Source organism: Pseudopipra pipra, chromosome 27 (genome assembly GCF_036250125.1).
Source record: "Pseudopipra pipra isolate bDixPip1 chromosome 27, bDixPip1.hap1, whole genome shotgun sequence".
NCBI lineage: Eukaryota > Metazoa > Chordata > Aves > Passeriformes > Pipridae > Pseudopipra > Pseudopipra pipra.
This window is the reverse complement of record NC_087575.1, coordinates 1,520,262-1,764,054: the sequence shown is the minus strand read 5'-3', so window position 1 is coordinate 1,764,054 and position 243,793 is coordinate 1,520,262. Positions and strand designations below refer to the sequence as shown.

The window sequence follows — 243,793 nt, the reverse complement described above, 5'->3', positions numbered from 1 at the left end:
CAGACACTGGAGCACTGAGAGCACCCCCCTGGCCTCAGCCCAAGCTGCCCCAATCTTTGTGTTGTGCCCCCCCAACCAGCTCCTCACTCCTCTCATCACCTCCTGTCCATGCCTTGTCCTCCTGTCCCCTGTGCTGTCCCCACTGGGGTCCCCAATGGCCAGGCTGGTTGTGATGGAGCCATTCCCTTGGGGACACCCAGTACAGTGACAAGCTGGGATGGCACATCACGGCGGGTGAGTGGCAGAGGGGATGATTTGGGCATATCCCACCATCCCCCCTCACCAGCTCCAGGGTGGTGCCCGCTGCTCACAGAGCCCGCAGCCTCCCCGCCATGCCAGCTGGCTGCTAGCCCTGCCTGGCACTGGCACCTGCCCGCTCCTGCCCGCACACGCCAGCGGCAGAGCCCGGCCCAGCCCCGGCGTGCTCAGCACCTGTGCCAAGGAGCACAGCCTGACCCTGCCGCGGCGGTGCCGACACCGAGTCTGGTCCCGCACGTAACACTTTGCTCTTGCACCGGTGATGGGTTTATCGCCCACGGCGCGGCCCGTGGCACCCGGCACCCTGCCGTGCCCGGGGACGGGCAGCGTGGATCCAGCCAGCTCCTCTCCCACTCCCGAGGGAGCCGCCAGCATCTCCGGCTGCGCCTGGGCCGGTGGGTGTTTGGCAGACGGGTGCGGAGGCGGCGCTCGGCACTGTACCTGTGCCAAGCAGGCGGCTCTGAAACGCTGCCGGTGCCAGCGGGGCATGGCTGGACCCCAGGAGTGCCCGGGGCTCCCAGTGGAGCTGACGGGGGGTGAGAACGGGGTACCAGCCCCAGCCCTGGGGGAGAAGGGCCCTTCCCTGGGGCTGCCAGGGGCAGGGTTGGGGCTGTTCTGCGGGAGGAAGGAGGCGGCAGCGCCCGGCCCTGCCGTGTGGGCTCCCCAAGCTGCTCGCCGTTCATTTCGGAGCTTATTAAGAGCTGGGCTTTGTCAATAAGGCACCATGTAAAGCACATTGTTGTCTCTTAGCAACCTTGACTGGTTTAAGAAGAATTTTGTTTGGTTTTTCTTTGGGAATATAGAAGAAATGCACCAGAAAGCGGCTGCGCCAGCCGGGTTCATCCGGGAGCACCCGCTCTCCCGCACGAGTCGGCGGCGCAGCACAATGGCTTGGCCCCAGCTCCAGCCCCAGCTCCAGCCCCAGCTCCAGCCCCAGCTCCCTGCGAGCCAGGCCTGCTCCCAGTTACAAAATGGGAGCGCAGGGATAACTGGGAGGCTGCTGGGGGGAGGACACAGATATGGGGATGGCGATGCTGGTGATGGGGAGATTGCCAGGCTATGCCAGACCCCTCTGGTCAGCCTGCAGGGAGGTGGGGAGGGTGTGGAGGGAACCTGTACCTGGTGTGAGGATGGGAGGGAGCCTTGACCATGTCCCACTGCCCCCCATGTTCCCAGCCCTGTCCCTGCACAGGAGCTGTTGGGCTGTAATGGCCAAGGGCACCAGGCAGGCGGTGGCAGAACCACAGGTCCCCCAGTCCTGCCCAAGTGGGGTCAGGATGGATGGGGACAGGGCTCCCACCGCATCCCTGCCCGGGCTGTACTGGGATAACTGAGCCCCAGTTTCGCCCTCTGCGTGGTGCTGGAGCTGGTTAATGGCAAACAGCACCCGGGAGCATTAACCGAAGCGGGGGAGGGAAGGGGGGTACAAACAGGCACTGAGGGTGAATCTGCAACCGCAGGAAGTCAGTTATTAATTCGAGGGAGAAGTTTTGCCCCTTGATTTACTGTCATCGGGCCTTTATGTAACGGCGGGGAAAGGGTGGGCGATGCCGTGGGGAGGGGGCAGCCCCCCTACCCCCCATGCCCCTTCAGCTGCTCCCTGAGCCCCCCCCCGGGAAAGGAGAAGGGGATCAGGGGGGCACCGTGTCAGCTCAGGATGCCACCGTGTGCTGGGGGGCCGGGGGGGCCCCAAGAGCATCCTGTGCCTTCCCCGTGGGACTTGCCCCCCCTCCCCTTCCTTCCCAGTTCTCAGCCTGGGCCCCGTCAGGCTGTTGACACGACTGGGGCCTCGTGTCCTCATGTCACCTCCTGGGTCGGGGGACAGGAGCTGGCAGAGCGGCTGCTGCCTGTGTGGTGCCAGCACGCAAACCTGGGGGTGTTTGTGCACGGATGTGCTGGCACACGTGGATGGAAGTGCACGTGTGACCACGTGGGCACGTGCACATGCCTGTGCATGTGCAGCCACATGTGTGCACACACACATTAGTGTGCTTGCATGCGCATTTACACACGTGTGCACACATGTTGAACACACAGAGGTGGGCACACGTGCATTGCTGTTCCTCCAGCACCCTGTACGGGCACCACCACGGGCACACTGAGAAACATGTGCACACGCAGCCCTGTGGCAGGGGGGCACACAGGGTGTGGGACCCACAGCAGCCCTGTGGTAGGGGGACACACTGAGTGCCAGGGAACACGGCAACCCCGTGGCAAGGGGACAGGACCCATGGCAGCCCCGTGGCCGGTGACACGTAGGGTGCCAGCGGACATAGCATCCCTGTGGCAGGGGACACTTGGCGTGCCAGGACCCACAGCAGCTCTGTGGCAGGGGACACAGGGGGTGCTGGGGGACACGGCAGCCCTCAGTGCCGGCTGGCGGGCGGCCCGGGCGGGAGAGGGCCGGGGGATGCACCACTCCCCCGCCTTCAATTGGCTGAGCGGTAAATAAATAAAAGGGAATTAAATAAATAGAGGCGAGTCGGTTTATATAATCGCTGGTACAGTTTGTCCTGAACCTCTGCACGGATTAGAGAGCTGGCACCGGCCGTGGGTCATTAGCAGCTGGGCTGAGCCCCCCCAGGGCGGCCACCCCGGCCCCCGCCAGCGGCCCCCAGCCTTGCCCCCTATTTACCTACCCGGGTACTTTTTAACGAGGAACCTTGGGAAGGGCTGTGCACGCGTGTGCACGTGTGTGTGAGCGCCTGTAGGGGTGTGTGTGTGTGTGTGCTCTGCAAACGGGCACAGGAGGGCACACAGGTGTGTGCAGGCACCTGCCTGGGCCCAGGTGTGCCAGGGCGGGTTGCTGTGTGTGTGTGTTCAAGGTGCTGTGAGCGTGTGTGTGCCTGCATGTATGTGTGTGTCTGTGTCCTTTGTGTGTGCTCGTGTGTACCGGTGTGCGTTTGTGTGTGTGTCTGTGTCCTTTGTGTGTGCTCGTGTGTACCGGTGTGCGTGTTTGTGTGTGTGTCTGTGTCCTTTGTGTGTGTGTGTGTGTGTGTGCGCACACCGGTGTGCGTGTTTGTGTGTGTGTGTGTGTGTGCCCTTTGTGTGTGTGTGTGTGTGTGCACACCGGTGTGCGTGTTTGTGTGTGTGTCTGTGTCCTTTGTGTGTGTGTGTGTGTGTGCACACCGGTGTGTGTGTTTGTGTGTGTGTGTGTCTGTGTCCTTTGTGTGTGTGTGTGTGTGTGCACACCGGTGTGCGTGTTTGTGTGTGTGTGTGTGTGTGTCCTTTGTGTGTGCGTGTGTGTGTGTGCACTGGTGTGCATGTTTGTGTGTGTGTGTGTGTGTGTGCGTGTTTTCAAGATGCACAAGCCTCTGTGTGTGCACACGTGTGCTTGTGGGTGTGCACATGTGTGTGTGTGTGTGCAATGGGGTGTACACGCACAGGGGTGTGCACATGTGTCTGTACATCTCTGTGTGTGTATGTATGCGTGTTTCAAGGTGTGCAAGCCTCCAGTGTGCACACACGTGCTTGTGGGTGTGCATGTGTGTGCATGTGTGTGCACATGGGGGTGCACACGCATGTGTGCGTGTTCATCTGTGTGTGTGCATGTTTTCGAGGTGTATGCAGACGGGTACTCGTGGTGTGCACGTGTGCGTGTGCGTGTGTGTGTGCATGCACAGGAGTGTGCACATGTGTGTACATCCACATGTATTCACAAGTATTCCCATGTGTTTGGAAGCCAGCACATGTATGTGCCTCCGTGTGTGGTGTGCATGTGCACGTGTGTGTGTGCACAAGCATGTGTGTGCTGGGGTGGGGGGGGAGCCCCCTCACTCCGTGGCACTCAGGGGAGGAGGTGACAGCGGGCCAGGACACACTGGGTGCCAGCTGACCAGGATCCCCATGTGTCCCTGCACCCTGAACCAAACACCCCCACACCCCGGCCCCAAACCTTGACCATCCACAGCTTCTGCAAATCGCCCCGGGGGGGACACGGCGGAGCGGCCAGCGGGGACCCCCGGTGTGCCCGGGCTCAGCCCGGGCTGTCCCCGCAGCGCCCCCGGGGTGCCCCCCGGTGTCGGGGCTCAGCGTGCCCGTGTCTGTGCCCGTGCCCCTTCCCGTGCTGGTGTCGGTGCCCGTGCCCGTGTCGGTGCCGGTGCCGGTGCCCCTTCCCCTGCCCGTGCCGGTGCCGCTGCCCGTGTCGGTCCCGGTGCCCGTTCCCGCTCCCGTGCCCGTTCCCGCTCCCGTGCCCGTTCCCGTTCCCGTTGCCGTGCCGGTGCCGGTGCCCGAGCGCGCTCTTCTGCTGCCATCTAGTGCTCGCCCACGGGCGAGCCCCGGCCGGGCCGCAGGGCGCCCATTCCTCGTGGCCTCCGGCCCCCGCGGCCCGGGCGATGCCCCGGCTCTGGCTGCCCTGGGGAAGCCGCCTGAGACTTGGGGAACCCGGGCACCCCGGTGCTGTCTTTGGGGATGTGCTGGTGGGCTCGGACCCCCTGGCTCTGGGCCCTGAGTTGGTGGGGAGCCCTTGCCTCCGGGGTGACCCAGAGCAGCATTCCCCTGGGAAACTGGGGGGGGAACAGTCTTTTCTTGTATAGAACCTACAGAACCACCCCAGGGAAGGGGTCAATGACACGGGATGCTGAGATGACACCTGGATATCCAGTCACCTCCTTCCCCAAAGCCACCCCCATCTCACCAGGCACAGCCCGTGGTGGGGGTGCAGGATCCCAGTTTTACCCACCAGTAAAACTGGTGCCCTTTGTCCCTGGAAGGGACGGTGCTGTGGAGGGGCCACAGTGCTGCCTGGGACCTGTGCCACAGGTGGCACCAACCCTGGGCAGCACCGGGCACCTCATCACCACTGCAGTGGTGAAGGGCCGACCTCCAGACCCCAGCACAGCTGGCCCTGACGGGGCTGTTCCATGCAGGATGCTGGCTAGCAGCTTTCCTGCCTCCCTCCTGAGGCAGGAGATGGATGGACGGCCTCGCCCTGCGCTCGATACCTGCTGACTCAGGGCCTTGTGCGCCAGCACGGACGGATCCACCCTCTGCATCCTGCCGGGGCTCGGCAGTGAATCGGCTGTGCCGGAGCCAGCAGAGCCCACGGAACACTCCTGTGAGGATCCTGGCTCTGCCCTGCCAGGAGGGGCTGATCGATGGGGTGTCAGCAGAGATCCAGGCTCCTTGGGGCTCTGCTCAGGGACGTCTCGGCAGGAGGTGCCGCAGAGGTATTTTTATAATTCATAGCTACCTCCAGCCTGATTAATTTTTTTCTCCCTTGGTCAATCCGTCACACCCTTCCCTGGTGGATGGGTGCTGGGGGTGCTGGGAGGGGCTGAGGCAAAGCCTGGACACCAGGTCCCTCTGCATCAGCTCCATTTGCTCCTCTTTTCCACGGGGTGACACAAAACACCTGTATAGGGGAACCCAGATGCTGAGAACCCCTCCCCAGCTCAGGTGCCCCCCAGCTGGGCAGAGCGGGTGCAGCAATGAGCTGCAATCTGTGGGGTAGAATTGGTGCCGGCAGTGTGTGCTGAACCTGGATCAGCTCCCAGGACTGTCTAACCTTTCCCAGGGTACTTTCCCAGCGATAGATCCCAAAATGGGAGGCAGTGAGAGGCTGCAGCATCCCACATCTGTCGTTCCTGGTGAAAGCATCTCCACTCAGGCCTGATTCAGCAAAACAGTGTTCTTCCAAGTGCTGCTGCTCCCAGGATGAGGACAGACAGTCCTGGGGGCTGCTGGCACCTCCCAGGGGTGTGGGCACAGAAGGTGGATTCCCAAAATGTTTTGGGGGTTGGTATTAGGCAGCTGACGTACTTCTTGCCTCGGTGGGCTGATGAAGCTCAAAGGATGGGTCTGATTTGGGATTTGGGGTCCCATTTCTGTTTGCAGCCATTGGGATTTGGGGTCCCATTTCTGTTTGCAGCCACCCCTCTCCTCAACTCTCCTAAACTCTGCGAGCACCATGGCACCACCTGCCCCAGAGAGACTCGAGTGCCCCGTGGGACATCCAGCAGTGGGACCACCCTGACACCCCCCAGAGGCCTTGGGCTCCCGCCAGTCCCTCTTCCGGCCGGCTGAGCGTCACCCACCGCCCCCATGTCCTGGCACGACCCTGCTTCCCTGCGCCAGTGGCTGCGGGGGCTGCCTCAAAGGCCCAATTTTCTTGCTCTGAAGCCCCGGCTCTGTTTGGCGTCGGGCAGGGCACCAGGGTGCTGGGGCAGCGTGGGTGCTCCCAAGGGAAGGGGCACCGCGTTCCTGCTGGGCACAGGGGCTGTCAGTGCCCCCCAGCCTCCAGCCCTTTGATTCTGGCCCAGCCTCTTGCCCTGGAAATGGCAGCTGCCCACAGCGGGGTCATGCAGGGCAGGGTCTGGTCTCCTGTCCCTGTGCTCCATGCCCGAGCCACAGTGGAGCTGGCATGATGCCAGGCACCATCCCTGCACAGGGAGGGGGACACCTGAGTGTCCGTGGGGTTTGTCCCTCTCTGAGCTCTCTGTGCTGGTCACAGATGGTTTTTTGGGGCTCCTCCACAAGCCCGAGTTACAACAATGGCAGTGGCTTGTGCTTCCCGGCAGGAATCTGCTCAGCCTGTCTGCTTCCCAGTAATCCCAGCAATCCCAGCCTGGGAGACTTGTGGGGTGCTTTGGGAGCTTGGGGACTTGCATTCCCTGTCTCAAGCTCTCGCTGTGAAGCTGTGGAGGGATTCCTCTGCTTCCCAAAACCAGCCCAGGGTTGTACCCAAACCAGTCTTTAAATCCAGTTTAAGGTGATCCCCAGCTCCAGACCTTGAGCCAGGGCAGGTGCTGAGGGACAGACAGACAGACAGACGCATTCAGGTCCCCTTGCAGGTACCATCCCAAGGACAGGGGATGGATAGGGTTGGCAGAGGTTGAGTGGGGCTCACACCAGCAGAGACCCTCATGGCCAAGCAGGGAGATGCTGTTCCCTGCCAGCAGCAGGGTTTTCTCCAAGAACAGTCCTGGGAGCAAAGCACCCACGGTTAGCTGGGGCAAGGACATCCCAGCCTGGTGTCCCAGGGCAAGGCTGGTATCAGCAGGAAGAAACAGAAATCCAACAGAACCCCCAGAAACAGAGAAACAACCTGACCAAACGCGCACGGGTGAGCAGGTTCCATCCCAACCCTCCCTTCCCCATTCCCAGCCAGGGCTGTGACACAGCCTCCCCCTCCTTGGCCCCAGGCCCCTCTTTTGCCCACAGTCGACGCCCCCCCCTTCCAAAGTCAAGTATCTGATGCCCAACCCTGTGCCCCCGACCGGCCGCCCTCACTCACCATCCACCAGGTCTTGCCCCTCATGTCGTAGCACAGCTGCCACCTCACCGAGCCCCCGGCCACTGGTGCAGCCACCGTGCCCGGCACCTCCATCCCTTCCGGCTACTCCAGGAGATGGCTGGCATGGTGCCCCACTCCCGGTGCCATTGCAGACCCCTCTGCCCCCAGAAGCACCCAGAGCAGCCGCGAGCCCTGGGGAAAAGCAGCTGGATAGAGGCGAGGAATAATCCCGGTCCGGGAGTTCCTGGGCTGCCCCCGGGGAGGCGGGTCGGCCGCTCTGGGTGGGCTGGTGGGTGGTCACTGCCGGGCAGAGGCTGTGCCAGTGGCTGGGCATGGCAGAGGGACAGCGCCCACGTCAGTGGGACAGAGGGATCCCAGTGGGAGGGACAGCAAAGGGATGTGTGGGATCTCTGAGGATTTGGGAATTGCTTTGGGTTTGTCTTCCCAGGAAGGGATAGCTGCAGGCACCACCTACAACATGCCAGGGATCCCCGAAAGCAGATACATCCCTGGGTGGGTGATGGGCTCCTGTGTGACCCCTTCCAGCACTGTCCCAGGTACCCCAACACGTGCACTCAGCTGGAGCCCTTCTCCCCTCTGGCTCTGTGGAAACTCAGTCATGAAGTTGGGGTGTGTAGGAATCTGACCAAGAATATGGGGGAGCTGGGTACAGGACATCCTCTGGGGGCTGATCTCTGCTCCCAGCACAGGGGCAGGACCTGGTCCCTGGGGAAAAGTGATGGGCACCCCCAGCCCTGCCACCCTGCCTTGGTCCCAGCGTGACCAGGCCCTGAGGAGGTTGGAGGCTCCTGGGAGGTGAGGGAGGTGACATCCTTCAGGCCCCACTGGTGCCATGCACGCTCTGGGGGTCCCCAAAGGATCCCAACATATCCAGCCCCTTCCCCTCTGAGCTACTCCCTGCTCCCCACCTGGGGATGAGCTGTCCCAGATTTTGGCTCTGCCTCAGGGAATTCTGACCTCCAGCAAGTGCTTGGGGCTGTCAGTTGTCCATGTCACCATGTCCCTCTAGCAGTCATCCTCCCAGGAACTGCCTGGAGTTTTGGGGTCTGTGGGCTGATCACCCCCATGTGTGGCTGAACTGCTGGTTCTGGCTTTGTTATCCTCAGGAACAGCTGGATCTTTCCTGGTGCTGCTCACTGGGACAAATTGGTCCCTGCTGGTGCCCTGCCTTCCCCCTGTGCCCTCTGTCTTCCCTCCTGCAGGTTTTTCAAACCCAGGGTTTTGGTGTGGGGATTGAAGAGGTTTTTGAGGAGGTTTGATTGTTTTATTTTGGCTTTCAAAGCCCAGGAGTCATGGGAGAAGCTGGTTTTATGCTGAGCTGGAGATCTGATGACATTTTGGAGATATTTAGACAAGAAGATTTTTGGGATGATGCCATCCTGCTGCCTGGGGTTTAGGGGCTTGGGCACCACGATGGACCAGTGTGGATGTGGGGATGGGAGAAACGGCTGTGTGGGAAGGAAAGCACCACAAGGGGCAGGTTGCAAGAATTCAGCTCCTGGAAATAATTAATTTCAAGGCATGGAGATTGCTTCCTGACTTTTTTTTTTTTTTAAGCTTATTTTTGATCAAAAGCCAGGCCTTTTCTTGGGAAAGAACGCTGAATCTTCTCATGAACATTTTCCCTTCCAATAAGACTATTTTTCATCCAAACAAGGGTTTGGGGCATAAAATAAACCCAAAGTTGAGCCATGGGAGCAGCTCAGTGTGGGGTGCCAGGGCGGGAGGGGAGTTGCTTTGGGGTGTGGGCACTGGAGGTGGCATCAAGCAGCAGTGAGTGCAGGCCCCTCGGTGGGGTGGGTGTCAGACGAATTGAGCTAAATAAGGAAGATCTTCCTAACTGGAATCTTCCAGAATTGCTGTTTGGCTTGGAAAGGGTGGGTTTCAGGCAGTGTGTGATAATGTGAGTGTGTGTCTGTGTGTGCACAAACAGAAACGTGTGTGTGTGTGTGTGTGTCCCACATGTGTGTGTGCATGTCCCACATGTGTGTGTGCCTGTACATATCCCACATGTGTGTATGTGTGTCCTGCATGTGTGTGTGTGTATGTGTCCCGTGTGTGTGTATGTGTGTCCCACGTGTGTGTGTGTGTACATGTCCCACATGTGTGCGTTTGTGTCCCACATGTGTATGTGCATGTCCCACATGTGTGCTTGTGCGTTTGTGTGTCCCACGTGTGTGTGTCCCACGTGTGTGTGTGTGCCTGTACATGTCCCATGTGTGTGTGTATGCATGTCCTGCATGTGTGTGTGCGCATGTATGTGTCCTGTGTGTGTGTGTATGTGTGTCCTGCGTGTGTGTGTGTGCATGTATGTGTCCTGTGTGTGTATGTGCATCCCACATGTGTGTGTGTATGTGTGTCCCACATGTGTGTGTGTGCATGTATGTGTCCTGTGTGTGTATGTGCATCCCACATGTGTGTGTGCATGTACATGGCCCATGTGTGTGCGTCCCACATGTGTGTGTGTGTGTCCCACATGTGTATGTGTGCGTGTACGTGTCCCACACGTGTGTCAGCACATGCAGGCGATGTGCTGGCAGTGAGCAGAGGAGGCACATCCTGCTCGAAGCAGGGCTGTGCTGCCCCGGGGCTGCGGCACTGGCAGGAGGAGATGCCACGAGACAGCAATCCAAAATACATCGAGAGGCCTTGGAGGGGTTGGGAAGGGCCTGGCTGCAAGGAGGGACTCTTTGGGGATCTGGGGGGACCCTGAAACTCTTGCAGCCCTGCCAGGATGGTGCTCGTGAGGGTGGGTGCTGTGGGAAGTGGCATGTGGCAGGGGTGGAGGTGCCACGCAGTCCTGATCCATTGCCATGGGCATTGCTCTGATTCTGTGGGAGTCTGGAAGTGTTTTTACATGCAGTGGGAGGCAGAATGGGAGTGAGAGCCTCACAAAGTGCAAGGGGAGGGAAGGTGGCCCTAGTGCTGGTCGCCATGCCCGGTGTTGGCACCCGCCCTGGCATGGGCCTGCTCTGCCATCCCTGGGGTAGGGCTGCTGGGAAGCAGAGAGTCAGGAAGCAGACAGGCAAGGGAATGAATGTGGTAGGGAAGGGGCTGGGGCTGAGCCAGCTGCTCCACCACAGGGGTCTGGAGGATCCTGCCTTGGCCCTTTTGCATTGCCCAGGATGATCCCATCTCCTCTGGCTCATCATTCATCCCTTGATGCAATGCCCAGCATTCTGTGCCTCAGTTTCCCTGGTGGGCAGGGCTCTGCTCACCACACCAACTCCTGGGGTGTCCCTGCAGTGTCCCCCCAGGGCCTCATCCCTGCAGGAGGGAGGGAGCTGGCAGTGATGTTGCTCCCAGCCTGGCTCTCTGAGCCTCCCTGCTGGGTCACCCTGGCTGGGCTGTCACCTCAGGGGGGTCTGTGTGTGTGGGGACAGGGTGGGCGTGCACAGCCCTGTGCTGCTGTGCTGGGTGTGCACAGATGGGTGTGCACAGGGGGTCTGAGAACACACCAGGTGTGCACACCTGTGTCTGTGCACACACACACACAGCCCCACACACATCCCGAGGCAAGAAGGGAGGCAGATGGGGACAGGAGGAAACCCTAGCTGAGTTCACGTCCCCAGTGATGGAGTTGGGGGTCTCTGCTTTAACCCCCACCCGGGACCCCTCCCATGAGGGTCAGTGTGTGGAGCTGGGGTGCTGGTCCCTGCCTGGGACTGTGGAGGCTTCTCCTGCCCCCGAGCTGGGATCTGCCCAGATTTGAGCATCTCTTCTGGATGTGTCATTTGGAGGCCGAGATGAGAGAGGGAACTGGCTTGAGGAGTGACAACGACAACGTGCCCCCACTGCTCAGACCCATCTCTGAACAGACACAGCCCCCTGGGGGCTGCAAACCCCCCATGCCTGGTGGGGGAATGAGCTAAATGATACACCCCGAAATGACCCCCCTTTTTAGGGCTGTGCAGGCAGGACAGAGATCCCCAAGGCTGCAAAGCCAGATGATACCCCCTCCCAAGGGCAAGGCAGGACAGCTCCCCAAGGCTGTACAAGTCAGACAGCCCCCGGTGCAGGGTGGGCAGCACAGATCCCACCGAAGCTGTACGAGCCAGATAACATTCCCCTCTCAGGGGCAAGGAGAGTACATAAGACCTCCAAGGCTGTACAAGCCACACACTCTCCTGTGCACGGTTGGCAGGACAGATCTCACTCCCCAGATAGACTCCCCGCTCCTCCCCATTGCACGACAGCCCCCCAAGGCCGTACAAGCCAGATGACATCCTCCTCCCAGGGGCAAGGAAGACACGACAGCCCCCAAGGCTGTACAAGCCAGATGACCCCCCCTGTCAGGGGCAAAGAGAGCACGAAAGACCCCCTGAGGCTATACAAGCCTCCGGTGCAGGTTGAGCAGGACAGCTCCCATCTCCCGGATAGACAACCCCCCCATTACACGACAGCCCCCCGAGGCTGTACAAGCCAGACATCTCCAGGTGCAGGGTGGGCAGCACAGACCCCACCCCCCGGACAACCCCCTTCCCCATCGCACGACAGGCCCCCGAGCTCCTCTGCAAGCCAGGTGACACCCCTTTCCAGGGGCCAGGAGAGCGCGGCAGACCCCCGACGAGCCAGCCAGCCCCTGCGGCAGGGTGGGCAGCACAGATCCCACCGACCTCCGAGGCTGTACAAGCCAGACAGCCCCCGGTGCAGGGTGGGCAGCACAGATCCCATCGACCTCCGAGGCTGTACAAGCCAGACAGCCCCCGGTGCAGGGTGGGCAGCACAGATCCCCCACCCCGGCCAGACATCCCCCCCCCCTCGATTTGTGCGGGATCGCCTCCCTGCCCTTCCGCAGGGGCTGTGACAGCCCATCGGTTCTCCCCGCGCTCCGTGCCCGGCACAGCCCGAGACCCCCCGGGATCCGCCAGGACTCCCCGAGACCCCCCGAGACGCTCCGGGACCCTCCGGGACCCTCCGGGACCCCCCCCAGGACCCCCCTCCCCTCCCTCCCTCCCTCCCCGCCCCGCCCGCGGGGGTCCCGGCGGGGGGCGTGGCCGCGGGCGGGGGCGGCGGTGACGTCAGGCGCTGTCCGCGGTGCTGAGGGAGGGAAGATGGCGGCGCGCTAGAGCCGGGCGGCGGCCGCGCCCCCCGCGCCCCCCGCGCCCCCCGCCGCCACCGCCAACATGTCGCTGCTCTGCGTCGGAGGTACCGGGAGGACACGGCGGGCGGCGCGGGGGGGACGGGGCGCGGGGATGGCGGGCGGAGGGGCGCGCCCCGCTGCCCCTCTCTGCGCGGGGGGGGGGCTGGAGTGTCTGGAGCGGTGTGAGGGGGGAGGCGGCGGGGAGGTTGCGGGGGGGGTCGTGGGCACGGCTCCGTTCACGAGGAACCGGCGCGCGGTGGATTTTATGAATGAACCGGCGGGGGCGCGCGCGGCGCGGCGGCCCCGGAGCGGGGGGTGTGGGCGCGCCCTGCCCCGCACGGGGCTCCCCCCGGACCCGCCCCCGGCTTCCTCCCCGCCGGGGAGACCACCGGGGAGACCACTGGGGACGAGGCTCCCCCGTAACCTCCCCTGGCTCCCCTCCCGCCTTCTGATCCGCCGTGGGGAGGGGTCTCCCCTCTTAACCCCCCCCCACCCTGAGCTCCTCCCGGGACCTCCCCCCCGCCGGGGAGGGGGCTGCTCCTGTAATCCCCCCCGACTGCCCTCCCGCCTCCTAAACCGCTATGGGGAGGGGGCTCCCCCCGGGACGCCCTCCGGGCTCACCCCGGAACCACCCCCGCCGGGGAGACCACTGGGGACGGGGCTGCTCCCGTAATTCCCCCCCCGGCTCCCCTCCCGCCTCCCAACTCGCCGTGGGGAGGGGGCTCCACCCATAACTCCCCCAAGAGCTCCCCCCGTAACCCTCCCCCACCGGGGAGACCACCGGGGAGGGGGCTCCCCCCGCGCCTCCCACCTCAGCCTCTCCCTTCTACCCCTCTCCTCCTTCCCGCCCCCACGGAGCCCCTTTCTTCCCTCTCCAGCCCCCTACCCCGCGTTCTTCTCACCCCTCCTCAAACGGAGACCCCCACGTGCCCACTGCCCAAACACCCCCACTCAGCCAGCCTCACTCTCCTCCCTCTCCCCAAATACCCCCTTACCCAGCCCCCCCAGATCCCCACCCCTCACGCCTGTCTCCAGACACCCCCACCCTGCAGACACAGCTCCCTGCATTCCCAAACACCCCCTCACCTGAAACACGCCCCATGTGAGCCCCCCAAACACCCCACATCACTCCCCAACCCTCCTGATTTCCAGTCCGCAACCCAAATCCTCCCCAGTCCCAAACATCATCTATCCTCAAGCATCCCTACATTCCCACTCCCTCAAAGAGACCCCATACACCCCGAGTCCCCCAGTCTGTGAACCCCTAAATATCCCCCTCAAATTACACCCCAAGCCCCAGCCCCCCATGGGCATGGTGATGCTGGGGGGGGTCAGGGCAGGAGCCTGGGGGCCTCGTGCTGCTGTGGGGCCAGTTAGGGGTGCTGGTCACCCCATACTGGGAGGAACTGGGGGGAGCACACAGGTAGGGGAACCCCACACCCAGTGCACTGAGACCTGCCCAACTCGGTCCATAGATGAGTCCTGCAGGCCTGGCCTTGGCCTCGCTGGTGTTTACCCTGGAATGAGTGCTCAGTCTGGCCGGGGGGGCAAAAGTCAGAGGGGTTCCTTTACGCCCTCCCCAAACCCTGTGACACCCTGATGGGGAAGGGGTGGCACTCGTGAGTGTTGGGGTCATGGGATGGAGGTGGCAGTGGCAGCTGGGGACAAGGTGGGGCACAGGCTGGCTGGGATTCCCTCACTTCAGGTGAAATCCAGAGGAAAATGGGGGCTCCCTCAGTGCTGCCTGAGCTCAGTGGGATGAGGGGCTGTGCCCCCTCCCACCCCCCTGACATGTCCTTGTCTTTTAGGTGCTGTCACAGCCCCCTGTCCTGTGGCAGTGCCACAGCAGCACGCAGGGAGCTGCCAGAGCCAGGGTGCCCCTGTGTGCCCCAGCCAGCCCCACATTTGGGGGCTTCTCCTCTGGCGGGAGCGGGGCACCTCTTTGCTCTCATTTAGACGTCACATGTGGTGACACCCTTGGCGATGCTGTGGGTGGCTGGTGACAATCAGCTCCCAGTGGGTTTGGGCTTCCCCCACTGCCCTGTCACCACTCTCTGGCGGCAGCTGGTTTTGTCACCCACCCTATTTTTGGGGTTCTGGGGGTGGAGGTGCCACCTCAGATCCTCCCCCAGCCTCTCCCTGCCCCTCCCTGGGGGCTGGGGCCACGTGCAGCCCCTGGGGCTTCGTGCCAGGGGGTGTCCCTGGGTGACAGGGAGTGACCCGGGAGAGGTGGGGTGAGCGGGGACAGGAGGGGGTGTCTGGAGTGGTGTGAGGCAGACGGACAGATGGACAGAGGGCGGACGGGCATCCGGAGAGACAGATGGAGAGACGGAGGGACAGATGGATGGAGGGGATGGGAGACGTGAGCACGGGGACAGAGGGGTGGGTGGGTGGATGGACAGACAGAGGGGTGGAGGGATGGAGGGAGAGGGTGAACGGAGGGATGGATGAAGGACGGACAGAGGGATGGATGAAGGATGTATGGAGGGAGGGACAGAGTGGATGGACAGGCAGGTGGAGGGATGGGGTGGATGGAGGGACAAGTGTGTGAATGGATGGTCAAAGGATGGGTGGACAGAGAGACGGGTGGATGGGCAGACAGGTGAATGGATGGAGAGACAGGTAAATGGACAGACAGAGGAATGGATGGACAGAGGAGTGGACACACAGGGAATGGACAGACAGGTGAATAGATGGAGGGACAGAAGGATGGGTGAGTGGAGAGACAGATGAATGGACAGAGAGATGGACAGAGGGGTGGGTGGATGGGCAGAAGGATGGACAGAGGGATGGATGGACGGATAGAGGGATGTGTGTATGGCAGAGGGGTGGACAGACAGACAGGCCTGTTGTGGGATGCCCAGCCCAGCCTGGTTTTCACACCACTGCCATTCTGATCCCTGCCAGCTGCCTCCTGCCTCAGTTTCCACAACTGGCCAAGATCGCCCTGAGAGGAGCCTGATCACCCCAGCCTGGGAAGCACCTTGGCTCTTCCAGCTTGTTGGGGGTTACCCAGCTCACACGGGTGTCCTGCTGTACCCAGCTCCCTGCCTGGGGTTTAATTTAGCCCCAGGGTGTCACCCCAGGACTCACCACCCCTGAGTCAGCTTTGGGCACCCTTTGATGTGCGGGAGGGCAGCACAGCCTGCAGATGGTGGCAGCAGGACTTCTCCCTGGCAGGAGATGACAGCCAGGAAAGCCACGTGTTCCCTGGATAATTGTTTGTTCCTGTCAGCTCGGGTATTTTTGGAGCTTTTCCTTCCTCTGCTTTCTCATTCCGTTTCGGAGGCAGCAGCTGGCGGAGAGCAGTGGGTGCCCCTGGGTCCAGGACAAGGGGGAGCCCCCATGTCAGGGATCCCTGTCAGCCACAGGCAGGTCCTGGTACCAAATACTGTATTAGAATAGAATAATATATATATATTATATATATATAAATACATTATATATATAACATGTATAATTATTACACACAGTGATGGCAGCCATCCCCAGTCAGCCCCCAGGCTCCCAACACGATGACACTCGGGGATCTTTGGGATCCTGGAGCCTGGTGCCTCCCCTGAGCGTGAACCCCCCCATCCCTGAGCGAAGCTGCAGCTCCCTGTGATTCCCTGGGAACATGGCTGCCGGTGACGCGGCCGGTGACCTTCCTGCGGGCAAAGAGCCACCCAGCGTGTCACCCTCTCGGTGGCACAGGGCAGGCAGCCGAGCCACAGGGTCCCCAGTTATTTTCCGAGGCGGTTGTTCCCCCCTGCCTCAGTTTTCCCGAGGCTGCCGATGCCACGTGGGCTCCTCCCAGCCCTGCCAGGCACGTGTCGCCGGCGGCAGCCCCGCGTCCCCTCCGGCGCTGGTGGCGGGTGATAAGCGGCTGGCGAGTGGCACGTCTCCGAAATCAAATTACCTTTGATGTCGCCAGGGCTATTTTCATCCCTGCTCGGTCACGTTGGTCCTGCACCCGCTGGCACCCGCGTCATTAAACCGTTCTCCGGGTGCTGTGTCATTCCCCCCCCCCCGCCTGGTCCCCTCCCGGGAGCCCCGAGGACACCCCTCGCCCCCGCCGCGCCCCCGGCGTTGGCAGCGTTGGTACCTGGCTGTGCCCAGCTCTGTTTGCCTCCCCATTGCAGCCAAAACGTGGGGACTGACCCCCGCCCTGCACTGGGTAAAGCCGGGGGGGGGATCAGCCAGAATCGAGGGTGTTTTTCCCATGGTGCTGAGCAGGATCTGAGCCCCCCCATGCACACACACACCCCGATGGGCAGGATGGGAACCAGCCCCTCAGTCCCCTCTGGAACAGGGCTGGGGTGCAGTGGGGTTGTTTCGGGGCTGTATGGGAATTGGAGGGGTATCTCCACTGTCCCTGGTGCTGTTTTGGGGTGGGGAGGGTTACAGCCTGTTACCGTTCCACTCTTAAGGGGAGGAAAGCCCCCCCCGGGTTTCCCCGTGGGAAATCTGGGTCGGTGGTTTGGGAGACACTTAACCCTGGTGCTGCTGGGCTAGTGCCCTGTGACAGGGACTAGAGAAGGGGGCAGGGCCCCCCAGAACCCGCCTTTTCCCTCGAGATATGGATGGTGAGTGACATCATCTGTTTCCCCAAATAGATCCCAATTCAGAAGTGAGGGGGATCGGGAAAGTAACACCCCCTCAACAGATGAAGGCAGGTCATTTGGGGTTGCAAGCTGTCCCAGAGTGGCAGGTTTTTTGGGGGGCCTTTGCTCCCCTCTGGTGCCCATCTCCAGCTCATGTCTGGTGTCCCACCCTCACCTGGCATCGTGTATCCCAGCACTTTCCCCACCTGGCAGCTGAAGGGGAGAGTGGGGGGGCAGTCAGAGCTGGGGTCCTCCCACCCCCTTGACACCCTGGTGGGGGGTCTCCAGCCCCCCATCGAGGCTCTCAGCCTGATTCTTTTCCCTCCCTCTGTCCCCACAGTTAAAAAGGCCAAGTATGACGGGCCCCAAGGTAAGTGACCCCCCACCTGCCTGCCCACCTGAGGGGGGGCGGGGGGGCTCTTGGGCTGGCTGGATGTGACAGGGTCAGAGGAAGGGCTGGGGGGAGAGGGGAGCCCAGGCTCATCCTCAGCTCTGGAGATATCATTCGGCAAGTTTGGGGTGGGGGAGGAGCACACACAGAGATGGGGGTGCCCTGAACAGGAGCGGGGGGACTCACATTCATCACCCCAGCAGAGGTGGGATCCATTGCGGGGCTGGCGTGCCAAGTGTGGGGGTCCCCACGGGAGGGTGGCAGTGGGTGGTGTCAGGGGGGCACTGGGGGTCACTTCACCCTCTTCTTGCTCCCACAGAGAAGTTTAACACCTACGTGACCCTGAAGGTGCAAAATGTCAAGAGCACGACCATCGCGGTGCGGGGCAACCTGCCCTCCTGGGAGCAGGACTTCATGTTGTGAGTGTCCAGGGGGTCCCCCGGGATCCCCCATCACTGCTGCCCCTGCAGACAGGGGGAGGTCCCCTGCTGACCCCAGCCCTGGGGGCTCCCCTGAGTCCTGGGGCTGAGGGGGCAGGTCAAGGCTGGGGTGGTCCTAGGGGCCTGCTGAGGGGGGTGACCTGAAGGGGGGTGTAGCCTGATACCTTTCCTGTCCCCAGTGAGATCAACAGGCTTGACCTGGGCCTGACAGTGGAGGTGTGGAACAAGGGGCTCATCTGGGACACCATGGTGGGGACGGTGTGGATCCCCCTGCGGACCATCCGGCAGTCCAACGAGGTAGGGAGCCAGGCATGTCCACCCCACGTGGACCCCAAGGGACATGACCCAGCCTCAGCTGTCCTTCGGGGCAGGGAGTGCCTTCCCCATCCTGCTTGGGGCCAGACCCCATGTGCTGGTTGTGGGGCCAGGAAAGGCCCGTGGGAGCTCTCCTCACCCCATTTCCACCCCACAGGAGGGCCCTGGGGAATGGCTCACACTCGACTCCCAGGTCATCATGACCGACAACGAGATTTCGGGCACCAAGGACCCGACTTTCCACCGCATCCTCCTTGACACCCGCTTCGAGCTGCCGCTGGGTGGGTACCATCCCTGGCCCCCCGGACTGGGGTGCATCCTTCCTGGTCCCCAGCCCCAGGCATGCTCAGGAGCCTTGGAGATGGGGCTGAGGCTCTGACCCTGTGGCCTCAAAAGCTTGAGGGCTGTTTTGGGAGGGGGGTTCTGTGCACCAAGTTGGGTCTTTGCCCTTGCAGATATCCCCGAGGAGGAGGCCAGGTACTGGGCCAAGAAGCTGGAGCAGCTCAATGCAATGCGGGACCAGGATGATGTAGGTGCAGCCAGATCTGGGGTGAGGGGGGTGGGGGCAACAGTGCTGCCAGCAGGAGCCCTCACCAGCCCCTCTCTTCCCAGTATGCCTTCCAGGAGGAGCAGGAAAAGCCTCTGCCCGTGCACGGCTCCCAGTGCTGTAAGTGCTGCCTTGTCCCTGCCCTGCTGTGGGACCCCCACGCCCCCTCTTCCTCCCCACTCCCCACACTGGGGATTCTCAGGGGTGGGCTCTGTTTGTGCTTTGGAGCATTGGACCCCATCCAAGTGGGGCTCAGCTTTACCCCACACCTTGTCCCCATTCCCATCCTCCCTCCCGTGTTTGCTGGTGTTTCTTTGCCGCCCCCCTGCTCCACAGTGGGTGAGCCTTCCTGTGGTCTGAGGGGGGCAGGGTGTGAGGGGCAATGGGACTGGTAAGGACAGTCCCCTGGGGAGCCTGGGCAAAGGGCAACAAGGCTGGTGAGGGAGCTGCTGGGTGGGGGCCCCAGCAGAGGGGTCTGGGGGATTCGGGGTGGCAGCTCAGTTTGTCCCGACCTGTGCCTGTTTGTCCTTCTGTAACCACCCCAAGTCCAGGTCAGTGTGTCTGTGCCCAGCCCAGGACCTGTCCCCTTTAAGTGCCACCATGCCTATCCACAGCACTGTCCCCAGCCTGGGCCAGTGTCACCGTGCCCAGCCCCATGTGCTGTCCCCAGCTCAGCTTGGTGTCACCACGGCTCAGGCCCAGGCACTGTCCTCAGTGCCCTTAGTGCCACTGGGCTCATCCTCCCTAGACCCCCTCCCTGTCCCATCACGGTGCTGCATTGCACAGTCCCTGTCCATGGCTCAGTGCCAATGTGCCCCATCCTGGATGTCCCCCATCTCAGGGCGCTGTCCCCCACCCAGCCCAGTGCCACTGTGCCATCTGGGAGATGCTGGTTCCTCCCAGCCAGCTGCCTCTGTCCTTATTGTCTCTGCCCCTTTCTTTGTAGGCAACTGGAATTATTTTGGCTGGGGAGAACAGCAGAGTAAGTATCCTGCCCCCTCCTCTCCTCTCAGCCTGGGGGTCCGCAGCATGTCCCCCTTTGCCTGGCCCAGGGCTCAGGGGACCTGGGGCTTGGGTTCAACCTGTGGCCTCATGCCATGACTCTGCTGGGTGAGGACGGTGTCACCAAGTGCCCTGTCCTGGGCAGGGCTGTCCCCATGGGCTGGTGAGGACACAGCCCTGGGTGGCTCTGTGCCCTCAGGGTGCCCCGGTAACCACGAGAGCCCAGGCTTTGCCTCTGTGGTGGGACATCAGTGGGGCAGAGGGAGGCTCTGCCCTGTCCTCTTTCTCCTTTCTGTATGTCCCAAATTCCCCCTCTGCCTTCCTCTCCCCCTCAAACCCTTCCTGCACTGAGAACACGTGCAGCCCCCTCTCACCCTGCCCGGGGTCCATCTCCCCAGCACGGGCCCACAGCGGTGGGGACACAGTGGGGGCACTGACGGGTCTGTGCAGGGCGTGGGGCAGATTTGGGCCATCCCCTGTCCCACTCACTGTGTCCCCTGGCAGATGATGACCCTGACAGCACCGTGGATGACCGGGACAGCGATTACCGCAGCGAGACCAGCAACAGCATCCCCCCCCCTTACTACACCACGTCCCAGCCCAACGCCTCCGTGCACCAGTACCCTATGAGGCACCAACAGCAGAGCTCCCGCGACTCCTACACCGACTCCATGCAGAGCTACGAGATGGACTACTCGGACCAGGCTCCCATCAGGTAGTGTGGGGTGCAGCCCCCCCCGGGACTCCCTCTCTCAACCTCCCCCCCAGGTGACAGAGGCCAGCAGGTCCCTGAGGTGACGCCAGGGCTGGTGCTCCCAGGGAGGTGGGTGACAGAGGGAAGGAGGCTGAGGTGAGGAAAAGGTGGATGGTACTGGCCCCATCCAAGCCTTTCCTTCTCCCTGGGAAGTTTTCAAGCCCTTTTGGGTCACCGCTCTCCTCTGTCCTCGCTGGGTCTGGGGACCCCCACACCACGCTGGGAGCTGGGCAGTGGGGTGTGGGCTGGCTGGGGACGCAGACGTGGCAGAGACACCTGCCCAGCGCTTCTTCCCTGCGGCCGCAGCACAGCCCAGCCCAAGGTGCCAGCCCCCTCCAGGTGGGCAGAGCCTCCCTGCCGGTGTCCCCCGGCGGCAGGGGATGCCGGGACGTGGCGGGTGGCGGTGGTGTGGCACTGGGGCCTCGCTGACCATGTTCCTCTCCTCCCCGGCAGACGCTATGGTAGCGTAGACTCTGCCGCAAACGGACGCAGCGACGCTGAGTCCGGTTCTGAGTCGAGCAGGCGGACCAGCCGCCAGCCTTCCCTTGAGAGCAGGCGGTCCCTAGACCTATCGGATAGGTGGGTCTCTGCCTGTGCCGTGTGCCGTGTGCCGTCGCAGAGTGCTGTGGTCGGTCCTTGCAGCCATGGTGAGGCCAACACCAGTCCTGGCAAGGGCGGCCTCGTGCCACCGCAGGGTCCCCGCTCCCCGTCCCGGATCGGCCTCGCAGGGGGGCAGCGTTGGGGTGCTCCAGGTGTTCCCTCCGATGTCCCGTCTTGCTGCTGCACCCCAGTTCACGGGGTGATGTCCCAGCATCCTGGTACCACTCGTTGGCACTGCGACCATCTGCAGCCTGTTCCTCCTTGAGCCAGCGGGTGTGGGAGTGGGGCCTCGGGGACTCAAATGCCACCCCATGTTCCCGGTCACCTCCCAGGGAGTGCCTGGCTGGGCCAAAGCCTCATGCAGTGATTTGGGATCCTTGTGATATGCCAAGGCCTCTCTCCCAGCTCTGGCCAGGGTCAGGATGGGGAGGTGGGGGGTTTCCACGCATGAGCCATGTCTCCTGCACCCCTGTGCCCCAAGTGCCCCTTCCCAAGGTACCTGGATGATGCCAGTACCCCTCCCAGCTGGGACCAGCCTGGGCATCCCCCAGCACCCTCTTCCTTGCAGTGTTCCCTGGCTTCCCATTGCCTGGCTCGGCCACTCCGGGCTCTGCCCATCCCATCCCCTCATCCCCATCCCCCTTGCCCACCCCACTCGCCCTGGCTGGAGACGTGGTGTCGGCCTCTTCCTTGGCATGTCCCTGTCCTGTCTGCATGTCTGCTTCTGTCAGCCTGTCCCCACGGAGCCCCGGGGCACAGGGGCACAGGGACCCCTGCAGCCCCCCCAGTGTCAGGCAACTGTGAGAGGAGGGGGCTGGAAGGGCCCGGGGGAGGGACAGATGGAGCGGGGGGAAGGGATCTGGCTGGGCAGGAGGAGTGGAGAGGGGACCCCCGGGTAGGGATGATGTTGAGGGGAGTGAGGGGGCTCAGGGGGTGCCCTGGGGTGAGGGTGCTTGGGAGGGCTATGAGGAGCACTGGGTGTCAGAGTTGGATGACAGCTCTGTGGGGCAGGGGCAGGACAAGGGTTTCTGGCAGTAGCAGGAGGCAGCACCTGGCTGGGGGTGCTGTGCTCTGCCCCCACCCCTGGCTGGGGTGAGCTGAAGGGACAGACACTGTCCCCCCATCCCCACGCTCAGCCCTGGCACGGTCAGGAAGGTCAGACCCTGAGAGTGCCCCAGCCTGGGGGCTGGTCCCAGCCCATGGAGTCTCCTGGGTCTGTGCCTCCAACTCCCAGGTTGAGGAGCCCAGTGCTCCCGGTGGGAGCTGCACATCCTCCCGCCCCTGGGACGGGCACCCCGGGGCTCTGTCTGGGGTGACACAGACCCACAGGAACCCTGTCCTTGTGTCCCCTCGCCCCTCAGCCCCACAGGGAGCAGTCGCTACGCCTCGTCGGCCGAGCTGAGCCAGGGCAGCTCCCAGCTGAGTGAGGACTTCGAGAACGAGAGTCTGCGGGACTCGGAGCTGGACGAGAGGGACGGCGACTCCTACCACTCCTGCCACAGCTCCGTCAGCTACCACAAGGACTCACCGCGCTGGGAGGAGGAGGACGATGATGATCTCTACCTGGAGGAGGAGGAGGAAGAGTTCATTGAGGACTACAGTGAGACTGAGGAAGGCTATGCGAAGGAGGAGGAGCTGGAGGAGGAGGAGGAGCTGCGGGAGGAGGACACTTATGAACCCCCCGAGGACGAAACGTACCCCCCACCACAGAAACCCCCTGCACAGCAGCAGCAGCAACAGGTCCCCCAGCAGCAGCAACAGCAGCAGCAGCAGCAGCAACAGCAGCAACCTCAGCTGGTCCCACAGCTGAAGCCACAGCAGCAAGAGAGAAAGGAGGAGAGGAAGGAGGAGAGGAAAGAGGAGAGGAAGGAGGAGAAGGACACCTCTGCCTCCCAGGAACCCCCTGAGGCCCTCGAGGCCCAGAGGGGAGCGGAGGAAGCTCCCGTGCAAGAGGCAGCCCCAGAGTCTGAGCCCCCAAAACCAGCTGAGAGGTAGGAGGGGGGACTGATCTGCCCTGGGATGGCACCATGCCTGGTGGCACTGAGGATGCTCTGGAGGTGGCTCAAGGCTGGGGCTGGTGCCAGGGGGCAGGATGAGACACCTTGTGTGGTCTCTGGAGCTTTTCCAGGTGCCTGAGGCATTGAGATGAGGGAAACCCACCTTGTGCCCCTCAGGCAGGGCCAGCCCCCTCAGGCACACTGCCCTGGCCCAGCCACCCCCATGCTGAGCAGGGCTCAAGGTGTTTAAGAACCTGCCAGAGCTATTGGTCTGCAGGTTTATAACCTGGGACAAACCTGGGGCTGGGGAAAGTGGAGGCTTGAGGCTGCAATTCCTCTCCTCTGGCTCAAGTTTTTGGCTCCCTGGATGGAGGGAGTACCCTGGAGCTTGGTCAGATGAGGAAATTTCCATCCACAGGAGCCAGTCCTCTCCCTAGGCCACTCCATGGCCTTCTGTGCTGTGAATTAGTTGGTGGCCAGGTTCCTGGTTCAGCATGTGAATAATTCATATCTCGGGGACAGATTATTCAAATGTCATTATTGACCATTTCCATTTTCAGTGACCGTCACCCCTCCCTGAAGAGGGGAACTGTGATGGGCTTTTTCAGTCTTTTATTTAGTTTAAATTATAGACCAGAGCTGGGGAATCTCTAATTTAAAAGAATGTGCAGAGAGCTGTTTTTTTTTTAAAATACATATTTGGGCCCAAGGGCTGATGGGAGCCTGGGCATAGGTGGCCTCAGGTCATGGTGCCCACTGGGCAGGGGGCTCAGGGGGTCCCATGTTGGGAATTGGAGACCATGGATTAGTGCTGGGGACACCAGTTTAGCACTGGGGACCATGGACTGTTCTGGGACCCCATATTAGTGCTGAGGACTCCAAGTTGACATTGATGACCCCAGATTATCACTGAGGACATCAGATTAGCTCTGGGAGCCATTGGTTAGTGCTGGGGACCACAAATTAATTCTGACAACCCCAGATTAGCACTGGGGACCCCAGATTAGCATAGGCAGAGACCCCAGGGCTGGTTTGGGCAGGTTCATCTCCTGAGCTCCCCACGGCTTTGTCCCAGGATAGTTTTGGGTCTCTCTCTCCAGTGTCATGTCACAGCAGGGTCTCAAGGAGGCTGGTGTGTTTGGAGAATTTCTTTTCCTCTATGTCTTCATTTTGCAGGAGAGGAGAAAAAAACCCCACAACACCCAGCATGTCCAGGTGGACAGTTTTCCCTGGGCTTGGAGCCATGGGGGTGTTGAGGGTTCTTCACCCCGGGCTGTTGTGGTGGGAAGAGGCCAGAGAACATCCTGATGGATGTGAGGGGCAAAGGATGTTTAATTCACGTACTTGTGTCACCAACTGTCCCCACATGTCACTTGGGTGCCCAGGTCAGGGTCTCCTGAGGGAGGGGTAGCTCCTGGCTTGTCCCCAGTGCTCTACCCTGACAGTGTTGCCCTTTGCAGCAGGACCTGCTGCATTTTCAGGTCCTTCCTGGTAGCAAAAGGGGGTTTTGCCATGGCCACGCTGGCTCTGGACCCATCAGGATGCCCAGATCACAGCCTCAGTCCTGCCCAGGGTGTGGGGGCTGATTCCCCCTCCCCGGTGCTGTGCTGGGAGGTGACAAGGTGTGTGTGTGTCCTTGCAGGGAGCAGGCAGAAGAGGAGGTGCAGGACCCCAAAGCACGAGCCAAAGCCAACTGGCTGAGAGCCTTCAACAAGGTCTGCATGCAGCTGCAGGAGGTGAGGACCCCCCTGGCCACTGCCCTGGGCTGAGGGCACGGCCCCTTCCCACGCCCTGGCAGCTTCCAGGGACATCCACTCCCCAGGGACCCATCCTGACCTGGGGGCCCCCAGCAGTGGTGGCCCCACAACCCCATTCCTGCCAAGTGGGACCCCCAGAGGGGCCTGGAGTGCTGAGGACCCCCCCGTGTGTGCTGCATGCGTGTGCTGGTGCGAGCCCCCCACCCTGTCCCCTCTGTTGAGTTGACAATATTTTGTTTTGTTTTTAGACTCCATCCTCCATCTTTTCTTTTTGTTTTGGCTCTGGATTCGCTCCCCGGGGTCTCGATCCCCCTCCCCACCGCTTCTCTTTTCAGTTGTCCACCACCATGGCCCTTGCACCCGCGTCTCCCCTCCCTGCAGGGAAGGGGTGTAGCCTGCCTGCAGGTAAGCATGTCCCCCTGGAACCTCCCAGCAACCTGTGTGCCTTCCCTGTGTGTGTGTGTGTGTGTGTCTGTGTGTGCAGGGATTGCCCCACAAGGGCAATGGTCTCTCTGCTCCCCTGAAATAATCCCCTCCTGGAAGGGGAGGTGTCACTGCTGGACTATCCCTGCACACACCCCCACTTCCATGTGCTCTGGCTTTTCCCTCCTCTTCTCTCCAACTGCTGTGGGTCCCTGAGGACCAACTGAGCCCTTATGATGCTTCTCCACTGCCCCAACCCCCAAATTTTAGCACGGTGTAGCTGCCCACCCTGCTTTGCCAGCCCGAGCCCCTCTGCTGAAGCCCACCCACTGCTCACCCAGCTCAGCCTCCTCAAGATATTTATTCCCAGTGCCAGCTCTTTGCTGGGAAGAGCCCTGTTGGTTTTGGAACACTTTGCTCTGCCCACCCTGCCCATCCTCCCGTGCTTCCCCAGTGCTGGGAGCACAGTGGGGTGCTCACTGCCCTGGGGGGGCTGCCCCCCACGCTGGTGGATCCCACTGTGCCCCTGACACTGTCCTGTGTTTTCCAGGCCCGCGGGGAAGGTGATGGAGAATCCAAATCCCTGTGGTTCAAAGGCGGGTGAGTACAAGGGGAAGCTGGAACGTTCTGCCCCCCGGGATCTCAACCCCCTTCTCATTAGGATGTGATTAACAAGCTCAACAGTGGGCCTGTGTGGGGAAGGGTTGCTGAGCTGTGGGCGTGCAGGGGGCCGGATTTTGGGGCTGAATGCTGGTCGATGTCTGGTGCTTCTGGAGGAGCCAGCAGAGATGACATTGCTCTGTGTCCCCAAGAGCTGCTGCTGAGGGGGAGAGTGAGAGGTGAGTTGGGATGGGACTGAGTTGGGGTGGCAGCTCCTGCTTCCCTCATGGAGTGATGCCATGGGGAATCCTGAGCCTCTCACCTCGATGGGCTGGGGGTCTCAGTCCTGGTTTGCCCTCGCAGACGGCTCTGCCATGACCCCAGGCAGAATGTGGCAGTTTTCCATGAGGATTCCCAGATCACACCAGGGATTTCTCACAGACAGGGCTGCAAAGCTGAGTTCCTGCCTCAGTTTCTCTTGCAGCAGAACTCAAGGCTCACGTGCTCAGTGCTCCCCTCTGGGGTCCCAGAGTGAACCTCTAGCTCTCCAGCCCCAAGCTGCAAAGCCAGAGCTGACTAAGCCAAATGGGCTGCTTTTCTCCTGAGTTTCACTGCTGCACTTCACATGGGGAAAATCAGAGTTTCCTGCCCAAATCCCCTTCCCCCTCAGCTTTTAGTCCGGTGATCCTTGTCCCAGTCAGGGTGGTGATGAGGTTGGGGGCCCCATGGACAGGTCCCAGCCACAAAGGGATTGCTTTGCAGTTCTATCTGCCAAATCCTAGAGTGTAGGAAGGAATTCTTCTCTGAGAGGGTGGTGAGGCCCTGGCACAGTTTACCAGTGCAGCTGTGCCTGCCCCATCCGTGGAAGAGTTCAAGGCCATGTTGGACGGGGCTTGGAGCAACCTGGGATAGTGGAAGGTGTCCCTGCCCATGGCAGGGAGTGGAATGAGGTCAGACCCAAACCAGGCTGTGACTCTACGAAATCCCGAGTGACCATGGGGCAATAATGCCTCAGTTTCCCCTTCCCCTCTGACTCTCCTCTCTCTTGCAGGCCTGGTGGTGGGCTGATCATTATAGACAGCATGCCGGACATTCGCAAGCGAAAACCCATCCCCCTAGTTAGCGATTTGGTGAGGCTCCTCCTAAGGCACCACCCCCACAGCTGCCGGCTTCGCTCCCGCTGCGCCCCACCGGACTGCCCCGCTCCCCAGCTGCCTCTAACATGGCTTGTGTTCTCTTGTTTTCTTTCCTGTGGCCTGGCTGGGCTTCCCCCGCGGCAGGGGGGCGGCTGTAAGGTTTCTGCGCTGCATTAACAGCATGCCCGACATTAAGCCTGGACGCAAATCTCTCCCTCTAGTCAGCGATCTGGTGAGCGCGGTCCGAGGGGTTAAAGAGAGAGCGCCCTTGGGTGCTGCCGGCCAGCCCTCAGCTCCCCCAGCCCTGCCAAAGGGGGGCGGGGGTGTCCCAGGCTGGTTTGGGGGGCTCCTGGCCCTCCTTGCAGTGGGGGGAGCTGTGAGGATGGCACAGCTGGGCTCTCCCTACCCGAGGGTGCTTCTCTTTAACGGAGCCCCAGTCCCTACACCAAGCATCAGCCCGAGGCTTCCCGGGGCTGCTTCTGGTTTCTCATTTTTTTGCTGGTGCTGTGTCCCTGGTCCTTCCCTGTCCCACCTGCTGTAGGTCCCTGCAGCTTGGACCATGCTGGTGCTGGACAGATGGACCTCTGTACGAGGGGAGGGATGGTAGTGGCTTTTCCAAGCTGCCCAGACCCTCTGGTCCCATTCCCACTGCCCTGCTGTGCTTTCACAGCCCAGTGTATGGGGCTGGGGACCCCCCATGTATGGACCCCCCATGCTGGGGTCCCTTCCAGCCTCTGGGCTCTAATGCACAGGATCACTCTGCTGTCCTCTCCCTGGTGACAAGAGACAGCAATTTTGGAAACCAGACACCCCTTACCCCCAGAATTAGATGCCCTTCCCCTCCTTCTCCCTTTCTTTACACCTTGCCAGCTCCACTGTGTGCCCTCCCCAGGGTACCACCCTCCTGTCCCCAACCTGTCTCTCCCCTCATCCCCCTGCCCCCCCTTGCTGCCCCCCACCCAGTACCCCCCACCCCCAGCCCACTTGGGCAGCCGCTGATGCTTCTGCACTGTGCTGTGTTGGTGTTTGGGGGGTTGGGGGGTGGGCAGTGGGCAGGGTTTGAGGGGGCTGCTTCCTTTCCCTGCTGGATTTGCAGGCTGCAGCCAGTGCTGGGCTTGAGGACACAGTTCCTCCCACCCAGTGCTGGGTGAAGGGGGGGCGTTGCCCCCATCCCAACTGGTTCTGTTGAGGAAGGGGCTCTCCTGGGAAGTGTTTGCACTAATGGCCTTTTTATTCCCCCCTTGCTGGCCCTGGCTGCCCACAGGCCATGGTAAGTGCCCCCCACCCCATCTCCCCAGGGGTTTCAGACACATGTTGAGAGGCTCTGCCCTGCTGGGGCTGAACTGGGAATGCCACAGGCTGCTGAACTGGTTCCAGTCCCACTGCACAGCAATGCTGGCATCACTGGGAGCTGGGCTGTCCCCTCTGCCCCCGAATGCAGCCAGGAGCCCTCCCTGTCTGGGGTTGGGGTCTGTCCTGGGTGTTCTACAGCCACTGGGACCTCAAAGGAGTGCAGGAGGGTCCCTCCATGCTCTGCTGGATTTGGGAACTCTGTTTCTTTCCCACAGTCCCTGGTCCAGTCCAGGAAAGCGGGAATCACATCTGCACTGGCCTCGAGCACCTTGAACAATGAGGAGCTGGTAGGTGCTGGGGTGGGCTGGGGTGGAGGTGGTCATGGGGGGGGGCTGAGCCTCGGGGCTGGGCCAGCAGTGAAAGTGCAGGGTGTGTGCCACACCAGCGTCCTCTGGCAACACCAGAGCAGCTGAGTATAGAATCATGGCATTACTGAGGTTGGAAAAGACCTTTAAGATCACCAAGTGCAACCATCAACCCACCACCGCTAACCCGTGTCCTCAAGTGCCACCCTCTGCCCTGCCTGAGCCTTTCTCCCCCCTCCTCTCTCCTGTCCCTGCACAGAAAAACCATGTTTACAAGAAGACCCTGCAAGCCTTAGTGTACCCCATCTCCTGCACGACGCCCCACAACTTCGAGGTGTGGACGGCCACCACCCCCACCTACTGCTACGAGTGCGAGGGGCTCCTGTGGGGCATCGCCCGGCAGGGCATGCGCTGCGCCGAGTGTGGCGTCAAGTGCCACGAGAAGTGCCAGGACCTGCTCAACGCCGACTGCCTGCAGAGTAAGGACACAAGCCTTGTCCCTTCTGCCCTTGGAGAGGGAGGATGGAGCAGCCTGGGAGAGCTGGGCTCCTGCCTTGAGCGTGGGAGAAGTGGTGGGCAGGGCAGGTCTGTGCTGGGAAGGGGGTAGAGCCCTCCAGGTTTGAATTAATTAATGTATGGAATTGCAGAATGGTGGAATTGTCAAGGTTGGAAAAGACCTTTAATACCAACAAGTCCAACCATCAATCCATCACCGTTGTCACCACTGAACTATGTCCTCAAGTGCCACATTCACACGTTTTTTGTACACTTCCAGGGATGGTGACTCCACCACTGCCCTGGGCAGCCTGTGCCAATGCTTGACAACCCTTTCTATGAAGAAATTTTTTTCTAATATCCAACCTAAACCTCCCCTGGTGCAACTTGAGGCCGTTTCCTCCTGTCCCCAAGCCCATCATGCCCACTTGAGAGAGCTCTGTGGTCTCTCCTGGATACCACCTGCGTCCCCACCCCATCTCACCCATGGCTGTCCTCTCCCAGGAGCAGCAGAGAAGAGCTCCAAGCACGGAGCAGAGGACCGGACCCAGAACATCATCATGGTGCTCAAGGACCGCATGAAGATCCGGGAGCGCAACAAGCCGGAGATATTTGAGCTGATCCAGGAGGTGTTTGGGGTCAACAAGACCACACACACACAGCAGATGAAGGCAGTGAAGCAGAGTGTCCTGGATGGCACCTCCAAATGGTCGGCCAAGATCAGCATCACAGGTAGGTAGCTGTCCTCTTTGGACATGGGGACAAGGCTGTTCCCAGCACAAGGATGCTGCATGGCCCAACCCCTCATCCTGCCAAGCAGCTTCAGCCCCTGGGGCTCTGTGGGGGCACAGGTGCCTGTTTTGGGGGTCTTGGTGTGGCTGTGGCACTGATTTCTCTCTCTGTCTGTTCTCTCTGCCATGTGTGCCGTGCCTGTGCCGTGTGTGGATGGGTGTGCATCCCGTGCCGTGCTGTGCTGCAGTGGTTTGTGCCCAGGGCCTGCAAGCAAAGGATAAGACAGGTTCCAGTGACCCCTATGTCACTGTCCAGGTTGGAAAGACAAAAAAAAGGACTAAAACTATCTACGGCAATCTCAACCCAGTCTGGGAGGAGAATTTCCATTTGTAAGTTCACCCCCAGTCCCCTCATCTGCCTGCATTGCTGTGCTGGGCTGTGCTGGCTGTCAGCATGTCCCTTTGGAGTGGGGGAGCCAGCTGGGCCTCGTCCTGCCCCCACTCAGGGTGGAGGGGGGTGCTGGGGTCCCTCAGGGTGCTGTTTTTGTGCCATGGAGGGTTGGGCTCCAGAGGCTGATCCTGGCTGTGCTGGGACTGTGCTCAGCCAACTGGGGAGGGTTGGTGCCCCCAGGTCTGCTCTCTTCCCTAGTTCCTGCCCTGTGGGGGGGTGGTCCCTCTTGTTTAGGGAAACAGAGGATGGGGAAAAGCTGGAAAGGTTTCCCTGCTCATCCCAGGGCTTGCTCCTTCTCTCCTCCCCAGTGAGTGCCATAACTCCTCTGACCGCATCAAGGTCCGTGTGTGGGACGAAGATGACGACATCAAATCCCGCGTCAAGCAGCGCTTCAAGAGGGAATCCGACGACTTCCTGGGCCAGACCATCATCGAGGTCCGGACCCTGAGCGGGGAGATGGACGTCTGGTACAACCTGGGTAAACATCTCCCTGACACAGCCTGAGACCCCTGCCCTGTGCCCTGGGGGGGTGACACAGCCTGGCCAGGCTGGGACCCCAGCCCTGGGCTCCAGAGGGACAACACAGCCTGGCCAGGCTGAGACCCCAGCCCTGGGCTCCAGAGGGACAACACAGCCTGGCCAGGCTGGGACCCCAGCCCTGGGCTCCAGAGGGACGTGCTACAAGCCCTGGCCTGAAGGGCTATAGCAGCAGCAATATAAATGTAACTATAAAAAAAAATATATATAATAAATATATACAATAAGTATACAAATATAAATATCTATTTCAACATAAAAATGTATATAAATATATACAAATATATTTATATAAATTTATATAAATATAATCACAGCAGTTGTGGATCAAGGGGTGAACTTGATGATCTCAGAGGTCCCCTCCAACCCAGCTGATTCTATGATTTTATATATAAATATAATATTATAAATAATTTTTAAATATATATAAAAACATTTCCTATCAGAAGCCACTGGGATCAAGTGTTTTCCCAGGGTCATTTGCAGAACCTTTAGCCCAGGAGGGCTGGAGTATCAGCCCTCTGCAGAGGGGAAACTGAGGCACAGAGAGGCCACTAGTGTCTGGAGATGTGGCCAAATCCCTCTCTTCAGTACCTTGGTGGCACTGTGCCCTGGCCTGGCTGCACATGGTACTGGGTGTCCACCCAGCTCTGGCCCTCAGAGACCCTCTGTCCTGGAGCATTCTGCCCCTCCTTGGGGCCAGGAGTGAGCAGGGTTGCTCTGGGGAAGCCTCACACCTCGTCCCCCTCCCTGTGCCCCGCAGACAAGCGGACAGATAAGTCAGCGGTGTCGGGGGCCATCCGGCTGCACATCAGCGTGGAGATCAAAGGCGAGGAGAAGGTGGCTCCCTACCATGTCCAGTACACCTGCCTGCACGAGGTGAGCGGCCCAGGCAGGCACGGGGGGCACGGCCCCTACCCCAGCGATGCCACCCTGCCACCACCAGCCCTGGGGACCTGACGGGACTCATTTGTACCCCCAGAACCTGTTCCACTTTGTGACGGATTTGCAAAACAACGGAGTGGTGAAGATCCCCGACGCCAAGGGGGACGATGCCTGGAAGGTGTACTTTGATGAGACGGCACAGGAGATCGTGGACGAGTTTGCCATGCGCTACGGGGTGGAGTCCATCTACCAGGCCATGACGTGAGTCACCTGCCCTCCACCTGGCTCAGGGGGGGCTGTGCCAGCCTTGAGAGGGGATCACTGTCCCCATCATCCTCCTCTACTGCCATTGGCACCCACTTCCCTGCCACGGGTCAGACTTGCCCCAAATCTGTGCCCATCCCTCCCCTTCTCAATGCACTGTGGCACAGACTCACCTCAAGTCCTGAGGGCACCATGTCAGATCTAAAGCTGTTGGAGGGTGTCCAAAGGAGGGACACAGAGCTGGAGATGGATCTGGAGGGGAAGGGTCTGAGGAGCAGCTGAGGGCACTTGGCTGGTTCAGCTGGAGCAGAGGATACTGAGGGGAGACTCCTCGGGGGCTGCAGCTCCTGCCGAGGGAGGCGGAGGGGCAGGCACTGAGCTCTGCTCTGGGACCAGGGACAGGACCCAGGGAAGGGCTGGAGCTGTGCCAGGGGGGTTGGGATGGATCTCAGGGAAAGGTTCTTCCCCCACAGGGTGCTGGGGCACTGATCAGGCTCCCCAGGGCAGTGGGCACGGCCCCAAGGCTGCCAGAGCTCCAGGAGCGTTTGGACAACGCTCTGAGGGACAGGGTGGGATTGTTGGGGTGTCTGTGCAGGGCCAGGGGTTGGACTGGATGATCCCTGTGGGTCCCTTCCTGCTCAGGATATGGTCCTGAGCCCATATGACCTCCCATGGCCCTACACCCTCACCTTTCCCCTCTCTCCACAGCCATTTTGCCTGCCTCTCCTCCAAGTACATGTGCCCGGGGGTGCCAGCAGTGATGAGCACCCTGCTCGCCAACATCAACGCCTACTATGCCCACACCACGGCCTCCACCAACGTCAACGCCTCCGACCGCTTTGCCGCCTCCAATTTCGGGGTAAGTCCGATGGTGCGTAAACACTCTTTCCTTCTTCTCTCTTTTCTTTGGGAGGGGGTGGGGGGCTCGGGGAGCAAAACGAGCCGTGCAAAACACCCCGCTCCAAACTGCAGCCAGGCAGCAGTGGGCCGGGGGTCATCCCCTGCTTGCCCCAAAAATCATCCCGCTCCCACTTTTCAGGAAGGAAAAGAGCCACCGCCTTCCTGGGAGAAGGGCTAAATTTGCTCCCTGAATTATTATGGGAGCCTGAGCGGACCGGGATATTGGGTGGCAGCGTGGCAGGAGGGGGACGCCTTGGTGGTAAAATCAGAAGCAGGTGGCCAGGAGCCACCGCTGCAGCTCACGGGGAGTTTTGCACGGCCTCGTGCACTTTGGGTGACCCCGGGCCTGCCACAAACACATCCAGCTGTGCCAGCACCCACTGGGTGCCTTTGAGGGCGAGTTTGTGGCAGGGCCGGGTGCCCCTTGGGGATACGGGTGAAGAGGGGCTGAGCTCTCACCTCGGCTCCCCCCGTGCCATCCCAGAGGCAGGAGCTGGTTGTTCTGGGTGCACACGGGTCGAGCCGGGGTCAGTGCCCAGCCCGGGGTGTAGCAAGGAGCTGGGTAGCCAGGGACACAGCCAGGGCCGAGCACAGCTCCGGGCAGCTTTGGCTCACCTCCCCGCTCCATTGCAGGGGGTAGCTAGAGCCGAGCGAGCTGTGCCTCCGGATCGCACAGCAGGAGGAAACCGTACCAAAAGAACCGCCTTTTCTCTGACGTGGAGGGTTTTAAAAACTTGTCTCTTTCTCTTTTTTAGAGAGCCTAAGGTTGGGTCCTAAAGTGCCCGGCCGTGTCGCTTTAACCCTGAGTACCCGTCGTGTCCAGTGTTAGTGCTGCAGCCGTTCCTCGGGTGTCGGGGACGCACGGTCCGGCCCCGGGCCTGGCTGGGCCGTCCCGGCGGGCGAGTGCCGAAGGTTTGCGGTGGCCAGCGCAGGCTGTGGGCACGGCCGAGCCGCAGCTGGGCGGGCGCGGGACTCGCTGCCCCGCCCCGTCCCCGGGTCCTGTCCCCCAGGACTCCCAGCGCTGCTCCGGGCTCTCCGGAGCCCCGCGGGTCAGCCCTGACCCGGTACAGCCGGTGCTGGGGGGAACCCAGGGCTCTCGTGGGAGGCCCACGGGGTTGTGCAAAGCCTCTCCCCAGCAGGATGCAAAGGGAAATGACCCCTGACAGCGATTTGGGGCAGTTATTGGGAAGAAATTCTTCCCTGTCAGGGTGGTGAGGAACAGGCACAGGTTGCCCAGAGAGGTGGTGATTTCCAGGGTTTCATCCCTGGAAGTGTTCCAGGACAGGTTGGACAGGGCCCTGAGCAACCTGATCTAGTGGAAGGTGTCCTGCCCATGGCAGGGGTGGAATGAGATGGCCTTTAAGGTCCCTCCCAACCCAAACCAGTCTGTGACTCTGATTGGTTGCTTTGCCCTCAGCTCTGACCCCCAATCCGATCTGCAGCCCAAGGTGGGATTTGTGTCCCCCTGCCCTGCACTCCCTGGGTGGGAGCTGGGCTGAGCTGAACTAAAGCCCCTCAGCCCCAAAGAAGACCACCCAGCTGGGGTGTTCCCTGCCCACATTCCTCAATGCAGCCCAGTGGGGAGAGCCAGGAGCCCATGGAGGTGTCCAGCTTCTGAAGATGGGCAACCACTGCAAGCCCTTTCCCTGTCCTTTTTCCTGAGCTCTTGGAAAGCCTCAGTCCAGGGGCTACAGATCCTGCACCCACTCTCCCAGCTCTTGCCCTGAGGTGGTCCAGTGGTCAGGGCAGACAGAACAGCCTGTCACCCCCCAGCAGTGACTGCCAGCACAGGGGACACACGTGGTGTCACCTCTCTGTCCTACACCACACCCGGCGTGACCACACCCCGGGAGCCGCCGAGGGCTTCGAGCGAGCCCCGGCCAGCAGCGAGGACCGGCTCTGCTCTGCCGGCACACCCTGCCCTGCAGGGCTGGGATTCAGGCAGGAGGGAAGGAAGGGCAGCAGGACAGCAGGAAGGAGAGAGATGAGCCGGGAGCAGCGGGGGCTGGGCTGGGAGCAGAGAGAGCCAGGGGCGGGGGGAGGGGGTCGGGCTCTGCCGCCTTTCCCCCGTTTACCTGCCCTGGGGCGTTTCTCCGCAGAAAGACCGATTCGTCAAACTCCTGGACCAGCTGCACAACTCCCTGCGCATCGACCTCTCCATGTACCGGGTAAGGTGCCTGCCCTGCCTCGGTTCCCCCACCTGGCTGATAAAGTCTGAAACAACAGCGGGCTTGTTTCCTCCCCCTCACTCTCCCCTGTGAGAGTTTTGTGGGCAACGCCCCCTCTTTTTTTCCCAGAACAACTTCCCTGCCAGCAGTCCCGAGCGGCTGCAGGATCTCAAGTCCACGGTTGATTTGCTGACCAGCATCACCTTCTTTCGGATGAAGGTACTGCTGGGGCCCCACTTGCCCCGTTTTTGGGGGGGATCTGACTCTCACTGGCCCTGGTTCTTTGGGGGTTGAGGTCACTCTGGCCCATGGTGCCCCTGCGTGGGTTGCTGGGGGTGTGGGTCTGCCCCCAACACCACTCCCTCCCTGCATTCCAGGTCCAGGAGCTGCAGAGCCCCCCACGAGCCAGCCAGGTGGTGAAGGACTGTGTGAAGGCCTGTCTCAACTCCACCTACGAGTACATCTTCAACAACTGCCACGAGCTCTACAGCCGCGAGTACCAGACGGACCCAGTGCGTGGGGCAGGGGGGTGCTGGGCAATGACCCTCCCCATCCCCTGCCCTTCTCCTTTTCCCAGTGCTCCTGCTCCCTCTCCAGAGCACTCAGCCCAGTGCAGAATGAGTCCCTAATCTTGGGCAGGGCTTCAAGCTCCAAAGCTGCAGGGTTGAGACCACAGGAGACAAGACGGGGCTGTGTGTGGGCCTCCAGGGTGTTCCCTCCTGTCTCATTGTTAGCTCTGACACAAATCTGAGCCCTGCAGGTGGGGTGACTGGAGTCTCCCCTGTGTCCTCATCCCTCCAGACTAAGAAAGGCGAGGTGCCCCCTGAGGAGCAGGGCCCCAGCATCAAAAACCTGGATTTCTGGTCCAAGCTCATCACCCTGATCGTCTCCATTATTGAGGAGGACAAGAACTCTTACACACCCTGCCTGAACCAGTGAGTAGGTGCTGGGGAAGGGGATCCTGCTGCACCCAGAGGGGATGCCCCCATGGAGGCAGTGGGAACCTGAGGCCCTTGGAAGTGGGTTTATAACACCCATTCTACAGATGGGAAAGCTGAGGCAGGTGGGAAGTGTGTGGGAGATGTCTCTCCATGTGGAAGGCCCGTCCAGCTTGTGTTCATAGCCTCAAACTCTGCCAGGGGAGGTTCAGGTTGAACATCAGGAAGAATTCATGGAAAAGGGTTATTAAGCATTGGAAGGGGCTGCCCAGGGTGGAGTCACCATCCCTGGAAGTGTTCAAGGAACATGTGGCCCTTAGTGCCATGGTCTAGTTGACAAGGTGGTAATCAGGCAAAGATTGGACTCAGTGGTCTTGAAGGTCTTCTCCAACCTAAATGATTTTGTGATCCACATTCTCTCCTTGCCCCAGATTCCCCCAGGAACTGAACGTGGGGAAGATCAGCGCCGAGGTGATGTGGAACCTCTTTGCTCAGGACATGAAGTATGCGATGGAGGGTGAGTCCCCCCCCACCCCGAGCCAGCAGGGGAACCAGACAGGAGCCACCCTCTGCTCCCACCTCACCTGTTCCCTGGGCAAACCCATCTCCCCTCCTCATCAACACCATGCCCAGCTCAAATCCCACCCAGGAAGCATTTCCACCTTCCCCCTGTTAACCCGGCATCCCTGGAGCTGCCCCCGGGGAGCTTCCCCCCAGGCTTGGGGCTCGAGTGACCCCCACACCCTTCCCTGTGCAGAGCATGAGAAGCACCGGCTGTGCAAGAGTGCAGACTACATGAACCTGCACTTCAAGGTGAAGTGGCTGTACAACGAGTACGTCACCGAGCTGCCCTCCTTCAAGACCCGTGTGCCCGAGTACCCCGCGTGAGTGCAGCCCTGGGGGCAGGGGGGGGCTGGCACCTTGGGGGCTGGAGACCTCACCACAGGTGGGTTTCCCTTCCAGCTGGTTCGAGCCCTTCGTTATCCAGTGGCTGGATGAGAACGAAGAGGTGTCGCGGGATTTCCTGCACGGAGCGCTGGAGCGGGACAAGAAGGACGGGGTAGGAATGGCTGGAGCTGCAGTCGGGGGCCAGGGGGCTTGTTCTTTGATGCCAAGCGTGTCTTCACGGGGCCAAAATCTCGTCCCTGCCTCTTGCTGACACCGCCTCTCGCTCCCACAGTTCCAGCAGACGTCAGAGCACGCCCTCTTCTCCTGCTCCGTGGTGGATGTCTTCTCCCAGCTCAACCAGAGCTTCGAGATCATCAAGAAACTGGAGTGCCCCGACCCTCAAATTGTTGGGCACTACATGCGGAGGTTTGCCAAGGTGGGTGGCTTGGTGGGGGTCATCAGCACCTCTGGGATCTGGGACCCCAGTCCCAGCCCTGCCCAGGGCTCCTGGGCTCTCTGTACCACCTCCATCCAGCTTTGGCAGGGGCACAGGGCACAGAATGTGCTCTCTCTGACAGCCAATGTGCCACCAACATGCCCTGGAACACTCTCAGCTTTTCTAGCACAGAAGATTAATTAATGAATAGCTAATTAATGAGTTATTTGGTTAATTAATATAGATTAATTAAAACTGGCTTGCTGCAATGTATGAGGGAGTTACATGCAGGTTTGGTGTGCTGGTGATGGAGCTGCCCATGGAGACCAGATGTGCTGGATCTGGCTTCCAGTGGCTGTGTCCATGTGGCTCCTGGCACATGAACATGAGCCAGGTGTGCCCATGTGGCCAAGAAGGCCAAGGGCACCTGGCTTGTACCAGCCACAGTGTGTCCAGCAGGGCCAGGGCAGTGACTGTCCCCATGTGCTGGCACTGCTGAGGTTCTTCCTCAAATCCTGGGGTCAGTTTTGGACCCCTCAGGACAAGAAGGACATTGAGGGGCTGGAGAGTGTCCAGGGAAGGGAACAGAGCTGGGGAAGGGGCTGGAGCAGCAGGAGCAGCTGAGGGGGCTCAGCCTGGAGAAAAGGAGGTTCAGGGGGGACCTTCTTGCTCTCTATAACTCCCTGACAGGAGGGGGGAGCTGTGGGGGGGTCAATCTGGTCCCTTCTCTTCTCCCAGGTAGCAAGTGATAGGGCAAGGGAAGATGGCCTCAAGTTGCACCAGAGGAGGTTCAGGTTGGATATTGGGAAAATTTCTTCACTGAAAGGGTTGTAAAGCACTGGCACAGGCTGCCCAGGGCAGTGGTGGAGTCACCATCCCTAGGAGTGTTCAAAACTGTGGATGTGGTGCTTGAGGATGTGGTTTAGTGGTGAACATGGCAGTGATGCTGGATTGATGGTTGGACTTGATGACCTTGAAGGGCTTTTCCAGCCTTAACAATTCTGTAATTCTATGGGGCCAGAGGGTGGGGGGGCCAGAGGGTGAGGGGATCTCAGGGTTTTATCCAGACCTGGAGTTGTTTCACTGCTGTGGGACTGATGGTTTCCTTCTCTCCCTCCTTCCCCATCCCTGCTGCTGTCTGGGTGCCTTGGCTGCTGCCCTGTTTGGCTGCAGACCATCAGCAATGTGCTGCTCCAGTACGCCGAGATCATCTCCAAGGATTTTGCCTCGTACTGCTCCAAGGAGAAGGAGAAAGTGGTGACGTATCTCCCCTCTGCTTGTCAGCTGCCTGGTGCTGCTGGGCAGGACTGTACCCACACAGTGACCCCAGCTGTCCCCTCAGCCCCAGAGTGGGTCCCCCTGACGTGGTCCTGCCCTTGGTCCCTTCCTGGCAGTCCCTGACGTGCTGCCAGGGTGTGCCATCACTCTGTGCTATCACTGTCCTTGTGTCCCCCAGTGCAAGGTGGGAGGGTCCTGGGGCCATGGGCAGCTGTCCCAGCCATGTTTGTTGGTGCTGATTCTCCTCTCCATCCCACCCCTCCAGCCCTGCATTCTGATGAACAACATTCAGCAGCTCCGTGTCCAGCTGGAGAAAATGTTTGAAGCCATGGGTGGAAAGGAGGTGCGTATTGAGGGGCTCCAGGAGAGACCCCTGTGGAGGGGCAGGATGATATCCTTCCCCCCAGAGGCAGCCCCTTCCCTGGTTCCCCAGTGCTGGGAGCAGACCCCAGTTCCTCACTCCTGTGTGGGATCACACTGTGCCACCCCATGGCACCCAGCTCTGCCACCATGTCAGACTGGGATGGGCTTCACTCTGCCCAGGGGCACATGTGGGGTGCAGAGACCCCCACTAAGGCTGGTCCAGGGTTCCTGTCAACTTCTCCAACCTGTCCCTCCTCCAGCTGGACACAGAAGCCAGTGATATCCTCAAGGAACTGCAGGTGAAGCTCAATAACGTCCTGGATGATCTGAGCCGAGTCTTTGCCACCAGGTACCCCTGGGGGGAGAGGGCACGGGTAGGGGGCCATGGGGAGGTGTGGGGGTCCAGGAGCTGTGGCTGGGGGCTCTGTGGGAGTTGTTGAGCCTGTGTGTTGTGGCCCCCAGTTTCCAGCCACACATCGAGGAGTGTGTGAAGCAGATGGGGGACATCCTGGGCCAGGTGAAGGGCACCGGCAACGTCCCCGCCAGCACCTGCAGCAGCGTCGCGCAGGACGCCGACAACGTCCTGCAGCCCATCATGGACCTCCTGGACAGCAAGTGAGTGTGGGGGGCTACAGGGACCCCCACCCTCCCCAGCGCCCCTCCTGACCTGCTCCAGGAGTGTGGGGGACCTGCAGGGTCGGGGTGACCGGGAAGAGTTGATGTGGAGCACTGTGGGGTCCTCCAGCCCTGTCTCCTCTCCACAGCCTGACGCTCTTCGCCAAGATCTGTGAGAAGACGGTGCTGAAGCGGGTGCTGAAGGAGCTCTGGAAGCTGGTGATGAACACCATGGAGAAGACCATCGTCCTGCCCCCGCTCACGGACCAGACGGTGAGTGATGGGGACGGGGAGCAGGGACCCTGAGACACTGGTGACTCACTGGGGCCAGTGTGGGACATTGCTGGCCAGGGGGCCCTCACTGGCTGCTGAGGGCACTTTGTGGGCCTCCTCAGACTTGTACCCAGCTCCTGGCCAGGGAAGGGATGGAAGAGAGAAAGGTGCCCCAGGTGCCAGTGCAGCCCAGCAGCCTCTTGGCTGGCTTTGCCAAAGGACCTTCCTGCCACCTCCGTTGTGGCACCAAGAGGGAACACTGGTCCTTTCCTCTCCATCCTTTCCTCAGAGCTGGGGCAGTGTCCCATCAGCACTGGCTGTGGGCACGGTCTCTGCCAGGAGGTGAATCCAGAGGCTCCTGGAGTGTGAGGAGCCACTACCTGTCAGCCTTACTGTGGGGCTGGGGGGTTTCACAGAGCTGGGGATGCTGTGGGGATAGGGGTCACGTCCCCCAGCAGAGCTGGACTCTTCCTTGCCCCTGGGGGCTCTAAGGGAGCAAAGCAAACCCAGGGAATGGTGCCTCCTGAGAGGGAGGTTCCTACAGGCTCTGAGGCTCCGTGTCACATTGCTGTTTGTGTGCCCCAGACTGCATCTTGAGGCTTCCTGGGGTGGTTCTCTCGAGGTCAGGCAGGGAAGGGTGACACCAAGGGCTCTGACCCAGCCACACACCTGTCCCTGTCACTCTTTGGTGGCTTTTTTCACTGTTGCAAAGCTGGGCTCAGGCTCTTCCTTGGAGTTTCTGGAGCCACCAGCCTTTCTGTCAGCTCTCTGGGGCTGTGGGACTGCTGTGCTGTGTCTGGGAGGGAGGGTGCAGTGGTGACCTGTCAGCCCTCAGTGGTGCCACCTCACTGGCACCTTGTCACAGCCCAGAGCCTGGCTCAGGTCAGCCCCATATCACTCCTGGCTGGGGCAACACATCCTTGGCCAAATGGTGTCACTGCCTCATCCCAGTCCCCATCCCAGTCCCTTCCCAGCTGTGTTCTGGAGGCCATGGGCCCTGTGCTGAGAGCAGAGAAGGGGGCATGGACATGTGGCTCTGTTGGGTGATTTTCCTGAGAGATGTCAGGAGACCTTGGAGGAAGCCATGCTGGGGCTGGTCCCTAGGGCAGGGGACAGCCTGCCCAAGTGGCCCTGGGGGTACCTGGTGGCTTGGGGGTACCTGTCAGGGCTGAGTGTCGAGTGGGGGTACCTGGAGTGGAGCCCCCCTGGGGCAAAGCCCCCTCCCCACATTCAGGAGGGCCTGGAGAGATGGGGATGGGGCCCCTGTGGGGGCTGTGGAGACGTGATGTGGTGGCAGTGCTGTTGCACCTCAGATGGGGGACACCCCTGGCTCTGGCAGGGGTGGGGGGCACCCAGGGCTTGCTGTGGGGCAGCAGGGACTGGGGAGGATGGAGGAGGAGGGGGCCGACACTCACATCACGGTTGTTCTCTCCAATTGCTCCTCTCGCCTCTCAATGGCAGATGATTGTAAGTACGGCAGCTCCCTGTCTGTCTGTCTGTCTGTCCGCTCTGTGTCGGTCCTGGCCTCGCCGGTTTTTGTCTTGTGTGGCTGCCCTTGCCCTGCCCACAACCCTCCTTCGGCTCCTGACCTGGTCCAGCTCCGTGGTCCCCATCCCCATGCTGCCCACCTGGCACTGGCTCCTGGCCGGCACTTGCCAGTGGGTGGGAAGGTCTTGGACAGACTCGCAGAGCCGGGGTGTGGGGAGGCACAGGGGCAGTGATGGGGTGGGAGGGGATGGTGATGGGCAGTGCCACGGAACAGGGACAGCCGAGCCCGGGCTGATCCCGTCTTGCTCTGTGCTCGGGGCAGGAAGGCCGCTGGAGGCACGAGCAGGGAGTGGTGTGTGCCGGGAGTCAGGGCTGCTCTTCCTTCCCCTCATGCCTCAGTTTCCCCTCGAGGCCCTGGCTGGGGTCTGGCTGTGGTGGGGTGAGGGCAGAGGAGGATCTTGGTGGTCCCTGCCCAGGTGCTCGGTGGTGGGTCAGGCTGCTGGCACGAGTTGTGGGGCTCCTTCCCTGCCCAGGATATGACCCTGGGAGCCTGGACTCCCAGTTCCCTCCTCGGCATCGCTGCTGGGTCCTTGCATGGCTTTGACTGAGCAGTTTCCTTCTGTCCTCTTCTGACCAGTCTGTGGCCATGGGCAAGGGAAAGGCAATTCCATCCCCAGTCCTGCCCCCAGCCCTGCTGTGACTCAGGCACCTGTACAGGAAGAGCAGTGGGGTTGGGAGCCAGTGGTTGGGTGCTGGTGCCAGTTCCTGAGGGGGCAGATACTCCCTTGCTGTCCCCCAACACCTTTTGTGTCCAACAGCAGCATTTGGAGAGGCCCTGGGGGCAGCCTGGGGCTGAGCCTCCCCTCAGACCTCGTGGGGACCCAATGTCCCAGCCTTGCTGAGGCTGTGGGGGATGGGATAGGGTCAGCTCTGTGTACCAGCTCCTCTTGTTCACCCGTGACCCTGGGCCAGGGCCAGAGCCCCTTCTGGCAGCCCTGCTTGGCCCTACCTCTGCTGCTTGTGCCTCTTGAGGCTTCCCAGCCAGCTGACTCCCTGCTCCCACCTCCTGATTCTGACGTGCCCCAGCCCACCCTGAGACCCCCCCATGGCACTGCTGCCTCATCTCTCACCGTTTCTCTTGCCTGGGCCAGTGTGGGGTTGTCAGTGGGCCCAGCCCTGCACAGACCAGTGCTCTGTGGACCAAACCCAAACCTAGCTCCCCTCCCTGCTCCCTTCCCAGTGCTGGGAGCACCTGCCAGAGCTGGAGCAGGATGTGGGGGCACCAGAGCCTGCCCACACACAGCTGGCCCCTGCCCCTCTGTATCCCACTGAGGACCATCCCTTGGGGGCTCAGCACCTCTGTATCCCGGCAGGGACCAGCTCCACAGTGTGGGGACCAGTTCTCCAGCAGTGCAACATCCTGTATTCCAGTGGGGACCAGTTGGTCCAGCATCCCAATGACACCAGTCCCTCACTGATTCTCCCAGTGGGGACCAGTGCCCCATATCCCAGTATCCCAGTGGGTCCCACCAGGGCCCAATCCCCCCACTGGCTGTTTTTTAGGAGCTCGGGATGTCTCTGCCACCAGCTTGTGGCCACGCCCTGTGCCCAGCCTTGCCCTGTCCCCCCCTGTGTCCTGTGCCACGCTGTCCCCCCACCCCACACTCAACCTCTGACGTTGCTTCTACAGGGCACGCTCTTGAGAAAACATGGCAAGGGGACAGAGAAGGTAAATAGCTGTGGGCTCCGTGTGTGTCACCGCCCCGGGGCCACACCCGTGGCCTCACAGCCGCCTGCTGTGGAGGTCCAGGCTTGTCTGTGCTTCCTCTGTCGTGCTGTCTGGATGTGGTGTCGTGGTGGGGTGTGCTGTGTTGTGTGCAGGTGGGGGACAGTCACCTGTTCTGTGTCACCCAGGGTAGGGAACGGGTGCTGTGTGGTGTTTGCCCCCATGGGGGGGACATGGGGTGTCACCCATCCCTGTGATGGGGATGTGGGGCGTCACCCATCCCCACAGGGGACATGTGGGGTGTCACCCATCCCCCTGGGGGACACTGCCCCACAGTCCTCAGCACCCTCCACCTGCCTGGCTGGGATAGTGAGGGGATGGGGTCCTCAGCATGGGGGGCTCAGGAAGAGAGGACCCCCAATGCTGGGCCATGCTGGGCTCACTGGGGGCCCTGGGGCTGCTGAGATCCCCTGGATCTCTGAGCTTGCTCCCCCCTCCTGCTCAGGGGGGCCCATCAGGGCTTGCTGAGCCCCCAGCCTTGCCCCAAGGGCTTTCTCCAGCATGTGGGCTCTTGCCCTATCTGGGGGCTCCTCACCACGGGGTGGGGGCCCAGCACTGCCCCCCCAGACTGCCTGCTTCCCAAATCCTGGGTCTTGGGAAGAGCTATGCCAGCATTTGTCTGGGCAGTGCCTGCAGCTCCCCCTCCTCTCCTGGGGGACACTGGCTCCTGCCCAGTGTGCTGAGTGTGCTGGGAGAGCTGATTCCCTCTGATTTCCCAGCCCCAGGCAATGTGGGGAGCAAACCTGCCCTCCCCACCAGGAGAAACCTGGCACACTCATCACCAGCCCGGGGCTGAGCCTTTGCAGGAGTGAACTGGTGCCAAAGCAGTGGCACCAGCGGAGAGCTGGGCACAGCCAGAGGAGAGCACAGGGCCAGAGCCCAGGGCCGGGGGATGTGGGGGGCCTGGAGCTGCGGCTCAGAGCTGCTGGGGCCACCAGTAACTGTCCCTTGCTGTTCTCTTCCAGAGCAGGGTGAAGCTGCCCAGTCACACTGAAGTAAGGACATGGCTCTTCTGCTCCCCACTTGGCACTGCTCCCTCCTCTCGCCTCCTCCCTGTCCCTTGTCCCCTGCGCTCTGGCTTGGGGGGCCCCAGCTCAGAACAGTGTCCTGTTGTGCTCTGTTTGGGGGACACCAGTGTCCCCAGCTCCCAGCCCATCTGCCAACTGGGGGAGATGGGGACATCGAGGGTGGGATTAATGGGACAGAACTGGGCGGGCGGGGGAGTGGGCACAAAGGGTTCATGGGAGGGGGTGAAAAATGAGGGCACAGAGGGGGCTGACCCCTGCAGGTGGTGCTGGATAGTGAGAGATGGCGGGATTGCTTTGTTGAGAAGGACTGGAGCTACTGGTGCCGGGAGAGGGAAGGTGGTGGGAATCACTAGGCTCCAGTTTAACCAGTTGCATTTGCACACTGGAGGAGTTGAGAAGGGGAGCTTGTGCTCAGCCTCGTAAGGGGTGCCAGCCCAGGGAGGTGAGCAGGATCTCTTGTGAGCAGCCCGTGCCACGGGGCTGCCACAGCAGTGGGTCCCATGGGATGACTTCTGGCCCCTGCCACGGTGGGGGCACAGGGCAGGCGAAGGCAGCCTGGTTCCCTGGGTTCCCTGGGGTGCCCAGGGGCTGGGAGCCTCTCTGGGACTGGGCATGGGTCCGGGTGTCAGGGGGGTGTGTGCTGGCTGCCAGCACTGCAGGGTACAGGCTGTGTCCTCCCCGTGCCCGCTGTCCCCTGCACTCGCTCTCTGCTCCCGCCATGTCCGGTGTCCGTGCGGTCGGTGCCGTGCCCTGCCAGGCTCTGCTGGCTGCAGAAGCAGGTGCTTGGATCACAGGGAGCAGGATGGAACCCTTGGGCCAAGCTTCTTGTGCTGAGCAGAGCATGAGGACCCTGATGCCAGCGTGATGTCCTGTCCTGTGGTCCCCAGGCCCCCAGCCTGTGCTGAGAACTCAGGCTGAGAAGGGGCTGCCAGTCCTGTGTCACCTTTCTGGCCTGAGTGGTGGCACCTGAGGCTCTCCAAGGAGCACTGGCCGGTCCCCTGGAGCCTGGGGGAGCCCCTGGAGCTGCAAGAAACTTCTGGCACGACGTGCCCAGCCTGGCCATGGCACTCCCAGCCCGGCTGCTCACGGGAGCTGTCCCTGTCTCTTTGCTCTCTGCAGGGCACCCAGATGATTTTCAACGCAGCCAAGGAGCTGGGGCAGCTCTCCAAGCTGAAGGTGAGGGTTGGGGGGCTGGGCTGGGGGTCTCCAAGCTGAAGGTGAGGGCTGGGCTGGGGGAGCTGGGTTCCTCTCCGTGCTGGGTGGCACCGTGCAGGCTGGCAGTGCCACTGCTGCAAGGGCCCTTCCAGTGCCCACTTGCTGATATGTCTGGCATGGGGGAGCGGGGTCCTGGTGCTGTGCTGAGAGCAGGATTCATGCCCCCCAGGACCACATGGTGCGGGAGGAAGCCAAGAGCCTGACCCCGAAGCAGTGTGCCGTGGTGGAGCTGGCACTGGACACCATCAAGGTGAGGACACTGGAGGGCTCAGGGTGCCCCCAGGGCTCTGACCCTGAGGCACAGCAGAAGCACTGAGCATCCTGAGCCATCTCCCCCTCCAGCAATACTTCCACGCCGGCGGGGTGGGGCTGAAGAAGACGTTCCTGGAGAAGAGCCCGGACCTGCAGTCTCTGCGCTATGCCCTGTCCCTCTACACCCAGGCCACGGACCTGCTCATCAAAACCTTCGTGCAGACCCAGTCCTCGCAGGGTAGGACACACTGCCCTGCCCCACATGGGCCCACAGCCCCCCCCACAGGCTCGGCTGCCCCAAGGCCTGGGCCCTGCTTTGCCTCTGTCCCAGCGGGGTCCCAGCCAGGCCCACAGCAGGGGCAGGGATGGGTGGGAAGGGAAGGGCTTTTCCTCCCATGGTTTGCAGGTGAACTGGGGCCATGGGTGCCCTGTGGCAGCCTGGCACTCCCCAGTCTCCACCAGCAAAAGGAGTGTGTCCCCAGTGCCAGGGCGTGGCTGGGCTGGCACAGAAATGGGGCCTGTGGGTGGGGGGAAGGTCACCCTCTGGCCAGGTGCCACGGTGTTTGTCCCCTTGGATGGCCCCTGTCACCAAGCACAGACCAATCACAGGGTCCACTGGATCCAGATGCTGTGCCAGGGCCTGTCCTGGGCACTCTGGGTACCCACCCCCCCCGATTTGGCATCTGGGGTGCCAGGTGTATCTCCCCGTCCCTATCCTGCGTGGTGCAGGTTGCTGGGCACCCTCCAGGGCAGAATCACCCCTCAGCTCTAAACACTGCCCTTTATTTTGTCCCTTGGCTGCTTGAGGAGGGGCCTGAGATGCTCGGTGGTGGTCAGAGGCCACCGCAGAGTGCCCCAGCCAGGCTTGTCTGCGTCCTCGGGGAGTGGGACGTGCGTTTGCTGTCCGTGAGTCTCCTGCAAAGGACGTCTGTCCTGTCTGTGCCTCCTGTACCAGCCATGTTGGGGGCGTGGGGTTGGGTCTGGTGGGTGCCAGCACCCCTGGGTGTAACCTGGCCCCAGGAGCCCCGGGCTCGGAGCTGGGGGGTGCCTGGCACTCCTGTGTCGCTGCAGTGTTGTCCGGGTGCTTGGCCGTCCGTCTGTCTGCGAGATCTGATCTCTCTTTCTCTCTCTTTGTTTTCTCCCCCCTCCCTCACTGTTCCTGTTCCCCATGCACATCATCTCCTCCCTTCTCCCTTCTTCTTCATCTCCTCCCTCCTCTCTTCTTCATCTCCTCCCTCCTCTCTTCTTCTTCATCTCCTCCCTCCTCTCTTGGTTTTCATCTCCTTCCTCCTCTCTTTGTGGACTCCGTGCTGTGTCTCTGTCTCTTTCTCTCTCCTTCCCACTAGTTCATGGTGGGAAAGGGATTAGGTTTACCCTTAGTGAAGAGATTTATCCTGAGAAGGGTACGTGTGCTACTCGCCCGCCCCTGCCCCTGCCTGCTGCCGGCCTGGGCTAGTAACAGTCCCCAGCCCAGCATCCCTGGCCTTGGGGACCCCCAATGCGGGCAGAGCCGGAGCCCACCACCCCCAGACTCCCGCTCCCAGGGCCGCTTTGGGGTGAATTTGGAGGAAACTGTGCTCAGCCACATTGGCCACCCGCAGAGCGGGTTGGGGGCTGTCCCCATGGCAATGGGGGTGTCTGTCTGCACACTCTGGGCTCCCCACATTGTCCCCAGTGCTGCCGCCTGGGGGGGGTGGGCACCCACCATGACCTCCCCTGGGGACATGTGGCCTGAGGGGGGGCCGTGCCACGTCCCTGTCCCCCTCCTGCCCACCCTGCTGCCAGAAGGACCATTACTAGCCTTGCTCCGGCGCGCTCCGTGTGCGGAATCAGCCCGACCCCACGGGCCCCGCTTGGCCTCCATCACACCCCGCCAGGGGGGCCGGGACTGCACCCCCTGCTTGGCCTCCCATGCCCAGACACCCCCTGCCCACCCTCCATCGCCTCCATTCCGGCTCAGCATGTGGCTCCGGGTGCCAGGGGGGATGGACAGGACTGTGCCATCGCCAGCCTCCACCCCGACCTGGCACCCTCAGTAACACGTGGGGACGTGTCCTCCTTCCACTGGTATTCCCGTCCTGGGAGCTTTCTGCTGAGCCCTGTTTGATCTCCGTGGCCCCGTGGGACCCACAGAGCCTGTCCCTCTGCCTTGCCCCCCCTCCTTCACCCGTGGGTGCATGCACAGCTCTCGGGGGGGATGGGGTGGGCTGAGCTGTTGGTCGCAGGTCACCCCACTTCCCCAGGCTTGGGGACCCCAGGGCTTGACGTGGTCTCTGGCATGGAGGGGTATGAGGAGCAGGGCAGCCTTGAGACCCTGGTAGGGCCATGGATGCCCTGATGGGGTCCCTCCTGCCTGGTGCTGTGCCCATGGCACTGTCCTCCCTCTGTGCCCAGAGCAGGGGGAGCTGGACCACTGTCCTCTGCCCCATCCCAGCCAGGCCCCTCAGCCCTGCCTGGGCAAGGGGGGTTCGGTGGACCCTGTGGACTTGGCAGAGTCAGCCTGGTGCCGGGGATGTCCTGCCATGTCCACACATCCACACTGCTGTGCCCACAACCAGTGGCATAGGCCACTTTGGGACAAACCCCACTGCCCACCCCTTACTGCCCCGTGGTGGGTGACCTGCCTCCTCCAGTGGGGTTGGTGGTGGGCAGGGGACGTCAGGGACACCTTGAAGCCGGGCACTCACATCTCCCTGTGTCACGCAGGCTCTGGTGTGGAGGACCCTGTTGGGGAGGTGTCGATCCACGTGGAGCTCATCACCCACCCTGGCACTGGCGAGCACAAAGTCACCGTCAAAGGTGGGTTCTGCTGGCCAGGGGGCTGGCAGGTGACAGTGCCCCCTGAGCCTCACCTGTTCCCTCCCCGCAGTGGTGGCTGCAAATGACCTCAAGTGGCAGACGTCGGGCATCTTCCGGCCCTTCATCGAGGTCAACATCATCGGGCCCCACCTCAGCGACAAGAAGAGGAAATTCGCCACCAAATCCAAGAACAACAGCTGGGCCCCCAAGTACAACGAGAGCTTCCAGTTGTGAGTGGCACCGCGGGCTGGGGGTGTGGGGACAGGCTGGGGGATGTGTCTCCAGCACGTGAGGACCTCCTGGGGTTTGCCAGTGAGTTTGCTCATCCCTCCCCCCAGGATGTTTTAGGTGTTTCCTCATTGGTAGAAGCGTTGCCCAAAATTGGAGAAATAATTCTCTGAACCATTTTGAGTATAGAAAGGTAGAAAGCACTTCTTTAATTGTGGTGCCTTTAGTGCACAGAATGTGTTGCACACCCACAGTATAGGGTGTGCAATAGACTACCATCTAATTATAGTATTTGGATGTTTCCTCACTAGTTACACTCAGCCCCAAAACTGCCCATCCCATCACCCCACCCTCACCACACCTCCTGAATTTGAGTTGGTGGTCCCAAAAAGACCACCCTTTTCCCCCAATCCTCGTCGTCTCTGTCCCTCTTGGAACAGCACTTGAAGCAGGGAGTGGGGGAAAGGAAAAGAGGAAAAGGCTTCTTTTGGGCAGTGGGGAGGCAGCAGAGCCGGGGAAGGATGGAAGTGTGACCTCCCCCCCGTGCCAACCCTGCCCATCCCTTGCCCTCCCCAGCACGCTGGGCACGGAGACGGGCCCGGAGTGCTACGAGCTGCAGGTGTGTGTGAAGGATTACTGCTTCGCCCGCGAGGACCGCACCGTGGGCATCGCCGTGCTGCAGCTGCGGGACATCCTGCAGCGCCCCGGCTGTGCCTGCTGGCTGCCCCTGGGCCGCCGCATCCACATGGACGACACCGGGCTCACCGTGCTCCGCATCCTGTCCCAGCGCAACAACGACGACGTGGCCAAGGAGTTCGTCAAGCTCAAGTCGGACACGCGCTCGGCCGAGGAGGGCAGCAGTTAAACTCCTCTTGCCCCCCCGCCCGGCCCTCATCCCCCCCTCCGCTCCTGGCCCCCTCAGAGCCCCCTCCAGCCGTGTATAAGCCATAAGAGTGGCCACAGAGGAGTCGCCGTGCTGGCCCTGGGGAGGGGGTGATGTGGCTGCAGTGACAGACCCTCCCCTCCCTCCCCGGCCACGCTGGCTGGGTGACAGCAGTGCCGGGCACAGCCAGGCCCCCATCCCACCCTGCAGGAAGGTGCTGGGGCTGGGGGGGCTGCAGGGAAGGGCTGGACCCCAGCCTGGGTGATGGGACCAATCTGCCCTTCCCCAGCCTGTCTGAGGTGGAGGAACCCCACTGGCCCATTCCTGAACCTGCACTGTCACATCCAGCCCCAAACCTCACTGAGTGACACAAGGAAAGGGTTGGGGGATGTGTGGGGGTGTGTGGGGGGTGTGAGGGGCTGTGTGTGTGTGTGTGTGTGTCTCATCCCACCCGGGGGTGTTGCTGAGTGGCTGGCACAGCGTGATGGCCCCTTGTCCCCATCCCTGAGCGGCCCCTTGTCCCCATCCCTGAGCGTTGTGACGTGCCCTGAGGGGCAGGGCAGCTCCCACCCCGAGCACCTGTACATATGTAAATACCTGTACATACAGGGCAGCCGGCCAGGCTGTGTCCTGCACCCGGAAGGGCTATTGGGGCTGTTGGGTTGGCAGGTGCAGCCCCCACGTGCCCTGCACAGGGTGCCCTCCCTGGCTGGCAGAGGCATCACCGGGGCCGGGAGCAGCAGGGAGCAGCCCCCGGCCCATATCCTGTCTTCCCTGCCTTGCTGCCACCACGGGCTGCCCCACTGCCTCCCACAAGGTGCCAGGGCTTGGGGGGGCAAGGGCTGGGGGCACCAGAGCAGAGGGACCTATCCCCCTTTGCTCTGGCCAGTGGGGACCAGCGTCCCTGTGCAGGGCAGCCCACGGGACCTCCTTGGCGCAAGCAAGACCCTTCCCACCCCACCCCAGAGGACCCCTCCCTCCAGTTCCCCATTAAGCACCAGTTCTGTCCCACCCCAGTTCCCCAGTAAGCACCATTTCTGTGTGGTAAGTGGTGTGTGCATGTCTCGTGCGAGTGCCTGGGAGGTCAGGGTGTGTGGTGGTGGGGTGGCTACCCCAGCTGGCCAGTTTGCCCTGAGTACTGGGGCAGACAGAGGCCTGACGACCCCACAAGTCAATACAGCTCTCTCAGCCCCCTCCCACCCCAAAACAGGGTACCCCAACTGGCCCCCACGCTCCTTTTTCTAGAGGGTTTGCCTGGGACCAAAGGGTTTCGCTTTCCTCTCTCGTTTCTGTTCAATGTTTACACCCTTTTTCTACAGCTGCTCCTGCACAGCCAGGTTGGGGCTCAGCCCTGCACCCCTGGCCCTGTGCCCCCCTCCCCAAACTGTCCTGTTGGCATGTGATTGAACTGACCAATTCTGCTCCTGTAGCACAGTGTCACCGATGCCTGTGTGTCTGTCCCGCCGGCGGCGGCGGCTGCCATGGATGCATGACAGTGAGATGTTTTGCACTATTTTGAATTTTTTGGGCTCTGTAAAAATATTTTATTATAACTGACATTAAAAAGCACACCCTTCACTGCGGCTCCTGTTGAGATGTGGAGAGGGGGCAGGCACCTGGGGGCTTTCCAGACCCTCTCCCAAGAACATCCAACCCCAAAGATTGCCAGCTCTAAGGATCAGTAGCAGCATCCCTGAGACCTCTCAGCTTCCCGGAGGGTCTCTGCAGTGCACCCACCCTTTGCAAAGCCAAGACCATCAGGAAAGGGGTTAAATGGAATCACAGATCATAGAATCCCAAAATATCCTTAACTGGAATGGATCCCCTAGGAGTCCAACCTCTGGCCCTGCACAGACACCCCAACAATCCCACCCTGTCCCTCAGAGCGTTGTCCAAACGCTCCTGGAGCTCTGGCAGCCTTGGGGCCGTGCCCACTGCCCTGGGGAGCCTGGGCAGTGCCCCAGCACCCTCTGGGGGAAGAACCTTTCCCTGAGATCCATCCCAACCCCCCTGGCACAGCTCCAGCTGGTTCCCTCTGGTCCCAGAGAGCAGAGCTCAGTGCCTGCCCCTCCAGGGCCTGAAAAGTCATCCTGGTTTGCTGATTCTGCAGATTCAGGGAACTTGGCTGCAGCAAACATTTCCAGGTCTGCAGCGTGCAAAGCACATGTGCTAATGCATCACTAGAGTCAGTCAAGCAAGCATTGAACAGGCTGCAGGGGGAGAAGGAAGGGCTTAACTTTGGGTTTGCATCTAAGGAACTCTCACAGAATCCCAGAATGGTTTGGGTTGGAAGGGACCTTAAAGCTCATGTTGTTCCACCCCCTGCCATGGGCAGGGACACCTTCCACTGGCCCAGGTTGCTCCAAGCCCCGTCCAACCTGGCCTTGGACACTTCCAGGGCTGGGACATAGGGATCTCAGTCACTCCATGACAATGGATGGTGCAGAAATTCCAGCACCCTCCACAGGTTGTACATTCAGAGAGGAAAGGGCTGTGTTTCAAGGCTGCCCTGTGGCTGTGGGGACCATTTTTGATACAAAGCAGCACAAGGGAGAAGCCAGAGCCCATCCTTCTGCCTGCTCACAGCAGACGTGTCCTTACTGGGTTGAGCTGGGCTGACTCAGAGGATGAAGGCCAGGATCCAGGGCTGAGAGCAACCCGGTGAGTCTGGCAAGCTGCAGGACAGGCAGTGCCCCGGGGGTACCAAACCCTTTTCTCACCTGTGGCAAACACCCTGCAAGGTGCTGCACTGGCCAGGCCACAGGGCCCTGGGGGTCAGGGAGCCCTCTGAGCAGCCTCACCAGGGTGCAGCACCCACACCAGCACCCACACGGGGTGGGGAGCCCACGGCTGGACCCACCACCGGGCACACGCACCCCATGAGATGCCACCGACCCAGGTCCCAGCACGCTGGTGACCCAGGGGACACCCAAGCCACAGCACCTACAGCTTCCCAGGGTGCTGAGCCCCCAGACCCGCGGGCAGAGGTGAAGCCCCCCAGCAGCACCTCGGGCAGGACCCCGGGACCCCTCACCTGCACGTGGGGGTCCCCAACAGCCACAGAGCCCCCCGAGGCCACGGCGCAGCCCCCGCCCCTGCTGCCAACTCCCTCCCTCCCCCGCCTGCACCCATCGACGGCCGTTAATTGCCGCTAATTGGAGCGGGGTGTGTTCCGCCCCCCGCCCCTCTCCGCCCCCCAGCCCCTCCCCTGGCAGCTCCTGGGGATGCTGGGGCTGGTTTATCCCCCCGCTGGGGCACCCCCACGGCCCCCCGTGCAGGGCACCTCGAGACCCCCCTTTGGAACACGCCAAGAGTGCCCATAAGGGGCACCCCAAGACCCCATGAGGGACGTGCTCAAAAGCTTTATCAGGGACACCCCCCCACTACCCAGGACACCCCAAACTCTCTCCTGTGGAAAAATGTCCTCACTCGGCACCGTTTGTGGTGAATGAATTCAAGCGGGAGGGACCTTAAAGCCCGTCCAGTGCCACTCCCTGCCACGGGCAGGGACACCTTCCACCAGCCCAGGTGGCTCCAAGCCTCGTCCAACCTGGCCTTGGACACTTCCAGGGATGGGGCAACCACAGCTGCTCTGGGAAACCTGGGACAGCCCCTCCCCACCCTCACAGCCAACAATTCCTTCCCAATATCCCATCTCACCCTGCCCTCTGGCAGTGGGAAGCCATTCCCCTTGTCCTGTCCCTCCATCCCTTGTCCCCAGTCCCTCTCCAGCTCTCCTGGAGCCCCTCTAGGCCCTGCAAGGGGCTCTCAGGTCTCCCTGGAGCCTTCTCTTCTCCAGGGGAACCCCCCCAGCTCTCCCAGCCTGGCTCCAGAGCAGAGGGGCTCCAGCCCTTGGAGCATCTCTGTGGCCTCCTCTGGACTTGATCCAGCAGCTCCATGACCTTCTTACACTTGGGCACTTTCCCAACATGGCCTGGGAGAGATAATGCAGTGGGATGTGCAGCACCCCAGCACAGCCCCCAAACCCAGAGCAGGGGGGCTGTCCCGAGATGCTGAACGGGTGCCAAGAGGCTTCAGAGACAGGGAGACACTGGGGCAGCACAAGTGTTCATATATAGTAAAAAGTCTTTATTAAGAAGGCTTTGAAGTCAAAAAATAAAACTCTTGATACAATTTTCATAACCGTCAAGTCAGCTCAGCAAATATATAATCAGTACTTTAGCCATGTAAGGTTAAAGGTCCGTTATTTTCTTTTTAAAATAAAATATATTTTAGTTTTTAAAATTTATTCAATAAAGTACATATTTTCCTATAAATTCCCTACATATACATAAAGAGGTAAAAAATAAAAAAATAAAACTAAAAAAAAAAAAGATGAAAAACAAAAACAAAAACAAAAACAAAAAAACCAACCCCCAAACCAACCACAAAATAAAATGGAGATAGAAATCTGTCTGGTTTTTGTGACATGGTGTGTTAACTGTGCCCCCTCCATCCCACGACCTCCCAACCTCACATCACACATTTTTGGGCAGTTTTCACATTGGCAAATTACAAGATAGACCTGCATTACAAAAAAAAAAAATATATATATATTTATAGAACCATTGAGAATCATCCAAAAAAATAACTACATACAAAAAGAACCACAAAAAAAAAATTATTATAATAATAATAGAATGATTTTAAAAAAATAAAAGACAACCCTTGCGTGTCCTAAAATAAAAAGTGCAACCGGACCTTTTCTTTCTGGTTATTTCAGTTTGCAAACGGAATACTGGTATATTTGGGAAGGACTGGTGGAGAACAGCCGGGCTCCCTCCCCAGCCCCACAGCCAGGTGAAGAGTTAAAGCTATTCTGTAAACATCGGAGTTTCCTCCTCGCGGAATTCACGCCCCCTCTTCCTCATCCTCGTCCTCATCTTCGGCCCCTTCGCCCCCACCCTCCCAACCCCCCGGATTTGGCCACCCCCCGCCCCGCCGTGCCCTCTCCGTGCCCTCTCCGCCTCTCCAGCTCACAGCAGCCTCTCCCCCCTCCCGCCCCGTGCGCCCATCGGATCCGTTATTAAATAAAAAGCTCGATTTAAACAGTTTACAGTCCTTAAAACGCCGTGTCGGGGTGGAGGAGGGAGGGGGGGCTGCCCGGCCAGCCCCCCGGGCTAGGAGAAGATGTGGATGGCTTGGGTGGCGGGCGCGTGGCACGCGGGGCACTGCGGCTGTGCCCGGCCGCAGATGCGCAGGGCACACTCCATACAGAAGAGGTTGTGGCCGCAGGGCACCAGGGCGGCCATCACCTCGCTCTCCAGGCACACCATGCACTCCCGGGAGCTCTTGCGGTGCCCGTCGGAGCTGCTGGAGTCGGTGGGCGAGCCCGAGGCGGCCGAGATGCTGCCGGGCAGCGAGGAAGAGGAGGAGTAGCCGGTGCTGTTGGAGAAGGAGGAGAGCGAGCCCTGGGCGGGCAGCCAGGCCAGGGCGCCGGCGGGGTCGCTGGGGATGCGGCGGGCACAGGGGTGCTCCAGCCCCGCGCCGCCCTCGGGCAGGGTGGGCGAGTGGCGCGGCGTGGCCGGGCCGCTGTTGCGTCTCTGCGAGCTGTTGATGGAGGAGCAGCTGCTGAAGGCCTGCAGGGGGTTGCCCGAGCGCTCGAAGGGCGACCAGATGGTGGTGGTGGGCGTGGTGAGGTCGAGGGCCAAGAAGTCAAAGCCGAAGTCGCACTCCTCGGAGCCCAGCGGGGCCGGGGGCTCGCTGAAGGTGCTGTAGGGGCTGGTGGGGCTGGCGGCCGCCACCCGCCCGCTGTAGTAGGACTCGGTGGAGGCGCTGCCCAGGGAGCTGAGGCTGTCGTTGCGCAGGGCGGCCGAGGAGCGGTGGGCGGGGTGGGCGGGGTGGGGGGCCTTGGCCCACGGGCCGCCCGCGCTGCCCTGCAGGTCGAGGCAGACGTCGGTGCCGTTGGAGTGGAAGTCGTTGTCGGCGTTGACGTCGATGAAGGAGCCTGTCCTCATGGTGATGTGCGCCTCGATCTCCTCCCGCGCACGGTCCACGTTCTCGGGCATGCCCGTCACCTCGAACACGGGCTCCTTGTCCCGGCTCGGCGTCACGATGTAGGTGTGCGTCTGCTGCTGGATCCGCTTGATGGTGGCCCCCTTGGGCCCCACCACCAGCCCCACCACGCGGTACGGGACCCTCACCTGGATGGTGGTCTGGCCCGGCAGGTTGGGGGGTCCCTGCATGGCCCCCGTCAGCCCGTTCACTTTGTTGCGCGTGGCCCGGATCATGGAGAAGTGCTCGGCGGCCGAGAGGATCTCCCGCTTCGCCATCTCCACGTCCTCCTTCCTCCCGGTGACGATGAACACGGGCTCCTCGCCCCTCACCGGCGTCTTGATGTACGTGTTGGTCTTGGCACGCAGGGCTTTGATTTTGCAGCCTGCGGAGCAAGGAGGAGGGGGAGAGATGACACATCAGCGCTGGTTCCACAGGGAACCTCTGCTCACCCGGGGTGGGGACGTGCAGGACCACCAGGAACCAGCAGGTCCCTTTGGTTCTGCGCCTGCAGCACAGACACCCTTGGGCAGAGGGGTCTCTCCTGCCTGCGAGGCGGATGAGGGCTCACAGTTCAGTGCTGGGGGGCTGCACTGCTCTCTCCAGGACATGCCAGACTCCCGGCACCGGCCCGACCCTCTGGGATTGAGGAGCAGCAGGATGCAGCCAGCAGCCCCACTCCCAAGGGCTGGAACACGTGGGCTGAGAGGGGCCAAGGCAGGCAGCCACGGGGGCAGGGTCGGGGTCGCTGAAAGGGGGGGACGCTGGATTCACTCAGAGGGTGTTTAAGGAGGTACAAGGCAAAACAAGACACCAGGGTGGATGGGAAAAAAAACGCTTGTCTGGATCCTGCAGGTCCTTTGACACCTCCCAGCCAGCAGCTGAACCTGAGGAACAGCCCTGGCTGCACTCCAGAGACAGCCCCAGAGGGCTGGGGGAGCTGGGGTTCCCCATGGTGGGGGGCACAGGCAGCCCTTCCCCTCCCTGCCCCCAGGGAGGGATCCCCAGCACCGAGGCTGAGGTGCTCCCAGGGCACCTGCTCTCCCTGTTCTGGAAGGACCTGCTTCCTCCCCACGGGAACGTGATTCAGCAGAGCCCAGCTGGGATGTGGAGCCCGGGACTGTGCTGCCAACTCTGCCAACTCTGCCTCGCACAGCCCCGGGCATGGCCCTGCCCCTTCCCCCCGCGGGCAAGCCGGGCTCTGGCTGCAGGTCCTGGCTGAATCCATCCAGCCAAAGGCTCCTGGGACCGGGACTACAAAAGGCTCCAACTCTCCTCTAGGACCACTTTTCACTGCCCCACTGAGGAGCCACCTGCAGCCGCCAGCACAGCCCTGCTCCCTGCACCCCCTGCCCTGATTGCATCCACTCTTAATTAAATCCCCCTGAGCCTGGCACAGCACACCCAGAGCTCAGCTCAGCCTGGCACCAGCACACAGGGGTGAGTGACCCCCTGCCTCCCACCTCCCACTCACCCCTGAGCTCTGCGGGGCACCCAGTGCAAAGCTGGAAGCCCACAGGGGTGGCAGGTGCCCGAGCAGAGCCCTGACACTGTCCCTGTGCATCACAAACGCTGCTGCAGGATCCACAGGGATGAACAGCTCGGCTCCTCCGGGCACAGCCGAGTGCCCAACTGGCTCCTCTGCTCCTCTGCAAACGGCTGGCTCGGGGCTCCCCTCCTCCTCCTCCTCCTCCTCCTCTTCCCAGATGCTCCCCGAGGAAGGGCAGGGCTGCTCTTCCAGCTGCAAGGCTGGAGAAGGGAGAGCCCTGGGAGGCTGAAGGGCCTCAGCACAAGAAAAATGCTGACCTGTTGGAGCGAGTCCAGAGGAGGCCATGGAGATGCTCCAAGGGCTGGAGCCCCTCTGCTCTGGAGCCAGGCTGGGAGAGCTGGGGGGGTTCACCTGGAGGAGAGAAGGCTCCAGGGAGACCTGAGAGCCCCTTCCAGGGGCTAAAGGGGCTCCAGGAGAGCTGGAGAGGGACTTGGGACAAGGGATGGAGGGACAGGACAAGGGGAATGGCTTCCCACTGCCAGAGGGCAGGGAGAGATGGGATACTGGGAAGGAATTCTTCACTCTGTGGAAGTGGTGAGTGTATTGGGTTTGCATGGCCAGGGTTTGGTGGCTTCTGTCAGCAGCTGCCAGAAGCTTCTCCCCTGCCTGGCAGAGCCAATTCCAGCTGCTCCAGGATGGACTTGCTGCTGGCCAAGGCCCAGCCCAGCAGAGATGGTGGGAACACCCCTGGGATAATGTATTTAAGATGGGAAAAATGTTATTGAGCAGATGGAATTGGGTGCAGAGAGCAGAGTGAGAACATGGGAGAGGAACAGCCCTGCAGGGCCCCAGGGCAGGGCAGGAGGAGGGGCAGGAGGGGCTCCAGGCACTGGAACTGAGGTTCCCCTGGGGCAGCCCATGGGGAGGGAGCTGTGCCCCTGCAGCCATGGGGGTGCAGAGACCCCCCCTGCAGCACATGGGGGGCCATGGGGGTGCAGAGACCCCCCTGAAGCACATGGAGGGCCATGGGGGTGCAGAGACCCCCCCTGAGGCACATGGGGGGCCATGGGGGTGCAGAGACCCCCCTGCAGCACGTGGGGGGCCATGGGGGTGCAGAGACCCCCCTGAGGCACATGGGGGGCCATGGGGGTGCAGAGACCCCCCTGAGGCACATGGGGGGCCATGGGGGTGCAGAGACCCCCCTGCAGCACATGGAGGAGCCCATTCCAGAGCAGGGGATGCCCAAAGGAGGAGGTGACCCCCTGGGAAGCCCCTGCTGGAGCAGAGTCCTGGCACGGAGCTGCAGCCCCACGGAGAGAGGAGCCCAGGCTGGAGCAGCCTGTTCCTGAAGGACTGAGCCCATGGAAAGGGCCCCATGTTGAAGTTCATGGAGAACTGTCTCCCGTGGGAGGAATCCCAGGCTGGAGCAGGGGAAGGACTCCAACTCCTCTCCCTGAGCAGCAGCAGAAACAACCTGTGATAAACTGACCAGGACCCCCATTCCCATCTCTCTGCACCACTGGGAGGAGGAGGGAGAGTCCAGGAGAGGGAGGAGTGGGAAAAGGTGTATTTAAGATTTATTTGCCTTTTCACTGTCCTACTCTGATTTTGTTAGTAATATATTCAATTAATATCCCCAGGTTGAGTCTGTTTTGCCCACGTTGGTGATCAGTGAGGGTTCTCTCCTTGTCCCTGTCTCAAGTCAGGAACCTTTGTTAGATTTTCTCTCCCCTGTCCACTTGTGCAGGGCAGTGATGGAGTGGCTTTGGTGGGCACCTGGAATCCAGGCAGGGTCAACCCACCACAGTGAGGCCCTGGCACAGGTTGCCCAGAGCAGCTGTGGCTGCCCCATCCCTGGAAGTGTCCAAGGTCAGGTTGGACGGGGCTTGGAGCAACCTGGGCTAGTGGGAGGTGTCCCTGCCCATGGCAGGGGGTGGCACTGGATGGGCTTTAATGTCCCCTCAACCCAAACCATTCTGGGATTCTGTGACTCAGCCATGGCTGAGATGGCACAAGACCTTCAGTCAGGCCTGTCCCAGCCAGGTAAAGGTAAATCAATCCAGGCTCCCCAGCAGCCAGAGGGCAAACAGGAGCTGTGCTATTCCTGCTGCATTTCCCAGGGTATTAAACATCATGGATGACAAGAAGTAAAAAACTGTCACAGTAAGTGAGCAGCAGCAGCTGCCCTGGGTGTCCCAGCCCAGCTCTTTGGCAGCACTAACCCCTGGTGGGTTTATGGCTGGGGCACATGGCAGGGAAAGCAACAGCCCAGGGACTGGGGCAGGGCAGAACCATCTAAAGTGACATTTTTGGAAGCATGTGCCAGCCCCCATCAGGCTGCCCAGGGAGAGGTGCCTGCAACTCCCACGTTCCCCTCCCAGATTTACCCTGGTACCTGCTATAAGCTCTTCCCCTGCTCCAGTGCTTGGCAAACCAGGACAAGCCCAGGGCAGTGGGAAGGGGCTCTGCTGGTGCCTCCCAAGGTCCCAAATTTGCCCTTTGCAGCATCACAGAAACTTTCAATGTCCTGAGTTGGAAGAGACCCACAAGGATCATCAAGTCCAACCCCTGGCCCTGCACAGACACCCCAGCAATCCGACCCTGTCCCTCAGAGCGTTGTCCAAACCCTCCTGGAGCTCTGGCAGCCTTGGGGCCGTGCCCACTGCCCTGGGGAGCCTGGGCAGTGCCCCAGCACCCTGTGGGGGAAGAACCTTTCCCTGAGATCCATCCTAAATCTTCCCCTCTCTCTCCTGAAATGGCAATTTCATGATCCAAAGGCATCAGCAGCTCCAGGAGCTGCACAGGAGCCACATCCCACAGGGGACACAGCACAGGCAGGTTCTTCCTCACTCCACTCCCTTGTGCCGGTGGCACCAGCGGGACCCAGCTGATGCCGTGGCAGCACAAGAGAGAGGAAGAGTTTATCCAGCTGCTCCTGTGAGCCCTTCCCAGGGACAAAGCCTGGGACAAAAATTAAAGGGGTGCCTGGCTTGACCAGTTCCACCCTCCTCAAACAAGTAGGGCAGGAAGAATGCTCCCAGCCTGCAGGTGCTGGACACTGCCGGGGCACCGATGGCACCAAACGCAGCCAGGGGGTGGGAGCTGATTCTCCCAGTTGACTGTAAATGGGGATGGCAGCGGGGAACACTGTGGGAAAGGAGGCATTAGGCAGGGAAGGCACTGCCTGAGGCTGTGGGCTGGCACCAGCACCAGGAACTTGTGCCCGAGAGGAGCCTGGTCACTGGACGCACCGGGGAGCGCTCCTGGAAACGGGGAGGGAGCAGGGCCAGGACAGCACCACGGCCACACCCAGGGACCAACCTGCCCTGCCCTGTCCCCAGGCCCAAACTCCACCTGAGACATCCCTTGGCCGCAGGGACTCCCCATGGCTGAGCCCCCCAGAGCCCCCTGAGAGCCAGAGGGACTCAAAGCACAAACTGGTGGTTTGACCTGCAACTGCAACCGGGGGAATCATGGAATGGTTTGGGTTGGAAAGGACCTTAAAGTTCATCTTGTCCCTGCCATGGGCAATCTCCACTAGCCCAGGCTGCTCCAAGCCCCCTCCAACCTGGCCTTGGACACTTCCAGGGATGGGGCAGCCACAGCTGCTCTGGGAAACCTGTGCCAGGGCCTCACCACCCTCACAGCCAACAATTCCTTCCCAATATTCCATCTCACCCTGCACTCTGGCACTGGGAAGCCATTGCCCCTTGTCCTGTCCTTCCATCCCTTGTCCCCAGTCCCTCTCCAGCTCTCCTGGAGCCCCTTTAGGCCCTGCAAGGGGCTCTCAGGTCTCCCTGGAGCCTTCTCTCCTCCAGGTGAACCCCCCCCAGCTCAGCCAGCCTGTTTCCAGAGCAGAGGGGCTCCAGCCCTTGGAGCATCTCTGTGGCCTCCTCTGGACTTGTTCCTGCAGTTCCACGTCTTTCTTGTGCTTGGAATGATCCAGACCAGTATGAGATGTCTCAGATGAGCCCCTGCAAGCCCCACCCCAGCACGCTGTGACACCATCCCGGATGGCTGCATCCTCTGGAGCTGCTGCAGGAACAGGGCCATGGTGAAGGGGGCCATGGAAAGACCTGGGGCTGCCCAGCAGTGCCAGTGACCCCCTCACAGGCAGTGCCAGACCTCAGCCCAGCAGCAGCAGCAGCAGCTGGCATCCCCACATTCCCCTTGCCAAGGGCCAGAGCTGCACCAGTGGCGACAGGGCAGGAGAACAAGGTGCCAGACTCTGCTACAAGTCTCCAGCCAAGGTGGCTTTAAAGGCACTTTTCAGATCCAAATGAAAACACCTCAAAACCAGGGGTGGGATGAGAGGACAGACCCAGGGATGCCTTAGCTCCAACAGCCCCTTCTCAACACCAGAGCCTGGGTCTCACCAGAGCCCGAGGGTGACTCAGTTGTAGAGTCCCTGTGGGCACAAACTCATCTTGACATCCCATGGCCATTCTCAGCTGCCAGCAAACACCCACATTCCAGAGATGTCCAGCCCAGGGAGTCACAGCCCCCTGTGCCACCACACCCAGCTCTGCCACATGGAGGGCACCTATGGAAGGAGGGAGCTGGACTCTCCTCCCAACCCTCCCCCCAGCCCTCTCCCTCCCCCTCAGGCTCCAGACTCCACATCCTTCTCTTCCACCCTCTACTCATCCTATATAGCTCCTGCCACACTCCACTCCACACAAGTGCCCTGGCTGGGCCTGTCCCACCTGCCCTCAGGCTGGGAAATCACTACTTTCCAGCAAGAAATAGAATCCCAAGGGATTCTCCCCGGCACGATGCGCCCCAGGAACAGCAGCTGCTCTCCCTGAACGTCCTTTCTGAGCATCACCAAAGAGAACTTGGCCCCCTGCAAGGAGCCCCAGTCTGATCAGGGCTGCAAGAGCCCAGGGGAACCAGCACAACACTGGGGCAGTGGGTGGGAAGGGCCTCTCCATCCTCACCCCCACGCTGGAGATGAGGGAGCCCACAGCTCATCCACGTGCTGACCCCCAGCACGGCCCAGGCAGCACCTGCACCAACTCAGGTGCCTCCTGCACACCAGGAGGGCAGAGCCAGCCCACTGCCCTGCCCAGACCACGGCTCCACTTGCCCAAGGAGGTCTGTGCCGGCCATGCCCAGCTCTGAGGTGGGAAAACCCAAGAAAGGTGTGACAGAGCTTTTCTGGAAGAGCCTCTGATGGCATCACCCCGGAGGATGGGGTCTGTCACAGCCTCTGGAGCCCGCTCACACCTTGTGCCTGGCCCTCTGGAGTGTGTCACCCGCTCTCTTCCCCTTCCCCAGCTCTGCAGCATCTCTTGGCCTCTGATCCAGAGTTCCAGAGCTCCCAGTTCCCTTTGTAACTGGTGAATGGCACAGGATGGGCAGGAGTGGGGCCAGGCATGGAGGAGAACAGGCTGCACCTCCATTGCAGCTCATCCCCTTCTTCCCAAGCACTTCTTCCCACCTCTGCACACAGTAATGAATTCATCCTGCAGCCCTGCTGCGGGAGGCAAGCACATCACACCTTGGCTTCTTCTCCAGGCACCTGGGAGAGCGAGGCAGGCAGGCTGGGCTCCTCCCCTGGGGACACAGGGTGCAGCCAGAGCCAGAGCAGAGCACAGGCAGATCCTTCAGCGACCAGATCCATACGTGTGACCACCCTCAGGAGTCCCCAGCTCTGCTATGACCAAAGGAAGTGGGAGGAGGCAGCCAGGAGGACGTGCCAGGTGCCTCAAGGGATGTAACACCACAGGCAGGAGACAGCAAAGAGCCCAGGGCTCCAAAATGAGAGGATTCATCCCACCCCTGTGATCCACTGCAAGGTTGCAGGTGCTTGGGCTGGCCCAGGGGGGCCCGTGGTCTCCCCGTGCATCCCCCAAGCACCAGAACGCTGCCTGCACTGTTCCATCCTTCCCTGGATCTCCCCTTTGAGCAACCCAGCGTCTTCTATAAATGGCAACTTTCCTTTTGCAGAGCTGTGACAGCCCCTGCGTGTCACAGATGGGGAGAGGAGCCGTGGCTCCATCCCACGGGAGGCACATGGCACGGGAGGGGCGAGCAGAGCCCGGGCCCTCGGCTGCACCCCCCCGGCCTCGCTGGGGCAGGAGCTGCTGAAAATGCCCCTGGAAAGCCAGGGCAGCAGGAAACCACCCCAGCACAGTCCTGGCAGCTCCAACACCTGCCCCACGCTCCCCAGTGGTCCCCACCATAATCAATCACAGCTCTCTGCTGGGTGGCTAGAGGAGCCCACGCCGCTGCCTTCAGTGCCCACAGCACTTTTTGGAGATGGTCCCTCCCACGGCAGGAGTCAGGAACGGGCTTGCACGGCCAGGGAATCCCGCCTGGCCACGCTGCCTGTGGGCAGCTGTGTGGGCAGGGGGAGGCTGCAGATCCCAGCTGGCAGACTGTGCCATCACTGATGCCAATCCGGACACGGGGCCGTGGCAATTGCTCCTCCAGCTCAGGCAAGGAAACACTGATTTGCTTTAGAGAACAAAGGTTTACCTGCTGGGCCGCTGCTGCTCCTTGGGGAAAGGTTTAAATTAGGGGATCTGGAGGAGAGAAATTGAAGAAAAAGGAGAAGTAGGAGAAATCGTGTCCCATTGGCTCTGTCCCACCTCAGACTGCACAGACACCCACGTGCTGGTCCCGGCTGCCAGGGCCTCCCTGGTCCCCACTCACCAGAGCAGTGAGGGGCTGCTGGGTCTGGGGACAGCAGGACAGGTCTCAAAGTTCCCCAAGAGCTGCTCCTCAGCACAGGGTGTGTGGGGAGAGAACCTGAGCTCTGCCCCAACTCCAGTCCCTTCCAGGGCACCAATATCCACATCTTCATCCCTTCCTGTGTTCCGAGCACGGTGGCACCACAAGTGTCTGTCCCTGTGTCATGGCCAGGCTGGGCAGTGCAGGGAAGACAAGAGTGACAGGGACACAGTCTGGGTGACCTGATCCTGCCTTGCAGTGTCACCACAGCAATGCCAGGCCCAGCCAAGCACCACAAGGCTCGGCCCTGCAGTCAGACCCTGCTGCCACGGGGCTGCCAAAACTGAGGGAGACCCACCCAAGGACCAGAAGGACCCGGGAGACAGCACAGAGAGGATGAGTAGGGCTCTGCTTGATGTGAGCCCCAGGAAACGACCTCGGTATTGCCTCTGCTCAGGCTAAACCAGCCTCACACAGCCTTGGTTTAATCCAGCTGCTGGCAGCACTGGAGAGCAGCCGGAGCACAAAGACACTGTGCTGCCAGCCCTGTCCCCTCACTGCTGCCCACCAGTGTGACCAGGGCAGCTGAGTCCCCCTCCACACCAAAAACCCAGGGTGAGGCCCCTGCACAGCATCCCAACAGGCTGAGCCCAGGAAAGGGGCAGGAAACACGTGGGGGAACCCCTGGGGAGAGCTGGGAACCCCTGGGGAGAGCTGGGAACCCCTGGGGAGAGCTGTTCCTGCCCGTGGGCCGGGGCAGCAGCAGGTACCTCCAGCCCATGGCTGGGTTCAGGTCCCCTCCAAGCCCACCAGCGGGACACAACCAGCACCCCACATCAAGCTGGTGTAATAATTCCTCTGGCAACACTTTTTCCGCAAGCCCTCGGAGCTTAGTGAGCCCCCAAACTCCGCCCAAGGCAGTTGAGGCAGGACCCTGGCTGCCCACTGAACTCCTCGGCGGTGCTGGAGGTGCAGCACCGAGGTCTCACCACACCGAAACACCCAGGGGAAGGTGCCAACCGGCAGCTCCCGGCCCCAAACGCGGCTGCTCCTCCGCCCGGCAGGACCGGCGGGTTCCCCGGCACAGGTTTGGTTTCAGGTTGTTGGACCCCAGGGCTCTGCGGAGCCCGTCGGTGAAGCCACCAAACCCAGGTCTCCGTGCAGCCCCGGGAGGAGGAGGATCTCCCGAGCAGGGCGCGGTGCCACACTCCTCTCCCTCTCCTCTCCTCCGGCTCTGCCCCGGCCGGGTCCGGCGGCTCGGGGGGACCCCGCGGCCGGGCCGGTGGGACCGGAGAGGGGGTGCCTGGAAAGTTGGGAGGCCGGGAAGCGGGGCCGGCTGGGAGGCAGCGCAGGCCAATGGGAAGCGCAGAGCATGATGTCACCGCGCTCATCACAGCATGGCTCTGGCTAACAAAGAGAACAATGAGCCTGCCCAGCTCCCCGCTTCCCTCCGCGAAAAAAAAGCCCCCCGACCCCCGGCCCGCAGCCCCCCGGCCGGGGAGGGGTGGGAGCCGCGGGGGAGGGCAGGGCTGGGGTGCCAGACCCCACCCGGCCAAAACGCTCCAGAGGTCACGCTCCCTGCGAGGGGATTCCTGCCGGGATCCCTGCAGGCAGCGGCTCCCTTCCTTCTCCTTTCTTTTCCTTAAATCCTCCGCCTCGGGGTCTTTTCTTTTTGATTTTCCAAGGTGTAACTTCGGTTTATTTGGGATTACCCGGAGACAAAAGCCCACTCCAGGCACACCCACCCGGACGAGGGCCTTTTGTGACAGCTGGGTGCGAGGGGCTCCGCGCCCCCGGAGCTCCGGCCGCCCCCGGACGAGCGGGTTAAGGACCGTTTACACTGGATTTATCGTCAGGATTTACAAACTGAAGTCCGAGATAAGCGGCACCGTTCACACACCGGGTCTGAGATACGGAGCCTGGAGGGGAGGGGGCAGAAGCACAACTACAATGAAAGCAAAGAAAGCTCCGTGTCCTGGCAGCTCCCGCGGACGCGCGTGGCTCCCGGGAACTTTCCGGTGATCCCACCCCGGCCGTCCTCCCGCACCGTGGAGTTTTATCGCTATTTACCGGCGGCTCGGCGGCGCCGCAGCTCCCGGGACCCGCGGCCGAGTTTCGGGGCCGCCGCCGCGAAGTTTCCGCCTCCGCGCGGAGACAAAGCCCCGGAGCCGCCCCGGCCCGAGGGGGGTCCCCGCGCCCCCCGGTGCCCCCCGCGCCGCGTTACCTTGCCGGCCCACGATCTCGGCGACGTGCTCGGAGCTGGGCACGGGCACGCACTCGGTCATGTTCACGCTCTTCTTCCTGCTGGCCGGCGGCTCCCCGAGCAGCGCGGGCGGCCCCAGCGGCGGGGCCAGGCTGCCGAAGGCGCCCGGGGCGGGGGCCGGGGCCGGCCCCGGGGATGATCCGCCGCGCTCCCGCTCCCTTAGGCCGCCCGGCCCCGCGGCCCCCGCCGGCTCCTCCGCGCCCTCCAGCCCCAGCAGCGACAGCTGGTCCAGCGCGAACCTCAGCGCGGCGGCTTCGCCCTGCGCCGCCGGCCCCGGCGGCCCCTCCCGCTCCCGGCCGGGCTCGGGCTCCGGCGGCGGGTCCTGCCCGGCGGAGGGCGGCGGCGGCGGGCTGAGCAGGGTGAGGCAGCGCGGCGGGCCGCGGGCCGGCTGCCCGGGCTCGGGCTGGTACAGGGAGCCGGGCATGGCGCGGAGCGAGCGGGCCGGGGCCGGGGCGGTGCCGCTGCCCGGGGCCGCCGCCGCCGCCTCCTGCGCCCCCCGCCCCGCCCGCCGATGGGCCGCGCCGCGCCCGCCGCGCGCATGCGCCGCGGAGCCCCGCCCACCGAAAGGGGGCGCGCCCCCATCGCCCGGAGCTCCGCCCACCCCGGCCACACCCATAAGGCCACGCCCACCCCGGAGGGAGCCGCGACCCCCGCCCGGCACAGCCCGAAAATCCGAGGGGGGGGTGTCGGACATCCCGGGGGATCCGAGGGTGCCCCCGGGGCTCTGAGCATCCCCAGGGCAGCGCTGAGCAGCGCGGGGAGGGAAGCGGGGGTCGAGCATCCCGGCGGCTCCGAGTATCGCGGCGGGAGGAGGGGGAGCGACCATTCTGGGGGGTGCTCTGAGCATCCCGAGGGGGGCTTCGAGCATCGCGGGAGGGGGAGTCGACCATCCCGGAGGGTCCGAGCATCTGGGGGCTACCTCCGAGTATCGCGGGGGAGAGAGAGGGGAGGTCGACCATTCCGGGGGGTGGAGCTCTGGATATCTCGGATATCTCGGGGTATCCGAGCAGCCCCCGCGGGCTCTGAGCATCCTCGGCGGGGACTCCGAGCACTGCGGGGAGGAAAGGGGAGGTCGAGCAGCCCGGGGGCTCCGAGTAGGGCGAGGGTCGAACGTCCGGGGGAAGCCCCCCCGAGCATCTCGGGGTGCTCCGAGCAGCGCGGGCTGGGTCAGAGCAGCCCGGGGAAGCGGGAGGGCAGTTCCGAGCAGCACGGTGGGTCTGAGCATCCCTGGGCGGCTCCGAGCATCGCTGGAAGGTTCTGAGCATCGCGGGGGTTCGAGCGACCCGGGAGTGCTCCGACCATCCCGGGAAGTTCTGAGCATACCCGGGAGGGCTCCAAGCACTGTGTGTGTGGGGGGGGAGTTGGGAGCATCCCGGGGGCTCCGAACGCCCCGGGGGGCTCCCCGAGCATCCCGGGGGTACTCCGGCATCCCAGGAGGTTCCGGGCATCCGAGAGGGGCCCCGAACATCCCCGGGCAGCTCCGACCATCGCGGAGGGGCATCTCGAGCATCGTGGAGGTTCGAGCAGCCCTAGGGGGGTTCTGGCATCCCCGGGGGGGCTCCGAGCATTCCCGGCGCACGGCCCCGCCGCCCTCCTCTCCCCGCAGCTCCAACACCGGCGGTTCCCACCGCGGGGCCGGGGAGGAGCTGCCGGAAAAACGCCGCCGAAACCGAGGGAGGCGACAGGGACCGGGACAGAGCAGGTCAGTCGGTACCGCTCGGCACAGCAGGGACCGGGACCGCGAAGCGCCGGAGCAGCCGCAGCTTCCCCGGTGCCGGGCAGACCCCTCCCAGGCACTCGAGCCCCAGCACAGCCCCCCTCCTTCTCCCCGAGTTACTGAAGTTAAGAAAATATAAAATCATTGTCCTTTCTCCTGCCGTTTTCCCTCGGATCTTCAGTTTCTATTTCACAGGGTCATTCCACAGAATCCCCGAGCGGTTGGGGTTGGAAGGGACCTTTAGAGCCCACCCCGTCCCACCGCCCCAGTTTTGCTGTTCATGCTCAGCAGCGTCACCTGGTTCCGCCAGACAGAGGCACAGCCGCCTCGGCAGCCCGGATACCCTGAGAGCACAGGGATCTCAGTCACCTCCTCGAGCTTCCCTCCCCAGAACGTCACCACAGCAGGTCCCTGCTGCCATGGACTGTGCCCCCACCCCAGATTACCTGCCTCCAAACCCTTTGTCCCAGCTGGGCCGTGGATTTACAGGGCCCTTCCACAGCCAGAGCTTTAGGAACCCTCCTGGAAGTGCTGGCACAGCACACATTTACTAGAACAACATTAAGACCCACTCCCAGCCCATCCACGACCCCAAATGCCCAGATGCTCCCATTCCACAGCTCCTATGCTCTGTTTTCACATAACTGTCTTTCCCAATCACTGCCTTTGGGATTAATTCAACCATTTGGCTTGGGATTGTTTTTAATTGCAAGAACCATCAGTGTCTGGGCTAGAACCCCCCCCCTTCAATCCACCCACTCTGTTTTCATTTCCCAGATCCCAGGAAACATTAACTCCTGCTGCTCCATGGGCCAAACACGAGCCACATGGGCTGGTCTTATGCTTCCAGGCTTTCCCCTTCAGCTGGTGACTCCTCTATGGAAAGAGACTTTCAACTTTTGATACTCTGAAAGGGGCACCTGAAACTTCTAGGAGATCTTTCCAGCAAGGTGACAGCCACCAGGAGCTGTTTCCTTACTTCTTTCCACTCCTCTCACCTGCCAACTAAACCCAACATCTTCCAGCTGCTGAAAAGTTTAATGAAAACAGGTAACGAGCTTCCTCCCCTCCTGTTTTACCTTCTCTCCTTCTGCTTTACCTCCAGAGCCCTCAGCTATGAGCTCCCACCAGCCCTTCCCTTCTGTCTGGATGCTGCAGACTGTGGCAACTTCTGTTTTCCCCTCCAAACAGCTCAATTCCATGGAGATGTGTCTGCATCCATCCCAGTTCCTCAGTACTTACACAGATCCAGCAGCACCAGCACAGCCCTTGGAATCCTCCCACTCCAGACCGGCCTCCCCCATGCCAGGAGCTGCTCAGAGAGCTGGTAACTCCAGGATTATTACAGAGAGCCATAGGATCCTAGAAAAACCCAAGTTGGAAGGGACCCACAAGGACCATCAAAGTCCAATTCCTGCCCAGGACACCCCAACAATCCCACCCTGTCCCTCAGAGCGTTGTCCAAATCCTCCTGGAGCTCTGGCAGCCTTGGGGCCGTGCCCACTGCCCTGGGGAGCCTGGGCAGTGCCCCAGCACCCTGTGGGGGAAGAACCTTTCCCTGAGATCCATCCCAACCCCCCTGGCACAGCTCCATGCCATTTCTGGCATCAAGATTTGCACCTCCTGAGGAACAGAAGCTTCTCCTCCAGGGACAGACACAGCCAATCCAGGTCTGAGCCTCACAAACTGGCTGTGAGACATTTCCCCTCTCACCCTCAAAATATTTAATGCTGTAAATTGTAACACCCCACTAAACTACTAAAAACAGTGGGGTTTCCACAACTTGAGAGTGAAGGGTACAACCCCTCCTGTCTGAGCTTCTTCTGTTTCCACAAGATGGAGAAAACTCATGAATGACCAACACCATGTCTCTGGTGACTTCTCTGGGCAACCTTCACCAACACAGAGGAGTCCACCTGTACCTGAACCTGCCCAAGTGGCTCCTCAGGTATGTCCTTGCTCCAATTCCAACACTAACACACTCCTGGCCACCATTTCTCCACCTCTGAAGCCCCCAAGAAGTCCTGTACATGGGCTTTCAAAACCCCCCCAGGAACTGCCCTCCCAACACTGCCCTTTTTGCCTCTCTGTGCTCTCTCAGTCCTTTTGGGAAATTTCTACATCAAGTCCAACAACACCCAGGGAAACTGCCAGCTGTTATTTTAAGTGCTTTGGCAAACCTGGTTTTTAGCTGTTGTGTCTCTGATCTGTTCCATTTTCAGCAGAACTAGCTCAGGCTTTCTTCTGAGAGCCTGAATTCCACTCGTGACACCAAGTGGCCCTGGGGTTTTTTTTAACCTGAGCAATTAGCAGCTCTTAAAGAGCCTTGTGTCTCCCATTAACAGAGAAAATGATTCTACAAACTAGAGAAGTTGTTCAGCACAATTCCATTTTTTTAACAAACATGACCATGCAGAAGAACCAATTTGCCTAAACACAAGAGAAAAGAGAAGGCTCTTACTTGCTGCTTCCAAGCCCATCCCTCCAGGTGCTTTCCCCATTTCCCAGCAGGACTCATTCCCAAGTTTGTGCTGCCTCTAATCATTTGGTCTCTGACCACTGAAGCTGTGGCTGCCCCATCCCTGGAAGTGTCCAAGGCCAGGTTGGACAGGGCTTGGAGCAACCTGGGCTAGTGGAAGGTGTCCCTGCCCATGGCAGGGGGTGGCACTGGATGGGCTTTAAGGTCCCTTCCAGCCCAAACCAGTCTGGGATTCTGTGATCTACAGAATAAACATATCCTCCAAAATGACCAATCCAATCCCTTGGCTGTGCCCAGGGAATCATGGAACACTGGATTAAAGCACAGCAGAGGTCTAACAGCCCATTAAGGTGTTTTCTATAGGGAGAAACAGAAGTACAGCAGAGCATTAGTGCAACCACAGCTCCATAAACCCAAACCCCCTGGGAACAACTCTGCAACAGCAGCTTATTCCAGGTCAAGTGTGCAATGGCAGAAGGGGCAATATCCAAGATAGAATATTTGTTCTGCTCTAGAGAACATTCTCTGTAGATCAACCCCTAAAGATGGGAATTACTGCACACAGAGAAAGGCACTCCCTGCCCCCAACCAAAAACCCTGCAGTTGTCACAAAATCATCTCGGAATGGTTTGGGTTGGAAGGGACCTTAAAGACCATCTTGTTTCCCCCCCTGCCATGGGCAGGGACACCTTCCACTAGCCCAGGTGGCTCCAAGCCCCCTCCAACATGGCCCTGGACCAGGGATGGGGCAGCCACAGCTGCTCTGGGAAACCTGGGACAGCCCCTCCCCACCCTCACACCCAACAATTCCTTCCCAATATCCCATCTGTCCCTGCCCTCTGGCACTGGGAAGCCATTCCCCTTGTCCTGTCCCTCCATCCCTTGTCCCAAGTCCCTCTCCAGCTCTCCTGGAGCCCCTTCAGGCCCTGCAAGGGGCTCTCAGCTCTCCCTGGAGCCTTCTCTTCTCCAGGTGAACCCCCCCAGCTCTCCCAGCCTGGCTCCAGAGCAGAGGGGCTCCAGCCCTTGGAGCATCTCCGTGGTTTCCTCTGGACCTGCTCCAACAGCCCCACATCCTTCTGATGTTGTTCCCCTGGCTCAGCCCAGGGCACAGGGGGTTTCTTGGTGCCAGGACATGTGGCCAGAGCACGTCCAGCTTTTCATCCACCAACACCAAGTCCTCCTCCCCATATTTCTCTCAATATTTTATCCATTTGCCTAAATCACAGCACTGCACAGAACTAGAGTAGCTGCTCCTCTCCCTCTTTAGGAGCTCCAACTCTGCTTTCTACAGTTTTTCAAGCACATGCAAATACCATGCAAAAAAGCCCAGGCTTGGAGCAGAGCACAGAAGAGGTGCTGCAGCTCAGAGCAGAAGTACAAAAAAACCCTTACTCTGTGTGGGAAGAGAATATTTCAGCACATCAGGAGCTGAATCACTGCCTGTGGGTGGAGCCAGACAGATTGACAAGATCTGGAACTTGAGAGATGACCTCAGCCCGAGATCAATCATCCCACAAAGTTGCTGACTGAGGGAACAGCACATGGGGACAGCTCGAGGTGACAGGTATCAATGTCAGCCTGATGTGCCAAAACTGCATTAGAGGCACAAACTACAACTGACCAACTCTGAGTGAACTCAAACCATGGACCTCTGAGATCCCTCAGCACCAACAGGCCCAGCAGCCTTTTCTCTGCCACCTCTTGGCATCACCACCAGGGATTTCTTCATAGTTTTCTTCACACATTTCCTCACTACAGCAGGACATGAAAGAGGCACCTTGGGGGGAAAAGAGCCATTAGCAAATGGCTCTTTTTCAGGCATTAAAAGAATGAAGAATTGAGCTGTCAGGTAATGATTTTGGAGTTCTGGAGCAGCCACTTGATGGAAAGCTAAGAACTGACTGCAGATCAGACAAAAGCATGAAAAATAAAAGATGGCCCACCACACTCTCAGGTTTTACAGCCCTTCAGATCACTGAGCCCCACAGAATGTGCCCAACAGGCTAATCCAGGACATGAAAATGGACTCATAATACAAACAAAACCATGTAGTAACTTTTTAGTATTCACCTCCTTCCAAAACCTCAACCCTGAGAGTGAGTCCAGAGGAGGCCACAGAGATGCTCCAAGGGCTGGAGCCCCTCTGCTCTGGAGCCAGGCTGGGAGAGCTGGGGGGGTTCACCTGGAGAAGAGAAGGCTCCAGGGAGACCTGAGAGCCCCTTGCAGGGCCTAAAGGGGCTCCAGGAGAGCTGGAGAGGGACTGGGGACAAGGAAGGGACAGGACAAGGGGAATGGCTTCCCAGTGCCAGAGGGCAGGGTTAGATGAGATATTGGGAAGGAATTGTTGGGTGTGAGGGTGGGGAGGCCCTGGCACAGGTTGCCCAGAGCAGCTGTGGCTGCCCCTGGATTCCTGGAAGTGTCCAAGGCCAGGCTGGAGGGGGCTTGGAGCACCCTGGGCTGGTGGGAGGTGTCCCTGCCCATGGCAGGGGGTGGGACTGGATGGGCTTTCAGGTCCTTCCCACCCAAACCAGTCTGGGATTCTATTTATCAGAAGACCTGTAATTGGTACACGCAAATGAAACCAGATTCCTACAGTGAAACACTTCTGAATTTTGCCACTGGACACAACCCAGTTCAGAGGTTGGTTACTCATTGTCCCACTATTCCAACTCTGCACAGTCTCAAACCATTTCCATTTGTGACTCTGCAATGTAAGAAAAACCCACTAACAGTCCAGAGATTTATTTAATGAATGGACTAAATAGTTTCCTGTGCTTGGCAGAAGTTATTTATTACTAGCAGTTAGTGCTATTAGTTAGTAGTAGTTATTTGTGGATATTGAGAAGGAATCAGCAACACTAAATCAGCCTTCCAACCAATGCCCTGACAATTTCTAGTGCATTTGGTGGGTCATTTTTGAAGTTCAACACGTTTTTTTCTCTCCTCACCCTCCCAAATGCTCTGTCACTGTAAATACCATTTAGCACATGCTGTTCTGTGCTGTTCTCTCCTACACTCAGCTTCTCACAGGGTCAGACTCGGGGAGGGGGGAAGGAAGGAATGGTTTTCCCTCATTAGCTCAAGTTGATCCCTGCTAATCTGAGAACAAATCCAAGTTTTTAGCTCCCCACAGCCCATACAGGACATTATTTTCTGTGCTGCAGAATTAGGACACCACCTTCTCGTGGCTCTCTGTGCTTCATTAATGCAGGGAGCTGAAATTTGCAGCACTGGGAACCTCGACCGACCCCAAAGTCTGTTCTGAAGCAATTCCAGTGGATGCAGAAATTCCTGCTCAGAGTGACAACAGCATTTTATTTGATAGGGAGTAAGTGGTATCATCCAAAGATCTGCATGGGCATCTGGACTCTTGGAGATTGTTTATTTAATGAAGAACAGGATTAATTCTCCACTTAGATAATCCCAGTTATTTGGGATTATGTCCATAAGAACATTCTCCTGCCTCCTCCCCCTTTAAACACATTATCCCACCCTCTCTCCCAGGACCAGGAGTGTCAGTGCAGACAGAATGGTCTCTCCCTAAAGCAAGACAAAAGGACAGGAGTCAGGAGTGCTGAAAGACCAGTTTTCCTTCCAGGTGTCCTGCTTCATCCACATCCTGCAGAGCATTTAGATGGGATATTGGGAAGGAATTCTTGGCTGTGAGGGTGGGGAGGCCCCAGCACAGGTTTCCAAGAGCAGCTGTGGCCCATCCCTGGAAGTGTCCAAGGGCAGATTGGAGCAACCTGCTCTAGGGGAAGGTGTCCCAGCCCACAGCAGAGGGTGGGGCTGGAGGAGCTTTAAGGTCCCCTCCGACCCAAACTGTTGTGTGACTCTCACTCACAGCCATGACAAAGCCACCCCAGGCAGGGTTTAACATGCCTGCATTCCCAGAGTCCAGTCATGTCATTCCTGAGTGTTTTCCCTTCCTGATGTGCTCAGTTTACAAGCAAGAAAACCCCTCCCTTTCCTTGCTCAACAGCCAGTTCAGCAAGTTCAACTTCAGATGTGAATTGAGCCAACTTTTCCTGGGCAAAACCACCTGCAGAAGCTCTGCAGGTCAAACCCAGCCTGTCCCACATCCATGCTAATGCACTCTTTGGATTGCACAAAATTTCATCCAACCAGGATTCAACAGATGTAACACTGGGAATCCAAACAGGGAGATAATGGCATTCCCTCAAAATCTGGAAGTTTTGGAAAAAAAAGTGGGGAGATAAAAACACCTTATTGGACCAGCTCCAACACACTGTGCAGAACAGGTTATTAATTAATGAAACATAAGTTTGGCCTCAATTCTCTTCCACTGCCCTTAAATATATTCTTTACTAACCATCTGCTTTACAAGTCATACCTCAAAAAGCTGCTTCCTCCACCCTGGGGATATATTTGATGATGGCACTTTATCCCCATTATTCACTTCCAAGGCTGTGATAAGACAAACTAATCCAGTTATTGCAGCAACCTGAGAAAGACATCATGGTCAGTGAGAAGAAATATTTGGTTTACTCACCTGTCTTGATAAGCAGGTAAAGTTATTCCAGTTTCTTTGGCTGTGAGAGGAGTCCTGGGCCCCTTTTGGCACTTTGCACAGTCAACTCCATGTGAATTATAAAGATTATTCATATTTCTAATCTCTGAAGGAAAGAGAAAGCTGGACAGGGAAAGCACAGTGGGGAAAACGAGAGGTGGCAGCAATTTAAACTTGATAATTCAGTGAATCAAAATGTGAGTATCAACACTTCAATTCTCTGTGTTATGGTTTTGCAAATGCTTATGGTGATGTTTAGGTTCAAGTAAAAGTAAGTAAAGACATCACTAGATATTAAAACAAGCTTTAAAAAAGAAACAGTGTCAGAAGGTGACTGCTGTGCTCACAAGGACACCTCTGGTGTGGGTTATAAACTGCTGGGGCTGGGATTCAAAGGACACATGGGAATGGTGTCTAGTTGAGCCAGGGGAGGTTTAGATTGGAGATTAGGAAGGTTTGTTCTCCACAGAAAGGGTTGTCAGGCCCTGGCACAGGGCAGGGGTGGAGTCACCATCCCTGGAAGTGCTCAAACAACGTGTGGATGTGGCACCTGGGGACAGGGGTTAGTGGGGAACGTGGTGCTGAGGTGGTGGTTGGACTTGATGATCTCCAAGGTCTTTTCCAGCCTTTCCCAACTGATTCCATGATTCTCCATAAGCAACCTGCCCATGAGATGGGACACCCTGGCAGCCTCTCACTCCATGAGGACACAGGAGGGAACTCTGCACTAAGAATTACCAGTTTTCCCCAAGTTTCCCTCTGTATTTCCCCCTGCCAGGCCCCAGATATCAGGATCCAAATCTCAGAGTGGAGCCCCCAGCAAACCCTCCCTGAGCATCTCTGCTGGGATAACTGGGAGGGGCAGAGCACAGAGCTCCAGGTAAGGGCTTGAGGCAGACCAGAGGAACCTCTTCTTTGTGAGAAACATTTAATTCAACACCATGACTTACAAGAGGACAGGTTTACAGAGTAATAACCGTAACAGACTGTTGAGAAAGGAAAATAATGGTCACTGCCTGCAGTGCCAGGCACAGCTCCCCAGAGCAGCACCTGGCAGAGCAGCAGCAAAGCACAGCTCAGTCTCCTTGCAGTACTCAAGTGAGCAACATCACAGGGTTTTGTATTTTCAAACCTCTAAGAAAAGGGTGAACACAGGATCAATCCCTCTGGCAGGGGATATTTTCCAGGGATCACGGAGCTGAACTACTCCCAAAGGCAACTCCCTCGTCCCCTGCTGTCCCTGCTCATCATCCTCACACAATAAAGGCTCTGGGAGCTACTTTCTTCCCCAAGTTTTGGGATACCACCAACTTGTACAACTGGTCAGTGGCACAGTATTTAATCCACCACTTTCTACTGTTCTCTCAGCATGAACTGTGCAATGGATACCCTAAGACTAAAATAACTTTTGCGACCCAGTCAATGCATTCTCCAAGCTATAAACTCTCATCTTCCTCCCCTCTCCTTGTCTCCCTCCCCAGAGAAATCCATTTTTAGCCACAAGTTACCCCAATATGCTCACAGATGTACTGGAAGAGACTGAGGAATCAATCAAGGTACCCATGGTGAAGCCAAATACTTATAAACACATTAAGGCAGGTTTCACATCAGTTCAACTTTCGACACAAAATGCTGGTCACTTCACTGCACATGCAAATAAGAAAAGATTTAAACACTTAATAAAAACCTTTAAATTCCTTTTTAGATATCAATTATAGAAAAATCAACCTTTTGCCTTTCTTTTTTTTTTTTTTTGTTTGTTTTTTAAAGAGGTCAGAACATTACTGCACACGAAAGCAGGTGTGTGGCCACACCTTTGGAATGGATCCCCTTCCCTCCACACAGAGGAACAGAGGGCAGGTTCTTGGCACCAGAAGAGAAAAAGGAAGAAGTTTTCCTCATTGTCAGTCAGAAATGAGTCATCCTTCCATCCCCAGTTGAGAAAAAAAAGTCCTTCTGACTGGACTTGAACCAAACCAAAATACACCTCAGGTTGGGTATATTTCTCTCCCAAACTCTATCCAGAGTGTTTGGACACACAGAGCCCAGACCCTGCTCGGGAGTGCTCTGAGTGTGGTGTGGAACTAACCCCAAAGCCCAACTACCAGAGCTGGCAGCCCAATTCCTCGAGTGTAACTTCCCCTACTCCCCAAAGCTCAGCTGGGACCAGGCACTGGCAGTTCAGCTCTGAGACTGCACTTCCAAGACCAATGTGGCCTCGTGAGGAAACGGCGACTCAGTGACTGGAATTCACATATGGAATGACAATCCACGACATGAAATGACCTCCCTACAGCCAGGAACAAACAGGTAGCCCACAGCAGAGTAGCCAAGGAGTGAAACAGCATCTCTCTCTCTCTCCTGGGTTAGAGAGAAAATTGTTTCCATGGGTCATTAAAGGTATTTTGATAAAAAAAGCTTAAAAATGTATCACCTCGAACTGACCCACAAAACATAATAATAAAAAAAAAAGAGACAGCAAATTTGGTTCCTATTATTTCCCCTCCCACCATGTGATAATCCTTTATCCCCTCCCACTTTTGCATTCCCAATCACCCCACCCCTTCAGAAAAAGGAGGGGGAGTGGAGTTTAGTCAAGTTCCACCTGCAAAACTCCCCAGCAGCGAATGAACCATCAGCTCCCGAGTTTCCTGAGGTACATCCAAATGCTCCGGGGTACAGTTGGGCTGGTGGTGCACTCCTGGCTCTGTAAATGGTTGTGCTGACCCTGCTGATTGGCTTTATACTGGGAATTCTTAGATGGAACTCCCTGGAAGAAACAAAAAAGACCTACTAAGTCAATAAGAACTTTTTGTATCTTTACAGGCAAGTGAGTTCTAAAAAGAAGAATTCCCACAGCCATAACATATCCATGTCTTTATCTCCTGGGTTTCACCTGCAGCAGACAGTTTGTTCTGGTTCTTGCCTGTTGCCAGACCTTTGTAGCAGAAAAGAACTCAAGCTATTCATTGTCCAAAAGCTACTGCTAATGATGTGGGAAAATGGGAAGAAAGCCCAGAGATAAGATGGGATCTCCTAAAGGCCAACCAGATTTCACATTGTAATCAATCTTCCAACTTGAAGGATTGCTTAACATAAAAATCACCCTTCTACCTGAAGTCCAGGTGTCATTCTCTCCAAAGGGGCTTTTCTTCTGTTATTCATCCTAAATATTCCATTTTTTCCCCCTCTGTATTCTTGATTCTTTCCCCACAGGCTCCAGAGCAGGCCACTAAATTGATCCCAGGGCTGGAGCCCCTCTGCTTTGGAGACAGGCTGGGAGAGCTGGGATTGTGCCCCCTGAGCCTCCTTTTCTCCAGGCTGAGCCCTCCCAGCTCCCTTGGACACTCCTCACCAGACTGTGCCCCAGACCCTTCCCCAACCCCATCCAGCCTGGCCTTGGACACTTCCAGGGATGGGGCAGCCACAGCTGCTCTGGGAAGCCTGGGACAGCCCCTCACCACTCTCACACCCAACAATTCCTTCCCAATATCCCATCTCTCCCTGTCCTCTGGCACTGGGAAGCCATTCCCCTTGTCCTGTCCCTCCATCCCTTGTCCCCAGTCCCTCTCCAGCTCTCCTGGAGCCCCTTTAGGCCCTGCAAGGGGCTCTCAGCTCTCCCTGGAGCCTTCTCCTCTCCAGGTGAACCCCCCAGCTCTCCCAGCCTGTTTCCAGAGCAGAGGGGCTCCAGCCCTTGGAGCATCCCTGGACTCTCTCCAGCAGCTCTGTGTCCTCCTCCTGCTGTTCCCCAGGGCTGGAGGCAGCTCTGCAGGGGGATCTCCCCTGACACACACCCAGCACCCCTTTAAAATCACCTGCTAAAAAGCCAAGATCTGTCCACGTTTAAGATTCCCCCTGAAAACCTTCCTGCCTCCAGTGCAGTCCAGTTCAAGGTGAGCAATAACTCTGGCACCTTACCTGGACTATACATTCTCCATCTCCTGGTCATGGTCCTGCTCCTCCTCCTCTTCTTCCTCTTCTCCTTCTTCCTCCCCTCCTTCTTTCTCTGAGGGGGGTTCCCCATCCCTGGCGATCTCCTCCACGTGGGCCAGCATGTCAGCCATGAGGGCCTCCTCCAGCCTCTTCCTCACCTGCTGCACCAACTCCTCCTGCTTCCTGCAAGGAACACCCACCATCAACCCCCAAAAAAGGAACCTCCCAGGGAAAGGAACCTCCCAGGGAAAGGAACCTCCCAGGGAAAGGAACCTCCCAGGGAAAGGAACCTCCCAGGGAAAGGAACCTCCCAGGGAAAGGAACCTCCCAGGGAAAGGAACCTCAAACCCCTCCAACACGAGGCTGGACAGACAAGCATGGATTGCAAAAGCCCTCTGAGAACTGCACTGTAAAAAAAAAACCCTTGGCATTATATTGATGGGGAAGATGAAAAACACTTTAAAAACCTGCCCAATATTTTCTGCTACAAGCCCTGTGCCCTGTTGAATTCTGGTTGGAATTTGACCAATCTAGCAGCTGACTCAAAGACTTTTTTTCTTTTTAACTCCTAGTACTAATATTAAACAAGAAAACCTCAGCCTACCCTGCCCAGTTTTCCAAAAATCAGACTGGAAAAAAAATGAAGTTTCTGATAATTTCTTTTTGCTCGTTCCCCTTTTGAGTCCAAAATTGGAGTTAAATTTTATGGCTCCTTTGCTGTCAAAGTCCCAGTAAAGAAGAGATCACTAATCAGTGGCTCACAGGTCTCCTATTTCAGCTCAGCCACAGGAAATCAAAGTTATAAGCAGTGTTTTTCCTGGTCATTCTGGTACAAATCAAGCACAAAAATTTATCCTGTAATTTCAAAGATTTCTCAAGCAGTCAAAGCAAGGACTATCTTTAAGCATTTAGTGAGTGCAAACAGCACACCTGGAGGTTACTGTTTGGTATTTTCAGTTCTCTACCATGCACTTAAAGCTGAGTTTGAGCAGTCCTGATTTAGCAATATAATTCATTACTAAAGCAACCTATAGCTAAATAAACTGTACCTTGTTCCCTGCCACCACAGCAGGCAGGACTTTGATCTGGTCAACACATACATTTTATTTATTTTATTTTATTTACTGACACAGAGGAAGGGTGAAGAGAACCCAATCACACTGTTCAGGATTTCTCCAATCCCATCTCTGCTCAGAGATGCCTAATCAGAGTCACCCCAATTCAGACACCTCTGTCAACAAAAGGACACTTTGACATGAAAACCTGAAACTTCAGAGTAACTGAGCATGGCCAAAATAAAAAACAATGGGCTTTGAGCACACGAGAGCAGCTTTCTGTGACCATTTTTGTCTCCTCTGCTGCTGAGGAGCCACTCAAATGAATTCCCAAGCCACAGTGTTCTATCAGACACTGACAAAAAAACTACTGTTTTACCCCAAGGGACTTTGTTCCAAGTGGTGTTTCTAGTTAATACCTGATATCTTCATCTGTCACCATGAAGGCTTTGCAGAGAGGCTGTGAGGTGTTGAGCCAAACCCCAGGGTTCTTCTCCACAGCTGCAGAGAGCTGGCCTGTGATGGGCATGGTGCTGGTGTGCAGGGCACTGGCGATGGCAGAGAGCAGGGTTTCATCTGTGCACCCCGGGCCCACCCCTGCAGGAGGGAGGAAAAGCCATAACCAACAGTGCCCAGGGCAGGGAGCAGCAAAAGCAGGACAGCAGGAATGAAACTGGAATGGCAAAACACACGCTGTGGTTTTGGGAGCTAACACGACACAAATCCTGGACACTGGAACAGCTCCTGTGCAGCTCTCCAAGGGTGTTCACACTCAGGGCACCTCCTCATTCTGTTACACAAAACCAGTAATAACAAAGAAAAGGCAGACTGGGAATGAAAGGTGTTTCCATGATGTTTGAATGGAAATGTGAGAGAGCTGAGGGTGTTCAGCCTAGGGAAGAGAAGGCTCCAGGGAGAGCTGAGAGCCCCTTGCAGGGCCTAAAGGGGCTCCAGGAGAGCTGGAGAGGGATTTGGGACAAGGCCTGGAGGGACAGGACAAGGGGGAATGGCTTTAAGCTGAAGGAGGGCAGGGTTAGGTGGGATACTGGGAAGAAATTGTTGGCTGTGAGGGTGGGGAGGCCCTGGCAGAGGTTTCCTAGAGCAGCTGTGGCTGCCCCTGGATCCCTGGAAGTGTCCAAGGCCAGGCTGGATGGGGCTTGGAGCAACCTGGGCTAGTGGAAGGTGTCCCTGCCCATGGGTGGGACTGGGTGATCTTTAAGGTCTTTCCAACCCAAGCCAGTTCTGACTCTGCTGTTTCTGGAACATGGACCCCAAAAACATCAAGAAGTTTTGCTTCGGTGCTTTCTCAGGCCAAGGGGCACCACGACCCCCAGGGAGCACTGGCAGTTCCTGCTGCAGCAGGAATGACCATGGCACTGCCAGGCACACACACCACCTGCAGCTCACTGCTGACAGGCACCAAAATGCCCTCCCTGAGTGAAGGGCAGGCTCTGATTACCTTGCAAACCTTTGGGAAGGTCCATTGTTTTCACCAGCTCCTCTGCAATGTCAAAGGCGTTCAGTCCACTTAACTTCTTCTCCCAGAAGAGCTGGAATCAAAGAAAGGGGTTCTTGGCACAAACAGAATTGTCAACTCCACAAAGCACCTGCTTCCTGTGCAGGGAGGGAAGAGCTCTGCTGTGGACAATTCCATGTGGATTTACTGCAGAAGGGATCTGCCAGGAAGGACAATCCTCACTGTCAATCAGCTCCCAACTCCTCTGTCCCAACCTGCTGCCTTGAGAGAGACTTCCTTTTCTTCCAGGGCCTGGTATTTTCCCTGCTCTGAGCTGGAGAAGCAAGGCCAGGCTTGCTGGCTTTCATCTACAAGCCCTTAGTGTGAGACAGCCTTTTTTACACCCCGTTCCTCTCCTGCTGTCTCAGATAACCCACAGAAAGTTAAGGAATGCAAGGACTGGATCCAAGGTAAAGTACTGTTTTCTTCCTCTCCAGCAGTTTCTCATGAGAACAACCAGGTCTGGTCCTTCACCAGATTTTGAGTCACAGGTTCTCCTCAGGAGCATCTGCTTTGGTGGAAAGGCAGTTACAGCACCTGACACACCTTCACCTCTCCACCTGGGTTCGTGAGGGTGACCAATGAGCAGCTGGAGGATCAGTTATATTTCAAAAACCCAATTTTATCCAGGTTTTGAGAAATCAAGGATTCTCCCCAAACAATCCAAGCAAATCCCACCCCCTTTTCCCTTCTGAGATTCTGGGATTTTTAAGCCAGGGCCTCAGCACTGCTTTCCAATTTTGCAGAAACATCCAGAGTGTGTGAGCAAGTTCAAACATTCTGCTGCCTGATAAAATATTTAAAGCAGGGACACAAATCTCTATCCAGCTCAGAATTTGGAGGTCAGTGTCCTATCTTTAGTGTTCTTTTACTGTCTTAACTATCAAAACCACGGGAACAGCAACAACACTGTGAACACACGGGTTCTGCTTCCTTAGGAAAACAGGGTAAAACTCTGCCAATCTCTTCAAAAAACACAAAAAACCCCCACAGCCATCAAACCAAACCACCCAGCTCCATTTCAGAGAGGCTCTGTCTCACACCTGAAGGTTCTAGTTGAAGTAGGTTCACGTGAACTGCCCTCAAAATGCAGTTCTGAAGTTTGCAGAAAAAAAGTTTTCAATGGGAGAAGCAGCAGTTTAGAAAGGGAATTTTTAATTTGTGTTGAAACCACTTTCCCTCTTGGAACAATAGATTTTAACTCTCCTAGAACTGCAAGAAGTTAAACTGTACTGAGAATTGCTTCCAACAGGTACAGTTCATTTTACCAGGGCCTTTCCTTGTCCTAAGCACTCTTTTTGCATCCTTTCACCTGATGAAATTAAGCTGAAAGATTTACCTTAATTTTGGTGTATTCTCTCATTTGAGAATATACAGTTTGATAAGGAAACCACTTTGATTTTGTATTAATAATGACATTCCAAGTGAATTTATGATCTCACACTGGCAGAGTTAACTCCTACTGATACACAATCCCTTGCACTACATCAAACACCACACTGGATGTGGCCTGTACAGGAACATGGATTTCAAACACAGAATTCTTATACAATTGGAACATTTGACAGTGATTTTAATCCTAAATGACCCCTGAAGAGATTACAACACCTGACTAAATTTGTGGCATTAAGGAAATTAAGGTTTAACTACTGCAGAATTGTGATCTAACCAAAGGCTGGAGTTTGGTTATAAATCCCAGTGCACACAGCCTGTAACTACAGACTGGGAATGGGGTTTGCTCTGCTTTTAAAAGCTGGGAGCACTGCAAGGCAATGCTTCTGAAATGCCAGATTTCTCCAGATTCCGAAATTCCAGAGATCAGGAATCTCCAGGGAGCATTTGCTCAGCATCACAAAACGAAAGTGGTTTATTTTGGGATCCTTCCAGTAGCAAATCCAGGAGTTTTTTGGTTTTCTGGAGGAGAAGCTGCAAGTCTTACCTGCCTGGGCTGGTCCACAGCTTTCTGGGGGTCACTCTTCACCTTGTTGCTGGGGTGGTTTGTGATCTTTGTGACAGGCTGTTTGAAGATGGAGGCTGTTTGTCTCACAGGCAGGGCCGTGTTCAAATCAGGCTTGCCCTGTTTCAAGCAAGAGCAGAGGAAAAGCCCCCCCCAAAATAATTTTTATTTGCCAAAATGCTACTGCAGCCACAAAGATGTGCAGCAGCAAACAGATCACGGGCTTGAAATCTTGTCTGATCTCAAGTTATACAAGTTAGACTGCTAAAACTGCATAACTAAATTCAAATCTTGCCTTAGACCTATCAAAATCAGAGTTTTCCACCCATTCTGTTTAACATACCAGCCTCCACCCTTTCTAGTTTATACCACATCACTTTTAGCTCCATTTTCACTGAATTTAACAGGCAGAATGCTTTGCCAAGCCACCTGTAGATCACTAAACCAGGAGACTACAACCCAATATTTGTAGTAATTAGAAAAATTATGAAGAGGGATTTAGAGACTCATTTGTGAACCCAGAAACTATTCTAAACCATTCCATTTAAACCCAGCTGAGACCAATAAACAAACCAACACGGCTGGAATCTGGATGCCTTTTTTTACCTTCAGTTCTGAACGAGACTCAGCTTTTAAATGAAGCTCTTCATCAATTTTGCACTGTGTGACTGCATTTTCTGTTAGTGGAAACACAGGAAGACTGTTCCTCACCCCCAAAATCTAAGATGCAACTCTTGGAATGGCTCTAGGACACACTTTGTTCTCGAGGATGCAAACACTGCATCTGATTCACAGATTTATTCATGAGATGGAGAAAAGATGTATTCAGGACAAATATAATTCTGAACCATCTGGGTGCTAATCCATTCAGAAGCCAATGGTAACGATCTGTACATTTATTGAGAGCTTTGGGCACAATTTTTAGCCTGAGAGGTGTGTGAGCTGCTGGTCTCTGCCTCAGGGCAGGTCCCAAAATATCACAGCAGCTCCCAGGGCCGGGAGGAAACGTTCTCATCGCTCCTGTGATGGTTCTTGACTTGAGGTATTTAAAATACAAGCATTGTGCTTTTTTCACACTAATTTTAGGTGCACAGACATCAGCTTTTGGGTTCTGAGAAAGATTTTAGCTACCAATGAAGATACTTAGGAACGACTTGAGTGGATCAATCCAGACTCGAGTGCAGCCCTCCTACGTCACTGTCACCCTGACTGAACCTTAACAATCCAAATTACCAGGGGCTAACACAGACTCTTATTTGGTCCTACAAATAGGCCTTGCCATCCTCTTCCCTCTCCAGATTTTTGCCCCAAATGCCTCCTTCCCTTCAATCAATTCCAAAGCTGACACTGGCGTGGTCTGGGATAACTCCACTGGATCACTGGCTGGAGGCTGCATCATCCCTGTGGATACAGGTCCCTCCTCTCCTCCCAAACCAAAGGCCAGGGCAGGGCAGAGCTGCTGCACAGCCCCAGGAGCCAGCTGGAGATCTGGGGCTCTGCAGGAGACTGTGCTGGAGAAGGTGAGCCCACACTCCAGGGAGTGGGATCACAGAATCATGGAATGTTTGGGTTGAAAGGGACTTTAAATCTCACCTTGTTCCACCCTCTGCCATGGGCAGGGACACCTTCCACTAGAACAGGTGGCTCCATGTCCCATCCAACCTGGCCTTGGACACTTCCAGGGATCCAGGGGCAGCCACAGCTGCTCTGGGAAACCTGGGACAGGGCCCCACAACCCTCACAGCCAACAATTCCTTCCCAATATCCCATCTCACCCTGCACTCTGGCACTGGGAAGCCATTCCCTCTGTCCTGTCCCTCCATCCCTTGTCCCAAGTCCCTCTCCAGCTCTCCTGGAGCCCCTTCAGGCCCTGGAATGGGCTCTCAGCTCTCTCTGGAGCCTTCTCTTCTCCAAGTGAACCCCCCCAGCTCTCCCAGCCTGGCTCCAGAGCAGAGGGGCTCCAGCCCTTGGAGCATCTCCGTGGCCTCCTCTGGACTCACTTCAATAGGTCCATGTCTTTTTTGACATTGGGAAGAGATGATGATGACAAATGTGCTCTTCTGCACAAATATTGAGTAGTTCCACAACATTCCCCATGGCACCAGCCCCCTGGGAGCAGCAGGGAATTGCTTTTATCCCACCCCCCATAACAGAGATGTTCTCACCCAACTCCAACTTCACACTTTGATCACAAAACGCTTCATTTTCACTCTGCCACAGCCCCTGAAATGTCCCAGCCACTGCTCTGGCAGCACACCAACAGGCAGGGAGGGTGAGTGCCACTGCACCTGCTCTCACCTTGGCCTGGTTGGAGCAGTCATAGCGCATCCTCTGCCTGTTCTTGTTCATCTTGTTCATCAGCATCTTTCCCGTGCGGAAGTCGAAGGTGCCCAGGTCCATGGAGCTGCCCAGGTACCGGGCCAGCTGCGGCTTGCTGCGGAACTTCTTCCCACTGGGGCTGCAAAAAACCCAGGAGGGAAATGAAAACCCTCTGCATTCCAACCCCAGCACTCCCTACAGCTCAGAGGCAATTCCTATTTCCTTCCCGAAAAACGGGTGCTGATTTTCCAAGGACGAAGCTCACGTGGAACTCTAAATGGGTATTTCTGCTCTCATATTACCTGCTTTTCACGTGGAAGAGGCAAATTAAGTGCAGACCATGGTAAAATGTTGTTATATATTAAGAGGAAGGTTCAGATCCCGTCAGTGAATGTGGCACAATTCACACAATAACCAACGTGGGTGATCTCATTACAGAAGAACTTCTCACTCAGTTGTCTCAGATAACAAATACCCGTTTTCAAGCATAATTTCTTCTCCCAGGAATGTCCCATTTGACCAGCACCACAAATGTCTCCTCATCTCCTCTCCCTCCCCCCTGAGCAGCACATTCAGGTTTAAATACAATGCTCTGGTTGCATCCTGAACACTTCAGGATTGCCCAGAAGCAGGGAGAGAACCAGAAGGTAGCTGCTGACAAGCTGCAGAACAACGAATTACAAAGCTTAAGTGGTGCAAAGATAAAGGTCAAAACCTTGGAAAATTTTCCATTATTGGCAAAAGGGAAGAGAGAGATTCCTTTTAAATACCTGGGTTCCCATGAAAGACTCATCCTGGAGACAAACACTTTGCTGGGGTTCTGGGGTTGGGGTTTTTTTTAATAATATTAACATTATAAACTCTTTTTTTTAATGCATAAAGCAAAATAAGTCAGTATGTTATGGCTGCAGTGTAGAACTCTACAGACAATAAGGACAAAGTATCCTTCACCTCACTGAGCAGCATAAAAACTCCTCTTCATTCCCCTAATTTCTCTCATTCTGGATTTCTCCACCTTTCAACTTGCATATCCAATCCTAGCACCCATCTAGGAGAAGCTCATTCCACATAAATCCATTATATTATAACAGCTTAACAGGGTACAAGGCATTTTAAGATCAAAAATGCCAGTTACCACCTTACCTCCCGCTGGTGAGATACTGACAACAACTCCAGGGTCTTCTCAACAACAACAACAACAAAAGATCAAAGGAAAAGTCTATTTTCACATATTATCTGCTGCCCTGAAGCTTTTATTAGGGGAAAAACAGCATAAGAAGAGAATTTCTAGCATGGGACAGTGGCAAAGGAATTAGTGCAAGTCAGACTGTACACAAAACAAATAAATTAAAATAAACAAAAACACAACCAAAGGATTAAAAGCTCTCCAAAAAACTGAGGCAAGGTTAAAAGGAATTCTACTAAAACTGAAATAGCCCCTCAAAGGAGTTAAAACTTAAAGATTGTGGTCATGCCACACAGCATCTGCTTAAGAAGCTCCTGGCTCTGATTGCTCCCAAGCTGCTTATCCTGCCTGGATCTCCTCCTTGCCACCACCACCACTGCTCAAACACCAAAGTGTTCATGCAAATGAGCCAGCTGGGGAAAATAATCCATCTTTGGAGGGCAGGGAGAGGGGGAGCAAACACTCCATCACTGGTTATTCCTCAGCTGGAATAACTGTGGAGCTGCACCGACACTCTGGCCAGGAGACAACACAGAGGAGGATAAGCACCCAGGAACAGAGCCTGAGTCCAGCCCCAAATTTGTAAATCACTTTTTAGGACCATGAAGGGAGTTTTTTGCCTCGATCCAGAGAGAGGAATAACCAACTCCAACAGCTTTAGGGCAGAGCTGTGGGTGAAGCCAGGAAGAGAAACTCCTCCTGTACGAAGAACATGGCATTGCTTCCTCTTCCAAGATCTGCTGCTCCAATTTAGGGTTTAGTTGTCTTTGTCATTTTAAAAATAACAGATTTAAGTGCAAAGTAACTTTCAGAACAATCAGATACACTCAGAGACAGGATTTTAAACAAACAGAGCCCTTTGGGTTCGTGTGGTTTTGCTGTGTTCATTTTGCATTGGAACTGAAAAGCTGCTCAAAGTCCACAAACGTCTCAGAAAACCCACCTGAAATGACTGAGAGTCCTGTCTCTTCCTGGGGAAGCTTGGCCCAAAGGAAAAGCACTGAAACAGTCAGAAGAAAAACTTTTATTGGGATTAGGTCTTGCAAAAGGCAGGATCATCCCAAGCATATCAGGGGCAAAGCTACACCTCAAAGGTGACTGAGCACAGAAAGAGGGGCTGGGGTGCTCTGGGGACCCTCTGGCAGGGGCATGCAGGACATTGGGGGGACCTCCACACACCTGAGAGGCTGAAAGTGTGGGGGGAAGCCCAAACAACCCCAAACTTGAGCAGCAGCACTGCCTGCTGCTCACAACACACAGAAACTGCCCCCCAGCATTTCACGACTCTGAGCACTCCTGAAGTGCCTCTGTGCCCTTTAAATGCCACAAAACACAGAATTTACCTCCTTCCACCCCAGAGCAAAGGCTTTGCCCTGCACTCCTGGCTTGGAGACATAAAGACTTTAAAGAGGCCCAGGAAGGAGACATTTTGGTACAAAGCTGCAAAACCCAAACTCTCTCAGCAACAAACCCTGCAGGCACCGAAGCTGCGAGGCCAAACTGATCCCGGGGTCCCAAATTAGGGTCTGTCACACTTCCCCAAGGCTGAAAGGCAAGGGCAAGCAAAGTTGCAAAGGATTTTACATGCTCGTCCATCAACAGCTCCGAGGCTTTATCTGCCCCTGGCTCCCACCACCAACACTGACCTGGGCACTGGGACCGAGCCCGAGCCACCCCCACCCCTCATTCCCAGACTTTTCCGTGGGATTAAGCCGCCTTCGGGGCAGGCTTTTGAAGGGCCAGGCCTGCCAGGTGCCCCTGCTCTCCATGTGCAGCTCGCCCTTTGTTTCCTGCCTTATATCCTTAAGGAGAGAGCGGCTGCCAGCCCAGGCCCTCTCCCCTCCTCCCTCCTCACACGAGTCTCCTCCCCTCCGCTCTCCCATTTAGCCCGCACAGGATCTGCACAACTTGGGAAGCGAGGGACAAAAGACAAAAAAAAAAGAAAAAAACAAACCCTGAGCCAGCCCAGCCGCCGCCTGCCTCGGGAAGAAATGGAGACAGGAATAACCCGGGGAAACGGGTGATGGAGAGCACACACCCAGAGCCTCTTTTACTCGCTGGGGGGGCGATGGGGAGAACACAAAGTGATTTTCCTTCTCCTTTTCCGTGTGCTCCCTCCTCTCACTTCTCCCCCCAGCCCTGCTCCAGGCTAAGCCCGGCGCTGGGGGCCCTTGGGGGGCTGCAGGACCCCTGACTCTGCTCCCAGGGAGATGGGGATCCCGGGACACTGCCCCCCCCGGCACTGTCAGCATCCCTCTTACAGCATCACCGCGTTATCCCGGGATGGAGCATCGACACCCAGCCCTGCCCTGGCAGTCCCACACTCCAGCTGGGTTCTGCTGGGATGGGCTGGGCTGGCACAGACACAGAAACACCGATGGGAACAAGCCAGACCAAGCTGGGTGACTCCTCCAGCTGCCATAACCCACCCCACTCCTTCACATCCAGCCTTGGGGACCCGACCTGTCCCTTCCCACCAGGGCTGTTCCAAGCACCAGCGTGGAGGGGATGGTGCTCCCTGCCCTGCAGGGCAATGGGGTGTCTTTGGTCAGCAGCTTGGGCTCCAAACACACCAAAAAACCCCAAAACGAAGAACTTGCACACACAAAACCTTCCAAATCTCCAGAAGCGCCACACCCCTACACAAGAGCCCCAGTGGTAACACCGTAACTCAGGACTGAGCACAAACAGCAGCAGATGTTCTTATAAGGCTCAACTGCAGCATCATGGAATCATGGAATTGTAAAGGATGGAAAAGACCTTTAAGATTGAGTGCAATCATCAACCCAGCACCGCCACCATCCCTGACCCACGTCTCCAAGTGCCACAACCACATGTTTTATGAACACTTCCAGGCACGGTGACTCTGCCACTGCCCTGGGCAGCCTCTTCCAGTGCTTGAGAACCCCTTCCATGAAAATAAATTCCCTAATACCTAATCCAAACCTCCCCCGGTGCAACTTGAGGCCGATCCCCTCTCATGAGAGAAATCATTAGAGCTTCCCTGTGGGCAAACCAGAACAGAGGAAAAGCAAAGCACAAACTCAGGAGAAGCATTCTCCTCTATGTTTTTTTTTTGGGGGGGGGGAAAAGTATATTGATCAAAACATCCTCGGGGGAGTGTTAAAAATGTTTTCTTCCAACTTTTTACATTAGTGCTGCAAAGGTAAGAAATTCTCAACCAATTAAGTTTCGCACAAGAGATCTGTGATTTCAACAACAGCAATTTCAACAACTTGAAGTAGAGATGAGCAGAGATCCCAAATTTCTGACACTTGGTCCTCAAACTTTCTGGAGAAAAATACTCTGAAGAAAAGCCCCACAAAGCAGCACTAAATTCTCCTTTCCCTGGGTGAGAACCCTGACTCTGAAGAGAGCTTTTGTAGCCAAAACTCCCTCAAAGACAACCTGCCACTTTCACAAAATCCCTGATACACTTCCCTTCCTGAAATCCTGCCTCCCAGCACCTTTCCTGCTTGCTCCAAATCTGGCCCACAAGCCCCATCACATCAGCCAGAAACCTCCCTAAACCTGAGGTTTGAGGATTGGTTTTAAAACCTGCCCAGGTACTTACACCTTGAGGAAGGTCTGATTTCCAGCCAGAGACTGGCTCACACACACATCTCACAGGGAATTTTCGACAAGCCCTCACTGCATCTGTACATCCAGAGGAGCTGGACAGAAAAATCACCCAGGTAAGCAACAGGCAGAACTAGCAGAGGTATTAAAGAACACCACACCTGTATTTGCCACTCTGAGGTAATGCAAAATGCAACAGTAACCAAAAATTAGTGGAACGAAGCCCTGTTCTACCTTTGATCTCTGTCCAAATTGATATAAAGGGACAACCCATTATAATTCGGGAATAAAAACATGCTGCTTATCCTCTCTCGCCCTTTTTTTTTTGAAGTTCAGCTCCCATACTGTAACTTCACAAGTAAGTTCTGGGGAAAAAATGGGATCTTTGAAGCTTTCAGCCGCTGCTGGTGGTCTCGTCCTCCCCTCGCCCTCCAAGCAGAGTTGGCACTTTCAGCTTTCTGCTCTCAAGGATGGTATTTTCTGGTTCACTCACTGCTCTTCTCACAACCTGATTCTAAGAGCAAAACCTAAGGCTGTGGCTGCCCCGTCCCTGGAAGTGTCCAAGGCCACGTCGGATGAGACCTGGGGCAACCTGGGCTAGTGGAAGGTGCCCCTGCCCACGGCAGGGGGTGGGACTGGGTGGGCTTTAAGGTCGCTCCCAACCCGAACCACTCGGTGATGATTCCATGACAGATGGGTTAAGTTGATGGTCTGTATTTTCCCGACAAGCAGGGCCAAGTGAGGACGCAAGGATAACTGCCCTGCTCTCCCCAGCTCCCGAAGGACCCGAGTTCCGCAGCTCAGCCCTCGTGGGTGCGGGGAGGATCCATACGGCCACCTACGGCCATATGAGCCATAGAAGCCATACGGGGACGATATAAATAGCAAACCTGCAGCTCGCGGGCCATGTGCTCCCCCACAGCCACGCTCCCGGGAAGGCGCATCCCGACCCTGCCCGGGGCTCCCCCACCAGCGCGGGCAGGCGAGGCTCCCTCCGACCCCCCCAAAAATCCCTAAATGCACCCAAAGAGCAACAGAGAGAGCGAGAAACGACACCCCGGCTGCTCGCAAACACCTTAATTCATTTGAGAACACACAGAACCCCAAGGCGGTTTGCAGGGATGAGCCGCCCCGAGGGGACGCGGGTGGGGGGCCGAGCATCCCGGGGCAGGTCCCGGCCCCTCCACCTGTGGCTGCAGCCCCGGCGCGGCCCCCCCGGGCTCCCCCCGCGGCCTCAGCTCCCCCCCGTGCCCGGGGCGGCCCCGCCGAGCGCTCCCACCTCTTCCGCTCCATGGCGGCTCTTCCCGGCCCGCTCCCGCCTGGCTCCGGCCGCCTCCCGCCGGCTCTTCCCGGCCGCCGCGCTCTCCTCCCGCCGCCGGCTCTTCCGGGCTCCCGCTGCCCCCGGGAGGCGGCGCCGCGGACCCGGCTCGTCCCGGTCCCACTCCTGATCCCAACCCAATCCCGCTGCTGATCCTGATCCCGGTCCCAAACCCGATCCCGATCCCGATCCCGCCCGCCGGACCCCGGCGCTGCTCCCTCCGCCCGCCCCCGTCGCTCCGCGCCCGCCCCTTCCACCCGCCGCCCGCCGCGCCCGGATCCCTCCGCCCGGATATAGTCCCTCCCCACCGCCCCCCCGTGCGCCCCCTTCCCCCCGCAGCCCTGCTCCCCCCCCGGGGTACCCCCGGTCTTACCGCAGCCCCCGTCGCCGCGGGCCCCCGCGGTGTCCCCGCACAGCCGCTTTGGGCATCTTCCCCCCGCGCCCTCCCCGGCCGCACTGGCGGCCCCGCGACCCCCCGCCCGCGCCCCCCGCAGCGCCGGCCCCGCCCCGCGCCCCCCGCCCCGCCCGCGGGCACGGACCCGCCCGAGCGCGACCCCCGCCCACCGCCCGGGGATACGGACCCGACTGGGGACACGGACCCCCCCCGGGGACACGGACCCCCCCGGGGACACGGACCCGCCCGAGCGCGACCCCCGCCCACCGCCCGGGCACACGGACCCCCCCGGGGACACGGACCCCCCCCGGGGACACGGACCCGCCCGAGCGCGACCCCCGCCCACCGCCCGGGTAACGGACCCGACTGGGGACACGGACCCCCCCCCGGGGACACGGACCCGCCCGAGCGCGACCCCCGCCCACCGCCCGGGCACACGGACCCCCCCGGGCACACGGACCCGCCGGGACCCCCGCCGGGGAGAACCGGCACTGGCGGCGGGGCGGCCCCCGAGGGGCTTTGCCGGGGCCGTTCAGCTCTGTCCAGCGGCCACAGCCCCGCTCCGGGACAGGGTCTGAAGGGCGAGCCATAAAAACCCCTCAGACACTCTCCCATGAAAGGGGGGAAATCTGCTCTGGAGGAGCTGGAGTGAAGACAAAGCAGTGAAAAGTTTTCTAGAAAAAGGTATAAACCAAGCAGGGCCAAATGACCCATGGTGGAAGCCCTGAGAGGGGTGTCTGCCTCCTGCTGCCAGGGAACATCCACCTGGAATTCAGCTTTGGGAATGAAGTGCCACCCAGAACCCGAATCCTGGCAGCTCGTATTCCTCACCATTCCAGTATCCACATGCTGGAAAACAGCAAGCACCACAAGGCAGCCTCCTTCCCAAGGCAAGTCAGAGGAATCAGTTTTCCTTTAATGAATGGATGATGCATTAGATTTTTGGTAAGAATCCTGCTCGGAGGAGAGTTGGGAAGGGATCAGCATCAGACTTCAGAGCAGTGGTGTCCATGGGAGCGCGCCTGGAACCCGCTGGGATCATTGCAATGAGCTCAGCTCCAGCCACTGCTCTGGGCTGACATCAAACTCAGTCTGTGTGAACTGCCAGTGCTTCCTCCAGTCCACAGCTGGTGGTAGATTAAGTTAGAATCCTGGGATATCCTGAGCTGGGAGGGACCCACAGGGATCATCCAGTCCAACCCCTGGCCCTGCACAGACACCCCAACAATCCCACCCTGTCCCTCAGAGCGTTGTCCAAACGCTCCTGGAGCTCTGGCAGCCTTGGGGCCGTGCCCACTGCCCTGGGGAGCCTGGGCAGTGCCCCAGCACCCTGTGGGGGAAGAACCTTTCCCTGAGATCCATCCCAACCCCCTGGCACAGCTCCAGCCCTTCCCTGGGTCCTGTCCCTGGTCCCAGAGCAGAGCTCAGTCCCTGCCCCTCCGCCTGCCCTTGGCAGGAGCTGCAGCCCCCGAGGAGTCTCCCCTCAGTCTCCTCTGCTCCAGCTGAACCAGCCAAGTGCCCTCAGCTGCTCCTCAGAACCTTCCCCATCCCCGTGTGCTTCTTTTGGACACTCTCCAACATCCTTCTGACATTGATTAGATGTTTCTGACACTGTGGCCCCCAAACAGCCCCCAGGACTCGAGGTGAGGCCACCCCAGGTCAGAGCAGGGTTGGACAATCCCCTCCCTGGCCCGGCCGGCGATGCTGGGCCTGATGCCCCCCAGGCCAGGGTGGCCCTTTGGGCTGCCAGGACACTCTGCTGACTCAGATCCAACTGGCCACTGACCAGGACCCCCAGGGCCCTTCCCATGGTGCTGCTCCCCAGCCCCTCGTTCCCCAGTGTGTCCCTGCATCCAACACTGCCCGTCCCAGGGGCAGGATCTGGCACTTACCCTTGTCAAACTCCACACAGTTGGTTATTACTTATTACCTTTTTTCCTTTTTATATCAGGGCTCACTCATTGGTTTCAAACTCCCTCATTTGGAAAGCAGCAGGAGTGGATGGATGTGAGAGGTGTTGCAGATGAGAGGGAACCCCAAGACCCCCACAATGGGGTTCAAGTTGTCCAGACTCAGGGGTAGAAACTGCAAATAACTCCCAAGAGCCGGGTGTGCCTGGAGGTGCTGGGTTACATTTGCTTTGTTCAGAGAGACTTATGATCCAGGAGAGTGGAGGTGGTGTCTTTTATTTGATCAGTGCTGAGCTTCCCATTGCCCTCAAGGCATTCCAGCTCCCCAGGGATTGGTTTGGGGCTTGGTGGTGTAACATTGTCTCCTCTGGGCTCACACTTAAGGAATACCTCGCTCTGCTATCGGTGTTATTTCCTGCAATCTTGCACAAACAGATCAAAAAAGTTCCAGTTCCCAGTATTGATCAAACCTACACTGTTTCCTGTAATGCATAAATGGTCTTTTTTTTGGAAAAACCACCCCAAAACCTCACAACCCAACCCAACTCATACTGTTCTAACCAAAAACTTGTACTGAAATACAGCTTCTTGATTGAAAATGAAGTATAAAAGCGAGTGTAGGAGGGAAACTGAGGCACCTGAAATCCCCTTCAGGGGCATTTTTAAGAATGAACTGGCAGATCTGGGAGCAGATGGGGCTGGGGATGTAGATGGGGAGGGGGATCCCTGAAATGTCCTCTGGGCCTCGAGCTTGGGGTATCAGGAGTTAGAAAATCAGTTTTTACTGGCAGTAGGCACCAGCTTGTGGAGGGGGAAACCTTTCTTAGGACTGTGTGTGGTTAGAGCCTGGTGCTAATAACACCAAGGGTGTGGGTTTGATCCCTGGAGGGGCCACTCAGGAGCTGGACTCGATGATCCCTGTGGGTCCCTTCCAATTCAGACTATTCTGTGACAGCCTTTGAAATGTTTAGGTAGAAATGAACTCTTGAGCCCAAGGGAAAATATTCCAGTATTGCTTTGGGAACACTGCCAAGGTACAGGAGATGAGGTATTTGTAGGTATTGCCACCAGCTGAAAGCGGATTCAGCTGCCAGAGTGTCCATGTTGCTCCAGGATAAGCAGATAATCTAAAAAAACCACCAAAATCTGTTGCATGGAAGGAAGGGACAGGGTATCCTGACAGAAGAACAATTTATTTAGCCCTGGTTTGAAGCTCCCTACTCTGCAGTCAAATATCCCAGTGCCAACCGAGGAGCTTGTTCCAGAGCAGGACTGGCCACGGAGTTCACAATCCATGAGTTTGGCCCCCTCTGTGCCTTCTCCCAGGTTTGGAAGGAGAAGCTTTTCCCCCTTTTCCTCCCTCTGTCTTCTAATTTTGTTCCTCTAATGCATGTGGCATTCAGTAGTTCACTATGAAAATAATTAACTGTTAGAAAAGAGGCAATGCTGGGATATTAAACATTAGAAAGACCACCCAAGCCACTCGAGCAGTAATTAAGAGTTTTAACAGAAACTTGCCCAGGAATGCAGGAGGTATTTGTATTTGCTCTTGTGAAAGATGAAATGCAGCAATTAAATCAGTTACACACTAATCCCAGGGTTAATTAGCAATAAAGCCATCATTGGAACTGCTGCAGGAAACACAAACAGCTGAACAATCCCCAAACAAATGCAAGGTCTGTACACTCCTTGTAGTGCTGCCTGTGCAAAGATTTGATATTTTGAGTGAGTTTTCCTCCCTTCAGTATCTCCTCTGGGCACAGAGCAATCCCTGGGGCTTTGCACAGGTACCTCTCCCCAGGGACTGACACCCTGGGGAGCCCAGAGGGCTGGGAGCCACAGCCAGACCCCAACTCCAGGCCTCCCAGAGGACTCTGAGCTGTGGGAACGCGTTTGCCTGCCCTGGGAACAAGGCAAACCCCAGGAATTTCTGAAGCAGCAGATTGTGCCCGTCCTGGCCAGGTGTGTTACACAGGTAAGGAAGAGCAGGCACTCAACTGTCCAGCCTGAGCTTCCAGTCCTGCTGCCATGTGAGGACAGGCTGGCAGAATGTCCAGGCATCATTTGGGTAGAAATGGGCCAAACCCAACACCCCTCCATAGAGCACAAGGCTGCTGTTGGCAAACCTACACTCTCAGCATCCCGAGGTCAGCGTGAGGCTCTGGGCTTCTGGGAGTCAGTCAGGAGCACTGCTGGAGCAGGGAGTGGGACTGACTGAGGAAACAGCACTGTTATCCCAGAATTCCATAAGCTTCAGTTCCTTCAGGCCTCCAGGGAAGCTGCCCCAAGGCTGCCAGAGCTCAAGGAGTGCTTGGACAACACTCTCAGGTACAGGGTGGGACTGCTGGGGTGTCCTGTGCGGGGCCAGGAGTTGGACTGGATGATCTTTGTGGGAACCTTCCCACTCAGGATTTACCAGGATTCTGTGATTCTATCCTGTTAGACAGAGCAGGGCAGCAAAGGGAACTCTGCATGAGAAAATTATATTCCTCATCACCCACTAATTAACAATGATGCTGCTGAAGCAACACTAAACAACTATTCTATTAAATAAGTGGTTCAAGTGCCACTGTTCTGCAGATTTTCCACCAGTTTTCCCTAAAAGCATCCCTCAGAAGCCTCCAGCCCTGAGGGTGACACCCAGGCAGCACAGCTACGTCTGGAATCACCCCTTAAAGATATGCAAACCTTGCATGACAGCCAAAAACTATAACAAGGTGAAATTAGGTACTGAATAGAAAGAAAACAGTGACTGTTCTCACACTGAGAAAAGTTTGTTTGCAAATTCTGGTCTTCGTGAAAAGGGATGAACTTTTCCCCCCTGAGTCTGAGTCATCTACTGTGGCTGAGTGGCAGAGACCAGAGCAAGAATAATCCTTGTTCTTCCTTTTTCTAACAGCTAAATCTTTGTCATCTAAAAGGCTGTGACAGGGGGTCGTTGCATCACCAATTAATGCTGACAAATAAACAGACCTATGAAGCAAGGATACAGATGCTTTTTCTACTCAAACCACACATTAAGGAGGACCTGAGCAGCTCTCTGAAGCCCTGGTTTTCACCCTGGTACACAGAAAGGCTCCCAGGGTTTGGGGACTGCCTTCCCTGAGCCCCCAGATTAAGCCAGAAAAGCTAAAACACAGTGTGTGCCCAATCAGACAGTTAAAATGGCCCATGAATTGATGATAAAAACCCCAAACCTTTCTATTAAATTAAATGCCAGGAATCTGTTACCAGGAAACTCTGGAATATTGGCTATGAAAAGTTAACTGCGTGCATGAGGCCACAGTGATTAAGGAATGAGGACCTAAAATCAAGACATCACTAAGAGTAGCTCAAGAACTAGAAATTATTTAAATAAATCATCAAACTCAGCAGCCACTGGTTGATTCCCAGGGAACCTGCACATGGAAAGAGGCAAACATGGAGCAGACCTGCCTTAGGACATGCAGTCAAACAAGCTGAAGACATAACAGGCTGCCCAGAGCAGCTGTGGCTGCCCCAGCCCTGGAAGTGTCCAAGGCCAGGCTGGATCAAAGGAGCAACCTGGGCTACTGGGAGGTGTCCCTGCCCAGGGCAGGGGGTGGGACTGGATGAGCTTTAAGGTCCCTTCCAACCCAAACCAGTCTGGGATTCCATGATTTTATAACGCAAAAGCAAACCAGGAGCCTGCTCTTAAGAAGGTAATACTTAAAAAAAAGCCCCAAAATATCATTCACTTGGTTTATTGTGTACACCAGGTTTATAAATTACTCCCATGAGTGCAAGATCTGCTGGGAAAGCCATCAGAGGAAGTGGTCAGTGAGGGTAGATTTGCTCCCAGCTGTTGATGGGACAGACACAGCACAGCCTGTAGCAGGACCTGCAGTGGCACTGCAGGGGCACCTCGAGGCAGGGGCTCGGTGGACGGATCCTCCAAACACTCTCTCCAGCAACACATTTCCTACAACAAACACAAAGCACTTGTTAAGCAGAGCTTCCTGCCCAGGGCCACAGCAGCCAACACAACAACAGATTTCAAAAGCCTCCAGCACCCAGGTAAGAAGTTTCTGGTACAGGAGCTGATCCAGGCACAGCAGGTGCAGGTGTGCAAGCCCGGAGACCCTTTGGAAGGGATCACAGGCCACCACAGATGCATTCCCTCTGTTCCTCTTTCCAGAGGAGTTACACACAAAGCTCTTTATTGAAATCAGAAACCCCACACTGTTGGCTCAGGAATGGACTTGTGTTCCTACTACTGCCTAAGAGAATTTTTAAGTAAAGGAAGCTCTTTACAAGGTAATTTAATTGACTGTACATAACTTGACAGCTTTCCCACTTAGAACTTTTCCCCATCCAGGCTTGGAGCAACCTGGTCTAGTGGAAGGTGTCCCTGCCCATGGCAGGGGGTTGGAATTGGATGGTCTTTAAGGTCCCTTCCAACCCAAATCACTCTGGGATTCTGTGACTTGTCTGTAAACATCTCTGATCACCCGAGGTGCTTCCACTGTGACATTCATGACAAGGCTCCTTCCTCCTTTGCTTACAGAAGGATCTGTGCAACACAAAGTTTTCAATCAGGGAAGACACAGAAAATTGTTTAAACTGCAGCTGTTTAACTTGTTTAAACTGCAGTAAGTAGTGCTGGGAAAAGAGGCTTAAAGTACTGTCTGTGCCTTCCCAACTGGCTGTTTTCCCTATAAAATACTATGCAGCTGGAATGCAAGTAGCTCACTGTCACTGATCAACACTTAGATGTCGTTATTCTGACCAGAAGAAACAAGTACTGAGGTGTACAGAGTTTTCTCTGGACCTCTTCCCCTCAGCATCCTTTAATGCCAGGGAAATATCTTCCTGGCTCCCTTCTACCTGTAGCAAGGAATAAAAAAGTCCTGAGCTTGCCTACTGCAACAAATATGCATTGAGAGGCCCAACAGAAGGTCTGCCTCGCTGGTGCTCCAGCTTTAGGGAGGCTGACACTTCCAGAACATTCAAAACAGCACTTCTGGTATGCAATTAAAGAAGGAAAATAACCAAAACCTTGAGAAAGCCAATCTCAGAAGGAGTTTGTGTGTATAGTAACCAGCTCTGAACATTCAATTTACTTTCAATAACAGTTAAAAGAAGCAGAAAGGAGTCTGAATTTGCCCAATCACAAAACTAGTCCTGAGCTTGTAGCCCTTCTCCCCAGGAACAGAAGTAACAGATCTGTCACAGTTCCAAATGACCACAGAAAACCTGATTTGACCTCTCAAGAACCACATTACATTGTGGAAACCCACTACTTGCACAATAATCACTTGAGAAACATATTCCTATTAGTGTTTCATCCTTCTGGCATTCTGTGAAGCCCCATTAAGAAAAAAGTTATGCACAAAAAAACTTGCACAGTTTTGGAGCAACATTATGATTGTGCCCCAGACAAACAGGAAACATCAGCTGTCAGGATTATTGTGTTCAAGTGTTCCAGAGCAGCTTGGACGGGCCTTGGAGCACTCTGGTCTAGTGGAAGGTGTCCCTGCCCACGATAGGGGCTGGAATTGGATGGACATTAAGGTCCTTCCAACTCAAACCAGTCTGGGATTCTGTGATTTTATGATTCTATTACTTAAGCCAAGAGATGCACAAACAAAACTTACCATTAGAGGGAAGCTCAGTCTTCAGTTTTGTACTTGCCGCCGACGTAGGGAACATACTGCAGGATCAGCTTCCAGTCTGTGGCCCAAATCACCCCAACACCGGCCACCCCACCCCATGTCAGAATGGTGGGAGTCCTAAAGAACAGACACACATGCAGGTGAACAACTTTCCTTCTCCACTGTCTGGCAGATGCTCATAGCCAAGGCACCTGAGAAGTCATTTCAACTAGGGAAAGAGCTTAGAATCCTGGGATATCCTGAGTGGGAAGGGACCCACAAGGTCCATCCAGTCCAGGTCCTGGCCCTGCACAGACACCCCAACAATCCCACCCTGTCCCTCAGAGCGTTGTCCAAACGCTCCTGGAGCTCTGGCAGCCTTGGGGCCGTGCCCACTGCCCTGGGGAGCCTGGGCAGTGCCCCAGCACCCTGTGGGGGAAGAACCTTTCCCTGAGATCCATCCCAAGCCCCCTGGCACAGCTCCAGCCCTTCCCTGGGTCCTGTCCCTGGTCCCAGAGCAGAGCTCAGTGCCTGCCCCTCCGCCTCCCCTCGGCAGGAGCTGCAGCCCCCGAGGAGTCTCCCCTCAGTCTCCTCTGCTCCAGCTGAACCAGCCCAGTGCCCTCAGCTGCTCCTCAGACCCTTCCCCTCCAGATCCATCTCCAGCTCCGTGTCCCTCCTTTGGACACTCTCCAACAGCTTCAGATCCTTCTGGTACTGCAGCGCGCAAACCATACCGTGAAATACTGAAACAACCTCGCATACACAGAACAGCACTGGCCCTCAGTGCGGCCAAGATATTTTACGGGAAAAGAGCGATACGCTTTAACTCAGGAAGCCCATTACTCAACAAAGAAAAGACGCTGCTACAGCCACATCCCCTTGTTCTGTCCCCCACGCCACTTCGTTCTGCAAAGGCTGTGTTTAAAAAAACCCGACGTTTTAAAAAAAACACCTCTCTATATGAAATGCAGCCACAGCCGGGTGGGAAGGAAGCCCCTTCGCCTGCCTCCTGCCCTCCTCACACCCCTCAGCCCCTCACACCCCTCAGCCCCTCACACCCCTCAGCCCCTCACACCCCTCAGCCCCTCATACCCCTCAGCCCCTCTCAGCCCCTCACACCCCCTCAGCCCCTCACACCCCCTCAGCCCCTCACACCCCTCAGCCCCTCTCAGCCCCTCACACCCCCTCAGCCCCTCACACCCCTCAGCCCCTCACACCCCCTCAGCCCCTCACACCCCCTCAGCCCCTCAGACCCCCTCAGCCCCTCAGACCCCCTCAGCCCCTCACACCCGCCCCGAGCGCGCAAACTCCGAGCCGGGGTGGGCGGACAGACCGCAGGTCGGAGCGGGCAGACCCGGGACCGGGCGGACCGGGGCCAGCGGACGGACAGCCGCGGGTCCGGGCTCGCAGCCCCGCTGCCCCCTCACCAGTTCTGCAGCAGTTGGACGTAGCGCGGCCCCAGCAGCTGGTTCAACATGGCGCGGCCTCAAAGTGACCCCCGGGGCGCCTGCGCGGGCCGGCGATGGCGGCGATGGCGGCGGTGCCGCTCCGAGCACGCGCGGCGGGAGGAGGCGGCTCCGGAGCTCAGGGAGGGGGTCTAGTGAAGGAACACCTGCGGACAGCGGCAGTCGGGGGAGTGTGGGGCTGTGTCCTCATCTCGTGTGGAGAAGGGACATGGAGCTGAGGGGACACGGGGACAGCGGGGACACGAGGGCTGAGCGGACACCAGCCCTAACATAAACCTGAGGGGCTAATGGGGACAAGAGCCCCGACACAAGTCCTGAGGCGACACAAAGCGTGAGGGGCGAGGGGACGGACTGTCCTGACAGCGGAGAAGGGACAGCAGCCCTGACACGAGCCCTGAGGGGACACGAGCCCTGAGGGGACACAAGGACTGAGGGGACAAGAGCCCTGACATGAACCCTGAGGGGACAGGCTGTCCCCACGCTGGAGCGCGGACATAAGCCCAGAGTGGGTGGGTTGTTCCCACACCGGAGAGGCAACACGAGGACTGAGGGGACACAAACTTTGAGGGGACACCAGCCCTAACAGGAGCCCTGAGGGGTAATGGGTGTCCCCGTGCTGGAGAGCCCCGGCACAAGTCCTGAGGGGACACAAACCAGAGCCCCGGCACAAGTCCTGAGGTGACACAAAGCGTGAGGGGACGGACTGTCCTTGCACCAGAGAAGAGACAGCAGCCCTGACACGAGCCCTGAGGGGACATGAGCCTGGAGCGAATGATGGGCTCTGCCCACGCTGGAGTGGGGACACAAACCCTGAGGAGACATGAGCCCTGAGGGGTTGGGTTGTCCCCACACTGGAGTGAGGACAGGAACCCTGAGGACACATGAGCCCTGAGGGGTTGGGCTCTCCCCACGCTGGAGTAGGGACATGAGCAGGAACACAAGCCCTGACATGAGCCTTGAGGGGATGATGGGCTGTCCCCCATGCTGGAGAGGGGACACCAGCCCTGAGGGGACAGGCTGTCCTGACGTAGGAGAGGGCACACGAGCCCCGAGGGGAGAGGTGACAGAGACTGAAATGGTTAATGGCTTAAACGTTGTTAAGATCACCAAAAGACTTTTGTCCACTGTAGCAAACTGCAAAGAAACAGCTGCTTACCCAGCAAAGCCCCCCCTTCCCTGAATATGTCTCCTGATTTGAACTGCAAAAGGACCTTGACGTATGCTATTGTCCAGCTACCCCAGGTGCAGAAGGGCCTCCATCCCTGAAGCTACAAACTGGATTTCCAGATATGGGAAGAGGCTAATTAGAGGCAAATCCTGCAAAGTGGGGTAGTCCTTCTTATCATGCTGATGTCCTCCCTTACCTGATGACTCTGCTGTGTAAACCCTCTGGGGAGCATCGAAGACATTCACACATACCTTGAGCTATTCATCTCGGATGAGGGACCGTAAAGGGTCATGATTGGTTCTGACATAATAGGCAGCTGTAATATCTTAGAAGGTGTCAAAGGCTCATGAAGTGTCCCATGACCTAGTACTACATCATCCATTTTAAAAGTCCCCGCCCCAGGAGAGGTACAAGGTGTGGGAACTCGTATAACTCATGAAATCTTTGAGTTTTGTGGACTTCTCCCACCCTCAACGGATCAAGACTATCACTTTCTCATCCTTTCTTTCTCTTTCTCTACCTTATAAATTTTCTTAGGTGTTATTTTTATGCTTTAATATTGCTGTATTACCATAGATTATAACAACCAAAACGGCTACATACCTGTTTTTCTTTGAAACAAAATTGTTCTAAAACAAACCACACATATGTATCTTTACAAACACTGATCATTCAGTGTCATTTCACTCTAATCCACCCCAAGGGATCTATCAGCAAGAACCTGAGTTACCCTCGCCTTCTGGGGCGGGTCATAACAACAGGATGTCCCCATGGTGAAGGGGGGACACCAGCCCTGAGGTGACGGGCTGTCGCCACATCAGAGAGGGGACACAAACCCTGAGGGGTGGCACTGTCCCCACAGTGAGCTGGGACTGCTTCTCACCCTCTGTGCTGAAGGGTAGTGTCCCCTTCCCAGAGAGGTTTCCCCAGTGCCTGTCATTGCCTCCACAAACCCTCCTGTCACGGCTGCTCAGCCTCTCCCTACAGGAGAGGGATTTACCAGCCAGATTTTTCAGCAGAGGGTCCTAAATTCACCATCAATTCCATAATGTTCCCCAGGCTCTGCTCTGAGCCTGCTCGGCCTCTTGTGAACCTGCAGGAAGAACCCTGGAAAAGGCTGCCCCAGCCCTGGAAGTGTCCAAGGCCAGGTTGGACAGACCTTGGAGCAACCTGGTCTAGTGGAAGGTGTTCCTGCCCATGGCAGGAGGTGGAATGAGATCAGTTTTAAGGTTCCTTCCAACTCAAATCATTTTGGGATTCTATGAAAATCCTGAAGGATATTAGAGCTTGAAGTGCTTGTCTGCCTGAGGCCTGTGGATGCACTGCCAAAGCCTCAGGGCTGCAGATGCTTCCTGGACTTCCCTGTGCAAACCCACAGGAATGGTGTCCTGTGTCCAGCAACAATTCCAGCAGCTCTCATCCTCCTTCCCACCCTGCTTCCAGGCAGCACCTCCCCATTGGAACCGGGGGTCTCGGAGAGGGTCTGCAGGGCTCAGTGCTCCTGGGTGCAGCTGCCCCATCTCTGTTTCTCCCAAAGTCAAGCTGGCAGTGGAGGGCTCCCCCAGCCACTGAACCCACAAGGGTGCGAGCCACGAGGGGCTGGGGAAATTCCTGCTGGGTGGGGGGGCAACACCTCAGGGAGCTGCTGGGAGGAGCTGGAGGATGAGGGCGGGTGGAGCCCGGCTGGGCAGGGCAGCACAGTGAGGGTGTGAGGGGCCGGGGCTGGGCCCTTGGCACAGGGTGACAGAGACCCCACGATTCGGCCTCACCCCTCGGATGGGGGTGGGAGCGTGAGAACCTGTGAGGCTGGGCCATCTCCCAGTACTGGATGTATCCCATCTTGCAGGGTTTGAGCCCTGTTAAACCTTCTGCCACGTTCTCTGCAACTACTGTTGCTCTCTCCAGCTCCCTGACAGGAGAGTGGAGCTGGGTGGGGGTCGGGCTCTGCTCCCGGGTAACAAGTGACAGGACAAGAGGGAACAGCCTCAAGCTGTACAGGTTTAGGCTGGATATCAGGAAAAAATTCTTCATGGAAAGGGTTGTCAAGCCGGGGGCGGTGGTGGAGTCACCATCCCTGGCAGTGCCCAAACAATGCGTGGATGTGGCACTCGGGGGCCTGGGTGAGTGGTGAACATGGTGCTGGGTTCATGGATGGACTTGATGATTTAAAAGGACTGAATGATTCTGTGATTCCCTGAATCACCACCACCAGCCTGTGCTGAACTCCCGGGACGGACTGGGGGCATTTGACCCCATTTCCAAAGTGCACCCTGTGGGTACCCACTTTCCCGGGGTTCTCTCTCTCCAGGACAGGGCTGAGCCCACTGAGCACAGCAGAGCCATGGGACAGGCTGTGCTGCACCAGGGAGGGCCCAGCACCTCCAAAGCCTTTCTATGGTGCTGGGGACAGTGCTCAGATCCCACAGGGATGGAAAGTGCTGGAAACCCTCCCCAGAGGCCACATTCCCAGTGCATGTGTCTAGTGGAAGGTGTCCCTGCCCATGGCAGGGGGTTGGAACAAGGTGGACTTTAAGGTCTCTTCTAACCCAAACCATTCCAGCTGTGCCAGAGCTGATGCAGGAGGGCAGGACCTGTGCCCAGAGCAAATGTCTGAAAACCTGTCTGGTGTTTTCTTTCTGTTTTTTTGGGTTCTTTTTTGGTTTGTTTTTTTTTTTTTTTAGTACAAGGTAAAACCTTTATTCCAACTTTTCATTCCTAGGAATACAACACCTGAAAGACAGACATGGGGAAAAAAAAAGTAATATTGTTATAAAATGTCACATTTATTGCTACATTACTGTTATATACAGGACAGTTCTCAAAATCTACTTTAAAAAAGTTAGGATTATTTAAAAATTCCAAATAATCCAGCCAGCTGTTTTGACACTTGTATAAAATTATTTAAAAAAATGAAAACAATTCATATCTTGAGGCACTCAGAAACACAATTTCATCCCCCAATTGTGATTCATTTCAAAGAGCAACGCATTTCCCACCCCCAAATACTTTATTTTTTTTTTTTTTTGCTGGGTTAGGCATATATATATATATATTTACTATATATATAGTTCAAAACTATAATGTGTATCTGATTTAAGAACAAGGATTTCAGCCACTTAAGTACATCTGGATTTACAGGTAGGCAGCATAAACATCAAAAGCAAGGACCATTTTTTTTTTTTTAAAGGCCAAAAACCAAAACCAACCAGGGTTAAAAATAAACAACTTCCGCAGGCATCTCCCATCTGCTCTCCCACCCCCCATCCTACAAAAATATAGAGAAAGAGCATCCCAGGAATGCTTTGTTTCCCCAGCGAGCTGGAGCCCTCCACACCCAACAGGTCATTCCCAAGAGCTGGAACCCTCCCCACCCCATGGGTCAATCCCCAGCAGGGGTTGGGATCATCCCTGTCCTGCCTCTCCAGGTGCCTCTTTCCCCTCTCCCCTCTCCTGGCTCAGTAACCACGGCTGGTGCAAGGCTTCCCCCGGCTCCTTCCCTGCCCAAGAGACCCCACGTTCCAAGGTTTGCTCCACAGCTGGTGGGTTCAAGTGATTTGGGAAGACATGGATGGCACACCTGTGGTGTCCCAGCTTGCTGCCTCGAGGAGCACCACGGCTCCCCTAAGCACAGCCCAGGGGTGCAGGGCATGGGGATGCTCTTGGTACCAGAACATCCTGTTTGGAAGCAAAAAACCCCTTTGCTCTCCTGTGCTGGTGCCACAGCTGAGCCGAGATGTACCAGGGGGAGTGTCAAACTGTTTGCCCTCCATCATGGCAGGTGCTTGGCTGGGCCAGGGTGGGAACTGAGAGCCCCAGGGAGCAGGAGATGGACAAAACCAGGGGAACAGTAATGCCAGCATGGAGAGCCACGGCAGGACTGCCTCCTGCCCTGGGCTGGGCTGCAGGATGGGCACAAAAGGTTTGGCAGAACACCTGGAGCCTGCACCACCCTCCTAACCAGAGCCCACCCTCCTGTGGGAGTCCTGCAGGCCAAGGCATGGCAGTGCTGGCTCCCAGGGAGGGCTGCATTGCCCTGAAAATCCAAGTACAGAGCACCAGATCCCCCCCCCACCTGCCCCAAAGGCAGGGAGAGGCAGCCATGCCATGGGACTGACCTCCCGAATCCTCCTGCCTCCACCCCGGCTGATGCCCCACTGCCAAGGGGAACAGCTCAGAGGTGCTGGCTGGAGAGGCTGAGGAGCAGGGGAGACAGGGAAACACTCCTTCAGGCTTGGGGGGCTGAAGGGAGAGCGGCCAAGCCAAGCCTGAGGTTCAGGTGCTAAGAGAACAGTCTGGGCAGCAACACGGTGGGACTCAACTTCTCCCTTCAGGGCACGGGGGATGAAGGATAGAGTGAGCAGAAGGCACGGGAGGGTGAAGGGGGTGTGGAGGGGCCCCAGCACCAGGCCTTGCCCCCTCCAGTTCAGTGCTCAGCTCCCACAGAATGACTTGGAAGAGGTGTTCCTGCTGTCTCAGCCCTCATCTGCCCCCTCCCAGCTCCAGGGCACAGGACTTGGAATGCTTTTGGAGCTGCTAGAAATGAAGCTGGACTCAGAGCAGCAGGGAGGGAGAATTCAGCAGTCATGGGAGAAGAGCAGAGAGAATGGGCTGGGCTGGGATCTGGAGAGTCCTGGTGAGAGGAGAGGGGGTTGCATAGGATTTAACAGGGCAAAGACCTTGTGCAAGCTTGGGGGACAGAAAACAGGCCTTGCTATTGCTGGTGTCGGGCAGGAACGGGGGAGTCCAGTGGCCATGGCTTGCTCTGGGTTAGCCAGCGCTGCAGGAAGGGCAGCAAAGCTCAGGGGGTGCAGGGCCTGGGGGTTCCAAAGCCTCTTGTTTCTCAAGGCCCCCCAACCTGCTGAGGGGAGGATGTGAGGAATCACTCCGTGAGGGCCCAGGGCCCAAAGGCTCTGCTGGCTTCAGTGGGACACTGGGGGGACACAAAGGACCTTCGAGAGCAGGTTCTGCACTGACCCTGGAACTGCAGTTGCTATGAGTTGGTCTGACTGGGGGGTTGTGGCAGGGAGGTGGCTGCAAACAGCTGGAATTCTGCTCCCTGGGCTGTGAGCAGCAGCAGCAGCAGCAGCAGGCAGGCTGACACCACTGCCCCAGCACAAGCCCAGGGAGGTGAAGGCTCGGGGAGGCTGCAGCTCCTTTGCTCTGGGGCGAAAGCAGGTGAAAGGGAGAAAGAACAAAAATCTGCAATCTTCCTGTTAATAAACTGGATTCCAGACACTCCTCAGCACCGTGGCATGAACAGCTCATGTAGGGAGGCAGGGGGCTGGCTGGGGGGGGGAACAGAGCAGACCCCCGGGGCTGGGGACCCCGGGACTGCACTCCAGGACTGTCCCTGCCACACAAGGAGTGTCCCAAGGCAGATGGGAACCCAGTTCTGCTGCTTGACTGGGATGCAGCCTGGGAAAAGAGAAACTAGAAGCTGCACAGAGGGGAAGGCAGCCCCTTGATTCCCTGTCTGATGATGGAAGCTTTGGGGAGGCTCTGTGGCCCCCAATGAAGACGGGCACATGGCCCAGCAGCACTTGTGCATGCAAGGCTGAGAGAGGAAGCAGAAAACTGAATAAATGGCACCCTACAGTCTGTCACCCACCTGGGACACCTCTCTTGGCAGCACCACGGGTGTGGGGGACATGAAGGCAGGCAGAGAAGCAGGTTTGGGGATCTGTAAGATCCCAAGTGGAATGCCAGCACAGCCCTGACCTGTCCCTCAGTGACCATGACACCTAAAGAAAAGAGTTTCACTGCTACAGGGCGACAGTTCAGGGTGGTATTTTGGGGACTGCACCTGATAGTGCTCGTTTTCAGAAATGCCACTTTCCCTGGCAGGTTACAGGCACCACATTCACACTGAACCAAACACACTGGGAAGCCAAAGGAATTTTTCCTTGCTGCACTTCCCAACTGCTCCGTGAGCACCTGGAAAGCAGAGATGCCACCGAGGCCACACTGGGCTGGCACACAAAGCTGTGCCATTGAGATGGCACAGCAGTGCCACCCCCACATTGTGCTTTTGAGCTGGAGGAACCAAGGTCTCCTCCAAACTCTGGCTCTGAGGGTTTATGCTCAAGGATCTTCATCCAGGCCTTGCCAAGGAAGGAAGTTGCCTGGGTTTGCTGTCAAGAAAACAGCATCTCAACCACTGAAATGCAGCTGAAAAGCCCCATCTCTGTTGCAATGCCTGGGAGTTTGGGGATGGTGGGAAAGGCTCTGGCTCATCAGGAATCCCCCCTGGCCTGCAGGACTTGGAGAGGATGAAGAAGTTCAGCAAAATTTTGAATAACTCATAAATCTTCTCAAATTTCCAATTTTGTTGAGTTCCTGGATTTTTCCTGACTAGTCTCTTTAATCCAGTTGACCGTGACTGCCACCTTCATTTCTTGTGGCAAAATCAAAGGGTTTGGGAAGCACTTTAAATTTTTTTGTAGGGTTTCAGGCTTGCCAGATCTGGGACACTGTTCCATCCCTCCCAGTCCTGGGACACTGCTCCATCCCTTCCACTCCTGGGGCAGGGGCACTGAGCCAGCTGAAAACCCTGAGCAGTGAAAGCCCTGCAGCCCCATCACTGTCCCACCCATGGAGCAGGAATTCTCCACGGGATGAAGCCACCTCTCACAGCTGCAAAAAGCAGGTGCTGAGCCCCCAGATTTGTACCCCAGAGCATGAATGGGAGTCAAGGACTGTCACACATGGAGGGAAACCTCATCCATCTCACTGCCCCGTGCTTCAGCAGCCAGAAGAACCCAAAGGAGTGAAGTGTCATAAACCTGGCAAGCTAATTAGGCTGAAATGTGTCTGTTGACACAGGCAAGAAGAGCCTGGGCTGCTGGAACTGCTGACTTTTCCTGGCCTTCCTGGGGACACAGCTGGGGGCTGCTGTGGTCTCAGGTCTCCCCACACAGAAGGAATGGTGGGAGCAGCAAGCTGGGGAAAGCCAGGAGCACCCAAAAGCTTCAGAGCTAAGGTTGGATGCTGTGGAGCTCCAAGGCAGTGCCAGGGGCAGCAGGGACAGTCCCAATGCTGCCCTGGCACTTGGACTGGCTCCTCTCAGAGATGCTGCAGGAGCTGAGGCCACAGTGCCCAGGTGAGGAGGGAGATAAGCACTTCCAGCAGGGTTTGCCAGAGCACAAAGTGCAGCCACGAGCACAGAGGAGCACCAGGAGGTTATGCCAAAGCCCGGGACCCAATCCTGTTTGCCAGTCCTTCCCTTTCCAAAGCAACATAGCTTCCCCAGGAGCAAAGGCTGGAGCAGCAGAGGGGAGAGATGGACCCTGTGGGGGAGAGGGGGGGGTCCAACCATCCTCATCGTCCCCACGTCCCCCCCAGCCAGCACCCGTGTCCCGTGCACTGTCCTGTCTGACTGGGCTCTGCCAGGCACATCTGGGCAGCTGTGGCCCCAGTCCAAGAGCATTCCAGATGTCACACTCCCTGGGGAACTGCCCCATCCGCCTGCAGAGCTGGGAAGAACCAGGCACAAAATGTTTCAGAAGGGGAAGGAGAGGGAAGAAACAAGAGTAAATTCCCGGTGGATGTTCTTCCGTGGCCATCTCCAGAACGGCTGCTGCAGCTCAGCACTGCCCAGCACCTCTTCGTTTGCTCCACACCTCCGGGGCACCCAGTGGGGCTGCCAGGGATCTTCCTCCTGCTGAGCACTCTGGAGCGGCTGGAGCAACACTGGGAATCCTTGGGAGTGAGGGCTGGCTGGCCCAGCTTGGCTGCTGGAGCACGTCGTGCAGGGCGGGTGCTCCCGCTTCCCTCCTTCCCAGCACGGAGAGAGGAGCCCACAGGCAGGTGAAGTTACCACTCCCATCCCCACGGGAAGCCCATGCCGAGCTCAGTTTGCCTCCAAGGATGCCCTGGAGATGTGACAGGAGGTGACAGTGGAGTGTGAAGCTCCTCTCCCCGAGCCTGCAGCGTTTTCCACTTCCAATGGCGGTGACTCCAGTGCAGGGAGAAGGGATCCTGCTGCTGGTCGTGGCTTACCCAGGGCTGGAGTGAGCCAGGTGACTGCTCCCTTCCTGCCCCAGATATGGGGCTGCCTGGCCCCATATCCCACTGCTGCCTCCACCTCTTCCCAGTGCTCCAGCTTTGTTCTCTTGGTCTTTGTTCAGCGCTGCTCCTGGAAGTGCCTCCAACAGCTCTGGTGTGTGGGGAAGGGGCGCTTCCCTCCACCTCGGGCTTTCCTCATGCATCCGTGTTCCTGCTCCGCTTGGCCTGGAAGTGCCCCAGTCCCTCGGATCTCTTCCATCCCTGCTCCCTCCCAGCAGCTCCGGGACAGCCGTGGGGCTCCTCCTCTCCCACAGCAGATCTCAAGGAACAAAGCAAACCTTGCAGAGCACCTCGGTCGCCTCCCGGGAGGAGCAGGGGCACTCCTGCCACTTGCTTTGCTGCTTAACTTCCTTTTCCCAAATCAGAAGTGGCCGAAGCAAAGAGATGGTGAATTCAGCACATGAGTTTGTTTGTTTGTTTATCATGGAAGGTACAAGCCAGGCAAGGAAGAACATCCCCTTGCTGTGGCTACATTCGCTTTTAGTGGCTTTCCGAGCCGAATCTGAGAATTCCTCTCTTTATATCCAGTCTCTCTTAATACAATTTTAATATTCTGGTTGATCCTAAAGATGCAACGTTAACTATAGAAACAGCAGCAGAAAAGCGGAGGGTACAAGACATGTTTTTATACAAAAAAAAATTCTTTCGTCGCTTACAAAACATATGCAAAAGAAGCTAAAAAAAACCAAAAGGCATTGCTATTTGTTCTACATAAAAAATCTCATAACTAATGTTCTTTTTTTTTAAAAAAGAAATATCAAGCTTAGGCACAATTTTGCTGCTGGCTGCTTGTGAACAAGCCAAGAGAACACGCCACCCCCTCCTAACTGAGTGATATGTATTGACTGTTCTGCACTTTATACTTAAGGCAATTTTTTTGTTTTCGTTCTGTTTTTGACAAAAAGTGTTTTTTTCCACCCCTTACGTCACACCAGGATCCGTCTGCGTGTGTCAGTATGAGCAGTACTACAGTCCATGGTTCAAGAAGGTTGCAGGTCACACCGAGGGCTTTCTTCCTACAGATCTCTGTATCCAGAGGAACAGGGAGACCTACAACTAAAATGAAATAAAAAAAAAAAAAGAGTCTGAAGTGATGGAAATCCAAATGAGAATAAACCTGTGCTCCTTGCACGGGGGCCCCGAGGCTGCTGCTGCAGCCTGTCCCTGCAGGAGTCAGCCCACGGGGCTGCAGCAGAGCTGGGACATGAGCTTTGCCTTTGTTTGGCTCAGGCCACCCCCAGGCACCCACTGGGACAGGGGACACCAAGGGACTGTGGTCCCTCCATGCACCCCTGGTGGGATCAGCTCCTGACCCACCACTCCTGGACCTGCTCAACCCCCCCCACCATCTCTGCACCACTGGGATAAACAGGCTCGGCTGCTCCTGGCCAAGCACGGGGTCCCCCTAAAAATGGGGACAGACCCTCAGAGCCTGTGCCTGCTACAGTTCCAGTGAAGGATTTTTCACCTTCTCTGACTCTCCTGGAATTTCTGGAACCTGCCCGTTCCCTCCCGTAGAGCCGCAAGGAAAAGGAGTTGCTGGTTTCCAGTGGCCAACTGGAGCAGGTCTGGGAGATGCAGAGCAGAGATGAGCTCACTCAGGGTGGGGAGAGCACAGAAACCCCCCATCCCAGCCATGGGGCTGCAACTCCTGTGGGCCAGAGGCTTTGGGTGTCCACAAGGCACATGACATGCACAAAGAATTATGGAATGGTTTGGGTTGGAAGGGACTTTAAAGCTCATCTCCTTCCAATCCCCTGCCATGGACAGGGACACCTTCCACTAGCCCAGGTTGCTCCATGTCCCATCCAACCTGGCCTGGAACACTTTCAGGGATGGAGTGTCCCCAGCCTCTCTGGGCAACCTGTGCCAGTGCCTTGGACACGTGCAAGTCCCTGATTTCAGGTAAATGAAGCAGGACCTTGGCTGGTGCTGAGGGAATGGGGCTGAGCAGCCACAGCAGAGCAACGCGTGTCGGCACGGGGTCGGGGTGTGGCATCACAGGGGAAAAATGGTACCTTTACATGTGTCCAACAGGGTTGTGACCGTCTCCTAGACCAGGATGTGAAGCTGAAAGTGTCATCTGGGGGTCTCCTACCACTCCGGACACTTTCTCCTCTTCCCGACGCTTCAAGCAGGCTGCTTTAGGGTTCAGGTTGCGCTCTGTGCCAGGAACAGGGAGGGGGAGCAGCCTCAGTGTGGGCAACAGCATCACACAGGGCAGCAGCAGCATCCAGGGGGGAGAGCAAGGACAGAGCCCCAGAGCAGCCCCAAGGCACCACGTGGGGGGACAAGCCCCGTGCAGCTGCTCCCTGCTGAGCCTGCAGGAATTTGGCTGGACCCCTGTTCGAGCAGAACCCCGGGTCTGGCTGGACTCCCCCACCAATTTAAACATAGAATCCTGGAATGGTTTAGGTTGGAAGGGACCTTAAAGATCATCCAGTTCCATGGGCAGGGACACCTTCCACTAGCCCAGGTTGCTCCAAGCCCTGTGCAACCTGGCCTTGGAGACTTCCAGGGATGGGGCAGCCACAGCTGCTCTGGGCAATCTGTGCCAGGGCCTCCCCATGTGCCTGTTTCAGGAACCCCCACGTGCCTCAACCAGCTCTCGGAGTTGAGGACTGTTTTCCAAAGCTGCTTAATGGGATCCAGGTGCCAAATTCCCATTAGGCAGGAGGGGAGAGGGAGAGAGCAGCCTCAAATCCATCCTGGGCTGGGGCCAGGGAGAGCTCAGCCAGCCCCCAGGGGTGCTGCTGGCACTGCAAACACACACCTCGCACCGAAAGCAGGAGTCAGGACAGAGATGCACGAACATGCAGAGACAGGGGGGGGAGACAGGCCCGGAGTGCCCCTGCCAGCTGGTACCATACCTCGTACTTGCTGCTCCAGGCCCAGAATGACCTGCACCGCTTGCTGTAGGATGATCAGTTTGGTCTGTGCTTTGTCCGTTTTTAAGTGCATCTGGCACATTCGTCCCAGTTCCTTAAAGGCCTCGTTAATGTCCCGCACACGCACCCTCTCCCTGGCGTTATTGGCCATTCTCCTCTCCCGGTCCCTCAGATCTTTGTCCTCCAGTGACAAGGCCTCGTCTGTACTGCTGGGTTCACAGCACCACAGGGGTTAGTCAGGGGGTGGTACCAAGGGGGGGTTATATGTTGCCGTGCTGGGAGTGCTCCTGGTGTCCACTGGAAACGGCCCAAACAGCCTCACTTTGCAAAGCCAATTCCTCTGGATCCTTCCAGGAGTGGCCTGGGCTGTGTCACCTCTGCGAGCCAGGTGAAGGTGCTGCCAGCATGAGGCTGGGTGCCCACAGGGCTGGAGGGTGCCCACAGGGCTGGAGGGTGCCCCTGGGGCTGGAGGGTGCCCACGGGGCTGGAGGGTGCCCCTGGGGCTGGAGGATGCCCTTGGGGCTGGAGGGTGCTGCTGCAGGGGCAGTGACGCGGCATCGACACTGACACCTTCTCTCCTCTGCAAAATTTTGCCTCCCTGTTTTTATTTTTAGCTGAAAACTCCAAGTCTGGGGGACGGGTCTCAGCCAAAAACATCAGGTCTGAACCCCAAAGAAAGACTTTTTTGTAAGATTTCCTTCCAAAACTCCACCTGCACCTCCCAGTGAAGGCGTTTGTGGCAGTGGTGCCACAGCAGCAGGAGCAGCCTGGCCTGGCACCCTCTTAGGGGCTGGGGGCAGCACCAGGGGCAGGAGCCAAGAGCCTGGGCTGCTGCTGAGGATCAGACTCAGATGCAGACACTGGATCCCACCAGAAGGGGGTGATTTTCTTTTCCAAGCACACTCAGAAGCTCTGGGAGAGCCTCTGCTGCCAACAGCACCCCATGGACGCCCAAAACAGGCCAGGCCAGGGGGCAGGCAGAGTCATCCTGGCAGCACCTTGAACCACGGCCTTGCCCGCAGCCCGACCCCTCCAAAACCCCAATTTATTCACAGACGACCTTCTTCCCCAGAGCAAAATATCCTGCAGGAAGACACCTATCTGAGGAGGGTCCTTGGGTGAGCCCTGGCACTGGGACAGACTGTGGCCTTCCAGGGGAGCCATGTGGGGATAAGCCTTCAGTGCAGAGGGGCTGCAGAAGCAGAGCCTTCCTGGGGGGCTGGAGGGCCTTTGAGCCGTGTATGGACACAGGAAGGGGGAGCAAGTGCTCCCCAGGCAATGGTTTCCCTGTGTGGGACAGAGGGCTGCCCACTGTCCCTGCCTGCAGCCTCTCCTTGCTGCCTCGTTCCTGTCCTTGTCCCCTCCTCGCTGCCCCAGCTGGCACTGCCACCGTCTCTCCACACACCCAGGACGGGCAGGGGGATGGGGCCACCGAGCCACCCCACAGCAGGACCCCAGCTCGCTCCTCCCAGCTCAGGCTGGTGGCCATGGGTCCTGGCTGGTGGCTCTCCTGGGATGTCACAGCTTGGATGTCACTCCTGGGCAGGACGGAGCCATCTCCCTGCCCCCAGCACAGGGGGTTATAAGGCAGCTCTGGCTGCCCTGTGCCCCGATCCAAGGGGTCACCGACCTCCCTAAAACCCCTCAATCTCCTCCTTTCCCTTCCTGCCCCATAGCTACTGTGGCAGCAGGAGGGTCCTGGCAGCCCCATTTCCATGGGGTGTGAGAGTGGGATTCTCTCCTGGAAACCCACAGAGAGGGGACACAGGCTGCCTGCACTAACACTGCTGAGGGCTCAGCCACTTCCCTGGCTGCCTCCAGGAAGGGTTTAAAAAGGGACAAGCGTGGGAGACCAAAGTGAACACGGTGCCAACTCTGCCTAAGCCCTGCCCCCCTCGGTCCTGCCTGGGATCCGTGAGCAGCAAGTACAAGGTAGAGTGGGACCACCGAGAGGTCACGGCTGGGGACTGTCTGTAGGAGATCGGAAAGAACAGAACCAAAAAATAAAAACTCGAAATAAAATGGAAAAAAAAAAAATCAAAAGGAAGGGGAAATTAAAAAAGAGACAGGAAAAAATATACATGTTATGAAAGGCAAAAAATTACAAACTGAAGAGAGGCACAAAGGACTCCAACATCAAGGCACAGCAAGGCCAGCAGAGAGGAGCACAGCCAGGCACAGCCCCCGACGCGTGTTACGACAGGCTCTGCAGAGAGAAAGGGGGTTATCCTGCCCCGGCCCCCCGGGCTGGAGCGGGAACATGCACTGCGGGATGCGGGAACAAAGCAGCAAAGTCCTCCGGAGCGGGACCCCGAGCCCTCCGCTTCCCATCCCACGGGGATGCAGCTCCCAGGGGTGGGGGCACAGAAGGGTGCACTCAGGAGATGGTGCACACAGGAGATGGGTGCACTCAGGAGATGGTGCACATGGGAGATGGTGCACACAGGAGATGGGTGCACACAGGAGATGGGTGCACACAGGAGATGGTGCACACGGGAGATGGTGCACACAGGAGATGGGTGCACACAGGAGATGGTGCACACAGGAGATGGTGCACACAGGAGGTGGGTGCACTCAGGAGATGGGTGCACATGGGAGATGGTGCACACAGGAGATGGTGCACTCAGGAGATGGTGCACACAGGAGATGGTGCACTCAGGAGATGGTGCACACACGTGTGGAAGGAGGTGAGGGTGCTCCATTGAGGGGCAGACTCTGCACGCACCCACCGGCAGCTCCAGGCTCAGCTCGGAATGCGCAGAGCTCCCAGCTTTTGTCTGGGACCAGCCCGTGCAGGCGGCGAGGGCTGCTCAGCCCAGGGCATCCCGCTGCCCCTGGCACAGCCCCGGTGATCCCAGGGGTTTGCCAGGTGCCACACAGGTGGGCCAGGAGCGCAGAGCCCCGCTGGGCATGAGGCGGGACAGGGATGTGCTCTGTGCTCGGAGCAGCCCTTGGAGATGGCAGATTTGGGTCCCTCTGGGAGATTTGCTGGCTGGGGTTTTTCCAAGCTGGCCAAGCACGGAGCAGCCCTGGCTGCGGGGGAGTGACGGCGCAGGGCATGCAGCACACGCAGTGGCAGTGGGGAACGGAGGAGAGAACAGCAGGGAGGGATGCAAAAAAAGGCAAAAAAAAATAAAACCAAAAAGGACATCAACAGCCTTGGGTTGGTCCCCAAGGCCACAGGGGAGAGAGACAGTGCGAGGTACCACAGCACGTCACAGGAGACAGACAGACAGACAGCCCCGTGCCGATCAGATACGTAAAATATCACCACTCCGGGACCCTCACTGACCTCTAACTTGTTGCTCCAGGTTCAGTATGACTGATACGGCCTGGTGTAGGATTAGCAGTTTGGTCTGCGGTTTTTCGCTGTTTAGGTGCAGTTGGCACATGCGTCCGAGCTCTTTAAAGGCCTCGTTGATGTCCCGGACCCGCAGGCGCTCACGGGCATTATTGGCGACCCTCCTTTCTCTCTCTCTCTCGGCTTTTTGCTCTGGGGGAAGAAGATCGTCCTCCTCATCCTCATCTTGACTAATGGTTTAAAATAAGAACGAGACAGGGACATTCCTCGTGTGCACTCTCAGCACTGGTCAACTCACAGACAAGAAACACACGGCGAGGCACCGAGATGCCGAGCCCCGCGTGGCCCCCGGTGCCCCGACGGGACGTGCTGGCCTGTGCCACACGCTCGGGCACAGGGGCACACAGGGACTTTGGAGAGAAGCAATTAAGGCTCTTCTTCTGCCTCTTTTTGTTTTGGTTTGGTTTGGTTTTAAACAACAGAGAAAAAAACCACGATGCAACTAAAGCTTGTTGTTGCTGGGAGGGCACAGGGTGGCTCCGAGAAGGTGAGGGCCGACCCAGAATCCCCAGCTGGAATTTGGGAAGACACAGCCCTCTGCCTCCAGGGCAGGAGCAGGGCTGGCACTGCCCTGCTGGGCACCATCACCCTGGTGAGGTCTCCGAGCTGGTGGTGGGGCTGCAGAACAGCCAGTGAGCTGGAACCTGACCCGCTGCCACTTCTCGGCTGGATGTGACAGAGGACACAGGAGCCCAAAGCAGACAGCAGAGACGCCCCAAGGCAGGGAAGAAGTCAAACCTTCCCTGTCTGGGGCTGAGCACTCGCTCCTTCCTGTGCACAGCCCCGAGGGCCCACGCAGGCGGGTGCGGCTGCTGTGGATGAGGTGCCTCCCTCTGCTTTAGGAGCACGAGGAAGCCCTGAGCCCACAGGGACAGGAGCCAGCAGGAGGGTGGCAGGGACCCTTCCCCTGGGGCAGCAGCAGGAGCCCAGGCTGTGTGAGGCCACACCAGGCTCCCGGGGTGGGCAGGGACTGGGGGTCTGTGCCACAGGATGACCCTCAGCCTCACCGGGTCAAGCCCAGCACCCGGCAGGTCCTGGCGGCCACACCCTGGCCCAAACACCCGCAGCCTGGGAACAGAGTAAGTGAAGGGAGAGACCTGTTCAAAGAGCACCTTGTTCTGTTCCGAGAGGGTTTCAGCTCCTTCTTCTCCTCCTCTGAGTTATCTGCCACTGACGTGTTCTCTTCGTCCTCCTTCTCTTCCCTCTTTATTTCGCTCGTTCCCGAGGAGACGCTGCTCCGGCCCAGCCCCCCGGACAAACCTGCTGAGAGAGCAGAGCCACGTGCAGGGCTTGAGGGGCCTGACCCACACAGGAGGCTGGGGGGTCCCCAGGCCCTGCTCCTGCTGTGGCATCCCAAACTCATCCTGCACTGCTGCTCCGCAGGCAGGGAAGATGGAGGCTTGCTGGCTCTGCTCTGCTGCTGCTCCCTGTTCTCCCTCCACCTCCCAAGCCCTCCAAAATGAGAGCTCAACCTCTCCAGCACAGCAGGGCCTGGGAGGCTGTGCACCCACAGCTGGCAGGAGGGACAGGGACATGTAGGTCAAACCTAGTAGGATTAGATGGGATATTGGGAAGAAATTCTTGGCTGTGAGGGTGGTGGGGCCCTGGCACAGGTTGCCAGAGCAGCTGTGGCTGCCCCATCCTTGGAATTGTCCAGGGCCAGGTTGGATGGGGTTTGAAGCAACCTGGGATGGTAGAAGGTGTCCCTGCCCATGGCAGGGGGTGGAACTGGATGGGCTTTAAGGTCCCTTCCAACCCAAACCAGTCTGGGATTCTATAAAATCTCTGGAAAAGGCTCAAGGTCAAAACTGCCCTGTGGATCATGCAAGGAAGCACCAGCTGGGCTGCTGCTGCACAGGGCTAGACCTGATAGGTGACCCAAACTCCCTCTCCCTGGCAGGTGAGCCCTGGCACAGGTGAGTCCTTGGCACAGGTGAGTCCCTGGCACAGGTGAGCCCTGGCACAGGTGAGCCCTGGCACAGGTGAGTCCCTGGCACAGGTGAGCCCTGGCACAGGTGAGTCCCGGCACAGGTGAGCCCTGGCACAGGTGAGCCCTGGCACAGGTGAGTCCCTGGCACAGGTGAGCCCTGGCACAGGTGAGTCCCGGCACAGGTGAGCCCTGGCACAGGTGAGCCCTGGCACAGGTGAGCCCTGGCACAGGTGGGCCCCGACGTGCAGAGCTGCCTTACCGCTGTACGTGTCCTGCTGCCTGCTGAGGTCGGGGAGTGAGCTGGGCTGGGATGGAAGTGTGACGTGGTTGTGGAGCAAGCTGGGGTTGCTGGACAAGCCGTCTTCAGGGTGACCTCCTCCCACCTACAGCACAACAGGCAGAGCAAGGGGGACATGTCACAGCCAGCAGGCAGGGGGACAGTCACCTGAGGACACCCCCAGGGCTCCATGGACTGGGCTAAGGCCCAGCTGTGTGCTCCCCTTGCACAGCCCCATCACCCAGAGCACAGGCACGAGGGAGGGAAGAGCCAGCCTGCTCCAGCACTGGCTCTCTGAGGACTGTGGTAGCGACACTGCAGCTCTGCACATGAGCTGGGCCCAGCCCAAAGCCCCTGTCAGAGCTGTGCCCCCGCCATGGAAAAGCCCCTCCCTGCCTGGGTGCAAGGCTGGCACACTGGGAAGGACACATGTCCTGTCTCCATCGAGCAGCACTGTTTCTGCCACCACCCAGTGCCATAAGAACAAGGGACATCCCAGCAATGTGAACTTGGCTCCAGAAAGGGTGAGGGCCAGGCAGCCCTTCCGAGCCCATGGCCCCCAGGCTGTGCCACACGGGCCAGGGACTGGCAGGACAGAGCCAGCCCTGCTGCCCACAGCTGGGTTTGCAGCTGGCAGGACACATGTGTGACCACATCTGATTCCTCGCTCAGGAGCAGAGTCTGGGAAGCCTGGAAAGGGCTCACAACTGGTTCCAGAGTCTGGAGACGTGCTGCTGCAGCAGGCAACCAGTTCTGCCAAAAATGTGCTGCTGGGGTCACCAGCCTCTGGACAAGGGGGATCCTGGTGACCCAGCATGGAACCTCAGCATCCACATGCTCAGGGAGCCTGGAATCTGTCCCATTCCCTGGAGCCAGAATGAGCCCTCACACACCAGCACTCCCCACATGCAGGGTAGGACACGGTGCCTGCCCAAACCATTCAGAGTAGGGAATTCCTGGTGATACCTGGCTCTCTTAAACCCACTGGATCCCTCCTCTCCTTCTCCCTGCATACTCCAGGGATGGCTTGAGGCTGTTTTGAGGGATTTCCATCCATGTTGCAGGTAAAGAAGAGCTTTCACCACCTCTGCCTGCCCTGAGAAGGGGCACGAACAAAGTGCACACAGAGCTTGTGCCAAGAGCCACGTCTGTGCTGAGGGTGGACTCGGTGTGCCTGGAGAAGCTGTGGCTGCCCCATCCCTGGAACTGTTCAAAGCCAGGTTGGACAAGACTTGGAGCAACCTGGGATAATGGAAGGTGTCCCTGACCATGGCAGGGGGTGGAAGGAGATGGGATTCAACCCTCCCTGCAGGAACACAGCAGGTGACATCCATGCACATCACCCACCCAGCACTGCCAACACCTGACCCATGCTGGGCCACGCTGAGCTGTTCTCATCCCTCTGGATGCCAGGGCACCCCCCACGCAGCACGTGTCCCCAGCGTGTCCCCACCAGCTGCCACGATGCCCCCACACGTACCAGGCTCGGGTGCCTGTTGCCCAGGGCCATGACCGAGGCGGGGAAGGCCTGGCCCAGGCTGCCCACGGCGGCACTGTGGGGCGGTGCTGAGCCCAGGAGCCCGTGCATGTCCCCGTGGTTGCTGGGCATGGCAGCGGTCTGGCCCACGGCGTGGTTCCTCAGCACGTGGATGGCTTCGTCCAACCTGTCTTCCATTTTGTTTTGCTGGAAGGACAGGACAGAGAGAGGTCTGTGTTAACTGCCCGTCCCTGGAAGTGTCCCAGGCCAGGTTGGAGCAACCTGGTCTGGTGGAAGGTGTCCCTGCCCATGGGAATGGTATGGGCTTTAAGGTCCCTCCCAACCCAAACCACTCCATGATTCCATGATTGTAATCCCACTGAGCCAGCAGCCTGCTGCAGCTCTGCACTGCAGGCTCGTGGCAATCCAGCACTGAAGTACCACAGGGCAGGGATGGGGAGAAATAACCCCCCAGTCAGTGCCATCCCCTAAAGGCACAAGGGGTCACACCAGTCACACCAGCAGAGCTGCTCAGGGAAGGGAGGCAGAAACCTGCCAGGAATCCATCCCACTGGGACAGACCCCAGGACAGGCCAGGGCCATGGATGGTGGGAGGGTGCCAGGCTGTCCGGGTGCCAGCGAGGCTCCAGGCTCAGGGACACATCCATCCATCTCAACCAACCACCTGATTCCAGGCCCCGGCTGTTCGGGGGAGAGGACTTCCCCCAAAAATCCTTCCCCACCAGGCCCCAGGGGACGGGAGAGCAAAGGAGCAGCCACTCACCAAAGTGTGGAGGCTCCCTTCGTAGCTGGGAGATAAGGCACCCGCTCCGCTCGCCCGCGGCCACTGCGACGTGCCTGGGGACAAACGGAGAGCTGGGCACCGGCACCGGCTGCCACTAGATGGGGCTGGAAGCTGGGCCACGGCACTGCAGGGGCCACCACGCCGTGCACAGGCCACCGTGCCACGCTCAGCACCCCACGGCACCGCGGGGATCACCGCGGCACTGCACGGCACCAACATGGGCCACCACAGCACCACACAGCCCCCGCGGCACTGCACGGCACCATGTGGGCCACCATGGCATCACACAGGCCCCCGTGGCACTGCATGGCACCATGTGGGCCACCATGGCATCACACAGGCCCCCGTGGCACTGCATGGCACCAGCGTGGGCCAACACAGCATCACACAGGCCCCCGTGGCACTGCATGGCACCATGTGGGCCACCATGGCATCACACAGGCCATCACAGCACCACATGGCACTGCACAGGCCACCGTGGCACCATGGCACTGCATGGGCCACCACGTGGCACCTCGTGGCACCTCGTGGCACTGTGGGCTCAGCCTCTGCTCTGGCTCAGCAGGGAGCTGAGCTCAGGCCTCCAGACTCAAGAGGTTTCCAATTGTCCCTGGTCTCAGTGACACGCTGTGACCTTGGGGCTGCACCCCGGGTACGGGGAACCCGGGCACCAGCTCTGCTGGGCACAACGGGACCTTGTCCTGCCCGAGGGCAGCAGGGACAGGCTTTCACCAGGTGCTGGAAATGGGTTCTAACTGGTTGGCCACTTCCCAGTTCCCAGTGTGCTTCTCCCATGGGAGACAAATCCAGGGACAGCCTCTGTGAGGTGGGATGCTCAGGGACAGGATCAGGAATGGCAGGGGCAGGTCCCAGGGTCACTGCCACCCCTGGGCTCTGTAGTGAGGGTTTGGGGCTGACCTGGGAAGCTCCCAAAAGCAAACCTGACCCAGAGAACAACATCTGTCACTCACCTGCAAGCCCCTGCGGGGAGCCGACCGGTGTGGAGGGGTTTGAGGAGAAGTTATTGCTAGAGTGATCAGGGGAGTAAATCTGGGGAGAGAGAGGGTGGGCAGTGAGCAGCGCCCACCCTGAGCCACTGCCCCTCCCAGCAGCACCCACCACCTGCTGGGACCCCTGAGGGGACCCCCTGTCCCAAACCCACATCCAGCGTGAAGGCCCAGCCCAGCCCCCCCCAGCCCCACCATCAACCCCAGGGTCTCTCTCTGTCCCCACCCCTGAGCGCAGCTCCAATCTTCGGGTCCCACCTTGGAAGGAAGTGAGAGCCCCATGGAAGTGTCACAGGGTGCACTGCCAGCCCCCCTCTGCCACCGTGCAAAGGTCACTGAAGGGGACAAAGGCGACTCTGATAACCTGGTGAGACCAGTGCCCTCCAGTCTGAACCAGCACATGCAGGGCCAGGACTACTGGGACCTGCAAGCCCTGCCATGGGGGCTGTGCAGGGTGGTCTTGGCAGAGAGCATGAGGCTGGGGGGTCCTGGGCTGGTCATGGGGCTGCAACAAGCAGTGCCTCAGTTTCCTCATCTGCCAAGAGGCACCAGGACCGAGATGGCAGCACATGGAGTGGGGAAAACCCTCCCTCAGAGTCTGCCATGGATTTGGGCTGCATTCACCCAAAATTCTCACTGTGTCCATATCCCCTGTTTTGTATGGAGAGGGGCTCCAGTGCAGGAAGAGCACGAGGAGCAGGTCAGGGATGATCCCAACCCTTACCGAGGCCAGTGCCTTCCCGAGCGCGTCTCCAGAGCTCCCGGCTGTGGTTCCTCTGTTACCTGCCAGGAGGGGACACAGATGTCACTGCCAGGGCACCAGAGCCCAGCAGGACGTGGCACCCTATGAGACCTTTCCTGGGGTCACCTGCTCTGAGGTGGAAACTTTTTGCTTTTAGTGCTTTGCTTGACAATGAAATGTTTGTGTGGCTCAGGGCAGCCCGGACAGGGGCACAATCCCCCTGACAGCCTTCAGGGGGCTGCATGAAGGTCTCTCTAAGCTCTGGGTTGGAGGTGCCACCAACAGCAATCAGATGTCTCTGCTGCAGCACAGCCCATTGCCATGGGCCATTTTAAGCCCCTACAATAACCAATGGACTGGATGTTCTTGGATGTCTTTTCCAACCTTAATGATTTGATCATTCTGTGAATCCCAAACTTGATTCCCTGTAGAAAAATAAAAGGTTTTCTACAAATCCAGGTCAGGATCCTCATTTCCTGGGGAGCATAAGTTCATTTCAGTAACAGGTTTGGTAACAGGTTCAGCAGGGTCAGAGATTAAAGCACTCAGGGGTTAACATGGTATCTAAATGCAGCACGAACATTCCCATTCCGGATTTAAGTGAACAGCTTCACACAGGTGCAAATCCTTCCCGCAACTCATGTAAGCCACAGCACCTCCAAGGGACAATGTCAGAGCTCCTGGGCTCCTCCCAGATCCACCACAGGAGGTGTAAACCCCACAGGTGTCTCCCTGCTCCAGGTATCCAGCAGCAGGAACCTCACTGTGCCTCACACAGCGACTCCAGGCACAGGTGACACACGAGGGGTTTTGGATGCCTCAGGCATCGGGTTTGCCCAAGACTCTGGTTTTCCAGGCGAGCCTGTGCAGGGCAAGGGGGTCCCCCGGGGGCTGGACATACCCATCATATTGTCTGTGCCGCTGATCGGGGGCGTGTGACTGGACACTCCGTAGGGCGTGGAGGCCGAGGAAAAGCCGGACACGGAGGGGAGTCCCCCGTTCACCTCTCCTGAATGCAGCTGGTAGTTCTGGCAGGGAGGAGGAGAGGGGTGAGAGGAGCCCTGGGAAAGCTGCTGGGCTTTGGCATTGGGCCAGAACCCAGCTGCCCCCGAGCCCAAAGCCATGGAAGGAGGTGCCACGGAGGTGACAGGGCCCCCCAGCCCCGGGGGACACGTTACCATGCGTTCGTGCTGGTGTAAACTGTTGAAGCCACTGGACTGTGGGAGTGGGGAGGAGGAGCTGCCCAGCATGGCACCGTAACTCGACTGGCTCATGGCACCCGGGGAACTCCACAGGTCTGGCGAGTTATGGAGTCCATCTGCAAGGAAAAGTGGAACTGGGCAGGGTACAGACACCACAGGCAGCCCCCAGCCCCCCAGGGGAGGTCAGCCCGGGCTGAGGGGCTGTGACTGTCCCCATTGTGTCCTGTCTACACTGAGCATCCCCCGCTGAGCAAGTCGGGACCATCTCACTGGGACCAGGGACAGGACCCAGGGAAGGGCTGGAGCTGTGCCAGGGGGGTTGGGATGGATCTCAGGGAAAGGTTCTTCCCCCACAGGGTGCTGGGGCACTGCCCAGGCTCCCCAGGGCAGTGGGCACGGCCCCAAGGCTACCAGAGCTCCAGGAGCGTTTGGACAACGCTGTGAGGGACAGGGTGGGATTGTTGGGGTGATGTGCAGGGCCAGGAGTTGGGACTGGATGATCCCTGTAGGTCCCTTCCCACTCAGGATATTCCATAATTCTATGATTTCAGGGCTGCTTTTTGTCTCACGCACTCCTGTCCTGAGCCTCCTCCATCTAATCCCTCCTGTGGTCTGTGAAAATCCAGGCAGCCCCTGCTCTGCCCCAGGGTGTGAATAACTCACCTGCCATATAAAAGGCTCCAGGATACACAGTGCTGGGAGGTTTTGAGGGAGTATATCCAGCTGGATCCCTGCTGTAGTCATCACCTGAGTTGGATGGATACACCTGTGGGGCAGGAAAGGGGTTGAAGAGAACTGCTTGGCCACTCCAAGGCCCCACATCCTCACCGTGGCTCTCCCTAACCCTGCACAGCCTAAACTTCAAATTTAAACTTCAAACTTAAACTTCAGCAGTGTCTGAGTGGCCTCTCACAGCAACAGAGCAGTGTTTCACTCAACTGACCTTTCAAGGACCTGGAGGGACAGGACACAGGGAATGGCTTCCCACTGCCAGAGGGCAGGGTTAGATGGGATATTGGGAGAAATTGTTGCCTGTGAGGGTGGGGAGGCCCTGGCACAGGTTGCCCAGAGAAGCTGTGGCTGCCCCATCCCTGGAAGTGTCCAAGGCCAGGTTGGATGGGGCTTGGAGCAACCTGGGCTAGTGGAAGGTGTCCCTGCCCATGGCAGGGGGTGGGACTGGATGGGCTCTAAGGTCCTGTCCATCCCAAACCATTCCACGAATCCAGGAGCTTCACTTTTATTCATCCCACAGCAGAAGTGGGCAGCACTGGAGAGGTTCAGCTGAAGTCCTTGAAGGGCACAGCCCTGTGGGCAGTGGGGCAGGGCACAGGGCACAGGGTGCAGGGCACAGAGGGCACAGGGGACACCCACAGCCCCTCTGCCTTCCCGTAACCCCGTGGGTCCCCCAGCCCCCTCCTGCAGAGCCTGCCGGCACCGGCAGAAGTTTCGACTCTGCTCCAGTTCCGTTTTCCGTGGTTATAAGTTTTTCTGGGTAACCACAAAAGCCACCACTGCTGTGCGGTGACCCCGCGCCAGGGGACGGGCTGGGGGCTGCCACCGGGGGCTGCTGTGCCCTTGGGACCCCCTGTGCCAACCCTGGTGTGTGCCAGGCTCCCCAGCACAGCCCCTGCCCAAACCTGCCACACGAACCAGCTCGAGGGGGAACTGTGGCACAGGGGACACCGAGGGCTGAGCAGCCCCTCGGAGGGGTTGTCAAGGGGAGGGGACAGCTCTGGGACAGATCTCTGCAGCACTGCTCAGCTACGTGATTTAACAGCACATTAAGCAACAGAAAAGGCTTTCCCTTCCTTTCTAAACTAACCAAACCCATCCTAGAAAGCCCTGACTGAAAATCACCTTGTGCCAGGGCAAAAACACACCTTTATTTTTTTTTAGAAAGAAACCCAGAAATTCAATACGCAAAGAAACCGAAATAGCACTCAAAGAAACTGAAATGCCACTCAAAATGATGTGAGAACTTTTGTCACAGCTTATTTTCATCCCCTTTGATTCATTCTGAAACCGACAATCTTTTCCTTTTTAAATCCAGCCGAAAGCAGGGGCGGGGACAGGGGCTGGCTGGGCTCTGCCTGGCACACACGGCTCTCTTTGGGAAGGAAACCTGCCCTGAGTTTCTCTTTCCCCACAGCCAGCTGCTCCCTTCCAGCCCTGGCCCTCACCAGCAAGAAGGGGCAGGATTGGTGGTGGGGAATAAAAATCAGAATCACAGAATCGTTTAGGCTGGAAAAGACCCTCAAGATCATCAAGTTCAGCACCACCACCATGTTCACCACTAAGCCATGTCCTCAAATGTCACATCCACACATTTTTTGAACACTTCCAGGGATAGTGACTCCACCACTGTCCTGGGCAGCCCATTCCAGGCTTCTTTTGGTTAAAAAAAAAAAACCCTGACCAAAAAATCCCCCGAATCCCACCAAACTCCTCTGAAAAGCTCCAGTGGCTGCACTTCAATATATCCATGGCTTCATTTTCCCCTGGCAGCCAAGGTTCCCATTTCTTGGAGCAGCTTCTCCCAAAACTGGGGCGTTCGGAACCCAAGGGGCAGCCCTGATCCTTCCCCACATGTTGGCTCATAGTGGCTGGACCCTGAAGGGCCACAGGGAGCTGAAATCACCTTGTGGGTGTTGGTGCTGTGGATGGAGAGCAGGTGAAGGGATAACAGAGCTGGGGAGGGGTCTGGAGCATCAGGAGCGGCTGAGGGAGTTGGAGGGGCTCAGCCTGGAGGAAAGGAGGCTCAGGGGGGACCTTCTCTCTCTCTGCAGCTCCCTGACAGGAGGGGGGAGCCAGGGGGATCTCGGGCTCTGCTCCCAGACAGAGACAACGACAAGAGGAAAGAGCCTCAAGTTGTGCCAGGGAAGGCTCAGGTGGGATATCAGGGGACATTTCTTCACTGAAAGAGTGGTCAGGCACTGGCACAGGCTGCCCAGGGCAGTGGTGGAGTCACCATCCCTGGAAGTGTTCAAAACCACACAGATGTGGTTTTGGGGACAGGGGTTAGTGGTGGGGTGATGGTTGGGCTCGATGACCTCAGAGAGCTCTTCCAGCGCTCCCGATTCCGTGGTTCTGTGGGGAACTCGTGAACTAAAGGCAAAAAAAAAAAAGAAATAAAGAGAGGGGGGAGGGAAAATCCTGACAGACACTGGCAGCTGCCCTTCATCCCCTGCTCAAAAAAGAGAATTCCAGGCCCCTTGGCCTGGGAGGGGCGGCGGGGGCAGCGCCGCGGGCACGGGGAGCCACGCGGGCAGTGGGGGAACAGAGGGGGGGGGCTGTGTGAGGGGGGGAACGAGGACCCAGCAAATTGCCTTTTCCTATAATTTGATTAAATGGCGGGAGCGGGGCCGGGGAGCCGAGGGAAGCAGCCTAAAGAGCCCCGCGCCATCTGCCAGGGGCTGGCGCCCGGCCAGCGCCAGAGGCAGCTGCGCCGAGCGGCGCGGGGGGGCCCAGCAGCCATTTCCTACAGCCCCGCTGGAAACAGGGAGAGCAGAACCGCGGGGATGGAGGGGCAGGGGGGGCAAAGCAGGGGGGAGGCAGAGCGGGGCACGGGCAAAGCAGAGGGGGAGTTCGCCTTGTTGCTCCCCCATCCTGGACACCCCCCGCCCCCCCCCCATCATCTCCTGTCGGAGCCAAATTTCACCACAGTTCTGGCCCTGACCACTCCAGATTTTTTGTTTCGCTGCTGGGCACAGGGGAGGCCGTGAAAAGCCGGCTCCATCCCTCGCTGCCCCAGCCAAGTGAGGAGCACCGTGCGGGCACGGCGGCCGAGCGCTGCAGGAAACAGTAAATCAGGGCCAGGTCCCCGTTCCCCAGCCCTTCCCCAGCCCTTCCCCAGCCCGCGGCCCCAGCCCTCAGCCGGCGGCCTCGGGGACCTCCAGGTGAGGTCATTTCCTCCGGTTGAAATTGCCAGCGCGGCGAGAGCCGCTCGAAAGGCCCCAGCGCTGGGATCCGCAGCGCTTTGTGGCGTTGGGTTGTTTTCCCCTCCCTGTTTTTCTTGCTCAAACGCAGGAGCTGGGGTGGGACTTCGGGCAGACTGAGGCTAAACAGAGCAGTGACCAGACTGGGAACTCGCAGGCTGAAGCAGCTCCCCGGCCCCGCGCTCGCTGCGGCAACAAAATCCTGCAGGAACTGACTTGCACAAAATCCCTCCCCGGGTTCCTGTGGCTCAGCAGCTGATGTGCAGCAGGGCCTGGGGGGCCCCATCCAGCCCTGGGTCCTGTGCCTGGACACACCAGCCTGTGGTCAGGAGCTCCAGAGCTGCAGGGAGGCTCCAAGGGGCTTCATGCCCTGAGGGCAACCTATTGCCTGGAATCATGGAATGGTTTGGGCTGGAAGGGACCTTAAAGCTCATCTCATTCCACTCCCTGCCATGGGCAGGGACACCTTCCACTAGCCCAGGTTGCTGCTTTGATCCAACCTGGCCTTGAACACTTCCAGGGCAGCCACAGCTGCTCTGGGCAACCTGTGCCAGGGCCACAACACCCTCACAGGGAGGAATTCCTTCCCAATATCCCATCTAACCCTTCCCTCTGGCACTGGGAAGCCATTCCCCCTGTCCTGTCCCTCCATCCCTTGTCCCAAGTCCCTCTCCAGCTCTCCTGGAGCCCCTTTAGGCCCTGCAAGGGGCTCTCAGCTCTCCCTGGAGCTTTCTCTCCTCCAGGTGAACCCCCCCAGCTCTCCCAGCCTGGCTCCAGAGCAGAGGGGCTCCAGCCCTTGGAGCATCTCTGTGCCCTCCTCGGGATGTGAGCACTGAGCCCAAAGGCTGCAGGTTACCAGAACAGGTCTCTCTGTGCCCATCCCTGCCTGGCATCGCCCCTCACATTCCCCCTGAACCACCTCACGCTGCCGGTGCCTCTCGGTGCCTTTGGCATCATCGCTCCCCCTCCAGCCACCCCCAGCCCTTCCAGCCGCTGACCTCGGCGAGTTTTCAAAGCAGCTCGGGAATTACAGATTAAAGTACTTCATTTTAATAAGATGCTGATTAACCTATTTATTTTGCACGGGGTCCAGTGATAACACGGGGCGGGCTCCTGCACGGGCGAGTCAGACAAGAAAGAGCCTTTGATCCGCTGCCTTTGAGGCCACTCCTTCTGCTTCACACTTCTCCCGCCGCCTCGGCACGGATTTCTCTCCCCAGGTGTGGAAGTTCAAAAACAAACCAGGAAGCCAGAGCTCACGGCACAGGGAGGGTGAGGGAAAGAGGCAGCACCAGAAATCAGAGCTTTGGCGTCAAGGGGCAGCCGAGGTGCCAGCCAGGGCAAGGAGGGAGATTTAGGGGAGACGTGAGGAGGAAATTCACCCTCATGGGTGGGGAGGCCCTGGCACAGCTTTCCCAGAGCAGCTGTAGCTGCCCTATCCCTGGAAATGTCCAAGGCCAGGTTGGACGGGGCTTGGAGCAACCTGGGCTAGTGGGAGGTGTCCCTGCCCATGGCAGGGGTGGCACTGGATGAGCTTTAAGGTCCCTTCCAAGCCAAACCATCCTATGAAAGGCCACCGTGCAGGTGTTGGCTCAGACACAGGGAAGGGGCTGGGATTTGGCAAATGCCGAGTGGCTTTTCCTGTGGGAATCGGGGCCCTCCCGGGCACTGCCAGCAGGACGGGTCCAGTCCCAGCACTTTGAAATCTGAGGCCAATAAAGGCCATTTGTTGGGAGTGATGTTTTCCCCACATGTCGTCTGGGCTTTAAAAGCTCCACATTTCACACAGAAACTTGAGGCAGCGACACGGACTCTGCTCTGAGCAGGTTTTCCCTGGTAAAACACAGACCTGGGGCAACTTGGCCCTGCTCACTGGAGCTGGTTTCTGCACCATGTGGATCCACACGGACCCTTCAACACCCTCCAGACTGTGAGCCCAGACCTGGCAAGCCCTCAGCGCCTTCCTCCCCCTCCATCCTCCCAAACCAGCATCTCAGGGTGCAATTCCAAAGGCAGAGCCTGTGGTGGTGGTTACAGCTCTGCGCCAGCAGCCAGGGAATGCAACTGCACAGACCTCCCCCATGGATGGGAGTGTTCCCTGGGGAATGGGGGAGCACTGCACCAGCACCAGGTTTGGCAGAGAGTGACAGGACACACTTGGGCAAGGGCACAGCCCCAGCCTGGGGACAGAGCCCTGGGACAGCACCCTGGGGACAGAGCCCATGGGACAGCACCCTGGGGAAAGAGCCCTGGGGACAGAGCCCTGGGACAGCACCCTGGGGACAGAGCCCTGGGGACAGAGCCCTGGGACAGCATCCTGGGGACAGAGCCCTGGGGACAGAGCCTGGGGACAGAGCCTGGGGACAGAGCCTGAGGACAGAGGCCTGGGGACAGAGCCTGGGGACAGAGCCCTGGGACAGCGCCCTGGGGACAGAGCCTGGGGACAGAGCCCTGGGGACAGAGCCCTGGAGATAGAGCTCTGGGACAGAACTCTGGGGACAGAGCCATCCCGTCCCCCTCCAAGCACGCAAACGCTCCAGCCAGGAATGCAGCCTCGGCCGCCAGACAGCTCCCGTATTCCTGCAGGAACCCTCCAGCCCACTCCAATTAGCTTTCCTGGAGATCCCATTACTTGCAGCCACAAAGACATTGTTCAGTCTATTCCCCTGGAACAGCCGCGGGAGCAGGGAGAGCGTATTCCCGTGTTCCTGCAGGCTGCTCAGCTTTCCCAGAGCGGCCCGGGCAGTGCACACCTGGAGCGGGCCCAGCTGCCCGCCCCGCTCCAACTGCGCTGCTTTCCCTTCTGGAGTGAAATCCGACCCCTCCAGGATCGCGTTTCACTCGCGACATAACGTCAAACAGAGCAGAGGCCGCAGGGCAGGAGGCCGCGGCTCAGGGCTCGGCTGGGGAGGTGCCCCCGCACCGGGAATGCTGCGGCCCCTTCCCCAGGGAGCTCTCCCTCGCATCACTTCCCCGTTCTCCTCCTCTGGGAGCTGGGAAAACCCTTCCCCATCCCGCTAAAATCCAAACCCTCGATGTTTGGGGTTGCAGGACCCGGGCAGCTCCCAGGATTGGGATGATTCCCAAGGGAGGGAGGAGACACCTGCGGGGAACACGCTGCCGGCACTTACCGAGGAGGGGAGTCCAGGAGGCACCTTCCGAACCTTTTTGGGCTGTCCATCTGGGTTAGGGGAGAGAAGAGAGGGTCTAAGTTTTGAAGGGGCTTAGTGGGAGGGAAAAAGCAGCTACAGCAAAAGTCTCCAGGGTTGGAAGCTGCAGGTACAGACAGGGTTCAGATCCCAAATGTTCCGCAGCCAAGGAAGCATCAACGGTGAAAATGTCTGAGGATGAACCTCTCCAAACCTCATCTGCACCTTTTGGGGGCAGGTTTCACCCACAGACAGAGATCCCAGGGCAGCAAGAGGTGTCACCCCACGGGGAAGGGCTCCTTGGGAGAGAACAAGCCCATAAATATAATAATATTTAATAAACCCTCGTTGGGGTTTTCTTGGGAAACAATTTAACTTGAAGTGGGTCTGTGGAGAAAGGGAACACATGTAGGGCTGGGTTGTATTTTCATTTCTCTTTACATAAGGATATACTGGGAAAGCTTCACTGCTGCAGGAAGCAGGGATGTGCTTCCCAGGACCAGCCCCCAGCACATCCCTCCAGGTCCAGCTCTGGAGGGACAGTGTCCTGTGGGGGAGACAATTCAGGGAGGTGGTGGGGAAACATCATGAGTGGCTCAAGGGGAAGCACAACCAGTGCTTCTGATGTTTTAATTTGATATTTTCTTAATTTCTACTTTTAATATTATTATTTCTCATCATTATTATTTATTATTTTTCATAATTAAGGTCATTATTTGTCATAATTAAGGAAGGCTGTGGCTGGGGGGGGCGGGGTGCTAACACAGCGAGGGACTCTGCTGGGATGTTTCTCTGGAGGAGAAATTCATCCCACAGAACACAGAAGAATCATCTTCTAGGCTGAAAATGGGTGGGGACTGCCTTTTTCTGAAAAGCACATCACACAGAGTCACTTCTGGTTTCGTTTGCTGGGGAAAGCCCAAAAGAGCAGCAGGAAAGTGATTCTGGAGGGTGCAGGGGAACTGTGACAAGAAACACAACTTCTGGGGAACTGGAGCTTGTCCTCCCTCCAAGGTTAAACTCACACCTGAGCTCAGCCTTTGCTAAAAGCAAAATGGTTTATTCCCAGGTACATCCTGCTTGGGAACTATGGAGCAGGCAGGGAGAGAGTGAACATTCCCTGTGTCCCAGGGCGCAGTTCCCATGTCCTGGCAGAATGTCTGGGCCTCATGCTACCCCGTTCCTGGGCTCCAGGGAGGCCCACTGGCCAGAAAAACAGAATGCCAAGGCACTTCAAGGTTTTCCAGGAATGACTAGTGATATGCAGTGTGGCTGGAGGTGTTCTGAGAAGAACCTTGAGCCATTTGCTGCTTTCAGCTAACCTGACATTTTCCAGGAAGAAGGAAATTCCACCTGGCTCTGAGCCCTTAGTTTTTTTAAAGTTAGACATCTCTATACAGATATATAGAGATATTTCTATGCATTCCCCTCCCCCCAAAAAACCAAATGCCAAAGTCACATCAGGTACACACGTGGCAACATGAGTTTGTCATCCTCAACACCCCTGTTCTCATTCCCAGCCTCAGTTCCTCATTCCCAAAGGCAGATCCCACGAGGGCACCTGCCCTCAGGGTGACATCCCCGAGGTTCCCTCGAGCTGTGGCACAAAACCACACGTGGGGACTCACCAATGCTGCTCTCAGCACCTCTCCTGCGAGGATTGTTGGGGTAAGAGAAATACTGGGACCCTCCTTTGCCCCCCGTGGGGGAAAGTGTGCTCGGGCTGGCGATTCCCATCTCGCTGGGCAGGAACCCGGCCTGCAAACGAGGAGAGAGAGAAGCCCTTCCATGGAATTACGCTGGAAAAACGACTCGCTGGGAGAGAACAGAGCTGCTTTGAGACACCTTCCCACCAACTCAGCCGAGGGGAAAAATAAACACAAGCCAAGAGGCCAGAAGGGAAAACAAACCCGTAAATATGGGGGTGGAGGTATGGGGTAGGTGTGGAGGAACAAGAGGGTCTTTCAGCTTCTGTTTTCCTGCAGGACCCCAGCAAGGAACCCCTGCGAGCCAAGGAGGAAAACCAGCAGGTGCCATCATGGGGAGCATCGTGGTCCCAGCTCACCTGCTGCCCAGGAGGGCGGGATAAACCAATTCTGGTTGTTTGGGAAAGCCCAAAATAGCAGCAGGAAAGTGATTCTGGAGGGTGCAGGGGAACTGTGACAAGAAACACAACTTCTGGGGAACTGGAGCTTGTCTTCCCTCCAAAGTTAAACACACCTGAGCTCAGCCTTTGGCAAAAGCAAAATGGTTTATTCCCAGGTACATCCAGACATGGGCCAGTCCTGCTTGGGAACAAGCTGCTGCTGCTGCTCGGGGTGGTTTTCTCTTGTGTTTTATCAGAGAAAAGCCAAATCCCTCTTTCTAAAACCAGGAAACTCCTCCCCCGTGTTTATCCTGGCTGACCTTGGGCAGGCTGGGAAGCAGAGCTGGGGGAGCCGGAGCCCAGGGTGCTCTCTCCCTCCTGGGATGGAGCAATCCTGCCTTTCCTCAGCCCCCCTCACCTCGGGAGGAAGTTCAGTGTATTTACATGGAATTGCTCAGGGCTGGCAAAGGGCCTTCGAGTCCCAAAAGCTCGGCTTTGACCCATCTTCCGAGGGCAACACGGGGAAATAAAGGAGGATTTCAGGCTTTTGAGAAACTGGAAAGAAAAACCTCTGCTTTCAAACTCCGTCTCCTCCAGAAAGGGGTCAGGGAGGGAAAGAGGAGCTCGTGTGTTCACAGCTGGTGACATTCCTGCAATCTGTTCCAGCGCTCAGGTTACCGTCACACCGGACCTGCTCCGCCAAGGAAAGCAGCCCAGAGGGATCCCGGGAGCTGCTGCCCAGCTCCTCCCATGGGCATCTCTGGGATTTTAAGGCCATTTCCCAGAGAAAGGGGTTTTCTTCCCATTCCCTCTCCCTCAAGATGCCTCTGGAGATGGTTCAGAGTTAAACAAGGAGGAAGCCACGGCTCTGCCTCGGAGCAGAGTGTTTTTGGGAAGAACCTGCTATCCCAGCCAGGGCATCTCCACCAGAACATTTTTCATCTTTTCAAAAATAAAAAAAAAAAAGGTCAACCCTCCCCTCACTCCCCCAAACGGGAGCCAGAAGCAACAACTGCTCTGGGGGTCACAGCTGGCTCCGTTCGCCTCCCCAGCCCCACACAAGGGGGTTTTGTCTCCCCCTCACATCAAATGGGATCTGCCACCCGATCCAGAGCCCTGCAGCACCATTCCCCCCCCCCCCCATTTCTGTTACCTTATATCTCCCCTCCTCCACGAGAGCCCAGCAAAACCATCACATCCAAAAGCAACACTTGGCACCGGGCCCGGTTTTGTTTGAGCAGCTTCAGTGGTAAATGAAATCCACTCTGGCACAGCCAGCACAGCTGCTCCAGCAAAGGAAACATCCTCACTTCAGAGAGGAGGAAATTATGACCAATTTGTGTAAAATTAAAACATGTCATGTGTGCGTGTGTGTACACGGATGAAATCAAAGCTGTCCGGCCAAAAGCTCCTCCCGTGGATCAAACGGGGGGACTGTTCCCCGGAGCCACCCTGGGCACTGACGGGGCACTTGGAGCCACACATCAAAGCAGAGGTGCTCGCTCCTTCCCGAAAAACTATTTCTGGAGGCTGGTGGCAGCAGGGAAGATTATCCCAGGGCTGCTGGCCCATGTTCCCGGGCTCGGATTTACGCCTGTGGTATTCCCCACAGGAAGAGAGTCCTTCCCCAGCACAGCCTGGGGTTCACATGGGGTGACCCGACGGGGCCGGGCTGTGGCTGCAAGAGGCGGCTCTGCCACCGTGTCCCTCCTGGATTGTGGAGATCATGGAATCCCAGAACGACTGGGGTTGAAAGGGACCTTAAAGCCCATCCAATTCCTTCCCCCTGCCATGGGCAGGGACATCTTCCACTGGCCCAGGCTGCTCCAGGCCCCATCCAACCTGGCCTGGGACACTTCCAGGGATGGGGCAGCCACAGCTGCTCTGGGCAACCTGTGCCAGGGCCTCCCCACCCTCACAGCCAACAATTCCTTCCCAATATCCCACCTAAATCTGCCCTCCTTCAGCTTAAAGCCATTCCCCCTTGTCCTGTCCCTTCCTTGTCCCCAGTTCCTCTCCAGCTCTCCTGGAGCCCCTTTAGGCCCTGCAAGGGGCTCTCAGCTCTCCCTGGAGCCTTCTCTCCTCCAGGTGAACCTCCCCAGCTCTCCCAGCCTGGCTCCAGAGCAGAGGGGCTCCAGCCCTTGGAGCATCTCCGTGGCCTCCTCTGGACTCTCTCCAGCAGCTCCACATCCTGATGTTGGTGCCCCAGAGCTGAACACACAACTTGGCTGTGGGTCCCCGCCATAAAACACAAACACTGCCCAACAGTCACTGAAATGATGATACAACAGCACAGAAACCATCTCATGGAATCTCCCTCCCCTAAACTGGGACACAGGGTACTGGGGGATTTTTGGGTTGGAGAGGGAGAGAGAGAGAGAGCCCCAGGGCAGGCAGCAGGAGGGAGAAGATGCCTTCCTTGGCCACCCTGGCACAGGGAAAGGTGTTGCTTGGATCTGACTCACTGGAACTCCCCACCAAGACAGCGTAGCCGGGTCACGGCTGATCAAATACAAGCCAGGATTAACAATAACAAAACAAGTGAGCCTGACTGAAGAGGTTTGGAAAAGAAGTGAGAAGCTGCTACAACCAACATTTTCTAACCTCTGACAACTCTTCTGAGCCAGCAACACACGCCCGTGTGAACTCCTGACACTCCACAGAGGTTTTGGAGCAGAGCAGAGGCTTTCCAGGACCCCGTGCACAGAGGTGAGATGCAAACCCCAGGCTGGTTTTATTCACAGGCTCTCACTCCTGGGAGCCAGCAAATCAAGCAAAAAAACCTCCCTGCATTTTATCATTACCTGGTTTAGTCCTGGCATCCCTGTGTCTCTTCCAAACGTGGAGTACGAGGCTCTGTCACTGCTCTTCCCTGCAGAGAAGAGAGAAGACAAGGGTTTGGGTAAGAGAGAGGGGGACGTGTTTTGTGCCCCCAAACACCCGGGCCCTGCTGAGGGGCAAAGCCTGTTTCTGTGAGGCAGCTCCCTCTGCCCCCCATGGCAGTGACAGCCTCCCAAAAAAGCTTGTGCTAAAACAGGAGCCGCTTTAAGTTCAGGGAGAGCAGGTCCACAAACACCAGAGCCGGAGCTGCAGCGGCGCAGGGAAGTGCCTGTGGCCATGGAAACTGCCAGTGTCAGCCCAGAGCCAAAAAAATCCCTGCAGACACCTCACATCCAGCCAGCTGAACTTGGCAGAGGCAGGGACGGAGCAAACCAAGCGCCAGGATGAGTGACCAGACTCCACAGGCGCTTTCCAGACAACAGGAAATACAACCCCGGAGCACAAGAGCTGAGCTCCTGCTCCCTCACGATGCACTGGTCACCTTCTCCCCCTCTCCTGGTGGAGATTCAACTTTCCAAACCCCATCCAGATCTGAAGAGCAGGGATTAATAGGAAAGCATTCCCTTCCTTGCCTCTGTTCAGTCCCACCAGGCAGACTCCTCCTGGCCCGTGGGTTCCTCACAGCCGGAGCGTTGCTGCCAGCTGGGATCCACATGGGAGCAGCCCTGTGCCAGCAGTGCCCACGTGAACTTTATAGACTGGTTTGGATTGGAAGAGACCTTAAATCCCATCCAGTTCTACCCCCTGCCATGGGCAGGGACACCTTCCACTGGCCCACATTGCTCCAAGGCCCGTCCAACCTGGCCTTGGACACTTCCAGGGATGGGGCAGCCACAGCTGCTCTGGGCAACCTGTGCCAGATGGGAAGAGAGAGGAGGCTGCTCATTTTGCAACCTTACCATGGAGGCCTTGAACTCGAGCCAAAAACTTCAGAGTTGGTTCCCCCACTGCAATCCCCAAAGCCCAGACCCCCATTCCTGATGGGAAGGTCATGGAACACCAGCACCCCCCACCCCTCACCTCCAGCAGGAGCCGGGCACACCTGGCACTGCTGCTGTTCCCTCAGAGGCTTAAACGTTAAGTAAACAAAGGTCAGGATGTCAGAGGATGGATCCCCTAAATGACCTAATTTCTAAAAGAGCTTAAGGGCTGGAGCTGCCAGCCCTGGCCACGCTGCAGAGGACTCAGCAGGTTGTGGCATCAGGTGGGTCACAGTTACTCCTACAGCAGAGGGAAAGCAGGGTAATGCCATGTGGGTTTGGCTGGACAGCAGCAGCCAGACCTCCCATCTGATAACACACTGCTTCTTCCACACCTTGGCTGGAGTCGGGAATCACGGAATTACTGACTGGCTTGGGTTGGAAGGGACCTTGAAGCCCCTATTGTTCCACAGCCCTGCCATGGGCAGGGACACCTTCCACTAGATCAGGTTGTTCCAACCCCCTTCCATCAGCCTCAGCCATCACCAGAGAACCTGGGCTGAACCACAGAGCTTCTGGCCATGGCTGGGAAGTTTGGGCAATCCCCAACCATGAGATGTTTAACAAGGGCAGGTGCTGGATCCTGCCCCTGGGATGGGGCAGCCCTGGATGCACAGATAGACTGGGGAATAAGAGGCTGGGGAACAGCACCATGGGAAGGGCCCTGGGGGTCCTGGTCAGTGGCCAGTTGGATCTGAGTCAGCAGAGTGTCCTGGCAGCCCAAAGGGCCACCCTGTCCTGGGGGCATCAGGCCCAGCATCGCCGGCCGGGCCAGGGAGGGGATTGTCCAACCCTGCTCTGACCTGGGGCGGCCTCACCTCGAGTCCTGGGGGCTGTTTGGGGGGCACAGTGTCAGAGGGATCTGAAGCTGCTGGAGAGTGTCCAAAGGAGGGACACGGAGCTGGGGGAAGGGTCTGGAGGGGAAGGGTCTGAGGAGCAGCTGAGGGCACTTGGCTGGTTCAGCTGGAGCAGAGGAGACTGAGGGGAGACTCCTCGGGGGCTGCAGCTCCTGCCGAGGGGAGGCGGAGGGGCAGGGACTGAGCTCTGCTCTGGGACCAGGGACAGGACCCAGGGAAGGGCTGGAGCTGTGCCAGGGGGGTTGGGATGGATCTCAGGGAAAGGTTCTTCCCCCACAGGGTGCTGGGGCACTGCCCAGGCTCCCCAGGGCAGTGGGCACGGCCCCAAGGCTGCCAGAGCTCCAGGAGGGTTTGGACAACGCTCTGAGGGACAGGGGGGGATTGTTGGGGTGTCCTGGGCAGGGCAGGAGTTGGACTGGATGATCCCTGTGGGTCCCTCCCAGCTCAGGAGATTCTGGGATTCTCTGAACCCAGGCCCAGCTCTGCACTGCACTGCTCCAAACCCACCACCTTCTCTGGATGGCCTCTAATGCCTTCCTTGGTTAATGTGCCTGGTGTCAGTGTCTCCTGCACGCTTGGATCAGTGGGAGCCTCCTGGGATGTGGGAGACTGGGAAATAGAGGGTAGCCCCCAGCCAGCCCCAGCTCCTGCGCCCTCCATCATCACATAACAAGGGGAAAAGCAGCAAAAAGCTCGGCAGTAGAAATTCTACATCTAATTCCCTACGAAAACAAGGCAGAGAAGAGAATGGCAAACCTTTCCAGGCTGGTAACTCAGCCTATTGCAATTCCAGAAGTCCACAAGTGGGGCAAGAAGCAGCTGAACCTGCCAGCAGAAGGAGCTGTTTCTGCGGGCAGGGAGATGCCACCGGCACAGGCAGCAAACCCCGAGTCACCCTGGTCACCCCTTGGCAGCCACAGCCCAGGGCACCGGCCAGGAAAGGTGGCAAAGGCCCAGAAAGGAGGCAGGGACCAGGATGGAGGCAGGTCTCAGCAAAGAAACCCCCAGGAATCTCCCCCAATGCCATCCTGCTCCCGACGGAATTACTGAAATCCTGCAGACGGGTGTTAAGGGATCTTGTGGGAGAGGGATCAGAAGGTACTGGGGATAAATCCTTTGAAGAGAAAAGGGGTTTCCTTTGGAAATCCTCTCTGTGGGATTTACCTCTGCAAATTTGAACATGCCAAGGTGAAGCACTGTGGAGGCACCTCGAGCAAGGTGCATCCAGAAACTGGCTGGGAGCATTCAGCACTTCCAGCTCTTCCTGGCATTCCCTTGTTGGGAGTCCTGGTATCCCCCTCCTGCCTTTGCCCCTTGCCACCCCCTTCCCCTGCCCCTCCCCTGCCTGTGCTGCCTTCAGCCATGCTCCACAAGCCTTTTCCCAGCCTCTCTCCTCTCCCCAGCACGTTCCCTCCTGCAGGATCCGGCTGTGCCAGGCTCAGGGAAGCCTCCCCCAGGCCCTGCCCTCACCCAGGACTTCTCCAGAGAACCCCCCACACCTCCCAAAGGCACATCTGCTCCTGAGCCCAGGGACAAGGTGGCACAGTCAAAACTGCTCTTTCCCGAGGTTCCCACCAGCTCTGGCAACAAAGGGGATTGGCTTTGGCACCTGGACTGTGGCAGCATTTCACCCCCACGGGAGCAAACTGCTTGTAAATGAACTTGTGGCTTTGCCATCTCTCTCCCCACTCACAGAATGTCCTGAGATGGATGGGACCCACAGGGATCACCAGAGTCCAGCTCCTGGCCCTGCACAAGACGCCCCAAGAAAAGGTATTTAAGTGCTGCCTACGAGTTTTTCCAGCACCTGCTGGCAAACCCAGTGCCCCCACATCACCCACCCCTGAAACAGCCCCCGTGCAGCTCCCACCACTCACCACCCACCATGTGCCTCCCCCAGCCCTGCACCATTAGAGATAATTCCATTAGAGTTCCAGCCTGGGGAAAATGGGGAGGAAAAACACAGCCAGGAATTAAAAAGGGGGAGGGAAAAAAAAAAAGTTAAAAACCCAGGAGCAGCAACAACCCCCCCATTAAAGCCATTGTCCAGGAAGACCCCAATCCACAGGCACTGACAATACCCACCCGATTAGAAACACTGCTCTGAAAGGCAGCTAATTACTAGAAATAATTACTAGAAAGAAATCTGTTATGGCTTATCAGTTTCCTCACTGTTTAACCAACCCCCTCCCTGCCTGCCCCTGCTGACGATGAACAGTAAATTGTGAAGCTGGTGATTTCAAACAGAGAGAACACCCTCCTCATCCTCTGGGCCAAGCTGGTTTGTCACCATGCTGTGTGCTGGCACCACCCTGGGAGAGTCAGGGACCCTGCTGTCACCTCTCCACACCCTGGGCTGGGATGCTCAGATGTCCTCAGGATGTCCTTTGTCCTCCAGGAGCAGCCCCAAGGGCTGGCACAGACACCCCAACAATCCCACCCTGTCCCTCAGAGCGTTGTCCAAACCCTCCTGGAGCTCTGGCAGCCTTGGGGCCGTGCCCACTGCCCTGGGGAGCCTGGGCAGTGCCCCAGCACCCTGTGGGGGAAGAACCTTTCCCTGAGATCCATCCCAACCCCCCTGGCACAGCTCCAGCCCTTCCCTGGGTCCTGTCCCTGGTCCCAGAGCAGTGCCCAGACACTCCTCAGACCCTTCACCAACTCTATGTCCCTCCTTTGGACACTTTCTAATTTACTTTCTTCTTCTTTTTTTTTAAATCCAGGTGATCCCATCCCCGTGCAGCACAGCCCAGAGCTCCCTGCCCAGTCAGGCCTGCACACAGCTCTGGTTTTCCCCCTCCCCTCGTGGAGCTGAAGCTGTGGCAGAGACTGAAGATTCCCCTCACATTGTCCCTGAGTGCAGGAGAGGCATCACCCCCAGCTCTGGGGGAGCCCTGAGGGCAGAGGAAGGTCAGCTCTGAGAGCAGCTCCCCCAGGTCCCATGCCAGGGCAGCCCCTCCCTGCTCTGTGCTGCAGGGGCCTCCCAAAGCAAATCCCACCGTGCCAGACGCTGGATGTTCAACAAAAGAACATCCACGAGGCCAAATCCAACATCTCTGTGTCTGAGCTGAACACATTTCAGTGCTCTTCCTTTCAAACTGGCTTTGGATGAGGTGTGCACCCTGCAGTCCACAGGAACACCATCCCCAGCCTGGGCTGGAGCAGGGCTGCAGTGAGGAGCAGGCAGTGACTGTCCCATGCCAGGACTGCTGGGATCACTGCCTGCTTGTAGGGAATGACAGGGAACAGCAGGGATTAAATCTGCCTGGCCTGTGCACCAGAGCTTTGTGCTGCCCCAGCTCTGCCCCAGGGGCTGAGCAGCCCCCTCCTCACGGCTCCAGGAGGGGACTCTGGGCAGGGGAGGAGGGCACGGGGTGGGGTGATGGCAAAGGGACCCACCAGGACAGGAACAAGGGGCAGGGCTGCAGCCTCACAGGGATTTTGGGGATGTGCTGGCAGTGCCCTACTCTGGCTGAACTCACACCCATGTTCCTTCTCTCCTGGGCCAGGCAAATCCCTCCAGCCCTGCCTTTTCCATGGATTTCTGCCCACGGAGTTTTCAAAGCCATCTCCCGGTGCAGGGACACACCAGGAAGAACTCTGGATGAACACACATGTTCCACTGCTCCTCTACTCAAAGGGCCACCCCACCCTGCAGCTTCTAAATCTCTCTCCTTGCCCTCTGCTCATGTCAGATCAGTTTGAGTGGTGACACAGCTCGTGAGGGAAGGGGAGCACAGGCTGCACCCAGGATCCTCCTCGGCCACTTCACGGCCCCCAAACGCCACCAGCCTGCAGGGGCAGGGGAAATCTCCACTCTGGAAAGGATTGTTTCAAAGCTCGGGCTGGCAGGAGCTCCTCAGCCCACCAAAAGCCTGGTCAGAGAGGAGTCTCTTTTTCCATGTGGAAAACAGAGCCACAAAAATCACCGTCTTGCTCCATTTCCCCAACCAGTGCTGCCTGGCCAGCAGCGTCCCTGCGCCCTGGGAAGGTGCTCGCTGTCCCTAGAGCCCATTGTCAGAGGATGGGGGGCTGCAGCCTGGCCCTGGGACATGCACTGACTCCAGGAACCCAAACTCCAGAGGACAGGGGTCCCAGGAGGAGGCCAGCACCACCATGACTGTGCTCAGAGCTGCAGCAGCACGGGAAGCCAAAGCCCACACTGTCTTTGGGGGGCCCTTTCAGCTCAGCCTCCATCTCTAGCTGGCCAAGCCCACCACTGCCAACACAGGTCATTCATATCCCACCCAAAACGTTTCTTTTAGCAGTTCTTGATCCTTCTTGAAGAGAGAGATCAAGTGGGAAAGAGACACAGATTCTGATTTTGGAGAAGGGCTCAGGTGTCTCACACACCTTTCATCCACAGAGTACCAGAACATGTTCATCCTCATCTGCTCCCTCCACCTCCTCCAATTTTCAAATTCCCTGATTCCACTCAAGTTCCCCACTGGAGTGAGGTTCCCAGCCCAGGGGGACCTTGATGGCTTTTCTCCAAAATCAGAAGTGACACATCTCCAAAACTCTCCTTTCCCTCCCATTCTGCCACTGCTTTCACACTCCTGCATGCAAAAGCACTATTTTGCACTGCCCCTTCCTCTCCCCTATCCCTCAGCATCTGGCCACTTGAAAAACTTTCAGAAGCAGCTTGGAAAAGAGGAAGAGAAAATTCGTCCCATGGTCTTCCTTGGGTCCAGCAGCACATGAGCAGGTTTAGATTAGATTGTAGGTTTAGATTAGATATTGGGAAAAAATTCCCTGTGAGGGTGGGGAGGTCCTGGCACAGGTTGCCCAGAGAAACTGTGGCTGTCCCACCCCTGGAAGTGCCCAAGGTCAGGTTGGACAGGGCTTGGAGCCACCAGGTTTAGTGGGAGGTGTCCCTGCCCATGGCAGGGGGTGGCACTGGATGAGCTTTAAGGTCCCTTCCCACCCAAACCATTCCACGTTTCTACAATGAAAACTTATTTATGTATTTTGGAACCCGCTCCAGGAATCGACCGCCTTCTACTTTACCACACCCAACTTTAGGAACAAAAGGGACTTTGAAATGTGAAGAACCCCTTTACCCCTCTGGCTGTTCCCCATTTTGGCTCTGGAGCTCCCGGTGCTGCACCCACCGCCCGGTCAGGACCCCGCGGGGACACAGCACTCGAGCCTCGGGCACAGAGCGTGGCCACTGTCCCACTGATTGCCCTCAGCTCCAAGGCCAGCCACTGGAAACCACCCTCTGGGGCCGTGGAGGCTCCAGCTCCACGTGCCGGGGACCGGTCGGGCCGGCAGCCCCGCCGGGAGCGCCGGGAGCGCCGCGGCGCCTGCCAAGGACCGGGAGCCCCGGCTTTGAGAGGGAGCCAAAGGCGTCTTCCCCGCACACATCAAAGGGGAAACCTCCGTGTTCCTCCCCGGGCAGCTCCTTCTGGGCTGGAAACTCTCAAGGCTGCCTTGGCCCCAGGTGTGGGATGGGCTGGGATGGGCCCCCCCACGCACACCCCCCCAAAACCCCGCGGAGCTGCATCGAGGCTCCCCCGTCCTGCTCAGAAACTTCTCCTCTGCTTCACTGACATCCTCCCGGGGCAGAAACGAGAAGGAACAACCGCCCTTGCAGAGGGATGGGGGAGCTGCTCAGAAATGCTCCTCCACCTGCACACAACACACCTGCCCCCAACAGCACGAGGGGGGGAAAGAGCTGACAGAAAGGGGGGAGCAGAGCTGACAGTGAGCCCCTCACTCTGACCTCAGCCAGGAGCAGCCAACATGTGGCTGCTCCCTTCCCAGCACAACCCTGCTCTGCTCTTCCCCTTTCCCACCAGCTCTGCAGGAGGAAGGTCCTGTCGTGGGGGGGATTTTTCGTTTCAAACATTCCCTCTTCTCACCCCTCCCTCACACCCCGAGCGAGCCCTGTCCCGGCACCGCTCCCTCCGCACGCGCCGGAGGGTTTAACCAGCCCTGCGTGGGCAAAGGTGGGGAGGACTAACCCCAATTCCTGACCTCTAATGCCATTAGAGCTCTCTAAGCCCTTCAGGATGGATATTTTCTGCTCTTAATCTCTCCTCCCGCCCCCGAGCTGGGAGAGGTAACTGGGTAAATGGTCACACACGTCCGGTCACGCAGGATCATCATCTCCGGCGCTCGCCGGTCCCTGGGAGCTCCTCACACTGCCCAGTTGGAGCTGGGGATGGGGGAGTCAGATGGGGCTGTTGGAGCCCTGCAGGACAAGGGAAGAAGCCCCTCCAAATCCCACTGCAGCAAGGGGAGCACCTCCAGCTCTCTGCAGGGGCTGCCAGGCTGGGAAGCGACACAGCCACGAGCCCCTTCCAAGTCACCGAGTGGGTTGGGTTGGAAGGGACCACAGTGGGGTCATCTGGTCACACCTCCCCACTCAAGCAGGGTCATCCCAAGTCCTTAACGTTGTCCTAAATCCTTAACAATGAGTGTTTCTTCTCTCCCTCTCATTCCTGGTGCTCTCCCACCCCTGATTACCAGCTCCCAGGAGCACACTCAGCCCTGTGCCAGCACATCAGGCACTGATCTCTGCTACTGCCTCTGGGTGCTCCTGTGAAGCAGAGAAAAATAACCACACACACAAAACACGGCAGCTGTCACACAGGTTGGGCACTGGTGAAACCCTCTGGATCCCAGCTCCTGGGCCACAGCTGGGAGAGCACCCGGAGCAGGTCCGACACAGGGAACGGCCACGCCGGTCGATGCAAACGCTGCCACCCCCACGGGCCAGCCTGTGCCACGTGTGCCCTGCCCTGGGGAGCTGCCAGGCAGCTGGGAGGCACTTACCCACGAGTCCTGCTCCCAGGAAGGGTGACGAGGAGATGCTGTTGTGGGAGGGCATGTCCCGGTGCTCGCCGTAGTGGGGGCCTTCGCCATAGCTCTGCTGGAACAACACCAGAGTTACACGGGAGCCAAACCCCAAAACACGGGGCTGTCAGGGCCCAGCTCCCCCAGGCAGGGGCTAAGTCAAAGGCTCCTTGTAAAAAAAGGGGTTTTATCCTCGTGCCAAAGGAGAGTTGGGCAGTGCAGCCACGAGGATGTGGCACCGGGAGGGGATATGGCACCATGGTTTGCAGCTCTCAGGCAGTTTGGAACCCACCAGGTGGGCCCAGGCAGGCCCTCCCCGAGCCAGGGGGGCCAAAGGACTAGGGAAAGGCTGGATAAATATAAACACGCTTTTTTAACATATTTATATAAATATATAAATTCTAAATATATAAATGAGAGCCGACAGCACAGCGACAGCTCCGCTGCTGACCAGAGGGGAGGGAAAGGTGCCATTGCAAAAATGAATCACACAAACCCATTAAAACATGAGCAGCTGCCAAAATAACACTGTTTCCACTAAGTTCATCTCTTTCCTCTCTTCCCCTCCCCAGGCCCAAGTCCTGAGCTGTTGCAGCCTCGACTCCTTCCCTGCAAAACCCTTCCCATGTTCTCCATCCCCACTAAGGCCACTTTGGCTGGATGATGTGGTGGATCCCCTTGGTCTCCCCTGAGTGGTGGGTGACCAGAAAGCTTTGTCACCAGGTGAAAAACCTCAGCCCACCCAATTGTGACCCCATCTGTGGGACCCCTGTCCCACCCCACCCAGGAACACCCCTCTCCCACACCACCCCTGGGTGCAGGGAGGGGAGATGCCTGAGCAGCCATGGGAGACCACCCCAGTGTGGGTCTGGGGGAGGTTTTTGGAGGAGAAACCTTCTCCAGGCAGCAAAGCCCGGGGAGATGGGGATGGGAGGCCCCTCTCCCTGCTGTCCCCCCGCAGGGTTCCCAGAACCCACGTCCAAAATGGGGCAAGAGAAGCTGTTCCAGGGTTAGGGCCGATGCTCTGGAAGGTCTGGGAAAGCCCCCGTTTGTTTGGGCTGGAGCTCCTGTTTGTGCTTTGTCCTTACCCTTCCTTGGTCAAACGCGGAGCTGTTTTGATCTCCCGTTCCCCAGGAACCTGATCCCGGTCTTTCATCCAAGCCTACCGAAAAACAGGAAGAACAAAGGTTACTCTTTGCTTTATCAGCAAAGCCTCAAAGGTGTTCTCGTAAAATTAACTCTTCCTTCTACAAACAAAACAATATTTTCATTAATAAACCACTTCCACTTGGCGTGACTGAGCCTCCCCTCTCCCTCCTCACCTTCCCACTCCTGCTGGGATTTATTCCACAAACTTCAAAGCAAATCCCACCACAGCCTGGAAATGTTTCAAAACACGGGACAGTGGGAAGAGGAGAAACAAGTATTTTAACTCCCTTATTCCAGAGAGCACCCATCAACCTCTTCCCCCCACAGACTGATGGTGAAGAGGACTGTGAGTCAAAAACATCCCAGTGCACCCATCCCAGTGCTCCACAGGACCTGATTTTGGTCCATGGAGCTACAAGGTCACGGTGTCCAGGTGTGATGTCAGCAGGGGCCCATCAGAGCACACTCCTGCTCATCTCAGCTTTAGCCCTCCAAGCACATCCCTGGCAAAAGGGGATCTCACCCAGATGGCAAAGGACCAACCAGGAGGGTTTTGCAACGAGCCTGCACAGCCTGTGGGGGGAAATGAGCTCCTTTCATCGCCTGCCAGGTCCACCCAGGCTGCAGCTCTTGGGCCCACGAGGTACCCCAGGGAGCCAGAGAGTCATGGAATGCTGTGGGTTGGGAGGGACCTCAAAGCTCATCTCATCCCACCCCCTGCCATGGGCAGGGACACCTTCCACTAGCCCAGGTTGCTCCAAGCCCCGTCCAACCTGGCCTTGGACACTTCCAGGGATGGGGCAGCCACAGCTGCTCTGGGCAGCCTTTACCAGGGCCTCCCCACCCTCACAGGGAGGAATTGCCTCCCAGTGTCCCATCTAACCCTGTCCTCTGGCAGTGGGAATCCATTTCCCCTTGTCCTATCTCTTCAGGCTCTTGTCCCAAGTCCCTCTCCAGCTCTCCTGAATCCCTTCAAGGAGATACAAATTCCCACTAGGACACAAAAATCCTGGGGCGTTGCATAAGCAAAGCTCCTGAAGTTCCAGCTGACACCACGACTGCACAGAAAGAGTATTCCCTGGAAAACATCCTGAACCTGACTGGGCAGCAGCATTTCTGACTGTGCTGCTCCATCTCCCACCCTGGTGGGTGACCAGGGGTTCAAAGGCTCAGGGGGTTAAATCCAGGGATTTGAGAGGGGGCTGGGCAGGGTGGGGGCATCATCCCTGGAGATGCTGCACGGACACCAGCAAGGAGAAATGCCAGCCCCTGGGAGGCTGAGCAGGGTGGATGGCACTGGCTGGAGCCACTAAACATGGGAACCCCATCCCCACGCAGGGGTTCATGGCCACACTCATGGAGTGACACGTGGCACCCCTGGCAGCACCCAGGATCACCCCGTGGCAGCACTGGGGTCCCGGGGGCTCTCCCTGTGCTGGCCCTTCCAAAAGCCAACATGCCAGCAGGGATGGCCCTTCCAGGAGCCCCAGGACTCTGTGCTGGGAGCAGAGAGCTGCCTGCAGCAGTGGGGACAGTGGGGTGGGGAGTGTGTGGGAGCAAGGACACGGAGCAGGGGGACAGGGCTCACTCCCATTCCAGCTCGGCAAAGCTGATTATTATGGCAAACATGCCATGGATTTGTCTCCTCCGCTCCCCTCACTGTTCATTTAACCAGAAACTTCTTTCAAATTACATCCTTCTATTTCGGTGCCTTTGTGTTAATCATTTCCCCAGAGAATTGGTGTTTAATTGCTGTCTAATTTGCATAATTATGCATATTAATCTCCACACCTAATGAATATTCATAATTCTCATTTAGATTTTGTTTTCTAATCAAAAATTTCCAATGTGATTACTGTGCAGAGCAGGGATAAGCCTCTAATAATACCTTGGATACTGGGGAGAATTACTGCCAATTCTCCCACCTCCTACTTCCTAGAATAAACTTTTGCTTTGCTAATGTGTTTTTCCAAAAGCAATTCATCTGCAATCCCTGCAAACCCCAGCGAGGCAGGAGGAAAAAAATGCTCCTTGGAGTCATTTTGCTGTCACGGGTGGTTTTAAAGCTCCCCAAGGGTCAGGGCGGAGGCACGAGCAGGATCTGCAGGCTCGGACATCCTTGGAACCCTCTGTGCTGAAGGACAAGGACTGCAGCACCACAGTCTCTGGAGAGCCCTGGGCTGCCTGGAAGCCCAGGGTGAATTCTGCCCAGCTTGTGAGTCTCCCTCACTTGAATCATCCCTTGAGATATTCAAGAACCTTCATCTATTCCCTTCAGATATTCCAGAACAGTCTGGACATGATCCTGTGCCGCTGTGCTCTGGGATGACCCTGCTTGAGCGGGGAGGTGGGACCAGATGACCCACTGGGGTCCCTTCCAGCCTTACCCATTCTGGGATTCTGTGCCAAAATCCCTGAAAAAATAAAAATAAACCTGCCAGGAGAGGAGACAGCGGGTGGCAGAGGTGACAAAAGCTGAGGGGGAGGCTCACACACCCCTTAAACAAGGAGAAACCCCTGGCACAAGCTGCTCCCACCCTGTGGTGTCACCAGCATGGCAGAGAGACCCCAGAGAGGAGCCAAACCCCCTGGGTGCTCCTATGGCAGCTGCAGAGGATGAGCTGCTCTCCAGAGCGTGTCGAGGTCCTGGGCTGCTCTCTTGGCCCCTCTGTGACCACAAAGGGGGTCACAGCAAACCAACCCTTCTTTTTTAGGAAGAAATTCCTCCCTGTGAGGGTGGGGAGGCCCTGGCACAGGTTGCCCAGAGCAGCTGTGGCTGCCCCATCCCTGGAAGTGTCCAAGGCCAGGTTAGACAGGGCTTGGAGCAACCTGGGCTAGTGGGAGGTGTCCCTGCCCATGGCAGGGGGTGGGTTGAGATGAGCTTTGAGGTCCCTTCCAACCCTTCCCTTCCCCTTCGTTCCAGGATTCTGTGATTCTATAACCCCCTAAGGACACCCAAAAGACCTCCTGTACTCTCCAGGTAGTTCCAATGGCTGCCAAGGTGAAGTGAGGTTATCACTGTCCCACCCTTGTGGCAAAGAGCATCCCATGGCTCTGGAAGCAGCCAAGGCTCCACCACCTCCAAAGGTGCCCATGCCAGCTCTTTGTCTGATGTCTCCTGGAAAATAAGGTCTCACACCTTCCCCAGGCTGCAGCCACCAGCGTGAAAGGTGCTGGCAAAAACCTCCCATCTTCAGCCTGCAGGTGTTTGAAGAATTCAGGGATTTCTGGGACGAAGCCAGGAAAAAGCAGACTGCCCGCGCCCGACGTCTGGCATCTGTGCTGCACTCACTGCCAGCCTGCTCTTCCCTCCCCTCGCATTGGGAAGGATCTACAATTTGGCAGCAAATGCCCTCTGCCAGCCCTGCGAATTCCCAGTGTTTGGCCAAGGGCAGGTGCCTCTGGAAGAGCTCCCAAAGCAGGATTTGCTCCACTCACACCACAAAGCCCTCGAACACGGGGTCACCCCCAAACACTGTCACACCTTCCCCAGCCTGGGGCATGTGCTGGCCATGCCCACGAGCCTGGTGCTCCCCTGGGCACAGCTGGCACTGAGTAGCCAGGCTGGATGAAGATGGAGGAAGAGGAAGGAGAAGGGGGAGGAGAAGGAAGCTGGTGTGGGATGGCCACAGCTCAGGCAGCCCCATGCCGGCGTCCTCGGGGCTCACCCAAGGGCACCCCAGCAGCCCACCCAGACCCCTCCATCCCAGCAGCTCTGGAGGCAACCCAAGTGCCCAGGGAAGGGGCAGAAGCACCTTGGGGCACCGGGCAATGTGTTTTCTGCCTCACTCATGTGCTGCCCCAGGAGAGATGGAGATCCCTCGGGCATCGCCCTCGCTCCCAACGGCCTCAGCCTGGGGCACAGATCTGTTAAAGCACAGACCATCCTGGCAAAACCCATCATAATCCAGGGCACCAACAGATACCATGTCCAAAGGGCCATGGAAATGCTCTGAGGGCTGGAGCCCCTCTGCTCTGGAGCCAGGCTGGGAGAGCTGGGGGGGTTCACCTGGAGAAGGATCCAGGGAGAGCTGAAAGCCCCTTCCAGGGCCTAAGGGGGCTCCAGGAGAGCTGGAGAGGGACTGGGGACAAGGGATGGAGGGACAGGACAAGGGGAATGGCTTCCCACTGCCATAGGGCAGGGATAGATGGGATATTGGGAGGGAATTGTTGGCTGTGAGGGTGGGGAGGGGCTGTCCCAGGTTTCCCAGAGCAGCTGTGGCTGCCCCATCCCTGGAAGTGTCCAAGGCCAGGTTGGACGGGGCTTGGAGCAACCTGGGCCAGTGGAAGGTGTCCCTGCCCATGGCAGGGGGGCAGGATGAGATGAGCTTTAAGATCCCTTCCAACCCAAACCACTCCACGATTCCATGATTGAAAACTCCCCTGGCACTGAGCCCAGTCACGTTTGCAGAGTGAGCTCCATCCCAGCACATCCCTGGGCTGGAGCTCTTGGCTCTGCCACCCTTCCAGCGCAGGGTGTGTGAGTTCTGGAGACGCCCACGTGCCCACGCTGCTGGCAGGAGCCAACTCAATTTTAAAATAACCCCCTTTCCCAGCTCCCCAAGTTCAGGCACACTCTCCAGTTGAGAAAAGACAAAAATAGGAGCTACCTCCTCTCGCCATTAATACAGTTATTAAACCGCGCACAGATTAATTGTGCATTTTAATAACCCTGGGCATGAATATTCATAACACATTTCTTGCTCATGTTCTAATTAAAACATACTAATAGAATAAGATGTAGCTGTCAGACAGTCATTTTTTTTCCCCCCTTACGATTTTTCTGCCGCAGCCAAGAAGAGCTGACAGACAAGAGCTGTCCCAGGCTCCAGCAGGGATAAAAATAATTTAACCACGTTGAATCTCAGAAAAAAAAAAGTCCTTAGTGCAGCAACGAGCCACAGTACCAGGCTGTGGACAAGTGCCCAGTGACACAGGGCAATGGGAGCTGTCCAGGAGGAACAACTTTGGTCAAGAAAACAAGAAAACACGGGCAGAGAGAGATGGGACAAGGAGGAGCTGCTTTAACCTAAAGGAGGAGAGATTTAGTTTGGATGTTAGGGAAAAATTCCTCCCTGTGAGGGTGGGGAGGCCCTGGCACAGGTTGCCCAGAGCAGCTGTGGCTGCCCCATCCCTGGAAGTGTCCAAGGCCAGGTTGGACAGGGCTTGGAGCCACCTGGGCTGGTGGAAGGTGTCCCTGCCCATGGCAGGGGGTGGCACTGGGTGGGCTTTAAGGTCCCTTCTAACCCAAACCATTCCAGGATTCTGTGAAAACGCATTAAAAGGGTGCAGGGTTTTGTGATCCATCCCACATCCCACATCCCTCCTGCTCAGTTCCTGCTCTCTGCCTTCCAGCTGCCACCCACGGGGTCCCTGGAGCCGAAAATGTCTCACCAAGAGATGCTGCTCTGGTTTCCATAAGCAGAGCTCCCAAACCCCCCTGGGCACAGGTGCTGGTCCTGCCAGCAGAGTGAGCCCTGAGGTGTTTGACAGCTCTGCAGCCCCCAGTCTGAGCACAGCACTGGGATGTGGCCTGGGAGGGAGCCTGGCTCTGCAGTCACACTGTGCTCTGAGCACCAGGACGTGACCAAGCCCTCCCCAATGCCCAGCCTTTGTGCTCAGGCCAAGGTCCTGAGCTGGACGAGGTCAGGAGTGGGACAGATGATCCTTAGGGGTCCCTTCCAATGTTCTAGGATTCTGTGAAAGGTCTTTCAAAACAAGCTCAACCCCCAGTGATCTCTTTGTGAGCAAAGCTCACGGAGGGTGCAGCCCTCCCTCCGGATCCAGAGGACATGCAGGGATGTAGAGCAGGACATTCTGCTCCCGAGACTTCTCAGACACCACTTGCATGGCAAGATCCAGAGTCTTTGCTCTTGAATCCTGCACAATGGGAGACCCTGAGGAGAGCAAACACTGCTGCAAAGCCCAGCAGGCTGAAATCATGGAATGGTTTGGGTGGGAAGGGGCCTTTAAAGCCCATCCAGTTCCACCCCTGCCATGGGCAGGGACACCTTCCACCAGCCCAGGTGGCTCCAAGCCCCCTCCAACCTGGCCTTGGACACTTCCAGGGATGGGGCAGCCACAGCTGCTCTGGGAAACCTGTGCCAGGGCCTCCCCACCCTCACAGGGAAGAATTTCTCCCTGTGACTCGAAATGACCCAAAGGCACCTCGTTTTCCCTGTCAGGAGGAGGATGCAGTGATGGGACCATCACAGGCCACAGTGGGGGGGACACTCAGGGCTTGCTGTGCTGCTCGAGCTGTGACTGAGCTGGGCTGAGCATCTCCCTCCCCCCAGCCACCCCTGCCCCCACAATCTGCCAGTGTCCAAGCCCTCTCTCCCTAATCTGATTCCCATCAAAACCACTAGGCCAGGCTTTTTTTTTTTTTTTTTTTTTTTTTTAAATTCTAATAAAAATATTTAGGCCAAATCCCTCGCACGGCTGGAGAAGGGTCAGAGGCAACCACAGCTGCCATTGTCCATCTCTGAAGGTCTGCTGGCCACTCTGTGCCCACGATGGGGCTCTGAGAGCCAGGCAGCAAATCCAGCTCTGCAGCAGTGCCCATGGGGAGCAGGACAGGGATGTAGCAGCAACTGGAAGTAAAAGCCCTCAGCCAGCAGCACACCAATCTCATGGAATACACTGAGAATCATGGAATGCTTTGTGTTCAGAGAGGCCCTAAAGACCATCTAGTTCCAAACCCCCTCCAAGCCCCAGGAGGAGTTTGTCCCTCAGAGGTGGGACAGCAGCAGCCACCCCGGGCAGGGCCAGTGGTGCCCCTGTGGTTTGATGTGAAGCAGAGGTGACAGAAGGCTGCTTGATAAACACTCCCAAATTAAGCGGCTTTGTGTCCTAATCGCCCTGGCCATCAGCCCCACAGCAAAATCTCTGCTAAAAGGGATTGGAAATCAATAAAATTAGTCGAGTAGTAATTAGCTTTAGTCCCAGGCAAAGCAGCAAAGTTGTTGTTTTTCCTGGAGAGTTGGCTCCTCGGAGCCATCGCTGCCACTCAGCACGGAACAACCCGCCCCTGGGAGAGGCTCGGGGTGCAGGCAGAGCCCCTGCGAGGGAAAAGGGGGTGCTGGAAGCAGCTCCCAGCTCTGCCTGTTTATTTACCAGCCCCGTCCGCCCCCAAATAGGAAAAAACAGCTGTGAGTGGAGTCCTGTTTACAGGACGTCGATTGTGGACTCCACAATTCGGTCACTTCCTTTTCCCGACAAAACAATTAGAAAGAAAAGGGAGGGGGGGTAAAAAACCCACCTCAAACACCTGGAGGGCAGCACGGGGTCCCTGGCAATGCCACCCCAGAGGGCCCTGCTCATGGGGCTGCAGTGGGACGTTTTATCCCCTCCACTGCCTGGAAATTTGGGGTTGGACCAAAACTGGTGGCGATGGTGAGGAGCAGCTGTGTCCAAGTGCCCAAGGCCAGGCTGTCCAGGAGGAGTAAGTGGGCCAGGTGGCACTGCCCTCTGGGACCAGGGACAGGACCCAGGGAAGGGCTGGAGCTGTGCCAGGAGCATTGGGATGGATCTCAGGGAAAGGTTCTTCCCCCACAGGGTGCTGGGGCACTGCCCAGGCTCCCCAGGGCAGTGGGCACGGCCCCAAGGCTGCCAGAGCTCCAGGAATGTTTGGACAACGCTCTGAGGGACAGGGTGGGATTGTTGGGGTGTCTGGGCAGGGCCAGGGGTTGGACTGGATGATCCTCATCAGTCCAACCCAACTCAGGACATTCTGGGATCCTGAAAACAGGTGCTCTGGGCCCCGACAGCCCCCCCAGGCACCCCAAGGGGACACACCCGACTGGACCAGACCCCACTACCACAGATCCCTGCAGGATTCCTGGAGCAAACTCTGCCCCTTTGTCTTTGTGGGGATGAACGAACCAAGAACTCGAAGCCAAGACAGGCACATCCCCTGTTCCTGGGAAGCACCTGCTGCTGCCTCCCTCCCCACCAAACACACGCTCAGGGATAATTTTTGACTTAAAAAAGCTGATGCCACCACTTGGGTGATCATTAATTCCTCTGCTGAGCATCTGCTCCCGCATCTCCTGTGCCCTACTCCAGTTCAGCAGTTTCTGCACGCTCAGAGACGGGTTTTAGGAAATGTTTGTGACTGGGGAAAGATGGAAGAGAACCATGGAAAAATTATCCATTCCCCGTTGGGTTTGGATATGGGATGAGTATGGAGAGAAACTAAACCTACAGTCAACACCAAAATCAGAGAATCACAGAATATGCTGAGCTGGAAGGGACCCATCAGGATCATCGAGTACAACTGCTGGTCCTGCACAGGACACCCAAATTAACCAGAAAGGGGGGGAAAAAGAGTCAAAGAACTACTTTAGTTACTCCTGGTCTTTGCAAGATGCTCCAATGTCACTGAAACTGCTCCCAAAGGACAGGGCAGGCTCCAAGGCAGCCCCAGGGTTGGTTTTGGGGGTGACATCCCAGAAACAGAATCACAGAATGTCCTGAGTTGGAAGGGACCCACAAGGATCATCAAGTCCAACTCCTGGCCCTGCAGGACCCCCCAACAATCCCACCCTGTGCATAAATAATAATAATAATAATAATATGCAATAATAAATAACAAAATAGTGCCTGGCACAGGGATGGGGAAGGCTTGGAAAAAACCAACAAAATGCAACAAACAAATTCAACCATCCCTCCCTTTAGACACAGGTGTCATTGGCAGCCCCACAGGAGGGTCCCCACTGTTTTTGGGGAGCGGTTCTACAGGAAACAAAATAAAACTCTGCCTGCTTAAAACCATCACTGAGGAAACAAATCACCTGAGCCAGCCCAACCCTCTCCAAGGCCCTGCACAAGGACTGCCCGTGGGGGGACAGGGCTGCCCCAGGGCACAGCCACCACCAGCTGTGCCCACAGCGTGGCCAAGGACTGGATCCACAGCCCCAAGGTTGGTGACAGGGGTGAACTGTTGGGCTGTTCTCTTCCTGGAGGATGGGTCAAACTGGACAGGATTTACCAAGCTAAAAAAACAGGGATGAATGGATTGAGAGCAGCCCTGAGCAGAAGGACTTGGGGTGCAGGGGGATGAGAAGCTCCACACGCCCCGACCGTGTGTCCTGGCACCCAGAAACCCCCCCGTGCCCTGGGCTGGTCCCACAGTGTGGGCAGCAGGGGAGGGGGGATTCTGCCCCTCTGCCCCCTCAGGTGAGACCCCCCTGCAGAGCTGCCTCCAGCCCTGGGGAACAACAGCACAGGGACGTGGAGCTGCTGGAGAGAGTCCAGAGGAGGCCACGGAGATGCTCCAAGGGCTGGAGCCCCTCTGCTCTGGAGCCAGGCTGGGAGAGCTGGGGGGGTCACCTGGAGGAGAGAAGGCTCCAGGGAGAGCTGAGAGCCCCTTCCAGGGCCTAAAGGGGCTCCAGGAGAGCTGGAGAGGGACTTGGGACAAGGGATGGAGGAACAGGATGGGGGGGAATGGCTTCCCAGTGCCAGAGGGCAGGGTTAGATGGGATATTGGGAAGGAATTCTTCCCTGGGAGGGTGGGGAGGCCCTGGCACAGGTTTTCCAGAGCAGCTGTGGCTGCCCCATCACCGGGAGTGTCCAAGGCCAGGTTGGAGGGGGCTTGGAGCAACCTGGGCTAGTGGAAGGTGTCCCTGCCCATGGCAGGGGGTGGAATGAGATGGGCTTTAAGTCCCTTTCCACCCAAACCATTCTGGGATTCTGAGATAACAAAAAGCCAGTGGGAACAAGTGAAGGCAGCGAGGCCATTGGGCCCCCCAAGTGCAGGGAAGAGCCCACTCCCTCCAGCAGAAATTCATGGAGAGCAGACAGTCCTCTCTCCCAGCCCCCAGGAGGGCCAGCAAGATGCCACAGGGAGAAAGAAAACAAACCTGTGACGACAACCAGGGGGAAGAAAATAAACTTTAAAGCTCAAAACACTTCCCCCAGCTGTAAAAACAAAGGCCAGCAACGACCAAACACGAGCACAAAGGAGTGGCATGAGAAGGGGATGGAGGATAACACAGGGCTCGACCAGTCAGTGCTTTCTAAAGGTCATCAGCCTGTGGGACAAACCCACTGTGTCCCTTGTCCTCAGCCTCTCTGGGACAGACCTCTCCATGTCCCTCATCCCCAGGTTGTCTCTGAGCCCGACAGCCCTGCGAGGAGCAGGATGGCCAGGAGGGTCTGAGGGACAACAGTGCAGGGAAAAGGACCAAGAACAACATTGGGCCGAGTCAGACCCGTAACAGGTGTCAGAGAAGCTGCTTTTCCTTTGCTACACCTCGGGTCAGGCAGTGCTTTGCAGGAGCAGCTCTGCTCCCTCCCTGCAGACAGAGGCAGAGCCAGTGTGAGGGGACAGCAGGAACCCCACTGCCCGTGGCTGCACAGCCCCGTGGTCCCACAGCTCCATGACAGGGGCCACAGAGGGTGGGAGAGCACGAGGGGCTGCCCTGAACCCTGGGGATGATGAGCCCCCTGCAGCTACTGGAAGCAGGCTGGGATAAAACCAACCCTGCACAAGAGCGGGCTCAGACCCGATCCCACAGTCCCCCTGTCCAAGAGGTGCCACACAGCACCTCAGCCCTTCCCCAGAGTGGTTTGTGACAGAGGCTGGGGACACACCTGTGCCTTGAACCCAGGGTCTGGCTCAGATAGAGCTTGGTGCAGGGAATTGCAGCCCTGGACACCAGCAGTGCCACCGTGTCACCTCCCCACAGTGCTGCCCCCCGAGGTGACCCAGAGCTGCCAACACGAGCATTCTCACTGCTCCCATTTCACTAACATTTCACTCTATTCACTAAAGATTAAAATCCACGGAGCTGCAAGGAGTTACATCCTTGTGTGGAACACGCAGGAGCCCAGCTTGGAGCCCACACGTGTGTCTGCAGGACCTCTGAGGACTCCTGGGAGCTGCAGCCATGGAATCCCAGGATGGTTTGGGTTGGAAGGAACCTCAAAGCTCATCCAGTTCCACCCCCTGCCATGGGCAGGGACACCTTCCACTAGCCCAGGTTGCTCCAAGCCCCATCCAGCCTGGCCTTGGACACTTCCAGGGATCCAGGGGCAGCCACAGCTGCTCTGGGAAACCTGGGACAGCCCCTCTCCACCCTCACAGCCAACAATTCCTTCCCAATATCCCATCTTACCCTGCCCTCTGGCACTGGGAAGCCATTCCCCTGGTCCTGTTCCTCCATCCCTTGTCCCAAGTGCCAGCACATGTGGAGTTTCTCATCCCCCCACACCCCCAGGGTCCTTCTGCTCAGGGCTGCTCTCAGTCCCTTCTCCCCCAAGGGAACTGAAATGCTCAGATAGCCCTGCAGAGAACCTTCACTCATGTTCTGCCTCACATGCATTCAGCAACATCAACACATTTGCTACCACAAAACAATTTAAATTCAGTAGATCCAGGGTTATTCACGAAGCCAGGGGTTATATCCCATTAAACAGAAAGCTTTAGGGAGAAGAGCACGACTAAATCCACATCCTGGTTTTTCCAGCTCATTTATTTTACCACAAAGTTGCACACTCATGAAAGCTGCAGACACTCCACACTCACACACGGATTGTTGCCCAGAGAGAGAGAGAATTCATTTTGCTGAGTGACTGAGTGAACTCAGCAGCCTGAAGGCAGCGAGGAATGAGACACAGAGTCCCCTGGGATGCCCCCGGTGACCTCTCACGTCCCTCGGGCCCTGGTGTATTTTACACACCCACGCAGATGCACCGAGTAGGTGCAACACCCCCCCACACTCCTTCCCTCAGCAGCATCTCCCTCTATTTCCTCCCTGATTTGCATCTTTCCAAGCATTGTTTCATTTGCAATGTAAAATCGAATCACGGCCGCGGAGACGCGACCGGGACGCCGCCTTCTCTTCTGGGGAGCAGAAATCTTTTCCCACTTGGTTTTTCCATTACTCACCAAGGGACAAAACTGGGGACAAAAGCAAGTTTACTCATAACTGACCAAAAAAAAAAAAAACCCCAAAAGTTTGCCAGAGAGGCGTTTGGGATCGAAGAGCTGGGCTCGAGCTCCCGTGCCAGCCCTGCCTACGTGAGCCCTCCCAGCCCTCCACTGCCACAGACCTGCAGGGAGGGAGGCCAGGGGCTGTTAAAAATTAGACAAATTAAGGACTGCTTCCAAAAAATGTGGAAATCCCACGGGGAAATGGCCAAACACACGTAGACACCACCACAGTGGCCTTGGGAGTTTGTTTGTGAGTCTCCTCTCAGCGGGGTGAGGGATGGTGGTTGATGACTTGATGCCTGCACCATCCCTGCAAACCTCCTTGGGAAAAATCAAGCCCAAAGGGCAGAGAGAGACACCCAGGAGTGGCTATTCTGCAATCTTGTGGGGTGCTGGGCAGCCCAGCACCCTCAGGCTCAGCCGGGATGCCCCGGCACAGGATGCGGCTCGGGAGCCAACGTGTTTGCCGAGACGATGATTCAGCCCACAGGAAGGATCATCTAAGAAGAATTGCTGGACACAATGAGGAAAACTTTCCCAAACAAAGTGTTCTCACCACCACCTGCCTCCCTCCCTCAGCCCCAGCTCCTGCTCGCAAGTAACCTCCAGACTCTGGTCACCACAACAAAAGTTGGGTCTTTGTGTTCTCTCCTTTCCCAAGGTGAACATCTCTAGGGGCACAGTGGGATCAGGGCCACCCTGGACCCTAAGAGGAGCAGAGGAGATGCCAACAAAGCCTCTGGCCATGCCCAGTTACAGACAGTAATCTCAGGGGTACAAACTGCAGTAGCTGGATATGCCCAAAATACACAAGCCAGGCTTACTAAGGCACCCCTAAAGCAAACCCGAGGGTCACAGTGTACCAGGTGCAGAGTTTTGGGGGGTAACTGCTTGTACAGCCAAAGAGTTTTCCCTCCCAGACACCAGCTCTTACAGAACTGGTCAATGTGACACCACACAGTGAGATATCTACCTGAAGAACAATTTAAAGACAGATGTGACCTATTTAGAGCTCTGCCAAATATTTCTGTAATTGAATAGACCATTGATAATTCAACTTGCATTAAAAAGGGCTGAATTCAATCCACTTGCTACTACAGAGCACCATGTTCAGAGACCACAGCTCTTTCCCCCCCTTCTTTACACATAAACATTTCAAGATGTTCATCTGCCCCTTCCCCTGAAAGAATCCACATCTTTGTGTAACATAGCCCATGTTCCAAATTCCTCTTGTAACCCTAAAGCCAAAAGGACAAGTCACAGGAAGAGCTTACCTGAAACAAACCCACCCAAACCCACCAGCTTTGAGGCTCCAGAGGTTTCTGGTGTGCACAGTGCAGGGCCAGGGCTCACACTCTTGGCCTTGGTAGGAACCAGTGATGCTTCACACCGTGGGTTCAGGCTGCCAATCAGCCCCTGAGACTCTGTTTCTAATCATACACTGGTCAGGGGACACCAAAAAGTTGCTCCAACCCCTCGTGCCCTGGTTTCCCTCGTCCCTAAAACCAGATCACCCCCCCGGCTCCACGCGGGGCCTCAGCCCCAAGGCTGCTCAGGGATTAAGGGACTGAGCTGGTGGGGAGGGTGGGTTTTTATAAATCTGGATGTGTCACCTGGCCTGGTTTGGGGTGTAGAGAAGTGCCTGGGGAGGCTCAGGGCAGAGGACAGGATGAAGGGTGGCACAGCCTCTGCCAAGGGCAGCGTGGACGCCTCCCGTGGGAAATCAGTCACGGGGGTCCCGCACGAGGCACCAGCTCAGGCTGGGACGTGCCACCTCAGCAGGTACTGCTGGGCTGCTCCTGCACCCCCTGGCACTACAGGGAAGGGCAAGAGGACATCACTGAGGGATCACCATCATCCCTTTGGGCTGGGCACTCCTGGTCCCTCCCTGTCCCCGGATAAGAGGATGGCACGGGTGAGGTGCCAGTAGATGGCACTCAATGTGTAGCACGGATCCTCCCTCACAGCTCCTCTCTTTTCCAGGACTAACCAACACTTTTTTCCTGCCTGCACGTTTCAAACCATGTCCTGGGTGAGAATTTGGCATCCCTTAGCAGCAGCTGGCAGGAGCTGGTGCTCCTTGGTCTGATCCCTGCCGGTGGACAACAAAAAAACCCACTGCACAGTCCCTCAGAAGCCCCATGGAAGTCTCAGGAAAACAGGTTTTATTATTTTTATTGAGACTTCCACGTTACCTTGGGCATGCACTGACCATTGCTGGGTGATGCTGGGAAGGTGGGAGGGGATTTTCCCTCCCTGCTCCACAGCCAGTGAGGCAAACCCACAAACCCAGGGCAGGATCCAGCCTTGCCTCACACCCACATCCCAGCCCTCTGAGTGCTCACACATCAGGGCTGTGCTGCTCACAGCAACAAGCTGCAGACAAAAAGAGACCTATTAGGTTATCTTGTCTGTGTCTCCTCTACACATGGTTCGATTCGTGGTGCTTTTGTCAAGCCAAGCACTAACACTTCTTATCAGGAATCCCAATATAACTGTCTAGGAAAATGGACCATTAACAAGCTTGTCTGATTTTTTGCTCAAAGCTTGCTTTCTTTTAACTATGAGAAGCTCAAAGGAATGTTTTCTTCTCTGAACAAAAGGAGCTGCATCAGTTAAAAAGCTGGAGCTGCAGTTTGCTGGGATGGTGAGAGCCGAGCTCACCCTTCTTGTGGATGAGAAGCTGCTGTTCTGAAGAAAAGTGGCTGAATTTTCAAATGCAACTTTGAAAAGAATATATATCTATGTATAAAAATGAGGGGGGGGGAATAAAGCCACTCTTAGCTTAGTGCAGCAAGGAGAATGAGAAGGACCAAAGTCATCCCTAAATGACTGGACTGACTCCAGTGCACGAGCTTTGCTGGCAGCTCCCACCTCTGCTCCAGGGAGATCCAGGGCTATCCTGGCTGTGGACCAAGCTGCCCTTGGATCCTCACTGCACTGGGTTAGTGAGGTGGCTCAGGGCATGGCAGCTCTGGAAGGAAAGGGTCCTTCTCACCCTGCATTTATCTTGAGTGAGTTCTGGGGCTCGCTGGACTTTCCAGGGGCTGCTGATCATGTAAGACAGCAGGAAACCCAAAGAAAATCAGTTCCCCATTTGGAGCACAACGTGCCCCAGAAGCCCCCAGGCTGGGGCAGGCCAAGATGGACGGGAAGAGGAAGACCTCAGCCAGCAGCTGGTTTGCAAAACCGCAGCTCCACACCTCCTGCCTCTCCGAGCCCCATCACTGCTGCCATCAGGGCAGGGGGAGCAGGGCACAGGCTGGGGGGACACCACCTCTGTGCAAGCTGCCCCAGCTGCTCCACCAGACCCACCCCACAGAATCAAGAGGAAACAAGCTGCTGTAAATCCCTCTGGTTCCCAGGATCCGCCGCACTCGAGGGATTGTCCACCCAGCTCCTGCCCACACTGCTCTGGTGAGGATGAGGAGCACACACTGACCCCTGGTGACCTCAGGCACGGAGCTTTAACTCTCCCACAGAATCCCAGAGTGGTTTGGGTCGGGAGGGACTGTAAAACCCATCTCATTCCACCCCCTGCATGGGCAGGGACACCTTCCACTAGACCAGGGTGCAGATGGGAACCTGTTTCTGGGCTTGCAATATTTTGTCCATCCTGCACATTCCCTCTTATCTCGCAGCATCCCAAAGCCTCAGCTGCCCCCTGGCATCCCAGAGGGAACCCAGTCTGCACACAGGATGCCCCCTCACCTGTTTATTCAAACCCCAGAGGTGCAGGTTTCCCCCCCAGCACAGCAGCCCCTGGACCCACCCCAGCTCAAACAGGCACCGTTTGCAGCGAGTCCCACAAACTGATTTCTCTTGAGTTCAAACCCAACCCACACAAGTCACTCGAATCAAAGCCACACCATCTCCAGAGAGCTGTGCACTGGTTCCACTCCACGAGACCCTTGTAGGGCAAGGAAACCCCCCCCAGGCAGTGTCACCACCCCGCACACAGGAGCTGTGCCAGTGCCCAGCTCCCGGCGTGGGGACCACGGGGCACCCCCACCCGGGGCACCCCCACCCGGGGCACCCTCAGCTGGCAACCACCCTCGTGGTGTGCTGGAGCCAGCCAGGGGTCCATCCACATCCCCTTGTCCTCCTCTGCTCTGCCCTCACCATAGCTGGGACAGGTTTTAAGGGACCTGGGCACACTCTGTGGCACCGAGAGAGCAGACAAAGCTGAGCTGATCTTGCTCCCAAAACAGGGTCCTGTCTCCTCAAGCAGCTCCAACTCTCCCCGTTCCTGCCCAAAAGCAGGTACTCAGAGCACGGGGAGGAGGATTCCCGCAGACTTCCAGCCCGACACTCCAGCCCAACCTCCTACAAATCCCTCGAGAGCACAATTCCCAACCGAGCCCTTCGCACTCCACTCCCTCCCTCCGCCAAAAAACCCCGGCACTGCCAGATGTCAGGCGGAAAGAACCTACCCCCGAACAGCTTCTTCTGGGATGCCATGGCCACAGGGAGCAGCCCAGGAGCTCAGCACCCTGTGCCGAGCGCTCCGAGCCCGGCGCGCTCCTCCCACCGTCCGGAGCTCGGGGAGGAGCAGGAGCAGCTCCCGGTTCCTCGTCCTGCCCACCCAGCACTGCCCGCCTTTGTCTGGGCACCGCCGAGGGCTCCTGGGAGGGCTCCTGGGAGGACGGGCAGAGCCAGAGCAAGGAAAGTTACCGAAGTTGATGGAGTGGATCGGATTTTTTAGGATTTTTAGCAGCCGGGGGATTTTAGGAAGCGCTGCCCGGACAGCAAAGAGCGGCCGAGCAGCGGCTCTTCCAGATCAGGATCGCTCCCAGGGAGCCCCGGAAAAACTCGTCCAAGTGCTTCAATCGTGCTCTGAGCCACAGATGAGGGTGGGGAAGCCCAGGCACAGGTTGCCCAGAGCAGCTGTGGCTGCCCCATCCCTGGAAGTGTCCAAGGCCAGGCTGGACGGGGCTTGGAGCACCCTGGGCTGGTGGAAGGTGTCCCTGCCCATGGCAGGGGGTGGGATGAGATGAGCTTTAGGATCCCTCCCAAACCACCCCGTGATTCCACTGTGTTACCTCCTTAACAGGCCAGCTCAGCACCCCTCCTGCTTGCCGGGCTCCCAACCAGGGCTGCAGCTGGAGCAGTTGTTTGCCCTCTCCCAAAAGCCACCTCCACCCAACCCTGGCTCTGCCCTGGTGATCCAGGGGGCTCCTGTGGCACAGCCCTGAGCACTGGTTATTGTCTGGCTTTCTTTATCTGCAGATCTCAGAGCATTTTATAAATGTTAAACCTCAAATCCTCTCCAGGGAACAAAACTCTTTCTGCTATTGTACAGATGGAGAGACTTGCCCAAAAATGAGGGCAGAGCTGGGGATGTGGCAGAGCCCAGAGCTGAGCCAGCTGAGTTTTATATATCTTATATATATATATATATCAGCACATATATACATATATATATATATATATATCAGCACAATACACAGCGACACAGATTATCCCTGGAATAACTGTGTGGACAAACACATCTCCAGCTCTTAACCTACCCCTGGAAAAAGCAGTTTTGCTCTCCAGGTGGGAAAGCCTGGCATGCTGGAGCACCCAGAAAACCTCTATTTACAACTGGTGCTCCAAACCACAACGTCTCACTCATCTTTCAGTTTTCTGCTTCGGGTAAAAAAAAAACCCCAGTTCTACAGTTTCAACTTTTTAGAAAATTATTTAAAGAAAACAGAACAAAAAACCACAATGATTTTAAAAATACAAAGCAAGCAGGGGGAGAAGGGCTGTTCTCTATTTCTGAGCTGAGCCAGGAGGGCTGGCAGAGGCAGGAGCTGGGGGAGACTCTCCTGCCTGGCTCTCGGGTCCTGCTGTCCCAAGCTCCCGTGGTTTCACTGTGGGGAGTGTTGTAGCTCCCCATCTTTTCACTCAGCTTCATTTTCCAGGCATTCCAGTTTAAAGGAACCTGAGGACCAGCAGGGAGTGGGAATTCAGTGCCATCCAGCATGGCTTTTCCCACCACTCCAGGGTGGGATGGAACCGTACCAGTACTTTACTTGGGAGATCACTCACTGCCTGTGGGCTCCAGCTGGAGGGGGAAACCAAAGTACCTGAGTGTCTGGGATGGGACAGAGGCAGCACAAGGGTGCCCTGGCACGGGGAACAGCAGCTGGAAAACCCCACAGGAACGAGGACCAGCAGGAGAAGGAAGGAGCCTGGTAGCCAGCACAGGCACCCCCTGGGATGCACAAACCTCAGAAGGGGTTGGGACCAGCTCTCTCAGGAAGCAAGTGAAGGGCCTGGCCCAAAGAACCTCCAATTTTGTCTGCACCAAGCAATCGAGAGCAAACCCCAAAGTTTGCTGTGAGCTCCTGACTCCACACATCACTTCCCTGAGATGCCTCAATTCCCGAGCCCTTCTCGGAGCATCATCTCGGCCCCAAGCCTGGCATCTCATGTGACACACATCCCTCCCCAAGCCTGGCATCTCATGTGACACACATCCCTCCCCAAGCCTGGCATCTCATGTGACACACATCCCTCCAGTTTCTGCACCACAGGAAAGATGGAAGAGCAAAACTGGCTATGAAGAGGGCATGGACTGATGGGACACGGGGGAATGGCTGAAGGAGGGCAGGTTTACATTGGATATTGGAAAGGAATCCTCCCCTGTGAGGGTGGGGAGGCCCTGGTAAAGGCTGCCCAGAGCAGCTGTGGCTGCCCCATCCCTGGAAGTGTCCAAGGCCAGGCTGGACGGGGCTTGGAGCAACCTGGGCTGGTGGAAGGTGTCCCTGCCTATGACAAGGGAGTGGAATGAGATGATCCTCAAGGTCCCTTCCAACTCAAACCATTCCTTGATTCTATGACTCTTTGAAGAGTGTGTAAAACCCCCACAGGATAGCACTCAGGACTCATTTTCCACTCCAGGCTGCTCACATCCGAGTGTTTCCAGCAGGACAGAACTGCACTTGGATCAACCTCAGGCTTCCCTGCGGAGCCAGGCGGTTCCTGGAGAGCCAGCACAGGGACAGCAACACCTCAGTGGCACGAGCCCTGGGAAGGGGGAGAACCAGAGATGGGCCAGCCCCTTCCATGGCTTCCCTGCAGCTTGGGAAAGGGCCAGAGCTGGAGGGGCCAGGAGGCAGCTTTAGAAGGGAGGAGAGGGGAGAGGAGGAGCAGAGGCCTCTGGCCCTGGCTGGAAACGGCAGCTTAAAAATAAACGAGTGCTAAGTTTTGAGTTCTGAACTGATGGAAACCGAGAGGATTGAGCAGGGTCTCTACTGCCCACAAGGCAGCCCAGGCTCCTTCCCCTTCAGCTGTTTCGCCCCCGTGGCTTCTGCAGCCACTGGAAGCTCCGAGGCTGCTCGTTCCCTCCCAGCCCAGCAGCAGCTAAGGGAGGGAGCACAGCTGGGATGGGCACCACGAGGCTCCACCTCAGAGCATCCACTCGGCCACGGGGAGAACCTGCCTCAACCAAACCCAAAGTGGGATCTCAGGCACAAGTGTCCGGGGAGGAGATCCAAGGCAGGGCTGTTTGGGGGAGGACAAGCTGTGGACAGCAGCTGTTGGGGCTCTGGGTGATGCTCCCCAAGGAAGCTCAACCTGCAGGTCCCTCCCAAAGGTTCAGATGGGCTGAGTTGGCCAAACCCACCCTGCCCCTTCCCTCCTTTCTGCACCATCACTTCCAGGGAAGTGCTTAATTAAAGCTGGGCCTTGTGGGATCAACAGTGAATCAACTGCAGGTGGATGGACAAACAGAACAGAGGAACAGAATCACAGAATGTCCTGAGCTGGGAGGGACGCACAGGGATCATCCAGTCCAAATCCTGGCCCTGCACAGACACCCCAACAATCCCACCCTGTCCCTCACAGCGTTGTCCAAACGCTCCTGGAGCTCTGGCAGCCTTGGGGCCGTGCCCACTGCCCTGGGGAGCCTGGGCAGTGCCCCAGCACCCTGTGGGGGAAGAACCTTTCCCTGAGATCCATGTCCCTGTGGCTGAGCATCTCCCAGTTACACAGGCTGAGGGGCAGCTCCCACTTTACACAGCCTGTGCTCTTCAGGCCAGGGAAGACAAAATCCCAGAAAGCTTCAGGATTTAGGGCAAACCCTGCCCAGATGGGACCACTGCACATCCCAGTGGCTGCACATCCAAGGGCTGGAGCTCAGGACCCACTTCTTCCATTTCCATGCCCACCACTGCCACATCCCCAGGGCTGGATGTGCCACTTGCACCAGGATGGAAATGACTTTTGCCCTGCAGAGCCCTGGGCTCAGGGGAGGCCTCTTCATTGCCCCAAGTGGCACCTTCAGAGGTGCCAACAACAAGGTTGACCTGGAGAAATCCTCAAAGGGACTAACCCTGTCCCTGGGATGCAGAGAAGCCCAAAGCATCCCCTGGGAAAGGCACCTCCTGCAAAGTGCAGAGATGTGTGTCCTCCTGCTAATGGCACTGCTGGAGCCTCGTGCCTCAGTCCAAAGCACCTGCAAAGGCCAGAGAGCCACTGGTGCCACTGGAAGGTGCCCCAGCCCTCCTGGGGCACAGCCCTCAGGTTTTCCTGGGAGAGATTTTAGAGTTAAAGCGACACCGGTAGTGGGATTGTCAGCAGCACAAATGCACAATCAGGAGGGGAAGATGTGGGGGGAAAGCATCCAACTGGCGAATATAATACTTGGAAGGAAAAGCAGATTTTTAAAAAAATAAAAAATGAGGGGGTGGCAAAAAAAAAAAAAAATCTCAGGAAGTCATCTAGTCATTCCTGCTCTTTGCAGAAACAATAGGCTCGGGATGCTGGCTAAGTTATAAATAATCTTGCTGGCTACACAACACAAATCCAAGACAGGAGCAGGGTAACTATCAGCTCCATGGAAAGTGAGTCACCACCTTCTTACAGCATTCCCAAAAAGGGCAAACACCACAGTCCTGTTCCTGCGCCCTGGGGCTGTGCTGGTGTGGGGGCTCTGCTGACCAGGCCCCCCATCCTGGGGTGGCAGGGAGGGAGGATGCCTGGGAGGGCAGGAGCACGGTGTGCCCTGTGCCACAGTGAGCTCCTGCAGCAGGAGCCTGAAAACAGGAGCCAGACATTCACAGAATCACAGAATCCTGGGATATCCTGAGCTGGAAGGGACCCACAGGGATCATCCAGTCCAACTCCTGCCCTGCCCAGACACCCCAACAATCCCACCCTGTCCCTCAGAGCGTTGTCCAAACGCTCCTGGAGCTCTGGCAGCCTTGGGGCCGTGCCCACTGCCCTGGGGAGCCTGGGCAGTGCCCCAGCACCCTGTGGGGGAAGAACCTTTCCCTGAGATCCATCCCAACCCCCTGGCACAGCTCCAGCCCTTCCCTGGGTCCTGTCCCTGGTCCCAGAGCAGAGCTCAGTCCCTGCCCCTCCGCCTCCCCTCGGCAGGAGCTGCAGCCCCCGAGGAGTCTCCCCTCAGTCTCCTCTGCTCCAGCTGAACCAGCCCAGTGTCCTCAGCTGCTCCTCAGACCCTTCCCCTCCAGACCCTTCCCCATCCCTGTGTGCTTCTTTTGATGCTGCAGACACCGAGGGACCAATGGCAAGAAAGCTCAAATTGGGGAAAATAATGAGAAGCCACCAACTCCACAACATCCTTCTCTTTTCAGAAGGGAAGTCCCAGTGCAAGGTGGTTTTGCTGAGCTGTTTTCCAGATCCCTCCTCTGCATGGGAGTGTGAGCACAGGGATGAGCGAAGCCAACACGCCTCGAGACAGAGGTGAAACCATTCCAGGAAGGGCAAATGTGCAAAGGCCTCTGCCCCTGACACAACCCTGGGGGAGGGACGTGGCCCCTCTGGGCTGGCAGCTCTCAGGGAGAAGGGAAGAGCCATCTTTTTGGGCACCCAGGACAGCCCTGTGGCTGCTCCATGGCCACAGCAGAAAGGAGCCCTCATGCCCAGGGTAGAACATGGAATTATGGAATGGTTTGGGCTGGAAGGGACCTTAAAGCCCATCCAGTCCCACCCCCTGCCACGGGCAGGGACACCTTCCACTAGCCCAGGATGCTCCAACCCATCCAACCTGGCCTTGGACACTTCCAGGGATGGAGAGCCCAAACCTCTTGGGGCAACTAACTGAGAAAAGGAAAGAGATTCCCAACTGGAGACTTGGATAATTTAGAAGTGACATAAATTCTCCCTTTTTTTTTTTTTTAAAAAAAAAAAAAAAGAGCTTCCTGACTTGTTATTCCGTTCCCCAAATCTGGAAATGTAATCATATTAGTTCAGCTGCATTAACACAACAGAAAAACCCCAACAAAAACTGTCTTAAAGATTGAACTGATCTCTGAGGGGTGAGGAGAAAGGAGAACAAAAGTCAGAAACCTGAAGCAACCAGCTCCCCCTGTGAGCACCACGGCCAGCCCAGCACCCAGGCCACTCTCTGACGACACATTTGCAGAGGATATGAAATAATCAGGATATGAAGTGATTTTTAAGGGTTTTTTTTTTGCCAGGTAGGTGAGGTAAAAGGTCACTAAGAGCAGTGTGAGCACACCCAGCTCAGCAACGTAATGTTGAGTGTGTCCCAGAGCTGAACTCAGCTTAAACAAGTTAAAAAAAAAGCCCAGGCAGCCCTAAGAGATGTGGGGATGTGCTGTATGGACTCAGCAACCACATGGCTCCTAAAACTTCCAGCATTCTCTGCAGGAGCAATGCCTCTGCTCCTGTTTCATGGTGGCTGGGGAATGCTCAGCCCTGGCTGGGAAGAGGCCTGGAGCTGCCACTGCTCCAACCAGACAAGCCAAGCCAAAAAGTTCAGCCCCTAACTTAGGAGCTGTGGCTGGTGCCCTTTCCCAAAGCCCTGAGTGCCAGGAAACAAGCCAAGGGGCACCAACCCACCTGATGGTGGGCTGGGAAAATGAAGGGAATCAGAGAATCCCAGAATGGTTTGGTGGGAAGGGACCTTAAAGCCCATCCAGTGCCACCCCCTGCCATGGGCAGGGACACCTCCCACTAGCCCAGGTTGCCCCAAGCCCCGTCCAACCTGGCCTTGGACACTTCCAGGGATCCAGGAGCAGCCACAGCTGCTCTGGGAAACCTGGGACAGCCCCTTCCCACCCTCCCAGCCAACAATCCCTTCCCAATCTCCCATCTATCCCTGCCCTTTGGCAGTGGGAAGCCATTCCCCTTGTCCTGTCCCTCCATCCCTTGTCCCCAGTCCCTCTCCAGCTCTCCTGGAGCCCCTTTAGCCCCTGGAAGGGGCTCTCAGCTCTCCCTGGAGCCTTCTCTTCTCCAGGGGAACCCCCCCAGCTCTCCCAGCCTGGCTCCAGAGCAGAGGGGCTCCAGCCCTTGGAGCATCTCCGTGGCCTCCTCTGAACTCTCTCCAGCAGCTCCACGTCCCTGTGCTGTTGTTCCCCAGGGCTGGAGGCAGCTCTGCAGGGGGGTCTCACCTGAGGGGGCAGAGGGGCAGAATCCCCCCTTCCCCTGCTGCCCACACTGTGGGACCAGCCCAGGGCACGGGGGGCTGTGAGCGGAGCTGCCACTGAAAACAAGTTGCTTAAGAGTAAATCCAGTCTCTCTCCCTCAGGGGGGCTGGAGCTCCTGCCCCTCAGAAGCCTGGGGAATGCCCACCCAGCCAGACAAGGCCACTGCAGGGTTCAGAGGAAAGGTGTGAACGGTTTGAACCACGGGACGAGAAATTAAGGAACCCGGTTTTTTCCTTTGAAAGGGGGAAAAAAAAATCCCAAGCAACCAACCATATGCGAAGGGGAGGCACATCCACCTTCCCACAGCTTCCCAGGCCATTCATCATTTGGATAAAATCCAGTTTCACATTGAAATTCAGCTGGACTTTCAAATGCAAATACGAGGAGAAGAGCAACATATGGTAGAGGTTAGTGCGTATTTTTCCTAATTAAATGGCACACTGCTGCTTTGTATAACAATGTTAACGGGGCACTGAGGAGCCTTTGGAAGGGAGACCAGGCACTTTGGGAAAAAAAAATGTCCCAGAAAGCAGAAGGGGCCCAGGCCATCCCCGCTCTCCCAGGAAAGGTCACGCACCCGGCGCCACAGGGACGGGGTTTGTCACTTGTCACAACCCAGACTCGTCCCCTGGGTTGGGCAGGAGGAGGCAGAAAGGGATTGGCAACACAAGTGCCCTCCAAGGCTCGTCCTGCAGGAGTTCAGCTTCTTCCAGGTCAGGGCCAGGCCGGGTTGTCCCCTGGGGCACTGCTGGATGCCACCACACCTGACTGCAACAGGAGGGCTTTTGGAGGGGGAAAAACCTGCCAGTTCCTCACCCCCAGGGGCCAGGGATGAAGGATGGGCAGAAGATGCTCCAGCACTCTCTGAGGAGGGCAGGAACAGCTCTGCCTCGAGCTGCCACCAGTCCCCAGGAGAGGCGAGTGCTGCTGCCAGAGGTGGCCCCAGAGCTCGCTGGCCCTGCCCAGTGCCTGCAGATGGGACATGGGGAGCATCACCCGCTCTCCTGGAAGGTTCTTCCCAGTCAGGATGAGCCAAGGGTTGTAGACAACAATCCTTTGCCCCACTTGGTCCAAAAAACACCCACCTCCCCACACTTCCCAGGGTGCTGGAGGCTGCCCCTCCTCCCAGCCCGGCCTCAGCTGCTCGAGATGCTCTGATACGAAGCCCATTTATTTATTTTCAGTCCCTGCCTAATCATGCAAACTCCCCTGCTAGAGAAAGCTTATGCCACATTAACTTCACCTCCTTCTCACTCCTGACGCAATCCCCAGCTAAATTTAGAGGAAGACGTTGCCTGAGGTCACTTTGGAGGTGGGGATGTGCTTCCCAGGGTTAACAGGCAGATGGACAGTGTTTTTTAGCTTTTTCTCCCTGCTGGCTTTGGAGCTGGGCTACCTGGCGAGTTAATTGAAAAATTCAAGATTAAAAAATTGGGGGCAGATGTCCCAGGCTGCCTCTCTCCCTTCTTTAGTGGGGGAACAAGGCACTGGTGAAGGCAACCTCCCTCCAGAAACACTAATCAGGGCAGGGAGAAGAGCATCAAAACAGCCACTACAGAAATCCTCACAAGCTGAACCGAGAGATCTCCCCCCACAGTTCAGCTTTTTTCCCTTTCTGATGTTTGTTCACATTTATTTCCACCCTGCAAGGCCACCTGGGACAGACAAACCAGAACCTCCAGAACCCACGGGCAAAACCACCGCCCTTCATCCTCCCCCAAACGTGGGGCAAATCCCTTTTAGGGTGGCAAAGACAACGTGGCCACCGTGGCTGCTCCTGGAGAGGACACACCTGGGGACCCTGACACGAGGGGCTGGAGCCTCTGGCAACACCCACCCCCCCAAAATCCTGACAAATCCTTGGGTGCAATGACACCTCCAGGTGCTGTTTCACTGTGGGGGGGAGGTTGGCCTGGCCCCCAGTCCCAGGGAGAGCTGCTGGGGGGTCTGTGCCCTAAATCTGCTCTCTGCTGTCACACACACACACGTTCCAGGGCCATGAGAGCTCTCTCTGTGCCTGCCTCGCCTCAGGTGATCCCTGATCCCAGTCCCCTGTACAATTACACATTCAGCACCACAATGTTTTTCACACTGTATTTCATGCCTCATTTGGCAACAAAATTAATTAAACTTTAAGTCAGCACCGAAGGAGTGCAGCCCCTCTCTCCCCTCCGTGCACACACGACTCCATTTGGTTAAGCTGATGTGCTAATCAGGGCTTGCTGAGTATTTGGGGACCTGCTGGCAGAGGGGGATCCAGATCACAGGGTGAGATGTGCCCCACACCAGCTGGGCTCTGCTTGGAGGGTCCACAGGCATCAACTCCTGAGCACAGGCCACGTGCCACCAGCCTCTGGCAAAGCCCCCCTTTCCTAAGGTGCATCCCCTGCTCCGACAGCCCCGGGCACCACCAGGCACCTGCAGCCAGGCCAACACCACCCCAGGGGTCTGTGGGGCTCTGAGCTGCCCACTGCCTGGGAATCACAGAATCCTGGGATATCCTGAGCTGGAAGGGACCCACAAGGATCATCCAGTCCAACCCCTGGCCCTGCCCAGACACCCCAACAATCCCACCCTGTCCCTCAGAGCGTTGTCCAAACGCTCCTGGAGCTCTGGCAGCCTTGGGGCCGTGCCCACTGCCCTGGGGAGCCTGGGCAGTGCCCCAGCACCCTGTGGGGGAAGAACCTTTCCCTGAGATCCATCCCAACCCCCCTGGCACAGCTCCAGCCCTTCCCTGGGTCCTGTCCCTGGTCCCAGAGCAGAGCTCAGTCCCTGCCCCTCCACCTCCCCTCGGGAGGGAGGGACACAAGTGGGTCACAGCCCATCCCAAGCTGATCACACTGAGGCACCTGCATGGATCCAGCTGGGCTGGCAGCCTGGGAATGTGCCAGGGAAACACCAGCACCCAATCCTGAGGCTGCCCAGGGCTCATCCCCAGCACACAGTGCCAGGCAGGCGAGTCAGTGCCCTTCCTCGGGGTCTGTGGGATGCCCCCTTCCTGCTCTGCTCTCAGCTCTTTGGAGGTGTTGGGAGAAGGCAGGACAACCCTGACCCACACAGCTGGGAATCCAACAGGCAGACAGAACCATGGAATGGTTTGGGTTGGAAGGACCTTAAAGCTCATCCAGTCCCACCCCCTGCCATGGGCAGGGACACCTTCCACTAGCCCAGGTTGATCCAAGCCCCGTCCAACCTGGCCTTGGACACTTCCAGGGATCCAGGGGCAGCCACAGCTGCTCTGGGAAACCTGGGACAGCCCCTCCCCACCCTCACAGCCAACAATTCCTTCCCAATATCCCATCTCTCCCTGCCCTCTGGCAGTGGGAAGCCATTCCCCCTTGTCCTGTCCCTCCATCCCTTGTCCCAAGTCCCTCTCCAGCTCTCCTGGAGCCCCTTTAGGCACTGGAAGGGGCTCCAAGGTCTCTCTCCCTTATGTTAGAAAAGCACTGAAAACCTCACCTGCACTGGTGCCTTTGGGTGCTGGTGAGCTGAGAAAAGCCTTCCTAGCACATCCTTCAGCTGTGTTAACACTGCAGGGTTTGGTGCCAGGGGAGAGATGAAGCTCCCCAGAGCAACAAAACACCACTTTGCACTAAATCCAACCCTTTAAGATGCCCGTTTGTTGTCTCAAACTCAAACCAGTAATAATACTAATTGCAGTTTGAGTCTCCCTGCACACAAACACGAACAAGGGAGAGGCAGCAGGCCGAGGCGCTGGTCACACGCGGGCCACGTGCTGGAGCAGGGCACCCCACAGGGCATGCAGGATTTCAAATTAGCAGCAGTGAGGTCCAGCAGAAACGCCTGCCAGACCTGCTGGGTCCCTTCCAAAGCCATCTCTCTCCTTTGGAAAGGGCACAACAAGCGTGGAGGCCTGGAGCCGGGGTGCTGAGCCAACACGTGCCGCTCGGGCAGCGCCGGGCGCGGGACTCGGGGTGGGCTGGGGCAGAGCTGCTGCATCCAGCACCAAATCCCAGGGTCCTGCCTCCTGGAGACCATCCACACTGAGCCCCCGGCCCTGGCAATGGAGGAGAGAGCAGGACAAACAGGGCAGTGACAGCAGGCAGTGCACAGAATCCCAGACTGGTTTGGGTTGGGAGGGACCTTAAAGCTCATCCCATCCCACCCCCTGCCATGGGCAGGGACACCTTCCACTGGCCCAGGTTGCTCCAAGCCCCGTCCAGCCTGGCCTTGGACACTTCCAGGGATGGGGCAGCCACAGCTGCTCTGGGCAACCTGTGCCAGGGCCTCCCCACCCTCACAGGGGAGAATTTCTTCCCAATATCTAATGTAAACCTACTCTCACCCAACAGCTCCTCTCATTAAAAGACAAGCAGGTGCTGGAGCTTGTACCTGTTCTTTGGACACACAGAAGGTGCACACCAAGCCCAGCCTCACCTCAGCCTCAGCCCAGGCTTTTTACACGTGATTTTTACATAAGATCCTGATCCCATCACAGCCCCCCAGCAGGCACAGCTCCACTGGTAGGAATTGCCTCATCAGAGGAAGGAAAGAGCTCTGCCAGGAAGAGAGAGCACTGCTCTGCTTCAGCAATCCTGGCATAGTTAAAACTGTGCTTAAACAAGGTCTGTGGCAAATTGGCAGTTTCTAAACAAAAGCTGTCGCTTATCTCAGTACAGCTCTGGCACCTCCAGCATTCTCTGGGCTCTTTCCTAGTTCAAAATCCCAAATCCAGTCAGGAGGACTCTTCTCCAGGGCGGGAGATGAATGAAAAAACCTAAAAGAACCCCAAAAAACACCTTCCCCTGAAAACAGGCACCCCTTAACCCCCGAAGTCAAACACACACCAAGACAGGGGATTGGGTTATATTTGCCTCTCCCCAGCTGCTAGAGGAGCACTGAGCTGCTCTCAGGGCACCCCCACAGCATGGTCACCACCTCTTCTCCACCTCACTCCTCCCGTGTCCATTAGAGGACAGGACACCCCATGTCTCTGGCAGGACAGGACACCCTCACTTGCACTGTTGCAATAAAATTCAAAGGGAAAAAATTGATTGTGGGGAAGAAAGAGACCTTCTTATTTCAAGACCCAGTTGGATGGGGCTTGGAGCAACCTGGGCTAGTGGAAGGTGTCCCTGCCCATGGCAGGGGGTGGAACAAGATGAGCTTTAAGGTCCCTTCCAACCCAAACCAGTCTGTGATTCTGTTTCAAACTCACTGCAAAGGCACAGAGAACCTTCTGCCCAGGTGGGGCAGCCCTGGGAGCAGGAACAAGCAGCCCAGGACATGAGGAACAGAGATGAGACTGGGATGTGGTGCTGGATTAAGGGACACAGGTGTGAAGATCTTCCCCTGCCATTTGTTCCCCCTCACTCGCTATTTCCTGCAGACCTGCACTCCCTGCCCCAGTTTTTGGGCCCTCCAAGTCTTTTCCTCCAGACCCTGCTTTCTGGATCCTGGTTAATGGGATGCACCCCATGGGAGACACAGGGAGCAGAAAGGGGAGAGGGAGAAGAGCAGGAGCTTCCCAAAGGCACAAACAAAGCAGAAAGCTCGACTGGCACGTGGGAGATGAACCTCACTGAAAGTCCTCCAGGCTTTGATACTGGAACAGTCAGGACTGCAGCATCCTGAGGGTATCCCTGCCATACCTGGCAGCATCTTCCTACACCCCAGGAGTGGGCTCTGCCAGCAGCAGGAATGGAAATGCTCCAGAGTTGTGGAGAGCAGTGGGAGCTGCAGGATCCATCTCCTTCCAGGCTAATGAGACCTCACAGCTTTGCAAGCTTGACCTGTCCATGGCAAGGCTTCTCCATAGGATCATGGGATGGTTTGGGTTGGAAGAGATCTTAAAGATCACCTCGTTCCACCCCCTGCCACGGGCAGGGACACCTTCCACCAGCCCAGGTTGCTCCAAGCCCCATCCAACCTGGCCTTGGACACTTCCAGGGATGGGGCAGCCACAGCTGCTCTGGGCAACCTGTGCCAGGGCCTCCCCACCCTCACAGCCAACAATTCCTTCCCAATATCCCACCTAACCCTGCCCTCCTTCAGCTTAAAGCCATTCCCCCTTGTCCTGTCCCTCCATCCCTTGTCCCAAGTCCCTCTCCAGCTCTCCTGGAGCCCCTTCAGGCACTGGAAGAGGCTCTCAGCTCTCTCTGGATCCTTCTCTACTCCTGCCTGAACAGCCCCAGCTCTCCTTTGATTTCCTTTGATAATGGCTAAACAGCAACATTTACTTTGAAACAAATGGTCACACCAACGGGCTGGCAAGCGAATTTTTCTGCTTTGCCCTTTTTGTTGTGGTGGCTTTGTGTTTGGTGACAGTTTGAGGGTCACACACCCCACAAACACACAGCCTGGAGCCTGGACTTTCATGGCAAGTGCCAGTTCAAAACACCAAGTCCCATACTGCACACCTCACGTCTGCCTTTCATCATCCATCAAAATAGCAAGTGGAGCCCAGCACTCCCACTTCAGCATAAGCAAAACATGTGGGAACTCGAGGCAGTTTGTAGGAAAACGTGATACAGCCTTTCTAATAAAAGCTCCCGCTCTCCTCGCTATGGAAAACAGTTGCAAATGGGTTCCTGCAGCCTGAGACTCGACAGCAGGGCAACAGGGACGCTGTGCTTGGCTCTTCCCAGCCCCAGCTTCCATGGTTTCACTGCCAACCCCCCCAGCCCCAGGAGCAGAGTGGAGCCCAGCACCATCCTGCTCCCACCAGGGCACCAGATCCTGACACAGGGCTGCCTGCACACAGCAACTAATTAAACCTTCAAACGGCTCCCCCACAGCACCAATTAAAGAGACAGCCCCAGCTTTCATAGAATTTATGACTTTCAGTGCTGTTGCCACAGGTATCCAAGTTTGAGCGTTGTTTAAAGCGGGTTTCAAAGGGGATCCGGACTCGCCTCCCTCCAGGGAGAATCCATTTGCTTTGTTCACTAGACTATAACTTAAAATTTGTTACATGCACCAGCTTGTAACTCTTTGAAAAACTCCCTGCTCAGCCAGCTTCAAATGTACGTGATGAACTTCCCCCGATCAAAGCAATTCCCCCACGAGCAGCCTCAGCTCACGAGCAAGAAAGGACACAACAAATTTTGGGGTGGGAATCACGGCACAGGCCAGGAGGGGACTCCCCCCCCAAATCCACCGGAGAGCCCAAGCCAAGGAGCTCGCTTCAGCACAAAGCAAGAAGAAGAAGGCACTTAATGGTGAATTAGCTTGCTTAAAAGGCAAAAAAAACCCCAAAAACCACCCTATTTTTTAGCAGAGGTTTTATCTGTTGTCTGTTAGCAGAAGACCCCTGGGCTCCTCTTCCAACAGGACCCAATCCTGGCACCCCACACCAGGGATGTGGAGTGAGATGGTTGAGCACTCTCCACATTACCCACAGATGGAAGTGCTGCTCCAGACGTGTTACCTCGCTCAGCCACGTGCCTTGGGTTCATCCCCCTGCCCTGCAGAGCCCAAACTCCTTTGCTGAGGCAAAAAGGAGAAAGCTCAGCAGCCACAAGGCACCAGCCCCAGCACAGCCCGACCTCGCTGCCTCCCGATGCTGCTGCTGTCCCAACATCCCTTAAAACATTTCACCTCCCAGGTGAAATCCAGCCCCAGCAGCTCCCTGCCCGAGGCAGTTGAAGGAAGCACTGCCAGGGAGCTGGGTGCTGCTCACATCAGTCCTTTATGACCTGGGACACCGTGGAGGACACGGCTCACAACCACCAGCTCAGGGAGGGGCCGGCGGAACCGCTGCCTCGGAGGGCAGGACAAGGGGCACGCCGGGCACACTGGGCTGGGTGTCCCGGCTAAAATAAACCCCCACGACCCACGGCCCGGGCTGGAAAACACTGGTTTGCAGCTCCAGGCCCCGGGAGGACCAACTTCCCGCGGTGACCTACATGTGCTATAAATGCCGCAGACACGGGCCGGGTGACGTCAGCTCCAAACTCGTGGCAATTGTTGGGTTTCTCCTTGCCAAGGAAAGGCAGAGCGGAGGTGCTGAATTGTCCGGGCGGCGGGGGAGCGAAAGCAGTTCCTCCCCGGAGCATTTGAGGACAGAAATGAGGGAAACAGTGGCAGGAGCTTAAAATAAAAGCACAGGAGGCAAATAGGAAGAGCGAAGGGATCTGGAAGCTGGAGGGTTTGGGTTAACACTTTGGATTTTTCTGGCCCGGGAGAGGAAAACAGGTTCCCCTTGGCAAAGGGGCCACTGGCAGCTTGGGCAGGGCAGTCACCAGAATCATGGAATTGCTGATCAGAACCATGGAAAAGACTCGTGAGATCATAATGTCCAACCCCACCATGGTCACCACTCAACCATGTCCCCGAGTGCCACATCCACGTGTTGTTTGAACACTTCCAGGGATGGTGACTCCACCACTGCCCTGGGCAGCCTGTGCCAATGGTCAACAACCCTTCAGGTAAAAAAGTTTTGGATTTGAAAAGGATTTGAATTTGGGGTGATTTTACAGCTGGGATTCTCCTGTAGCTCTGTTTCAAATGCCTGTGCTCCCTTATTTACCAGTCACACTTTGGAGGCAAGAACCTCATCTTGGCAAGTGGGGCATTTTGGATGGGAGTGATCAGTCAGTGCAGTGCCTTGCTCTCTTCACTCCTCACTTCCCCTGGGAAGGAAAGAGCCTTGAGGTAACAGCTCCTCTGGAGAGGAAAAATATTAAAAGTTACACACTGCTCTAGGATTTCCAGGAGAAGGAGAGAGATGGAAAGTGGGAGCCATGAATTCCCATGTCCAGCCCAAATGCCATCAGTCCAATGATGGGATCCCATCCTGTGTGGACAGAGGGATGAAACACCAATTTTTCTGGCACGTAGGACAACTTCAGTTTATTATCTTGGGCCTAATACAATGAGCCCAGATGATGAGATCCTGGCACTGAGACGGGGCTCTGTGAGCATTGAGCTCAGAATTACACAAATCAGTGTTTGCTTCTCCTTTCTGGGCAGAGGTGGCTGTGGAGGGGAAATGCTGCTCTGCCTCCGTTGGTGGTACAGGCCCTGACTGAGCAGGAGTGCTGGAAACACAGAGCACAATAAAGATGAAGCCTTGGCCTTCCTGCACGGCAAGACTCAGGGAGCTAATCTCCAGGTCCAGATTATGGCTTGGCTGTGAGACACTCTGCTCCCTCAGCAAGTCCAGGTCCCCAAATCCAAGGACCATCTGCTTTTCACCCTCTGACCACATCAGGGTTAGTGAAGATTCGACTTCAAATCAAATTTTGAGCTGGATGGCTGGGGATGTTTCTGGGGATGAACCACCTTTGGGGATGATCAGGGCCAGGCTGGACTGGGCTTAGAGCAACCTGGTCTAGTGGAAGGCATGGCAGGGGGTGGAACTCCATGATTTTATGATTCTAACTAGCACCTGATTGCACCTTGCTGACTATTAGTGAATAAAGGTAGAACATCCACAAACTATGAAAACAACCACTTGCCACTATCTAGGACCTTGTTTAGACCCTTTGGATCCTTCTAACAGGCAGAGCACACCCCTGGTTGCCAGGGAAGGCCTAAATCAAACCATTACAGCATGGAACATCTCACTGATGTCTTCCTGCAGTCATTCACCCCACCAGCAAAAAGCCAAAGATTCAGGAACAGGGAGAAGCCCCAAAGCCAACACAAAACGTATCCCCCGCCCTGAGGTGAGGCCAAAGGTGGCTGCCCCAGGGATAACTCTGCTGCTGGAGCAAAACCTTTCCCTGAGCTGAATTCCCACCCCAGGATGGCAGAGCCCACGCCTGGGACAGCAGGGATTGTGCAACGTCCTCCAGCCCAGCTGTATAACAGCAGTGCTCTGCTTTCAGGGCTTCTCCCAGGCAGCCCGAGAGCAGCAGCCCAGAGGAAGGGTGGTGTCAATGTTACCTTTCACTCACCCGAAAGCAAAGCAGGGTGGGGGGGTCAGAGGGGTGGGGGGCTCAGAGGGGTGGGGGGCTCAGAGGGGTGGGGGGCTCAGAGGGGTGGGTGGGGGGCTCAGAGGTTTGGTGCCGTTCCGGCGGCTGCCGAGCCAAGCAGGGGGGTCTGGCTGTGCCTCTGCTCCTGGCCAGCACCACAGCCCCGGCAGCCGGGCCAGGCTCCGAGCAGGAAACACATGAATGCCATTGCTCCTCTCCCCCAGCGTGGAGCTCGTCTTTTGTGGGATTGTTTCAGCAGCAGAAGTCGCGCAAGGAACACTCGCTGGAGAGATCGGCTTCCATCTGGGTTAACCCCAGAGCTTTCCCCCCTCCAATTTCCTCCAGCCCACTCAACAGCTTCCCTCCCTGGAAAAGTGTTTGACGTGCAGCTGAACAGCTCAATCCCAAAGCAGCACATTTCCCTGGTCAAAGAGGGCACGAGAGCAGGGCAGGGCAGGGCACAGCCCCCATCCTGCTGCTGCACATTCCCCAGTGCCCCACAACACTGATGCTGGGGCACCAAAGGTGCTCCCCAGAAATCTCCAGGATGGCACAGCATGGCTGTTCCACGTGGCCAGGGGTTTCCCTGGACAGTTGGAGCCAGCCCATGGTAGAGAAGGCTGAGTTTTAACCATCCACAAGGTGTTCAGCAAGAAGGGCAAACGAAGGAACTTCCCACGTGTCAGGGGCCGTGTGAGCCCCGCACAGAACAGCCTCCTCAGGCACCAAAAATCCAGCACAGCACTGCCCAGGAATTCTCCACTTCAGCCTCAAACCCACGAGCAGCACATTTCCCATCAGACATCTGAAGCCACACACCCTGCAGAGTCCCCCATCACACCCAGGTCACCAGCCCCCTCCTCCCCAGAGCTGCCCTGCTCCCAAAGCCCTTGGATGTTGGCATCCCTGGCCCCCTCTTGGCACCCTGGAAGCATCCAGCCAGGAGGGCTTCACAAGATCCCTTTGGGAATGCCGAGATCCCACCCAGGGAGCCTCTAGAGGGACTGCAAGGAGCAGACACCCAAACTGCAGCCGAGCCCCAGGAATGAACCACCACCACCACGTCTTCAAAAAGGAACAGCAAAAGTCTTCCAGGGCAGTGCAGACATGTCTAAGCAGCTTAGAGAACAGCCCTGATTGTCTGTTCCCAGGATCCTGGAGCAGTGGGACAACAATCTCCAGCTCAGGCAGCAACTTCTTAACAGGAGACAGATCAGCAAGAGCAGCTTTGCCCACCCGGAGACACAGGGAGCAACGAGAAAATCATCCAGAGAAACAGCAGCAGATCCATCACCAGAAAAACACACAACAGAACTACACCAACCCCTCCTTTGGTGTGTCTGGAACCAAACACAAATTTATTGCGAGAATCATTATGGTATTAGGGAAAAAAAAAAGGAAGATGACAGTACCTGATCCTCCAAACTGAGTGCTCGCTAGGGTCGTGGGTCTGTTTTTTCCATTAGCCACTGGCAGGGGAAACATCTAGAAAAACAAGAAGATGAGAGAGAAGGGAAGAGAAAGAGATTTCAGTCTGTTAGTTTTACTGTGCTGCTGCAAAGGGGTCAGATTGGGGGAGGAAAGGGGGAAGAGGAGCACTTTATTGATGCAAAAAACTTCCCTCTCCTTGTGTCCCTGCTCCATGGATCAGCTGCAGGAGGGGCAGGGGAGCAGCTCTGCTTTAACACACACAACCTGACACAGGGATGGGGTCACAAAACCAAGTCAGACAGAGTTCAAGAAGCGTTTGGACAGTGCTCCCAGGCACAGGGTGTGACTCCTGGGGATGGTCCTGCGCAGGGACAGCAGTTGGACTCGCTGATCCTTGGGGGTCCCTTCCAACTCAGCACACCCTGTGATTCTGTGATGCTCCCGTGTCCACAGCGTGCCTGGTTCCTTGGGTGCAAAACCCAGCCCAGAAGCATCAGTGCTGTGGTCAAACCCAGCAGGTTCTTCCCTAACTTGCTCACCAGGGCCCTCCCTGCAGGTGCCCACGGGGCCCCCAGGGGAAAAACGACCCTGCAGCACCCTGAAAAGCTCATTTCACCCCTCCCCATCCCAGCTCCCACAGCACTCCGGGTCTCATCCTGTCTCCCTGGACACACACAGTGCCTGGGCAGGACGTGGGCTGCCCGTGGGTCTGGCTGGCACAGGCAGAGATGACTCAGCCCCAGGATCTGGCGGTGCCCGAGCTCGGCGCCAGGATGAGCCCTCCAGCCTCCCAGGGCAGCTCCCACCCCGCTGCTCCAGGGGCTCCAGGACCCAACACAGCCCCAGGGGCTGGGGGGAGAAGCTCCTCCAAGTGCAAAGGTTTCAAAAGTGAACCTATTTTACGGTATTAGTCGCTCTGGGGACTTGTTTGCTTTATTGCTGCAGCTTCAGTATCACAACTGAGCTTTCTCCTGCCAGGAGCTTCCTCAAAAACACTGCACACCTCGTCACCTAACCTGTACAAATATTTTTAATAAAAGTTGGGAGAGTTTCAGAAGCTGCTATTTAATAATTTACATGCACCTGCGTGCAGCAGAAAAGAAAACTAATTCTCCTCCACACAAATGGAGCTCCAGCCAATAAAACAACTGGTGGGAAAACGTTTAGTGAATTAACATTTTAATATCCTTTTTCTACTCAAGATACTTTCACCACCAAGTCATTTGAATTTTTATTATTTTTAGCTTTGTAATGTCTGAGTAACTCAAAAGTTTAATGCTTTGAAGATTAAACAATGTAATGGCACAAGAGCCTACAGAAATGCAGCGTTTCATGCCCTGACATAGCTGATGTCTGGCTGTGGTCAGAAACATTCCTTTGTGCAGAGCAGTCTGCCCAGCTTTGTTTTCACAAATGCTGGGGAGAAAAAAGAAAACAACAAAAAACAAAACCAACAAAATACAGTTAAATGTGGTAGAGATGCAAAGAGAGCAGTTAAGGAACCAACTGCCATTCATAAAGAGCACAAATTTGGGATCATATATATGCATGCACGGGGTGTAGATGTTCTATATATGGATTTAAACAAAGGTGTAAACAGTGTTTAAGCATCCTGGCACTGCTGCCAGCACCTGCCCACACTGGGCTGCCCAGGGACCCCCACCATGGAGGTGCCCCACGAGGGGAGCCCCTGCTGCCCACCCGAGGGGCTCCAGAGGGATTTGGGGTGGCCCCGCAGCCCCACCATCAGATGACACTTGTTTCCTCAGGAAGTTGGGCTAGAAAATAAAAACAAACCCTGACACACCGAAGGTTGCAGCCAACCTTCCTCCCTGCACTGCTGCAGGGCTTCCCTTGCAGGGCAGGGGGTGGTTTCTGCAAAGACCTCAACAACTGCTGAAAATGGAATTTATGGGGCCGGTCCCACCCGGGCTGTGCTCACTCCCTCCTCTCAAGGTAGGGAAGAGGATTAAGTGGTTAGAAACCCCCTTTCCAAGGGGCAGGTCTGCATGTGCAGGGGATGGGAATGCACGATGAACCCGGGCACCCAAAAAAAGAAATAATAAAAAAACCCCCAACAAATGAAACCCCAAGGCACTGCTGGCTCGTTTCCATGAGCATTTCTGCTCAGCACTTGCTGAGGCTGAAAAACCCCAGGTTTGAGCACCAAACAGGAGTGGAGAAAATGAACAGCCTTGTTCCACTGTGCACCCAGAGCCTTCTGCTTCTGCAGAACAGAAGGTGGGTCCCCCCCACCCCTGGTGATCCCCAGCACACCCAGCATCCCTAAAACACCCCCACACCCCGGGGATGCCCTCCCCTCCTCTGCCTGCTTTCAGAGGTGTTTTGAGGCTGATGCAACATCTTCCTGCTCTCCCTCCCCAAGGGATTCAGGAGTCACAGACCCCTTCCCACACCAGGGCACGTGGGGATGCCAAAGCACAGAATCCTGGAATGTCCCGAGTCGGGAGGGACCCACAAGGTCCATCCAGTCCAACTCCTGCCCTGCACAGACACCCCAACAATCCCACCCTGTCCCTCAGAGCGTTGTCCAAACGCTCCTGGAGCTCTGGCAGCCTTGGGGCCGTGCCCACTGCCCTGGGGAGCCTGGGCAGTGCCCCAGCACCCTGTGGGGGAAGAACCTTTCCCTGAGATCCATCCCAACCCCCCTGGCACAGCTCCAGCCGTTCAAGCAGGGTGACGGGGAGGGGGGAACCCCGGGTTACCCCTCCACACTCATCACTTGGCAGCCCCAGGAAGTGTTTGGGGTTTTTTTTTCTCTTGCTCCCAGCCCCTTTTTCCACCAGGGTGTGGGCTGCAGCCCCCAGGAGCCGGCACAGGGCACAAGTCATACGTGAAGTGCCGCCTGCCCTCGCTGGCGTGTGTCGCTCACAGGCAAAGTTCATCCACCCACTGCAAATTTCCTTTCTGCTTTTAAAATGCTGCTTTAAAAATAAACTGGGGGGGGCAGGGAGGAGATGAACCGGAGCTGGCACCTACGGAGGGACCCAGGCATTGAGGAGGGACCCAGACAGGAGCTCTCAGGGGTTGTAATTGGGTCATTACTTGGCCTTTGTTAGATTTGAATAAATGTAGATTGAAACGGTTATGTAAAATCCCCCATCTTAAGTCGCTGTCTTTGGTTTCTCAAGTCCTACCTCCAGCCTCCCTGAGAGCTGACAACTTCTGCACACCCTTGTAGCTCTATTTCCACCCCTCCCAAAGAATTTATTCTCCATCCACTTCTCCCAGGGCAAATCCAGCACATGGGAGGATCCAAACACCCGCACCCTCCCCCGGGGAGGTTACAGCCAAGACACCCCAAACTTTCACCAGCAAACTCATGGGCAAGAAAGAGAATTTGCCAGACACAAGGAACATCAAGCAGCATTTCATATATTGTGCACTTCCACCAGCGCATCACTTTTCAAACTAAATCAGTTTTCATTTTCTCCCCTCTCCCACCTTTTGAACTCCAGGCTGACCCAACCTCAAGCCTGAACTCCAAACCTGAAATCTATTTTGCAGCGTGGAAAGTATCCAGCTGTTAATCTGGGGAGAAGAGGGAATTCGGCTCCAAACCCACTGCCAGCAGGACATTCTATCTGTGTTCACCTAAGACAGACCTTCCTGACTGCGGCCCCAAACGCCCACTGCGGCCTGGAGTCAAACTTTACACTGCTCCACTCCGGACAAAAGTGAGAGGTTTATCAGGGAAGGGCAGGCATCGGGCCTTGGCTGGAGCAGGGCACAGCTTCAGCATCCTCCAGCATGGCAGGAGGAGCTGCCTGAGCCCTGCTTGCTGCCAACAGCCAGGCATTCCACCCCCGCTCCCACGGCCGGAGCAGCCACGGGGCCGGAGCGCGGCGGGGAAATGAGCCGGCGGGTCCTGTGCGACTGCTCAGGCCTCTGCCCACCCTGCACCTCTCATCGAGCCAGAAACCCCCTCTGACAGCAGCCTCCCCGCAGCATATGGTTAATACTCTGCTAATAATCATGGTTGTTAACAGCATCTTGCTCCTGCCAGAGCCCCCGGCTGGCACCGAGCCGCTGCCGCTCTCCGGCTCCGCGGGCGCTCGGCGGCACGGACGGACCCCCCCGGGGCTGCTCTGCTCCAGCTCGGCCATGCCCAGGGGTGCCCCTGCCCTTGGAGCATCCCAGCCCAGCCAGGATACCTGCCCACACCTTCCCACAACACACCAACAGCGGAACAGATGGCCTGGGATAACCAATAACCACGAGTCACAGAACAGCAGAATGTCCCGAGTTGGAAGGGACCCGCGAGGATCATCCAGTCCAACTCTGGGCCCTGCACAGACACCCCAACAATCCCACCCTGGCCCTCAGAGCATTGTCCTTGAGCTCTGGTAGCCTTGGGGTCGTGCCCACTGCCCTGGGGAGCCTGGTCAGTGCCCCAGCACCCTCTGAGGGAAGAACCACTCCTTAATATCCAAGTCCTTGTGGTCCATCATCTCCCAGGAGCACAGGCCAAGGGCAGCTCCTGCTGCATGAAGCCTGCACCTGCCAGACTGACCTGGCAGCCCCCAAAGCCCAGCCTAATCAGTGGGCTGAGCTGCCCACTCGGGTGGGTGTGCAGGATGTGCAGGATGCTTTCTGGAAAGCTCCTCTCCAGATTTGCCAGCCCGTCCTGGCTGGCTGCCAGGGAGCAGCGGTGAAGGCAAGCTTACAAATTACCTGCACTTTGGGGCAATCATAAAAGGCAATTTGTTCAAGGGTAGAGGTAAGTGTGCTGCCATGCACACCCCAAAGCAGCCATGAGGCTGCATTGCTGGGCCTTTGGTTCCAGCTCACATAGAGAATCCCTTGATTTTTGCCTTATTGGGAAACTGTGTTGGCCCAAAGCTTTGGGGGAGCTCAGGATCTATGCAATGGTATTATTTATGGACAGGACTGCAAGCCCACTTTATAGCACCTCACACAACCCTACCATTTAACAGCCCAGGAACTCAGACCACACTGTGCAAACCCATTATGGCCAAATCTTAAGATTCCCACAGCAAAACACCGCTCAGGGCTGGACCACAGGCTACTGGGGCTGAGCACATCTTCCCTAGAAAAAAGCAATCCAAATGCTGATCTGAAGCAAATGCTTCCAGCTGCTCTGAATATCTCTAGATTTCCCTCCCATCTCCTCTCCTGGAGAGGATTGCAGAACTGATGCTCCACTCCTGTTTATTCAAATTAAAATATAAATATATTTGGAAGAGGGAGCTTTGTGGACAAAAATCTCTGTATCCCAAGGACACAGAGAGAGCAAATCATGGAGGAGCCTCTCTGATGGACCCACCATGCACAGTCTAGGAAGCTTTTCCATTTCAGCTACTCATCCTGGAGGAGAGATGTTAATGCTCCCTTTATGCAAACTCAGGAGAAGGGTGTGTGGAGATGAGGGTTTGTGAAACAGAGCTGGCTCTGCTCCAGGCTGCGTCGGAGCCCATCGGCCGACTGATCCTGGAGGGAATGTCTCCGAATCATTTGCTGGCAAATGACATTTGCAGGCCCTGCTGCTGCAAGAGCAGCCGCCCCCGGTGCTGCTGCACGAGCCTTTACACCCACACAGGACCAGTCCTGGTCCTTCCCGGGTTTACACCAGTGTAAAAGCACCGAATCTGAACCCAAACTTGGTGTGGATTCATCTTCAAGGCCAGGAACACTCGTGTACAGAGGGAACAGGTCAGGGCCCCTCCAGGGAACACAGATCTGAGCATGCAAATGAGGATGATTCGTTAGGTTTGAAAAGGTCTTGGGGCTTTTTTTCAAGCTCTGAATGGTGAGTGGGATTGGATTTTTTTCCAAGGGGGAGAAAAAACAAACTGGGAGCTGCTGCAGCCCTGGCCAAGGAACAGATTCTGGGTTACTGACCCTAAGTGCAGTTCAAAACTCCCAGTGCAGGAGATGGAAGGCTCCAGGGCTCCTGCCAACCTCCAGGACCTCTGAGAGGGACAAATAACCACACTGCTGCTCCCCAGCAAGCCCCGACCTGACTCCTGGTTTTACAGGAACACTGTCACTGCAGCCCCTGCACCCACTGTAAAACATCCCACTGCAAAAGTCCATCACTGGTAAATTCACAGAACCAGCCTCCCAACAGAAGGATGAAACTGGGAGAACTGGGCCTCTCCTGCAGGAGAATTGCTCTTGTGAGGGCTGAGAGACCTCCCCACCAGCACGAAGAGGTACAAACCCCAGCTGTACAGAAAGGTTTATGTCCCACTGCTGAACCTCAGGGCACGGATGCAGAAAAGCAGATGAGCCTCAGCACATCCACAGGTGTCACAGGTACCAGGACTGCAGGTGACCTTAGCTCTGCCACCACTTTTAGCCCCTTCTCCAGGGGGCAGGACATCCAGCCCAGCAGGGCCGTGGGCTGGGTGACCCAGGCCAGCCCAGAGCCACAGCGGTGACACTCCTGGCCATTGCCCCTCCTGGGGCTGTTGTTTCTATCTCTGCAGCACGTTTGCTTATCTAAACAGCAAGGCACACGCTCTGAGTGCCATGAGGGTGCAGCACACAACAGAGGAACCCAACAGACAGTTGTTTGCTTTTGAACACCAGCTCTGCCCTCCACGAGTCACCTGCCAAGGAGAGGCAGCACCGCTGGCAGCGCCACACGGGACGTGCCAGGGACTGACCCCCCTCTAAACTAACTAAAGGGACTTCTCCTCCCTCTGAGCTGTGCACACCCTTCGGGGGGAACTCTTTAGGTCCTGTTGCTTTGAAAATAAACAGCTCCTAAACGCAGCTCAAGGTTTCCAGGATACAGAGGAGCAGAGCATGGGGAGCACAAGTGTCCAACTCCTGCAAAAATAACGCGCCGGAGAGCTTGGACACGTTTCAAACTGTGACAAAATAACCTGTGGGAGCAAAAGTTTAATAGTCTGGATCTGGGGAGAGGAAAAAAGCTTGATTAATCAGCTACTGAAGTTACATCTCTGCATGGCTGCAGAAACAGTCACCCAGTGAGCATTTAAACAGAGAACACACAACTCCGTTAATTCCCCCAAAATTTCCCATCCAGAAAAAAAAAAAAAAAACCCTCTCTGTGCTCCCTGCAAGGAAACAACACACGTTTGAGGGGGAGAGGGGGGAGAGAGGAGGGGCAGAGGCTTTGCTTTAACTTGAAAATAAACAAGTTGCAGCACATGTGCACGCACACAAACACGGCACATCTGAAACCCATCATGTCCAATTTACAGGCTCACATTTCCTCCCCTGTGCAGCTCCCAGCCCCGGGGCCTGCCGAGCCCCCCGGCCGCGCTCGCTCACCATACTGAAGTCCAGCAGGTCACTGAGCTCTTTGTCTGTCCCAACTGCAGCCATTCTCTGCTGCTGCTGATTCATATTCCCACAGACTCAACAGTGGCAGTCCTGGAGAAAGCGAGGGGGAGGGGAGAGAGAGATTTTAATGACTAGAGCAAACTCCCCACCCCATTGATGAATATTTTAAAAAGACAGAGCGAGGGGGGCGAGAAAAGAAGAACCCTCAGCATGTCCCCGGCGTCCAACCCTCCTCGGAGAGCACAGTCGGAGTCCTCACCCAGCACCCAGCGGCAGGAACAAGCGCTCTATTGACCAGACACACTTGTATGTTAGTTTTTTGCTGCCAATTCCACTAGTTCGGGCCAATTCTGTTCCTGGCGTGTGGCGAATGAAGGGGAGGGGGGGGGGGTAGAAAAAAAAGGAAAAAAAAAAAAAAAAGAGTCAACTCATTTATCAAAGGGTTCAGGCAAGTTATCACTCAGGCGCTTGTCTGGCTCGGCTCGCCCCCTCGCCTTCCCCCGCGCTCGCTCCCCGCAGGAGGCTCTCTTGTCCTTGCCTAGTTTTGTTTAAAAAAAAAAAAAAAAAAGTGAAGGGGGAAAGAAAAAAAAAAAAGCAAAGCAAAAAAAAAAAAAAAAAAAAAAAAAAAAAAAAAAAAAAAAAGTCTGATGTTACAGCTCTTTCCTCCGGGTCGCCGAGCACCTGCAGCTGCTTTTTCAGGGACTGTGCTTGGGGATGCCCAGCCAGGCTCTTCTGTGCTCAGTGAGAACTGAACCCTCTCCGCTCCCAAAAGGGACTGGAAACAACAAAAAAAAAAATTCTTGTTTTCGGAGTGTTTTTGCAAAAATAAAGCCCTCCAGGCAACCTTGCGAGATAGGTAAATATTATTCTTCCTAATTTTACGGATTATTTTTTTTTTCAAAAGGGAGATTGATCTTTTTGGCCAGCTCGCTGTAATAGAAAAATATTTCTTTGGGAGGGAGGAAGAGAGGCCTGGGATGAGATAAAAGATTCCCTTTTTTTTTTTTAAGAACTCATTCATGGTTACAAAGGGCAGCTGGCCAATAAATTTAACTCATTAATCATAAGGTAAAAAACAAAACAAAACAAAAAAACTCTATGTGATCCAAAGCATTTGTAGGCTCAGCCACCACATTTCAACGAAGTTTTATAAAAAACACTGAAATCAGCCCAGCATGTGAAAACCCTTCACCACTATAAAAAAACATCCAGGGGATTTCTTTTTTTTTTTTCCCTTTTTATTTTCTTTGCAAAGCCCTTTTTTTAAAAGTGTCATCAGTGCAGCAGGTCAGTGTTTCTAAAGCCACTTTGCCAACCTCATGCCCCGGCGCCTTGAGTGGGGCCAGGGGGAGATGAGACCCCGGAGAATCCGGGTAAGGGAGTGGGGGCATCACTTTGCAGCCCCCCTCAAAGCACCCGGGGACAACTTGAACAATACCCAAAGTCAGGCCGGGGAGTTTATTTTAATTTATTCCCCACGCACACTTTCTAAGCCCAAACCAGCCCCGGGGTTCGGGGCCGGGGACCCGCCGCAGATGCCCCCGCGGTCCCTCCCCAGCCCGGACAAAGGCTCGGCTGCCCCGGGACAGGCGCGGGCCGGGCCGGGGGTCCCGCGGGGGGTGAAGTTGGTCAGGGCCCCCCACCCGCCCCCCCCGAGCCGCGGGCAGGGAGCGGAGGAAGCAGGAGGGCGCAGCGGCCCCCACGAGCCCCCTCCCAGCCCCAAAGAGCCCGAAGCGGCCGCCCCCGCGGGGGGTCCCGCGGCTCGAGCAGCCTCCCGAGCCGGGCCGGGCGCGGGGACCCCCGGGGCCGAGGGGGCGGCCGCGGGCTGAAGTTGGCGGCAGGACCGCGGAGCGGCCCCCGCCCCCCGCCCGTCGGGGACCCGCGGACCCCCTTCCAGCGGCCCCGCACGGCCCCCAGCCCGGCCCCGCCGCTGCCGCCCCCCCTTCCCCCGGCCCCGGCAAACTTTGCCGAGGGGACAATAGCGCCGAGCCCGTCCCGTCCCGCTCCGCACGGACCGAGCGAGGCGGGGAGGGGGCGGCAGCGCCGGGACCCCCAGCGCCGGCAGCGCCGGGACGCGCACTCCGCGCAGCGCCGGGGGGCGGCGCGGCCGGCTCCGGTTATTATTTTATTATTCTATATAAATACATATTTTTTTTCATGTTCTAGTTTTTTTTTTTTTTTTTACCTGTTCCAGGCCCGGCGCGCCCGGGGGCAGGGGAAGCGCATGAAGGGTCGCGGGGGTCGCGGCGGGGGCGGGGGCGGCCGCGGCGCCCAGGGCCGGGGGGCGGCGGCGGCGGCGCCTATTGTTCTCCGCCGCCGGCGGATACAATGTAGCGAGAAAAGCGGCGCGATCGCCCCGCACCGGGCGGCGCGTGCGCCCCGGGACCGCCCCGCGGCCCCGCCCCGCCAACCGGGCCCTAACGCCGCCGGGGCTGCCGCCGCCGCTCCGCCTCCCGCCGCTGTCCCGCCCGCCGGCCCCGCGGCCCCCGCATGGTCTCCCCCCGCGGCGGCGGCGGCGGCGGCGGACGCTCCCCCCTCCTCGTCGCCCCCCCGCCCGCCTCTGACGCCCCCCCCCTCCTCCCCCGCCCGGCCGAGTCGCGTCCTCACGCCCCGCCCCCCCGCCGTATCCCTCCGCCGCTCGCACAGGCAGAGGAGAAGCGGGGTGGTGTCCCTCGCCACGCACACCCCGCGGCACCGGCACGGGCGCCGCCGCAGCGGGACCGGCGGGATGGAGGCGCGGGGGTGCGGGGGGCGCGGCGAGGCACCGCCAGGATGGGGGGACTATGTTTCCTAGCGGAGGGGGACGGGCGAACGGGTCAGCAGAACTGTGACGACACGGGGGGCTCCGCGCGATGGACTGATAAAGCAGCGGGGCGCCGCCCAATGGGAAGGCCGCGCACCTCTGAGTGGCAGGCTGCTCGGCCAATGATAGCGCGCTCTGCTCCCGGCCCCGCCCACCGAGCGCGGGGGCGGGGCGGGGGCAGCCGCTGGTTGCCGTCGCCGCCCGCAGATCCCCCGCCGCCGGCACGGCCCCTGCGGGTCGGCTGGGCAGGGCCGGGGGGTCCCGCTGGGGTCCCGCGACGGGACCCCCGCCCGGCACAGCTGCTGCACAGCCCGCGGACCCCTAGGCGCCCCGCCGAGGGGCCGGGGGGGCTCGGGAGGTCTTGCGTGGCGGCCGCGGCCCGGCCCGGCCCGGCTGCCCCCTCGGGGGGCCTTGGGCACCTTCGGCGGCGCTGGGGACGGCGGGTCCCCCCGGGGTGTGGGGCCGGGGCAGCCCCGCTGTGGGATCTGGGGTCGCCCCGGAGCGCTGTGAGGCCTGGACGGGTCTGACCCGGCCTCGGGAAGGGCCTGCGATGCAGCGGGGCTGGGGCTGGAGAGTCCCTGCGTTACATCGGGGGGTCATCACAGAGCCCTTGGGTTGGGAGGGATCTTAAAGCGCATCCAGTCCCACCCCCTGCCATGGGCAGGGACACCTTCCACCAGCCCAGGTGGCTCCAAGCCCTGTCCAACCTGGCCTTGGACACTTCCAGGGATCCAGGGGCAGCCACAGCTGCTCTGGGCAACCTGGGACAGCCCCTCACCACCCTCACAGGGAAGAATTGCTTCCCAATATCCCATCTAACCCTGCCCTCTGGCACTGGGAAGCCATTCCCCTTGTCCTGTCCCTCCATCCCTTGTCCCCAGTCCCTCTCCAGCTCTCCTGGAGCTCCTTTAGGCCCTGCCAGGGGCTCTCAGCTCTCCCTGGAGCCTTCTCTCCTCCAGGTGAACCCCCCCAGCTCTCCCAGCCTGGCTCCAGAGCAGAGGGGCTCCAGCCCTTGGAGCATCTCTGTGGCCTCCTCTGGACTCTCTCCAGCAGCTCCACGTCCCTGTGCTGTTGTTCCCCAGGGCTGGAGGCAGCTCTGCAGCGGGGTCTCACCCAGTGGTCAGAATCCCCCCTCCCCTGCTGCCCACACTGTGGGATTAGCCCAGGGCACACAACCAGGGCATGTCCATGTTCAGGTTTTCATCCACCAACACCCTGAAGTCCTTCTTGAGTGCTGCTCTCCACCCATCCTCTATCCAGCCTGTGTTGTGATTGGGATTGCCCCGACCCACGTGCAGGATCTTACACTTGGCCTCATTGAACTTCCTGAGGGTCTCACAATCCCAGCTCTCCAGCCAATCTGGGTCCCTGTGGATGCAAACCCTTCCCTCTGGCACAGCAACACCACACAGCTCTGTGTCACCAGCACCTTGCTGTGTGTGCAGTGATCCCACTGCCCGGATCACTGCCAGACCTTCCCCCCCTTCCCTGCCCAGTTTGCCGTTGCAGCCGGTGCCGCACTCCGGAGCAGTTGGCAGGTGCTTTGGATCAAAGGTGCCGACGAGCGTGTGTTGGATGTGGAACGTCTGCCTGGCTCACGGGGGTGAGGGAGCCTGGTGCTCGCTTGGCAGGATCGTTCCCTGGTGCCCCGGGAGCTGCTTCCCCCTCCCGTTTACCCAGCAGGTTTCTAACATTCCAGCTGGGGAGCAGGAGCCCGGGCTGGGGAGCCAGGGGTCCCCTCAGCCCCCAGGGAAGAGATGGTGCTTTGCCCCCAGTACAGTTGGTTCAGGAGCAGGAGCAGAGGCAGGAGCACGTGGCTGCTGCAGGTGTGGGCAGGGGTTCACCTCATCTCCCTGAATCCACCCTGGGTCCCGAAGGAAGAGTCCCAGAGGAGCTGGGCTGCTCTGCCTGGCCAAGGCCTGGTGCTCCTGCCCTGCCTGGGCAGCTCCAAAGCTGTCGGTGGCAAAGCTGTTTGCTTTTCCCTGTGCTGACCCCTCTGCAGCCGGGCCCGGGACCAGCTGTCACCTGCACCTTCTTTGGGCCATTTGGCTTTTATTTTCTTTTTTTTCAAGTGGAAAGAACTGCCTGCATTTAAACGGAGTCAGTGACCAAAGTCATCTCCTGTCACTGGGGATGGACCATCCCGGGGGGGAGGATGGCCCCCACCCCAGTTCAGCGAGGATGGGGCTGTGGGCTGGCAGCAAGGTGCCAATCCAGGGCACGTGGAATGGATTTGGCCTAGAGGACACCTTGAAGCCCATCTTGTTTCAACTCCCTGCCATGGGTGGGGACACCTTCCACTATCCCAGGTTGCTCCTTTGATCCCAGCTGGCTTTGAACACTTCCAGGGATGGGGCAGCCACAGCTTCTCTATGCAACCTGTGCCAGGGCCTCCCCACCCTCACAGTGGTGATATCCCATCTATCCCTGCCCTCTGGCAGTGGGAAGCCATTCCCCTTGTCCTGTCCCTCCATCCCTTGTCCAAAGTCCCTCTCCATCTTTCCTGTAGGTTCCCTTCAGGCACATGAAGTAGGACCTGCCAGTCACCACACTCACACACAGGCATCTGCAGCCCCCCAGGAGGAGCACATTCGTGTGGGAGGTGGGATCCAGCTGCTCAGGGCACATCCCACAGGGATTCCACCCACGGCATGGCAGGATGGGCATCACTTGGCACTTCCCCACAGGCAGCCAGCCCTGACCAGAGCCCGGCCAGGGGAAGGGCAGCCTGGGCTTGGGATGGAAAGGAGTGCAGGGCACAGATGGGGTGGCCACTGGGTGTTGCTGGGTTTGGGAATCAGCACAAGGCTGAGCCCTGGGCTCACGGGACAACAGCAATGCCACCCCCCTGCCTGTGCCATGAACTGCCCCTGCTCCCAAGGAGGGGGAGCTTTGCCTCATCTCTGCCACTCGGTAAAAAGAAGCCATTCCCCCTTTTCTGCTGCACTTTCTCTCTGCCAGTGGCCCCTGGGACTGGTGTCACCCCACAGCACCCCAAGCCTTGCACTGCGAGGCCTCCCAGCAGCACCTCCCCTCTCCCTGTGCTCCCCCTCTGCCCTCCCATCCTGGGCATGACAGGGAGAAGACGAAACATTTCCCTAACACAATTATATTCTAATTTTGCATGTGTGGCCATAATTTCCCTGTCAACAATTGTAATTAGGCCTCAGAGCCTCGCTCTCCTGCTGCTGGTGGCTGGGCAGAGCCAGGCCATGGAGAGCTGGGATGGGCAGGAGCTGGCGTGAGCCTCGCTGGTGTTCCCTGGGCATCCATGCCTGGGACAGTGTGGGATGAGAGCAGTGGGGAGATCTTCCTGCTCTGAGCTGTTTTGGTCACTTTGCCTATGCTGAAAGTAGAATTTGCATTTCACAGAATCCAATAGAATAGTTGGGGTTGGAAGGGACCTCTGGAGATTGTCCAGATTCAACCCCCCTGCCAAGGCAGGGTCACCTGGAGCAGCTGACACAGGAACACATCCAGGTTTGGAATGTCTCCCTCTCTAGGAGCCTCTCTATGCAGCTCTTCCAGTGCTCTGACACCCTCCATGGCAAGAAATTCTTCCTCGTGTTGAGGTGGAACTTGCATTTTAGTTTATGGACATTGATCCTCATCCTGTCTCTGGGCATCACTGGAAAGGGTCTGGCACCATCCTCTGACACCTCTTGGAAATATTTGTATGGATTGATGAGATCCCCTCTCAGTCTTCTCCTCTCCAGACTGACCAGGCCCAGCTCCCTCAGTCTTTCCTCGTAAGGGAGGTGCTCCAGACCCTTCACCATCCTTGTGGCTCTGCTGGACCCTCTCCAGCAGCTCCTTGTCTTTCTTGAACTGTGGAGCCCAGACACAGCTGTCCAGATGTGCCTCCCCAGGGCCGAGCAGAGGGGCAGGATCCCCTCCCTGAGCTGGACACGCTCTTCCCAATGCACCCCAGGGTCCCATTGGCCTCCTGGCCCCAGGACACACGGCTGGCTTGTGGTCAGCTCGTCACCCATCAAGACTCCAGGTCCTTCTCTGCAGAGCTGCTCTCTAGTGGGTCACCCCCAACCTGTGCTGGGGGTCATCCCCCCCCCCCAGGAGCAGGACCCTACACTTACCTTTGCTGAACTTCATTAAGTTTCTCTCTGCCCAACTCTCCATCCTGTAGTTAATTAGCCAATAATTAATAATAATGCCTCCTCCCTGGTGGCAGCATCGTGGCAAGAAGCATTTCCCCAGGCCTGCTCGTGGGGAACCGGGAGGGCTTAAAGCTCCTCTGACATCGTGGGGGTTTTTTTGGAGCTGAGAAGTTCCCCCTTCCAGTTCATGGTGTGGCCCCTTAAATTTCCTATTTAGAGCTATTTTGGTAGTGCAGGAGGAAGCAGAAGGGGTGGGGGGGGTCCACAAAGGGGGGCACAGGGGTGCTGTGCAGACACATCCACCCAGGACACCAGAGGGGCTCTGGTGACATTCCTCACCTGGAGCCTGCAGGCTCAGGAGCAACCTCAGCATCCCCTGAGCACGTGCTGATGTGAGGCATAAAACACAGCAGCATTGTGTGGGCAACACAGAAACGTAGAGCCTTGGAATCTCCTGAGTGGGAAGGGACCCACAAGGACCATCCAAGTCCAGCTCCTGGCCCTGCAGAGGACAGCCCCAAGAATCAGCAAGATTCTCCCAAGAGCCCAAGAACATCTCAAGTTCTCCTTGTTCCCATCCCCTGAACCCTTGGATAGCAGTTTTCCTCATCTTCACAACTGGTGGTGCTGATAACACACAGCCAATAAATCAGGAAATGGAGCTGAGGTTGTGTCCAAGGCCTGTAACACCAAGAGCTGTGGCTTAAATAAAACACAGTTTCACAAGGACTCTTGCAAAGATGATTCCAGGGCAGAAAACTCTGTTGGAGGCTCCAAGGGCAGCACTGGCTGAAGGAGGGGATGGGGACCTTCCCTGTGGGCAGGTTTTCCTGCAGGACTCAGCTCAGAGCAGCTGTGGCTGCCCCATCCCTAGAAGTGTCCAAGGTCAGGCTGGACGGGGCTTGGAGCAACCTGGGCTAGTGGAAGGTGTCCCTGCCCATGGCAGGGGGTGGGACTGGATGGGATTTAAGGTCCCTTCCAACCCACACCAGTCTGGGATCCTGTGACTCAGCTCCTGGCCCACTGGAAGAGCCCTCCATGCAACGTTCCCCCTTTGGAGGCCGGTGCTGAGCCCGGCAGTGCTGGTGTGTCCAGAGCAGCCCAGCTCCTCTCCGGGCATCCAGGGTGGATCTCCAGCTCTACCCACGCTGGGTTTGCCATCATCCCACCAAATCCCATGGAAATGGAAAGAGCCTGGGGGGGCTGTGGCAGTGGTGTGTGAGCCCACACAGCCCCCCCCGGCAGGGGAACCTGAACAAGCCCTTTGTCAGAACCCTCCTGGCAGAGCCTGCCTGGCCCAGGGGGCTGCCCCGTGCCACGGCCCCATTCCCAGAGCCAAGGGCCAGCTGAGGTCACCAAGGAGGTGACACCTTTGATGTCTTCAGGGAAGTGGCTTCTAGTGGAGAAGGAAAGGCTGAGACCTGAAACAGGACAGACGGATGGATGGAGGGAGGGATGGAAAGATGGATGGAGGGAGGGATGGATGGATGGAAAGATGGATGGAGGGAGGGATGGATGGACAGAAAGATGGATGGATGGATGGAGGGACGGATGGATGGATGGATGGAAAGATGGATGGATGGATGGATGGATGGATGGATGGATGGATGGATGGATGGAAGGATGGATGGAAAGATGGATGGATGGAAGGATGGATGGAAAGATGGATGGATGGATGGAGGGATGGATGGATGGATGGAGGGATGGATGGAGGGATGGATGGATGGAAAGATGGATGGAGGGATGGATGGATGGATGGATGGATGGATGGATGGATGGATGGATGGATGGATGGAGGGATGGATGGATGGATGGATGGAGGGATGGATGGAAAGATGGATGGATGGAGGGATGGATGGATGGATGGATGGATGGATGGAGGGATGGAGGGATGGATGGAGGGGTGGAGGGATGGAGGGATGGATGGAAAGATGGATGGATGGATGGATGGACAGATAAAGGGGTGGATGGATGGATGGAGAGAGGGAGGGAGGGATGAATGGATGGGAGACTTGCTCAAAGGCAGCTTTGGGGCAGGTTGTTCTGCCTCTGAGCTCCCTCCCTGGCCTGCCACTCTCCCCATGTCACCTTCCAGTGGTCAGTGGGGTCCAGGAAAAGCTTCCTGAAGTTCTTGGCCAGAAGAGCTTGGGAGTGCTGGGCTGGTCCAGCCTGTGGGCTGTGAAACTGTCTGGGAAAGGCTCTGGCCCCAATGGGGGCTGCAAGACACTGGTCAGAGCTTCCCAACCCCTTCTTAAAAACCTGAAAATGAGTGAAATTTCAGGTCAGTGCTGGGCAACGAAACAGACTTTAAAAAAAATTACATATGCACTGGAGAAAGTCCCCATTTCCCTGGAATTTCCTTTGAGCACGGCTGATTTTCTGCCCTGGCACTGCTCACTGGGACCTGCTCCTGTTTGGGAATCAGACCCTTGCCTTGTGTGTTAATGGCCCCTGTGACAGCCACCCACACCAGCAGGGACCTGCTGTCCAGTGCAGGGGGGATGGATGGGCCAGGACCACCCAGAGGTGGCTGCAGTAAGTCCCTGGGCAAAGCCCCCCTGCCCCCAAACACCGGGGCAGCCCAAGTGGGTCCCCTCATCGTGGGGGTCAGTGAGGGGCATGACCAGGAGGGCACCTCCCACCCAGGACCGAGCCCTGGGGGCACCATCCTGCGCCAGGCTCCCCTTCCAGGCAGTTCCAGGGGGGTAAAACAGCCCGGGAGGTGCCGAGCATCGCTCAGTGCTGATGCCCCTCCCCGGAGCCCCCGAGCCGCGGGCCAGCGTGCGGCCGGCTCGGGCCACCTCGCCGGGAGCGGCGGGACGAGGGGCCGGCGGGAGCTCGGGGCTCCTCGCTGGATCCCGAGGACTTTAAGGAGCAACTTTGAGTTCATATTTGCATTTAGTCACAGTGTGAGTCAGACATTCCAGCCCCGGCTGCCGAAATGCCTCAGCTCTGACTTCTGATTTCCCACTGCAACCTTGGTTGGTTTTTTTTTTGTTGTTTTGTTTTGTTTTCTTTGTTTTTTTTTTTTTTTTCTTTTCTCCCCCCCTTCCCTTTCTCTTCTTTACCTTCCCTTTCTCTGTCCTTTCTGGCCAGTCCTGTTCCAGAGGCAGGTCTGGCTCCCGTGGCAGCAGAGTTGACGCTGGGCACAGGCAGAGAGGATGGGGCAGAGGGAGGGGCACGGGCATCCCGGAGAGATGATGTTTCCCTGCAGCAGTGTGAGGCCAAGGAGGAGTTCAACCCTGCCAGGTGGAGGGGGTTGAGCCAGGGAACCCCCACACCCCTCCAGCAATGATAGGGGGACACGGGGGTGGCAGGAACCCTGCTGAAGCCACCGGCAGCTTTTGGCTACCCTGGCAATCACAATGAGGTCCCAGGGCAGGGCAAAACTGGGGGGAAGAAGGGGGACAATTTGGCAAACTCCAAGGAAAAGCCCACCAGACCCTCCCCTCTGCTGCAGGGTACGTGTCAGGCTTGCACAGGTTTATTTTCCCTCAGCAAAGCGCCAGGTCTTGATTTTTAAAGTTTTTAATTAAAAAAGAACCTGGAGCTCAGCGGGCTCAGAGCAGGGAGCTGCCTCCCCCCTGTGCCCCCACACTGCCCCTTGCTGTCCCTCTGCACCCAGAGCTGGGTCCTGGGGGGGACTTGGGGTGCCCAGCCCAGACCTGGGGGCTGCTCTGGGGGCTGGGGGAAGGAGCTGTGCCGAGGGCTTGGACAGAAAGGCAGTTTTGTTTTTGGTTTCCTGGATGATGCATTCCACATGGCGTTGCATCACGCACAGCTGTTACATCACTTTAGCCAGGAAATTTAAAACAAGTGGCCTGGGCTGGAAATGGGGGTTTAATTATTATTTATGGATAACAACAACAACAGGGAGAGAGAAGAAAGGCCTCAAAACTCTTTTTTTTTCTCTCTCTCTCTCTCTTTAAAACCCGCCCATCTCTCACATTACAGCGACTTTGTCCCCAGCTCCCTCCCAGACTGCAGTGGGCAGGGCTGAGCTTTGGGCTGGGCTTGGCCAGTGGTTACAGCCCCTTTGGCCACATTGTCCCCCTCCCAGGGTTCCCCCTCCTTCCTGGCCACCACAGCAGAGCTGGGGCACCCTCCAGCTCTTGGCACCCCCTGACACCTCCTCCACCAAAGGGTGAGCACGTGCCCCTGGCAGCTCCCTGGAGGCATCCTTGGCCTCACTCACCACCCTCCCTTCAGGTGCCATTTGTCACCAGCGATGCCCCAGCGGCCCCTGCCCCTGCTCTGTCTCTGGGCTGAGCTGTGACAGTCACTAACCCCTGCAGGACACTCTGCAGTCACACAGCAGGTCCCAGCTCACCCCACAGGGTCCTCCCCCAGCACATCATGGCAGGGACAGTTCCCATTCTCCAACCTGCTTTGCTGCTTTTCTTCCAGCTGTGGGGACAGAAGTGATACCGAGAGCATCGAGAGCATCGTCATCGTCACTGCCCTCCCTCCCACGGGGCACCAGGACCCTCTTCTTCCTCTCTTCCTTCAGCCTCTCCTTAGGGCACAGTGTGGAGCAGCGACATCAGTGGCTCTGACCTCGTACTGCCACCTCCCCGGGGGTCCCTGGCACCCCTGACACCCCCCTCCCCGGGCTCAGCTCCTGCCTGGCCATGGCTGACGGGTGCACGGGGCCAGGGCCACGTGTGTTGGGGTCATGTGTGTCCCCAAGGACCCGTGGGCGGGCAGTGAAGCACCCCCCCTGCTCCTCCAGACCCTGCTCAGGGGGTCTGTGCAGCCCCCGGGCCCATTTGCATCTGGGGACACCGAGGCACAGGGAAGGGCAGCAGCAGCTTTTCTGCCAGAGCACAAACCTCACCGGGGTGGGGTGGCCGTGGCGTGGGCAGGGCCACGTCCCAGTGGGATGGGGGGGCACTGGGAGGGCACTGGGGGCGATGGGAACGGCTCCCCAGTGGGATGGAGGGGCACTGGGAGGGCACTGGGGGCGATGGGAACGGCTCCCCCCTCTCTCGGGACCCTCGGGAGCGATCCAGCCCCGCGGAGCAGCGCGGCCCCCGCCCCCACCTCCCCCCGCCCCCAGGGAAACTTCTCGACCTTCCCACGTGGAAAACCTTCGGGGCGGCTCTCGGAAAGTTCCGCGGGGAATTCTGTGTGCAAACCCCTCGGTTTTTTGGGCAAGGCCATGAAAAAACGCGGAGGACGCTCCATCGGACCGGCGATGCGGCGCCTCGGGGGGGACAAAGCCCCTCCCACGGCCACCCCCGCGGCCACCACGGTGCTGCTGCCCCTCCTCACACCCTGAGTGATCCAGCCCTTCCCCCCCAGGCTGCTGGATGGTGCTGGGACCCCCGGGAAACACCCCCCAGCCCTGTGGGGCTCTCCCGGGGCTCAGGAGAAAGGGGTCCCCAAATTGTCACGTTCTGGTTGGGCAGAAATCCCACCCTCGGGCGTCCCGGGTGGGAACCGGGTCCTTCTGCTCCACATCCCCTGGACAGTGGGATATCGTCCCCGCGGCACAGCTGAGCCTGGGGATGCCGTGTCTGCCCCGGGGGGGTGAAATCCTGCCCGGGGGGGGGTTGAAAAACTGTCTTAAAATCGACAAAACCCGAGCTGGGGGCAGGAGAGTGCCCTGGGAATGGTGTGGTGGAGGAGGCAGAGCGGCATCCCCGGCCCCAGGTGGGGTCCCCCCCCCTTCCCCGCTGCAGCCGCGGCCCCAAAATAGCATCCGCCTACGAACAGGAAACCCTCGGTACTGTTCGTGTTCGCCGGGGGCGGGGGCCCGGGGAATCTCCTCTGAATGGAAAGAAAAGGCGCCCTCGCCCCCAGAAACCATCTTAGCACCTCCTCTGGGGCGTGGGGGGGGATCTCCCGGGGTACCCCGGGGACCGTCATCCCCCACCAGCCAGTGGGGTGAAGATGCTGCTGCCCGGGACGGCTCGTGGGGGGGAGAAGGTTAAAAGGGGGGTGGGGGAACCTCCTGAAGGGAGCCTGGGTCCTGGGCAGGGGCACAGGCAGGAGGCTCTGGGGAAGGGGGATGGGGGCAGGAGGAGGAGTGAGAAGGAAAGGGAGAGAGAAACAGAGGAAATGAGGTCGTTGTCGTAGGAGTTAGACATGGAGCAGGGGACTGGGATGGGAGCCTTGTCCAGGATGTCAGGTGAGGCATCTGGCACCTTCCCAGGTGAAAACAGCAGCACCTGAGGGCAGCTGTCAAACCTGAGGTGAATATTCCCTGTGGCCAAGGAAGGGGACAGCACCCAGGACTGCCAATCCACCCCCAGCCAGCTGCAAGAGGCCCAAAGCAGGGCTGGGTGACCCCAGTGAGGAAGGATAGGAGGAGGCAGCAGGTTTTTGCCTGGCTGAGCTGGAGGTTTGGGTGCCTTTGGGGTGTGAATGTGCTGCTCTTGGGGCACCTTTCCCGATTCTTCGAGCTCCACAGCTCCATCACTCCATCCTTGCAGTGGGGGGGCTCAGGAAGGTTCAGGCAGCAAACACCCCCTGAGGGGGAGCTGCTCTGAGCTCTGGGACACCGGGACCACTGTGGCCTTTGAACCTTTGCTGCACAGGGGAAGGAGAGGACATGGAGATGCCTCCTTGGGCCCTGATGGGGGATTTCCCTTCCCTACCCAGATTTCTTCCCTAGTGGCTTTCATGACATGCTGTCGAGTTTCAGCATCACTTGAGGAGTGATAGAAACCACACAGTGAGGGGAGTCCCTGCTCCAAGCTCCATCCCCAGTCCATGGAGCAGGGCAGTGGGAAGGGCTGGCCAGATCCTGGTGATGGGATCCACGGCAGGAGAGGGCTCAAGCCTCCTCACCAGCAAAGAGGAGCCTGATTTTCCATCTCAGCCCCGTTTTCCATCCTCCTTTCTCACGGTCTCAGCCCGGGCATGGTTTGGGCACCACCTGCCCCCACCTACCTTCTCACTGCTGGATCCAGCCCTGCTGGCACTGGGAACATCCAGTCTGGCCCTTCCACACTGCACCGTGTCCTCATCCCACTGTGACATGAATGGAATAACAGAATCACAGGATACCCTAGGAAGGGACCCACAAGGATCATCCAGTCCAACCCCTGGCCCTGCCCAGACACCCCAACAATCCCACCCTGTCCCTCAGAGCGTTGTCCAAATGCTCCTGGAGCTCTGGCAGCCTTGGGGCCGTGCCCACTGCCCTGGGGAGCCTGGGCAGTGCCCCAGCACCCTGTGGGGGAAGAACCTTCAGTGCTGAAACCTCCCCCAGAGTGACCCCTGAGTGACCTGAATCGAAAGCTCAGCTCCCCAGCAAGGGGCCGAGGTCTGGGTGTGCTTCTCCTGGCTGCACAGCCCCACATCCCCTTAGCCCGGGGGGTCCTGGGGGCTGGAGCAACAAGACCCCCCCACATCCAGCCTCTGTCCCGGGAAGGGCCGGGCACGGGGGTGCCGTGGGTCTGCCAGCTCTTGCCCATCCTTTGCCAGGGCTGCAGGTGCGTCCCTGCCGTGTCCTCCCATCCGCTCTGGCCGCGGCATCGCTGCTCTTTCGCTTCCCCGCGCTGAGCTGGTGCGGGGAGGGGGGAACCGACCGCGCCAACCCCGGCGAAATCAGACACCGGCAACCCCGGGGCTCGCTCACTGCGGGGGGAGGAAGGAGAGCCAGGAACTCCTGCGAGGGCTGAACTGCTGCTGGGGGACCTGGAGGGGCTGGGCTGGGGACGCAGCGAAGGGCAGCTGAGGGCAGCAGAGCATCCTCCCCACGCCGTGCCCCGTGAGGCAGGGCACGAACCTGCTGCTGGGGGGTGGCAGAGGGCGGTGGGGGAGAGCCCAAAACTCCTGCAGGCCGCCGTGGGTGCCTGTCCCACGGCTGGAGCTGTCAGGCCCCTCCCCGGCAGGGCGCTGCCCCTCCCCTGCATGCAGGGGTTTGGGGGACAGGGGGTCACGGAGGGGAGAGGGGATGAAATCCAGAGGTGGGTTAAGGGACGCTGGAGGGAGAGGAGGAGGCTGAAGAGATGCTCAACCCTGGGCATGTGAAAGGACGTGGCAGCAAAGCCCTGTTCCCCCTTGCTGTGGCCACGTGTGGCCAGTGGGGGGGTCGGGAGGGGACACGGGCACCCCAGGGCTGGGTCTGGGGCTGTGCCCGAGTGACAGGGGATGGTCAGGATAGAGCAGGGTGACTCTGGCTGTGGCCTGGGGGGTTCCCAGCAGCTCTGCCAAGGGCTGGGGACACCTGATGACCCCCATTGCACCGTGACCCTCCCCCTGTGTCCCCACAGGGCCCTGCCACCCCCCGCCCCGGCAGTGGGGAGCCCTGAGCTGCAGGGAGGGGAGGTGGGCTGGGGGGGAGGGTGCAGGAAGCCAGATTAACGGCAGCCAGTCGTGAAATGTAGGGCAGACCCATCTGTCAGGCGTCTCCCGTTCGAATCCGCCTGCGATGCCTCCCCCACCCCCTGCAGCCCCTCCCCACCCCCTGCAGCCCCTCCCCACCCTGCTCCTGCAAACCTGCACCCGGGGGGGCCGTGGGGACCATCCTCCGGGGGGGAGAGGAGGCCTCGGGGTGCCAAAGGGGCTTTTACCCCTTTTTAAGCCCTGGATGTTCCTCTTGTTCCCAGGCAGCCCCCAGCCTGGGCTCCCAGATCTGCTCCAGCCAGTTTTTGGACACCCAGGAGCTTTCTCCTCTTCTGAGGTCTCTGGAAAGCTCCAGGTCAGGGAGTCAGGGGGGGTTCATGATAGTTTTGTTTTAAAGCAGGAGCTTAAGGGAGAAAAAAGTGCATTTGTAGAGGGGAGAGCAAAGAGCCCTGGCACCACAGTTCCTCGACACCCCAGCTTAGGAAGCTGCATCCAAAGCTTTCAATGACTGGACCACACTGGAGCCCCCAGGGAGGTGCCAGGGAGGGGGAGCAGGGTGCCAGCTCTGCCAGCCCCTGGAGGTGCCACTGGCTGGAGCTGGAGGGGCTGGGACAGGCTGGGAGCTGCAGGATGGTGTCCTGGCAGCTGAACCCACACCAGCCCTGTGGTTACACTGAGAGGGGAAGCCCCCAACCCCTCCAACTGTGAAACACAAAACTCCTGCCTGCCCAAGAGGATGCCACTCTCCCACAGAGCATCTCGCCCAGGTTTCGAGCAAAATTAGGCAAAAAGTGACTTGGAAGCCCCTGGCCCTGCCCTGCCATCAGCTCTGCTCGACCCTTGGCGCTGTGGGATAAGGAGGGGTTTTATCCCACTGGGCAGGAGATGGGGGGAAGGACACAAATCTGCCTGAAATGAAAATACACACCTGGATGTGGCCCAGAGTTACACAGAGCACCCAGAGCAGCTGTGGCTGCCCCATCCCTGGAAGTGTCCAAGGCCAGGTTGGACGGGGCTTGGAGCAACCTGGGCTAGTGGAAGGTGTCCCTGCCCATGGCAGGGGTGGAACTGGATGGTCTTTAAGGTCCTTCCAACCCCAACCCGTGTGGGATTCTGTGTGTGTGTAACCTGGGGCTGTGGGGACACGTTCAACCCATCTGGGTTTGCAGTGACCTCAGTTTACCTTGGCAGCCTCAGACACCTTATCTTATCTCTGCATCGGGCTGTGCTCGAGGAGAAACCAGTGCCAAGTGCCTCGGCTTCCCCTGCTCCTGCCTGCCAGGGCACCCACATCGCCCCTGCCAGGGCACCCACATCTCCAGGCACAGCCTGCTCACCCACCATCAGGGTGGGGGGCACCCAGGGGAGCAGCTGCCTCACACATGGCACTCGGAGCTGGCACTGCAGCTTTCCCCTGGGTTAGCTCGGGGCAGCAGGGAGTGCTCCCATGCCCACATCCGTCCCCCAGCATCCCAGGAAAGGGAGGCTGGAATGCCTGGCATCACCCTTGTCTCTATTTTCATCCATTTCTCTGGATTTTTGGCCGTGCTGGAGGACTGGAGGTGCCCAGACCCTGCAGAGCTCGGTGTTTATCCCTAATCCTGCCTCTGCAAGCGCTTCCAGAATAAAGCACTGATGGAAAAGGCTTCGACCTGCTCCGCCCTGCTGCTGGGCAGGATGTCCCCCTGACTTACAGCCTGCTGTTTTCCTGGCCTGGTGGTTTATAAACCCAAATATTGGCAATTTTTTTCCCCAAATGGGGGAAGGAGACAGGGATGGAGAGCTCAGGAAAGGAATCTGTGAGCTCTTTGCCCCACCACGAGCTGCACAAGGAGGATGAGGGAATCGCTGGCTTTGAGAGTTGCCATTTTTCGGGTGCAGCCCGAGCTGGGCAGGGGGACCTGCACCCCCCCAGCCCTGCCTGCTCTGCCTCTGCGGTCGCCCTGCCCGCTCCAGGGCCCCCCGGGGCAGGGTGACAGCGAGATGCAGAAAGCAGGATGTCACCTCAAACCTCAAGAGGAGCTGCCGCCGAGGGGGAGGGGGCTGGGATGCGCGGGGGGGGGCGGTTTGCAAGGCGCTGTGTGTAAACACGGGTGCTCCTCTCCCAGCTGTCCCCTACCCCAGCCCTGCTGAGCGCCTCTCGTGCCCTCCCGGGGACAGGGAATGGCCCCGAGAGCCCCCCGGGGTGGGGACACGACCCTTTGCAGGGCTGTGCTGGGTCCGTGACTGAAGGAGATGCCCCGATGCCCTCAGGGGTCCTTCCCAGGTGGTGGCACAAGGGTGTCCCCCTTCTCTGGGGTCAGCACAGCACCCCAGCGCCTCGATCCCTTCCTCTGCTTGGGGACGGATTTGGTGGCTCTGGGACAGTGGCTGGGGACACAGCCATGGCCCCCTGAGCTCATGGGGTGGGAGGGGGGTCTGACCTTAGGTCTGGGTGGGTAAATTGGGGGGTTTGCCCTCAGCCTGCTCTGCTTCTGGACTCCTCAAGAGCCAGTTTGATACCAATTTATTGACCACCACCACAAACCCTTTTTGCTCATCCATCTTCCACATGACCCCCCAAATCCCTCCTCAGCCCACCTGGGGCACGGGAACCCTGAGAGCTGGGAACACCAGGACCCTCGACCACACCGGGCTCTGTGAGCCCCAGACGTGGAGCTGGAACACAGCGAGGAGGGGGCCGTGCATCATTCCTGAACTCCTAAACCCCCGGCTGCTCCCTGCCAGCCCCGCTGACCCTAACGGGGCTCAGGAGGGCGGTGGGGAGGGGCACCCCCAGGTATGGCAGCGGTTCCACAGCTCTGATGCTCCTCCGTGGAGGTGTCACACGGAGAGACCCCCCCCCCGACCCGTGCAGGCCCCCACGAGGTGCCCACCTGCCCAGGGATGGAGCATCAGGGCTCTGAGCCTCCCCTGGGGAAAGGCAGAGCTTTCCCACTGCTCCACGACGAGAGGGTGAGCACGGGGAGGAGGGACAGGGGTAACCCCCCTCCTGCCACCCCTCCCTGCCCGCCGTGCCCCTGCTCTGGGCTCCAGCGGGGGGGTGGGAAGGTTTCCGGCTGTGCAGGTGTGCGGGGGGGCTCCGGGGGCTCCGGGGGCACGGGGGGGGCACACGGCGGGTGGGGGGCACGGGGGGAGCACCGAGTTGTGCCCGCGGGCTCAGCCCGACCGAGAGGCACCCGCGTGCCGCCCTGGGGCTGTGCCGAGGAGGAGGATGGTCCTGCCGGGGACACCAGGTCTCTTTTCACCTGCCCTGTGTCCGCCTGTGCCAGCCCCGAATCCCGCGTTGTGCGGGGCAGGGAGGACCCTTCCCTCTGGGTGAGCCAGGGGGGTGCCCTGGGGTGAGGACGAGCTCACCTCCAGCTCCCCGGCCCCTCGGACATTCAGCACAGTCCCAGCTCTGGCCACCCTCGCCAAACATCGCATGCGATGGGGGACTCTGTGTGTGTGTGTGGAGGGGTCCCGAGCCTGCGAGCAACAACTTTCGCGGCTTTGAAAACAAGAAAAAAAGCCCCGCGCCTCCAGGAGCAGCTGCTCCTGTCTGCCCGTCTCCTTTCCTACTTTTCCCCCCCTTCTTTTTTTTTAGTCGTCTTCTCTCGCCTCGACCACATCGGCGCTAAGATGGAGCCGGTTCCCTCCCATCCAACCCGCCTCCCCCAGCTACACCTCACCCCTCGGTGACAATGACAGCTGCCAGGGTTGCGGGTGTCCCTTCCCCCTTCTCCTCTTCCCGTCCCCAGCCCCCCGCCCCGGGGCCGAGCCCCCCGAGCCCCCCGAGCCGGGCGGCCCCGCCGCCTCTCGCCTTGACATTTGAAAAATGCCAGGCTGAGCCGGGGCCGGCAGCTGCAGGGTGGCACCCGGCCAACTATTTCGTTTTGGGTGGGTTTCGGTTTGTTTTCCGTGGCGGCCGCCGCTGGAGGGAATGAAAGGGGAAGGCTGTGCCCCAGCCCCTCCTCGCCAGGTTTGGGGGCTGCGGAGGGGGCACCCGCGGGCAGGGGTTTGACTCGGAAGGTGGACTCTGCCCGTGCCCAGGGACCGGTGGCTCTCTGGCTGGTGCACCGCCTGTGTGGCTCAGAGGTCCGGCTGCCACCACCCCAAATCCTGGGGAGACCCACAGGTCATTCTCCCAGTTTGGGGTCCCCTCCATCCTGGTGTCCCAGAGTCCCTCTGCTCCCCAGTGCCAGCCTTAGGTGCGTCCTGGCCCCCAAAGGACCCATGGGCAGGGAAGACAAGGACAGTCCAAGTGTTATCCAGCATCCAGCTCTCCCAGGGGTTTGGCTGGGAGGATCCTGGCGAGTTCAGGCCCCAGGTCCTTGCAGAGACACGGCACTGGCCGGGCCAGGGTGCCACTGGGGGAGCCCCCCAACATGGGGAAGAGTCACCCCCTGGCTCAGGTGCCCCCAGCCCCTCTGTGGCCCCGTGGAAGTGGCGTGGCCCTGGCACAGGTCTCGGTGCCGGTGGACACTGATGTGCTGCCGGCTGGTTGGGGGGTTTGCTGGGGCTGTGGCACAGAGGGAAGGGAAGGGAGAGGCCACTTCCCCCCTGTTGCAGGTGCCCAAGTCCCTTCCTGCTGCTGTGCCTCGGCGATGGGCAGTACGAGTCAGGCTGGCACAAGGGACGGGGACGCTGTGCCCTGTGCCCTCCTCAGTGCCCTGTGCCCTCCTCAGTGCCCTGTGCCCTCCTCTACTGGGGACACGGAGGCTGTGCAGGGGCAGGGGACAGCAGCCGGCAGCAAGGACACCGCTTGGATACTCATATTTTTTATTCATGTAAGCACCATAAATCCGCCTGGCTGCTCTTTCCCTGACAATAGAATTCATTATGATGGAAATATCCTCCGGAGGACTGCAGCTTAATTACCTCCTCATTTGCATTTTTGCATATTAATGACTGCAGAGCTGCTAATTTTGCTGCATTATTTTAAAGGCGAAGCAGCCCCGCTCCTCTGTTGTGTCTCCTGCCATTTTCTGTTCCCTCCCTTTCTCCCCGTTAGGGCCGCAGGCGGCTCAGCCCCGGGCTCAGCGATGCCTCCTCTCGCGTCCCCAGCGCGATGGCCCCGCTCTGTCCCAGTGCCACCCTCGGAAATGCCAACCCTTCCTCATTAAAACGGTGCCTTCGTCAGCCCCTCGGGCCACCCAGCCCCCGTCGGGTGTCCCTCGGGTGGGATGCCCAGGCCAGGTGCCCGTGCGGGGCGTCCCCAGGATGTCCCCAGGATGTCCCCAGGATGTCCCCAGGATGTCCCCGGCTCCTTGGCGAGCGTTGGGGGCGGCGTGGCCGCCTGCGTCCTCCGCGCTCCCGACTATTGTTCTGGTGGCGGTTTTTGGGCAGCGGTGTCACCGCCTGTTACTTCCACTCCACGGCTCCAACCGCAACAGGCTGGGCAGGAGCGGGGGCTCTGCCTCCCCCTCCCCGCCGGCCTCGCTCCCTCGCCGGCCCTGAGCATCCCTGTTCCCGCTGCCCGCCGGGAATGGCACGGCGGGATGTGGAGGTGCCACCTCCCGAAATAACTGATGGGAAAGGGAAGGCTCCGGGGGATGGGGGATGCCGAGCCCTCTCCCGCCTCTCCACGGGGTGCGGGGCTGGGCTGGGCGCCCCCCGACTCTGCCCAGGCTGGGGGTGCTGCGCCCCCCGCTCCGGATCCCCCCGCGTGTCACTGTCCCGGGCTGGTGTTTGGGGTCCCATCCTGCCCGCCAGGACCCAGCTGAACCCCAGCAGGACCCTCTGCCCGGCCCCCGAGCGTGCCCTGACCGCGGCCCTCGGGGGGAGGGTTGGGCTCTGATCCGTTCCCGCATCTCACCCCACGTCAGAGGGGCAGAAGCAGAACCAAGAGTTTCCCGTCCCCGGCCGAGCCCGCGGTGTGGCCGCGTGTCCCCGCTGACCCAGGTGCCACCAACCCGGGGCTGCCCAGGGTGACTCAGCCTGGCAGGTGCCACCAAGGGCGGGCGCGGAGACAGCCCGGGGTGTGACAGCCCGGCGGGATGCGGAGCGTCAGCACAGGATCGGGAGGTGGGGTGGGCAGGGACGGGGCTGGGGACAAGGATAGGGATGAGTCTGAGCAGAGGGACAGGGCTCGGGACAAAGATATGACTGGGGACAGGGTCAGGGGTGGAGACGGGGCTGGGGAAAGGGACAGGGCTGGGCACAGGGACAGGGCTGGGCACAGGGACAGGGACAGGACCGGGACGGGGCACAGGAACAGGGACAGAGACAGGGCAGGGCAGGGCTGGGCACAAGGAGAGGACCGGCACAGGGACAAGATCGGCACAGGGAGAGGACAGGAGCACAGTCGGAACTGGGCACGGGGACAGGGACAGGACAGACACAGGGACAGGACAGACACAGATGCAGAGACAGACACAGGGACGGGACAGACACAGGAACAGGACAGACACGGGGATGGGCAGACGCAGGGACAGGACAGACACAGGGATGGGACAGACGGAGGGACAGGACAGACACAGACACAGGCACAGACACAGGACAGACACACGGACGGACAGACACGCTCGGGGCCGGTCCCGTGTCGCCACCCGGCGGCCGCCGGAGGAGCTGCAGGTCGGCGGGGCCGGGGGTCGGGGGGACCCGCGGGGTGAGGGGGGACCCTGGAGGGGACAGTGGGAACCCAGCAGTGGCTCGTGGGTCCCGCACGGGGGACTCCCCCGAAGGTGGGTTGGGCGGCTTTAACCCCAGACCACCCGCAGCTCCCTCCCCGTCCCCTTCACCGCAGGGACGTGTCCCCGACGTGTCCCCCCGGGGGGTGACAGTGGCCCCACGTGGATCCCGGGGGACGGGGCGGGGTCGGCCCCGCGACCCCCAGGACAGGGGGTCGGGGCGCGGGGGCAGCCGAGCCGGGAGGGGCCGGACCTGCCCACTAGAGGGCACCGGAGCCCAGGAATTGGGGTCCTCGGGCAGGACCCGCATCCTGCACCCCTCATCTGCACCCCTCACCCATCATCCTGCGCCCCTCACCCCTCATCCTGCACCCCTGCCCTGCACCCCTCACCCTGCACCCCTCACCCTGCACCCCTCACCCCTCATCCTGCACCCCTCATCCTGCACCCCTCACCCCTCATCCTGCACCCCTGCCCTGCACCCCTCATCTTCACCCCTCATCCTGCACCCCTCATCCTGCACCCCTGCCCTGCACCCCTCATCTGCACCCCTCACCCCTCATCCTGCACCCCTCATTCCGCACCCCTCATCCTGCACCACTCATCCTGCACCCCTCACCCCTCATCCTGCACCCCTCACCCTGCACCCCTGCCCTGCACCCTGCACCATCTTTCACCCCTGCACCCTTCGTCCTGCAGCCCTCCATCCTGTACTGCACCCCTCCATCCTGTCCTGCACCCCTCCTCCCTTCCTCCTGCACCCCCCACCCATCCCACACCCTCACCCCACACCTCCCCACCCAAACCTCCAACCCCCACCCTACCCCTCTCCACCCTTCCACCCCTCTCCACACCCCCTTCCTCCCCTGCCCCCCAACTCCCCCAATCTTCTTTCCCACTCCCCACTGGCTCCCATCTCTCCTGGGTTCCTGCTGTGCCACCCTGGATCCCTCTGTGCCTCAGTTTCCCCAGGGAACACCCCCCCCCCCCCCCCCTCCAACCCTCACGTTGATCTGGCACACTCTGGCACCCCTGTCCTGCTCCCCTTGGAAGGGACCTGCCCCTTGGGGTCCCACCTGGGCTGGGAAATGAACCCTCCCCCTCCCCAAACCAGGAGCATCCCCCTAACGCAGCAGCCTTGACACTCTGACCTGCCCCAGCACCCCCCTGCATCCCAGAGCCCCCCATCCATCCCCGGGGACCACTGGTGTCACCGTGGCAACCAGTGCTGGTCAGCAGCCGGTGACCTGGGTGCCCTGGAGGGAGCCCTGGGCCTGGCCGGGGTCACAGGGGTCAATCAATCTCATTGCTATGCACAGGGCCCTGTTACCTCCACAGCCAGTGCCAGGGAAAGGGGGGGGAAAGGGACAAAATGGGGGGGAAACGAGAGAAAAGCAACTCAGAGGCTCCTGTTTTCAAAGCCTGTCCCAGTGACTCCCATCCCCTCCAGGGACCCCCGAGATGGGGCTCTGCAGGGACCCCAGGGCAGGGGGATGTGCTGGGGTGGGTGTCCCTGGGCAGGGTGGGGGGCTGGGTGCCCAGGGTTGGGCTGGGGGGCTTCCAGTTCCTGAACCCCTTTGCCCACGGGGGTGACCCCCCCACTCCCAGCATCCTTCCCACCTCCTGCCAGCCTCTGTCAGGAAGGGCTGGGGGGACAGGGGGGCTTTGCTGAACCCCAGCCACATCCTGGAGGGGAGGGGGACAGGCATCCCTGTGCCCCCCAGCAATGGGCAAACCCCCTGCTTGCCAACCAGGGGAGCTGATGGCAGCCTTCCTCCACCCCCCTGCTCTGAGCCCTCATCCCCATCCATCCCGGGCTGGGAACCGCGGCTGTGGGGCCTCCTGGCCTGGCTGAGGCCCAGCAGACTCATCTCCCCGGTGGATCCCTGCCCTCACCTCCTGCCTGCCCTGCCTGCCCCCGGCTGTGTTCGATCCGGCCGCCCGGCTCCGGGCTGTGCTGGGATGAGCCCGGGCAGCAGAGCCCCCTCCCAGGCAGGGGGATGGGATGGGGCACTGAAATCCTCCTCCACAGGGATCCTGCTCCTGGGGAACACCCCAGGCTGGCAGGGCAGAGAGTGGCATCCCTCTGGTTGTGGGAACTCCAGCTTCTTGTGCAACTCCCATCCCGGGATGCTCCAGGGGCACAGATGGCACAGCCTGCACAAGGTTTCAGCCCAAAAAGCCACTAGGTCCCAGCAGAAGCTGCTCAGAGCAGCCACGACCTGCCTTGTCACCTCCTGTCCCCCAAAACTGAACCCCGCACCCCGGGGACACCCCAGAGCCGGGGGTGGTTTTGGGGAGGGGGCAGTGGCCGTGCCCACGGCTCTGCTGCCTCTTCCCGTGCCCCCGCAGCTGCCCCCGGCTCTGCCCCGGGGCTGGAGCCTGTGCAGCACAGACACGGCGTCTCCAGCTCACAACCACACTGGCCTCGGGGAGGGGGGGCTGCTGGGAAAAGGCTCCCCCCGCCAGGCAGGGGATTGCCAGCATTTACCGGTACTGGGCCAACAGCGCCGTCCCCAGGCCTTCCCAGTTCCCCCAGTTCCTCCCGGGGAGGCGGCAGGTCCGGCCCCGCTGGGGGTCCCGTGTCCTCAGTGTGGGGACACCCCCGTCCCTCGATGCTCCAGGGGACCCCTCCACCCCTCTGACGGACCCACAGGGTGGGAACCGGGTGCCAGCAGCTGCTTTTCCCCCCTGACACGGCCCCGAGTCCCCATTTTGGGACCCCCCCCCCGGCCCAGCAGTGCCGGGATGCTCCTGTTCCTGCTCTCCCCACCCCCAGCACGTGAGCGGCACCCAGGGCAGATTGTAGCTGACGGCTGGAAGATGGATTTATTGCAATGATGCAAAAATTAGTTTATAGAATATATATAAATAAAGATTTCCTTCCTTGATGGGCAAACTCAGCACAGCAGCAGCTCCTCTGGCAGGATTTATTAATCACCCCGGCGCTGCCTGAGCTGTGGCAACTGTTTCCCAGGGCAAATAGGGCCAGTGGTGCCCTGAGAGGGAGCAAAAAATCCTCAATTTTAGCTTCTTCTCAGTCCAGGACCAGTTATTGCTGCCGTGGATGAGCCTGGCAGAACAGGGCCCCCCCTTCCCCCTAGAACCAGCTGGAAAGGGAAGATACTTCCCAGCTTCCTTGGGCATGCAGTGACAGGACGGGAGGAAAAGGTTTTAAGCTGAAGGAGGGCAGGGTGAGATGGGATATTGGGAAGGAATTCTCCCCTGGGAGGGTGGGGAGGCCCTGGCACAGGTTTCCCAGAGCAGCTGTGGCTGCCCCAGCCCTGGAAGTGTCCAAGGCCAGGTTGGACGGGGCTTGGAGCAACCTGGGCTAGTGGAAGGTGTCCCTGCCCATGGCAGGGGGTGGCACTGGATGGGCTTTAAGGTCCCTCCCAAACCAAACCATTCCGGGATTCCATGATCTGTCCTGCCTGTTAAACTCGGGGAAACTGAGGCAGGGCTGCAGTGACTTGTCTGGAGCCAAACAGGACCGAAGGGAGGACGCTGGAGCGGAAAGGAGGGATGTGCTTCCTCTTGGATTTTCGGAGGGAGTCGGCTCGTCTTTGTGGGGACCCTCCCCCGCACCTGCCCTTGGGGCAACGCCACTTCCCGGGAGGAGGAGGAGGGAGCCCCGGGACGGCCGATCCCGCGGGGGTCCGGGGTGGCAGCAGGACCCCCCCCCCCAGCCCCCTCGGTCCCCCCGCGGGGCGCCGGGGCTGCGGCGGGGCACGGGCTGCTGCTCCCTGTGTCTCCTTGTTGGGCGGTCGATCCCCAGACAGACTCCTCGCCTTGCTGCGTGTGCTCTTTCGAGCCCATTGATTTCCCTGAGTAAGTGAGTTTGTATGGATCATGCAGCATGCGGGCTGGGCTGCCCAGCGGTGCAGCAGCCGGCGGGGGGGAGGGCTGCGCGGGGAGGGGGGGCGGGCACCGGGGAGAGAGCAGGGCCGATCGATACGGACAGTGTGAAGTGAATTAATGGAAGACGTAGAGCCTGGCTGACAGCGCTGCCGGGGCCGCGCTGCCCTTCGGGGGCTGCTGGAAGGCAGCTGGCGATGCCGAGAGGGGTCCCCGGGGACCCTCCCTCCGGCCCTGCCCCGGGGATGCCGCTGGGCCCGGGGGGGTGGGGGGGTGGCCGCAGGGATCTCGGGGCTCCGGAGCTTCTGCCCCGACGGGAGATTTGGGATCCTCTGGTTCCCGGGATGCACCCACAGATCCCCCTCTGTGAGATCCCAGCTCGGGGAGATCGTCTGGACCCGCAGCCGGCCAGCTGGGGTCTAAAGAGTATTTTAAATACCCTCGGGGGAGGCTGTTTGTTCAGAATTTCCATGAAAACGTTTTGGGGGGTGTGTGGAAATAAAAGGAGAGAAAAATCCCCGGGTTCCTGTTAAAATGGGTCGGTTTCTCTTTCTCTGTGCCCAGAGGAGCAGGGTGTGAGCAGGACCCTGCCTGCATCCAGCCTGGGGTTCCAGTGTCTCTTTGGCCTTTGCAGAGCGTTTTGTGGCGAGCTTGGAAAAAAAGCAAAGCCTCAAAAATCCCCCCAAAATCATTTCCCACAGCGCTGAGGGGCCTGGGGCAGCCTGGGACAGCCACTAGCAGCAGAATTCCTCTTTCCCAGGCCGTGGTTGTTCACTGCTCAGCCCTGGGTGCAGGTGGGCAGCTCCAAGTTCTGGCAGTGCAAGTCAAACAGAAGCACTGGCCAAGCCTGTGGTCAGTGCAGAAACCTCCCAAACTCCACCCAAAATGAGACACTTTGCAGCCCATGCCACTTGCTGAGGCTCATTAGGGTCTTATTAATTATCCCAAGAGTCACAGAATGGTTTGGTGGGAAGGGACCATAAAGCTAATCCAGTCCCACCCCCTGCCATGGACAGGGACACCTTCCACTAGCCCAGGCTGCTCCAAGCCCCGTCCAACCTGGCCTTGGACACTCCCAGGGATGGGGCAGCCACAGCTGCTCTGGGCAACCTGTGCCAGGGCCTCCCCACCCTCCCAGGGGAGAATTCCTTCCCAATATCCCATCTCACCCTGCTCTCAGTGTGAAGCCATTCCCCATGTGTCCAGTCACTGAAGAGTCCTTTTCTGGCTTCCTTGTTCTTATTCTTCCTCTTTCTGGCTTGTCTTTGCTGGGATGGAGAATAAAGGAGCCAGCCTTGGCTGGCATCGTTAGGTTTCAGTGTTAATGGGTTTATGGAATGGGAGAGTTCTCCAGCAGGACTTAGGAAGGGGTTGTGTGGCCCATTTTGCTCAGGCAGCACCGTGAGGGGCTCAGGGAGCCCCCATGGCCACCCAAGAAAGTGGCTCCAGGTCCTGCCACTTCTTTTTTGCTGTTATAGTGGGAGTGAAGCAGGTGAGGTGAGCTCAGGGCCCACCTGAACCTGCTCCAGCCAGGATCAGGGGTGCTTGAGGGAAGGGAATGGTGCCCTGAGGGAACAGGACTGGGCCTGGAAACCTTGGATGCAGGATGGGATTGGATGGGATGCCTGGAGTGCGGAGTGGGGGCTCTAGGGAGGATATTCCTGAGTGGAGTTCAGTCCAGGGAAGGCTGCAGGGAGGCCACTGCCATTTTGGGGGCTTTTGGAGCTTTTTCTCTCTTGGATTAGAAGCAGGAGAAGCTGTTGCCAGTGGTCCTTCACGCTCTGGGAGTCCCAGGGGCTTTGGCAGCAGAGGGGCAGCACCCCAGGGGTTTGCCAGGGCTGGCTGGGTAGGGAGGTCCCTGTCCCCAGGCACACAGTGACAGGTCCAGGGAACTGCTGGGCAGGGGCTGGAGTGGCTTCGGGTGCTGCCTCATCCTCTGCTCCTGCTGCAGCTCTGGGGAACCCGGAAAATCCCGTGGAGCAGGTGGGATGAGGGAGTGTGGGATGCTGAGGGGGCAAAGCTGTGCCCGTGGTGGAGCTGCTGAGCAGGGAGGAAGCTGCTGGGGGTGGCAGAGCCGTGCCCTGGCCATGGACACCCAGTGCTCACCACAGGGATGTGGCACAGGGGGAACGGGATGGTGAAGGGTGGCACGGCCAGCCTGGCGTGGGGCCTCACCTGGCAGTGCCTGGCAGGTGAGATGTGAGGGCACAGGGCTCCTCTGGGCCATAACAGAGCCAGATGGGCCCGGGGAGGGGGAGGAAGAGCCGCGCTGGCCCTTTAAGGGAATAATTTCGGAGCTGGCCTACTGAGTTATTGATTGGCGCTATGGTAACGTATATTAGATTATGTATGGCTGGAAATGTGTTGTGGACTGGGAGGCTTGTTTGGGAAGCCAGCACTCCTCTTCTTGTAAACCAGCTCCCCGCAGAGGTTTGGGCTGAGCAGGGGCTGTGGTGTGGCAGCTCCTCCAGAGCTGAGCACGGGCAGCGCTCGGTGCACGGGTGAGACTGAGGGACCCACACTCCGGGGGCACCTCTGGGGCAAAGGGATGGGCCCGAAGGGTTTGGGTTCAAAAGGTGCCATCAGACAGATGGGAATACCTGTGGAATCGGTCAAAAGTGGGAAAATCCCACAGCAAACCCTTTGCTCCCAAAGCAGCCACAGCAACACCCACATCCCGCCTTCCCTGGGGAGAAGGAACAGCCAGGGAAGGACCCAGTCCCGAGAAACAGGGCAGGTGAAGTGTCTGGGTTCTCTCCAGCCTCTCCATCTGCCAGGGCTTTGCCTTTGGAGCTGGAAAAGCACAGTTCTTCCCTATTGCTGTGGCACAGCAATGGCAGGGGGACTGTAGTGGGGCAGCTTTGCCAAAACCCTTTCCCAGCCCTGTGGCTGCTGCTGATCTGGGTCACTGCAGAGTCTGAGCCCTGCAGCTCCTCGTGTGCTCTTGGATTGCAGGGGAGGCTCCTTCCAGCCCCACTCCTGGCTTTGCACAGACCCCCAGGAACAAGGTGAGGAGCTGGGGTTCAACCAAAACCCCTTCCTGGGAGTGCCAGGAGGGAACAACCCCCGGTTGGGTGGATAAAGCTCCCAAATCCCACCCAGAGCCCTCTGTGCCCTTTCCCTTGATGACAAGTTGGTAGGACAGGACGTGGCTCATCCTGCTCCTGTGGTATGACCCCCTCCAGGAGAGCCTGGAGCGTGGGACCCTGGCACAGGGATGGCAGACAGAGCTCCCTATGGATCCCAGACTCTGGCCTTCACCTCTTGGTGCTGACCGTGGCCAGCAGCTCCTGTTTGGGTGGATAATGCTCCCAAATCCCAGCCAGAGCCTTCCATGCCCATTCCCTCACCAGCATGTTGGTAGGACAGGACACAGCTCATCCTGCTCCCGCTGCATTGTCCTCTCCAGGGGAGCCTGGAGGCGTGTGGGCCCTCACACTCATCTGGGAGAGGAAGGCTCCATGGGGAGCCTGGAGGTGTGTGCACCCTCACACTCATCTGGGAGAGGAAGGCTCCATGTGGATCCCAACCTGTCCATGCTGGCTGGGGCAGCCACGGGGCAGCCTGGGAGACACTGGAGCAGGATGGGGAGACACTGTAGCAAGATAGGGAGGCACAGGATCAGGATAACGAGGCACAGGAGCAGGATAAGGAGGCACAGGAGCAGGATGGAAAGGCAGGGAAGCAGGATGGGAAGGCAGGGAAGCAGGATGGGAAGGCAGAGGATCAGGATAAGGAGGCACAGGAGCAGGATAAGGAGACAGAGGAGCAGGATGGGGAGGCAGAGGAGCAGGATGGGAAGGCAGAGAAGACCAGGATGGGAAGGCAGGGGAGCAGGATAAGGAGGCACAGGAGCAGGATAAGGAGACAGAGGAGCAGGATGGGGAGGCACAGGAGCAGCCCCGGCAGGCACAGGATCGTGCCACGCCCTCGGAGCTCGGCCGGGGTGGGGGGAATGTGCCGGAGTAATTGGGCTTGGAAAATGAGAGACTTTCGCGATTGGTGAAAAGTGGGGAGGGAGGGGAAGGCGGTGGGGAGGGAGGGGAAGGCGGTGGGGAGAGGCAGCTGCTGGAGGAGCTGAGGGAAGGAGGGGTCAGCCCAGGGAGGGCCGGAGGGGAGCTGGGATGTGCTTTGGGGTGTCCCCACAGCGCCCTTGGTTCTTGGGGGGGAGCTGTGTCCTGCTGCCCTCTTTTCCCCCCCGGCTGCCCTTCGACTGGAGCCACCCCGGATCCTGGTGCTGCCAGACCTGGGGGAGCAGCTGCCCCACGAGAGGCCCCGTCAGTGTGGGGGTCCCCAAACAACCCCTCTGTGCCCGACACCGCCCTGCCCGGGGTGAGACCAGCAAGCCCAGGCGGTCACTGGGATGTACTGGGGGCAGGGAGCACAGGGAAGGGGACCCTCGGTAGTGGGGCAGTGGGAGACTGGCTGGAGAGAGGACAAAGGAATTTGGAGGGGAAGCAGGGTTCTTTGTTGCATCTTGCAGGGCTGCCTTTACCTGAGCCCCCCCCCCCCCCTCCCGGCGCTCACAGCAGGAGACTCGGGGGTGGGATGGGATGGGATGGGATGGGATGGGATGGCATGGCATGGCATGGGATGGCATGGCATGGCATGGCATGGCATGGCATGGCATCTCTGGGAGCAGCAGCCACCAGGGCCGGGGGTGCTGCTCTCCAGGCACTGCCCAGCGACTGCTCCAGTGCTGAACACAGCTCCTGCTCCTCCTCCTCCCTCCCTTCCCCTTTTTATTTTTCCCTTCTTCCTCCCGGTGTAACAGCAAATCCCATCGATCCCCGAGCCGGGTGTGACGGGAGGGGGGTGGATCCAGCGTCAGGGCTGCCCGAAATGCCAGAGGCTGAAGCACCTGAGCCACCTCCAGCTGGGATTCCCCCAGCACCTCCCAGCTCTGGGTGGGACAGGCAGGGATGGGTTGGGGTCGGAGCCAGGAGCTGGGATTTGGGAGCTTTGTCCACCCAACCAGGGGTTGTTCCCTCCTGGCACTCCCAGGAAGGGTTTTGGTTGAACCCCAGCTCCTCACCTTGTTCCTGGGGGTCTGTGCAAAGCCAGGAGTGGGGCTGGAAGGAGCCTCCCCTGCAGTCCAAGAGCACAGGAGGAGCTGCAGGGCTCAGACTCTGCAGTGACCCAGAGCAGCAGCAGCCACAGGGCAGGAGCTCCAGGCTGGGGCCGAGCTCGTGGGAGTCCTGAGCTGCTCTGGGAGCTGAGCTTGCTTGGACAGAGATTGCCTATGGCCAGGTTGGGGGGTGGATTTTAGAGCCTCAGGCCCTGAATTCTGGGAGGTTTTTAAATGTGTTTCTGGTTTTCCCAAGCACGGGGCATTGCCCAGGTAGTTGTGTGAGGGGCTGGAAACGCTGGGGAAGCCCCTCCAAGGGTTTTGTGAGCTGGGATGGGTCCTGGGTACCACAACCACAGCAGTGCTGGGTGTGGGAAACCCCCAGTTCCCAGCTCCTCACCGGGCTGGTGGCTCCAGAGGCTCTGGGTGAGTCTCTCTGAACTCCAGACACTTGTGCACAGTGGGGATCCCTGCTTGTCCCCACCTCTTTTTTTCTCTTCTTTTCTTTCTCTTGTGTTAATTCTTGTTCCTGCATCCCAGCTGGCTTCAAGGGCTGGAAGAGACTTAAAGTAAATCCCTGCACCTCTGCTCTGGAGCCAGGCTGGGAGAGCTGGGGGGGTTCACCTGGAGAAGAGAAGGATCTGGGGAGAGCTGAGAGCCCCTTGCAGGGCCTAAAGGGGCTCCAGGAGAGCTGGAGAGGGACTGGGGACAAGGGATGGAGGGACAGGACACAGGGAATGGCTTCCCAGTGCCAGAGGGTAGGGATAGATGGGATATTGGGAAGGAATTGTTGGCTGTGAGGGTGGGGAGGCCCTGGCACAGGTTGCCCAGAGCATCTGTGGTTGCCCCATCCCTGGGAGTGTCCAGGGCCAGGCTGGATGGGGCTTGGAGCAACCTGGGCTAGTGGAAGGTGTCCCTGCCCATGGCAGGGGGTGGGATGAGATGAGCTTTAAGGTCTCTTCCAACCCAAATCATTCTGGGATTCTGTGAAAACAGAAAATGAAACATAATGATAAAAATCCCATCCCTGCTCCCCCGTGGCTGCACACAGATGCTCTGCCTCCAATCCCTGCCTTTCCTGGGAAATGGTGTGTGCTTTGGGTCGGGGGGTTTGTTGTTTTGGTTTTCCCTTCACTGGCTGGAGCTGCTGCAGGGAAGGACACCCAGTGCCAGGGGCAGGAGTGGGGCTGGCAGTGTCTGAGCCCCTCTGGGGGCAGTGGGTGCTGCTTGGGATGGGGGAGAAGAGAGGAGGGAACTGCACCGGGGTGCTGGAGGGAGGGAGGGGACAGCACTTGGCTCCCCAGCACACCTCCAGTGCCCAGCTTGGAGCACTTGCCAGTCCACGGAGCCAACACCCCTGGACTCCTCCAGGTCTCTTTAAGGGGTCTGACAGCCTGGGAGAAGCTGCCAAAAACCCCTTCCCTGCAGTCCCCTCCCCTTCCCTGCCCCTCGCTCCCCCTCCCGTGAGGAACCAGCAGGAGGGGAAGGATCCCCCCAGGATCCCCCCAGGATCCCCCCAGGGTCACCTCCCCTCTGCTGTGGGGACGTGCCAGCCCCTCCCTGCTGTCCCCAAGAGTCCTCTGCACAGTCCCTCCTGGGCCAGTGACAACAGCCATGTCCTCCCTTCACTGCAGGCCCTGAACTGGGATGGGGGGGGTCCCTGAACTGGTACAGGAGGGGATCCCTGAACTGGGACAGGAGGGGGTCCCTGCTCGGGTGCCCTGGGGGGGTGGAGGGTCCATCCAGCTCCTCGGTGGTCCCAGCTCTGGCATCAGGGAGGACTCACTGCAGCTGATGGGACCCTCTGGCAGGGACAGGGGGGGGTCCTGCTGGGGACCCTCTCCATGGGAGAGGTGGCCAAGAGCTGGAACCCACTGGAGTTAATCCTGCCTGAGGGTCTTCTGGAAGGGCCAGGAGCCTGGGGACAGCCAGGGCTGAGCCGGGGGCACAGATCCCACCCAGACCTCGCTGGCCACCGGTGGGACTCATGTGGTGGCCTAAGGGATGGCAGGGATGGGGATCTCAGGGCAGCTCTGGATCAGCTGCATGAGGAGGCTCTGAAACTACCCAGCCTCAGAGATTTCTGGAGGAGCTGCCATTTCTCCCTTTCTCTTTTTTCCCCTTTCCCTTTTTTCCTGTTCACCCTTATTTTCTCTTCCCCCTTTTCTCTCTTCCCCCTTTTTTCCTCTTCCCCCTTTTTCCTCTTCCCCCTTTTTCCTCTTCCCCCTTTTTCCTCTTCCCCCTTTTTCCTCTTCCCCCTTTTTCCTCTTCCCCCTTTTTCCTCTTCCCCCTTTTTTCTCTTCCCCCTTTTTTCTCTTTCCCCTTATTTTCTCTTCCCCCTTTTTTCTCTTCCCCCTTATTTTCTCTTCCCCCTTATTTTCTCTTCCCCCTTATTTTCTCTTCCCCCTTTTTTTCTCTTCCCCCTTTTTTTCTCTTCTCCCTTCTCTCTCTTCCTCCTTTTCTCTCTTTCCTCCTTTTTTTTCTTCCCCCTTTTTTCCTCTTCCCCCTTTTTTCTCTTCCCCCATATTTTCTTTCTTCCCCCTTTTTTTCTCTCTCCCCCCTTTTTTCTCTTCCCCCTTTTTTCTCCCTCTCCCTTTATTTTCTTCCTATTCACTTCTATTTTTTTTTTTTTTTTTTTTTTTTTTTTTTTTTTTTTTATTTCAATGCCATTGTTGAAAGGAGATGGCAGCTCCAGACCCAGCTGGACATTAGGGAAAACAAATGGGCTGGAGGGGAGAGGGAGAAGCCCTGCTCAGGCTGTGTTTGTCAGGCCCATATTGGCATGTGCCCCATCCCTCAGCAGCCTGTTAGACCCAGGAACAGGGGAACACAGCTGGGAGAGAGGAGTGAGGAAGAGGAGGGGGGGAAGAAGAGGCAGGAGGTGCTCAGGGACCCCCCTGTGGTGCTGGTGTGGGGCAGGATCCATCCCTGGGAGCAGAGCCATGTGCTGGGGGGCTCCAAGGACACCCCCTTGGCTCCCAAACCCAGAGCAGCCTCTGTCCCTCCCACATCCCAGAGAGTTCCTGAGGCACCAGGACCAGTGTGGGCTCTGCCTGGGGGTCTTCTGGGCTGGGGAGGTTGGAAGTGAGACCGTGATGGGGACGTGGCAGCACTTCCTGCAGCCAGGGCTGCTGGCACTGGGGTGCTGATGCCAGGAGGAATCAGCTGGGAACCCAGAGCAGGAGCCAGCAGGGCTGTTCCCCCTGGTGCCAGGACGGCAGGGAGGTGACAGTCCTGCTGCCAGGACAGCAGGGAGGTGACAGTCCTGCTGCCAGGGCTGCCACCGAGCTGACCCTGGTGGCATAAACGGGAAGGGAGCAGGAGCAGGAGCAGGAGCAGGGAGGTGACGTGTTTGCAGTTTGCCCAGGTTCTCCATCCCTGGAAGTGTCCAAGGCCAGGCTGGATGGAGCTCTGAGCAGCCTGGGCTGGTGGGAGGTGTCCCTGCCCATGGCAGGGGGTGGAACGAGAGGATCTTTAAGATCCCTTCCAACCCAAACCATTCCGGGATTTTCAGCCCAGGAGCGAGGAGGAGGATGGGGGAGGAGGCAGGTGATGCCTGCTGAGCCTCTGACCTGCCCAGGAGCAGGACACTCTGTTCTGGGGCTCCTTTCTCACTCACCCACCCCCGGGAGAGGGGCCCCGGGGCCGTTCTCCCCCTGCTCTGTGTTTTGGGGACAAACCAGCTGGAGGAACAGGAGCAAAAGGGAGTTCAAGTCTTTTCTTGGCTCTAAAAGCTCCGGGGGGGTCACCCACGGTTCGATGTCCCCAAGGTGGGCACAGACCTGCCCCCGGGAGCCTTCAGGGAGCCCCGTCCTCCCGTCACACTGCCTGGCACCGGCTCCAGCTCCCCTGCCCTGATCCCCTCGTTTGCTGCAACACGGGAAGTGTTTTGAAACCTTTGCAAAGGGGTTCGTCCCCCCCCTCCCCTCCACCCCCCCCCCGGCCTCGGCCACTCTTCCCGTCACGCTCATTAGAGCCCTGAGTATCAATCAGGGGGAGATGAAAGCCAGCTGGGGATACATTACAACACCTTGGGAAGGGATGAAAGCGCCTCTTTAGTCCTAACAAACCTCTCGAAGCCGAAATGCATATGGATGCGAGCCCGGCGCTCGCTGCCTTTCATCTCAATTTTCGCCTTTTGGGCTGTTTGGCTTTTGCCCCCCGCAGGAACCACGCGGCGACACCGCGGGTGTGACGGGCACGGTGGCCTCGGGACCCCGGGATGGGTGGCACGGGGTGCTGGACACCCCAGGGAGGTGGTAAGAGGTTTTAGGGGGTGTGCTTTGCTCATCTGTCCCCCCGTTATCAGAGGACTGAGAGGACGAGCCAGAACATCCCCGGCAGAAGGAGCTCCCGTGGACACCTCTGGGGGCACGTTGGTCCTGTCCCAGCCCCAGGAATGGTTCCCACCCAGGGAGAGCGGCAGGATCGGGCCCTCCTCGTGTTGTGCCGTGCAGTGGATCTCAAATTTAGAAATTGTTCAGATTTGTACTTCGAAAAAAATCCATGGGGCATTAAATATTTACAGAAAATCAGCAGCTGTGTAAATAATAGAAAAATCCAATATTCGGCGAGTGGACCGGTTTTCAATAAATTTGAAAATTTTATGATATTGTTATTATTATTTATTGCCTGTTTTATTTGTCGGTGTCTCTCTTGCTGGGGCCTCGTGGATCAGAGGGGGGTTTGACCACCTCGTGCCGTCGAGCCAGGGCTCAAAATTCCCACCCTGAGAGCTGCCAGCCCTGCCTGCTGAGCCCGTCCTGCCCATTGCACGGGTGGGCTGTGCCTGCAGCGGGTGCCAGGGCCAGGATTCCTCTGCTATTGCCTTTCCCGACAGCAGTGCCCACCCTGGCACGGCCCCACAGGTCCTGGCAGGGCTGTGGGAGCCCTGTGGGAGCAGAGGGCTGTGGAGGGTGACGGCGACGTAGCACCTCCTCTAATGGGATCCTCTCCACAAGTAATTAAGCCTCGGCTAATGCTAACCGTAATGTGATGTATGTATGCCTTTAACTAATCATTTATTAGCCTCGTTGATGGTTTGTCAATATTAATTCATTTATTTAAACAACTCCGAGCTGTAATGAAGATGTTTGCTTTAAGGGGGGAAGGAAAAAAAAAAAGAAAAAAAAAGGAGATGGAGCTGCCAGGAGATTTTTTTGTTGGCTCGAGGTGCTCACCCTGCCCGGGGCGACGGGGCTGGGGGGGACCAGGAGCTGCTGCCACCGCTCAGCCCCCGGGGTTGGTGGCCCCTGTCACCCCCCCAGGGTGTGGGGGTGTAAGCAGGGAGCTGGGGGGGTGTAACCCGGGACCCCGGGGAGCAGAGGGAGCTCAGGGCTTCCCACACCACCCCTGGCAGCAGGATCGGGCCCCACTCCCAACCCCAGGGGGATGGAGCATCCCAGGGGATCCCAGCCCGCCGTGCCCTCTCCCACTGGAGCAGCTCCAGCTCTGCCACCGGACAAACTTTGTTGGGAAAAACATTTCCCTTGGTTTGACCTCAAAACGTTTGAGCTGCGCCTCAAAGGCTGAAATCAAACCCAGAGGTGCTGCCTGACCCAGAACAATCGGTTTTTGCTCGACTTTCGATTTGTTAATGATTTCAAACCAGTTTTCGTTTCAAATCAAATTACTTCTATTTTTTTTATTTTTTTTTTCAGGTGAGGAGTGAGAAACTGCCAATAAACTGGAAAAAAAAGGCATTTTTGGTCCTGTTTGATAAGGCCAGGTTGGATCAGATCTGGTCCTTGGGGTGCTGCAGCAGGTGGGAGGCAGGAGCAGGGAATGGCCTCTCCCAGGACCAGCCTGCCCTGGGTCTGTGCTGAGCAGATCCTGAAAAGGAGCCTCTGGCCACACGTTGGATCAGCCGCTTCCAGCTCTCCTTGGCAGCTTCTTAATATCAACTAGATCACGGTATTAAAGTTAACTTTCTCTTAAACAGGCTTAATTAGCGTCCTTCAGACAAACATAAATTAATCCTGGGCTGCTCTGGAGGATGTGGAGTTTCCCCTTGATCGACTGCCAGTCCTGGCTCCAGATGAACTCCTTGGAAAGCCGGGTCTGGTGTCCCAGCATCCTGAGGTTGCACCTGGGAGCTGCTGAGCTGGTGGTGACCTCGTGTCCTGCTCCAGGCTCTGGGTGTCACCACAGCCGTGTGTGACCATACATGACCATGCAATGTCATGCAGGACAATGTATGACCATGTGTGACCACACAGGACCATTCCCGACCATCCCCCACCATCCATGACCACACACAACCACACATGAGCACACAAAACCACACACAACCACACACAACCACACACAACCACACACAACCACACATGAGCACACACAACCACACACGACCACACACAACAACACACAACCACACATGAGCACACAAAACCACACACAACCACACACAACCACACACAACCACACACAACCACACACAACCACACATGACCACACATGAGCACATACAACCACACATGAGCACACACAACCACACACAACCACATACAACCACACATGAGCACACACAATCACATACAACCACACACAACCACACACAACCACACGAGCACACACAACCACACATGAGCACACACAACCACACGCAATCACACACAACCACACATGAGCACACACAATCACACACAACCACACATGAGCACACACAACCACACACAACCACACACAACCACACATGAGCACACACAACCACACAAAACCACACACAACCACACAAAACCACACACAATCATGCACAACCACACACAACCACACATGAGCACATATAACCCTATATTACCATACCTGACCACACATGACCACTCACCACTATTCATGACCATGCACAACCATGGATGGCCACGCACAACCACTCACCACCACCCATGACCACACACAACCACACATGACCATGAACAACCCTATATTACCATTCACAACCCTGTGTGACCACACGTGACCACTCAGCACCATTCAGGACACGGTGGGACCGTGTACAACCATGGATTACCAGGTATGACCACTCACCACAACCTACAACAACACATGACCAAATACAACCCAATATTGCCATGTACGACCGTGGAGCACCACACATGGACAGTTGTCACCGTGCCTGACCATGCACAACCAGGGATGACCACTCACCACCCTCCATGACCACACACAACCACCCATGACTGTGCACGACCACAGACAACCCTGTATCGCCATGGACAACCCTGGGCCAATCGCCACCATGCCTGACCGTGCACAGCCATGGATGACCATCCATGACCACTCACCACCACCCATGACCACATATGACCACATACAACCCCATATCATCATGCACAACTTGTCTACAACCACACGTGACCGCTCACCACCACCCAGGACAACATAGGACCGTGTACAACCAGGGATGACCATCTATGACCATTCATCGCCATCCATGACCACACACAACCACCCATGTCCATGCATGACCACATACAACTCTGTATTACCATGGACAACTTGTCTACAATCATACATGACCACTCACCACCACCCAGGACAACATAGGACCGTGTACAACCAGGGATGACCATCTATGACCATTCATCACCGTCCATCACCACACACAACCACCCATGTCCATGCATGACCACATACAACCCCATATCACCATGCACAACTTGTCTACAACCACACGTGACCGCTCACCACCACCTAGACAACGTAGGACCTTGCACAGCCATGGATGACCATCCATGACCATTCATCGCCATCCATGACCACACATAACCACCTGTGTCCATGCATGACCACAGACAACCCCATATTATCATTCACAGCTTGTCTACAACCACACATGGCCACTCACCACCACCCAGGACAACATAGGATCTTGCACAGCCATGGATGACCATCTATGACCATTCATCACCATCCATGACCACACACAACCACACCCATGACCACACATGATCATATATAACCTTATATTATCATGCACAACATGTCTACAATCACACATGACCACTCACCATCACCTAGGACAACATAGGACCGTGTACAACCAGGGATGACCACCCATGACCATTCATCACCATCCATGACCACACACAACCACACCCATGACCACACACAACCCTATATTATGCACAACCCTGTATGACCACACGTGACCGCTCACCACCACCCAGGACAACGTAGGACCATGTACAACCATGGATGACCATCCATGACCATTCATTGCCGTCCATGACCACACACAACCACCCATGTCCACACATGACCACATACAACCTTATATTATCATTCACAGCTTGTCTACAACCACACACGGCCACTCACCACCACCCAGGACAACATAGGACCATGTACAACCATGGATGACCATCCATGACCATTCATCGCCATCCATGACCACACACAACCACCCATGTCCATGTATGACCACATACAACCCTGTATTGCCATGGACAACTGTGGGCCACCACACACAGCCAATCTCCACCATGCCTGACTGTGTACAGCCATGGATGACCATCCATGACCACTCACCACCACCCATGACCACCCATGACCACATACAACCCCATATCATCATGCACAACTTGTCTACAACCACACATGGCCACTCAACACCACCAGGACAGTGTAGGACCACGCACAACCATGGATGACCATCCATGACCATTCATCACCATCCGTGACCACACACAACCACCCATGTCCATGCATGACCACACACAACTCTGTATTACCATGGACAACGTGTCTGCAATCACACATGACCACTCACCACCACCAGGACAATGCAGGACCATGTACAGCCACGGATGACCATGCATGGCCATTCACCACAACCCACAACAACACACAACCACACAGGACCACACATGACCACTCGCCACCACTCATGACCACACACAACCACACAGGACCACACATGACTGCAAATGACCACAGATGACCACGTGTGGCTGTGAAATGACCACACATGACCACACCCCACCACCACACAAGCAGCCCCAGCTGTTCCCTCAGCCCCCAGGTGCAGGGTTGGTGTCTTGGCTGTGCATGGCCATGGATGGTTTGTCTCCACGAACGGGGTCCTTGGCCCTGACCACCCTCTTGCCTGCAGCAGGGGACATGTCAGTGGAGAAGGACCTTCTCCTGCATGGCTGGATCCTGCTGCCTGCTCTCTTCCTTTGGTGCCCTTCATTCCATACAAGAAGGACCAGCAAACAGTCTTTCCATTGTCTCCTTCTCCGGGGGAAAAGAAGGATGAAGATTTGACAGGAGGTCAAAGGAACCTGGGGGTGGAAGTGACTGTTCTGGGAAGCTGCACAGGAGGAACCTGCGTGGATCCCCCGGGAAACAGGGATGGAAGGAACCAGGTTAATTCAGCTTGAACTGGTGGTGGCACTTGCTTGTTTGGAGGAAAGCAACACCCAGAGCTGCTTGAGCCTTCAGTGGCCTCCAGTGCCACAATCCTGTGGGAAAAGGAGGGGGAAGATGCTCCCTTTGCAGGCAGGGAAACTGAGGTGTGGAGGGTCTGATGGCCCTTTTGGGATGCCACACCAACCCCAGCCCCAAAGTCCTCGTGCAATGGGCTCAGAGCCTTGAAAGTCACCCAGACCAGAGTGGGATTTCCCTTTGGGATTCACGGAGCAGCTCCCAGGGCACGTCCTGCTCAGCATCTCCCAGCGGAGCAGCCAGGGGAGGCGACGGGGGATAAACGGCCCTTGGGAGCACAGGGGGGACAGACAGAGGGATGAGAGCAGGCAGGACGAAGGGCAGGGCGGCAGGGGGGGCTGCTGGGGGCAGGGTCCTGCCCAGCCTGACACGGGGCCGCGGAGCCGGGAGCGTTGCGAGGTGCCGAAGGGATCGATAGCAATTCTAATATCATACGAGTCAATCGTGCCCTGTCATGGCCAGCGCGGCAGGCTGACTCCAGAGCTGCAGGACCTGACAAATGGGCTCTCAAAGCCATATTTATAGCAAGAAAAAGCTCATAAAACGGAAAGAAGGGCAGAGCGAGGGAGGAGCCTCGGCCCGGCCCCGCTCCGGCCATTACACTGACCACGGGAAGGGGAAGGGGATGTGGGGAGCTGCCCACCCTGGGGGGCTGGTTAAGGGTTGGGATTCGGTGTTGGAGGGGTTGTGGGGCAGAGACCCAGCCCGTGGGGCAGGGGAGCACCAAATGCTGTCCTGGGTGGGGTCAGGGGAGAGGGTGGGGGGACATACGGCTGCGCCTGGAGGGGGTTTGGGGTGTTAACCCCAACAAACTCCTGTCCCCCAGCCCTGTGCAAGCCCCCACCAGCCACACACCCCAGGGCTGATGCAGGGGGGGAGCTCTGGGGCCAGCCCAAAGCCCGCAGAGGAGTCCTGACCTATTTTTGGGGGACACACACGGGGAAGGCACTGTCCCCCTTTACTGCCCCTGGGCAGGTGAGTCCTGCAGCCGCTCATCCTGTTCCCCTCTTGTGCCACCCTGGCCCTCCTGCCTCTGGCCTCAAAGAGCAAACCCTGCCTGGCATTTCCAGGAGCTGCAGTTTTTCTCCAAGCCCTGATGAGGAAAGATATTTATGAGAAGAATCAGGGGGAAAAACGAAGAGGGGCAGGTGGGCTCGTGCAGGGGCATCAGCTCCGCCCCACCCCAAAAATATTTGTCCCCTCTCCTCTGTCCCAGCCAGGAGGACACCCGGGGTGACCCCTTGTGCCAGAAGAGGCATGAAGGGCCACAGTCCCCATGTGATCCTCCTGCCATGATTTGCTTCTTCATCCCTCTCCCCTTCCCTCCTCCTTCCCACAGTTCCCAACCCCACACAGTGCTGGGCCCTTTCCCTTCTCCACCTCTCTTGGTGCTTTCCCCACTGTAAATCCTCTCCCAAATACTGCTCCCAGTTACCCAGGGAGATTCCCCCACCCAAAGGCCCCTCCCAGGAGGTGGGCAGGGGGGAGCAGGGGGAGGTGAGCCCCTCTCCATGCTCCCTGTGGCTCCCCACTCCCTGCTGATTCCCACAGGCACTCCAGGAAAAGCAAACCCTGCACGTGGGGTATCCTGATGATTTATTCTGTCCCCTCATGAGGCATTAACCAGGCTGCCTGGAGCCCCCCCTCTATTCCAGGTGTGATGAGTTTGCTGATCTCAGCTTGAGTCCCCTGGGGGGGGGTCTGTGAGGGAGGGCTGGAGAGGAGGAGGAGAAGGTGCTGAGGGAGGGTGTGAACACGAATAGGGGTTGAATTTGGGGCCCAAGGTCCCCCTGTAGCTGACACTGATGCCCCTCAGAAGTGTCTTTGCACCAAGTCCACCACAAGACTTGTAGTTGGTATTTTTGGGATGCCCTGGGGTGGGTGTGCCAGGAGTGTGGGGGGGGATCTGTTATTTTGCCTCTCTCTAGAGCAATAGAAGGGACAGGAAAACTCATCCCCAAATTTCCCCCTCTTCCTTCCGTTTTCTTCCCCCTGTAGAGCTTTCCCCCCCTGCCCTGTGCAGCAAATCCAATGTCCCAACAACACTGGGATTGATACAACCTGAGTCAGTCACCCTGAGAGGAACCTGCTGGAAACACATCCCTGCCTCCTGCTGCTCCTTCCTCCTTGCCCTCCTCATCCTCCATCCACAGCCTCATACTCTGATCCCTCCTGATCCCTCCCGTGGGGATTGGCAGCAGCCTGAGGTGCTTTTATCCCTCATGCCCAGCTCTGGCCGTGGGACTGGCAGTGACTCCTGGGGCTGCCGTGGCAGGGACTGAGTGTGCCAGGTCTCAGCTCCAGAGAGCAGGGGGACGGGGGGTGAGGAGGGGCTGCACCCCCAGGCTGGTGCCATATCACAGAGTCATGGAACGGTTTGGGTTGGAAGGGACCTTAAAAACTCATCCAGTCCCACCCCCTTCCACTAGCCCAGGGACACCTTCCACTAGCCCAGGTGGCTCCAAGCCCCATCCAGCCTGGCCTGGGACATTTCCAGGGATGGGGCAGCCACAGCTGCTCTGGGAAACCTGGGACAGACCCTCCCCACCCTCACAGCCAACAATTCCTTCCCAATATCCCATCTATCCCTACCCTCTGGCACTGGGAAGCCATTTCCTGTGTCCTGTCCCTCCATCCCTTGTCCCCAGTCCCTCTCCAGCTCTCCTGGAGCCCCTTTAGGCCCTGCAAGGGGCTCTCAGCTCTCCCTGGAGCCTTCTCTCCTCCAGGTGAACCCCCTCAGCTCTCCCAGCCTGGCTCCAGAGCAGAGGGGCTCCAGCCCTTGGAGCATCTCTGTGGCCTCCTCTGGACTCTCCAGCAGCTCCACGTCCCTGTGCTGTTGTTCCCCAGGGCTGGAGGCAGCTCTGCAGGGGGGTCTCACCTGAGGGGGCAGAGGGGCAGAATCCCCCCTCCCCTGCTGCCCACGCTGTGGGACCAGCCCAGGGCACGGGGGGTTTCTGGGTGCCAGGGCAGCCTCCCATCCACCCACACCCCCAAGTCCTTCTCCCCAGGGCTGCCAAGGGTCTGTGAATCCCAGGGAGTTGCCCTCTTGCTCTGTTGGCCCAGGAGGACAAAACACTTTCCTTCCTTCCAGCCTGCCCTGGGGCAGAGCAGGACCCTGCTGGGCACAGATAAAACCCCCCTAGGAGAACCCCCGGGGGGGTTCCTGGCCCGGGGGCAGCCCAGGAACCCCTTTAAGCTGCAGTGCAGCTCCCCTGGGGCTGGCCGGGGTGGCTGCAGGGAGGTGCAGGCAGGTTTCACAAGAACCAGCAGCTGACAGCACGCAGGTCCAGCCTGGAATGCCTGGAATAACCCAGGAATCGGAGGGATTCGTGGGCGAGGTGGGGACTGACTCGCTGCTGCCTCCCCGCTCCGGCTCCTGCGCGGGAGGAGGGCTGAGCGCTCACGTGGGGAAGGAACAAACCGTTTGCTCAGGTTTTTCTTCAGGTTTTCTCACAAAATGCGAAATTTTTTCTGCTTCAAACAGGAGAGGAGAAAAGAAAGACGAGCGTGGTGGAAGACAATTCCAGTCCTGTTTTCCTCTCTCCTTTCCTAGCAAATCCAACGGTTCATTTAAGAGTGAGGCTCCCAAAGACTTTTGTGCCTCTGGGTTTGTTTTTTTTTATGTTTAAAAATTGCAACATTTAAAAAAGAAAAAAAAAGTTTTGCGTGTGGATTTTTAATTTTTTTTTAATTGTTCTCTATAGAGAAAAATTCACTTTGAAACCTCGTCTCTCCCCACGTGAGGGGTTTTATGGGGCAGGTTGGCTGGCAGGGATCTTGGTGAGGGTCTGGGCAAAGGGGTTTCCAAAGGGTGAGGTGGGCAGGCTTTGGGGATGGAACAATGTGGGGAGCAGGGTGTAGGGCTGGCTGGGAGGTGGTTATTGCCTTCCAAAAGCCTCCTCTGCTCCTGGCTGGGGGAGACCTGGATACAGACGAGACAGTCACAGAATCATGGAATCACTAAGGTTGGAAAAGCCCTCTAAGATCATCGAGCCCAACCATCAACCCAGCACTGCCATGTTCTCCACTAACCCGTGTCCCCAAGTGCCACGTCCACGTGGTTTTTGGACATTTCCAGGGATGGTGACCCCACCCCTGCCCTGGGCAGCCTGTGCCAGGGCCTGACCACAACTTCAGTGAAGAAAGTTTTCCTAATATCCAGTCTAAACTTCCCCTGGTGGGAGGATGTCTCCTGGGGCTCCAACACCACGCTCCCTTTTGCAGAGGGAGCCCTGGATTCTGGTTTTCCCCTCTGGTGAGGATTTCAGGAAAGCACCTGAGCAAAGGCTGGGCCACCAGGACCTGGTTTCCCCCTTTTCCTCTTGGGGGGTCCCTTGAGGACCTGGGAAAGGCTGTTTGGCTCAGTGGGGTATGGAGGGTGGCCACCCCTCCTGTTGGGTGTCCAGAGCCTCACGCAGACACCTGAGGTCACCAAGAGCTGCCAACGTGCAGGTACCAGAACCTGCCTTGTCCTGCCTTCCCCCCTCCACAGTGACACCACAACCCAGAGCCCCCCAACAGCCCTGGCCCCAGCCCCACCTCCATCATGTCCCACCTTCATCACGCTCCAAGTGCTTTCCTGAGGTCAGGAAGGTTATTTTTAGACGGGACAGAAAGAAGGCAGGAAATACCAGTTTGGAGCTGGTACCTGGAGTCTCACAACTGTGGTGGGAGATGAGCTAATGACCAGCATCTGCTGGTCCTGACTGGAGCAGAGCAGCTTCGGGGTGACCTGTACTGCTCTGCTCACAGGGCCTTTTGGGCACTGACGTGATGGTGGTGGTGGGCAGCTCCCTCTTAGGGTGATGCTCTGCCCACCACCAGCTTCACCAGCTCCTGTTTAAAGGGCCTCCACCAGCATGAGCCTGGTGCCACCACCCCAAGGACTCAGCACCCCAAGCCAGCTCCTGCCCCCAGGGATGGACACACAGAACCCAAGGTGGACAATGGGCAGGAGGAAAGAGTCCTGCAGTGGTGAGAAGCTGAGTCTGAGCCCCTGAGATGTGCTCCCACGCTTGGCTGGGACACATTCCCTTCTGGATGGAGGCAGATGTGTCCCAGAGGTTCTGCTCCATCCCTTGGCCTCCTGGGAGAGCATCTCCTTCAGCACGGACAAGCCCTCAAGCCCAGCCTGTTGGAGACAACCCAACCACTGCCACCCCAGGCCCACCCCCTCCATGGGGCCCATCCCCAGCTCTCCATCGCCTCCACCACCCACCCCCCTTGGGCCCCACCGTGCCAGAACGTGCCCGTGGAACAGCAGGGTGGTTGTGTGGAGAACCCAAGCGTGGCAAACACCGGCAGAGGACACGTCCCCATCGATCTGCTCTGCCGGGCGTGATCCGGGCCCGGCGCATCCGGGGGGAACGAGGAAGAGCTGAAAGGGGACATCTGGCTGCTCGAACCCTTGGCCCCCATCTCCACGTGCCAGGTGAAGATCCTGGCGTCCTCTTGACTGAAACCAGGCAGAGCGGCCTCATCCCCGGCCTTCCTATCTCCTTGCAGAGCATGGCAGTTCCTGAATTGCCTGGCCGTGGCGGGCCCTAATGGCCCGGAGCTGATGTTTTATTGTCGGGTTTAAAAGTGTAATTAGTTCAAGTGTAAACAAAAAAAACCCCTTGCTTAATTAAGAATTTTTAAACAGGGCAGAGAGAGATTCCGGAAACATTAATGAACCCCAGGCAAGCACCATAAAATTGATCGGGGGAAGAGCGACGGCGAGGGCCGGGGGAGGGCTGGGCTGGGATGTGATGAGAGGGTTTTTACCGCAGAAATCGCCCTCAGTTTACTTTGGCCCTCGCGCGCCGGAGTGCATTTGGGAGGCTGTTTATGGAGATGGGTCTCCATAGAAATCCCTAATGATTTTTTATGCATTAATGGGAGCGACGGACAGCGGCAATATATTGTTTAAGGAGATGGAGAGGAGCCTTTTAAGGCTGACGTGTTATAGATCAAGAGCGACGAGACGGGCCCTGCGTTGAGGCTGCCATGGCCTGTTGGGCCCCATGCCTTGACGGGGAGCAACTGGCAGCCTGTGCCTCTGGGAGCCCATAAAAAGAACAAGTAAAACCAAAGTGCTGTTTTCCCGCCGCCCCATCCCTCCCTTACCAGCTCTTTTGGTGCCAGGAAAAGTTAAATATATCTGCCTTTCCCATCCATGAGTAGTCATCAGTGTGGATGGGAAGAGGATCTGAGTGTTTCCCATCCAGACCTCTCCAGGTTGGTATGTTCTGTGTAGGCTGAAACCTCTGGAGCAGGACAAGGTGCCTGGAAGGTCCTTCTTCTTCCCATTGACTGGGAGACAGCCAAAGGCTCCACTGGGCTCTGCTCAAGGCCAGCTGGCCTCTCCCTGGCTGGCTGTGCTGTGTGGTGGGAGGTGATGGTGAACATCAGCAGGAGGGAGAGCCTTGATTTTCTCTGTGTGGGTCTTCCTCTGGAACACGATGGGTGGGAGAACTGGAAGGCTCCAGAGTAAAACGAAAGAGAAAGAAAAGTCACCTTCTGGCTTAGGAAAGGTCATCCTGCTTATTCCACAGGCAGGGGTGAAGAGCTCTCTGCTGAAGGAAGGGGTTCTGCTGCCTCTCTCTGTCGGGGTGAGAGCCCAGCTCAGCTCACAGTGAGGAGCAGCACATGCTATGGGCAGCTCAAGGACTTTGAAGGTCAAAGCAAGTCTCAGCTTTTCCCTTCCTGGCCCAGCAAAAGACCCCAAACATATCTTGCCCAGTGCCTTGGGAGTAGCCAACTCCTGGAGAAGTTCAACAAGGTTCTGTCCTTCTGGTCAAAGTCCCCTTGGGAGACCTCCATTCCACAGGTGGTGTCCCTTGGAGTTGTGCAGGAATGCCCACCTCATTCTGCCCCAGAGCTCTGCAAAAATCATGTTCAGTGTCACCAAAGGCCACCAAAATCCCCAGAGAGAAACTGGCTCCTTCCTGGGAGCCCACCTGCAACCTGTCATGGCTTCTCCTTCCCTTAATAGAGATGGAGAAGAAATCAGCCATGAAATCAGTGTCGTGTCCTACTGCACTTGCTGCTGGTATCTCCTCCCTTCTGGAGTACATGAACTTCTACTCTTGCCAAAGTCCACGTCTTCCAAACATCTAATTCCTGTTCCTTCCCCTCCTGGTTCTCCAGGTTGTCCACATTTTCCTTGTAAATCTGGTGCCCAGCCCAGGCGAGAGGCTCCAGTGGGGCCCTCGCTAAAGCTGAGTCTAACAGGAGGGTGGCTGCCAGGTCTGGTACCTCACCTGGCCCCCATACGCTCCCCAGCCTGCTCAGGGACTTCCCAAAAAACCCCAGGGCATTGTGGGCTCCACTGGGCACTCAGGACTGGAATGACCAGGGCCACCAGGTGACACACCAGCCCTTGGTGAGACCCCACTCTGTGAGCTGAGAGCTCCATGGCAGGGCTTGGCTGGGCAGAGAGAGGACCTGGGTGACCAACGTGAGGGAAAACATGTCACAGAATCATAAAATGCCAGACTGGTTTGGGTTGGAAGGGACCTCGAAGATCACCTCGTTCCAACCCCCTGCCTCAGGCAGGGACGTCCCTCCCTGGCTCAGCCGCAGTAGATGAGCCTCACTCGAGCTCACTCCTCCAGCAGCTCGGGCAGGAATCATCTGGAGGTGGGAAACCTGAGGTCTGGGGAGTTCAGAGACACCACCAGCCCCTGGGACAGGCTGTGCTGCTGGGAGGGACCTGCGGCAGGAGGTGGAGTTACACCCCGGGGTGGTGGGAGAGGAGCTCCGAGGTCAGCAGTTATTTCCTGAGAGCTGCTCGGGTCCCACGGGGCTGTTTCTGTCCGGCACTTCTCCCTCTCCTGCCCACAGCGGGCCAGGAGGGGCAGTGCCGGCCCTGGGGGGGCTCTTGGGTGTTGCTGTGACACCGAGGGTCCCACACACCACCGAGGGTCCCACACACCCCTGAGGGTCCCACACACCTCTGAGGGTGCCCACACACCTCTGAGGGTGCCCACACAGCACTGAAGGTCCCACACAGCACCGAGGGTGCCCACACACCTCTGGGGATGCCCATACACCTCTGGGGATGCTCACACAGCACCGAGGGTGCCCACACACCTCTGGGGATGCCCATACACCTCTGGGGATGCCCACACACTTCTGAGGGTGCCCACACAGCACCGAGGGTGCCCACACAGCACCGAGGGTGCCCACACACCTGCAGCAGTGGCAGAGCCTACACTTTCCCCTCCAGACAGGCTGTGGACACCCACGTGGGGAGGTCCCTGCCACACCAACACCCCTCCTGTCCCGTGGCAGCCCGCGTGTGGCACAGCACCCAGCGCAGCGCTCCCCCGGGGCACCACGGGCTCCCCGGGGCTTTGTCCTCCCACCTCCTCTTCCGTCTTCTCTGCCTCTTCCTTCATTATTTCCCCGCTCCTCCCACCCTCTCCCTGCCTCTCCTCCTTCCCCCGGCTTTTGTTCCTTCTCTCCTCTTCCCCTCCCTCCTCCCAGAAGCCTTCCCCCATCTCCAATCCCTGCTCCGGCTGCCCAGCCTGTGTCAATTAAGTATCGATCCCCTGTTCTCTATCAGTGGTCAGCTGAGCTAACCAGTCCTGCTCGCTGCTTTTCACGGGGATGAATAATAACAATAATAATAAAGGGGTAGGGGGGAGGCAGCTGCACTTCGTGCCTACAGCCCTTCACCTCTCCCTACCCCGCACACGCCCGCCCTCGCCCCCTCCACAGCTACGGGCAAAATCGATAGCGTGCCGAGTCAGGAATGGAATATTTTTATCCTCTAATTGGGAAATGTGCTTTGACAAAGCCCAAGGAGCGGGGAGGGGGCCGGGAGATACTGTACCGAGAGCCAGGGAAGGCGGCAGAGCCCGGCCAGGGCAGGGACAGCAGCCGGGAGGAGGTGGCAGCGCTGGGCGCTCTGTGTGGGGACAGGGCACGGCTCCGGAGCACCGGGACGGGGCTGGTCCCGTGGAAGAGCCAGTCCTGGCCCAGGGGATGTCAATGCAAGGATAAAAAGAGGACAAAAAAACCCCCCATCCTCCCCCTCGATTCCCTGCCACTGCTTTGCTGTTGCAGTCCCAGGGGAGGACGTGTGTGCCCTGCTCCTGGAGGGCATCCCTGGCACAGGGGCTTGCCCTGGCCTGCTGATGCTGAGCAAGGTGGGACAGTTTTGCCCGGGACACCACAGCCAGGTGTCCCAGGAAGCCACCAGCCCCCCTGGATTGTCCTTGGGGAGATCCTGAGCCTGCCAGGCCCAAGGCAGCTGGTGCTGAGGTGCCTGCAGAGGTGCAGGTTGGGCTCAGTGAGCTCAGAGGCCTTTTCCCACCTAAGTGATTCCGTGGCACTGAATGATTCTGTGCCCACATGGGTGGCAGTCCTGCCATGAGCCTCGTGCTGCAGTTTCAGGTTTATGGCAGCTGGAAACACCTCCCTGTCTCCAGCTGTGCTGAGTGAGGTGTGTTGTCTTTGCCCATGGCAGGGGATTGGAACTGGATGATCCTGAAGGTCCCTTCTGACTCAAACTGTTCTTTAAATTCTTTAGATTATGTCCCCTTCCTCCAGTCAAACAAGTCACCAGTGGGTTCTCAGACACCCCTGGGTCTCCAGGCACCACTGGAGACCAGGAGAGGCCATGGAGGGACACCAGGACACAGTTCCCACTTCCAGGTCAGCCTCCATCCCTGGAGGGATTAAAAAGAGGCATAGATGTGGGGACATGGTTTAGTGGTGGCTGTGGCAGTGCTGAGTTAATGGTGGCACTAAATGATTTTAGAATCTTAGAATCATTCAGTCTGAAAAAGCCCCCCTGGAGCTGCTACCAGCCTGAATATTGGGGCTGCACTGGGCACATCCTGGAATTTAAGGAGATTTGAGTCTTTTCTCCCAGGTGACAAGTGACAGGAAGAGAAGAAATGACCTCAAGTTGCCCCAGGGGAGGTTTAGATTGGATATTAGGGAAAAGTTCTTCATGGAAAGGGTGGTCAGGCACGGGAACAGGCTGCCCAGGGCAGTGGTGGAGGCACCATCCATGGAAGCACTCAGAACACGTGTGGCTGTGCTTTAGTGGTGAATCTGGGACTGGTTAATGGTGGGACCAGATGATCTGGGAGGACTCATCCAGCCTCAGTGATTCTGTGGTTCCCTGATGATTCCATGAATCTCGGAGTCCTGGCTCTGCAATCCAGCCCCACTTCCTTCCCCAGACCACAGAGTTTGGGGTGAATCACTCTGCTGCCTCTGAATTAGCTCCCAGTCCTCAAACTGGGAGATGTGTCATCCTGCTTGGCTCTTAATTAGAGCCTGGGCAGTGCCAGGGCCCAGGGGGACGGGCAGGGGAGGGATCCAGCTGGGAACGTGTGCCAGGCTCTCAGGACCTCGTGCCTTAAACAGCTGCTGAGGCAGGAGCCTGGCTGCTGGGCTTGAGGAGAGCTGACGTGAAAATCAAAGAGGAGATGAGCAGAAATGGTGCAGGAACCTGTGCAGGGACAAGTCCTTCACCAGACAAAGCCCAGGAACAGTGTTGGCTTCAGCTGAATGAAGTGGACGAGGGAAAGCAGCGGAAGGAAATGCCATTTAAAAGCTGAAATGAAATACTCTGACCTGCCAACGCAGGATGTTTCAAATGGTACTTAATTTCCATGTTTAAGGTGCCTGTAATGCTTCTGAGTAAGTGAAGATGTTACTAGATTTTGATCTGATTTTATCTTCCCCGGTTTTATTTCATGGGAGGTGCTGACAAGTTGTAGTTTAGAGAAAAAAAAACCACCTCTGAGGGTTGAAGATGATTTTTCTCATGACTCTGGGCCAGAGCTGGGGGGGTTCAGTGCTCCCACTCAGCCCTGGTGACCCCAGTCCTCAGCAGGAGGGTTGAACCTGCCGAGGGATCCTGAAGGAAAGCAAAGTGTGACCCAAAAAGCAAAGTCTGGCCCAAAAATGTGGCCCCTCTGCAGATCTTGGGATGGATTTTAAAACCTATTGGAATTCCATCTTCAGCAAGAAGTGGCAGGTTGGGAAGAGGCAGCAGAGCCCTGAGGGGCAGGTGCTGCTCTGCAGGGACAGCTCAGGGGAGCTCAAAAGGAAGGAGTTTGAGTGAAACCCCAGAACACTCCAGTGAGGCACCCACAGCACAAACCCCACAGACAGCACCGAAAAACCTCTTTATCCAGCTCTGGGAAGGAGCCTGGGAGTGAGGTCTGGGCTCAGAGCTGGGTGTGTGAGGAGGGGTGGCCGGGCAGACCAAACCCACCCGTGTCACCCACTTCAGCCTCCACCACCAACCTCCTCGAGGAGTCTGAAGTGATCTGGAGACGCCTGGGGTGCTTTTACACCGTGCAGTGACTGTTAGATCTGCCTTCAGGTTTGCTTTCAAACCTTTTAAACATCTCATCCTCTCTCCTCCAGCCCGTGCCTTCGCCCTGAGAGCACTCTGTGTCTGCCTTTGCCTGGGTTATTTTTAAGCATCTCTGTCTTGTTGTGTCCTCTGCTCCTTCCCACCCGCCTCCAAACGCTTCCAGCCCCCAGATTTACCCGTTTCTGGCTGCCCCTTGCCCAGTCAGTGGTGCCCAGGCTCTCAGTGGGTGAGGTGCCAGTTTGCCCACTCAAGGACAGGCTGGCCCAGCCTTGGGCTGGGGCTGAGCCAGTCTGCTCAGAAATGAAGACAAATGGGCAGCTGTGCCTCCCCAGCAGGGCAGGCAGTGATCCCAGTTGCCATAGCAGTGTGCACACTCCTCTCCCTGCCAGCCTGGGTATTTTTGGCTATTATTTTCCAAGGTGTTTTGGATGAAACCAAGAATGAATTGGAGGGAGAAGCGAAGCAAAGCTGGATTCCCTGGGTTCTCCCTGTGTCAAGGGGGGCACAGGGAGGTGCTGGGAAGGGCTACTGGGCAAACTGGGGTGGCTGTGGGGCTGCTGCACATTTTGGGACAGAGAGAGGCTGAAAGGCAAGGGGAGGTGATGCAGCATCTCCAGGGCTTGGTTGGGAGTCATACAAAAATTTAATAACCTGAACTGGAAGGGACCCACAAGGACCATCCAGTCCAACCCCTGGCCCTGCACAGACACCCCAACAATCCCACCCTGTCCCTCAGAGCGTTGTCCAAACACTCCTGGAGCTCTGGCAGCCTTGGGGCCGTGCCCACTGCCCTGGGGAGCCTGGGCAGTGCCCCAGCACCCTGTGGGGGAAGAACCTTGTCCTGGGATCCATCCCAACCCTCCTCTGTGGAGATGAAATGGGATGCCTTCATTCATGGGAGGGGTAGAGATATAAATCCCAGTCCCATCCTCTTTATACAGGCCCTGGGAGAGCAACTGGATCCACATTTAGGAAAAGCTGCCTGGACTAGGAAGGGATTTGCCTTCATCTCCAAAGCAGGGCTTTGTGATTCCATGAAAATCCTGCTCTGCAGGTTCCCAGGCCAGAATTGCTCCCATGGGATCCCAGCCCAGGGGCTGGAGAAACTGGACAGACAGAGCTCAGGACAGACAGAGCTCAGGACAGACAGAGCTCAGGACAGACATGCACGTGGAGAGCTGCAACAAGGGCTTGAAGACACATCTACGTGGACAGAGGCCTCTTGCCTGGGTGAAGGACCTTCCTCAACATTCCTGATTATCTTACAGGACCTGTTGCTGCTCAGTTCCATGTCCTCCACAATTAGACCCCTTCTCATGCAGTGTCTTGGGCTTGGGATAGGTTTGCTTTTCCTGAAGAACCTGGGACCAGGAATGTTACCAGCTGGTAATGGATAATTATATATATATATATAATATATATATATGTGTATTATAAATATATATGTATTGTAAATATACATATTATAAATATATATAATAAATAAATATATATAATAAATAAATATATGTAATAAATATATATATATTATAAATAAAATAATGGACACCATTCCTTCAGCCTGAGACTGACCCTCACGGAGGACTTTCCATGTGTGGTTCACAGGGATCAGTGCTGGGATCCACTCTGATCCACATGGTCTTAAATAATCCAGGGAAAAAAGCAGCAAATACAGGGATAAAGCTTGGGGGGGGGGAGGCAGGAATTTTCAGGGAAGTTGCCACAAAGTGATTGGGCAAGTTTGCAGCAGGATCTAAGGGTAGGAGGGGACTGGGCGATAAAAGGGCAGCTAAAATACAATGTTGATAAATGCAAAGTCATGCACATGAGGAAAACAACCTGAACCACCCCCAGACCACGATGGGCTCCAAATTAGCTGCTGCTGCTGCTCAGGGAAGAGCTCTTGGAGTTAATGTGGGGAGTTGTCTGGAAATGTCAGCTCAATGTTCAGCTGCAGACAAAAAGGCAAATCAGATGTTGGCAATGATTAGGAGAGGAGCAGAGGAGAAATCAGAAAACATCATTACAGTCCCGTGTCGATCCATGTTCGATATCCCGACCCCTCCTGCTCTGGGGGCTGAGCAAGGAGAGGCACTGAGGGTGGGATTGGCTGCTGGGGGCATTCAGGGGCACATGGGGAGCCCTAAGGTTGGGATCAGCCTGGAGAAGAGGGAAAATGGTTTTCTTGTTTTCCTAATGGAATTTGGAGGTTTTCAACCCCCCCAAAAATCTCCCTGATAAGCAGGCTCAGAGCAAACCAGAGGGAATCTTCTTCCCACTGTGTTTCCTTGTGTTTAGGAACTCCCTGTCTCTGCACCCAAAGCATAAATGTGTTTGGAGGGGCTGGAATGAGCCCTTGAGGGCAGTTCCAGGGGGTGGCCAGTGCAGCCCCAGCCAAACAACTCATTAAAGGTGAAAATAAGGAGAAATTGTTCAGCAGGACAAGTGTCACCTTGTTGCTCACCAGCTCTCCTCAAGCATCCATCCCAGGGGACAGGGAGGGTCCCAAGGCTCTCCTGGAGTTCAGGGGAGGGAAGAGCAAATCCCTGGGACAGGAGGACAGATTTCACCTCCTGAGTCAGCCGATGGGAGCCCGTCACTGCTCCAGGCTGCTCTCTGGGCTGGGCTGGGAGCAAGGGCTGGCTTTGGTCTGTGCTGCCTGAGCCAGACTCCAGACCAGCAGATCTAATCCTCCCTTCCCTGGCTCAGTTGTCCCCTTTCTGATGCTGAGCTTAAATCCCGGGAAACCAGCTGTGAAACCCCACATTCCTCTCCCATGCCCCCCCTCCTCACCAGGCAGGAGCAACGAGATCCCCCTGCAGCCAACACTGAAGGGCTCTAAGGCACAAGAAACACCTGAGCAGCGGCCTGAGGGCCTTCCCTCCTTTCCCAGCCACTTGGAGCATCCTTAAGCTTCTCTCCTCACCTCCCTCTACCCATCTGTGTGGTGAGAGCCCGGGATAAATGCCGGAGGAGAGGCACTGCGGGCTCTCCGGGAGAGGTGGGCTGGGAGGAGGGGGCGTTTGTGCTGTCACCACTTCAGCTGATGCCTCCACACCACCTTGCCTTTCAGTGGCAAACAATAAAGCTCAAGGTGAGCATCACCTCTGCCCTATCTCTTAGATCCTCCTCTCTCCTGTCCATCCATCACACGCCTGCTCTCCTGCAGCCGATTGCAGCCGACCTGCATCAGCTATCGATTTATCGACAGGGGCCGGGGCTGGAAGATTCAGGGAAGCAGCTCCCCACAGAAACGCTTTTCAGAAGTAGAGATTTGATTTTTTATTTATTCTTCTCTTCAATGTATGGATTTAACAAGCTCCAGGCAACAAAGAACCCGGTCCTGCCGCACGCAGGCTCTCACACTGCCCCCGTCTCCTCCCCTTCGCCGCCGGAAAAGTCATCTTTAAGGGATTACTCTTTAAGGGCAGAGCACAGCCCTGCGGATGGAGGCAGGTCCCCAGGGCTCAGATGCTGCCTAACCTCTGTGCTGACCTCTCTCACAGGGGTAAATGTCTCCCTGGCTCCCCGTGTTTGTCACGTGTTTGTGGGGGTGTCACTGGGAGACCAAAATTCCCTTTCTTTTTTTCCCCTCTGTGTCGTGATGATGAACTTCCAGTCCAAACAGGCTCTGGGGAAGAGGCACCTGTGGGTGCAGGGGTTTCCCTGGGGCCACTGGCAAGGCAGGGCACAGCTGGCAACATCTGCAGCGTCCCCTCTCCTGGGACTGCTGGGGGGGATTGCTGCTTGGTTTGGTTTTTCCTTTCCCCACTCTTTCCCAGGAGTTTGGAGAGACCAAAATAGGAGAAAAGGCCCTCTGACCCTTGTTTTTCCCAGCTCCAAACCACCAGTCTGTCACCCAGCATTCAATCCTGAGTGACTCTCCTGCTGCACCGGCCAGGAATGTCACTGCAGGGGCTGTTCCTCCCAGGATATCCCAGTGCACCCCCTGTCCCACATGTCCCTTCATCCACCTGGGCCTGTGGGTGCAGCAGGGCCACCCTGGAGCTCCAGCACAGGGTGAGGGGTGGGCAGGATGGTGAGGAGGAGGAGGAAATGCTGCCTCTCCATTGGGGTGCATTTACAGGTGATGCTGCCTTAGAAAACTGAAAGTCAGCTCTCCAGGGACCAGCAGGACCTGGACTCGGCCTCACTGACCCCTCACCCTTCCCAAACCAGTATTTTTTTTGCCTGGTGTCTGGTTTTGCTCCAAATACACCAGCTGGGCTTCTGTTCATCCAAGACACCCCCTCCATGTCCTTCTCAGGCAGGTGAGACCTCCTGCTCAGAGCACAGCTCTCAGATGGTCCCAGTGCCCCCAGCCCATCTCATGGCACCAGAGGTGACCCCAGTCCCTGCCCAGCTCCCCTGCCCTCCCTCCAGGGGGGTTTGTTGGGCTGATCCTTTACAGACCTCTTGGTTTGCATAGTTAATGAGGGGTGATTTCATTTGTGGCTGCATTTACCATCTGATTACTCTCCTGTGGAAGACTAAT

General features: G+C 57.8%; 5 protein-coding genes across 34 annotated transcripts; 1 reads left to right on the top strand and 4 right to left on the bottom strand.

Moving 5' to 3' along the window:
* Nucleotides 1-12,544: 12,544 nt before the first annotated feature.
* UNC13A (unc-13 homolog A) lies at nt 12,545-103,985 on the top strand. Of its 14 annotated transcripts, XR_010425327.1 has the most exons (45): nt 12,546-12,661; nt 17,523-17,552; nt 17,893-17,992; nt 18,193-18,310; nt 18,486-18,609; nt 18,784-18,857; nt 18,941-18,995; nt 19,822-19,857; nt 20,382-20,592; nt 21,085-21,210; nt 22,593-23,222; nt 24,871-24,964; nt 25,959-26,008; nt 27,060-27,138; nt 28,713-28,784; nt 29,062-29,281; nt 29,802-30,029; nt 30,277-30,418; nt 30,788-30,957; nt 31,780-31,895; nt 31,999-32,162; nt 32,874-33,036; nt 35,165-35,233; nt 35,363-35,452; nt 35,611-35,745; nt 36,035-36,168; nt 36,603-36,688; nt 36,929-37,055; nt 37,135-37,231; nt 37,352-37,495; nt 38,669-38,752; nt 39,039-39,116; nt 39,397-39,485; nt 39,599-39,751; nt 39,901-40,024; nt 43,203-43,241; nt 44,264-44,293; nt 45,446-45,502; nt 45,711-45,791; nt 45,884-46,031; nt 47,140-47,196; nt 48,500-48,592; nt 48,663-48,822; nt 49,397-50,103; nt 103,973-103,985. XR_010425327.1 is itself a non-coding variant. In XM_064636975.1 (44 exons), exons 1-44 carry the CDS (start codon nt 12,640-12,642, stop codon nt 49,683-49,685), a joined length of 5,376 nt encoding a protein of 1,791 aa, XP_064493045.1. In that variant the 5' UTR covers nt 12,546-12,639; the 3' UTR covers nt 49,686-51,281. The 14 variants fall into 14 exon arrangements, 13 of the variants coding, with proteins under 13 accessions (XP_064493055.1, XP_064493045.1, XP_064493044.1 ...); XM_064636975.1 differs by lacking the exon at nt 103,973-103,985 and having other exon boundaries at nt 32,874-33,024; nt 49,397-51,281; XM_064636974.1 differs by lacking the exon at nt 103,973-103,985 and having other exon boundaries at nt 49,397-51,281.
* On the bottom strand, nt 53,772-66,618 carry MEX3D (mex-3 RNA binding family member D). The gene is made up of 2 exons (XM_064637005.1): nt 66,089-66,618; nt 53,772-56,082 (listed from the first exon to the last, which is right to left on the bottom strand). Exons 1-2 carry the CDS (start codon nt 66,549-66,551, stop codon nt 54,824-54,826), a joined length of 1,722 nt encoding a protein of 573 aa, XP_064493075.1. The 5' UTR covers nt 66,552-66,618; the 3' UTR covers nt 53,772-54,823.
* MBD3 (methyl-CpG binding domain protein 3) lies at nt 76,621-92,169 on the bottom strand. 2 transcript variants are annotated; one of them, XM_064637517.1, is made up of 8 exons: nt 91,679-91,880; nt 87,764-87,820; nt 85,614-85,773; nt 83,298-83,435; nt 81,302-81,392; nt 80,262-80,439; nt 78,773-78,970; nt 76,621-77,624 (listed from the first exon to the last, which is right to left on the bottom strand). In XM_064637517.1, exons 1-7 carry the CDS (start codon nt 91,690-91,692, stop codon nt 78,778-78,780), a joined length of 831 nt encoding a protein of 276 aa, XP_064493587.1. In that variant the 5' UTR covers nt 91,693-91,880; the 3' UTR covers nt 76,621-77,624; nt 78,773-78,777. The 2 variants fall into 2 exon arrangements, with proteins under 2 accessions (XP_064493587.1, XP_064493586.1); XM_064637516.1 differs by lacking the exon at nt 91,679-91,880 and adding an exon at nt 92,091-92,169 and having other exon boundaries at nt 77,491-77,624.
* LOC135403546 (cytochrome b-c1 complex subunit 10) lies at nt 97,728-101,163 on the bottom strand. The gene is made up of 3 exons (XM_064637657.1): nt 101,061-101,163; nt 99,637-99,771; nt 97,728-97,961 (listed from the first exon to the last, which is right to left on the bottom strand). The coding sequence occupies exons 1-2, from the start codon at nt 101,108-101,110 to the stop codon at nt 99,651-99,653; spliced, it is 171 nt and encodes a 56-aa protein (XP_064493727.1). The 5' UTR covers nt 101,111-101,163; the 3' UTR covers nt 97,728-97,961; nt 99,637-99,650.
* A 1,044-nt stretch (nt 103,986-105,029) lies between the features above and the next one.
* On the bottom strand, nt 105,030-190,210 carry TCF3 (transcription factor 3). 16 transcript variants are annotated; one of them, XM_064636988.1, is made up of 20 exons: nt 189,958-190,202; nt 187,761-187,862; nt 180,455-180,527; nt 145,758-145,831; nt 144,649-144,742; nt 135,995-136,062; nt 132,733-132,862; nt 131,087-131,136; nt 124,684-124,786; nt 123,997-124,136; nt 123,720-123,846; nt 122,801-122,859; nt 122,041-122,119; nt 121,049-121,122; nt 120,268-120,471; nt 118,770-118,893; nt 117,678-117,843; nt 116,512-116,750; nt 112,350-112,494; nt 105,030-111,387 (listed from the first exon to the last, which is right to left on the bottom strand). In XM_064636988.1, the coding sequence occupies exons 2-19, from the start codon at nt 187,833-187,835 to the stop codon at nt 112,352-112,354; spliced, it is 2,022 nt and encodes a 673-aa protein (XP_064493058.1). In that variant the 5' UTR covers nt 187,836-187,862; nt 189,958-190,202; the 3' UTR covers nt 105,030-111,387; nt 112,350-112,351. The 16 variants fall into 16 exon arrangements, 15 of the variants coding, with proteins under 15 accessions (XP_064493058.1, XP_064493061.1, XP_064493064.1 ...); XM_064636991.1 differs by lacking the exon at nt 116,512-116,750 and adding an exon at nt 113,202-113,428; XM_064636994.1 differs by lacking the exon at nt 116,512-116,750 and adding an exon at nt 113,202-113,425.
* Between the last annotated feature and the right edge of the window lie 53,583 nt (nt 190,211-243,793).

What these genes read in the sequence shown, in the direction of transcription:
- UNC13A (XM_064636974.1), top strand. Translation starts at nt 12,640, where the DNA reads ATGTCGCTGCTCTGCGTCGGAG. An exon ending in TCTGCATGCAGCTGCAGGAG is followed by an intron (nt 24,965 to 25,958) that starts GTGAGGACCCCC and finishes TGTGTTTTCCAG; the next exon opens with GCCCGCGGGGAAGGTGATGG. An exon ending in ATGGACCTCCTGGACAGCAA is followed by an intron (nt 39,752 to 39,900) that starts GTGAGTGTGGGG and finishes TCCTCTCCACAG; the next exon opens with CCTGACGCTCTTCGCCAAGA.
- MEX3D (XM_064637005.1), bottom strand. Translation starts at nt 66,551, where the DNA reads ATGCCCGGCTCCCTGTACCAGCCCGAGCCCGGGCAGCCGGCCCGCGGC. An exon ending in CGAGATCGTGGGCCGGCAAG is followed by an intron (nt 56,083 to 66,088) that starts GTAACGCGGCGC and finishes CTTGCTCCGCAG; the next exon opens with GCTGCAAAATCAAAGCCCTG.
- MBD3 (XM_064637516.1), bottom strand. Translation starts at nt 92,146, where the DNA reads ATGCCCAAAGCGGCTGTGCGGGGACACCGCGGGGGCCCGCGGCGACGG. An exon ending in CCGCGGCGACGGGGGCTGCG is followed by an intron (nt 87,821 to 92,090) that starts GTAAGACCGGGG and finishes TGACTGTTTCAG; the next exon opens with TGCTTTTCCTTTGGGCCAAG. An exon ending in CTGTGGACCAGCCCAGGCAG is followed by an intron (nt 81,393 to 83,297) that starts GTAAGACTTGCA and finishes CTTTGATTCCAG; the next exon opens with CTCTTCTGGGAGAAGAAGTT.
- LOC135403546 (XM_064637657.1), bottom strand. Translation starts at nt 101,110, where the DNA reads ATGTTGAACCAGCTGCTGGGGCCGCGCTACGTCCAACTGCTGCAGAAC. An exon ending in GTCCAACTGCTGCAGAACTG is followed by an intron (nt 99,772 to 101,060) that starts GTGAGGGGGCAG and finishes TCTGTTCTTTAG; the next exon opens with GACTCCCACCATTCTGACAT.
- TCF3 (XM_064636988.1), bottom strand. Translation starts at nt 187,835, where the DNA reads ATGAATCAGCAGCAGCAGAGAATGGCTGCAGTTGGGACAGACAAAGAG. An exon ending in CCGCGTTTGACCAAGGAAGG is followed by an intron (nt 144,743 to 145,757) that starts GTAAGGACAAAG and finishes TTGTTCCAGCAG; the next exon opens with AGCTATGGCGAAGGCCCCCA. An exon ending in CCTGGAGCAACAAGTTAGAG is followed by an intron (nt 112,495 to 116,511) that starts GTCAGTGAGGGT and finishes TTCCTGGCACAG; the next exon opens with AGCGCAACCTGAACCCTAAA.